The following is a 256,846-nucleotide window of genomic DNA, read 5'->3' as shown; positions in this document are numbered from 1 at the left end:
ATACATTGAAACAACCAAATATTGTTTATTTTGCATCAGTTTGACAATAGCACAATAAATCAGGATGGTGGCTACATTCAAGTTTTTATATCACCTTATTTAAACTAAGACTCTTTTAATGTCTTGAAAATCTTTGTATAAGAATTTGAATGTTATAAGAATTTCAAGTACATTCAGAGTAGTGGAAACCCTGGCCATTGTGTAGTGAAAAACATCCCTGAACAAAAGCAAACAGATGCTTTTGTCTGCTTTTGTTCAGGGATTCCTCCATGTTTGTTGTTATATATGGTGTGTGTGTTATTTATTTCACTCATTACTGAAGTCTGTTCTAAAACATCCTCTTCTCTCAGGAGACCTCCACATATGCCGCCTCGGAGCAACCAGCGGTGACGTCACTGGGTGGCGTCCACGCCTGCTGCAAATCTCACTGCAAATGAAGATTTGTTTTCAGTGGCTACGATAAAGAAAGAAGGATGACTTCAATCACAACTTGAAGTAGCTTTGTCTTTCTGCATCAATACCGGAATAAATCTTTTAAACGGAAGGCGTACAACGTTGAATTTCTTTTTCGGCGGTTACCTGAAGTTTGCTTGTCAGTTGCTCTGAAAGATATTCACCTTGTTTCTGTCCATTTTCCCAAATCCTTTCAACTCAAGTGAGTGCTGTCAACTGAGTGTAAGATCTTCGTTTGTTGCTGAATCGGTCACCAGCTTTCCATCATATTGAATAATTCAATCCATCAATCTTTGAAATGTCGGAGCGAAACTGGAACAGAGGGCAGTGAGAGCACAGCCTGAGGTCGGAAGCTTGAGTGATGCTTCAGGTCGAAGCCAACACGTCAGACCAAACGTGTATTGGCAGTGAGAATAGTGCTTATATCGGCAGTTTCACCAACCTTCTGGAGTGATGTAGCACTTACCACTATTGTCCTGTCTTCCTCTTTTTTCCAACCACTGAATGTACTGCCGTCAATCCTTTCCTTGTTTTAGCGATCGGTGAGCAACACTTATTATTGTCAAATATTTTTCACATATCTGAAGCAAACATCATTGTAGTGAAAAAAGAATCAACCATGACAGGAGTCGAATCAGTGACGCAAACTGTGCGTACTCTATTGGACGTACTGACAAGAGCTTTAGACCGATAAAGACTGACTCAGCATCACATTTAACAGTCAATAAAAGTGCATCACAAACATCGATGAGCAGGAAGTGCCACCGACCACCAGTAACCAGCAACAAACACCAAAACAGAATCAAACCTTGGTTTAAAAAATGCATTTATTTGGATTTAAGTCACATTTTATGTCTCAAAAAAATAAAATATTACAGCATTGTTGCAATATATTATAGCTGAACAGTCAAGAACGGAGTAAGGAAGCTAACGTCGGAGTGAGACACAAATAATCTGTAATCTGTGTTCACACTGGCACGTTCTTCAGCCACGTGTAAAGACAGTCACTCACCATGACGCTGGGCATTTCAAAGTCCAGAAATCACTACAATTCTTCAGCATGGCCACGTCACGGTGACCTCTCCATGTCCTCGACATCTGTCATGTCCACCATGTTTGACTTCACATGCCAGCAATCTTTGGTTTAGTCCGTCCTGATGTTTCGGTGACGACAGCGCAAGGTCCTGCTGGATAAGGAGTCTTCTAAGTGCAGACTCGGCGCTTATCGTCGAACAGTTTCCGGACAGTGAAGACCTGCCAGGTAAAGGTTAGAGTTGCTTCACAAGTCGAATTATCTAGATTTAATGTTAAAACTGCAAAAGTTTGTCAGCATTATTTGAGAATCTTAACCCTTTGGGCACCATAGTTGTTTGAAATGAAATGTTCAACTTTAATATCCATATTTCAAAAGGCTGTAGCTTGAAAATAGAGACAAAGGCATACTGTAAAATAGAAAAATCTTTGACTAAAAATATCATCTTCAGGACAAGGGTGTGAATAGTTCTTCAACAGTGAAGTACACACGCATGAAAAGTATTACCAGTGATGGATTGTCATCTTTGTACCACTTCCTTTAATACAAACAGGTGAAACTCTCTTCAAGTTTCAGCAACCCACTGCAGAGAGAGGTCTTGGTGCAGTCGTACCTGGGTGAAGGCCACACACAGCATGACCAGCATACTGGCGCAGGACCAGAAGGAAACCCTCCACAGGTTGTCCTCCAGGAGTTTCCGGTCCCGGGCCTCGAAGGCTCGCAGCATGGTCTGCATTTGGCGGCTCCGCTCCAGACGTCGATGCAGGGAGTCCATGGTCTCCTGAGACCAGAGGGAAGAAGGACGAACGATGTCTGAGTGAGAAGACTGTGGTTGCTAAGCAACAGCAGATACAGCAGGGAGGCAAGCGTGCTCGTGTCAGAGGAGAATCCACTGAAAGAAATTCTACTGAATTACTGCTCGACTGTCAGTGTCCGTCATAGAGATCAATGACGTTTTCACTTTCAACCTGAAGAAAAATGCTGTCTATTTACTCTCTCTCTTCCCACTCCATCTCTTGGGTCCACTACATTGTTTAATATTCCTCTTTTTGTTCAACGCTTGCCTCTTTATTCCAAGTCACTCCTGTCTCACCCATCACTTTGAACTGCCTTTCTTTAGTTGATCTTGTCTCACACTCTCAGCTGTCTCTTCCTCTCACCACTCAGGTTATCGATCTGTCCTGTCTCACTCTCATCACTTCATCTTGTCTATAAGACGCTACTTTTTTTTCTCACCGTCTGAACCCTGCGGTTTATGTGCCGCAGCTCCTCCATCCCAGCTGACCTCTGGGAGGAGCGGAGACAAGAAGCAGCAGCTGAGGCCGGCTGTGGTGTCGGACACAAGGGTGAAAACAGCGCATTTGGAGCACTTTAATGTCAATAAAAAATGTGAGGAGTTCATGATTCAAGTGCAGAACATTCCCCAGTTTGTTTCATGAGTCAGTCTGGACGCTGGGCCCTGTTTTCAAAACTAGTTCAGAAGTGATCCTCACGCATTTTTAAGCCGAATGTACCACCGACCTTCGGCGGCTTATAGACCGGTGCGGTGCATGTATGAACTAGATCTATTTTCCTTCTTCAATTTAGAGGCTGTGGCTTATATAGAGGGTTTTCACAGCGCGTCATCCAACCAGGACGCCGCCATGTTGGAGATACTCTTTGTAAAACCGCCATAGACTGTGAATGGAGTGCGATGGAGAAACACAAAAAAAAGGTTTGGAGGCAGATGATGTGCAGGGAACTGTCACACCATGTCATCTACAACATTTGCACCATGTATGAGAATGCGAGGTATTTAAATATTTTGATCTTTCATTTTGAGTTAGTGTGCTAGTTAAGTTTGAGCTTAAGTATTTTGTGTATGTGTGAGATAGACAGCTTTCTAAGGGAACGTTCTGAAAACTGTGTGGGTTGGCATCAATAAATATGTTGTGATCAAAGTTCTGTGTATTGCTCGACTCTTCCACAGCAATATAATTCAGTCATTTGGGCTATACTTTTTCTTTTTTTAATGAGCAAAATACTAGGATGTTATCCACTGTTCATCTTCGCCAACCACAGGCGCCTTCTTTCTTCCGACAACCTCTGGCATTGTTCTCCTTGATATGTAATAACTTTTGGAAGTCGACAAAATTCCAAATGTTTTTCATGGTCGTAATGATTCGTACAGCCCAAAAAAAGAAAGTAATTCATCCTATTTTACAGGTAATGTTGAGCAGTGAGGATCTCCAACATGGCGGCATCCGGCTTTGATGACGCGCCGTGAAAACCCTCTATTCCGGTGCACTGTATAGTCCTGCATTTACAGTAATCTAATCTTGACTTCCACTCGAGTCTCGCTCTCTCAGTCGCTTCACTCCTCCGTTTCTTTCTTTCCTCCCCTCTCCAGTCTCTTCTGTAGTTCCTCAACTCTCTTGCGCTTTAGTCTCGCTCCCGTGTCTACTACATTTATGACCAACATCCTGCTAGATGGAGTCGATTCCGGCGACAGGAGTGTTTGTCAAACGTCTACATTGTGTCATTTAACAACTGTATTTACACAGAAGGCAGAACCTCAACACGACTGCTTTGGACAGCTGCATTTTCACCATCAATGAAGAACATTCACCTCAATGATGATTTCATTCCACTGAAAATATTTAGTTGTAAAATAACTTTAAATTCATTTAAATTGTGGCGGTTGTCATTTCTTATTAAAGCAGCACTATGTAACATCTAGACATAAACATAAATTTACCATTTTTGATTTTTGATGATACTATGTTTCATATTAAACAAGCTTAAGCTCTCTAACAATTTTTACAGCAAACCTCTGGACTAAGTTCTCCAGGTGCCCGACCCACGTGACCAGCTGGGTCCATCATGGCACTTCAGCACCATGTGACGCAGCACTCATTCACCATGGCCGGATGCAGGAGCCTGACCGACCAAGAGCCCAGAGTGAACATAGGCGTTACATTCTCACTCCGGCTAGAACCGAGGACAGCTGAAGGACTCTGAAGGGTATTTTTTAATGGATAACAAATGTGTCAATTGCAACTGGCCAGTTTATTGTGTTATAGTAAAGTATAACAGAAGAAAAGCTGCACCTTTGACTCTGTTCTTGTTATACAATTGTGCTATCCTTTCTCAGTTTGTCAACAGCGTCCTGAAACGTGGCGTAAAAATAAACTTCTTTGGTTTGTTTCTATGATTCCCTTTGCGGGTTTAAGGTTGGCGGTGTTGTGTATACTGCCATCTGTGGTGAGATTCGTTGCCGTTTCACAGTGGCCCTCCCTTATAGACAAACAGACATGAGCTGAGCGGGAGGACTGGCAACCCAGTTTTACAACAGCTTGCAGTTACACTCTTAAACCATCGGTGGGGTCAAAAACAAATTTTCATAAACTACAACGTGCTGTTTTAACAGTCATGCTATTGTTTTGTTTGTTAGCAAACAGGCTATTCAAAGATGACGGAGAGTGACATGAGCTGGTAAAACTCACCCGAATGTCCTCGAGCTTGTACTCCAACAAGCTCCCGTCGGGCTCTTCCAAACCCGCCCATTCATCCTCATCCCCCACGTCACCTCCCTGCCCCTCCACGATGACCTCAAAAAACACCATCTTCTCTGAGAAGCGGCTGAAGCTGTTGTCGAAGCAGATCTGGTAGTCGCCCTCGACTGTAGGCTCCACCCTGGCAGAAAGGACACCAGACTTTAGAGCGTGATACGTGGGAGAGAACCGTGTGGGGGTGACTTACACATGCACTCCATCAGAGCGTCGAGAGTCAAACATGAGCCTGTAGCCTTCTGGAGAGAGGACGCTGAAGTCGACGTCCATCCCAGCCCCTGCGATCACCTGCACACACCGTGAGGAACACAGATTAGCTATAGAAGATGGGGGGGGAGGCGGATGAGAAGAAGCTCTACATTTGGATCTCAGCAACCAAAATGAGTCATTTGAGCTTGGGCTACTGGAATGACTCTGGGGAGCTGAACTAGAGGATGAAAGTATACATTAAACTCATGTCTGACACTATAAACAAAGAACGCAAACAAGTGACCTGGGGTCATTTCAGAAGTCTTCACTTCAAGTCAACAGAATTCTGAAGATCCAAAACTTTCACTTTACTGTTTGATGGTTTGTTTAATGTCTCATCTGTGTATTTTATTTTTTTCATTTACTTGCACAAGGACGGTATCAGAGGTTTGTCTTGAGCTTTAAAGTCCACCAAAGCGTGACAGGTAATAGATGCGAGGTTTCCACGAGTCTGAACAGAAATGTTGCATCCAGCACAACACTGTTCTGATGGAATCACCCCATGACAGAGGTCAGACCATCATACTTGAACGTGTGTCTTCCTACTGTATGAATCACCTGTGAAAGCAAGAACGTCCTCTTTCCTATTGTGTCAAAAATCTGGGCTCATTCTCTGGAACCCGGTTCGCTATGGTCGACAGAGGTTGGACGACACGTAGTGGAGACATCTGAGCAGGAAGACAGGCCACAGAGGCGACATGAAGCAGACAGCACTTACCTGATATTCGACCTCCATCGTTCCATTCTTAAGGGCAGTTTGAAAGAAACACTCGAGTCTTCCGGCTGGCAGCAGAAACGTGAACTCGCTGCTCTGCGTGTCACCGAGGGAGCAAACAGACCGGAAAAGGCAGGCCAGCAGCCCCGCGCAGACAGGCACCCCGCACCTTCGGAGCCCCGCAGATCCGCGGCGAATGTCCATGGTGACAAAGTTGGTCAAGAACTGCTTAGCGGAGTTCGGCCATCTCTACTTCCGGTGCTAAACTTTCCGCAGCTCTGATTGGTTGCAATGATATGACACCGGGAAGCAGTGAACCAACCACGACAGGCAAAGTATCTCTGCTCCTCCAATGAGAACAGAGCTGAAACAGAGCATCGCTCCAGATTCCACCAGACCAGATCCAGCTGTTGCACATGTATTATCGTGAAAAGAAAGCGCTTTGTCACAGTTACTCAAACACAACTAGAGCTAGCTCCGTGATGCCCCTCACCGTGGTTGGGTTTATACTTTTTTTCCCCAAGTCAATGATACTACATACACGTTCAAGGCTGCAAGTCAACATTCTACAGCGATTGAAGCTTTTTCTTTTTACAATTTAGTAGCTAAAGCTGTGTTATTCATATCACTGTATGCACCATAAGATCTTCCTCTGCCCTCGTGGGGCTGGATGACAGGGAAGAAGTGTTTATCTCTTGGTTCACATCGGTCATATTACACAATGATTTATTGCTTCAGTAAAGTAAATACATACATCATTGGTTAAACAGCACTTGGTCCTGTTTAGAGTTGCGGCGGTGCAATATTCTCACAATAAACAGCGGTTCTTTTTCATCCCCAAATCGTTCAGTGTAAATCTAACTGGTTTGCATATTTAAAAGACTGTTGAAGTCATCACAGTGAATTATCATTTGATGATATTGACTGGGAATTATACATATCTATCTATCTATCTATCTATCTATCTATCTATCTATCTATCTATCTATCTATCTATCTATCTATCTATCTATCTATCTATCTATCTATTATCTATTATCTATCTATTATCTATCTATCTATCTATCTATCTATCTATTATCTATCTATCTATCTATTATCTATCTATTATCTATCTATCTATCTATCTATCTATCTATCTATCTATCTATCTATCTATCTATCTATCTATCTATCTATCTATCTATCTATCTATCTATCTATCTATCTATTATCTATTATCTATCTATTATCTATCTATCTATCTATCTATCTATCTATTATCTATCTATCTATCTATTATCTATCTATTATCTATCTATCTATCTATCTATCTATCTATTATCTATCTATCTATCTATCTATCTATCTATCTATCTATCTATCTATCTATCTATCTATCTATCTATCTATCTATCTATCTATCTATCTATCTATCTATCTATCTATCTATCTATTATCTATCTATCTATCTATCTATCTATCTATCTATCTATCTATCTATCTATCTATCTATCAATCATCTATCTATTATCTATCTATCTATCTATCTATCTATCTATCTATCTATCTATCTATCTATCTATTATCTATCTATCTATCTATCTATCTATCTATCTATCTATCTATCTATCTATCTATCTATCTATCTATCTATTATCTATCTATTATCTATCTATCTATCTATCTATCTATCTATCTATCTATCTATCTATCTATCTATCTATCATGATGACAGAGTGAAGAAATGTCTTACATTCCCAGAAACTTGCATCACATGTGCCGACATGTAACTGAAAGTCTTCAGCCCAAGTTGCAACACACTGTTGTGTTTATCTCTCCTCCTCTGCAGGTGTAACATGTGACTGATGGCTGAGGGTGGAGCAGCTTCCCGCCCGCAGGTGTTCCTGGTGGACAGCCAGGCCTCCCTCTTCCACTCGCAGCCTCGAAGCAAACCCAGTTGGACCCAGGTGGTTCAGAAGATCATCCCCGTCCTGGTTCTGCTGAGCCTGATGGGTCTTGCTGTGGAAGGATATTTCATCTATAAGCTGTTCCAAAAAACGGAGGTGAGTGTGGGTTTGTGTCTTTCAAGAAACCCCCTTTATCTTCTCAACGTCACCATGAACCCGCATACGTGGAAAGCAAGGGATCTCATGATGGCGGACTCGAATTCTCTGAAAAGGTCACGAGTCAGTGACAGGAGAAGTATTTTGTTCATTCAGCTTCCACTTTTTACTTCAACAAATATATTACACCACTCAGTCGTTCTATTTATAGAATGATCGGCGTGTATTTTTAGTATCCTTCATAGAGGACGGTATCATCATTCGACCTCACGACCCACAAATAGATTATACCAGTACCGTCACACACCAGACCTCCGATTGAACAAGATGAGTTTGTCAGGGGATTTTCCTCTAATCTATGGACACACAAATCTTGGTTCTAGATATGAAACAAAACTAAGAGGCAAAGAGCATCTTCTTAGGTGAATATGGAGAGCGTAGTCCAGTTCTGGAATATGAATGACCAGGTTATTAGGTAGGAAGCTGACTGCACCCCACATCAGATGTTGGAACAAACTAAATGTGTAATACAAAAAGTAAAAGAAAAACATTTCATATCTATCTATCTATCTATCTATCTATCTATCAATCATCTATCTATCTATCTATCTATCTATCTATCTATCTATCTATCTATCTATCTATCTATCTATCTATCTATCTATCTATCTATCTATCTATCTATCTATCTATCTATCTATCTATCTATCTATCTATCTATCATCTATCTATCTATCTATCTATTATCTATCTATCTATCTATTATCTATCTATCTATTATCTATCTATCTATCTATCTATCTATCTATCAATCATCTATCTATTATCTATCTATTATTTATCTATCTATCTATCTATCTATCTATCTATCTATCTATCTATCTATCTATCTATCTATCTATCTATCTATCTATCTATCTATCTATCTATCTATCTATTATCTATTATCTATCTATCTATCTATCATCTATCATCTATCTATCTATCTATCTATCTATCTATCTATCTATCTATCATCTATCTATTATCTATCTATCTATCAATCACCTATCTATTATCTATCTATCTATCTATCTATCTATCTATCTATCTATCTATCTATCTATCTATCGATCTATCATCTATCATCTATCTATTATCTATCTATCTATCAATCATCTATCTATTATCTATCTATTATCTATCTATCTATCTATCTATCTATCTATCTATCTATCTATCTATCTATCTATCTATCTATCTATCATCTATCTATCTATCTATCTATCTATTATCTATCTATCTATTATCTATCTATCTATCTATCTATCTATCTATCAATCATCTATCTATTATCTATCTATTATCTATCTATCTATCTATCTATCTATCTATCTATCTATCTATCTATCTATCATCTATCTATCTATCTATCTATCTATTATCTTTCTATCTATCTGTGTGTGTGAGCGCCCCAAATTGATCAGGTATAAAGTGGTCCGATGATGTGAATACTATTTCCATTATCCAATAACTGACGTCCTCAAATGTTATAAGAACTAACTGTGAGTGAAAGTGGTTGAAGACATCGACAGCGCTGATATCAGGTTTGTATGTTCACCACTGACAAAGACCAAGGAGCATGAGAGGGTCAAGTGACGACTCATCCAAAATAGAGTCTAATGTTGAAAAAAGAGCTCAACAACTCACACAGATGCTGAAATAAAGCCAGTTATAGAGTACATGCAGCATGCTGCAGTTCAAACTGTTCTTTTCTATCTATCTATCTATCTATCTATCTATCTATCTATCTATCTATCTATCTATCTATCTATCTATCTATCTATCTATCTATCTATCTATCTATCTATCTATCTATCATCTATCTATCTATCTATCTATTATCTATCTATCTATCTATCTATTATCTATCTATCTATCTATCTATCTATCTATCTATCTATTATCTATTATCTATCTATCTATCTATCATCTATCATCTATCTATCTATCTATCTATCTATCTATCTATCATCTATCTATTATCTATCTATCTATCAATCATCTATCTATTATCTATCTATCTATCTATCTATCTATCTATCTATCTATCTATCTATCGATCTATCATCTATCATCTATCTATTATCTATCTATCTATCAATCATCTATCTATTATCTATCTATTATCTATCTATCTATCTATCTATCTATCTATCTATCTATCTATCTATCTATCTATCATCTATCTATCTATCTATCTATCTATTATCTATCTATCTATTATCTATCTATCTATCTATCTATCTATCTATCAATCATCTATCTATTATCTATCTATTATCTATCTATCTATCTATCTATCTATCTATCTATCTATCTATCTATCTATCTATCTATCTATCATCTATCTATCTATCTATCTATCTATTATCTTTCTATCTATCTGTGTGTGTGAGCGCCCCAAATTGATCAGGTATAAAGTGGTCCGATGATGTGAATACTATTTCCATTATCCAATAACTGACGTCCTCAAATGTTATAAGAACTAACTGTGAGTGAAAGTGGTTGAAGACATCGACAGCGCTGATATCAGGTTTGTATGTTCACCACTGACAAAGACCAAGGAGCATGAGAGGGTCAAGTGACGACTCATCCAAAATAGAGTCTAATGTTGAAAAAAGAGCTCAACAACTCACACAGATGCTGAAATAAAGCCAGTTATAGAGTACATGCAGCATGCTGCAGTTCAAACTGTTCTTTTCCATCGCCTCTGATTTAAATGGAGTTCCTCGAGACATATGCAAGGACATAGCTGGTAGTATTATGAAATGGCTGTCATTCCAGACTATGCTTTTGTGATCTAAATCCCATGACCGGCTCTGAACCACCACCTCCCAAATGTGCTCCTGAAGCTGAAGCCCCATTTAAAAGCTGTTTTTTATATTTCACTACTGACTCATTCTTTCGTTGACACAAAGCTTTATTGACTTTGTACAGAGATGGATTTTTGGCTGACATCTGCTTCTTTTCAATGTCATGCGATTAGGGTGACCACATCTCCCGAAAGGAAAACAGCGGCGCTCTTTTGAAACTTGTCCTGGTGTGTCATACAAGAGCAGTCTGGAGTCTTGCAGTGAAAGTACGAACATGGCCACTTTACACCGTTGGAAGACACAAACCATTGTGTGCTACAGTGTACAGTTTTGCGGTGTTTTAATAGCTCAGCACATTGGTTGACTTGTCAAACAGTGTGGTCCAATATGAAATGTCAGCTTTGACCAAACTGCCACCATCAAGGCGTTGTGTGAAAACAAAGGGGGGAGAGACTTTCAAAACAAAAAACCTTGGCGATGTGGTTGAACGAAAGAAGCGAACACTTGAACACAGAAGAAAATGAAAAGCGGAAGTATAACTGGAGGGACAACGACTCGCATTCATGTTGAGATGTGACCCACATGCCATCGCACCAGTCTCTTTTTTTTCTCTCTCTCTCTCTCTCTTTCATTACGTGTGCTCCAGTGTCATCCTCATTTCCTCTTTTCAAATGATACATATTTGGGGGGGTTTCCTTGGACGGGTTAAATAACACTCGAGCAGTGGGAGTAGAGAAGCTGACGATGGCTGCAAAGTGAGTGGTGTTGAAACCTGTGGTAACCAGCGAGAGTGTCAGACGACAGCTGTACGCCGGCACTTCACCTGCTGCCTGAGGAAGTAAGTCGACTTGTTGCTTTATCTGATGAGAAACTAAAGATTATCTCATTCAAATGGATGCTTTGACGTAGAGCCTTTTCTTTGCCGTTGTTTAACAACTATAATAAGAGGAATTCTAATGATAAATGCAAGAAAATCTGACAACATTACTTCCTTGTTTGCTGCCTGATTCAATGGTGTTGCAAGTTAAAGTCTAAGCGGACTGAAGGACAAGGTCCCACTTCTATCCCGACCGGAGTCATCAAAACATCTCTGTTGCCATATATCCATATTTATCTGTTAAAATTAGACGCGTCTGTCCCGCATGATCCAGACAGACAAACAATATTTTTCAGAACTGCGTGGAATCATGATGACAGAGTGAAGAAATGTCTTACATTCCCAGAAACTTGCATCACATGTGCCGACATGTAACTGAAAGTCTTCAGCCCAAGTTGCAACACACTGTTGTGTTTATCTCTCCTCCTCTGCAGGTGTAACATGTGACTGATGGCTGAGGGTGGAGCAGCTTCCCGCCCGCAGGTGTTCCTGGTGGACAGCCAGGCCTCCCTCTTCCACTCGCAGCCTCGAAGCAAACCCAGTTGGACCCAGGTGGTTCAGAAGATCATCCCCGTCCTGGTTCTGCTGAGCCTGATGGGTCTTGCTGTGGAAGGATATTTCATCTATAAGCTGTTCCAAAAAACGGAGGTGAGTGTGGGTTTGTGTCTTTCAAGAAACCCCCTTTATCTTCTCAACGTCACCATGAACCCGCATACGTGGAGAGCAAGGGATCTCATGATGGCGGACTCGAATTCTCTGAAAAGGTCACGAGTCAGTGACAGGAGAAGTATTTTGTTCATTCCACTTCCACTTTTTACTTCAACAAATATATTACACCACTCAGTCATTCTATTTATAGAATGATCGGCGTGTATTTTTAGTATCCTTCATAGAGGACGGTATCATCATTCAACCTCACGACCCACAAATAGATTATACCAGTACCGTCACACACCAGACCTCCGATTGAACAAGATGAGTTTTTCAGGGGATTTTCCTCTAATCTATGGACACACCAATCTTGGTTCTAGATATGAAACAAAACTAAGAGGCAAAGAGCATCTTCTTAGGTGAATATGGAGAGCGTAGTCCAGTTCTGGAATATGAATGACCAGGTTATTAGGTAGGAAGCTGACTTCACCCCACATCAGATGTTGGAACAAACTAAATGTGTAATACCAAAAGTAAAAGAAAAACATTTCTGTGTCATGAAAATGTGGTTTTTGCCTTACAGAGTGGCGTAAATCCAGTGCACGGAAATGAAGGTGCAGTCTCCAAATTCTAAATTCCTTTGCTCTGGTGATATCTGACGCCGATGTGTTTTTATTTCAGGGTCACATCAAATGATAATGGGCCAGTCTCCTGTGGAGCCGCAGCAAAAGAAGCCTGTGGCTCACCTGATGGGTAACAACCTTTCAGAGTCGTAACGGTTTAATATAACCTATCACGTCATGAACCTTTTGGGAGGAAAAGCCGACAAAAATATGTGTGACAGAATATTAGCAGTGAGGGTGAGAAGGGAAGCTCTATAGCAGCGTTTTTCAACCTTCTTTAACCCACACTTTGTTCCTTGAAAAAAATAAAATATACATATATATATATATCTCAGGATTTATTTATTTATTTTAAATAACTGATTATTCAGTTATGCGTTTGACCAAGTGAGTGTTGAGTGTTAATGGAAAGAGGAGCACCAAGTGCAGCAGCTGCAACTGATGAATGAGTCAATGCATCCGCATAGATCTATAGTGTATAGAAAGAATGTCACTGAATCCATGTGAGTGCCACACGTTGGTAGATCATACTATGTCATCATACCACCCACCTCTGTCTCCGGACGTGAAATTGAATCATTTCATTGAAAAAAGCTGCTTAGAAGTGGCAGAGTTGCTCAGGTTTTCATTAGGAGCGAGCGGGAAAAACATGGTTTGAAAGCAGGATAACAGAGGGGCAGCTGATTTGGAAAGGTTTTGAGGCGAAGATGGTTTTGACTTGTATACAGGGAAGATGCCATACGAACTACATGGAGAGGAAAAACAACGGATGACAGGTGTGGCTGGGGAGGATGCGCGAGTGGGTCAAGGTGAAGGAGGCGGACCTGCCGTGGCAGCACCTGAAAGGAAAAAAAAAAAAATCTGAATCAGAAAACTTTATGAATCCCGCGGGAAATCCTGTTCGTAACATGCTCTATACACAACGTATCACTACCAACATACAAACCTCCCATAAAGTGCAAAAAGCTATACAAAAGATCATGTAGACAATGTGCAAAAAAATGCATATTCATTTATTGCCACGGGAAGAAAGGACCTCCTGTCTTAGAGATGCTTCGTCTCAAGGGAAGAACAACAAGAAAATGAGAACTACAACATCACACACAATAATGTTGCCTATGCAGGTTCTGCCATGTTATTGGCACCTACTGTCTTACTGAAGCCATTTGAGTTTCACTCTTCATGAGCTCAATGATATTTTGAATGCCAGAAAAAAATAGATCAAAACAAAACAATAATGCAGACAGACAATGACAGTATGGGTGGAAATCTGCTGCTTGGTGAATGCCTGGGATGTGAGTGCATTTCTTGTAGTAAAATAAAATAAAATAAAATAAAATAATATAGTAGTGTAGTGGCCCAAAGCCCCTCAGCCAGGAAAGGAACAAGTGAAATACATCCACTGTGGTAGCAACATGGAGAACAGCACTCAGCAGTAATGGTTGACTCTGCATGTCCAGGTTCTGAAAGTTATGCAGGAGACCATGGTGTGGTGCAGTGGATGAGTCAAGATGGGGAGGCTTTCATCAAGCACATGGGCTACAGAAACGGCCGTCTGATCGTGGAGGAGGAAGGCATCTACTACATCTACAACAAAGTCCAGCTCAACACATCGGAGAAGTGTTCTGTCATTAAGCACAAGGTGATGAAATTCACTGCAAACTACAACCATCCCATCGACCTGATGACATCGATGATGTAAGCTCACATCAGTGCTCCTTCCTTTTCTCTCAAACATTTGGACTCACCGCTTTATTTTCCTCCAGTTTCCAGTGTCCAAACAAGTCTGTCGGTGGAGAAGATCGGAGGGACAGTTTCTTGGCAGGAACCTTCCACCTGAGGTCTGGAGATGAGATCTACGTCACGGTGGGCTCCATCGACAAGCTCCGCCCTGGACACACTCAAAACTTTTTGGGAGCCTTCATGATATCGCCCTCATCTTCCCGCTGAAGACTCAGGGAAGAGGGTGCATCCAAAAGAAACTTACTTTGGGTTTTGATCAGTTCCTCTGCTGCTCCAAAATAATAAAAACGTCATTACATTCATGTGACAACTATGTCCTGAGAAACTGTTGAAAGTAGGGGTGCCCTCACTTACTGACCTCTGACCGCACCAAGGTCACAGAAGCGTGAGTCTGTTGTTTTATGTCAACCATCATTTGTTAATGAAGTGTACATATCCATTGAATATGATTGCTGGAGTAAATTAAATCATTTTTATTTGGTGTCCATTTATTGTGTCTGACACTGTGCAGGAGGAAACGGACCCTCACTACTATAGAGAACCAGTTGGCCGGAATATATCTACCTCAAGCTGGTGACCTTCTTGCTGGGGGCGATACTGACCAGGCACTTTAGTTTAGTTAAGTCCAGCCACCTTTAATCCAATATACAATTCATTATTTGACTAGGATGACAACAGACAGTACTTTGGAATGTACACAATGGATGAACCTGGGCGCTCATCTTTGGGTGTTGACAGGTTAAAAACGGGGAGAACACCAACGCACTGGGGAAATAACTCATGAGGTCCTATCAACAGAAAACGCTTGGTGGTGGAAAACACACAGACATGAGGAAATTACGACATATCAGAAAACAAAAGTTAGATCGACAAAACACTCGCGGATCGACTGGACAATAATAGAAACGAAGCGAGAAGAACGAGAACTAAGGAGGCGACTGAAAAGGAAATCAAGCACACACAGAATTTAGAATATTCTAGGAGGCAGAACGAGAGAGTGGAGTCTTGGGAGAGTTTACCGTAGGAAAGCAAAGTAGCCATCTGGCAACACAAGCTGGCATCGAGATGTTGATATTCGGGAGAGTCCGATTACCAAATGCACGCCAGCTGCGTCGCTCGAAAAGCAGGGGAGAAACAAGGAACAGGAAACAAGGGCACAACCGGGAATCACAAAAACAAAAGCATGGAAAACGTGGACTTGACTGTAACAATAAAAGCATGGAGAAAAGTGGACATGACACCTACCTTCCTATGTGTCCTATTGACACTGTTCTGTTTGTTTGAAGGTCACAGAGAAACGTAGTGCAAATGCAGTCGAAGCCTATTTAAGACTAAGAACAATAAGATACGTTCGTGAAGTCAACCTGCAACTCACTTAGCCAACTTGTTTTGTTTTGTCATAAAGACATCGCAATCAATTTTGACTGGCCATTTCAAGGTCAAATTCTTTCTGCAAGGTAGACCAGGGGAGGCATTTCTTAAAGGGCCACATGACTAACTGAGGCTGTTGTGAGGGGCCCCAAATAGAAAAGAACCAAAATAACTTTGAGATGATGGGAGAACCTAAAAAATACATACTGAAGTAGCAAGGTCTTGGAATATCTAAATATATTTTTACATTTATTGTTCACATTTTCACCAATTCATTTTTAGGGGCCATAAACATGGTCAACAGATGGGAAAATCATGACCAAAAACAAAATGAATTTAACTCATTCAGAGGTTAACTGATGAGGAATTAAAAGGACAAACTTAAATGTGTCTTTTTCTATATGCTCAGTTTTCATGAGGGCCACATGAACATGGCAGCATGTGGCCCCCAGGTTTTAACAGGCATGAAAGATCATTTTGACCGACTAGAGACAGGGTAAGTTTATTGTTAAATGATCCGTGGTGTGAGCAGGTCACAGTAAATGTTGTACATTTAAAATAAATGGTGATGTTACGTCCGGAAAAGACGTAGCACCATATCAAGTGCAAAGAGCAGATGCATATCCCGGATGTGTAATCATAGCCTTGCAGATTGTTGCTACACAGTAGCAGCATGACAAGCATGAACTTCAACAACCATAACACACATTGCTGTGAAGCGCAGGAAGTGGTGAAGACAAGTGTTGAGTGAAGTGGGGAGAGAAGAAATGATGTGCGGAGGTCATGTTCTGACTCAGCTCTTCCCACAAATGTACAGGGGAAACTTTCTCTGTGCCGAAGAGCGCAGAGGAAAAATGACGGGGAAAGTTGACCGAGTGAGGGGAGACTGGCTTGCAGGCCGACGACGGAAAAAAGACAATAAATAATGCCAGAATGCCTGGAAGGTGCTGGAAATAGGTGGATAGATAGTGATCATTTCACTGAAGAGCGGCGGAAGAGTGAGAGGAGTGTGGCGGCAGAACAAGGTCATTTCCTCAGAATGACACTGATAAGTGTCTGTAAAAAACAGAACTGTGACAAGTGCTGCTCATGAGTTGCATAGAACATTGTTTTCATAAAGGATCAAGATGTAGATTTGTTGCTCCAGTCGGGAAGTCCATCTGTTGATGAAGTGACAGCAAGCCTTGCACAGAGAAACAAAAGCTGGAGTGACAGCAATGACACTGTTCTCTTTAGTCATAGGCATATCAACATTATATTATATAAAGGGGGATCCAAACAGTAACAAAAAATCATCTGCTATGCAAATTTGTTTGGGGCTTTTTCAGCATATTCAGCTAGGAAGAGGAAGAGGAAGAGTATGAGGAAAAACCAGACTCAGTAATCCATCAGTTGTGCAATAAGTGAAGAAGCTTTAAAGGCAAAAATAGATTTTAGGAAGAGGCTAACTTCAAAGATGTTACATCACTGACTGATCAAAGGAAATACCTCAAAAGTTAAGATGGAAAATATTGGTTTGTACGAGGTCATGGGAACCATCAAATTCAAGGCTTTCAGGTTTAAGAACAGCGCCGTAAACGTCATCCGATTCCATCACTATGACCTTGCATCATTGTTAAATGGCCATATTTTCTAATGTGTCTGTTTAGCGATATTTGCAATGTTGAAAGACCGCGACAGATTTGGTCGTCGCTTCCGATCAATTTTGCGAGCACTTGTTTATTACACGTCTCTGTTTCCCAAAACACAGGATGTGTACTTGTGAATTGTAGACCTACACAACCTAAACCACAATGTATGGTAAATAAACAGGAAATTTTGCGCTTTGGTTTTGTTGCAGGGAACTTTCCTCTTATATAGCTTGTTTTTTTCTCTCTCTACTTTCACCTTCCTGTCTTTCATTTGGGGTTTTTACCATTTTAATATAAAACCTCTTTCCAGCATAGAGGAGGAAAAAAAACCTCTCACTTTACCACTCTCACTGTCAGGAACGATATTTGCTTCTTTTCCTTTCCACACAGACGTTTTGTTCGCTGTAGTGTTATGTTTTGTACGTCATCTCCAATGAAACGTCATGGACAGTTTACCTGAAAGCTGAAAGGCAAAACATTTTGAAATGTAATATGAAGCTGTAGTAACCTGTTTTTCTGTTTTTTACTCCAGTACATTTCTATCTGTTTATTATTTGGCTTCAGAGGGAGGACGTCCATGTGTCTCAGCTCCCTGTCGCCATCACACTCCCCAACCATCTACAGTATCCGTCTCTCCAGGAAATCTCAATGTTTTACTCACTAGCGCAGCGCAGCGTCACCCAAAACACTATACGGGGCGGACGTAAACAAACACAGCTGACAGCGAGGCCCATCTCTCTGGTCGCCATTACTGACGCTCTACAATCTGAGCCTGTGCTACATATCACCAGGTACTCATATAATTCACTGTATTAATGAGCCACTGTTTCGGTCACCCACGCTCAATATTCCCCACCTTAACCACTCAGACTCCGCCCATCCAAATGTCCATCAGTCTACAACTTTGTCAAGAGCCCTGTAACAGGACCATGACCGCACTGCTGTCACTACTCATGGAACATCATCAAAAAGATGTACTTTTTATCTTTTTATCTATCATTGTGGGGTTTTTTTTTTACAAGATAATTTGCTGCAGTCCTTATTTCTTGTCATGTTGTTCTAGAGGCATTGATGTTAACATCTTTCACTGCCATTAAAAACAAAAACGGCCGCAAAATTGTGTATTTTTGGCGGCAACAAAAAATAAAAATAAAATCGAATCGCTGCTCTGCCCTTCATCTCCGATCGTGCAACCTCTCTTCTGTCTGCACCCAGGTGTTTTTTGCATTTTTTTCTAAACTAGAAAAGTTCAATGAATTGCTACATTTACCTTTTGACTATTTTTTAAATTACTTTCTATAATCATGCAAACTGAAATTTCCCATGATGCCCTGCTGTCCATTCATTCCTTGTCCCGGTTGATCTCAACTATATCCCCAGTAACCGTGACTTGAAATGAACCTCAACAGTTCCCATGATGCTTTGCAGCCCAGTCATCTACAGCGGTTGACCACGATCACACATTATGTGGGAAACAGAAGTATGTTTTTGATCACTGAATTGTTTTTCAATGCTCAAGTAGAAACAGGGTTACATCAATAATACAAATAAACCATTGGAGCCACCGTTTTCAGTTATTTATCTTTGTGTGAAGCATTGTGTTCATATTTCATAATATTTTAGCAAACGCAATAGGAGCAGCATTTAAAATGAAATTAAGAACATTCACATTATATGACATTATGGCATGAACATGCACACATTGGTCCATATGCATATGTTGTCCTTCATAAGCATTCTTTCATGTAAGGACAGTGCCAATATAAACAGGCTGCTTTTTGCAATTTTTTTGGTTTATTTTTTGTCCATCATTTTATCAGCAACTTCAAGTCAAGTTCTTATTCCTTTTTTTATTTTAAGGCACGTCTTCCACTTCCTTTTATTATTATTTATTGAATAGTCTGTCCATTTCACAGGAGCTTTGAGGATATATTTTTCCAGCTGTGCGTCATTGTTTTAATTATTAACTTAAATTACATTTCCTTTTTTTACAATCACATCGCACCATTTATTTATTCTGAAAGACAAAAAGACGGAAAACTCCATTTAAATACAAGCCTCAGCTTTATTACAGAGAGCATTTATGAAATGAAAGCCGGAAACACTAATATAGTGGTTATTACCGTTTAACGACGAACAACACTGACATATGATAATTTAAAAAAATAAATATATAAATACACATATTTACAGAGTCAAGACATGCCTCACCAGCCCCATATACATTTACAGTTTCAATGAGTGTGGTGCGGAGCGGATGATGTCTCCAGCACCAAATGAGGTCAGTCTGTGTGTTTGGCGTCAGGCGGAAGGTTCGATCCTGAAATATTAGCATTTGAAAAGCATCTAGAATGAACAATCCTGCCTCGCTGAGAGAGAAAACAAACAGCAAAAGAGTCTTCTTTGAGTTTCAGTAAAAGTCAGATACTAGTCCACAAGAAATATCCCCATATTGGAGCCTTTTAATTCCAGTTTCCAGTTTGTGAGTCCATCCTCTGGTACAGTCATGTGAGCCAGCAGGGCAGAGTCCACTTCCATCCTTGCCACCGTCCAGCACCTCTGACTCACAGGTGTGGCTGCCTTGGTAGTTGGAAGTTGGACCTGGCAGGTGAGTTTGTCACCCAGAGTCACGGTGAGCAGCCCAGCAGAGCAGTGGTGGGTGCACGTCAAGTTGAGGTCTAAGTAGATGAAGTAAGATCCCTCCTTGCTGGTCCTCAGCGAATGTTGTTTCTCGCTGAAATGGAACTTGTCACCGACTGACTTCCCTGTGTCGTAGCTGACAGGAGCCCAGGACATGACGGAGTTCTTCAGTTCACCTGCAGAAAAAAAACGCTCTTTAGCTCGTGTACTTCACAGCATGTACTGCTGCACTTAGTTATAGTGTTGTTGTGAATTTATATATAGTGGTGAATCAAGTTCAGACATTTCGCAGCAAATAAAGGTTGAATGAACTATTTATTTTTCATTTCCTTTCTAAAAGCTTTAACGCTTTCAGGAACAGAAATGGAGTTTGTGGTTGGTTTTGGAAGAAATAAAAATAAAGATAAAACTTACTTTTCGTTGCCTCCACATACGCAAAGTTTTGCATCTGATGGAATAGATCATAAGAAAAGACATGAATTTAAGTCGACAAGACGTTTCGTTATTGCCCTGTTGTTGTTCTTAATCTTACCTTGTACGTATTTATTGCTTCGCCCTTCAAGGCGGCGCCGGCGTCAGCGCCGATGGACCGAGCGTCCAACTTGGCCTGCAGTTTCATCAGCACCACCGCTCCGCCGGCCGCCACCGCCGACACCAGCAAGAACAACAGCAGAATCGACGCCACCAGGAACCGGTCCAAACAGCTTTTTTGTCGCGCGCTGCTCTTCTGCGGAGATTCAATATCCATGTCCAGGTCCTTCCCGATGAGCGTGATGGCGAGCGCCTGCGAGGTAACAGGTCCGGTCTGTGAGAGATCCAGCTGTGGCAGCCCAGGGCTCCATGGACAACTTTTAAAGACAGGAGAGAAGAGGAAGTCGCGCCTTCCCCCTCCTCCGCCTCCTCTCAGGCACGGCCGAAAACGAGACACAAACTTTCCACGGCAGCGTGTTGCGTGTCTCCACTCGACGTGTGGAAAGCGAAAGTAGCTCAAGGCAGGAGCAGAAGAAAAAAAAAACAGATTCAGGAGAGAATGTCAGACCCAAGAACCAGCAGATCTGAAAGCAAATACCACAAAGACAGCGGATTCTAATCTCAACTCACTCTCTACTGAAACACTTTTACTCTGGTTGCATAACTGTGGTTTATTTGTCCATGAGATTTAGGGAGAACCTGTGACCTTTCTATGTGGAGTTGGCATATGTGTGGGACTCCATGGGGCGCTCCGGTTTCCTCCCACAGTCCAAAAGCCACATAGGCTGATGCATGACTCCAAATGGTTCTGAAGAATGGGTGGGTGATGTCGGCATGTGGGCTGGTGACCTTCTGAAGCTGGGATATACCTCAGTGACCTATGACCCCGTGACCTTTGGTGGAGAAGGAATGATGCAAACACAGCTTAGCTTATCTTTTTCCTAAAAGTGGTGAAGCCAAAGCCCAGGTGTGTCGCAGGACATCTTCCTCGAAAGAGGAGGAAGACATTGTATTTTATTTCTTCAATGCCAATGGAAGCTGTCCCTGTTGTAGCCTCATCGCGGACCACATGAGGCAACCCTGAGGAGACGAGAAAGACTCGTGCCGTAAAAGCGGTCATCAGCATGTGCAGACTTGACATTGGCCTCCGTTTTTTTAATTATGAATGATGAATAATGAAAGGTTCTGTGATGTATCTTCAGAGGAAACACTAATCGTGTGTTACTGGCAACAATTTGACAAGAATATCCATGTAATATTACAGTTCTGGTTTATTGTGTGATACAGTGTTGTCTCGTTTTTTCACATTCTTGGTTTCAAAACGTGAATGTGTGAATGTGTGAACTCACATATGAAAAGTCGAGTTCAACACAAATGAAATGACTCTCTCCGCAGTATATTAATATGTTTTCTGAAGAGCTGCAGCACATGGCAGTGGGAAGCAGAGTGATAGAGAAGCAATACTAACGTTACATTTCAAATTTTAAACAGGGAACTATGTGAATCAACCTGGGAAAGCTGCTGCTTATCGATGACATCATGCTATGCATGGTTCATGGTTGTCAGTACAGAAGCAGTACAGACATATTTACAGTCCGTAGTGCGCACATCTTGGCTATGGAAGTGGTTCTTAGCTCTATTGTCATAGACGTGTGAGTGAACGTTTGTAAAATAAAGGTTTTCTGTGTTCAATATGTCTGCCTGTTTCATGCCATTATTGGAGTTCAGTAAACTTTTTGTGTAGTAAAGTAGAAGGCATGCTGATGTTGCACGTGTCTGGGATCCTTTTCTTGATTCTAGCGTTTTCGGATCAAATTTTGATCTTTCATTGGTCTTATGTCGCTTGACAAACAACTACTCAGCAAGTAGGTCTACAGTCATTGTGCCATTTCTTCTATCTTGGACAGAGCTGAACCAGACTGATAAAAGCGTAAAAAGTGTAATAGACCGTAATAGAAAAGGGTCATACTTTTCGTTATAATTGAGATACAATTGTGGAAATGAGAAACCTGACAATGTCCTCACAAGGATAGAAATGCCAACTGTTTGTGTGTGTGGCTCTGTGTGTGTGTGTGTGTGTGTGTGTGTGTGTGTGTGTGTGTGTGTGTGTGTGTGTGTTTGCGGGGCTTTATAATTGGGTTTCAGTTTGGTTCTTGGTCCTGGTTAAGGTCAGCCATGTGTTTTGGATGGTTAGGTTTAGGGTGAGAGGCTGGGGAAAGGGTTATGGCAATGAGAGGTTAATCATCTCATCTAAATGTATTTTGGACTCACAATACAATAACAATAATAGTTTAGCGTCTATTCCGAGATTATTGACAGCAGTGTGTTTGTGAATGGCTTAAAAGAAAACCATTCCAGGTAAATGCACAATGGTGTAGGTTGACTTCAGCTCCTGCCAATGTGAGACAGTAAAGCTCTAGTCCCCCTGGAGACAGAAGAACAACCAAAGATGAGCTTCAGCACAGCTGCGCTAAGGGTGCGTAAGTTACACCTCCCAGGTTATGTCATCTGATATAAGACTTCCCAGTCAGAAAGCCTGAAAATCCTCACCATTCGAAGTAAGCAATTCAATATGGCTCCCCCATGGTAAACAGGAAGCAGAAGTTATGAATCAACTATTCCAGAGATGACACATTTGTTCATCAAGAAGTTGCTTGCATGCGGACAGACAGGCGCCAGAATATCTGGTGGACATCACAATCCTGACTTCAATAACTGGAAGTCACTGAAGTCGACTGCGATGCTGCTCCCACCTCGCTGCAGCTCCATTTATGTAATGCGTCATGCCATTGGAAACGCCAGGTTGGTCCCTGCTAATCGGATCTACTGACCCCATCATTAGCCTCAGTTTGGGTTTGGGTTGTGGGAGGACGCACACAAACTCACCACAAAAATATTCAGCCAGTCTTCATCTGTGCTGCTGAGATGAATGACTGCAGGTCGCCATCTTTATTGACCCTTGAAGTCGCTATTGTTTTATGTCGTTTCAGAAAATGGCCCACTGGCGTGAGCGATTGCCAAAGATGTGAGATGAGTTTCTGCGGCCAGGATTTGAGGAAATGAAAACAATGTTGAAGGCCGAGTAAGTCTCGCTCACCCATTGGACAAACAGGGATCCAGACTCTCCTCTGGCTCATGGTGCTGGACGCTGGCTAATACAGAGAATTCCCCACCAAGATCACATCACTGTCCTGTCTTGAGTGAGGAAGGTGAGCGGCACTTTGTCATGTGAGTGTGTCAGATAGCCGCCCACGTCTGACTACATATGGGGACACGGTGTCACGTCCATGCCTGAGCTTCCCCTTTCTTCACCACATATGACTGAATGTTGTAACCTTTAAACTGTCGCTCAAGCAAAATCCACAGCTTCTGTCCTCTCACAAAGTCTCCTGCCGCTCCGTCTATCCTCCTCAGCTTACAGTCCGCAGGAACGTGCTGCTGGTCTGGGCTGGATGCAGGTTTCGAAGCAGTTGCTGAGCCCCAGATCAAGCTAATGCTTGTGCGTTGGATGCAGGGGCGGCCAACCTTTGTGAACGGGGGATCGACTTTAAACGTTTCTCGTCTGTCCAGATCAGCAGGTTCTCATCCAAAGCGCCTGCCAAACGCCTCTGCAACGTATTTGCATCAGTAAATAACATACTGTCAGTGGCTGAAAAAGAGCAAAGTCAAGGTCAATCACAGGAAGTGATCCGCTGAGACTGAACGTGTCCTCCAACAGAGACATCATGAAACAGAAACGCTACACAAGTAGAGTTTTCGTTTTAAACTGATTCAGAACTAATCTATATTTATTGCTATTTGCTATTGCTATTTATCGATTTTAATAAATATTGGTGAGGGGGTTGTTTTTGATTTAGATTTTGAGTATGATTTCATTTTATATGCACTTCATTTACACATTCTAAATATAAATCAGAAATATTGGGATATTCTTAGTGAGAGAACTATGATGTGAAGATATCAATATGGCACAACGTTGACGTTGACGTTGACGTTGACGTTGACGTTGACATCGTCGTTGCCGTTGACGTTGACGTTCTTATCTTATTTTATCTTACTCGCTTTATTACATTTTTATGCATTAAAGGTAGGGAAAAAAGAAGGAAATAACATAGAGACCAGAAAGTCAAATTTATAATTCAAAAGCCAATGAATGATGAAAAAAAAAACACTGTTTCTTTCGTAGTTTTGCTCCGACCTCATGACGTCTGCATAAATCCAAGACAACGACCACTCGCGGCCCTCGGGCCACACATTGCCCAGTCGAGCTTGTGCGAGTCCAGGTTCGTTCAAGTTTTCAGCTCTAAATTTGTCCATTTGTTGTGAGGTCCGTAAGTTTCCTCGGCGAGTCAGACTGAGACGTCACGTCGACAGAAATGAATGTTAAAATGTCTCAAAGATTTCAGCGGAACAATGAAACTTTAGCCACCAGATGATCAAGCCTTGACAAATCACACACACACCTTGCTGCTAGCAAGGAATTTGTTTTGAGCATGTACCTCAAAAACATGTACAATAACCGTTTTCACTTAGACTCCTGTCCGCTACTGCAGCAGGTAAACGATTGGCTGAATCATGCTCTCAACCAGAGTGAGGGCATTATTGATATCTTTGTGTTGCTCTTTAGCCAGATGGTCTCCATAGAAAATAACACGAGAAGCTCCTCAGTGTTGTGGCCAGAGTGCGGCTACTATGGTCCTTCCAGGGAACGTTCCATTCTTCTCTGTACCACATTTGTAATTGTGCTTTCCAATCAATTACATCACCGCAATACATCAGAAGGCGACTCCCAATTCAATCTTTGTGCAACATCTCAGAGGAAGGTGCTTCATCGTGTAAAGTTCACCACCCAGTGACACACTGCGCTGCAGAGAGTGGCACTGCGAGTAAAGGAATCATGAAGGGAAGTTCCTGACAGAGAAGTTGCTACTGTGACGTGCGTGTGGCGGGAAGTGGCTGATCAGAGTGTCGATAGTGCTGAGGCAGGGCTTTTTTTTTTTTTGTCTTTCTCACCCTCATGGCAGGGGTTCAGAGGTTCTTAGATGGGGCTCCTCCCTATGAAACCACTCTCTCACACACACACACACACACACACACACACACACACATCCGACGTGTTAGAAACCTGCCGCCTTCTGGGTGCAGCACTAACCACTACACCACGGTGTTGCTCATCAAAAAAGTGATGAAAACACATGATCTCAACATCCCCTGCTACTATTGCCGGGGCACTTCCTCCCACTAAGTCCAATTGAGCGTCAACTTTTTTTTCAGCACCTCGTAAGACGGAAGATTAAAATCTTGTTGCGCGATTTTCCGCCTTGCTGGGCTTTCTCTCCGAATGTGCCTTCCGCCCCCACAGCAAACAAAGTCAGAAGTTACGACACGCCGACCAGAACAGAGAGACGGGATGGCGTGTGGGCGATGTGGGAACCGCAGCTGTACTGAGAGAAGTTAGCATGAAACTACTGCAATATGAATACTGGATTGAAAGTATGACAGCCACTGTGAGAGGGTCACATGCTGCGGGCAAATACGAGGTCCGCTTCCAGGACAAATACATTTTATTTAGAAAACAATGCTGTCAAGATGATCACTTCATTTATCATGTGATTTATCATCTGATGTGAGCAACATTATGTCACCTCAATCCCAGTCGCTGTTAGCAACATGGTCATGGTCTTCATGACAATAGCAATGATCTTCATCATCCGTCATGATTCCGCGTGACTGGAAAAGAGACAATGGATGGCTGGACACCCTTTGATGTACGACACGACTTTTCTTGAGTTGTTTTGTTCTGCTGCTGATGGTGGCCGTCTTTGCACCAGTCTTGACTTCAGCTTGTGAACAAGTCACAGCGTTGGGGATGGGAAAGGGAGAAATGGAGAAATAAACAGACAAATAGACAGTAAAGGGCTGTCACTAGTCACCTTTGACCTTGAGAAGAAAATGAAAAGACTGATTTTCAGAGCTCACTGGTGCCCTGATGTCCAGAAAATAAAAAAAAATATCGGAAAATATTGTTTAAAATTGTGGTGCTGACCTGAGAAATGGAGTCCAGCTGGATCTGGCTGGGCCCTGGAGTAATTTCACCTTGGGATTTGCCACAACAAGTAGAACGGACAAGTACAACTGGATTTGGTGGCCATTTTTAATATATATTATGGCACAATGACATCTCTTGACACCTTTGGATAGTATTTATTTTTTCTCCTGCGATATAATTTTCAAATCTTTAAATGGATCATGCTTTAATTCCATTTTTTTTTTGTGTGTGGAATGCAGTTTTTACTATCATTTGGGTGGATTTGTTGGGATATTTTATGGACGTTCTGTGTTGTATTTAAAACAGAAAAATTAAATACTACAAAAAAAGCTTTCCCATGAGGGGCTGGTGGCCTGTGTTCAACTGCGTCATTCTTTTCTCAAGCTCCCACATTCGGAGGTAACATGACCGACAGCTGGCTACACAACCGCAGTGTAGCAGTTCTCTCAGCTGTTCAAAACATACACGTGGTTCACTTAACTTTCACAAGTCGACACTGAATGGCTTACCACAGCGCAATAGTTGAAGCCCAGACACTTGAGATGATTTTGTCAGAAATTTCTTGTGGACAGAAAGAAGCAAGGGTCTTTTGAGGGTTGGTTGAAAATGTCTTCAGCCTATTGAGTTTTCTCACAGGAAACTCCATGCTTTCACTTCCCTCTCTAAAACATGAGGTCATTCAAAGTTTCATTTTTTTAACTTAGAGAGTGAAAAGAAAATAATATTTAAATATATGTTTCTTTACTACGTGCATACACCACTCACATCTTGGTGGTAAGAGGTGTATAAAGCTTGTTTATCAAACACAGGAAAAATAAGTACACAATCCTGATCCAGTATATGGACCACGATATTAGCGCCTATGTCGTTTGTATTGCTGTTATCATTCAGGGTTTACTCCCACAACTCTGCGAACTCATTTTTCTCAATAGATATTTGTATATTAAGCTTCATTCCCCAAGAATGAGCTCAACTTCCAGTGACAGTTCACTGAAAATGACAAAGGCATCCCGCCCTCTAGTGGCAGTTGCCACTTATGGCCAAAATTTCAAATAAAAAAAAAAAAATTTTTAGTGAATCTTGGAATCTTTGTCATCTCAAAACTATGTCTAAATTGCTCCTCTTAATTCTGTGTGCTCTAATTCAGTATAGCACGGAGCAGTCACTTAGGTGCCATTTTCCAGTTCTACCACACGAGGACGCCACTGCAAAAAAAATAAAACGACTGAAACGCCTGAGGACGTTTCTAATGGTTCTGTTCAACGCTCGCTCGTGGTGGATGAACACATGAGCTGCCCCACCCGGGGATTTATCTCATGTCCAACTTGATCTGATCTGATCTGGAATACATTGGCTGCATATATATATATATATATATATATATATATATATATATATATATATATATATATATATAACATCAGAACATTGTGTTCAAGTGATGACAATAGCGATAGTATTGGGAGGAATGTGGACGAATACTTGTGTCATTCTTTTGACTCTTGTGGCCAATCAGAAGCTGTGACTTGAAGCTCCCCGAGGCATCGCGTCAACACATCAGGGAACAGGAACGCAGAATCCACGAGGAATACTTAGGAATGCGCGTGCGATGGTGGAGGTAAGAGGTGAGTCATGAGGGTGACGTCACGCTTGGCAAAGTCGAAAGTGAGAGTGAGGATGAGAGAGATACAGATTCAGAAAGAGAGAGAGTGAGTGAGTGTGCGTGAGTTGTGCAACAACCTGAAGTTTTCCGCTCCGCTCGTGAGCATAACTCTGCGCTGACGGGATCCCGCCTGCCAGTCCGGACCGGTCCCGCGCGCTCCCACCGCGTATAAGATGCGACAGCGGACCATCTTCCTGTGACCAGACCCCGGGAGCCAGGACCGCGCTCGCCTTCAGTGAACCATGCTGGACAAACTGGGGACGCAGAGTTGTGACCTGCAGCTCAAACTGACGGCAGATCCGGTCAGAGCCGCGGGGAAGATGGAGCCCAGCACCGAGGACGCGCTGGTGCAGCTGAGCGGAGCCGCTTTATCCCAGAGGAAACTTTTGGTGGCACTGGACTTACTTTGCCTTTGTCTCGGTAAGTCACGCGTGTCCGTCTGCCTTTTTAACTTGAACTTACAGCCTCACCCTTCTCTCCTTCTATTCTTCGGACCCCAGTGACCCATTCACCCCTCTATCATCCTTTCCTCTTCTATTCCTCCACCCATCTGTTGCAGCCATCTCCCAGTTCTGTCCCATCCATCATTGCTCCATCCATCCCTCCATCATCATTCTATCTGTTCCTCACTCTGTCATCCATCCAATACTCCATCCATCCTTCAGTACATCCAACTATCCATGCACATTCTGTTCTGTCTGTCCATTTCTTCACCCAACTTTACGATGTTTATCCATAAACTCGTCTTTATCTCTGGCCTCTAGCATGTCCACTCATCCATCTGATCCAAAGGTGAGGGCATCAACATGTGTTGGATTTTTATTTGTATAAAGTTAACGCACATAATGAGATGCTGGCCGAGTCGGTGACACACAGTGAGCGTGAGGAAAAGTTTGTCTCCATCCGCATGGGTTTTTCTGGATCAGGTTTTCCTCTCGAGCGCGCTCCCGAAATCTCTCCGTGCCAGCTGCTTTGTGCATTGCCCAGGGAATTCTACAGTTTCCATGACAACCAGCCGTTCTCAGGATAGAGGCGGGCCAGTGGGGAATGGTGGTGGAAATAAATAAATCCAAGTGAGTGTGAGCGGGATGAACCCTGATGTCTCCATATGTGAGGGCATGAGCTGATGTCATGTTAGAACCGGTCCAAACTGATGGAGAGTTTAAAGTGAGCGGTGACAGAGCAGCATCTCTCCCTCTTCCACCCCTCCATCGATGTGAGTGCGTGTGAGAGACAGGGAGAGAGAGAGAGAGCATTCGCTCTTTGTTTGTTGGAGAGTTTAACTAAAGTCACAAACAAACCCCCTTTCTCTCCTCACACACACTCACACACTAGAGAGGGCTCACACTCACACACAGGGGACTTCTAGTGCTGCGGCTCTCTTTGCTCCCAGAGGAGAGGAAATGTGAGGCTCACATTCCTGTGAGTCTTCCAGCAAGTGGGGTTCTCTGGAGAACAGTAGAAGGTTCCCACCCGTCCTGGTATTTGACCTTTACTCTACCCTATAATACCCTTGTGATCTATCAATTTAAGTACAACTCACAATTCTGTTGAAGTGACTCCCATCAGATTATTTCTGGTACAAAAGAGTGGGGGCCAGTGGGGGGACCCTGGAGGGGAGGTTCCAGTAGAGACAAATATAAACAGGCAGCCTCTCACTCAAGCTATTTACTGTATGTGACATGGCATTTATTTGAGTTCCCAAACAGTAGAGGAACTTGTCAATGCCAAACAGGAAGTTAGTCTGTTCCACCTGGAGTGGGACACATCTGCTCTGATGCCAACACACACGCAGATGTCAGTCGCAAGAGTACAAAGTGTTTTCTGTATTTTCAAAGACCAATCGATGGAGCTCACTGTTCAACAATCTTGGGCTTTGAATTCACAGAAGCTTTGTGCGATTCTCTTATGAACAATCTGACAATATTTTAGGGATAGAATTGCACTTTGCAGTGAGTGTTCAACCAAACCATGCGTTTTAACTTATCAGGCTATTATATAACAGAACCTTTTTTTTAAATGCCAAGTCTGAAATACAGTAGGTGCAAAAAATATTGAATCTTTACAACAACATTACGTACAAATCTTACAAACATGTATGTAACTGTTATCGACTATTTACGCCGTATTAAAAAAAGAAAAAAACAAACATATCATGACCACATTGAATTGTCAGTATTCAGCCAAGCATTTTTTAGGTCATTTGGCTTCAGACAGATTTTCAATTTGGTGCATCCCTAGTTATTACACGTGTCTTTTTGTATGAAACAGCCACAATATTACAGTATTTTAATGTCCTTAATATTTGCATACTGTATATCTTGATCAGTGCTTCCTTGCTGCAGACGACCGTCCTCCCTCATCCACAGCTCAATAGTCATGCAGCGTCTTATTTTGGAAGGATCCGGGTCCCTGTGCTTAAACAAATGATGGCGGCTGCCAGTATTTGCTCACGTTGCCTCCTCGGCAGCAGCAACACTGTCACATGTCCGCCCACATCAGCTCTCCCTGAATCTGTTTGCTTCTTGTCTTTCAACAGCATCCATCCCTTTCTTTGCATGTGAACTCAAGGCTGTGAGTCCTTACAGCAGGGGCTTCATGTGTGGAGACCCCAGCATCACGTACCCTTACCTGCACCGAGAGGCCATATCAGATGAACTGCTCATCCTTGGGGGGATCATCATCACGGGCCTGACGGTCAGTCGCTGCGTACTCTGCTCATCTACGTATGAATGGTGTATACAACTCACTGACTGGCAACTGAGGCATCTTCAGGTTGCACCTGAGGGTTTGTCAGTGTCCAAGTCAAGGCCTGGGGGCCCAAGGTGGCCCACCTACTCCTTGTGTGGACTGCATCAAGTTGAAACGAAATTGAAACCGAGTTAAAAGTGCGGCAAAACCTATCTCAACGGCTTGTTTAACGGTTATGACCTACAAAGAATTTCAAGTACATTCAGAGTAGTGGAAACCCAAGCCATTGTGTAGTGAAAAACATCCCTGAACAAAAGCAAACAGATGCTTTTGTTCAGGGATTCCTCCATGTTTGTTCAACATGTTTGTTGTTTGTTTGGTAGTCTTGGTGGTAACACGTTATAAGACGCGCTTGTGTCCATCCACAGATCGCCTTCGGGGAGTGTTACCGCGTGCGCTTCCAAAGCGTCAGCTCGAAGGCCTTTGTCGGGAACCTCTACGTGTCCAGCCTCTACAAGGAGCTGGGCTGTTTTCTGTTCGGCTGTTGCATCGGTCAGTCGCTGACCAACATGGCCAAGCTCAGCGTGGGTCGACTGCGGCCGCACTTCCTGTCTGTATGCGGCGTCACGTACGCCTCACTAAACTGCACGCCAGGAACTTACGTGGCTAATGTACACTGCCGTGAATCAGACCGCCATCTGGTGGAGGAGGCTCGGTGAGGCTCCGTGCGTTAGCTAAACCCTGCGCTCTGTTTTGTTGTCTCTAATTTCAAATATCTTCTTTTTTTTTTTTTAGGAAGTCCTTCTTCTCTGGCCACGCCTCTTTCGCAATGTACACGATGCTCTATTTAGCGGTGAGATCTCACTCTGCTTCTGTCTGTGATAAACAGTGGCACCCACATTTCACTCCCATGTCTCATTAGTGACCAACTGGGAATGAAAGAGGAGCGAGGGGGAGAAAACAGTGACGGCTTTGTTCCAATCTGAGACGAGTGCGACCTCGCCTCACTGCTCGATTGTTGGCGCTCCACTTGTTTATGTGCATGTGTGTGTGAGAGCGTACGAATGTGAGGATATTTCAGTTGCTCATGGCGTACCTTAGCCCGGGAATCTGGATGTGGAATGAACTTCTTATGTTCTCTCCGTTTCTGAGTTGCACCAAAGCTGAGGGACTCTCTTCTCCTGTAGTTTTACCTGCAGGCCCGGCTAACATGGCGTGGCGCTCGGATGCTGCGGCCTTTGCTGCAGTTTTTCCTGGTTCTGCTGGCAGTCTACACCGGCCTGACCCGGATATCAGACTACCGACACCATCCGTCCGATGTGGTGACTGGCTACATACAAGGCGCGCTCACTGCTTACTGGGTGGTGAGTCACACGTCACCTTCCACTTTGAGTAGCTTTCAACTGTCTTGTTGTCTCTTTCAGGCGTTCCACATCTCCTCCATGTTTAAAAGCTACAGGTCGCGCCACTCCCCTCCTCAGCTGCACGACCCCCAGCACGCCGTCTGTTGAAGTGGCGCCACCTGTGAAGACCACTGATGAGAAGAATGTGGTAGCATTTCCTGTGAAGTCAAACCACATACCTCGCGCTGAGCTGATTTCCACTGTTGAGAAAATCAGTTCGACCTGACACGCAACCACTTGTGAATACACGGAAGGCGTAACGCTCCCATGATGAATGCACTTTCTCACTTTCTCGTGTCCGTTAATGTCATTGTAGATTTGAAAATGGTGTACATATTTGTCAAGTCTTTCTTACACAATCCACTGAATGTGATGGTTAACTTTTCTTCATGTTAAACCTTTTCTACTGTCGCTTTTACAAGTTCTCCAATAAGCCTTTGATCTGAAAACCTCAGGCGTGAGGTTTAAACATCCAGTGATAATCTGGTCAGCACATAGTGAAACATGACTTGATATAGTTCTCTTCTATCCTTTTGTTTTGAGTCTTCCACAGCGATGACCTGGACAGGTCTCCAGTCCGTCAACCAGATACACACACTCTCACGCCTCCAGACATTTTACAGCCATCGAACCCTTTTTATTGACTATGGGCCGTGTGCCCACTTAGAGAAATTGAAACTCCCAGCTGCAATACCTGTTTAACTTCGAGTGCAACAAATACTAATCTAGAATTGAGATGCACTGCGTTGCCCAGAAACCCTGTTCTGTGGTTGGTCTTTGTTGTAGAGTTTGCACTTGAGCAAAATACACCAATAAATATGTTTTTATCAAATGGTTGTGCTGTGTTGTCTTTATCGCGGCATTTGTCATCGCTGGTAGCCATTCTTCTGATGATGATCCGTGTCTTCTCTCGTGTTTTTATTTTGTTGTTGCCTGTTCGTTTCTGTTTCTGTTTCCTTGTTTGTCTTCAGCTTGTCGAGCGACACGCCTGGCATTCATCTGCCAGTCAACCTCACATGGATTTCAGCACCTCGGTCCCAGCTTGTGTCGCCAGATGGTTGCTCCGCGTCCTCATGGTAAACTCCTTCGACCCTTCCTTCTCTTGTTCTCCTATTGTTTCAAATTCTGTGCGCGCTTGACGTCTTTTCTCAGCCGCCTCCTTAGTTACTCTCGTTCCTCATTTATTGCTTCTTGCTGCTGACTGTTACTGGGTAAACTACCTTTTTCTGTTTCTCCGCGTTATAGTTATTCCTCATGCATGTGTGATTTAGATCTACCGCCAAGCGCTTTTTGTTACTTGAGCCTCGTGAGTAACCGCCGATCTGTTGTTCCCCTTAGTCAGGCTTCTTATTCATCACCTGTTTTTCTGTTTCAGGTTTCTCCCTGCCCGTGCTTCCTCGCCTGTGGTTTACCGTTCCTGTTTGTCTTTTGTGTTTATATTATTTATTTTAATAAATTGTTAAATTATCCCTATCCAGCAAGTTCATGGAAGAAGTTTACATTCTCCATCTAGTTCACACTCCTCATTCATATGTCTTTGTTGACAAACTTTCCACATGACCCGTCCAACAGGGGCACTTGGTTCTAATCCCATCTGCCCTATTCTCTCCCAGTGAAAACTTCAGCCACTTCCATTCCAAGCTTTGGGCCACCACCAGCAGTTGAAGTCGACCACTTTCTCCTTCAGCAAGAGGTGTCTTTGGGTCTCCTCCCACTTGGATCAGCCTGAAACAAGAAGGGGATGCCAGAGCCATGTCAGCTCGCTTCTCTTCAAGGAGAGGAAGCAGTTCAACTGGAAGCCTGTCCTGGTTGAAAGGGAGCTCATTGACACCCCGCGGAGAAAACTCATGACCTAGGGAGAGTACATGAAAGCATGTTGAAAGGAGAAAAAAAAACTTCTGTCTTCTGACTCAACTCTCTGTTAATTTCTTGCTCCATCCATCCAACACTGAAAAACATCAAGTACCTTAAGTTATTTAGACATAATTCTTTCAATTGCTCCTCTGTCGAGGAAACCCACTTGTAACATTGTTCATTCACACCCCAAAACACACAGAGAAACTTTTATTTCACATGTTAACTGTAACTTCAATAGCAATACAAGACAATCAGAACACTTGGGGTTGATATGTACACAGGTTTCAGGGCGTTGCAGAAAAGTTCTGAGGTTTTACACGATCAGTTCTGGAGTCAAAAGTTCAGATGCCATAGCAAACCCTGTAGCAACTTGTTCCGTCACCAAGAGTTTGTGGTAGGTTTGGGGACAGCAGAAGTTTTGGTCTTGGAGAAAGATTTAAAATCAGGAGGACGGGGTAAAGTCTCAAAGCCCCCATTGATATTGATCAAATGTTCCACTGTGATACATTAATAATACAAGAATGATGTATATACATTATCTTTCAGACACACACACTCATGCTCATCAAGCTATTCCCATACACACAACACACTTTTGCACTTTCCCCCTATGGTTTGTAGCCTTGCTAAGCCACTAGAAAGTCATGCACATGTTCTTGGAAAGGATTTTTTTGGCAACACACAAGTGCTTATTTGACACACTGCTTGCTTGCTACGAGGAGGCCGGTACCCAACCGATGAACTGAGAGAAACTAAGGGGATGGGCTTAGAAGGATGTGCACAGAGGAAGCAGGAGCACACAACGGGGACCAGGGAGGGAGAAGAGACCAGGAGGAGTCCAGTTTGGATCAGTCATCCAGAAGTAACAAAACATGAGAGGGGGATCGTCTCGTGGTGATCAGGAGATAGAGGCCAGGAGGAGAGCTCTCCATCCTTTTGAATGGGTTATCTTTTTTATAAACACCGCACTTCCATCAGAGGCTTCATCGCTGTTTCTAACACTGTCTTACGCCCCCCCTGCCTGGTGTCTATACCCCAATCACCACCGCCCTAGTCACAGGCTCGTCACCCGCTGCATCTGTCCATCGTCGCCATCGGAGGTAGGTTCTGGCGTGTAGGCTGTGTCTCCATTGGAGGCCATTGGCGGCGGCTGGTAGAAGGTCTGCAGATGATTCGGCCGCGGGCCCAAAGGAGGGCGTCCCAGGCTGTACGGCAGCTCCAAAGCGGACTGCTGAGGCTGACCAGTGGGGCTGATGCCGTCTTGACCGTCTGGGCTACTGTCTGGGTAAGAGAGCGTCGGGGGTGAGGTGCGGGTGTAGAACCGCGGTGGTGAGCTGCTGCGGCTGTACACTTGCGGGGAGTGGCGGGAGTAAAGGTTGTTGGGGGGTGAGTTTGTGTCGCGGGGTGCAAAGACATTCATCGGCGGAGAGCTTCGCGGGAAGATACTGAGAGGTGGAGAGTGACAGTCTCCGGGATAGAGGGGTGAAGGGTTTGAATCTCGGGTGTAGATCGGTGAGGTGTCATGGTCGAGGTCAAGGTCGGGAGTCAGGGGAAGAGTAAAGCCGTCAGAATCATCCCGTTCAGCATGAAACGGCAAAGACCCCCTTTCTTTCCCTCTTTTCCTCCCGTCATGACCCGCTTCGCTGCTCTCGAACAGGAAGGATTCCTCCCTGTCAATATCCCTCCCTCCTCTCCAGACATCCAGCGCTCGATCTTTCTGCTTCTCGTTCTCACGCTCTATTCCCGCTCTCCAACCATCTCTGTCCTTCAAAAACAGGGATTCCTCCTTCTCTCTTCCAGATCCGGACCTCCATCCATCAATCCCAAAATCTTTTTTTTGCGTAATAAAGGTCTCTTGTTGCTCGGTCTCTGGGCCTCCTCGCCACACATCCAGCCTCCCATCCCTCTTCTCCAGCAGCAAGGGTTCATCCCTCACTCTTTCCATTCCGCCCCTCCAGTCATCCGTCTCTCCGTTTCTCTTTTGGGAGGCGAAACACTCGTCTCGACTCCTGTCGGCAGCCGTCCTCCAATCGTCTATCATCCCATCCCTTTTTAGAAGGTAGGTCTCATCCTTCTCCCTTTCGTGGCCTCCTCTCCACGTCTCCACCCCCGGAGGCTCCCTCTGCTTCATCAGCAGCGGCTCCTCTAGAGCTTTGTAAAGTGGCTCTGCCTCCTGAGGTGGCGGTGGAGGAGGAGGAGGGAGAGGTCTGTCTCGGTAACGATCCCGATCTCTCTCCCGGTCCCTTTCTGTGCCGCAGCTGGACTCGGCTGCGCTGCGGTGGCGGGACAGAGTACCAGGGGTCCGGCTGAGGGTTGAGTAGGGGCGAGCCTGAACATCAGGGGGCCGGGACTGCTGTCTGTCCTGTAGCCCTCGACGACCCAGAGTGCCTTGCAGTTGCAACCTGTCGCCATCTCTGAGAAAGTCACACGAGTCAGGATCTCCAGGAGCACGTGTGCGTGGCCACCCGTCCTGCAGCTGCGGCGTCGTGGCATGGTCTTGTCCGTGCGCCATGGAATGTGCTTCAGTGTCTTGTGTGTGGTGCCTCATATGTGCCCACGGCTCCTGAGGGTTGGGCCGTGTGGTGGGCTGCATGGTGGCAGCCCACACCTCTTGTGACTGCTGGGCTTGTCGAGTCAGCGTAGCAGTGTGTGCGAGGGCGGCCCTGTCAGGATGGTGTGGCCTCGCCAGGCTCCCGTAGCGCTCCGGAGGCACCGGCATGTCCACCGAGGGCCTCAAGTTACTCTGCACCAGCTCTGAGATGATCATCTTCTCCAGCGCCGCAGCATCACTGAGGTTGCGACGCATTCCAGCTCCGCTGCTCAAATCGGAGGCGCTGTGAGGAGTGAGGAGACCTGGGGAGATATCATCGCCTCCCATCCCCACTCCTCCCTCTCTCAGAAGATCTGTGCTGCCAACGACTCCAGCTCGGGACCCCGGTGTGGACCCCAGACCGTGCAGGGTGAAGGTGTTGGGGGTGTAGCCTCCGTTGAGACAAACACTGTCCAGCCCACAGGATTCCTGGCTTTGGGACACTCCAACCTCTGTGGGCAGAAGACCAGAATTTCTATTTAAAAACAGACACAGGCACGTAAGCTGGATGTTTACATGGATGAATGTATGAGTGAAAGATGGAGCAGCGTTTGCTGGTCCTGTGCTGGGAGTCAGATTTACCCTCCACACAGACCAAAGTAATCTATCTCAATTAGAAAGAGAATGGAGCAGATCATTTAGATTTCATCTGCAGATGAAAGGACATTATTGTGGCATCCAGCTCAATGAAAACACATAATAATTTGAGGCTTTATGATTATTAAATTAACTATATTAAACCAGATTTCAACATTTGATTGATCAAACTGAGGTTGGTTGGATCTGTACAAGCGTGAACACTAAGGAGGAATTGCCAACTGCTTCTATCCTGGATTTCCACCGGTCAGCACAAGCTCATTTAGTCTCCTTCATCATAGATGTTTTGTTTATGACATCACATTGCATAAAGTGGTGCACCTGTAATTGGTGTAAATGAAAAATGTCCCCTGCGAAAGCAAGTTTTTCCACGAATAATCTGTGTTATTTGCTTTTCTGTGATCAATGAACTGAAATGAAGCCTTTAAAGTCTCCGCCCCAGAAATGACGAATGATGACTCTTAGCAAACTGTGAGACTAAATAGGGTCAAATGATGTTTTCGGGTCGAGCGATCGGTCGTGGTTGTGGACTGGTCAGACACACTGGCTCATGAAATGTGTCGCCCGGTTGTCAGTGTGTACGTGTGGTCATGGTCTGAGGAGCTACATGAATTGAGTGAGCACAGTGAAGAAGAGCTCGTACTCTGCTTGTTTCTGAAGGTTCCGACTGGTCCATGTGAAGACAGAGACAGAGAGGGAAAAGTTAAAAAAAAAAAAAACATTTAAAAAGACAAAAAAAAACAAAACACAAGTACAACATAAATCCACTCCACCGTGAAAGTGTTAAAACCATCCTATTAATATTAAAATTGAAAGATAGTAGACGAAACAAACATGAAACAGAACACATTGTTTACACTCTTTCATCTCATGCACATGCCCACACACTTCCAGCGTCTCTTCTCGGGATGCATTCCTAGAGAGATAATCCCTCCAGCATGTACTGTGTCCACCCGGTTGGACATCACTTGAGTTCTCCTGACAAGACACGCGAGTCACTTCAGCGTGTGACAACGCTCACCCATGAGAGAGAGGCAGAGATCCAGAGCATGGACTGAGGAAGATACTTCCACCGCGTAAGCTCGGACATCACTAAAATGATTTGTTGCATCACATGCATTTTCCACAGTCCACAGTCTGTTTTGCTCCTCACAAAGAAAGTTACATAATGCATGATATATTATGGGATATCATATTAAAGTTGGTCAGCATATTTAGCTTTAGGAACAACCAAATGAATTGTTCAAAACTGACGCTGTTGTGATCCCACACCGACACACTCTTTCCCTTTTGGGACTCAAAATATGGATGACATTTTCAAAACAAAAGCGCTGCACTGAACTAGAAGGTCAAAGATTTCAACACCTGGTATCAATGCGGAGATTCAAAGAAGTGCAAGGGTCAGAGACAAAGGTTTAGAAAGGAGACCTACCTGAAGCAGTGAAGGGCTGATTGTACCCTTGAGCAAGCATGGTGTCGTACGGAGACGCTCCCGCATGTGTCTGCAACACTGGGTTGGTGAGAAAATGGTTCCCCAAAGCAGCTGTGGAGGTCAAAGTGGAAACATGAAACCATGGAAAAACATCCATATGAAGACGATGAATTCTAAAATGATTGCGACCTCGGTTCAGAGTCGGAGTGTTGTTGACATCAGCAGCGATGAACGAAGACTCGGTTTGCCTCCGAACGGTGTCGTTCCACATCCGGCGGATTCGACTCTGGAGCAGAGAAGTGGCTGAGAGTGAAGAAGGGGAACTGAGAGAAGTAGAAATGCAGAGAAAGGAACCTGTCTGTTGGCTGTCGCCCTGCGGTTCTGGCTGCTGGTGTAGCGGCTGTTGGAGCGGAGAGCGGCGCCTTTCACGGAGTCAGGAGAGCTGGTGGTGGAGGAGACGCAGCACTGGGAGAGACGCAGACATCGACCGTAGTCCTTCTGACCCTGCACACATGGACCCGCATTTTATTTTAGTTTTTTTTTACCTCTGACAGCGACATATGCAGAGACCGACCTTGCGGGCAAGGGTGCAGTGCAGGATGGTGATGAGCAGAGCCTGCGCTGTGTTCAGGGAGGCGAAGAGGTACGCGAGGAGGAGCGACGGCGCTGACAGGAACATCAGGCCGGACGACCAGTTGACGCTCTGCAAGAAGAGCAGCGTCAGGGAGCCCACCGCCCAGGCTCTGGGAGCAGAGGGAGAAACAGCATGTTAGCAGCTGTGAGAGGAGGCACAGCCGCAAAACACACACAATATTGCTTTAGCGTTTGGACAATAAAGCTCATCACTTTCTCTTCTTCAATTTGAAGCATGGTCCCACTTGAAGTACACGTAGTACATCAGAAGCAAAACAGGCTTCTGTGAAAATGGACTGGTGCATGCAAAGTGCAGTGAAGTCATCAACAAAAAAAGATAGCAAGAGAATAGAGAGATAAACTCGGCGGCCATTACTCAAGCAGACTGTGATGCGTCCTCTGCAGATAAAATCCTGATATCAGCTGCCTCATGAAGCCATTGATCTGGCTGAGAACAGTTTGCAACTGAGTGAAGCTACAGTCGCTCTGCGGGTCGGCCCGGGGCATTTAAGGTCACAGGCGATGTGTTTTCCCTTAAATATTCCGAAAGAAATGTTACAAAATCGATAAACCTCAAGTTGTCATGGCGACTGGAGTCTGGCTTGAGGGCGGCGGTGCTGTGCATCTTGTGTAAGGTCATCACCAAGATCACCAAATTCAACTGAGAGGGAAAACAAAAGGCATCAGAACGGTTTCTTCCAGAATCACGACTCAAACAGGAGTTTGAGAAAGTTACCGTGATGATGACTGACGCAGGACCCAGGAAGCTCCAGATGAAATAGTTGTCTGCTCGGAGCCAACACCTGCCAAGGAAAGAACAGATGAAAACAAAGAAAGGCACAGTGACAGTGCACACCTCCGCCCAGCTACTAGCTACTTATCTTTAAAGTTTTGCCTTGAATATTACCACAAAAAGGGCTTAGCTTCACTGCTTCCAGTGAAGTTTAGACAGTAGCTCTGCTAGAAAAATGAGCTTTGGAAGTGACATCACTGACAGTAAATGCCCACACTATGTGACAACTGGCATCACAAGTGGGATGGTAACAAACGCTCAGTCAGGCAGTGGAACCACTGTGGTCAAAAACCATACCCACAATGCTCCTGTTCAAGTGACATTTTTTAATCATCTGTTTTGTTTTTGACATTATTTTCATCGTGATCGTGATTGACATACGCTGTTGTGGAGCCGTAGCCTCTGAAGTCAATGGCAGCTGAGACCGCCACCACCAGGCTGGGAACGGAGTATCCACACAAGTAGAAGTACTTCCTCCTGGAGTTGCGTCCCTCAAACACCTCTCGCTGCAGCAGATAAAGCTCCACCCCCTCCAGGCACAACCAGGAAAACACAGACAGCAGGGAGAAGTGGAGCAGCCCAGCTACGATGGAGCAAACCACCTGTGAAGAGGGGAGAAAACAAACAAAAAATGAGGGGAATTAAAAAAAAAAAAACTGCTTGGAAAAATATTTACTTCCAATCGCGGGTTAGTAAATTCAGTAAATATCACGTGTACAAACTTTAATATTTGAGAAATTAATTCTACATCCAAAAATAAAAAAGTATATTAAGAAAAGACAGTAAAATATGAGTGAATTTAAACAAATGTGGGTGCAAACTTCAAGTGTGTCTTCCACCAAAAGAGTGAGGATCCCATGTGTTCTGCGGACATCAGCGCACCGTGTACTGAGTCTTGTTGGCTCCAACCAGGAAGAGCAGCTCGGTCAGGATCAAATTTGCCCACAGGTTGCAGTGGATGGTGCTGTGGTCTGTGTGCCAGGGCGCCCCCTGGCAGCACAGGGTGGTGAGACAGGCGGCCAAACACACCAGCGCCACAGCGATGCCGACCCACGATATGACGTACACCAACAGCTCTTCCACTCCAGCCCCGGACTGTGCAAGAGAAGAAACGCAAACATAGTTTAGCTCAGTATCTGCCCTCACCAGTGAAGGCACACAGGTAAAGGCACTTCTGCTTTCCGCAGTGTCTGCCTTCCATCTATCGGATTTACAATTCAAATATCATTAGAAGGCGATTAGTTGTACATTCATATCCGAGACACAGCAGGTGGGAAACTCTCCAGGTCCAGACTCTCTGATTAGTCTTGACGCGGCACTCTGAAGTTTTAATTGTGAAGTTCCTGCTCCGGGTTCTGACTCACAACTTATTCAAAGTATATCGTGTTCTTCAGAAGGATTGTGATGTTGTTTTGAAGGGTGGCAACATGTCACTACTACGTGCAAGGGATCGTGAGACGCGTTCACGGTCATCTCAGACCGTTCCACGAGACACTTACAGCTGGTTGTTCATAAGTCATGAGCACTGCGTAGCTGGACAGATGGTTGCAGGCGCAGGTCGTGTGTGTGTTGTTGGTGTCTAAGAGACGACAGCCCTGCGTCGACCACCTGCCACCGCCAGACACTTTTGACGTGTTCCAGAACGAGCAATTGGGTCCAAAATGGTTCTCCAGCTGTCACACACACACACAAGAGAAAGGTGGTGATGCTGGTGCGGCGGGTGGTCAGAGGAGCTTGATGTCAAACCTGCAGGTGTCGGAGAGTGAAGACCACCGGGTCGGAGAGATACACGCGGTTGGAGCCTCGGTGCACAGACGCGGAGATGACATGGGAGTTGACCACGAGGCTCCTTCGCCGGACGTCTGACCCCTGGCTGACCCCAAGCACCAGTCGCAGCGGGGAGTTTTGGGTGCTCAGGAAAGAGCCCAGGTTCTTGTAAAGGGACAGGACCAGCTTCACTTGTCCTGCAGGGGAAATCATGATAACAGAGCCACCATATTTTCAATAACAGAGTTACAGACCGTCACAATGAAAACGTCTTATCGGATATATCTTCATGCTGACATATATCAAGTGCAATTCAGATTTGTTCCTGAAACTGCACAGACAAAGGAACACAAGTGACAGTTTCTCAAGAGCATCTCAGACCATTGTTGCTGTACTGCTGCAGAGCCGCGGCTGAGATCTGAAGGATGCTGTCGCTGTCGTAGGAGTGAGGGAACTTGATGTCTTGTATGTCTGCTTCAGTGTTCAGCACGTAAACCTCCACGTCTGTAGGCACAAAGAGGAAAAGGTGACCGGAGTTCACCACTCTGAAGACACCAGGGGAGAAAGGCATTACATACCGACGTTAGGCGTTCTGTCGCTGAAGCGACCCTCGTAGAGATTGTTGGCCAATAGAAAAGCCCCTTTTTCGACTGCATCTAACAGCAGGGACGCGGCACGTGACTGGTCAACGCTGCTCATGTCGGCCCAGGAGACCAGAGCCTCTGGACCCAGCAGGTTATCAACGGTTTGGACCACAGCCTGGGGAAGGGAGGAGGCGTGCAGGACACGTTTATACTTCATGAGGTTATCAAACTATGAAACTGCAGTGTCGATTGATTTAACTTTTGACATGTTTGCTAAACTTATATACTTTTTTTTTTTTTTAATTTGTAGCATAGTCACACATAGAAATAACCGCTCTCCACTACAGAAGCTCAGAGCTGCCAGCTCTGTAATTTTTTTTTTTTTCAATCAGTATCACATTATTTCATGATAGTACTTATCCCGTTACTTCATAGTAGTATCACATGTTTGTTTTATGTCAGTAGTATGTTATTTAATGTTAGTATAACATCATTTCATGATCGTATGTTCTTTCATGATAATTATCCTGTTATTTCACGGTAGTATCACATTGTTTTATATCAGTAGTATTTTATTTAATGTTAGTATAACATCATTTCATGATAGTATCAGGGTATTTCATGATACATTTCCTGTTATTTCATGGCAGTATCGCATTACTTCATGATAGTATTACGTTATTTCATGATACTCATCCTGTTATTTCATGGTGGTATCACATTGTTTCATGTTAGTATCACCATTTTTAATGTTAGTATACCATCATATCATGACAGTAACAGGGTATTTCATGATATATTTCCTGTTATTTCATGTTAGTATCATGTTGTTTCATGTTAGTATCACCTTATTTAATGTTAGTATACCGTCATTTCATGATAGTACGATGTCATTTCATGATACATTTCCTGTTATTTCATGGTAGTATCACATTGCTCTCGCTTATCGGCCAGAAATGAGGGTTTTGTTCCACCACAAGTGACTTGTCTTCTGCACTCGCCAACATGTACTTTCCTGATGCTACTATGAACTAATTTCCGCTTATTTAACCTGTGTGAGTGTTTCATGAACATCAGGAAAATACATGTTGTCAAACCAAATCATATGATTGATACCGTGGCCTACTAGAGCTTTGCCATTCCATCCCAGGCTCTTTCAAGGAAGCGCAGGGCCAAAATCAAACTGAATACATACAATAAACTAACCAGTGATTCAGTTAGACGGAATATGGTGAAAGAAAGACCTTTGATTCTCAACGCAGCCACGTCACTCAAACATAAGTTTAAAACAGATACAGACCAGACGATGATGAATCATTCTTTTTGAAACTGTACTCTAAGTACAACATGAAGAAAGCCAGAACTTCTCAGGCTCAAACTCCAAATCTGAACGTCACCTACCTGAACATAAGCTCTGCATGTGCGCTCCCTCTTCTGCAGCTGGGATTCAAACAGGAAAATACTGTTATGGTCTCTGGCATTTCACTTCCCCTCAGCGAAAGGTCAGGTACATGTCTGCACTGAAGGCTGCTCACCTTGTTGTAGTTGCGAGGCGCAGACTCCTTATTGACCGGTCGCAGGGCCTGCAGCTGAGAGTCCAGGATGTCCAGGAGCTGCTCGATTAGCGTGACAGACATGCTGACATCACCGGCGTAGATCCGCCCACGTGTCAGGTTGACTAGCTCCCCGGCGATGTTAGCTGCATTCTCCCCACTTTTTATCTGTTTTGAGGAGGCGTTTATAAGGTCAAATATTTTGACATTTCCAAACAGAGCTGTGTGGTGACTGGCTGTGGGGCTTCTGCGCAGCGTGTGGCGGCGCATCAGTGTGGGACTAACCTTCTGTGCGATTTGGCTGACCCAGGGAGAAGTGCAGTTGGAAAGGTCAGGCCCTCTGGAGCTCCAGCCCACCGGGGACAACACGCACTGATAGGAGGCGATTCCTGCAGAGACAGGCGAAGAACATCAAACAGAGGAAAAAAGGCCCTGACTGACGGATGGACTTGTGGTTTATCACAGAAACACAGTTGACGTTGTTGTTGAATGAGATTGATTTCATAGATCGTTCTTCCTGTCAAAACTTGGCTTCGCTTCCTGGGAGGCAACATTTCGTTGGCTCCTCCCTAAACTGGACGGTGCCTGTGTGGGGGCTCAATAGCAGACTGTTTTTTATTTTTTTTAAATGTCTTTATTTTTTTTTATGGGATACACATGTGTACAGTGATGATTTTAAATTCTTCACCAGGACCAATAAAGACCTCCGTTTTAAAGGACTGGAGCTGTCTGTCAACTGTTTTATGCTTCATGCTTCACAGGGTTAATACATGTTCCTGGATTATGTGTCATTATTTTAATATACTTGTTTAGTAATATATGGTGTCGGATTATCACAGTGAGATGATTTAAGCAACTTTAGGTTGAACAGATATTCACAATAGGTCCAACAAAGGTTAGTCGACTAATTGAAAAAATAATGAATAGATTACTCGATAAACACATAAAATGGGGAGGAAATAAAGGAAAAAATTGGCCTCAAAACAGCGGAATTATATTTAGAATATGAACAGTCTCAACAGCTGTGGGCCACACTTCCACATCTGTCCCAGACAGATCAGTGGTCTAACAAAAGTCATGAAGCATAACAAAGTCATCAGTGACTGTCTAATAGGTTGTTGAAAATAATAACCTTTTCCTTTATTTAGCGATTTTAAATTGAATTTCATACTTCAAGGCAATTCCATGAAGATCACGGCCAGTGGTTTAAGCGTAGGTGTACGTTTTGCCTGTAGTTGTATGTAGTTGCCTGGCTACTGGAGAGACGGAGGCGTAGCAGTTGTGTCTGTCAGGGTTCAGGCACAGGACACATCGGTGGGCAATTTTCGATCAAATGTTGCACTCACCACAGTTTGCAGCAGCGTGACCGAGGGAGGAAGTACGGGGGGATAAACTTATCTTTCAGAATAAAACAAAAATTTGGGATCAACAAAGTAAAACTAACTTTCAGAAATGAGTGTTGAAAGTTTAGGATGGATGGATGGATGGATGGATGGATGGATGGATGGATGGATGGATGGATGGATGGACAGATGGATGGATGGATGGATGGGTGGATGGGTGGATGGATGGATGGGTGGACAGATGGATGGATGGATGGGTGGATGGATGGATGGATGGATGGATGGATGGATGGGTGGATGGCTGGATGGATGGATGGATGGATGGATGGATGGATGGATGGATGGACGGATGGTCTTGGTCTCTTCAAGTCATGGTCTTGACTTGGTGTCAGTCTGGTAGTCAGCGATTGAAAGCCAAACAGGATGGTGTCACCGACCAGGAAGCAACATGCTAGTTTAGTGAATAATATGTAAATAAAAGGCTGCAGGGAGACAAACACCATCAGTGAAAATTCTCTGGCTCCTTTGCTCGGATCCCGTTTATCTGTTTAATCTGCACAGCAGCATGCCGTCAGAGCCTGAGCTGAAGCGGACAGCTGCACAGCGTGAGCCACATCGCTGTGCAGCGTAACTTCTCTTTCATCTTGGCTCTCATATTTGATATCCAGTTCAAAGAGAGGTCAGTGGACTCTGTTACAGGGAAGGGGATCTGAATTCAACACACTCTCCTATATCCCTGTGCCACACTTACCAAGTGACCCTTTGGGGCAGGGCCTCTCCACCGTCTCTCCTTTCAGAGTGGGTGGCCACTGGACTCCGCGCGCCACCCGTCCTTCACATCCACCTACTTGACCAGGTCCACCAGGGGCCAGTGGGACGCGAAGAGGAGGGCGCGGGGTCAGTGGCACCATGGCTGTTATTGGCCTCTGGTCAAAAGGTCCTCGGTTGATGACGCCTATTGGATGAGAGGCTGACGGACGTACTGGGGTCAGTGCCACAGTGGCTGTGTAGGAGCGAACTGTGGTCATCAGGGAGGAGAGGGGCCCTATAGGGAAGAAAGAGAGAAGACGTTCCAATACACTAATATCTTAGAATGTTCCTGTTGAGACAGCTTCCTGCTGAGCTTATTCAGAAGTTAGGAGAGAGAAACAGCGCCACAGAAGAGTGTGCAGAGTGTCCATTCTCAATGTCATCACTTTGGCACCGCCCCCACTACGGCGGTCTGGTTCCACCCAACATCATGAAATAGCGTGATCAGTGTCACGAAATAACACGATAATATTAAGAACTAGTGTGACAAGTATCGTCAAATAACCTGAAAATGCCAAGAAATAGTGAAGATTGTGGTGGAAAAAAATGATTTTGTCCTGCTGTCTACTCTGAGCTTCCGTGTTAGGAATTATCAAGAACACGCGCTAAACATCGAGTTTATCTCATAACAAAAAACAAGTCTATCTACGACTGGAAGCATAACAAACCTTTCGTGGGGGGAGGTGGTGTGAACTGCAGCGGGTATCTCAGCACGTAGTAGTTATTCCACACATACAGCTGGTTGTCTCGAGGGTTGTAGTCGATGGAGGAGATGTACTGGTACGGGTTCGGGAACGGTATTTGGACTGGAAGCTCTTGACCACGACTAGTGTCATACGCATAAACAACCATGTCACTGCCGACCCGACCCTCGGCTTGACCTTCGTCATCCTGGAAGACGGATCGCACGGCGTAAAGCACCCCACAGGCCATGAAGGCATTGCTCGCCCCTCTTTTGTCAAAGCCTGTCGCCCACGTACCCTCGTAGCGTAGGGTGTATGGGTTCACCTGCAGTGAGCAGAAAATGAGCAGGTCATACGGAACAGGTCATCAAACCCACCATGACTCATTTATTACCTGGCTGACCACAATGCGTCCATTATTGGCTTCGGTGGAGTAGATGACCCACAGACCGTTTTCGTCCACCGCCAGATCGATGTCTGACTTCCCGCCCCAGCGGTAGGGAGAGGTGTCATGGTAGTTGGCGTTGGGAACAACGGCCTCGCCGCTCTTGATCCGGGTCCGCAGATCATACTTGACCAGGTTGCGTGTTCGCTCTTTGTTGTAAAACACCGCACCGTCGTAGACCACAAACCCCGTGCCGTCTACGCGACTCGGTAACCTGGAGGGTAGTTGAGAGCAGGAGTGTCAAGCTCTTTCAAACTGCTAGACACAATCCAAACAAACTCATATAAAATATCAGTATACTGTTTAGAGGCTAATTTTAGAATTCTGTGGTTCAACTCAGCTTGATGGGTGTTTGTGTTTCTCTTGGAAACATAAACACCCATCTGCTTCGCCATCTTCAATCGCGCTCCCTTTCATCTGTTTTATGGAAATTTCCAGATTAGTCACTGACAGTTATCATCTCTGTTAGAAAGGCACCCAGTCAAAGAGTGAAGTCTAAACGTAGGTCACAAAATTGACATTGTGGGGCGTCTAGTTCCTGGTGCACGTGGATTTTTTTATTTGAGATGTTGGTTTTTGGTGATTTGAGGGAAGAAAACTGGTATGGCTGAACGGTTTCTTGAAAAAAAGACTGAAATTGTGATCCCAGACAACACGAAAAAGTAGTCAAAGTCCGTAACCGGCTGCTTCCACAGTCGCTCGTGGTTGGTCAAAATGTGCACATGCACTGTGCCAATTGGGGCAGGAGAGAACGAGAGAAACAAGAGAGAGAATCGTCGCGGTGCTGGTGTCAGACTACAATACATGCTAGTCAGGTGAGGATATTAACTAGTAGTCAGTTAAAGAAACCTGCACCTTCTTTGTTTTAGCCTGATCCACACACGCACACTGTTCCAAGATGAGCAGTCACAGAATACAGTGGCCTCAAGTGGACAAAATTAAGTCTCACAACAGATGGATTCGTGAGCCTTAGAAAGGATAAATATTTGTAAAAGTGCTTTGAAGTTCTTTGATATCCAGCGCCCTTAATGGTGTAATGTAACTTCAATGACTAGAGTTAGTTTACTTAGTGTATTGGAAGATACTTGATATATATATTGTGAATATATTACATTATGATTGAGTTGTACAAATATGTGAAGAATCGATACAATTCAAAGACAATTGAAAGCTTTTAGTTTTATATTCTAAATACCACACATGCTCTATTCCTCAATGTGAATAATGCAAATTGTGAATAATTTAAAAAATATATTGGCCGCTCAGAGAGGGAACATTAACGATAATCTAATCCAAACCTAGCCACACTGTATAATGTTATTACAAATAATACTGAAGAAGCTTTGTTATTAGACGCCAAACATGGCTTTAAATATACTATTAATATTTTAGAACTAATAAAACTAAATAAGAATTTTTGCGTTAAAGCATTATATAAATGTACTAAAGACGCATTGTAGTGAAACCAGTGATCTCTCATGTGCTTTTGGTCGTTCATAAAAAATTAAATCCAATCGAATTTATATTGAAATCTAAGTATCTTCCAGAAAAATCATGATCATATTTTTCCCTGAAATCGTTCAGCCCTAGTACTGAGTCAACCCATGGAACAAGTGCAGCAAATGAAATCGATTCTTCCGCAGACAAATACCTCGCTGATGTCGGCTCAGGTTGCCACGCAAGCCTCAAACCAGACAGTCATGGTCATTGAAAGTAGGAAATAGTTAAAAGAGGATTCAAATATCAGTGTTTCTTATAATCGTATAGTTTGTTACATGCTATCACTATTGAAACAATCCCACCTACAATACAAGCCAAAGCAGATGGCATTTTTATGTTCAGATCGCCTCCTCACAAGGTGAAGCTCTACTCCAAGTCTCAGATGACAGAGCTCATTGAAATATATTTGTGTTCGCCACAATCCTCTAGTTGACCGGTAATTCAATAACAGCACGTGCACTCACTTGTAGGTGGTGGTGACTCTGTTCTGCCTGTAGTCGTCCCAGGAGGCGTACTCGTACAGCACCTCCGTCCTGTACGGCGTCCACGGCATGACGTAGAGTCTGTCTCCAGACTGCAGCGGGTCCTTGCACCAAGCCCCGGACTGATGCTCCGCCTCCAGCAGAGAGGAGGCCGGCTGGATGCTGAGCAGCGAGCCGGGGCATACGAAAACTGGGAGACAGAATTTGGCAGATCGAAGGATGGGAGATAGAAGAGAGAAGGGGGAAGAAGCAGAGCAAGGGGGAGAGAAGAGTAGATATATAGTGGCGTCAGGTGCCGGGTGAAAATGGATCAATGGGTGAAATATGGATTGAATTAGATGAGGTGGATGCAGCGAGATTAAGAGAAAAGTAGGACGAGAGAAAAGAGAGAGAGAGAGAAAGAGAGAGAGAGCTTTAGGGTACCTGCACTGATCTCAAAACTGAACTGTTAAAATCACACTCGTGCTGTGCGTGTGCGTGTGTGTGTGTGTGTGTGTGTGTGTGTGTGTGATCCTACAACAGGGCCACTGCAATGAAAGGTGTCTGATTGCATTTACGTGTCTGGAGTGTGTTTGTGGGTTAGTGCAAAGAGAGTGGAAAACAGTGTGAGGTAGAGTCAAGGACGCGGAAGGCGGAGCTAAATTTTGCCTTGAAGTGAATGAGAGGGCAGGTTAGTTTACTTCGAGCACAACGGGTGGTTCACCAACATGTCAATAACTGTATGGACACATATGTTTACTGCACAGTCTTACATGCATAGAGGCATGCACACGCACGCACATTCACACATGGAAGGAGTGCTTGGTAAGCACACGTCCACACACAGGTACACACATTTGGTCTTATTTTTCCTATGACGATAAATAAGGGGCTCTTCCTATAGGGGAAGAAAAGGGGAAATAAGCATATCGAAAGATGAAGTGTCAAGATATGAAGAAGGGGAGGAAGGAAGGTAACAAAGATAGAAGTGGTGTGTGTAGGTGTGTGTGTGAGAAGATTGTGTGTTTGTTTATGCTTGTGTCGGAGGGAAAAAAAATAATAAATGTGAGACGGTAAACGAAACCACTTGTGATACATAGAGTCTAGCTACAGAACCTGGATAAAACCGGACAAAAGAACATGTTTTTTGCACGACAAGATGGATAAAACATGGAAAAAAAGGTTGGAATAAAAGTGTGGGGGGCGGGGGGCAACATCCAGCATGAGTACGAAACAACGTCCTAGGGTAGAGGAAGAGAGCGATGGAAGGAGAAAGGAGGAGAGAGAGAGAGAGAGAGTGTGGGGGTCGGGATAGAGAGAGAGATCAAGATGCTACAATGTGTTGTCTTTACCTTTTTGGTCCACTTCTACTCAGGCATAGGAAAAAAAAGAGGGAGAGAAAGAACGAGAAATCAGAGGGTGAAAGAAGGGAAGCAAAGAGAAGCAAGAATGCGAGCGAGAGAAAGAGACAAGGAGAGAGAAAGACAGAAATAGGGAGAGCGTGAGAAAGAAAAATCACCAGAAGAAAATGATAGAAAAGAATAGGAAGGAAGAAATTGCACAGATAAAGACTTTGGAACTCACTCTCACCACAAGTACTTAAAGTCACCCGTAAATAACACAATGTACAACAAGTGGAGCCCCCCTGGCCTCCCCCCTTCATCAATCATCCCCCCCTCCTTCACCCTGCCTCCCATCTCTCCATCCTTTAAATCAGGCTCCTGTGGAGAAAAGAGAGCAATCCCATGGTGTGAATCTGCAAAAGAGGGCATGTGTGTATGTACATTCCCATACAAACACACACTCACACGACAACTCTCACAGTATGCAAGTGTCAATTCGCTTCTGTCCTCTTTTCATTTCCTGGCGTTTACTGTCACACAAAGACGTATAAAAGCTCCCTGAGAAGGAAAACATGGAGCTCTCTACATCCGTTCGCCAGAGGGACAGGTGTCACTCCACTAGTGGAGCTCATGAATAAAGATGGCGTGAGCACACGCTAGCGTTAAAGTAAGGTAGTACATGTGTGTTTATCTGTGCATGCAAATGTTTATTCGAGAAAACTCTCTTGGATGTCAACACAATCGCTGATCCTATTGCAAACAACAGCATCAACAACAAATCCAAAATTCATACCAAGTGTATTGTGTGACATCAATCTCCCACATATGAACAGAACAGACAGTTTAGAACAAAGACAAGCAGCCTTCAGCATATAGGACCAGGTCATTGGAGTGTTGTGCATGACACACTGCATGTACCAAAGGTTTTTTTCCGGAAATGAAAATACAGTATTTAACATTAAAACCATGACTTTCATGAAGTCAGCACTGGACATCAAAAGCAGCTGAATGGTATTTGAATGCTATATAAAAAAATGTATATTATGAGTCTGTCTTTTCCCCCAAAAATAGTGCTAATTATATTGATATGTTAAAATAATATTCTTTAAAGAATAATGCAAATTTGCACAGTTTTTCTGCTCCCACAAAGTACATACATAAAATACCTGGCGATAAATTCACCGCTTAAAAAGATCCTCCAATATGCATAATCTATGTTGAGAATCTTGAAAATGAACATAAAATTCAACAATATCATATCAAATAAAATGCATACGTTTGACATCATGGAGCAACTACTCTTATTTTGATATTGAACTCTTTGATTTATAATATTCTCTTCCAAAATTAAACATTTTCTTCTGTCTTTTGCTTTGACCGTCGCTCATAAGCTCAGTTGTTCTGGCTACTACCTGTACATCACAGACACCAGATGACTCGCAAAGCCTTAAACCCCATGTGGCCAAAGTGCGGCTCCGGTAGCAAAGGTGGCCGCTTGTTTCCATTCTCGCGGCTTTTTTCATGATCCATTTGGAATTGAATCGTAAAGATTAATGGTCATTTCAACTGTATTTTTTGTCCCTGAAGATAGATAGAAGGTAGGAGGATATGAAAAGGAAAATACTTTGGTTACATGTTTTGACCAATATTATAAATATATTAAGAACTTAAAAACAGACCTTCTAAAATGTATTATTCATATTGAGACTCTTTACATAAAATACATACAAAATGTAACAAATACGTAGTCCAGTAGGATAGTTTAAGCATATCATAGCACTGTGTGATCACACTTTTCCTATAGTCTCCTTGTTTTCTACTAGTTCAGTAACAAAATCTATGTTGAATTTAAGAGTACTTTTCGACTGTCCTTCAGTATCTGGCTTCAAAGCCCCTCAAAAGAGCGGTCTAGGAAATGTAATTGCCTTTAGACTTCATTATGTCTCATATTTAATTACCATGTATAATTAAGGGCATTTTTATGTGATGCAATTTTTTTTTAGTATTTCTTGGAAGGGAATGTCTGAATAAAGGGTTTGCTATAGTTGAGTTGGAAAAAAAAAGCAAACTGGAAGTGAAACATATGTTTGAGGATGAAGACATGTAGCTCAAGTCGCACCTTTTGAGATCAAGAAACAAATGTATTTATGGCTCAAGACTTATAATATGTGTACTTGGAGATAATGCCACAAGTACTTGTGAGGTTTCCAGGATTGAGACTGAGCCCACTCCAACATTCTTTCCCTTCACCTCAACAAGTGGTTGTCAGTATCTGCTTTAACACCTGATAATAGTTCATATTCATATTTCAGACGGTCTGTGCAGCAAGAATGACGCGTGCTGACTGTGTGCGGCTGCGGTTGGAACTGACAGGTTGGCATACTTACTGTAGGGGACACATTCATACTGGATCTCCAGGTACTTGTATGTTCCCGGACAGGGGTCTGGGAAGACATCCACCCCTGCAACCACCACGCACTGAGTCCTGTTGTTACACCTGTCGAGCAGAGTGGAGAGTTGATGGGTGGAGAAAGGGATGATGCAGTGACACGAAGAAGAAGAGAGGAGAGTGATTAAGAGTCAGGGAAGGGGAAGCAAAGGGCACTCCATTTGTCTGCTCCCCCTTGCTCTGAATATTGATCAGCTCTTCTAGGAAAGCACTGCTGAGCACACGTATAATGGCGTAGCCAGGAACGTCGATGCTGCACACGCACGCACACCCTCGCACAGGACAGGCAGTGGAGGACACCACTCTCGCCAACCGTTCAACAAGCATTAATCATACATGAGCCATGTCCAACAACACACAAACAACCGCACTAAAAGGAAGCACTCAGCGAGCCGATCATTTAGTTAAAACACGGCCGTGTTCGGGACACGCACCTCTGGGCCATTATCTTGAGGGCGTCGGGAAGGTAACACTGTGTGTTTTCCATCTGGAAGGGATCCGCATCACAAATCTTGTCGTCGGTGCGTCCGTAGTTGGCTGTTTCCACCATGACTACGTCACTTCCAGGGCAGCGCAGTTCGATGGGGTAGCCTTCGCACGCCAGCTCTCGGCGCAACAGCCCGAACGGCATGGTCGCCCGGGACATGGCTGTGGTCACGGTGACGGGGGCAGAAGGAGACAAAGAAATAGAAAAGACTTTTAGAATCCTGGTGCATACCTGGATGTCATTGCAACAAGCTAGCTAGAACACGAGCTGTGCTCCAAAACCACTTCCATTTCAGAAATCTATTTCCCACTTCAGTCTTCACTGAAAACCAATGAGGGCATGAATTTCCCAGGCAAAGAAACATCGCGCAGGAGACTTTAAGGAATCTTTAAACTGTGCTCTGACAAATCATAATCCAAATAAAGATGGGGTTCTACCCATCCAGAGTCATTCAACTGGTTCAGCACCTTCTCCCAGGAGGTTAAGTGTCTTCTTTCTTTTTCATCATTGGACAAGGAACATACTTCCGGGATCCAGGAGGTTTCTTATAGGCTCTGTCACTCTGGTGGTGGTGAGCTCATACCATTCCTCTTACAACATTCTCAGGTGGACTACAGTCAGTCTTAAATGTCGTTCCGCCTCCTGCGGCATTTCCTGCACGTCATCATGTGAAAGAAAGACACACTCCTTTCACTGAGTGTTTGCTCGTGTCACATGGTATATAAGGCACCTCAAACTGTCACACACACATATAGAGTGCTGCAAATACCAGGTAACCAATAAAGGTTGTGAAACCTATTTATCGACAAGCGGCATAAAAGTTATTTTCAAACCTACTCTTGCATGTCCAATGTGCATGAGGCACTGTTTCATCATAAACATAACAAAACAGCACTGTGGTGTCTGACTGAGACCTGTCAATCAATGATGTATGATCTGCCCCATGTATGAAGATAGTGCGTCGCAGATGCAGGAGGTGAATATAAAAAAAATATTGGCCGGGTTGATGCTCACAAATTCACAGGCTCAATGGTCAGGCTAGCACAACATGCTGGGGGGAAATAAAGAGGACTGTTTTACAGTCCCGTATTCTGTAATTGTTTCTATTGAGTTGGACTTTGTGACTGCACTCTGTAATAGCGTATTGATTCTGTAAGTCTTTGGTAGCTCCTAAATTCTTGCCTGGTTTTACATATTTATTCCTTTTTATTAATTAGCATTGATTCATATTTACATTTTCATTGTGCAAGGAAGCAATTCAAGCAATAAAAACACAGATGTTTTCCCTAGCATCTTGTAAAATCTTTTTTAATAGTCATGGATACAATACTGCTGAAAAGGAAGCATTTTCACTGAGCACTTTTCGAGTTCGAAACGCTATTGAATAAAAGATGATGAGCCTCCCCAGAAAGTGCACAAGATTTGCCCTACTCCTTGAAAAACCTTGATGCAGATCATCACCCAAAACATCAGGAAATCTCAATGAAAGATCAGGAAGACGTGTGTTGAGGAGTGAAATTTGAAGCGCGGTTTCATTTTCTGTGTCACGGTGCTTGAACAGTCCTGACACTTCCCACGCGGAGAAGCAGGGCAGCGCTGTATAAAATAATAATTCAGTAGCCAAATAAATTTTGTTCTTCTGCGCGCGCTTGAGCGTCACACACCGTCGCAAACGCTTAGTCAGTAAACTCACCTGACTGCCACATTAATCCGTCTAAACCTGGGTTATGGGAAGAAATCCAATTACCATTGACTTAATCTGACTGTTCGCATCAGCTTGAGTATCACGTACTTAGAAAAAGGCCTTTGCTGTATTTGGATTAAACCACATTAAAAGGAAGCACTTCAGTGTGATCAGGATGCTGCGGGAGTGCAGTAACTGTCCGTGGTGCTGAACGACCGATTCTTTCTTAAGTGGCCGCTACAGTCACTGTAGAAAAAACCCACTTTGAAATCCCATTAAACATATCGATCATCCGAATGTAGGTCACATAAGTGCACAGCATTTTGGCCGACTGAACACAGTACACTTTCAATAAAACTACTTTATTCCGAAGCTTCCTGCTCTTCATCAAGCTGCTCTTCATTTACCTTTAGTGCAGATGGAGAAATACAATTTGAAGGTTGAAGGCTGAAATTGGGGTTGAAAGTTTTCCTTGGCTACAACATGGTAAAACCTGCAGTCATGAACTGGGCTTCAATGCTACTCGAGGGTTTTATTGGAGACAAGACAGCCAGTCAGAAATAAGTTGTGCTCCACAGCTGTGAAGAAACCGATAAAAATGAAGTTTTATTTGCATTAGTTTTATTCAGATTTTTAGGATGGTGGTGAAGAAAGAGAGAGGGGAATGTTCATCGAATTCACTATATTGTGTCTGGAATATTGATTCCTATTGTATGACTGAGAATGGTACTGAAGAGGATTAGGGCCAGTGAAGAGTCAGAATTCTGACTTTAATCTCAGAATTCTGACTTTTTTTTCTCAGAATTCTGACTTCAAAGTGAGAATTCTGACTTTTTTTCTCAGAATTCTGACTTCTGAGAGTCTCAATTTAAAGTCAGAATTCTGACTTTATCTCAGAAGTCAGAATTCTCACTTTAAAGTGACAATTTTGAGATTAAAGTCAGAATTCACAGAAAAAAGTCAGAATTCCAAGAAAAAAGTCAGAATTCTGAGATTAGAGTCAGACTTTAAAGTCAGAATTCAGCCTTTTTTTTTCTTCACTGGCCCTAATCCTCTTCCGTAGAATGGGTTTATGGTGGTAAGGTAAGTGGCTCACCTTGGCTGGATGGAGAGACGTGAGTCAAAGTGAGGAGGACCACCCCCAGTAACCACTGTGACGCCGCCATCCCGGGCAAGAAGAGTTAGGAAGACACGCTTCCAGCCGCAGTTAGAGGAGCCTGCAGGAGACATGGAGGGGTTTAGAGAATATCTTTGCACCTGAGGATGTGTGTGTGTTTGTGTGTGTAACAATGACAAAATGATGACATAGGAGGGGGAGAGCTGAGTCGATCAATGAGGTTCACGGGTGTGATAACGGAGGACATGGAGAAGACAGGTGCGACTCAGGAGGTCAAGATAGGTGTCGGTGGAGGAGACTTGAAGGAGTAGAAGAGGTGAAATGTTCTCATCGGTTCTGTGGTCACATCGCTACTGACGGCGTAAACACATCACAGAGCTTCATAACTTTATGAGAGCACAAGCACAAGTCGCCACCGACCGACAGAAACACGCTGCCGCTGTCAGAAAAGCAGTGCAGCACAGGCCTTTCTAAAATGGGTGATGGCTCTGTTTTCGACAGTGTGATCCCTTTCTTTTATGACAATTGCAGCAGGTAGGACAGGACGGCAAATAACAGACGAGGAACAGGGAAAATAACTGAGCAATCAGTGCAGCCAAAAGTCGCTCTATCTCCTGTTACCATGGTGATGGAGGGAGGAGAGAGCAAGGCAGACTGGGCACACACAGGGTTGCTGCCTTTGTGTGGGATTCACAATGGAAGCGTGTGTGTGTGTGTGTGAGAGTATGCGCTTAAGACCTTCATTAGCCGACAGCAAAACTGATCACTGACCCATAAAAAGTCTAAAGCTTCGCCTCCTAAACTACAGCGCACACACACTCACATGTGGCGAGAGGGCTGGGCTTGTCTTAGGCTACTTTTCAGTAATCCTAAATAAATAATGTTGCAGAGAAGATCCCTTCCCACAGCAGCATTAATGAGGTTAAACAGCACACGGGGCTGCGCAGGTGACCAGAGGCCCATGTTCTGCTGCATCAACACAGGCAGACAGCAGCATCGGAACCTGTAAAATTGGACTGGAATAGTTGGCCCCCAGAAAGGAGTCAGTAATTGAGCCTGCATTAGACCTGACTCCCATGTTTGCTTGTGTGTGTCTGTGTGTGCTTGGTGGAGGTCACCACAGGCTGGAGATTTAGCAAAGGTTTTTATTGGTGAAGGTCAAATAGTGAAGGTCAAAGAGCGAATTTTGACGCTCAGATCACCGCTGTGTGTGTGTGCTGCTGTGTCCACATGTGGGGCTGCGTGTGTGTTTTCCTTATGACATGCCTTCCCTCTCCATCTTAGAGTTGGGTAATGACGGCAGACAGATTCAGGTCAACTCCCCTACTAACATCCAACGTGCACACAGAGACAAGAGCTTACCAGGGTGACACACACACACTTACTCACAGGCCTCCATGACGTCACCAAGCTTACACCAACTCAAAAATGTAAACCAGTCGTGGCACAATAATTATCTCAGCTGGGGTCATACCATGGTCATTACACTTTTTTTTAAGAAATAATGCAATTGATATGCGAGAAAATATGGAAGTTTAAGGAATAAGTTAAGGTCATGAGAGAATGCAAAATTACAATAATTATTAGAGACACAAAATACCACATGTAAAAAAAGTCAAACAGGAAAATAAAATCGCAATAACAAGTTGCAGCACCATCACAATTTCCAGCGGCTGGAGGGCTGGAGGCGAAGTCACATGGAGCTTCCAATGTCCATCAGAAGCTGAGTAGAGTGAATCAACTATCTGAAGTGTTGAGCTTCTTGTGTTAAAAGTAGAAACTATGATCAAGAACTGAAGTCCAAACCCAACACAGTGCTGAGCTCCAGTCCATATCATTATGTTACAGTTGCTCTTTCAATGCTACATGTAGTGTTCTATTATGAAACATGTGACATTGAGGAGTATATTTAATACATGAGAGAGGGGAAGTGTGGCATTACAGTCCACAGCAAGCCTCAAGCGAGAGTTGGCAGCCTTGTAAAAACCTGCGATACACTGAAGCCACAGACGGGGAAGCGCAATATAGCGAGGGAACACTGTATATTTATACATACAATACATCACTTTGAGAAAAGCCAAATCAGTCACTAGAGTTTGCTCTTGTTGGCTGCTTATTTTTCAACTTGTTTTAGTTCATGCCTATTTGATTTAGATCTTCAGGTGAGTGCAGGATACATTCCACACTTCCAGTTTTAATGTTTTATTTTATTGTTTATTGTTATTCCTCTCTTCAGTTCCTTGATGTTTCCTCTCTTTCTTAGGTTGGGTGTGCTTTCTGTTGTCACAGGGCTCAGCATTTATTTTTATTTTTATTTTTATTTTTATTTTTATTTTTATTTTTATTTTTACAAAAGTATTTCAGAGTTACCAAGGGCTCATGGATTAAATGTGTTATTACAGAGTGCAGACACAAAGAGCAGCTCCACGGAATGCACCGGTGGGTTTGGTCCTCTGGTGAGCCGCGGTTCTCCCGGCCACTGGTCATTGAAACGGGAGCCTACCGGCATGTTTGCATCACACTGTCAATGATTGACAGGTCCCAGTCAAAAGCAGCCTCAGCGCTGTCTTTGTTTTGAGGACTGCGATGCCGAATCCCCACATGCAATCGTGACCACGATTACCGTTGTGCAGCCATACGTTGAGAGCACGGCTATGAATGATGAATGATCTTTTCATTACTGAGCCAGGAGCCAAAATAAGCACGCACTTAGCTTCCACGGGGCAGGACAAACAAATCACTACTACTTTTTTTCATTTGTTATGCAACCCCTTTTTGTGTACCACATGGTTTTCTGGTGAATCAAGCTCACATCCCACAGCGCTCATCTAGCAGTGGTTCCGAGCCAACTGCTGAGCAGAGCCAACATTTCTGCTCAGGGTTATAAATCTTACAGCAATGAAGGACAAGAGAAAGCCAAACAGCCATCAAATTACAAGAGTTTCAAATCGATTTTGAAGCCCACAAAGCCAAGAGGAACATGGTGTAGAGAGTGTTTTTAACACACCGCGTCTGGGAGATTTCCCTGAACACATGAAACAGTATTAATGTTCATTTAATGCTCCGCGGCCCAATAAAAGACATTTCATGCTCATAAAAATGGAGCAACCCGGGGAGAGCGACGGAGCGAGACAGACCCAGAGACCTCTGCCCTTTGAAAATTTGCTCGACCTACAACTGTGTAGTAAAGGCCTCGGGTCTCCAGCGATCACACACTCGCGCACAGCGGGCAGTGTTCAAAAGAGTTTTATAACACACAACAAGTCCTGTGCAGACAGCAGAATCATCCAAAGCGCTCGTGGCAGCATGTTCGTCCTCTGTCTCCCCGCACACTAACCCTTGAGTGTTAATGCAGAGTAAGTAGAGCAGGGACACTGATGGGCCTTGACAAAGCCACACACCCAGTGCCCCTTTCACAGCACCATACTCACTGCCAGGGACCAGGACCAGCCCGGGGCCACCGACCGGCCTAGTTGGAGGAGCAGCAACCAAAGTGTGTGTGTTGGCCTGGAGTGGTATACATAATACAGGCTTGCATGCATTTCTCTGCACCAACACACATTTGCTTACGGTGTCGTAGAGTGTTGGATATACGTTAAAAAGGTTAATTGTAATCGTACCTTATCTTGTATTTCTTGTGTGTGCATTGGTGAGGTGTCGCCCGTCTCATATTGAGTAGAACACAGAACAAAGAAACCGAATTGTGCAAGTTTGTCGGCCAAATCTGGCCTGTAGTGCAATAATAAACAGCCCTAAACATTTATTTTAAATATAAATATAAATATAAAAAAAGCATCATAGTGCAACTCCCATAATGCACTACAAAAGTTGAAGGACTTTTTTTGTTGTCACGACACAAGAAGTAGCAGACGGAAGTTGTAATAATAGTATTGGTCGCAGTAGTAATAGCAGAGGTCGTATTTGTAGCAGTCGTAGCAGCGGGGGTTGGACAGTAGCAGTAGCTATCTTAAAAGCCAGTAGCTGCAGTTGGTGTTGTAGTAAAAGTAGTCGAACTAGGCACAGTAGTAGCGGCAGGAGTGGACCTAGTAGTAGTAGTCGGAGGACTACAAGATATAGTAGCATCAAAAGTAGTAATAGAGTGAAGTAATAGAGAGCAGCAGATGCCTGGATGTTATCTATTGCCAGGGACTTAACCTATATTCTCACATTTCTCATTTCCCATAGAAATTTACTGGACACTTTCTCGAAATTTACTCACGCTCACACTAATATAGTGCCTACTGCTGGCTGTTTAAATAGTGAATAACTTACACTGTAGCGTTTCCACGATTCTGCTTTTTAAGAAAAGTATGTGAAGTAAATCAAGAAGCATGTGTTTGTTATGTTTTGTCTATCAAAATATCCTCTTACCTGTGCCTAACTGCGCATAACTTTCAAGATTAATCGTGATTATTTTGGGGATATGCAGCTACAAGCACAATAGTTAAGAATAATGAAGAAGGCGAGTCGTGTTTTGTTGCGTCACATTAATGAAAAAGCAAAAACAATGGTGCAAAACAGCGCCGAACACCAAAATTACAGCTGTTTTTCTGAACTGGAAAACAAGTTTTTCTTTTTAAACACAGGAAGCTGATATACTGTAATGGTGCACTATTTATATATTCGCAAAATGAAGAATTAAACCTGCAGCTTCATAATAATAATGCGGTGTGCCTTTGCGTTGATTATTGTTGTTCAACAATGTCCAAAAGTCTCCAGTGAGAGCAACAGTTGGTCCATCTTAGACCTCTATTTCCAGACACCTTGTTCACTCTTCTTATGCTAGCAGGTTCCACGGAGACTGCATTAAGCGTAGTCTGCAGCAAGCTCCCTCTGGTGTTTGGCGAGAAGTACTACAGTGATCACTAAGTGAAGCTTTTGCAGTGGTTACAAAAGAATTTGGCTTTGTCAACAGAGAGGATTTAAAATGAACATTTCAGTGTTTCAGCCAGGATTTCTTTTAAAATGTGTGTTCAGCCAAAAAAAAAACATGGGAGCAATAGAGAAACACTGAAGCAGAGGGGATAGTTTTGACATTCACTGAATTGGTGATGCTAGCTTTTCGTCATTAAAAGTAAATCTCTCTCCATTCTGCAGCTGTCCTCATGTGGCACGTCTTCTCATATGTCCAGCTGGACTGCGCAACTTGAGTCCTGCGAGCAACGGACTTTAGTCATTAGTAAGTTTCAGGATTTTTACGCGAAAAAAACACGCTGAAAAGCGTCACGTTCATGTCCACCACCATGGTGACGTGCTTTGTTTCGATGTTTCCACTTTGTTTAACGTTAGACCATGTGAGAGTTCATGTCTGAAAAGAGACTATTTTTCTGAAGACCTTTACATGAACGTGTGTGGCGGTGCGTTTATGAGGTGGACTTGTCTGGCTCCATTTTTTTTCAAATACCGCCATGACTTCTGCTCCTAACACCCGCATCCAAAGGCTGCCATTGGTTAATTCAACACATTGCTTTCGTCTGGAGTGGCAGAGAAGTGATCCACCTTTGGAAACCGTGTTACTGTGTGGTAAAGTTAAATGAAGCAAGTGCGTTAACGCGATATAATAACGTGTTCCCAACACACTCCTGAACATCATCCATTGGAAGGCTTGGCTGTGGAAGCCCACACAGCGAGAGCGTCGCGTCCCCTCTTTTGTCTGTCGGCGCCTGAGGCAAGCTGACAATAAAGCACAATGTGGCAAAACAGCCATTTCGCCCCTAATGGAGGAGCGAATGCAGAAAGTGGGTGTGTTTTGGAAGTGTGTGACGGACGGAGAGCAGCCAAAAAGAAGTGGCGACACGTGGCCATTAGAAGTGTGACGGCCCGGCAAAACACAAATAAAGCCCTTTGGCCGGAATTCATATTGCAGTGTCGGAGACGATTCTTGTCACTGTCCGTCATATTTAAGGACTTGGCCAGGATTCGCAGCAGCGCCCTCAGTGGGAACCCGCCTGCTTTAGACCATTGACCTCCACAGGCCCCAGGGGGCCAGACTTACATGCCGCAGTCAAAGCCACTTACAGGGTTTTAAAGCCGGCGTGTTTGTCTGGTCCACGCGTGACTCTAGGGACCGGAGGTGTCGCCCTCCGTCAATCACTCTCATGTTGCAGGCGGAAAAAAACAAAGACGTGCAGCTCGAGGGCGAACATTAGCACCTGCGTGGCGCCCTGCCAGCTCCTAAGAGCTCCCATTGAAATAGCTGGGAGACATGTCAGCTAATTTCATTGTCAGAGATTTATTATTAGTTATTATTGTCTTTATTCTTCCACTGTGGTTTGAAGACGGGTCCCAGCGGAGCAATAAAACAATCCAAGACAACCCATCCATTCAATAGTTCATTTATTTAAAGGAGGATGAACAGGAAAAATAATAATAATAATTTGATGTTCTCTGATCCGAGGTGAAAAATGAAGCGCCGTTGTTCAAGTTTCACCCTCAGTTGACTGAAAACAGCCCCTGGAAACTTTGGCTTTTCCATTTTCTTTCATCTGATGGATACAGTCTCTTCTCAGGACAGATAGTGGATTAAACATTGATTTATTCCTTCACATACAGTATTTATCAAACTGCAGCGGCTCCCCAGGGAAGGCACAAACTCAGATAAAGGCACATTGTGTGTTTTTACATTTCGGGCACTCTCACTGAATCTAAACAGCTGGACTTTTCCCCACTTACTTACTACCTCTAGATCTCTGCGGAATTAAAATGGAGGCTTAGCTTTCAGCCACTACGTGTTTGGCAATACACTGTTTAAATGTAAAAATCTGAATTTGTGAAAATTCAAAATCCACTTAAAATGTCTGTCGCCCCTATGTTCTCATATATTAAAGTAGGTTAAACGTGGTCTGCTTTTAAACAGGCACTTTATATTCCAATTAAAACACGGCGGAATGAAAAGCTAAAACCACATGATTCTATTCATGTTTAAATCTTACGTCGAGGTTCCAGGCGGGTCACTGTGACGGGGATGAAACCAAGTGATCTGTGAATCGCCAGTGAAACGTGAACAAGGTCTAAGCAGGGGATTTTACTTGTAACGTGAAGAGCTTCCACAGTCTTCACAGGGGTGCGAACAAAGCGATGCTAAAAAAAACCCTGAGGTTATTAAGTAAGTATTAGAGTATAAGAGTTTAGCAGCTGAAGGACCATAACTAGGAGATTAGATGAGGAGTGGAGAGAATAATGTGCGAGGCAGAAATGAAACCGATCCCTTCTACTCATCGGCTGTCAAGATATCGTTGATATTCACTCAGTCACGTCAAAAATAATAGGCAACTTGTGTTTCATTTTCACACTGGTCGTCTGGTGTTTTCTTATAAATTATTTTAAGAGCCAAAACTTGCAAACTTTTGAACTGTTTTGCTACTTAATTTACAAACTGTTTTGTTTTCATTTCAAAGTCCTCACTGTCAGAAACAAACTAAAGGTTTGCACTTGAAAAGTCACATTTGTTTCCCTGTTAGAACTGCAACAACCATGCAAGGTCATATGTGTTCTGCAAGTTTCAATGAGTGATAAAGTCTGAGAGAAATATAGGTGAAAATTGCATCTTTATGTTGGATGCTTAGGATGCATCTCTTATTGATACATACATCCGGTTACCGTAAATTCCGGACTATTGATCTCACCAGCATATTATCTGCACCCGGTAAATTTAATATGGAATATAGATCTTGCTCATATACAAGATGCACCAGTCTATAAATCGCAGGTGCAGTGGTGCACCAAGGTTAAAAATACATGAGGATCACTTCTAAGTCAGTTTTGAAAACGGGGTCCAGCATCGAGACTGACTCATGAAACTAACTCGACAATGATCTGATCTTGAATCATGAACTTCTCGCATCTTTCATTTACACTCAAGCGCTCAAAATGTGCAGTTTTCCTCAGTGCAGTCGAAGTTCCAACACCACAGCCGGTCTCAGCTGCTGCTTCTCTTGCCCACTCCTCCAGGAGATCGGCTCCGTGGACACACGGGCAAAAACAGCGCATTTGGAGCACTTTATGGTAAATAAGACGCCTGTGATCTCATCGATTTGATGTGATGAGGGTCAATAGTTTGGTAGCATGATGCTCTTTAGCCTGTAAAAATCCGTATATTAACCACATCACTGCATAAGCCGCAGGGTTCTGACCACGAGAAAAAAGTAGTGGCTTATCGTCTGGGATTTACAGTAATTCAATTGTGACTCTACCTAAAGTAGCATGAGAGAGGAGGAGAGATAAAAGGCTTCTGCTGAATGATTTCTGTGGACGCTGTGGGATGTGTAGGACAGAATCCCAGCAGCGAGTGTTCTTGGATATTTTGCCTCAGTGGCACATGTTATAGTGAGGATGGATGATCGGATGATATTGTTTTTGTCAAGTCATGTGACTGGGACGACCTACTTGCGCAGAATCCTACACCGAAGGGGCTCGAGCCTTGGTTCCATTCCCTGCTCCAGCTCATGTTTGAGTCAACGCCTCAATCATAAAAGTCCTATATTATACTACCCAAACGTGTAGACACTTTCTCTGTGGCAAGAAGCCGCTTTGTTATTTAAAAAAAAAAAAGTCTATATATGTCACCATTGTTTGAAATATTTGCAACCATGAATAACCCGGGGCAGATGGGTTTCTGGCTCAGAGGTGGACTGCCACTTGATTTACGACCGTCTTCCATCTTGAGATGGAGTCAGATCAAGCAGCGACAACTGAGAACAGAGGAGTTAAATGATCCCTGAACTGATGATGAAACCTGCAAGCAACAGTGGAGGGCTTCCACTTGAGATTGCTCTTTGTTGAGTCCTTGATTCTGAGTGCTTCCTTTTACATTCCAGTTACACACTATTTAAAGCAACATTTCATTTCAATAACTGAATGATGCGCCACAAACCACACGCGTGATTATTCTCTATTATTGTTCCTATATATGTCACACATGACAGGAACATGAAAGGCGCGGTGCTTCATGGATATGGCACCAGTGTGACAGCAGCGAACTCTCTCTCTCTCTCTCTCACACACACACACACACACACACAGAGGAGACCAGGCAGCTAAAGTGCTTCATCCGTCATTTTCGGTAATTCACTTCTCATCTATATTACAGTACACAGCAGATCTTTCCCCATATTCAAATCAATAGGATGACAGCTGAGCGGATCAACTATCTGTCGCAGTGACATTCTAATATTTAGTGTAATTACACAGCTCACAGGACATTGACACCAGGAGATGATCGGTGGTAGTTATGTGGACCAAGCAGACCAAGCACTGAAACATGTACTGCAGCACTCGGAAAAAGAACAAACACTCAGCTTTCAATTTAAAAAAAAATACATTCTGGAAATGACTCATTTTGATGCTCAATACATCACGGACCTTTGTAAGAATTTTACAGGGATACACGAAAGCAATTATCGTCCAAAAGTTCCCTCCAATTCTCTTTTTTATATCAGCTCACAATGTTGCATTTTATTATAGTTTTTATTCCTTTAAAGAAAGTGTCAATTGAGAAATGATATTATATTTATTGAAAAATAAATAAATAAATAAAAACAATTTTTTCTCATGTCATTGCCATTTTTTTATTGTTCACCTTCACATTTTTTATTTCACATTTCTTTGATCAACTACTGCACATTGCCTCCGAAAATGATTTTCTTAAGTAAGGCTAACATTCTTTTAACATATGACTCAATATATCACCTTATCAACTGAAGTCGGATCTCGACAATAAGTGACCCAAAATGACTCTGCTCCTCACTATGACTAAACAGCCAACATTCAATACGTCTAAACGGACGTTGTCTCCATTTTGATAGTTGGACGCCAGATTTAGCATAATGCTGCTCTTCTCCTCAACGTGACACAAAGAAAGCTGCATCGACTTCTTAGTTTTGGTTCAAGTTCATAAACTTTGCTTCAAGTAAGCATCCTGCCAAAGCAGCCAAAATATCGAAACAGCAATACATTGCGAGATTTCGTCTGGCCCTGTATTATCGATATGCGGGGGCCGAATATCGATATTGGAGCGACAAACATACAGTCGTTCAAAAAGCGCTCCCACACAAAATGCCTGCTGCTGCAGAGTTTTAGACTTTCGAAATGACTACACGAACCTAGCATCAGCTGTGCTAAGATAACAGAGCGGTTAGCCACATGCTAATCAACATTTGGCTCATCCATGTCTGTTATGTCAATATTTTATGATATTAATACCTGAGATGAAACCAAACTCCTGGTAGATGGTCTCTCAGTTGTTGTGTGATCACAGTCAAGCGCTGCTCTGACACACAAACCAAGTGATATATAGTCTAGCTGTTGACAGCTCAGTTGATCCGAAAGGCTCAAGAGCTCCACCCTTCTTCACAGAGCTGAAACTGAGCTGCACTGCTTCGTATATTACTATGACCAATCTCTGCATCCAAAAGAGGTCTGTGAGTATAAAGAACAGCCTTTGCTCCGCCTGTTTTGTGTCACTTGGTTGCCATTTGTGTGAAATTGACTGACAATGTTTTGTACTTCCGCTGAGGTTGTTTCAGTGTTCTTACAAGACAGAGGATATCTAGTATCTGGAATGAAGTTTCTTGCAATATATTGATAATCTCACTAGATATATTGTGGTATTAGCAAAATCTTGTGATAGCGTCACATCATGAGGGAGCTGTGACACCCAGACCAAAGGTGATTTATGGTATAATGTCAGTCTAGCAAAACTCTGGCGGGCCACAGTTAATGACTTACAAGGCCATATTTGGCCCCTGGGCCTTGAGTTTGGCACATGTATTCATAACCATGAGGTCCACACTTGCAAACATCTCCCCACCGTCTGCAAACAGTGCTTATAAAACCCAATGTAATAACATTGCAACAAGCAACCGTCCACATTCTGAATGGATGCGATTTGTTTTTATGTCTCCTCTGCTACCTCTGTGACACACTGGCAAGCGCCATCCGCGTATTGAGCGCGAGACGGCTCATAACCGTCTGCCCATCAGGAAATAATGGGTGAAGCCAAGAGGACCCAATGATGTGAAGGAAAAAAACTGATGCAATCTTCAGCTCGCCCAACTGTAAACCCTTCCTCATGAGTGCACCTACAAACCCTGTCCGTGAAACTGGGCATGGTCGCGCTGTAATTCAATACAACTAAAATAATCCACCGTTTCAACCGTTCCCTTCCAATTCTACGTCTTATTTTTCCTTGTCTCGCTACAATTCCCGGGGTCGCCGCCCGGCCTCCTCCACTGACCCAGTCCGCTCCAGCTCTCCCTGAAATATTGATAACGGACATCCACTCTCCATCTCAGCCCATCTTTTTTTTTTTTTTTCCTCCCTCCTCCCGATGCTTCAGTAGTGAATCAGCAAACCCTCAGCTCCACCAAAGCCCGGTGTTGATCAAAGGGAGGGTGCGATCGTAACGGGACGACCTGAGTCATTAGCACTTGCGCGCCTCTCACTCAGGCCCACATGAATATTTCACACCGCTCCTTTACCACTGACCCTGCCTAATGGCAGCAGGCAGTTGGATGCTCCCCACAGCATCCTCTCTGGTCCCGACCCCTCCCTCAATAAACGGACCTCGCCAGCATCATTTGTTGTATACGTGCTTTAAAGACACACACACACACACAGAGGGGGAACTAAGATGAAGCGGGGCGGGGCGCATCTATAGCCTACATCCATATCTTACCGTCAATTCTCCCGCTTCCCTCCTCCTCCTCCTCCTCCTCGCTCACTGCGTCTCCCGCATCTCTCCTACACTTTCCTCCGTGTTTCACGATGCATGAAAAATGGCAAGTATTGAACAGGGAGTGGCGGTGTGGGCGACGGTACCTGCGGAGCACGAACACAGCCGGGCGTCCTCCTCTGGTCAGCCACTGGACCTCACGCCTTCCTGTCGATGTCTCTCGTCATAATTCCCACGGGTTCGATGCCCAGAGAGGATGCGGGCTGTCGGCCCTCGCGTGCAGAGAATGCGCGACAGCACATGCAGCAGCGCGATGACAATAGTCGGACTCCGCGTTCTTCTCCTCTTCCGTCGACGTCTACATCTCAGCGAAGCCTCGCCGTTTCTCTCTCTAAAGTGTCGACGTTGTTCACGTCCATCCTCCCGTTCAGACGGAGAGAGCGTCGACGGTCCAGCCTCGCGTGTCCGTGAGGAATCGTGATGAGGCGCAGCTGCACATCAGGACCAGCACCGGCCTCCTATCTTGTCCGCCTCTCATCCACCAAAAAAAAAAAAAGGTGCGCCCAGTTTTAGCGGTTAAAAAAAAAGACTGGCAGGAGAGAAGGTTTCCCGCGCCTGCCGTCGCCTTCATCCGCGCTCGCTGTTCTCCGCGCGCGCTCCCGCTCTCTAGCCTCCGCGCCGCTTGTTGCGCGCTCTGATTCGCGGTGGCGCGCCTGGCGTGTGTATTTGCGTGTGGCAGACAGAGAGAAGGACCAGCTGAAGGTTTCATCTTCGATATGAGATCGTCGCTGGTGCACGGGTCTGGGGTCAGAGGTTAATGGATGACGCACAACTGCTACAGTTATTCCGTCCCATTTGCAAACAATGAGACTCACCCATGTAAACATGAGACTTTTCACCCTCTATCCGCCTTCCATTCTGCCCCCTTCAGCCTCAAGTCTGGACCCGCGCTGGTGCCCACATTAGCATACATCTGGAATCCAGTAGAACATCACCATGATATCAAGTGTTCTCAAGAAGCTCACGCCGTGCTGGATGGCAGCTTCAGGAACCAGCCAGGTTGGCGCAGTGTGGAGTCTGAATCATGATGGGCATTGAGAAGGTCTGATCGCTCCGATCTCTGCACGACTTCTGCAGAGTTCCTGGCTGCACAGGTAGCTTTCCGACGAGAGAGAGCAGAGGTCATTTCTAGGGTTTGGGGAAGGCAGTACTATAGATTCACCATCATGTCTTCAGAGTTTACTAGTCTGGAGTGAAGGTATCTTCAAGCCTTTGGTTGTTTTCGAGCGTTGATACAGATTTAATAGCACATAAATATGTGTTTTTTTCACAGCTTGACAACGCTACTCAATACTCTAAGATACTAAGGTAGATGACTCTTTCATTCAACAAAAGGCGCAAGTAAAATAATCGAAATGTTTGAAAAAATTCCCCTCATACAGTAGGGTCACTACATGAGTGTTTGTTGTTGCACTTAAAATCCTCCATACGCCATTCAGAGATGTTCTGTGTGAGTTGTATTCATGATCGGTTGAGTTTATGATTATGAAGCAAAATAGACATGACTTCCATGTAGGTGACTGGAAACCTCTTTCTAAACCAATTGGTGTATATTTTTAACCTTTAAAGTACATGTCAAACTTAAGGCTGGGGGGCCACATCCGGCCGGGTCGGGTCATTTTTTTGGCCAGCAAGAGCTTTACATACCGCCTATTCAGTATTTCTCTGCGTTTTTTGTTTTTTTTATATACAACCATCATAATGTGATATATTATAGTATCAAGATATCAATTTTCTCATTGTAATTTTTATTCAGGGATTTAGTTTTCATTGCTTAATCAGCAAATGGCACTTTGCCTCCTAATCTTTATTTTATCTTGAAGATAAAATAAATAAATAAAATGACCTGTTGTTTCTTGTTAAAAATGTTTTCCTCAAAATCTATTGAAAAAAAAAACAATGCTTTCTTTTCATATATTCAGATCACACTGTGATTATCATTTCTGTTGCTCGCCACTAAGTCTACATTTCGAAGAGTCCCGCCTTCTGGACTTCATTTATTGGCCACCCTTTTAGTTCACGTCAGACCAAGGGTCTCCCTCAACATCATTGTCAGTTTCTGATGCAACAAATGGGAAAATGAAACACCTCCTCTGCTCAATCGTGCTCTCAGCGTCACCATGGCGACCCTGCATCTTTAGCTCCAGCTTCCTCTGTCTCTCCCCCTCCACCCAATAACCTGCACTTCTTCCTCTTCTTCTTATCGTCCTCCACCTTGTACTTGAGTCTCCTGACTGGGTCACTAAAGCTGCGCATGGACTTCTCCTGAAAGTCGTCCGTGATCATGAAGTTCCTGTCGATGATCTCAGCTGCCTCCTGCCAGTTGATGTAGCAGTCTGGGCCCAGACGCAGTATCTCCTCCACGGCATTGGGGATGAGGATGGAGCAGTCTGGACGCAGGACCACCACCGTGGGCAGCTCTTCGACGTGGTAGAGCTCCTTCAGCTCCCTGCAGACACGCACATCAAGCACACAGCAGATGGATGTATTTACACTGCTATTATCCCAGCAGCAGGTTGTGCACTCAGAGTTTACTCCCACTCACCTCCTGTAGGGGTCCTCGTATGCTAAGAACAGGCACCTCCTGGGCAACTCCTTGAGGAAGCTTTCCTGTTGATCCTCAGAGAGGTCCAAACTGACGTGACACAGAGAGAGGGAACAGAATTGAACCAGATGGAAATGTTAACCGTACATGATGATTTTGAGTTATCATCATCTCATATTCAGATGAATGCATGTTCAGATTTCTTCAAGTGATGCGTGAGCACTGAAGTTGGATGTCCAGTCTTCTGATGTATTTTTAAAGTATTTTTTTTCAGATAAAATGTAAAAATCATTCAAAGGATGAGGGTCCTAGAACAGACTGTCACCTGCAGGAGGAAGCCTGGGCCTTAGGAGGAAAGGGCTCGAAGCAACATAGCAATGATGAGATGGAGGCTGCCTGAAATGGAGTGGGCGTCGCAGGGCAGTCGAAAGAGGATCTTTCTCTCCCCGTTGTCTACATCCAGGCAGGGTGCAGACGATGGATGCCTGCTACAGAGCACTGCCCTCTGGCTCAGAACCAGCTTTTACTTTTTTGATCTCACTCCTAGTTGTCACTGTGCTTCAGATCAAAAACCAAAAAAGTACACAGCAACTGAAGTAGAATATCTGCCATCGAACTGCACAGACTTGGCTGTAGGTGATGGTCATTACCTTATGTACAGAAGGACCAGCTGTGCAGAGCGATCCACGTAGAATTCATCCGTCAACTGTTTGAAGAAGTCTTTGAGTTTGGGGACAAACTGCCGGCAGCGTTCACATGACGCCGAGGCGAAGAACAGCATCAGGATCCGGTTCTGCAGACGCATCACGATCTCTCGCTCGGTGTCCAGCTCGTCCTGCTCCTTGTTGTTCTTTATCAAAACCCGCTCTGCAAACAACTCCACCATTGAGTCTGGAACAAACAAAACCGCTGCTGTGGTATGAGTGTTTTCACTGCGGTTATTTTGACCTGCTCATGCAGGTACACACTGATACATATTTACCTTGAGTTAATCATGAGAGCAAATCCTGTTCAGCGTTAATTCGGATAATCCTCAGTCGCTTGCCTCCTCGCAGCAAATCCAAACACAGAAAAAAAGCTTCCCAATCGTGCTCCTTTATATTCAGCTCTTTCAGTGTCACACTTGAATCAGGGCCGAGCCTGTCACTTATTTACTCCTTGGCTCTTGTCTCCTTCACCTCCCGACACCACGTTGTTCCCTCTCAGCCTCTTTGTGAGTCAGTGCCTGCTCCGTCTGGGAACAAGGGATTGTCAGACCAGCTGATAAGGGGACTTAGAGGAACGTGAGGGACAGTGCTCCAGTGGGAGCATGAATGCCAACAATGAGGCTTTTGTTGATGCGTCCAATGGTGGAGAACTGGTTTTGTGGAGCGGTCCGGCTTTATCTGCTCAAAACACACTTACACGGATGTTCATTTCTCCTGCATTAACAGTGTTCTGGAGTTGAAACGTGGGACATTTCATAACAACAAAGAGGAAAATTAGAGACATAATTTGATGTGGAATAAAATGCAAGGAACACTAACCTTGCTGGTTTAAACTCCCAAATTCAGATGCAGAATTATTATTATTATTATTATTTATTTTCAATTTTTTTCTGTTATCAATGCCGCCAGACGGCAACAGTTTTTCGAGTGTTTTGTTGATCTTTCTCATGACTTTCACTGTCTCTTCTTTTTGGAAAATAAATGCAGGATGACTGAACAAATTTTCTCATTCAACCTTGGGTCATTGAAAAAAATCCCAACCTGAGTCATTTAGTCAACAGTCCTGCAGGAAAAAAAAACTTTTAATATGTAAATTTTGAAGTGAGATGTCGCGTCAGCCATTAGCTCTGTTAGCTCTATTAGCACTGTGGTGTAGACAGTCTTTGGCATCACAGGACAGACTAGGAACACGCCCTCATTCTGTCGTGAAGGTGTGTGGTCAAGTTAGAGGGGCATCAGGTTTAAAAACAACTGGAAGGTGGGCATTTCTTCGCTGTGAGTGCATGTGGGAAGAGGCTGCGAGTGATGGAGGAGTCAATGCATCATCATAGATCTACAGCGCATAGAAAGAATGTGACCGAATCCATGTGATCTCCTCACGTTGGTAGATTGTCAACACCTTCTAACGTCATCAGGACGCCCACCTCCATCTCCGGACTTATGAGGTGAAACTGGATCATTTCCCACGGTGCACCTGACACTCCCTCATGACACACCGCTTGAAAGAACACTCTCAAAAATCAGACTCAAAAGAGAGAAATGAATAAAAGAAAAGAGAAATGAAAATTCATTTGCAAGTCTGATCAGACTGATATTAATTCAAACAAGTCTATTCGCATGTTTTTATTAGCAAACGTTAAGTTGTTCTCCTTGTATTTATTTACGTCCAGAGTCAGATCAAAGAGGAATGAGTCAGTGAATAAATACTCTTATACTCTTTGGCCATTACTATCACTAAGGCAGCAGGGGTAGATGATGATGCGTGACATCACAATGGCAGGTGTCGATCAAATCCATCCTCACTGTAACATTTATCACCATGATAAAACTGTTTGCTCATACTTTCCGCTAAGACCAAAGTCATTGGTTGACATAAAGATTTATTGATTGTTTCATCATCAACAATGCTGTCAATCATACTGTTGCATTCTCGGCATAAAACAAAATTATATAACATGTAGTACTGACCTGGGCAAAGTGTGGCCCAGGGGCCATTTGCGGCCCTTTGAATGTGGTTTTGCGGCCCTCGTGAGGTCAGACTAAAACTATACCACTGATACAGTAAGTTGTCATTTTCTGTCATTTTTTATCCTGTTTCCATTTTAGCCAGTACTAGTTCAACAGTAAATACAGCACATTCATGACTAAACATTTGTTTCTTCTTTTCGTTTGTCATTTTAGTTTATTTTCCTCAAAATTAATTGAAAGAAAATTCAAAATATACATTTGAAATAATTGCCTTTTCATCTTATATCTTTGTAAAATGTAATTTTTTATATGGTTCATGCCATATTTACACTTCTTAATATCCTTGCTTCCATCCTTTTATGGTTGATCTCACCTTCATTGCTGAAGGTTTTTTTCTTCACGTCATAGTCATTGCCACCTTTATTTTGCCTTGATGGCCCCTCCCTCACAAGAGTTTATAATGTGGCCCTGTAGGAAATTTAACTGCCCACCTCTAGTATGCTGTGTAACATGTGGTACAAATCACAGATATCTGCGTCACAGTCAAAAATACATGACCACCCTGAGTCATAAACTAGCCACATATAAATGACTGCGATGAAGCTATTTTTCACTTCTCACTCTGCTTCGACCGAAACATTAACACTTGTTTGAAACAGGGAAGAGCGTCCTCCTTCAGATGTCATGCAACAGTCACATCTAAATATAAAAATAAAGACGGCTCTGGCTTGTAAATAGCCAGCAGCAGGTGCCAGCACCCCACAACGGCAGCTTAGTTATTAGTCAGCGATGGACATTTAATCTCCTGCTAAAGCTGACAACACACCAACATTAGCGGAGCATGTAGCTGGACGGAGGGAAGATAAAGCCCCATCTGGCATCATTTATCCATCTTTTAATTAATTTATTCGGGTGAGTGTGGAGCGGCAAAACTGAGGTAATAAATGAAAGGGTTTGAGGTAAGCGTCGAGTGTTATATATCAGAAACAGGAGTTATAGCAGAAACTTTATCACGCAGAGGAGTCAGAGGTGCAAATTCTGTATCTTCTGAATGTGCATTTTCATATATATTTGCGTGTATAACTCCAGCTTGACCTCATCTCCTCCACCACGTCTCCCTGTCACCCTTTCCTTCCTCCTCCTCAGCTTTCCCTCTTCCCCATATTTTCCACCATTTCTTCTTCCTCTGGTCGTCTTCTGTCTTGTACTTGAGCCTCCTCACCGGGTCGCTGGCGCTTTTCATATTGAAGTTCTCGAACTCCTCGTTCAACATGAAAGTTCTCTCCACCACTTCTGCGGACTCTTGCCAGTTGCTGAAACACTCGGAGCCGAGGCGGCAGATGTCCTGCACGGCGTTCGGAGACAGGACCGAGCCGTCGGGGCGCAGGACGACGACTGTGGGGACCTCCGTCACCCCAAACATGGCCTGAAGTTCCCTACAAAAGGCAAACAATCCTTGAAACAGAAGCAGCCTAAATGTTACATCAACATGCATTTGAAACAACTGAGGGCCACATAAAATGACTCGAGAGACGCGAATTTGACTTGTGCTGTCTTGAATTGCCCTCACACCACATGAACATGACCTTGAATCCTTGACTTATGATACAGCTTGGTGCACCTTTTTGGACCTTTTGCACTTGTTTTATACGTAATGTTTTTGTGTGTAACATTTTTATCGTACGGTGATAAAGATGTTTGGACTGATTTTTTTGTGTTCAATAAGCAATTTGGCCTTTAATACCACGTGACCATGACACACTTCGATGTTGCTGTGTCAAACTAAACCCTTTTCTGCATCCTGAAAGCCAGCAAACCTTTCCTTTTAGTGGGTCTGTGTGCGCTCATCATCCTTCCATCCAGCATGTTCTGTAATCTTGCCTGACCTTTGAGCCTCAATCTCTTCATTCTGACTGCCCTCTGCCCTGGTTGACCAGACTCAGCACTTGCGGTCAAGAGATTAACCCGTAAAGTCCCTCAACTTCCCAGGGAATACAGAAGGCTTGAGCGACCGAGTTCATTGCGCATCATTTCCACGGTGTGAAACAGGGACCTACGTCCTGTACGGATCCTCAAACGCCAAAAACAGGACCTTCTTGTGCAGCTCCTTCAGGAATCTCTCCTGCTGCTCCTCCGACTGGTCCAAGCTGCAGAGACGACACAGGCGTCACAAAATAAAGAAAAGTCAATGAGAACAGCAGCCGTCATGGCCGGCTTCTTTCAGAGAACCTGATGTAGATGAGTGCGAGCAGTTTGGGGTATTCGATGTAAGCCGGATCTTTTAGACGTTTGAAGAAATCGTTCAGAAGAGGCACAAACTTCTGGCACCTCTCGCTCTCCGTGGACGCAAAGAGCAGCAGGATGATGCGGTTTTCCAGAATCCCAACAATTTCCCGTTCCGTGTTGAGCTCGTCCTGGTCCCAGTTGTTCTCCACCAGCACCCGGTTGAGGAAAAGATCCACCATGATTACTTGGGGCTGAGATTCTGCAGAAGAAGATATCGCATCTTCAGTTTTCTGATTATACTCCCTTGTTAATGTTCAGTTGAAGTGGGACTCTTGAAGTACTTTTCAAAAACAGGATTTTCGAGTGCTCCATCAGGCAGTATGTGGAGCGTACAGAGTGGAATCCACGACTTTGACAGTTGTGTTTACAGCTAAAGATCTTCAGTGTGACTCAAAGTTTGGGACAGGAATAAATTCACCTCACATGCCTAAGACGGTGGCCACAGTGAATTACATCACCTTTACTAAAGTTTATCTGATCCACTGGAGATACTCTTCCTCATCTCTCAAGCAACAGTCATGATGTGTGTGTTATTTCTCCTACTGCTTCAATAGCAACAGGTCATTTCCACAGTCCCACTGCCTTTGTCATGTTTGGAATTTATAGTTTTGTTTATGGTTTTAGCATGTTAACCTTTTCGAGACTGTTATGTCCCCAGTATAGAGGAAGGAGGACACAACATGAATGTCTCCATTCTCCAAGCACTCCAGCAGCAAAGAAGGGCAAATTTAACACAAATATATTCAATGCTGACACAATGCAACCATTTCAATACAACACAAAACATATATGTAAAGTATAAGAGCAGAAATAGTCACAAACGGCTTGGTTCTCAAACAAAACTCTCAGTGAAACAGATGAAGCAGATGCGAAGATGACTACTTTACATTACAAAGAGCAAACAAATCTTCACATACTACTAAACTCAGGATGTTTGTTTGAACTTAAATTGAGGGATTTAACACAAAAAAAAATCAAAGGCAAAAAGAGACAAAACAAAACTCTGAGTATTAACACTGAGAAACAAACCAACACACAAAAGATTAATCACAAGGACCAACATTTCTGAAAAGCAAAAGTTATTGTCAATAGCATTACTCAGAATAGGTTTAGTACATTTAACAGATGCAAGTAAAGCAGAAACAAGCCAAACACGTGCACAAGCTAACGGCTAACGCGACTGGCAAAGCAACTGTAGTCAAGTAACACCAGGGCTGTGCGAGCAACAAAGTGAGGTTTTCAACAGTGAAGAAAACAGAAGCATTTGATATCACAAAGACGTTGGTGAGGGAGTGAAAAAGAGAAATTAAATTGTGACGTCGTAGCTGAGGTCACATGTCTTTTATCAGTCGGTCCAGCTCTCACTGAGTCTCTGGAAGCTGAGAATTGGCAGCGATAACATCCCAAATGAGATTTGAGCCGTGCCAGATCTATTTGAGACCGCGGCACACAAGACGTTGGTAGAGGGTGTAAGTGAAATGACCCCAAGGAAAAAAGAGGCTCTGGCGAGGCCGGAGCTGTAATGCCATATTTGAAAAGTAATTAAAGGATAATAAAACATTTTACGGTTAGCATCTTATTGAACAGTCCATTACCTGCTGTGAGGGAAAACACTGTGCTCACCTTTAAAGTGTGCAGCTTAAATAATCCCTCTGAGAGGCATCTTACTTGACTGAATGCAGTATTCCTTCTTTAAAATCGCTCATTCTTCAAATCCTCTGAGATCTAGCATCAGCCCTCCTGCAAGTTGTCCTGTATGGTTCACAGAGCGAGAGCACAGGTACAGATGGGCGTGTCCCGAGACTCTCTGTGTGTGTGTGTGTCTGTGTATTGAGGCCTGAGAAATCTCATTACTCTGAAACAGTCAGGGAGGGGCGGATTAAGGAAGTGAACAAATTGGATTGCAGTCACTGTTTACTGTGAAGAAAAAGAGTCACATTCATCTGACTGAAGCAGAAATGTTGGAGAACTTTTTTTAAGTTTCAAATGTGCCAAGTGTGTTACGTCCTCAAAACTGTATCAATAGAGTGTAATGTTCCAACACTGTCACCCATTTTCATCAGTGTCACTGTGGGCTGTAGCCCCTCCCAGTTGACCTCTGCATGTCTTTGAACCTGGAGGACCCAGAGGATCAGCATACATACAGACAGGACCCAAGTTCCTCCCAAACTCAGGGTTGCCTCCAGCTGCTGCATCTTGAACTGAATACTAAAATATTAATACCAAGTTTACCTTCACTCTCTTTTATCCACTGGTTCCTTTACATTTACCATTCTTTTTATTCATACCCAGTCTCCCTCGATCAGCCAAAAATATGCACCTACAGTGGTCGTTCATGAGGACAAAGAGGTACTCTGTGTTTGAAGTAAATAAGTAGTTGGATTAATGGTTAGTGGTTCCTGAGTCAAAAGTGCACCCATCATTTCATTGTTTCATGGAATTTAAAATGCAGTGGTACCTCGGTTCTCGACCACAATCCATTCCAGACGGCCGTTCGAGAAGTGATTTGTACGAAATCTGAATGGATTTTTCCCATTACAATGAAGGGAAAAAGAAATAATGTGTTCCAAGCCTTAAAATAGTCTTTTGTAGGAGTGAATGTAGAGTGTCTGCTGCAGGTGCGCTGTTCCTCTATGTGTGTGGCCGCTGCATGTGGGAGGGGTTGCCGAGTGAGTGACGTCTCTCCAGAAGTGAAGAGGTGCCCGGTGCGTGTCCAGCTCTGAATGTGCGCTTCTGTGCAGTTTGGCTGTGACAAAGTCATAAACCAAGTAACGCTCTGTCCCAGACTCGTCTCATCCCTGTCCCAGTGACAACAGGACATCAAACCCTGGAGTGAGCGCTCCAGCCTCGGAGGTGTGGAGAGCAAGCACCTCGCCTGTGACACTCTACCACGGTCCAGTGTGGAGACAGGAAAGATTTTACACCTCAATATGAAGAAAAATCAGTTAGTAAATGTAGCTAACTGGACACGTCTGCATACAGAGGCTGCGTTATACACAATAACAAAGCGCGTCGTGGGTCAGCTGATCACTCCGCGCACGTTGCGTTTTTCCGGCTTTTTTCGGGGGTGTTCGAGTTCTGCATTTTCGTTCGAAACCCGAAGCAAAAAAATCTCGAAATTTTTGTTCGAATTCCGAGACATTCAAAAACCGAGGTTCCACTGTATCAATTAAAACTCAAGCATTGTACGTAAGCCATTAGCTTGCCTGCAGCTAGTGTGTGAAAGTGTGTTAGGATGGTATGTTCACCTTAATAGAGTTAGCACCAGTGATATCTTTTTAGTATCGCGACCATATGTCATAGGTTTTGTCATGTTTTTTCATCCTGAAACTAGATTTTCACCACACGTTGAAGGCCACATACTGATGCTATGACGTAGCCATGTACACTAACCTGCTGTTTTAGTTTCAGTAGTTTCTTTTTTGTAATCCTTGTTACTTTTCTATACTTTTTGTCACCATAATTTTATCACTTCACATCTTGCTGAACTAAGACTCAGTTAAGGGAAGTTATTTGACATGCGTCAAGCTATAGCTGGCTACATTGGCTACATCGTGTTAGCGTCAGGAAAACAGTGTGCAGAGTATGTATTTTATGAGATTTTTATACCTTTATAGCGATGTAAAAAATGTTATAATGACGTCGCAACACTGCTTTTTATAGCTTATTTGGTTGCTTGTGTAACAGGTAATTGGTGCGTTTTATTATTTTTACTTCTCAACACGTGTCAATAGACGACATCTGCTATATTTACTTCATAGCTGGCTGTCAACCGGCGTATATTCTCTTCTACAGCTCATTATTTTCAGCATATGTAGCAGAAGTCAAGGCTTCTGCTTCATCCAGACACGGTGCTGTTTGGACCACAGGTTGTTTTTTGCCGTTGTTTTCATCAGAACATGGTTCTTTCAGAAACACAGATTCAGAGCCAGGATGTGGCATGTGGAGAAGTACAAAGGCCTTCGATAGTATGAGTCGAGAACACAGCACACACCGATACAAAAGTAGCTATTGATTTTCAGACGTCTCGGCGAAGAATACCTGCTTTAATCTCAGACGGGAGGGAAAGTAAATATAGAGAGAGAGTGAGAGATCTAATGGGATTAGACTGAGTCTCGGATACATGTGCAACTGCCAGCAGACTCACATGTACACACTCAACACCTTCATCAATATTTGTTTTGGTTCTCAAGCACCTTCAACAAAAGATTTCTTCCAGAGATATGAAGTGATAGACACACACACAGACGGCGGAGCAGAACAGCAGCCGCCTCCAATTAAAGGGAACGTCTCGACCGAGTGGCGAGATGTGCAGCAACACGACTGCTGGAGAAGGCAGCAGTTCCAGTCGGAGAGCACTCTGCGTTATGCATGATGCTTAAATGTCAAAACACCGCCGCGGATTCAAAGATGGAACTCGCTTTGCATCTTGATTCAAGATGCACATGCAAAGATCGAAACCAGTGCAGTACATTGATATAAATGAGGACACATATAAATGCAAGCACAACACAACCAGTTTCTTTTTTTATGTTTTATTCTTCTTTTTGTTCAAAATAAACAAAATGAAGAAACACACAAAGCTAAAAGGTATTTTCAACGAATATCAGACCAATACATGACGATGGGAACGATTTAAAGGCTAAAAAAATGCTTAAAAGCTATAACAGTAACTGGGTCATCCACCTCGGTGTTTAAAGTTGAGGCGGTTCACTTCCCTTTATCGCAACTTTGGTTGGTTAAAATAACAGATTCACATCACTGTCAGAGTGCAAATACTGACTGGTTAAAAAAACACTGCAGGCGTTGATGGTATTCCAGAACCGAACCTAGCTCTAGTCAACTCACACAGAGAATGAAAAAAGAAGATGATCATTATAGGTGACAACGCCGGGTTGAACATAAAATATCCTCATTTAAATTGGTTTTTTTTTTTCTTTTCATACGTGATATAGACATTCTGTTGAAGCAGTTTTTGTAATTGGGAAATTCCCAAAATGGGATGACAAAGTTGACCCACTTTTTAAACCAGGCGTTACAGACAAAGAAATCCACATGATTATGACCGCCTCCCTCTGATGTTAAGGATTCCATCACTGCCTTTCAAAAGTGATGAATATAAGAGCGGGTTCGGCAGCAGCATCAGGGGGCGGAGGCCGCATGACTTCCATCAGCGGAAACCTCACGCTGCTCCACACGGAAAGATCTCAGGAAGAAAAGCGCAGGATTAAATCATGATTCATCCTCCATTCAGATGCCTTTTCTTCATGTTGGGCCTGACTCATTAACCAGCCTGTTTTCAGACACTTGAGTCAGCTGTCGCTCAACTCGCCCACGACCCCGCAGCGCCGCCTCCGCTCAACACTCTTTCACCTGACGCCTTATTTCTAATTACAGAGTCAGGTTGTGGAGACGGGCTGCAAAACAAGGACTGAAACTCCCTGAAGCCTCTATTTGTGAACAGGAAGGTGAGTCAGGTGATTAGCAGTCGATCACCTACACGTCGAGCAGCACAGAAGAAGAACTGCTCTTCACTTACGGACCTGTGGTTTGATCCTGGGGGGATACTTTGCTGAGGTCTAATTTAAAGCTAGTCAAATCACTTTGCTGAACTCGTTTGATGAAGCGACTCTTTCATTAAGTTGTAATAAATAAACGGATGCTGCAACTACCTCCTCAGGAGTGACCTCTGCGTCCAGCAGGAGAGAAATGTTCAGAGGGAAGACTTGTTCCCTCATCAGCACCAGCATCTTCCTAACTCCAACATCCACCTTTCTGATGATCACAGCTTTGTTCCGTCGCCCCCAAACTATCCCCACTGGCTGCAGAGTTTCACAGCTCATCCCTCGCGCTCCAGTTCTCCAACTCTGACTGCAGCACGTCAGAGTTCTGAGCCTCGAAGCTCAGCTCCTCCTGCTCCTGGCTCTTCCTCGACTTGGCTCGGTCCCAGTCTGTCGTGACCGTCTCATTGTCCCAGACAACAGATGTTTCGGTGTCACTGATGTAGCCCGGGTCTCCTGTGTAATGGGTCGGATACACCAGGAGCGGCTCTGCAGAAAACGCGCGCAGGTCGCGGTGCTCAAAGTGTTCCATGTACTCTGAACTGCGGAGCGAGAACAGATGGGGTCAGATGAGGCGAGGAGACCGGGGGGAAACAGAAGCCTTACGACTCACACTGGATGTTTATCGTACATCACGGGGAGGAACTCATCCACGGGCAGCATCTTAGTCAACGGTTGGGCTCGGAGGAGTTTCTCTGCCCCTTGTAATGACATCATGTATCCTAAAGTCCAGTAGGAATAGTCGGCTTCCACTAGATTGTGAAGGTTTGGCACAGACTTCTCTGGATGCTCCACCTGCATTCGCTTCCTCCCGATATATCTGTGTAAACAGGAATTGGAGGTCATCATTAAAGCTACTGTGGATATGGATCGGGAGAGACAACAGCCACTAAACAGGAGTCGGCACCCAGAGGCTTCTTTAGCTCCAAACTTATTGGTTATTGACTCAGAGTGGAGGCGTGAGTTGACCAGAGTTTTCATCTCTGGTGTGTCACATACTGTAGGGTCAGCACTGTGGGCACTGACCTGCAGACTAGGGGCATAGTGACGCATAAAAAAAAAAACAGTGACCTTGTTTGGTTGCAGAATTTGCCCAGTACATTGAGCCACAGCAGAGGTGTAAAGCCAAAAACAAAACACCTAAAATAAAAACTACAATTTAAGTAACATCCCTCATTGAATTTTAGATAAATATGGATCTTGGTACTGTTGCAGTGCATTATGGGTGTGTCTTTTTATTGGTGTAAGCCCCAATTTTCAGAGTTTATAACGTGCAATAGTGCTTCATTATACATCCTCCGCCCATCACCACTTATAATAGCCAATTTAAAATGATGTCAAAGGAGCGACACAAATATCACACACAGGGCGTCGAGAAGAACAATGTGAAAACAAGTGCTAGTCAAGCGTTAGCATCAGCGTCAGTCAAAACCTTTTGGAAAATGTGTCACAAAAAATAGATTTTTTCTGCATTAATATCTTTTATTTGATCAGATATAACTAAGACTTGTGCGTCTGAAATCTGATGATCATTTCAGATTAATATAGGTCGTATAATCAAACAAGAGTTGGACCCATAGAATCTGAATCTCCTCAGATGTTTCTTCCGTCGACGCTTACATGAATAATGAAATGGATTGTCTGCCTCCGTCTGAGCATTTTCTCCCCACAGTCTGAGCCTGGCTGCATGTGTGAAATTGTATTTGACAGATGGGAGAATTTGACTGTGGAAGCACAATAATCCACTCTGTTTACTACACGCTGCTTTCTCGACGCTCATTGGGGCAACACTCACATCAGATCCCAGTCCAGCTTGTGCCTCGTCACCTCCTGCAGCAGCGCCTGCAGACGTCGCTTGAAGAACACCTCGAAGCGAAGGTCGTCCTCGATGACCAGGGACCTTTGGAGCCCTCGATCCACAATCTATGGAATCAGAAGACTTAGCAATTGTATTAACATAAAACCAGGCTCCTATATGATGTTTCGGGCGTTGTTCTACTGAGCCACTCTGGAGCCGAGACAGAAAAACAAGCTTATTTCATGCGAGGCTTGCGCGTTTATTCAAACATGAAGAAAGCATCCTAATTATTCCCAACAAGCTGCTTTTTATTTTCCCCCGAGTTCACACGCCGCGTCCGTGAGAAGCAAATGTTGCCCACAGATGGCTGGCAAATGAGGGGAACACGTGGAAGTTGACTGCTGATCGCACTTCTACATGGCAACCATTTGCCTTCACCTCACCTCTTTCCAGATGTTGTAGTGGGACAGGAAACAGCCCAGTTCACCTTTGGTCAGGGGCCGACCATGATACGGGTCTTTGTAATCGGGCAGCATCTTGATCCCCATCGACTCAATGTCGCTGGTGTTCAGCGCCCTGAATCCAAGAGAGAGATCATTGAAACTTATACGAACGACACGAGCGGCTTTGCAACTGCAGCCATCAGCCTCATAACAATGGTGCTTCAAGGACAAGCCAACAACTGAGGATCACAGCCACATGAGCACAGAGTCTACTGTTCTTTGTAATTCCATTCTTCACAGGAGAATATTGGCCACACAGTTCTGATGCTCTCATCCCCATTATTTCACTGTGGCCCACACAAATTCACTGGGATTCACCTGAGATGCCACTGATACCGTCTGAGCCGATTGTTCACAGAAAAAAAACACTGTCTTCTTGACACATTCAGGTCTGTCATGTTCCAGCTATTGCAGCGTAATACAAGCTTCACTATAAGTAGCTTTCAACTGACTTTCAGTGATGGCCTGCATTGCCAAATGTTTTCTGCTAACAAATCCAAGGCATTTTTGGCTGACAAAAACAGATTAACTGAATTTAGTAACGGCAAGACACTGCATTCTTATGACCGTTATTAGGACCGACCACAAATACACAACGCAGCTTCTTTAAAAATCAATAAATAAAGTTAGTCGTAAAGATTTGTGCACATTTGTGGAGCCGTGGATGTAAATCCTATGCATACATATTTTTCATATTTTGGATGGCTTGCCTTCTTTGTGACTGAAATGGTTATGGAAACCTTTCATCTAGCTTACGGGTTATTTGCAAGCAATAAATAAGCTTACATAACATTTTTGACAACAAAATAGTGAGGTAGCTGCACTGACTGACAGTAGTGTGCCATTGAAAGTACCAAGTAGGAGGGAGAGTGGGAACCAGTTGGCTACATGAATAATGAGAGGATGATATGTCATATGCACCATAGGAAGAACCATTTTGGATGAAGACAGAATTTCAGACGGCTTATTTGTTTTATATGTAGCAGGTGAGTCTAATGGGAGGTTTGCATGGTTGTATGTTACTGGACATTTTAAGTTTGGGCAGATTTAAAGTTAAGCAGAGCCTAGGGGTAAAGCATTTGTTGTTGCCTCTTGGTGCCTCCTGCTGGACGTAGAGGTCACTCCTGAAGAGGTAGTTGCAAAGATCACATCTTCTGGGTTTCCGAGGCCACCATCCGTCCATTGCCCTCTGAAACATCACCTCTTGAGAATCTTGAGTGTATGGCAACTTCAGCTACCATCATGTGCGTGTAAATAAGATGATTTAGCAAACAATACGTGGTACAAAATTCTAAGGAGGATGGAGGGAGATGACCAGCTCACATGAGCAACCACTGAGCATCCCAGAGATGAATTACGTGGCTGAGGGAGTCTTTTAATGACATTATATATAGTGACTCTTCCTCGGCCCCTGAACTTCCTCTGCTCATCAATCTCCTTCACGGGCGCCGTGCAGCGATAAATCATTCAGTCACATAAGAAGCAGAGAATGAGAAACGTACTTGCCATCCACTGCAGCAACAACCTTACAGCTGAGCTCCTGCTCGTACAGAGTCCTCAGCATCCGCTCGCGCCGGTCGGATCTCCGCGCCAGATTGATCATAAATATCTTGGAGGGGAAAAAACAACTCTTACACACATATCAGCAGTAACTGAGAGTGAGTTTACGAGCGAGCACAAGACTGTACCTCATCAAAGCCCATCTTGTCAGGCTGCTTCGGTGAAGGAGACACGAAGCCAGAGGGCTCCAGTGGAGGGTTTTTCACTTTCAAAGAGAAACGTGCCGTTACAAAGGGAATGCATAATGCGCCAGGCACATGTTGCGCCAAACGGACTGTAAACTAACCGTTTCACTCCCACTACGATTCTTAGGAAGTCTTTGAATGACATTAAAAACAATGCAAAATGAATATTGAAATTAAAATTTAATTCTCGGTAAAATAAAGTATCTCCTGCAGTAACTGATGCAGCCGGAACCCAGACTACTTTTTTTTTCATCAATTTCTTAACTGCGTAACATGTATATTCCAGCCAAATGAGCAGAACAAAGGGACAGCTCATATGAAGAGGCTTGAAGTTGGAGGCCACATGGTTCAAACACATGGAGAGCTGCACATACTGGATGCAGAAGAGACCAGGAACAGACAGGATTGGTGTGGACAGAAAAGACTCAAGAATCAAGATGAACACATTTTACTATAATATGCTGAGTAAAACATATATAAAAAGACTCTTGCGATATTGTCAATTGTTGAACTTTTTGAAGACGAACCATTCAGATGTAGACAGAGACGCTCAGGAGACTCACCCATGACTTCCAACTGTGTGTGCAAGAAGCTCTCTGCCTCATCCTGCAGCGATGCCTGGGCTCTCACCGGCACAGGCAAATAGCCATATGTTTCCTTATTGCAAACATACATCTGCACATCTGAAGACAAAAGAAAACACCAAAATTAACACCAGCAAGAGTAAATAAAAAAATCTAGTGGTACTGAGACTACTCAGAATGCTACATTTAAGGTGGACAGTCACAGAATTAAATGAAAAAAGGGAAAAGAACTAGTTAATAGAAGACTTGCTTTGTCGTTTCCAACCTCGAAATGGTCAGAAGAGAGCTATCAATGCTGGATCACTGGTCAGATGCTAATGCTAAGTGTTGCAGTCACATGACGTGCAGGCCCTAATTTCATTGGCTGAATCGGCCCTGATTTTAAGAAGCAGCTGAGACCAGCTGTGGTGTCAGAACTTCAGACAAGCGGGCACATTTTGAGCGCTTTAATTTAAATAAAATGTTTCGGTTTTTGTGTGCTTTTACTGTATTTTTTTATTCCCTGTTTCCCTGTCTGTTGTTTCCGTTTCCTTTGTTTCCTCCAACGTCACAGCAGCGCAGCTGGAACTCATCCGTTCAAGCTCGCTAATTTCTACACCAGATGGTTGTTCCAGGTCCTCGGTAAAGTTAACTTACGATAGTGTGTGCCTTGTCTGCCGCTTCTTTGGTTTCTTCTTACTTTATCTTCCATCCTATTCTATCAGCGTTTGTGCTTGTGTGAGAGTTTTTCTATTCATGTCTTGTTTTCTCTTTGTTGGCTTTTTCTTCCTAGCGTGTGTGTTTGAGTCTTCCACCACTGAGTGCCTTTCTTTGTTTGGGCCTCGTGAGTTTAACTGAGTGTGTTTTTGGTTATCCCCATTAGTTAGACCGTCCTTCAGTGTTTCCTTTGCGCCACGTTTTGGTGGCGACGTCTTTACTTCCTCGTTATATATATATATATATATATCTGGAATCTGACCTGCCATGCGTGCGGAGTAGGCAAAAACGATGACATCATCCAGGGCCCAGCTATACTCGGGATGCGGAGGGTAAAAAGCCAGTCGACGAGACGCCTCCTTCCTCAGGTCCACCAGGTAGGTGGAGTGCACCATGGGGACAGCGAAGCAGCCTCGACGCTCCAGTTTTCGGATAGGCATGTAGGCGGGCGTCCGTCTGTAATAACCCTGAGCAGCATAAACAAACACAGCTTTTTTTACAACTTATTCCTGCACAGCATCGAGGCTACAAGTGACCGAAGGCCGTGGCAGACTTGACTGTTTTTTGGGAAAAAATACAAGGCAGGAGTATTTTTTTCAGATGGATGCGAAGCGGATGTGATATATTATCCATCATGGACTCGAAAATCTACTCATCCTCTGCAGCTTATCTCTGACAAGCCTAAGCTGGGGGGCGGGGGGCAATCCCGGACAGTGGGTTCACTGCTGCCAAACATGGGTTTGACACACATTCCACTCTCTATATGGTGAAGTCTGTGTGTGGAAACATGTGAAGCACAGGGGACACAGCTGTGAGGAACCTTATTAAAGCTTTCACGTTGTAGAGAAGGGAATATTATTTCATTCACTGGTTGACTGTACTTCATACAGTACACCACTGATGCTACCTGAGAGGTCATGCCACACCAGAAGTTGGAGTAGGCCGCTCTGGACTCCAACATTGGGGCGACCACTGTCTTGTTTACGCTCATGAGCTTCCACAGCACATCCGGGTCGGTGAGAAGGTTGTCACAGTCGACCACCTGCAGAGACGAGGAAAAGGGCATCATATCGACGCGCATCTCAGAGACGTTCACACGCAGGAACACACAAAATGTCACCCGGAACTCTCTGGAATTGAACAGACTCCCGCTGCGCGGTTTGATCAATGACAGCGGGGAATACGCTGATCTGTTTCAGCCATGTCTCCGCTTGAATCTTTAATCATTCCTGCCGCCTTCAGATGGAGCTGGTTATGCCGCCTGTTCAAGGTAAATGCTGCGCTTCAATCACAACTCTCAAAACAAAGTCTCAACCTGTAATCATTTTAGAAAACCCAATTTCAAGTGGCATAACGATTCGGCATTGTCATACACTGGAGGTATTTATGAGTAGGAAACTACTTTGCCATTTTAAAAAGCCGTCACCCTGACTGCATTCTGAGAAGAGGCACTGAACAAGAGGATTCACTTTGCATAGCCACGCATGCGTGAACACACACTTGAAGAATCCATTCAAAAAAATGATTCACACAAGCACTAAAACGCGCCTTCATTACCAGGTTTTTTACATTCAAAAGCACAAATAAGCTCTGGGTCCTTGAATCAGCTTCTAAAATGATGAGGCAACACTGAGCATCGCTGCTGTTGGAAATATAAAACGGTGATAATTTCTTCAAGAGCTTCACCACTTCAACAATGATGAAGTTATTCATTGGACTTTGAGGAATGCTACAACAGCGGCATGAAGCTGCCGATCCTAAAACAAAAAGAACTGCTCGAAGGAGTTATGTTTTTAACAGATACATATTTAAACCTGCCTTTCGTCGTCCTCTTTTATTCAGGGGATCAATCCTGCTCATTCCAGAGGCTCATTCACGATATTGTTCTTCTGAGCGCCTTCCACTCCTCCCAGAGCTTTTGATATTGCTTTTGCCAAAATGTGTGGCCCAACCGGGAATCGCCCACTGTTACTTTTCTCTGACCTCGGTGCCAGAATTCCGAGTTTTGTGACCAATGTTTCCCATCGAAAATAAATGGGAACTGGATTCACCACATCAGAAATTTGCCTCGACTTCAACGGCTCGCAGCTCTCCCGAACTCAGCGAAAAGCTCATAACGCAGCCGCACTCGTCCGCTGACGTCCTAAAAAAAGATCAGAGCCAAGTCATATTGTTTGCTCAAAATCGGGCTCAAAGCACCAGAGATTTGGCAAAAATCGAAAAGCAAGAGTGGGCAATTAAGCTGGTTGGAGTGGAGCAGAGGAGGAAAAAAAAGTTTTGCATTTTCTATACTGCGATTGTGGCCAAACAGAGGGGCACTGAAGCATGAAAATCTCCAGTTTTGTCGTCAAACTTGTCCTCTCTGGTAAAATGTACTCAGAATTACAGATGCACTTTCAGAATTTCGGCGAGAGTCGAAAATGTGCGACAACCGCGACATCTGGCTCCATTGAAAATGCATTGGAGCTCACTGGCTGCTGCTCGGAAATCGTGGCGAAGTAACTCATTTTCAACTTGCCATCCTGGCCAAACCATAGACTGTAGACACATGAAATTTGGCTCAGTTACAGACAAAAGCCTCAGGATTCTCACGGTGTGCCCATTTTTTCGCTATCTGCTACGGTTCCGATAACAGATAGCAAACAAACACTGGTCATGCACAGTGCATTCACAAGCTGTTTATGCATAAACAGCAATGTCTAGTTTGAATTTGGAAGAGGGTGGATCACTCAGTGACCTTCTTTGAGTTAATGACTCTATATATATACATATGTGTGTGTGTGTGTATATGTGTTTCACTAACTGTTAAAACAAAAACACCACTGAGCAGTGGCTTAGTGAGACGCCTTACAGCACGACCAAATCATAGACTTCACTTCAAAAAGATGAATTTGAAAATTCATTTGATTCACAAATAAATATGTTCTGCAGAGCAGTTTCTTTTGTTTTCAGCAAATCTGAGACAGAAATTCTTCCCTTTTTCTTGTTTTTCCATGCAGGCGAGACAGAGATCTGTATTCAAGGCTTGTGACTGTTTATGATTCAATGTTTACCAAGTCAGGAGGAGCTTGGATGCACACAAACTATACAGATGACCTTTCAGCAGGACTCCTCGTTGAGATGCTGAACAATAGCAACATACCAAAAAGTAGTCAGCCCAGATCTCCCGCGCTGTGTCCAGCGCCGCCTGACGAAGCTTCATTACGTGTTCGTAGCGCAGAGTATTCCAGTGCTTCGGTCCATGCTCATCTTCGAAGGCACTGGGATTAACAAAGAGACTTTGTTCGAAACATTTTTAACAAGCAAAGAAAGGTGCTCATTACACTCATGACCAACAGACGTCTCACCTGGGTTCGTCTGAAGGTCTCCATTCCACATAGTGATAGTAGTTCTGCACCTGGATGAGCCACTCTCTCAGGATAGCTGTTGTGTTGTCCACGTTGTGATCTGTCGCCACCCTGCGGTACATAAAGGAACAGCATTCTAATGAGCCATAGCATTACTATCATGATTGTGGATATAATAATCATATGCGATTATTGTTACAAAATCATATTGAAAAAGGGAGGAATCCGACAGGACTGAATGTAGTGAACAACGGCATGTTCATGTTTTACATCTCAAAGGATTTCCAAGGAGACATGGCTTCTTTCAACTCCAAGTGATGTGCAAAATTAATTTAGTCGCCAGCTGTAGAGTGTTGATGAAATAAGTGAGTCCCATTAATAAAGTCCTCTGAACTTTTCACAGTCATTAAAACTGCCTTAAGGAATGTGATATGCACTTGTGTGAGCGGTTTCTCCGTCAAATCAACTGACACCAACAATTCATACGCACAATTTAGAATTGTTTTTCAACGCGTTTTATCAGTCTGTGAGAGGAAACCAGAGTGCCACGACGAAGGCTGCTCCACTGTGCCACCTATCATGAACTCTTTTCATTTTAAACTTGTCATTATTTTGTGTGTCTACTAATTTGTATATTATTATTATCATTTATAGCAGGTCTGGCCAACCCTCGGCTCTTTCACCAAATGAGCCGCCCAACAGGCTGCGATTTTGGTCAAGTTGCTATTGAGATGATCATTTATACAGGGAATAAGATGACAAAGCAAGAGCGAAATGTCAAAATATTGTTCAAAGATCTTGACTTGCGTTTAACTTTGAAACTTAAACAATAAATCTCTATATAATGTTATATATATATATATATATTTTATATATATATATATATATATATATATATATATATATATATATATATATATATTGGCCTTGATCAACACTCATCCTTACAAAGGCACCACAAGCAGCTTCAAAGCCTTCAACAATCTATTTCAAGCTGTATTGAAATACCAGTACTTCAAAGCTGAGATGTCTGTAATACAACAGGCAAGACTGGTGCAGACTGATAATTCAGCCACCCACTTGATGGCGGTTTTATTGAGATGTAATAATGTTGCAATATTTGCTGACAAACTTGATACATGTTGAGCCTTGGATTAACACAGGAATCAGTGTCTATCTTCGAAAACGGTGCTGACATACTTTTTCTTAAGACTCAGTGTCTTTATGGGATTAACGCTGTTCATTGAAAGACTTGCTTGAACTGTACGACGTTCACCCCCTTTTTGACTCTTGATCAAGCAGATCACTGCCCTCTGTGACACCGTGACAAAAGAAGAGAGGAGGGGGAGCAAATGTCAGCCGTCTGTGTTATGACAACAAATCCGTGGGCAGAGAACCAGACGGGGAAGGAATGTGAATCTGCCAGAGAACTTGATTTACAGCGCATCGTGTCCAGAGTGACACCCAACGCGCTGCAAATGATGGTCTTTCACCTGCATGATGTGTTTTCACACTGCGCCGCCATGTCAACACCTACATCCCAAAGGTCTGTGACTCTGCCTATCACAGCAACAGTTGGAGAAAAAACGGTGACGTTTAAATGCACCATAGAGGACTGTAAAAGTGATTTATTAAATACTCTGCATTGCTTGAATACCAGTTATGGAACTGAGCCTAAAGGATATGAAATCCAAGCAGGAGACAGCAAGGATTTATCTGGGGTTTTTGATATAGATTTCTGCAAGTCCCTGCAGAGAAGTTCATCCATAGCTATGCGGGTCTGAGCCAGGTACTTCATCATCACCTGTCAAGCAGCAGGTACCAACTGGTGAGACTTTCTCTTCATAACTGTATAGAAAAACACTCTAAGTGTGAGTATATTAATGACACAGATCTTTGCCAGGACTACATTAAATACATAAAAGATGGCTTCACGGTACTCTGTACAATCTGGAAAAGTGATATTTTAGCGTTCCCCCTTTGTATCGAAACGCATTCAAACGACAAAATAATTTTATTTGTTTCTTATTTTCACATTTTAGCAATATCTCATATGCAGATATAGACGTCATTTGCAATACTATTTTGCACTTATCGGTCCATTATCGGCCCAGCCGATGTTCGTTTGTGTGTTAAGGAAATAGTCTGGCACTGAACACCCTCCCCAGATCAACTTGTCAACTGAGCATGACAGGTCCCTCACACCTGTTCAGTGTGGCAGTCTGACTCACCCCCACTGCCACCTGGGCTACGATCGGCATTTGCATTAATGGCCCATTAACCTGGGGACCGTTTCCAAGTAAACACATTCTCCATTAACATAATACTGACCCAGGGGCTTTTCACACGGATTTTGTCTCGGGTGGCCTGAGTCTGATTCCCCCCCTGCTGTGCAGTCTCACACCTCTGTGCCTCAGGAGATGTCCTTTTTTTCATCACTTTATAACACGACGAGTTATTGTCCTCCACAGTGCTGGTGAATACCTGCTCCTTACCATCCTTGTCATTCAGCTCATCTGATATAAGCCTGAACTCCAACCCAACTCACCGGAACTGATGAACTGATCACCACAGTGTCATTTTCTTCATCCCAGTGCCCAGAATATCGGCCTAATAGCAGTTTTCGATGACCCTAAGCCACCAAATATCGGTATCGGCCCTACTTCAGGCCACATCACATGAAGATAAGACATTAATAATTGCTATTGTAATGCTCTTATTAAACACACGTACTGTATGTTACAAGTAAAAACACTACATCAACAAGTTACACAAAAAACATTTCAGCTTGTGATCTACTTCTAAATGACCCGGTCACAACGACCTTCCAACCTTGTTTGTTATTGTTTTTCTCTCAGCAGCCGGTTCTGAAACAGAGGCTGCAATGTAGTGGCTGAGATACGATACACAAAGCATCTTTAAACTGCTGAAAAATACTGAATAAAAAGATAAAACTTCATTTAACCTAAGCTACTTTTGTTGAATAATATAACAAACATGACTCCACATTTCTTCACTACATAGCAGGATGCATTGCAACAGTTGCATGAATCCATATTACACAGTCTTTAGAAGGTAACATCACTTCTGAACAAGTTTTTAAAACGGGGCCAGTATCAAGAGTATGGGCGACATTCTGAATGCACATCATGCAGTCAGCATAACTGTCCCATCAGACTGATGGAATTACACTTTATGTATTACATATTATGAAGTAATCTAATTGGTCTGATGTGAGGAGGACAATAGCTTGGCGACAGGAAGCCTGTAATTATCCATATTATCATGATCAACCACTGTGACTGGTTGAATGGGCTGCAGAGCATCATGGGAATTGTTCAGGCTCATTTCAAATCACTGTTTATTGTTGAGAGTGATGGCACCTCACATGTTATGCAACGTTTGTCATTTAAAAAAACGCTGACCTCAACTGTTAAGCTCAGATGAAGGTACGGTGGTACCTCGGTTCTTGACCACAATCCATTCCAGACGGCCGTTCGAGAAATCTGAATCGATTTTTCCCATTACAATGAATGGAAAAAGAAACAATGCGTTCCAAGCCTTAAAACAGTCTTTTGTAGGAATAAATGTAGAGTGTCTGCTGCAGGTGCGCTGTTCGTCTATGTGTGTGGCCGCTGCATGTGGGAGGGGTTGCCGAGTGAGTGAGGTCTCTCCAGAAGTGAAGAGGTGCCCGGTGCGTGTCCAGCTCTGAATGTGCGCTTCTGTGCAGTTTGGCTGTGACAAAGTCATAAACCAAGTCACGCTCTGTCCCAGACTCGCCTCATCCCTGTCCCAGCTCCAGCCCACAACAGGACATCAAACCCTGGAGTGAGCGCTCCAGCCTCGGAGGTGTGGAGAGCGAGCAGCTACCCTGTGACACTCTACCACGGTCCAGTGCGGAGACAGGAAAGGTTTCACACCTCAATATGAAGAAAAAACAGACAGTAAATGGGACACGTCTGCATACCGTTATCCACAATAACAAAGCGCGTTGTGGGTCAGCTGATCGGTCTGTGCACGTTATGTTTTTTCCGGCTTTTTTCGGGGGTGTTCGAGTTCTGGATTTTCGTTCGAAATCCGAAGCAAAAAAATCTCGAATTTTTTGTTCGAGACGTTCGAAAACCGAGGTACCACTGTATTAGTTTTCTTTATTGGGGAAAATCCTGAAACCAACACTAATAGTCACATGCTAATATCGGGCGAATAATAATATCGGTTGGGACACATTATCAGACATCCATAATTATAATCCATCCAACACATCTTATCATCAGTAACCAGCGCTTTAAATAAAGTTAGAATTGTGTTTTATATATGGTTAAGCAACAGACCCCTAAAGGCATATTACCAAACTGCTTCAACAGCGTTTAAAACAAACTGTGGCAGCAGATGTTCTTTAGACAGATCAAGTGCCTCTCTAAAGGGCTCGGCTGGAACTGGACCTGCTCAGGACGAGACGCAGCATCCGGGGGCTGTTAGTCAGCGGTAGAAAGTTGGTGGAACTGGAGCACCAGTCAGGGAAGGCGGGAGGAGTGAAAAGAGGGAGGGGAAGGGGAGAAACGGAGGAGCTAAGCAGAGGAGACTGAATGGAACTTTTCATCACCACTTGTCAAAGCAGCTGCAGTGGCTCATGTGTATGAAATTAATACACATAACATATGTAATGTGTACGTTTGTCAGGTCTGACCAGCTCCACACCTCAGTAGCTCAGTTGTTCAGATAAATTAAATGCCGCAATAACAGTTTTGAGGCAGATCAGCCACACTTTCAGACAATTTAAGTAGACATTTCAATGACTTCATAGACACATACCACAGCGAGACGCGGTCCTTCGGGTAGTTGAGGCGGTCGATGGCTCCGAGGACCAGCGGTAACGAGTGCGCGGAGTTGCGGCAGAGCAGCGCAAGGACGACCCTGGGAGCGAGGAGGGGAGACTCGGGGCTCCAGCGCTCCTCGGGGAAATATCCCCGGCTGCAAGCCAGCAGGAGGACCAACAGCAGGGCAGGCAGCAGCGCTGTGGCCCGGAGCATGGCAGGGAGAGACACGAGTTGGTGACGCGGCGCGCAGAAGGATGAACAAACCTGGTCCGGCTGTTGTGTTATGCCGACAGAAGCGACATGGCGACGCTGGCTGCATTAAAGGGATCTTCTATTGCGCGTGCATTGGCGCTGCGAACTTCCCAAAGGCCATCGCGGATATCCCGATATTAATTGATTAAAAATGCGGCCAACTATCTTAATGTATGAAAATGTAGTAATACATGTGGAAGAATCTAAGCATCTGCTTTGTTCTGCGCATTCTGCCAAGTAATGCATCGGTATGATGTCCTCCCCTTTAAGGAAAGCTCCAGCTGCAGCCGAGAGGAAGCGGCAGGGGCGTGTCCTTGTGATCTGAGGCCTGCAGGGCTGTCATCACATTAGAGCTCATCTCACTTTCCAACGTTCTTCATTTAGACATCTGTCCTTATCTTAGCCATTCTTTTTATTCCTAAGCGCTTTCAATTTCAGTTCACCGCGGAAAACAAATTTGCATGCAATGTTGTGAGTGTAGGGCTGTAGATGCTGTCAATGAAAGTACAGGGAAATTTCATGAAATAAAACACAATTTAATATTTTTAATGAAAATAAATGTTAAAAAAAACCTTGTCTCTTCACATTGTTCAAGAATAATGTCAAGTTAAAATATGAGGTGGTGACCTGCCTTTGATCTTTGAATTGATCCACCTGGTTACAATGTTGCACTTTCAGACTCAAATTTCAGGGGTTTAGAAAAATATTCCTGACAAAAGCGAGCTGCCTTGGTGCAGGAAATAGCTGGAGCCTTAGGCAAGACTGGTACAGATCGTAAAAAAGTGAAAAGCACCACAGAGTGAGTGACTTGTGCAGACAAATGGGAAAACGCTTTAGGGCTTTTCAGTGTTTGTTGGTGGTCGGGTGTCTTTGTGTGGGGTGAAACTTTTGTCAGCTACAAAGACAAAGTCTTATTTCATGTAATTACTGTTGTATTACACAAATATAATTTCAACTTTCATCTTTGCGCCTTAAAATTCAACTTCTGGAGACAAAAAAGGCCTAAATAAACTGTGAATATCTTGTTTTGATGCGTGAATGTCTAAGCTAGAATGATTATGGAAAGGTGTGTGAGGATGCATGGTGCCAGAGACAGTCAGTAGGACAGTGTGTCTCGCTCACTGCTCAGTCGCAGCAGCATGTAGACGCTCCATACAGCTGAGAGATCTGCAGTACCTGGTTCCCCCAAGAATGTAGATGGATTAACATTCACTAGTGGTTATGCACATATCTGTGACTTACTTATCAAAAATTCCCCTCTAAAAAAGAGAAGCCAAACCCTCTGTTACCTGGCAGCATCACCCTCCAGTTTCCTCTCACGGATCTTTATAATCATACCCCTCACAGAGCAGTATTTCCTATGAGAAGCTACGTATTGTTCTGCAGGAAAATAAATTGACACACCGATGTTACAGCTTGTCCTGCAGGGGCCAATAAAAGGTGTGATGCATTGGATAAAAAAAGCTACAGCAATTTCAATTTGGAAGGCTCCGGGGTAATTCCAGGGCAGTGTCAGTGAGTGCGCATCTAGGAACAAATCAAAATACACTTGTCCTAGAATCGTCTTTGAGACATCGACAGAATCGATGTTCAGCAGGGAACCGCGGCAGAGAGAGAGGGGCTGAGCTTTAGCATACCTGTGATGTGTTGGCACACGTTATATACCGAGGGTTGATGTCGGCTGCAGCTCGGACTGAAACATTTACTGCCTCATAGTGACAGTTACGAGCCAAACCAGCATGTCAAGGGCAGAGGGACTGACAGGAACAGATTTTTTTGGAGTCCTGAAGCATTTGTTGGCCTCAGTGCATATTTGGATCCGTTTAAATGTATTAATGTATTTACTTAAAAATTAGCATTTTTTTTTAAATTTTCAGAAATGCCAAAAATGGGGGGACAAAAATGTGTCTGACCGACACATGACTGACTGAATGATGGGTAGATGTCATTTCAAGTGCTAAACCTCGTGTTTGGTGGTGCAGAATTCTTCTGTTTATGGTGATGCAGTCCTTTAGTTACAAAGTGACTCATGTCCGCTGGCACGACCCGGAACCAGCTGTTCAACTGTGTCAGTCGAGGGAATGAATGAATCATTTGCAGAAATATTTATTCTCTTAATCAACTGGGTTTTGATGTCGGATTCAATTGCATGACATTTTGCCGACTCTTCCTCTCGAGCACCTAAACTGGTCTAGGCCAGAGGTCACCTACCTTTTAGCAACCGTGAGCTTCTCCAAGGGCACTGTGCACTGCACACACTTCTGAAATGACAAACAATGGATGATAAATGATATTCCTCTCTCATACTTTTTTTTCGCAATAATTAGCAATTGTGTAGCAAAAAAAGAAAAAAATCCAACATAATAATATGGTTATTACATGAAAAATTTAATTATTCTTTTATTTTTATTTTTTTCACGGCCCATAGGCTACTGCCTTGGTCTCCCATGTTGGTGACCCCTGGTCAGAGCTAACCAAGATACTAATGCTTCAGCTGCCTGCATGGTACCAATAGTTCACCAGTCTCCTTCAGTGCAGGGAAAAGGGACATTCACTGCCTCAAGTGGTGGAATGAAGCAGCTCTTCAGGGCACCGAGCGCCCAAATGATTTATGAGTAATCATAAATCAAATCACACTTTAAAGCAGTGAAGAGGATTTGAAAAAGAAAATCAAGCATGGCTGAGCAGCTTCACCAATAGCAGTTGATCTGTAGACATTCATCTGTCATTCACTCTTAATTCGGTTCGACCCGAAGGCACCACCAGTGTGGAGGGAAATGTATGCCTTCAATTTACAATGATTGAATTGAAGTTATGTCACTAATACATTGGAAATTGGTGGACAAATCTGTTCACATTGTCATATGTCATGAAGTAGAGCAATAGAGTGTGATAAACTGATGTTTCAAGAAAGTTTCATGAAAGAAAGAACAGCAAGGTCCAGGTTTCAAAATAAAAATAAAAATAAAAATAAAATAAAAATAGTACTTTTTATAATTTTTTGTTTTTACCTGAAAATAATATTGCATAGGAAGACAGACACTATAAAGTCAACATAACTGTATACAAAAATGCATGTTTAAGCAGGACAAATTGAAATAGTACAAACAAATCACTTGAAGACTTTAAAGAACTGCTAACATTTTTATGTCACAGCCAACATATACAAACATCATTAATTTGCCTGCAACATCAAATGAAAGTAGTCAAAAAAAAACAACAACTTTTAAGTGTGGTTATACTGGATGGAGGCCGACGCCTTAAAGAAAAGCGGTCAATCTATTGCGTATCCTGAGGACAGTAGGGACAAGCGGGAACACATCTGTGTCTCTTGAAGGCTTCAAGTCAACATGCAACTGTCAGTCATTTTGTCGTGCTGCTTTGGGTCGCTCAAAAGCTTTGGTGAGGACAGGTTTATTTCACACTGCATACGAGTCCCAATGGCAGACAGAGGCTGCGTGACACCTGACCATTTCTGATGTGATGGTTTATAATTTCACAATGCAACTGAATTTGACCACCTAATGCTGCAAGACTCATTGTATTGTCACTCATTTTATTTTTGTCTGGAGTATCAATAAAATCATCAGGAAAAACCCTAGAACCCTCACATGCACAAACTAACTGAGGTACGAACATCACCAGCTCCTCAGTCAGTAATAAACTGATCCACATGAAGATTTGAAGCTTCAATTTCACAACACAATTACAAGGAAAAATGTCGCGCACATGTCGCGCTATATTACACCTGGCATCATAAAAACATGTGTCCATTTACAATTTCATCATATAGCTCATCAGTCACCACTTCATATCGACCAGAGCGACTGTTCAGAAAATAGATCACGTCGGTGGAGGTCTGCGGTTTGAAGCCTTCTCTCTGCATTCGGGTCTTCTGGATCTTGAAGGTCCCTGGCAGGAGAAGGAATGAATCGCTGTGATCAAAGCTGTCTCCATCATGACGGAAATGCAGAAATGTTGTGGTTCATTCAAGCAAATGAAAAGATAAATAACCAACATGGATTGAAAGATGAAATTCTAACAATGTTAATGTGCAAATGGATTCAGTTATATTCAGTCATCTTCATGAAGTACCATTTTATTACACACGGAAAACTGTAAAACTCGAGTCACTTCAGTCACAGGTCCCGTTCTCGAGTCTCACCTGTGGTATCGACTGATGTCACTGTTCGCAGAAAGACTGGACGTGCAAATGAGGCCAGAGCCTTCTGGACATCGCTCAGAAAGGCATCAAGGTCCAGCTGATCGCCTGCCTGAGCGATGGCTGCCATTCCTGCCTTCCCCTCCACACCTGGCGGGATCCCAAACAAGCGTGAAAACACTGCACATCATCCCAACCACCCGTCCGACCTGGGACTGGAACTCCATAAACAGCCACATCAGCATGTCCCAGCAGTCCACTTAGGACTCCCTCCACCTCCGCGGTGGAGACATTCTCTCCTCGCCAGCGGAACGTGTCGCCGCTGCGGTCCCTGAAATACATGTAGCCATAATCGTCCATCACCAAGATGTCACCTGTGAGGCAGAAGATACAGAGGATAAGAGATTTTTAAGTGTACACGCTGGGAGTTAAGACTCAGGTCATGCTTGACTGTGTGTGACTCTCACCTGACATGTAAGCAGCGTCTCCCATCTGGAAGACGTCGTGAGCTACTTTTCCACTGGTGGATGTCGGGTCCGCGTAGCCATCAAACCTCCTCAGTGGGTCACCGGGGTGGATGCGTCCCATTAACATTCCTGGCTCCCCTAAAAACGGTCAGACGGTCAGTGGAGGGAGTACAGCAACGCTGGTTTCTGTCTAACAGTGCAGGTGGTTACCAGGCTGACATGGGACGCAGAGACCCTGAGCATCTCTGAGCAACTCCCCGCTCTCTTCCTGCATCCTGACCAACCTGACCGGGTAGAAACCGGGAAGAATGCGACTGACGAAACCGCAAGCACCGACCTTGAGAATGGAACATAGACAGGAGACTTTTGTATAATAATATGTAATATGTTTGATAACAATTCACATATTAACTATAACAACATTTTCTGTAACAACAGTTTCTCCTGGGGTAGTTTCCATTCCTGGCTTGTCCATTCAGAATACATAATGTCGTGGGGGCTCCTCCCAAATGGATGGACTGAGACCACAACAATGCCTGTCTTATCTCAATTCAGGGGAGAGGTGATTTAACTGGGAGATGGTCCAGCTTCTCATCCTATATTTGAGAACTCCATAATCTTCTTTCAGTCACTACCTGGAGTGGACCACAGGTCAGAGAACAATGCGAGAGCTTTGCCTCTTGGGTTAGTTCTCTCTTCTCTCTGGGTGAACCATTCTCCTGACTGGTGAAGCAGCAGCCATCAGCCTGTCCGCCTCACACTGCCCCTTTTCTTTACTCACAAACAAGATCACAACATCCTTGAAGTCCTCCACCTGTGGCAGCATTGCACCCCAACAAGTACAGGTCATTTCAACACATAAAACACACTCAAGTTAATGGAAACAGTAGTAAGAGTCATAGTGGACATGAAACCAAAAAAATGTGTGGTGTAGTTTTTAAAGGGGCTGTATAATACACTTCCGTGTTATACGGTTTACAGTGTTAGCAAGATGAAACATCACCGAATCATATACTGTAGTGCAGTGTTTTTCAACCTTTTTCAAGCCATGGCACCCCTGGTTCATTGAAAAAATCCCGGGTCACACCACCACAGAACCTCAGCCAAAGCGCACCTGTGCTTAAAGTCCTATAGAAAATCCCTATTTATCTGTGAAAAACTGTAGCTACTGACACTCGTTGTTATTTTGCCATGCTGTTTGTTGCAGAAACAAATTGCTGAAAATCTATTTGTTTCAAATGTGTCCAGAAAGGGATGGGCAATATGGCAAAATATATCATGATTTATTTATTTATTTAACAGATTTTATCACTTCAGTTTTGCATGATGTTATTGTAGTTTTGAGTTTCCAGACAAATCCATTCTTTGCCTGAACTTGCTTCATAACACAAAACAATTTTATTTTGTTGTGCATTTAGTTTTTCACCAACTTCTAAACCACAAAGCAAACTTTGACAGTCCATGAGTATCAATAAAGTTTTGACGTCACGTTAGCCGTTAGCTCTGTTAGCTCTGTTAGCTCTGTTAGCTCTGGGGTGCAGACAGTCTTTGGCATCGCGGGTCCGACAAGGTTCGCTCCCTCCATGGTTCTGTGTGTGGTCAAGTTAAAGTCGCATCAGGCTCACCTGATACTCTCTCACGGCACACTAGTGTGCCGCGGCACCCCGGTTGAAAAACGCTGCTGTGGTGTGAAAGAACAATGTTCATCCATTTCTGAGAAATTTACTTTTCTAAACACAAACAAGGCGACTACCAGAGCCGTTGAACAATCGGGAACTTTTGAAACTACTGTAGTATAGAGGTCTTTGGACATGTTTAATAACTAATAAAGTAACATAACTGTATGAATAGTTTATGAGTAGCTTTAAAATGCTTTTGTGAATAAAGGTGCACCAATGCAGAGACAAGAGGTGAGACAGTAACAACTAGGGGGAGTTTTACAAAGAGAAGAAAATATGAGTGACCCACGTACCCACTGTGATAAACTGAAATGAAACAGTTATACCCAGTAAACAAACCTTTCCATCTATGTTGATGAGACTGCAGTTACACTCAGTGGCGCCGTAGAATTCCCCAATCTGTGATATTCTGAATCTCTGCACAAACTCTCCCCACACTGCTGGGCGAAGGCCGTTTCCAAGGGCGACACGAACACGGTGTCGCTGCTCTGACGGACACTGTGGCTGAGCGAGCAGGTACCGACAGATCTCTCCGATGTACTGGATCACCTGGGCGCACACCACAAGCGTGAGGTTTTCTTTCTGTGTTGCCACAAAATAACACATTTCCACTCACGGTGCAGTTGTAGGTTACACAGTCCTGCCAGAAGCGACTGGCTGAGAACTTCCTCCTGATGACAACAGTAGCGCCAAACAGCAAGCACTGACCCACACCCATGATGCTGCCTGCGAATGATTTGGTTTGGACACCTCATCTTACACACTCATGTTTAAGCATAAGGAACAAAAATAATCATCAAATAAAATTCACATTTATTTTGTCTTATCTTATTTATTTATTTCTTTTGCACCCACCTGCGGAATGATACAGAGGAAGACAGTCGTAGATGATGTCATTACGTTTCAAACCAAAGGACCAGAAACCGAACGCAGCAATTCGGTAATAACTAGAACAAGAACGATATGCGTGAAGACATGAAGAGATCAACACAATGTCATCACACGTGAGTAGCGTGATCCGTATTCACTCACCGACTGTGAACCACCACGGCTGCTTTCGGCATCCCTGTTGTGCCGGAAGTGTAAATATAAAAAACCCTATCTGTTCGATGGAGGAGAGACGAGAGGAGCATGTATTAGGTTCAGTGTGCTCAAGACAGTTTGAGCCATGCTATTTGGCTTAGCAACAATTTGATGTGCAGATGCTGCAGATGCGAAGTCTTGTTTCCTGCTGCATCAAGTAATTCATTTGCTCTTTGGGTTATTTTTCGAGCTACAGTTTGTAATTTTTGATGATGTTTTTTTCTTTTTTCTTGTGAAAAACGTACCATACTTTTTAATGTATTGAGGTCCTCCCGTAACAGCTCTCAACTACGGAAGCCTCAGAAGGACACCAGGCCCCTGGTCATGCGTTGTTGTTTTCTGTTGTCAGGTTCAAGTTTCTATCGTGATCACAATATTCAGTAAATTCAATTTTTTATTTTTAAAATTTAATCTCTCCTATTTTGATGGTTAGTCATGTTCTATTTCATAACAAAAAATGAATGTAACATTTTGACATAATAACACTATAGAGCCCTTTAGCAAAGCCTGCCGTGTTAAACTCTTGGTCTGCGGGCAACAAAAGGCCTTGAGGACAATATTTTTGAATCCCTTCTAGACAGACAGCTTGCAACTTCAGTATTCAGTGTGGCCCCTAAATTTCTTAACAAACACACCAATGCCCAGGCCTGTAGTAATTTATCATGTGCTTTTGGGGGCAGCCCAGGGCCAAATATGCATTCTCAATAAACATCAATCACATGTGTGACACATACATTTCACAGTATTGACTCAGCACTCAGATCAGTTGAGTTTATGGCCCCTGCTGGAGATGAAACACCGATGTGCACCAATCCTGAGATGTATTGAAATCCTGTGTATGTTCCCAGTTGTGTCACATTTTCCTATACCAGATCACTGAAGCTAAACCCCCAACAGGCCTGTGTTTCACAAGTGTGGTATGCACCTCCGTCTCCCCGCTCCATGTTACATTTCTTTCTACATCCTCCGCACATGCAACGACTTGTGGAGAAGAGAGTGAAGAATGACAAGTGAAAACAAATAAGTGTGTCTACTGATGCGTCCACACACTCACCCACACAGACTCACCGTTGAACGCCTTGTGCGATGTGTGTTTGGGTGGATGTTTGGGGGAGCAGGTCAGCAGCAGGTCCAGGTTTTGAGCCTGGAGGCTACAGAGCGTGTCATCGTCTCCTAATTCTCCAGTGCTGAACAGAAGCATGTCTTGAGGTAGGCAGCTTCTCACCTCGACCACAGCTGGCAACATCAAAAATGAACTGCTTAGTATATATATATATATATATATATATATATATATATATATATATATATATATATATATAGAGAGAGAGAGAGAGAGAGAGAGAGAGAGAGAGAGAGGAAGAGAGAGAGATAAATACAAAAAAAGTCTCTTCACCTTCTGAGAGCTTGGCTTCAAACACAATGGCCCGAGCCCCAGACACAGTGACGCAGTGGTGCAGCGATTGCCTTCGAAGGTTGTAGTTGATGAGCGCAGCCTCCACCCCGACCATGGCCAGACCCAGCCACAAGGCCACCACAAGAGGGCGACTCTCCAAATACAAGGCCACAACGTCTCCCTCCGCCCATCCCTGTGCCAGAGCCCAATGTGCTACAGTATGACATCTCTCCTGCAGCTCCCTGAAGGTCCAGACCTGGAGGAACCAAGAAGTTCTATTAAAAGGTCTAAGGCTTGTTTCCTCAGTGAACAGTGAACAGAATTTGCTGACATGATCCAACTGCCTGGTCTTTCTTCATCACAAAGTTTTAATCAGAAAAAGTTTTCCTGCTGAGAATCATGGTCTCAGACTTCGCTGACCAACATAATAAAGCGTAATACAAACCGTCAACATAGTATAATGACATGTAAGAAGTGTTTAATTCCAAAATAAAACGGTATAAAACCAGTAACAACCAAGAAAAGACACTGACAAGATTCATAAAATGCTACTTGCGACAAAAAGTTTACGCTCGATTCATCTATATTATTTGTCTCAATTATTTTTATGTAATTAGAAAAAACAATTCTGTCCCTAATAAAAATGCTTGTCAAAATAAAACATTGAATGTTGTGAGAATTATTTAATGTTAGATTATATTTGAGACAAAACTTTAAAAATCAAGGTGGTGACAGTACTAAAAGAAACCGCTTAAAAAAAAAAAAAAAAAAAAAAACTATAGTGATTTATGGAGATGCACTGAGTGCAAATGCATTTTCTCTTCAGTAGTATAGAAAATTCCGATACTCGTAAATGCACCATCGGCACACAGCCGAGATACGTGAATCAGTCAGCGCGTCACCTGAGTGAGAAAGAAATGATGAGAAGCAGCGAAGGTAAAACGGAGGTATGACATGGACATACACAGGTAAAAGACAGAAAACCTTCCTTTATATCCTGCTGGTCAAGTCAAGCAAGTAGCACTAGTTGCTTGATCTACGGTGGCCTGAAATGGACAAAAAGTCTGACTGAAGAAGGGTCCATAGGAAAAGCTAAATGTATTTACAGTAAAAAAATACATAGTGATATTACACTAAAAACATGTAATGTGTCACAGGTGCTTTTATAGCAGCCTAATCTAAAGTACAATCCATTCTAATCATCGTCTCATCCACTTCTCAAAACAAACCGAAGCCATTGCATATAAATACATAGAGTATGCATCTCAATTCAACCTGAAACCAGATCTGGGATAAATATTTTAAACTGGATTTAAATGATATAATCAGCTCAGTATGAAGCATCTTAGTGTGTTTGGATGCTGTGTTGACTTCACCTCTCCTGAGGACTCGTAGATCAACGCTGGCTTGTCTGGATTTGAATTCACGGTTTGAGCAAACAGGGAAGGAATGGTGGCCCCGTTGCGTGTATGCTGGTGAATGTGGTACTTCACACGAAGAATAACCACCAGACACCTTTGCAGCAGAGGAAGAGTGTGTGAGAAGATGCCACTGATGCCACATTGTCACCTGAATACTCACTGCAGGTCTCTTTTGATGGTGCACACAGCGACACGGATACACTTCCAGAAATCTGTCAGCGTCACAGAAAGAGCAAGTGCGACCACCAGGCTGAGGAGCCAGGGCACCGGGAGAAGCCATCCAGCCCCCAAAACACAGAGACACACGGGGACAGCAGTTCTACAGAGCATGGTGGCATCTGACAGGATAGAGGCGGTGACTTTGAAAGCAGCGTGCCATGAAAAGGAAGGAATAGACTTACCTCCTTGAGAAGGGCGCACAGAAAAATACACCTGAAAAACTGTCACAAGCTGGCTGCTGGTGTTGCAACATGAAGCCCAGACAAAACTGAGGCTCAGAGGTGAAATACCAGAAGAGCCGCTGCACGTCGGAGCAGCGACTGCTTCGTCAACAAGAATGCGGCTCATTTCCCCGACAGGAAAGAACACAGATCAGTATGATACACCTTGATTTATAAACTCACATGGCACAAACAAGCCAGACATTAAAGGTAGAGAATAAACAGGGGATAAACGAAGTAGTTTGCAGATGATACAAGCGAATGACACAGTGAAGAACACACAAACTCCATGCAGAAAATGTTCTCTTCCATAGAACAGTTCCTTCCAGTAGGACCTGAACATGTCTTTTTTTTTTACCTGCTTTTGAAACACCATCCATGAAGACGACCTACGACGACGAAGTTATGTTATCGGTATTCACTAGTATTACAAAGAGGTATTTAAGTTTATCTACAACTTTAAATGTGTGAGCAGCAGGAAATACACATGAATATATCGGCCGGTCAATATCTGTGCATCTGATACAGAGCATCCGTCTCTGGTGTGTGTGTGTGTGTGTGATAAAGCACTTCAACTCTGTGTCAGGCGGTTCAACGTGACACATTTCATAGAGAGGATCAATGATTTACAGGCATCTATTTATTAATATCACACGATTCAGGTCCTGAAAAATGAGAAATAATATTAAATTGCTGTCATTTAGCGGCCAGAGTCAACCACTAAAACCCTTGATGATAAATCTTATAGAAACCTTGAGCTTCTCTGGCAGATGCTTCCTAATATTGAGTGTTTTCCTTGCTTCATGCCAAAAGATTTTTGGCAGAATTTGCTTTTCTTTATTATGTTGCCTCATTCCCTATCCCCAAGGACCCCAACTATTTGTTTCAAAAACTAACACAGTCTTGTGCTGAGTTGGTTGGGGGGCTTGCAAAAAAAAGAAATGGTGAACTCTGATATTTCATTTGTGAGATGTGCTCCGAACTTAAGAGGTTGCATGTGACTTAGAGTGGTCAGTGCATGTTCCTGGGAAACGGCCTGGTTCACGTCCGACTCAAGGCTTTTGAATATCAAAATAAATATCAAACAAAATCATATCAAACAAAATAAAATGACCATTAAAAGTGCTTTTAAAAACCATTCAAGGATCCAAAAAGATCCCAATGGACTTGCGAACTATGGTTCAGGTCAAGGAATGAATCTCACAAAAACTTATATAAATGTTCTGTCAGATATCAAAATAGATTTGAGTGGAACTGTTGAAAAACAAACTTTTTTTTCCAACTATTTAAGAACGAAGAAAAAAATATATGGCTACAGATGGGACACTTTTCTCATGCAGGGTAAAAGGGCTGGCGTTCGAACCCCACTATGGCTCTCATATCCCATATTATTTCTCTGGTGTCATTGACATTTCATTTTTTTTAAATCCAGAAAAAAAAAATAAACAGACTTGAATAAAATTCAGAAAAAAAAAGCTTTAATGAACATCTGCGGTTCATAATTAAAAAAATAAAACGACAGTACCAAACAACAGAGTAGAAAAGTCTGTTCATCCACCAACAGTGGGATTCTTACATTCACAAGATGCTGCAAAAGAACATTTACACAATGCAATATTTTCAAAACAGTTCAGTCACACCAAGAATACAATCTCAACCAAGAAAGAGCTCATAGAACAACTTTAACTTAAAGACTAGCTTCACTTAAACAACCAAGAGTGTGACGGAATATTATTGCATGAAAAGAAAGTGCAATAGAATACGCTAACTCGGGTCCTGTCAACAAATTCGGCGGACATATCTCGTGGCAGAATCAGGAGGAACCAGCAAAATAAACAATCTCTCCCAACAAAATTGCAGGAAGAGGGTGGATGGCTCCTGCTGATAAAACATCTAGAGAGTAGCCACAAGTGATTTCAACACTTATTTTGTTCACATACAGTGCAGGCAGGCATGAAGACCCTTCTGAAGTAATGTCGAAGAGTTTGGGATTCTTCCTCTGCGTGTCAGAGAGGTGTCAGAAGCTTCTGTTCAAGCTGAAAGCGCGTCCTCTTCACGAACTATTAAATACAGCAGTGAGCATTTCACATTACACTGCTGATAGGATGAAGCCCCTTTAGTTTCAAGTGCAGTTTTAAGAGACAGTATTGCAAAGCAACTGGCGCATGTCGCCACCCAGCTGAGAGTGAATCTCTCGCCATATAAAGGTCAACGTTTCGCTGACTTGATGCACTGCTAGTACAATGTACTTCATTATGTTTTCCTGTTCTGCTACTATTTTTCAAATTTGTACGTGACATACTATTGGCTGGTGGATGAGGCCTGATAATGGTAAAGCATGAAAGAGGAAGGAACCTCATCAGATACAACGCGCCTCTGAATATAAACAATGATGTCATGACGTCACCAGGTGTGGCGTCATCATCAGACCGACTACTTCTACTTCACTCTTGACCGCTGAAAAAACAAATCTGATGGAGTCAGTTATTTCAGAAAAATTGCCATGTCTGCGGTTCCCATCATTTAAAAAAAAGCAAGATGCTTGCTACTTACAGGTTAAAGCCAGTGAAGCATTTAAGCTCCTCCCATCGGGACTACGATGAAAGAGCGAACAATGAGACAGTGGACACGGCAGAAAATTCATCATAGAATTACAGCATGTCTACGTCTGGCAGCTTATCAAATGACTCTTTTCACACGGCACAAGTAAAATGTCCTCCAACTCTGACCAACTTGCACAGATTTAAACACTGTTGTGTTTCCGAAATTCAACGTCAGCCATTGTGAAAGCACAGCATTCAGATGCAATTCACGTCAACATGGTCCCTTTAGCACGGAGGCTTCATAAATAAGTAACATTCTGATGGTGGTTCATGTCATGCCTCGCAGTATTTTGACTCTTTTGCTTTGGTGCTGTGAGCAAATGATTCCCTTTGATAAACACAAGATAAAAGACTTCTACTTGATTCTCCCAGAAGATGTTGCCCAATGTTTTTACTATCAATCTGTGGAGTAAAGGGAGGGCTTCATATTTGGGATTCTCCAGTGTGCTGCCCGCTTCTAGAGCCCTGAGGAGAAGTGGTGAAGAGTCAATATAAACAGCAACAGATGGAGGGCAGTAGATGTTCTTACCTGCGACTGGCTGCTGGAGGGGTTTGTGCTGCTGAAGTCGGAGTACCTCTTCTTCTGTGGTGTGCAGATGCAGGAGAAGAAGTTGGCGTATTCATCTCTCACCTGTAGGGAGCAGCAGACAGCTGTTAAAAACTACTCAGTATTGTTAGTGGCTTTATCAGATACAAGTACTGTTTCAGGGGAAAGTGAAGAGGAGGAGGAGCTGGGGAGAAGAGTCAGACGAAGCAAGACAGAATACATGAGTGAGGATGCAGCAGTGTATGGAGTGAAAAGATGAGTACTTGGCCTCAACTATTCGGAGTAAGGGACGATAAAGGGGGGGTGAAGAGGAGGGTGTAGGCAGGGTGGAACAAGGGGAGCTTTGTAGGACGGTGGTGAGAGCTACTGTGGTGCATGGTTCAGAGACACAAAGACAGGATGCTGAGTTGTAAATGTCAGAATCAGGAGAGCAAGATCAGAAATGAGGACTTCAGAGGGAGATGTTTGGAGGAGAGGCTCCTCCAGAGACTCACCTGTTTGGACAGCAGGCAGTGCATGACGAAAACCAGCACCCCCTGCAGGCTGTTCAGAATGCTGAAGACATAAGCGGCCACGACGTTGCTCTTATCGTACAGGAAAGTCCCGAACACCCACATGAGACCCAGAACACACATCTGAGCCACTGCAGTCACAGTGAAGGCTCTGAAACAGAGAGACAGCGGACGATTTAATGACTCATGACTTCTCCGTTCAACCGTCCCCAACATCTGAGGGAAGCGACAGATGAAAATATCTGGACGATCAGATTCTAATACCCAGAATCAAACCAACACTACATCATCTTGACGGTTAAATCCATCATCGGCGTCACAGAGTTTAAAAAGCAATCCGAACTGACAAGTCATTATTGCTTTCTAATCTCACTTGGATCCATCTGGGTGTTGTTTTCACACATTTGGCTCGCAGTTTGTTATTAATCGCTAAACTTGACGTGCGAGATGTGTTTGGCAGCCGAGTGGCATTAGAGAGGGTATTATGTTGCCAGGCGAGTGGCAAATATCCCAAATATCAGTCTGCATCTGTTTACCAGCCTCAAGTCTCTGAAGAATGTTTATGACATTTGGGCTGAAAATGGCTGTTTAGAGGAATCATGGCACCAGTACTGTCGCAGTACTAATGTAGGACCTGCAGTATGTAAGAGTAAAGAAGCGGAATAAGATGTAGTAGTTCTAGACCTAATAGTAGTAGTAGTAGTTGTTGTCGTGGTAGAAAAGAGGATGGAAATGAGGTAAATAACACCAATAATAATATTAGTATTAGACATGACAGCTGTGGAAATAGCGGTAGTACTATTAGTCGTGGCAGTAGAAGTACCAGTAATGGCAGGGAAAGCGATTATATCCTCTCGTAGAGCTATTAGTACTAATAACAGTTGTAGTAGCAGTAAACAAAGTGGACCTAGACGCAGTTATAGTGCATGTATTTGTAGTAGTGATAGAGTTGAGGTAAGTTAGGTAGTTGTACTAGTCAAGAAGAGAAGTAATAAAAAGCAAAAAAAAAATGTAAATCTATTTATTCGGGCCGAAAATAGCTTTCGAGAGGAATCATGACACAGTACTGTCACAGTAGTAATGTAAGACCTGCAGTATGTGATAGTAAAAAAGCTGCATTAGTTAAATAAGACATAGTAGTTCTAGAGTGGTAGTTGTGGTAGAAAAGATCATGTAAATGAGGTAAATAACACCAATAATAATATTAGTATTAGACATGACAGCTGAGGAAATAGCGGTAGTACTATTAGTCGTGGCAGTAGAAGTACCAGTAATAGCAGGGAATGCGATTATATCCTCTAGTTGTAGTAGGAGTAAACAAAGTGGACCTAGACGCAGTTATGGTACCAGTATTTGTAGTAGTGATAATAGTACTAGTTTCTGCTATGGAAGTATCGTAGCAGTACTGTTATTTTCAGTAGTAGTGTCTGCGTTGTAGAAGTAGTTGTGATGGTATGAGTAATATTTGTTCAAATGATGAAACTGAGGTTGTGGTATTGAAGTAGTACTGTACTAGTAGCGACTTTTCTATGCATATGGAGAGCTTAAAGGTAGCATGAAAGTGGGGCAAGTAACAGTAGCCGCAGGAGAAGAGGCATTAAATGCAGGGTTAGAAGCTTGCAGTAATAAGTACTTCAGTGAATTCACAGTCCTTTTATGAGAGGTTGTGCAGCCGAATTCCTACTGATGCTGGTGTTGTCGTAGCAGTAACAGGAGTTGCCTTTGAAGTGTCAAAAGTGGAGAATAAGCTTAAAGAGAAAGAGCAAATAAAAAGGACACGCAGCGCAGGCAGTGAGTGTTCGGACATAAATGTTTCCATATGTCCCACTTCAGAGTGATAATGAGGAAACTAGCAGCAGCTGAGGGACCAGCACCTCATGAAAGCGCAAACAAGCAAAACTTTTTTACACAATTTTCCAATAAACGCACACATTCTTTCCATTTGCTGCCCCTGGCCCCGGCTCCCGCAGGCCACAGAACACAAACCACGGGGGCAGCAAATACAGCCAGAATGCTCAAATGTTAATTCCACCAATGCAACTTGAAGCCACCAACTTGATTTTGTTGAGCTTGGAGAGGTCTGGGTTGAGGCTGCTGAATTTCTGGGCGAGCTTCCAGACGGTGACGATAAAGAAGAAGACGTTGAGGAAGATGATGAAGCACACGGGGCCAAAGAAACTCCAGATGAGGCCGTCACCCAGGGACAACCAGCAGCTGCGGAGAGGAGGGGGAGGCATGAGCGCACTCTTACGTCAGCGCAGCAGATAACAGACGCAAATGTGTGTCTGCTTGTGTAACCCGCAGTTAAACACACTAACACAACGTACTACTGCTGCGTGCCGTATCCCTTGGGTCTGGAGATGGCAGAGATGATGACAATAGCCAGAGGGGCCCCATAACCCACGAGGTACAAGTACAGGGGCTGGATTGTGGCATTGAAGACCCGGACCACCATGCGGTACAGCTGGACGCCCTCCAGAAGCATCCAGGCGAAGACTCCTAAGAAGAATAAATGAAGCATTGCCGCGACGAACCTGCAGCCTCCCTGAAAGGAATGCAAACCGTCAGTAAAGGAAAAGGTGCTGCTGCTCCACTGCCTAGTTGAACCATACACGGTGCTCTTTTGTTATCTAATATGAGGTCCGCAGTTATTTATTGTTATTATTTATTGTAATACAAATAAAATACTGTAAAAAGGACCACAGTTTTTAAGTTTCTGACCACTTACCTTCCAGCTTATAACAAGGCCATTGAATGCAGAAAAACTGTGCACTTCACTTCAAGGCTTTGATCACACTGAAGTTAGTCTCACACTCTTCTCAAGTCTCAAACTTGAGGCAGCCCTGTTTTTGTGGATTTAAATATTCAATAACGTTTTTTTTTATTGTTTAAAAAAAATCAGAGATGAAGAAGCAGATGAAGCTCCTCACAATGCATAATAGTGGTGAAACGTCTTGTTAGCACTGATCGCTGTATGAACGTTTAAATAGCCGCCTCAACCTGATCAGATCTTTTCTATATTATCCTGTTTTATGTCCTGTATTTTATTGACCGTAATTTCCAGACCACCAGCCGCTACTGTTTTCTTGCGGTCTGAATCCTGAGGCTTACAGAACGATGTGGCTGATAAATGGAGTTAAGCGTCAAGTATTGACTAAGTATTGAGCCTTATCACAACAAAACAATGAAGTTTTATTGACCTTAAAGCGCACAAAATGCACTTTTTTTGCCCACATTTCTGCAACTCCACCAACAGAGCTGAGATCCTGGAGGACTGGAGACAAGAAGAAGCAGCTGAGTCCAGCAGTGGTGTCTGAACTTCAGACACATGGGCAAAAACAGAGCATTTTGAGCGCTTTAATGTAAATAAAAGATGAGAGGAGTTCATGATTCAAGTTCAGAACATTGCCCAGTTTCTTTCATGAGTCAGTCTCCATGCTGGACCCTGTTTTCAAAACTAGTGATCCTCATGCAGTTTTTAGCCTGGTGCACCACTGATCTTTCTACAGCGCATACAGCACCACTGCACCCGCGAATGATAGACCGGTTACAAATCTTGCTTTACAGGCACAACAGTGAAAAATGTTTTCACTTGCTTGACCATGAAGGTGGACGACGGCTAGGCCTTCAGTGAGCGAGAACCAAGGACATGTTATGAGGATATCACATAAATGTGAGCCCATAAAAATGAGTTTTTATCAGGCGGTTTTAAAGGTGGCAGTGCATGTTGTATTTCGGATCTCTCTTTTAGCATCCGGCTTGTTCACTTGAACTTTTCATCTCTTCACCCAATGTGATTACTTCAAGATTTTCTAGGTCTCACGCCATCAAGTCCATCCATTTGGACACAAGTTATGCACTCGCTGCAGACGTAAACTGAATTAAGTTGATTCTTGCATACTGCACGGCCCCAGGGACCATCACATAAACTCATAAGAGTCCTCTGCTATGTGCTGTGTAAACATTAGGACGAGTGGAAAGAGTCAAACTGAGTAAACAGTACAGTGGACCCGGGTACAGACGTCACAAGGACGCACCTCCGGATTGGTTTGAGTGATGCCGACCAGGAAGATGAGATCGGCCAGGAAGAGGCAGATACACAGGTGGAGGTGGATGGTGGTGCGAGTCCCTTGGATGGAGCGACAGAACTTGAAGGTCAGGATACAGAGCACGAGGCAGATCAGGGAGATACTGAGTCCGATCTTGGTTATCAGCTGCAGCTCAAAAGTGTGCTTCGAGAGAAAGATGTTTGTCACAAGTTAGACATCATGAATTGAATACATTTGTTTTGCTCAGCGTCTTTGGATCCCTGTTTAACATCAGCATCTACTTTTGTCTGTCTTTTTATCAACATCAACTTTTCCACCAATGTTACACCACAGACTGAGACCTAGCTAGTTGAATCTAACTAGTATTTTTCAGACAATTACAAAGCTGTTCCATCTGGTTGCACAAAAGTCCAAATCATCGCAAAAGAGTGGGAAAAAAAATGTGTTGAAGGAACAATGGCTCTCAGCAAATGTGTGGAGCATGTGTCATATACGAGGAAAACGTTATTCTTTGTTCGAGTCCCTTCATATTTAAAAGATCTGGTCTTCTACTCTCTTGAAGCGCACACTTTTGAGAGGAAAACATCTTGATATATGGTGACCTGCCCAGAGAGGTGCAGCAGAGGAGGCCATTTATTAGGAATCCTTAAATAACAGAGCGGGTACAAGTCATGCGCTGAGAAAATCCAGACATCTCAGACGGGGAAGGTTCTGTGGGCGGACTGATCTGTGTGTCAGATCACAAGCTAAGTTACTACCATGGTGGCAAATGATCTGGGTGAGAACATGAATATTAGTCTCGACCTTCATCAACATCTTTAACTCTAACAATTTAGATACATGACTGTTAATGTTCTGAGCCTCCTTACCTCGATGGGCGTGAGCGCCATTAGCACGGCGAAGCTGCTGAGATGTTGACAGGAACACACCGTGTGCGTGGCATTAGAGCGAAGCTGATCACATCCGTCCTTGGACCAGACGCTCTGGTCGCTCCAGTAAGCACAGACGAAGCTCACTTCAGATGACTGGTCTGCGTCCTAAAAGAATGTCACATGTTTTGTTGTGTTGTTTTAGGTCACATGTTTGAGCATCTACCTGTAGATGGCGCAATGTAATTTCGACAGGATGGCTCAAGTTCTCAGTGGAGGGATTGGAGACCACGACTGACACCACTCTGGAGAAGACCTGATAGGTGGGTTTCACTTCGTCCTCTGCGTGTCCTTGCAGCGCGTGGAAGGATTGGTTGAGAGAGCTCTCAAGGTTCTTGTAGCTCAGCAGTGCAGCCAGAGTGAACCCTGTAAAATGTTGTACGTGTTACTGTAAGTAGCACTGCATGTTTATCCTTCATTTTCAAGGTCGCAGGAGTGTACCAGGATAAGGTCCCAGTCCAGCAGCAACTGTCCAGTCGGTGTCTAGCGAGGCGTTTTCAGTGCTGAGATGGATGGGTCCGGTTGGCGGAGCCGGTCCTCTCTCCATTGCAATTTCAATATCTATTGAAAGAAATGTTCCATCATGGATCTGAGAATAATCTAATGATCAATGACCACTGTGCCCCAGTTACCTGTCTCATTGGTCTCCATCTTGGTGCGGTTGCCTTTGAGCTGAGGCCCGATGAGCCTGACCGAGTTCTCCACTGTACTGAGGAAGACATGCACATCCTCACTGCCTTCCAGCTGACCAGCAGACAGGATCCTCTCAGTGGCTGTAAAAAGTTTCTGTCCAGGACACAGTTCCTTAAAACACGTCTGTTTCTTTGCCTTGTTTTTGGTCTTCTTACCTCCAGCAGTGTGTCTCCATCGGGCTTCAATGGACTCTGGTTGGACAGCGCCAAACAGCTGTTTCTCATCAGAGAGAAAATATTAGCCAGGCCCCCGACGTGCTGGGAGACAGACACTTAATGAGACTTTGACTAATGAGTCTGCTGAGTGTTTCTCCTGCTAAAGATCACTCATCAACAGAATGAAAAAACGTTCCATTCTATGCTTTGCTAGTTAAAATGTGTCACCGTCCTTCTTACTTCCTACATGGCCACTTCACAGGCTCGTGAACCTGCTCCTCTGAAGTAGAAAGGTCTTGGTTCATTGTGACAGACGGCATTGTATTTGAATAAAGATTAAGACTGATAATGGCTGGACAGTGTCGGAGGAGTGAATTCTGATCTAAAGAAGCTCTGCTCAATAGCTGAGTTGTGGGACGAGTAAAGGGCAATCCAATCTAATACATGTTTAGAGAGCTGTGGTTGATGGTATGAGGTCGAAATTTCAAAAATACTTACCTCTCCAGAAGCACCGTTCATCTTAAAAGTTTCACAGTCCAGCTCTGGAAAGAGAAAAAAACCATGAGCATAATAAACCATAAAATAGTGATAGCGCTAAAACTTGATGTTATTAACAGTGATATTGTTATTTCAAGCTTTCAGCAACTAGAATAGTGTTAGAGGAAATCCAAATCCTGAGGTCGCTGGCCAATGAGTGGCATCCATGACGGATTTTGCAGTTCAATAGGGCAGAAAATTGAGTTTTAAAAACACTGAACAGGGGTGTAATGAGAGGAGTGATCAGAACACACACCTGAACATGGGGTCCTCTGGTTGCCGTAGTTGGTGTATCCTTTTTGACACTTGCACCGGTAGCTCCCAACCACGTTCTTGCACGACCCCTTCTCCCCGCAGATGTCTACGTGGGTCCTCTCCGCTTCCGCACATTCATCGATGTCTGTCGGGTAAGATCAACTCTCACACGTGAATATCATTGAGGCAAATCATTGTTTTACAGTGTGTCTTTTCCTGTTCTCCGTGGTTCCTCTCCCTGTCCTGTGGACTTATTTCGTGCCCTGGACTCTGGTTTCTTCCTCTCCTTTTGCGCTTATGGACATTTGTCTCTGTCTCCCTCTAGTGCTGAGGTTCAGTATCCTTTGTTTTTCCTACGTCCTTCTAGTGTAAAAGTTGAGTGCAATTGTGAATTTTATTATTAAATTTGTTGGACTTGACTCCGGACTCAGTCTCCTTCCTGTTGCATGTGGGTCTCCCATTTGAAATTGTTACAATATTGACATTGGAAAGTTGACGTTTGCGTCCTATACTGACAACAAAGGCAGCCTTCAGCATTGCATGCTGACGCATTCGGTTTTCAATTGAAACTCATCTTCTGCCTTCCATGGCAGCGCAACATGTGTATAAAAAACAGAGGTTGGGGTTCTATTATCGCTCCACTCATTAACACAAAATGCTATTTGAAGCCTGCCAATAGAGGTTAGAAATAGCAAGTGACACATTCTAGCCCCACCCACACTCCCTGTGGAACACAACACAGAAAGGAAAACACTTCTTAAACTCATTGAAACACCATGTATGCATCAACATGCAAGCCAGACAGCTGCTGTCAGCATAGGAAGCAAAAGTCCACGTTCCCATCATCAATGGTTTGTGGCCGAGAGAGAAAGCAATAAGGCTGGACAACATTATTTAGAAGGCCTGGTGTAGGAGGGAAACAAGAGAGGGCCCTGAACAACCTCCTACATCTGCAAGGAGCCACAGCATTTCCAGCCAGTTCCCTCCTGGATCTGCACTAAACTCCCCAGATACTATCGTGTACAGCAGCTGCAAAACCTCTCAACAAAAGCCTTCATTAAATGAGCTCATAGTTCATCGCAGATGGATCGATGGTTCTATTTCAGTTCCCGTAATGTTGCTTCTCATGACTGCAAATTAATAGTGTCTTCTCTTCGTAGGATGGTTTAGTTAACTAACAGCCATGTCCTTTTCAGTCAGGCATCACAATGGAAACTAGAAAAGCACTCAGACAGCGCAAACCTCCACCAAGCAGCTTGAGTCTAACCCAACATAATCTCCTAGTGTCAGTATCAAATGCCGAAAATGGTCCTATCGTTCTATCAGACTGGGATCCAGAACACTCCCAAAATGGAATGTCACCTACTCTACTCGCAATATTGTTGCCATCAGGTGTTTCTTATGTGGGTCAAAGGCACTATAATTTCATAGAAAACAGAAGACACGTTAAAAGATTCTCTCTCTCTCAACATTATTACAACTAATTTAGTTACAAAAAATAGCAGTTTGCTCTCCAGACAACAGGGAACCTTTGTCAGTGCAGAAGATCCTGCTCCACTGATCCCACTGATGCACAAGACACGTGGCAGCTAGGATGATAACAACAACAACAAGCATGGAGGAAGCCCTGAACAAAAGCAAACAAAAGCAGAGAGTTTGCTTTTTTTCAGGGATGTTTTTCACTACACAATGGCCAGAGTTTCCACTACACTGAATGTACTTGAAATTCTTATAAAATTGAAATTCTTATCCAAATATTGTCAAGACATGAAAAGAGCTTCAGTTTAAATAAGGTGATATAAAAACTTGAATATAGACACCATCGTGATTTATTGTGCTGTTGTCAAACTGATGCAAAATAAACAATATTGTGTTGTTTAAATGTATGTATGCGTCCATAGTTTGATTCAGTAATATACCAAATTCATTCAAATTGAAAAATGTGGCTTCTTTGCTGCTTTGCTTTTGTGCTTTGTAATGTGATTCAGACTGTCAGCTTGACAAAACTAAAAACTAAACCAAAGCTGAATAGTCTACATTCAGCTTTGGGACTACATTACACTAACTTTGACAAAAGTGAACTTTTCTGACACAGTGAAGGAGGGAAAGATGGTTCTTATCAGTGGTTATTAGTGGGGCACTAATGTTCAGAAAAGAAAAAAAAATCCATGTGAGGTCATGAAGAAACATCTAACTGAAGCGTAATGTTGACATCAAGGTCACATAACAACCAGAACACTACACAATCAGCATCATTTTATCGAGACCAGAAAGATATTCAGTGTCACTTACTGTATGTGAAAAATTGAAATGACATAATTCACACTTAGTCACACAGACCTATTTTACTTACGCCCTTTTACATTAATGATGTGTCATATGCAGCCGTTTGCGACAGCACACGCACCGAAAAGATTGTTTAGCCTTGAAGTAATAGAACACACATGTTAACACACTGCTGCTGTTGTCATGAACTGCTACTTTCCATCCACTGCTTCTCTCCTGCTGTTATAAATAGCTGCTGCTGTTGCACTTTAAGCCGGCGGCCTTGAGTCATCATTCATTTTATTGCAACACCTGCTCTCTATTTCCTCCAACAATGAGCCAAGACGCCTGACATGTGAAAGACGTATTGTAAACCAGTGTCACAATCTGCTCCACAGAGACGTGGGCTGCAATTTCAGTAGTGAAATGAGGGCAGGAAAGGTCAAGCCAAATTTGACTCAGAACTTCATCAGTGAAATATATTGTTGCAACCCATTTAAAATGTGCTTTACATTGATCATATTCCCGGAATGCAGTCTAGTTTCATTAAATTAGCCCCTCGGTTATTGGATTACAAAAGCAAACAGATTCATCTGTAACCAAAGCAGGACTCTAGTACTGTACTGCACTGTCTGTTCGTCCACGGCAAGATGTTAACGTGAAACAATGAGCACCTCACGGCTCGGAAAACCGAACTATTGCGTTCAAATTCAAAATTCAAAATGCATATAAACAGCTGAGTGCGACTACTGAGAGAAATTGGATTTCCTCATCGTCTGACTACATGACCTGGATAAGGTGGTTAATAGCTGGACTAAGCTAGATTGTAGCTTGACTGTGTAACCTTATATACAATCGAGAAGTCGTGTGTGTGTGTGTAACCTGATGTGCAGTATGAGTTCCTCAGTCTTAGCCCATGTGTTTTGTAACTTGCGATGATGCTGATCTGCAGATGTGTAGATTTGTCTTCATCTTCCTCATCTTCACTCATGTGAATCGTAAATTCTCACAAGAAAATAAGACGACGTGGTTTGTAGGTTTAAGGCAGTGTTTTTCAGGCTTTTTCAAGCCACGGCACTTGATTCATTGAAAAATCCCGAGGCACACCACCAAAGGAACCTAGGCCAAAGTGCACTTAGCAAGTAGCAACTGACACTATATATTATGATTTATTCATGTATTTACTTTTATTTTGAATAACTGTTTCTATGTTATCACTTCTGTTTTGCATGATTTCATTGTAGTTTTGAGTTTCCAGACAAATCCTTAGCATTCTTTGCCTGAACTTGCTTCATAAAAAGAATTATTCTTTCTCTCTTCACATTTTGGAGCGCATTTATTTTGTTGTGCATTTCGTTTTTCGCCAACTTTAAAACCACAAAACAAACTTTGACAGCCCATGAGTATCGATAAAGTTTTGAAGTGACTGTATTGAACCATTGCTCTGATTATTCTGGACCTCCAAAGTTTTACTAGTTCATCGGACAGTCAGCACATGATCACTGTCTCCACAGTTCAAAATAGCAGTCTGGAACAGCTCCTCGCTACCTGTCAACTTCAATAGTCTCCTTTACCGTAATAGGAGCCTTAAGTACTGAAGAGGCACCAGCCCTTGTCACGGAGATGAACTACTTACAGTTCGATTGTCAGTGCACTTCATGTAAACCTGAAGAACTTGAATCGAGCTTTTGTCAACCGCTGTTTGTGTGAAACGGCTACCTTCCTAGCATTTGTTACGTTTTCTTCTTCTCACGATGAGATAAATAAACGAGACAAACCACAGTGACAAGTGAAGCATCAACTTTGGGTCTTCAACCATGGAAAATATGAATGGCATTTCAAAAATAATCCCACACCATGTGTGTTTCCAACAGCACTACGCACTTCAAATGTTTAGCAAGGCCTGCCACAGAGAGCGCCAACCTCTGTCGCTCATTTACACCTTATGGCCTGAAAAACAAACTGAATGACAAAGAAAGGGTGGCAGCACAGACGTTGACAACTCCTTCAGAAGTGATGTGGCATCAGACAGGTCAGACAGACACGTATATACTGTGTCCTGCCCTAGTTAAACAAAGGAGCGTTCTCAAGTCTGACACATTCAGAGTGTGACACATGCTCTCACGCAAGATGGGGTACAGTAGGTACCCCACTGTAAATGATACAGCTTCACACAAAGTTTGTCTTCTGTTGGTCGACATGTTAAATTCCAGTCTCTCACCTGTACAGTTTCCATCATGAGATCTGGTGAATCCAGAGATACATGAGCACATGTAGCTTCCGATCAGGTTACCACAGGCAGCGAACTGACCGCAGATGCCGTCGACCAGGCACTCGTTCAAATCTAGAAGCAGATGAAGAGCAGATGAGTCGAGGAGTGAACGTGATGAGCTGATGATGGACTCACCTTTGCATTGCCCATCCTGGGCTGTGAAGTTGATCGGGCCCTTCAGATTCTGGTAGCCCTGCTTGCACTGACAGTAGAAGCTGCCTCTCGTGTTGATGCACACAGCATTGATCCCGCACTGCTCCTTGTCTTCCTTGCATTCGTCTATGTCTATAAGTTGAGATCATAGAAATGTTACGACATTCCTTCACACCCATGGCTCTAATCTGATTGTTTCTCTGTAATTCCTGGAAAACCAGCGCTAAATAAGTGGTGCAGACGTTGAAATATGAGACAATGTAGCGGTTAATTCCTCTTTTGTGGTATTACGGTACAATCCAAATTATTTCATTTACACAGCTAAAACCTTGTGTGGAATTTCAGCCTGCTGCTCCAACATCTTTACCTCTGAGATTTAAGCATAAACCCCTGACAAAAACGTATTACACTCCAGTTTGTTTGTATCCAGAAATGTGCCAAGGTGAAGTACCCAAAAATGAAGTGGAAAAACCTTCTGAGGTTGTGTAATGGAACTGCTGCTTCTGTCTGAGCAAGTCGGCCAAAGCCACAAATGACAGGAAAGTAAACTAGTGGAAAGGGTTTTGACCCATTGTAATTTGGAACCAAATTATTTAAAATTATTTTTTATCTTATAATCTAACAATCAATTTTTGTCCGCATAGAGTTGAGGTCGAGGTGGCAGAAGTCGAAGAACAGAAGCCTAGCGTAGGAACAGAGATGTTGCTGGTGGCCACAGTGAGAATGACCTGAAAGGATGTAGGGCGCCAAAATGCTCCAACAACAAACTAAGAAGGCGCATGAACGTTGCATGTTATCATAACTTATTAGCAAAAGCAAACTGCCCACTGTTAGCATTTACAATAAGATAAACAACTTTTGTCAATCCGCAATCTTGTCCTTTCAATCCCTCCGTATAATCCAGATCACAATCGCAATACAGAACCAGATTTGGATCCCAGGAGAAACATTGTTTTGGAAATGTATGTTGATACTGTAATGCAGGACATTTGCTCCACCCACTAACTGGCAACCGCATCGCACAATGTATTTCAAGATCACATGTCCATTCCAGCCCCAACTGTCGGGCCCCAGCGCAAGGCTAATCTGTTGTGTTTTACTTGCATCAGTGAATCACGGAAACACACACAACTGACGTGCAGTTCTGTAGTGATTGAGTCTTCATGTTCTCTCCATCAGTGGAATCGCTCTCAAATAAAAACTATAGTGATTTTGTGTTTAGTGCTGGTTGGATAAAGGCACAGATCCCCAAAATTCTTGTGTGTGACGTCACTCCGGGATAAGCTTTGAATGTGCGGGGTATCGATTCAGTAGCACACACAGAGTTAACTAACTTTAAATTGTGTTGATCCAGGTTCTGATGATGACACACATCTGACGACTGCGGCTGAAATTGCTTGCTTTATTCCAAGTCTCCTTCGCTGCTGATGTAAATATTGTTTGTGCTGTTTAACTGAAGTTCCAGTTGCTGTATAAAATAAAATGAAAAATCCATGATTCTAATAAAATCAAATGTGTAATTAACAGAAGTTTTCATTCTTGCCTTTGTAATGATACATAACATTAAAATATACGATGAAATATTGTCATTTTTTAAATGTTATAGTGCAGTATCATTCAGTCCTAACATGAACGATGCTTATCAGTTTGTAGCTAAAACAGTGTTAATGGTAACAAGTGATCAGAGGCTAAATAAACTCTTTTTCTATTTGTGTAATGTTGTGTAACAGCAGGGAAACACGTTGATAAAAAAAATTGTCTTTACCCGTGCAAGTTCCTCCTTTTGAGACGAACCCTCGGCCACAATCTGAGCAACATTTCTGAAAGCTGCACAGCAACACTGTGGAGACACAAAGGTTTTTCTTTTCAAAACAGTCGATAAATACGAAAGAACAAGTACAACAATGTCATAATACCTCAAGATCAATAATGAACATGAAGAATATTGAAGTTTCAACACTTCTGCCATAGCTCAGTTATCATGGAAGCCTTGGTCTGGACCAGCCATGTAGTGAGCTTCTTGTCACAGACGCACTCACAAGACATGCATTTCAGACCTCCACCCTCCACCAGATTCTATTCTGGATTCCACCTATTTATAAGTCCCAAGACATTATGTTAAAGCGCTCAACGTATCATTAAGCGCACGGTCCTGCTCTGCTCCTGGTTGTTAAGGCTTATTTTCCTTAGTTGCACCCATGACAGCAACACACGGTCACACACACACACACACACACATTCATTGGATGTGAGTTCATAAATGCTGCAGCGTTTCTGTGTCTGTTCCCTCATGACAATGAGCCGTCTGTTCAGGGTTGAGAATGGAGCGTCTGCACTACAACACACTGTTAAAATGAGGAAATGTGCTGGTAACTTTAGGACAGAAGACACTGTGATCAAGAAGACAGAGAAAGAGGAAGTGATGAAAGGGCATAAGTCGCAGCTAGGTCACATGGTCATGCTGGATATACAGGCATGTTTGACACTGCATGTGTTCCTGTGTTAAGTGGCAAGAAAAAATGGCCTCCTGGGGCAGAAACCTTAAGAGAACCGGGCCCAGGAAGCAGTGAAGTCAGATGGTAGTTATGTTTATATGTGAGCACCGCTATGGCGTGTAGTAAAGATTCTTTTAACACAGGCAATACTGTCTGGATATTGGGGACGGGGCTAATATACCACTCATGTATTGGTTCACAGTGTTTCAAATGTAATGCGCAACCAGTGAAGCGAGTTTTGCCCAAACTTTATGTTGAGGCACAGCGTCTGAGTGTAACACAACTTCTAATCTAACTTCAGTAGTTTAAAGACCAAGCAGGTTATGTGAAACAAAGTTCCAAAAAATAAATAAATAAATAAATAAATACATTTTTGAAGGGTGGGTTCCACAGAAATTTCCTTAAAATAAAAAACATAAGATATAAATCTAAGCGTATTGGGAGTATTGGGAGGCGTCTAAAACTAAAGCTTCACCCCTCGAAGAGTTCTTCATCCCAGCGACAGTAGCTTATACAGCTTGTTATGCATAACTGAAAATGAATAAGCGGCCCAGACTATCGCTGCTTCTACTGTGGCTATCCAAAGATCTGGTTACAGCTGGTTGCCTCCTGAGTATTCCTCGAAGCAGATAGAGCCACCACTCTGAGCCAGGAATATATGTTTGTTACAGACGCATTCGTCGTGATACCACCACTTATTGGACGGATGTATTTAAGAAATTTATGTCTGTAAATGAATTTAAGCAGTTAGCAGATTTCTCACCTCCAAAATGTCCATTGTAGTTGTGTTTTTGACTCAAGAACATCTGGGGGAGAAGAGTTCTTAGCGGCTAAAATGTAATCAAGATAGACGCTGCGTGACCCTGAGCAGACAGAGGAGGCATAAACTGAAGATATAGAATGTAAATATCAGGGCGAGTTTGACATAGGGGGCCCCTCGGTTAACTTCCAATGAATGATGGTACTGTAAGTGCGCAACAGAATATCTAAATCCGCAGATTGCATACTTAAGTTAAAGATTTCAAGCGATTTATCTTTGAAGAATCTCTGATAGGATGTAGTTTCTGCATCACAGTCAGTCAAACTAAAACTCAGATTTTATTAGACCGCACGAAGCCGTCCGCCACCAGGGTCAGGAGTTACACCCGATCCCATGTTCCCTTGACGTGAAAAACCTTCGTTCCCACATTTCCACACTTGAAAACATCATCATTCACTTCAGTTGTCAGCCACCAATTCTGAAGTTAAACGACATTAAATGGAACGCTTGTGACTGTTATTAAAGGCAGCAATAATCCTGTTGGATGTGTATATTTCTGCTTAATGGGAAGCCTTGTGAAATAGTCCTGTGATGTTTTTATTAGTCATCGGTTGACCACGACAAGACGCAGCAGTCCTGTTTGTGTTAGGGTTAGTAGAAATGAAATGTTTCACAATACTGAATTGAGTTTGGTTATGGCTTGACATCAAAATAAAAACTAACAACACATTGAATAAATCTGTCTTAAATGTCTGGATGTTGTAGACCTTCTACTTGTTTCACTTTCCAAAACTTGAGGCCGACGTCTGATGGTTTGAAAAACAGTTCATTCATCCAACATTTCTTCACTTCGCCTGGTCAGCTGACTCAAACATCACAACCGAACAGTCTTTTACAGTGAACTTACCAAAAATCACTAGTGCTTTTCGTCTCTCCATCTCAAGAAAAAATATCACTGCTGAAAAGCGAAAATGAAAATAAACCTATCAAAAGAAAAGCTTCTGAAATCCCCAAACAAAAGAGAAAATCTGAACTGAAAAGTAAATCCTTGTGAGTGAGTGAGCCAGTCTCCGCGGCTGAGGGAACTGGACCTTCAACAACTTTCCCTCCTCACAGATTCAGACTGATCACGCCTCTGTCTGTGGTCGCCACCCCTTCTTTCCCTCTTTCTTTCCTCACTTATCATACAGCCTTTGCTTCTCTCTTTCTTTCGGGACTCCATTTATTGGTCTTTTTTTTCCCTTTCGTATCTTTCCATCCGAGCACATTTCACACAGTGACAACATATCACATTGCCTGAACAAAACCCTCCTCTGTCTTTCACGTCTGCTCCGCTCCAGCGAGCTCTAATTCAGGAGCTATTCACCATGCTCTCATGAGAGGCTGAGGAGGAGGGGGCAACTCTGAGGAGTGGGTGATGACTAACATGCACTCTAAACAGCTGCTGCTCTCTTTGCCTTTTGCCAGTAAGTAATCGTATATCCCGTCTTCTACGACTGCGTCTCCGCCCCCTCTCTTCCTCCTGCACCGAAGAAACAGCCCCTCACCTCATTCCACCGGAGGTTGCTCTGCATTTTCTCAGACTCCCACGCTGACGTTACACACGCTGGATTTGGACATTGGACGACCTCCAATAAAGAAAATCCCTTGACATGACGGCTGAAGCGAGAGGGTGGACCAGAATTGTTTCAAGGACCTTATCTACAAGTGGCTCTTGCGTGTTTTCCATGTCCTCGAACAAGTACATAACAGATTGTGCTAAACAGTTTTTACCCGCTGAGATTCAAGAGAAGAGTAGGGTCTTCACTTTCAACATGAGGAGAAAGGCAGATTGCAAAGAGGTGTGAAGACTTCAAGACAGCATTCAAGCAAGATAAACCTGGATTCAGATGGAGGTGTTTTGTTTATAGTTCTGATCACCATCTTCTTTGTTTTCTTTCGGCTTCTCCCTTCAGGGGTGGCCACAGCAGATCATCTTCCTCCATCTCTCCCTGTCCTCTGCTTCCTCTTCTCTCAAACCTACAAACCTCATGTCCTCCTTCACCACCTCCATAAACCTCCTCTTTGGCCTTCCTCTCCACCTTCTGCCTGGCAGTTCCAACCTCAACCTCTTCCTACCAATGTACTGGCTCTCTCTCCTCTGTACATGTCCAAACCATCTCCATCTAGCCTCTCTGACTTTGCCTCCTAAACACCTGACCACATGTGCTGTCCCTCTGATCTACTGCTTCCTGATCCTATCCATCCTGCTCACTCCCAGAGAGAAGCTCAGCATCTTCATCTCTGCTACCTCCAGCTCTGCCTCCTGTCTTTTCCTCAGTGCCACTGTTTCCAAACCATACAACATTGCTGGCCACCTTCTTTATCTCCTGTAACTTCACCTGTCCACTTCACACACATGTATTCTGTCTTACTGCGGCTAACCTTCATTCCTCTCCTTTCTAAGGCAAGCCTCTCTAGCTTATCTTCCACTTGCTCCCTGCTCACACCACAGATCACAATGTCATCAGCAAACATCATGGTCAAAGGTGCTTCTTGTCCATCACCATGGCAAACAAGAAGGGGCTCAGAGCCAAGCCTTGGTGCAGTCCCACCTCCACCTTGCTGCCGGTGTAACAGAGGAGCTGTTACACCGGCAGCACACCTCACCACTGTCTCACACCTGCCATACATGTCCTGCACCACTCCAACATACTTCTCTGCCACTCCAGACTTCCTCATACAATACCACAACTCTTCTCTTAGCACTCTGTCATGTGCTTTCTCCAGGTCCACAAAGACACGAAGGAGCTCCTCCTGACCTTCTCTGTGCTAGTTCTGATCACAGCCTTAACAGGTGAAATTTCTAGATGGACCCAGGAACTTTTTTCAAGACTTACTTTTTTTGCAGATGATGTGTTGCATTAAAGCTTATGGTCAATCGGCGAACATGTTCCTAATAAGTAAAAAGTTCTGATGTCCCATCTTGGTGGGAACTCAGAGAGACAATCGACAGGAAATAGATCCCTTGCTCCAATGGATCCCTGGGCTTTCTTGTTGAGAACCAAGAGCAAACCACAAACCCCACACCTAGTTGTGGATGGTAGCTGCCTTATAGAGTGAGCCACACAAGACAAAGCTCAGTCGTTCATGATCAGACATGAATTGATACACTTCTTCATGAGATTTTCACTTGAGAGGAGGGATTTCCGTTCACCCGCTGACTCACCTGGCAGGTAGAGGAGAGCCTCCATCTGCCTCGCAGGTTTGAACGGTTTCATTATTGTCTCGTCTGAGAAGCTGCGTTCAGACTCAGCTGAGTCAACGGCTACTTTGAGACAGAGAGCGCTGTCTGTTACTGAGCCGAGGAGGCGTCGAAGCTGCCATGTGAGCGGAGCCTTCGCCGCTGCTCCTTCCTGCCGCAGAAGTTGTAGCTTTGCCCGCACCACACCAACAAAACCCCTCACTATCTGTGGTGCAATCAGCTCATACTCACACCTCCCCTGCCTCCGACTCATTTAGGTCTGTATCCACCCACATTTCCTTTCAGTGACGTTTCCCCGTGACCTCTCACCTTCCTACCTTGTTGTCCATCGACCACCACTTCCTACTTCTTGACTTGCCCCCCTTCTCTGCTATCCTGGTATTGTTGACCCTCCTACTGTCTTTGACCTGGATTCTGAGAATAACTTTCCAGCAAGTTTGCCATGTTGGACAGATCTTCCGGTGCCAACCTTGAACGTTTTCATGTCTGATCCTGCCTTGTTTTGCGTTTGTTTCTGTGATTTATTGAATTAAAATGTTTTGTGCAGAGTAATGGTGCTTTTGTGGGTCTCCACTGGGCACTCTGGTTTCCTCCCACAGTCCAAAATCGGCAGAGATTAATTGGTGGTTCAAAGCTTTGTGTGGTTGTCGGTCTGTGTGCGTGTGGTTGGCTGTCCTCTGCCTCTCGCCTGGTGAACTGGGGCGGGAGCAACCCAGTAAGGGTAATAACAATAAGATAAATGAGTCAATACAGCTCTGAGTGGCAGGATGGCATAAACAATCTGTCTCTATTAACTCCTTTTCAAATCACTGTTTATCTTACGGTGAACGGACTGCATTTCACTTTCATCGCCGCCTCGTTGTTTGCTAGGTTTGGTTTTTATGAAAACCAATAAAGTCGCTTGTGGTTGCCGTGACATCAATGTAGAGTCGCACACGCCGTGACGAAGAGCAGAACCCGAATTAAAAAACAGATTACATTAGTCTGAGTGGTTTATGTTTCAAGGAGGTTGGTGGACTGAAGAGGACGCTGGTTGCCATGGCAACAACACAGCGTACGAGTAAATCTTGCAGTAGAGTTTGAGTCTAAGTGACAAATGAATAATGCAGATGTTGTCAGAGTAGTTCTGCTGAGCAGGAAGCACCTGGCCACTAACTGGCTCCTGCAAATCTGTGAGCTGGTGTTAATAGCGTCAGTAAACCCCAGCTACTGCGTCTGTGAAGCGCCAGAGCCTCTGATCAGTGAGAGAAAAGCAAGCTGATGTGACCTCGCTTCTCACCCGTCCATCACTCCATCCTTGTTTAGGCCATCATTGATGTTCATCGTCTGGCAGCAGACAGACATGTGGCGACAAGAGAGCAGACCCATGAAGACAGACAGAGCTTCCGCACATGTGGACAGGAAGAGGAAGGGAGACTGGAGTTCATGCCCTTTGGTCAGAACAGACACACATCCATGAAGTGAAACTAACTCCTGAGCAACTTTGACTTGATTCATCACAAGTGCAGAACATCTAAAGCGTTGAGTCAGAAGGCAAGGTCCAGTGCTGGACGTACTGTAACAAACTGCACAGAAGGTTTATACACTGAACTTCAATTGTGGGTTGGAAACACATGAAGAAAACAGGAGGTGATCCAGGAAGGAATCGTGACACATCAGGGACTTATCCTCGCGTCTCCTGAAGCTGGAAAATCACCTTTCTTTTCCAAACAAGCTTCCAGGTTGCTCTGATCTGATGGGTACGTGGTCCATCCTTGCATCACAGACAACCGCATATATTCTGAAGATCCTCATGAGGAAGGAGCACATTTGCAGTTACTCACCAGGAAGTATATTCTTATTCTGAATTGTGATTTTGAATGTCCCTTTTTGACATTGGTTTTTCTTGAAGTAGGTTGTGGGTAACAGTGTCTGGCGCTTGAACACACCAAACCATGTCTAACACAGTTTGCTGTTTGAAAAAAAAACGTCCCTGTGCCTCATACAAACCCTTTTATCTGTCGACAGTGGGAACTGTAGCAGTGAGATAAACCAGATAACTTTGTGCCTGCTATTGTGGCCACTTGTGAAAGAAGGTTCACTCGCCCGGACAAATTCCCAGGAGCCATCTTTACAGAAACTGCTGCGAAACTGTGCTTCAGCTTGATTTTTATATTTGTTTTGTTTTGTTTTGTTTTGTTTTGTTTTGTTTTGTTTTGTTTTGTTTTGTTTTGTTTTGTTTTGTTTTGTTTTGTTTTGTTTTGTTTTGTTTTGTCAAAAACACTAAAGCACTCAGATATTTTGTCATGCTTTGCGCAGAAACAAATAAAGGAAAATGTATATGTTTAAAAATGTCTTCAGTAACAACATTTATATATTTTAAATCTTTCCTCTCCTCATATTTTTGAGGTCATTTATTTTGTTCTGAATTAGTTTTTAGCCCACATTTAATCATCAAGCTCCGGATGAATAGACGTCACAAACCTGTGCAGAAAACTTGGTACCTCACTCGCAGCAGTGTCTTTTTTTTTGGAGAACTGGCAACTCAGGAAACCACAATACAGATTAAAGTTCAGGGACTAAGATACAAGGCCAAGTGTTGCTTGCATTTTGTGTCACAGCTACTTGGTCGGCCATCATGGTGACCTAGATACTGTATAAATCTGGATCTCTGCTCCTTATCTGTAGCAGTGTGACTCAAGACAGCGTAGATAAGACTGTAGCAAAGTGGACTGTATAATATTGACACCTGCTCAGAACACAGTGGATGTATTTCTGTCTTGGGTTACAAGAGGTTAAGTCCAGAAATTGTTGGAGGCCAGGCATCTGGATGATGGTTAACTGGGTAACAGGAAATGGTGGCTACACTTCTGAACAGATTTATAAATCACCCCACACTATGAGTTGAAGCAAAGTCATGCGGCCCATATTTACTCTCCCTGCGACTCGCTTCCCCCGGGGCAGCGCTCTTCCTGTCAGCAGTTTGTATTTCCACAGATGGGAACGCTGAAGTGCTGGTACGTTCAAGCATCACGGCTGATTTAGACCAAACAGGCTCCTGAGTTGGCTTCCTGTTGCAGCATAAGACACAGGAAGAATTCAGATTGAAATCTTGTAAGTGACGAATGGGTTCTGCTCCGGCCTGCGAGACAATACAGAACCTCCATTCAGTATCTCCCCCATCAGCCACTATACACAGTGTTTGACCCTGGTGGCTTATCATGTTGGCCAGGTGGTAGCCATGGCGACTGCCCGCCAATGTCCTCCTGAAACTTCCTGAAAAGGAAACTCACATCACTTCTTCCGTCCCAAATGGCCTGGTCAGTGCTGCCATGTGCTCATCACATGGAGATATACAACACCGAACAAGCGAACCTAGTCTCTATAACACTTGTGTTTTTAAACCCTGACTAAAGGCAAACTGGCTCTCATCAGTTTGTCATGGCTGGGGCCTGCTCTGTTTATACAGGCTGCTTTTAGTGGAACCGACCTGGAGGGTTTAGGTTGAAGATTCTTCCAGCCTTTCAAGCGTGAATGAAAGAGGACTGAAGTCCAGCAATAGCAGTGAACGCCGCTCCGCTCAACCCAAGTCCTCACAAGATCGAATGAAAGGCTGATTTGAAATTGAATTTCTGAATATGTCTGATGAAAAAATCTCCTGCTGCAGCCTCAAGGAAAGGTCATGGGGTCAAATCTAACTCGTGAGCCTTGGGTGATTTCTAAGTGTCGTTTTTATGTTCCTCATGTGCTTGTGTGAGTTGAACTCCTGTTTCCTCCCACAGTCGAGAAAACACTGAAGTTGTTGACTCTGTGTGTCTCAGGCTGGGAAAGTGCTTACAGTCGCCATGGCTGTTTCACACGGCAAAGGGCACGAGGGACGATTTCAAGAAACATGATACTCATTATTTCACAGATCATTCACTCATTTCCACACTTGTGTGTGCTTGTTGCTCTGGTTCACCATGACACAATCGATCGACTTTGTCTTTAGTGCCACAAAATAACTTTTTTTTTTTTTCGATCCTTGCAAAGGCAACGTCATGCATTTGCAAGTGAGGTTTCTGCAGTTTAAGGGCATGTGGCTGCCACCCTCTCTCCCTCTCCGTCTGTGAAACATGGGGGTGGGGAGCTGTGACAGAGGGCAGATGTTTCCTCCCCAGCTTTGAAGATGCTTGTAAAAATGGAAGGAGATGTAGTGGAAAGGGTAAATCTTGGGTGTTTTACAAGCGCCGCCACAGTCACACAGCCCTGTGCCTGGCAGCTGCTGTGGAAATTAGATCCCTTTTTCCAACTTAACGCTGCAGCCACTAACCCCAAATGGCAACCAAACACTTGGTTTATGCAACATTGGTGTGTCTTTGTGCAACATGAGCAAACTGAACTTTGCCTTTGCAGGAGGAGGAAACTGAGTAGATGTGCGAATCATTTTATGCTGCTTTATTACAAGTGTAATTTTGGTATAATAGTAGAGAAGATTTGCATGTAGTATGGCGGAAGATTATTGGTCGTATAGCCTACATTGCCATCTAGTGGTGGACCAAAGTTGTTAACCTTGAAAATAAACCGAAAAGCCTATTTTTCTTTTCAAATAAAAGCAAAATATCTGACCAGTACAGTATAGTATCAGCTATTATAATATTGTAATTATTTATTCAAGATTTTATATTTCTGGAATGTTCTATTGAATTTATTTTTATTATTTTTGTGATATTAAAAGGACCATACACGACAATGTATTTATATATTATAAAAAAAAAATTGAAATAAAAAGTGTTAACGAAATGTTGTTGAATGAACAATTTGAATGAATTTGGTATATTACTGAATCAAATGATGGACCCGTATATACCATTGAACAACAAAATATTGTTTATTTTGCATCAGTTTGACAATAGTACAATAAATCACGATGGTGTCTATATTCAAGTTTTTATATTACCTTATTTAAACTAAAGCTCTTTTAATGTCTTGAAAATATTTGGATGAGAATTTAAATTTTATAAGAATTTCAAGTACATTCAGAGTAGTGGAAACCCTGGCCATTGTGTAGTGAAAAACCTCCCTGAACAAAAGCAAACAGATGCTTTTGTTTGCTTTTGTTCAGGGATTCCTCCATGTTTGTTGTTGTTGTTATCATCCTAGCTGCCACGTGTCTTGTGCATCAGCATGATCAGTGGAGCAGGAACTCCTGCACTCACAAAGGTTCCTTGTTGTCTGGAGAGCAAACTGTTCAATTACATTAAATTCAATTAAAATATTTTACCGAGGTAAAATCCCTCTGCTAATTTATATACTGTGAAAATAAACATTTTTAATTTTTTTTGTTGTAATTCTTTTTCTTTGTTTGTTGTAATATTAACAGCGAAACGTGTGTGTGATTTGTAATGAAACTTCACAGTACCCCATGGATCAGCAGTTTATTGTGGCAGTTGAATCACAAGGAGAATTATTTGAAATGTTACAGTTTTCTGCACTATGAAGACAAATAATAGAATTATGTTAGAACAATTGTTGGAGAAGATGCAACAGTGCTTGATCCATTGCAGACAAATCTAAGAAATCAGAAAAATCTAACATTTGCTTGATGTATATCTGTGAGAAGAAAGGAAGTTCTAAATTCTGCTGTTGAAAGATGGGCACGTATTATGTGGTTCAGCATCATTCCAGTCGCTACACTCCACCGTAGCTTCAAGCTGTGAAAGAAAACATTCACAAATATTATGTACACTGCTCCCGGGTAAAACCATACGGGGTGATCAGGAGTGAAGCTGACCTCTCACGATGACTCTGGCCACCGCCTCACTGGAGCCGATGTGATTGGTGGCCACGCACTTGTATGTGCCACCGTCTCCAAGTCTGACCTGTGAGATGTTCAGCTTCCCATCCTTCTTGGCGTCACTCCCTGCTGGCATGCCTCCTCCTCCTTGTCTGCTCCACTCGTAGCGGATGGGGGGAGAACCATGAGCCAGACACTGCAGTTGCAGGGCATCTCCAGGCCGGAGCCTGACCTGCTCTGGCAGGATGGTGGTGTAAGGCGGAGCTGCACGTGAGTCAAAGAGTTACCGCTAAGAATGATACAGTGAGACACGCTTCCTCAGGTACTCACACTCCACCTCCATTTGCGTGTAAGCCTCGCTGTACCCATGTCTGTTGGTGGCATTACAGATGTATTGGCCTGAATCCTGGCGCCCCACACTGGTCAGTGTCAGAACACCGCCATCTACTGTGTGCTTCCAAGGCAGAGGAGCCCTCAGCTTTGACCAGGTGATGATGGGAGCAGGTGAACCTGAGGAGGAAAACTCAAAACCTTGAGTCTGACAGGCCTCATTACAGCAAAGGCAAAACATAGAATGCTCACCAGTGGCCTGGCAGCGCAAGACGACCGTGTGTCCTTCCACTGCAGTCAGCTCCGTGGGGCTCACCGATGCTAGCGGAGCTCCAGGGGCACCCTGGGCTGTGATCTCAACCTTGACCTCTGACACTCCTTCGGTGTTTGTAGCTTGGCAAATATACACTCCCGAGTCTTCTGACCGTAGCACCGGCCACTGAGGGAGCAGATTAAGATGATAACAAGGACGGAGTGGTGAAGTGTTGGTCATATTTGGAACATAATATGCTATTTTTCTGGGGGCCACAGGCAGCCCTTGGCTTGCATTTATGTGGTCCTCATGAGGTCAGAGCAAAACAGCAAATAATAAATTCATAATATCTAATAATAAAAAAGAGCTTTTCTTACATTATACAGTCAGGCCCCTTATCTCCGCTGACATTCCTCTAAAAGGGGCCAATATGAAGTTGATCCTGAAAGTCTATAATATAATACAGTGGTACCTAGGTTTTCGAACGTCCCAGGCTTTGAACAAATCAGAATTCAAACAAAAATTTCGAGATGTTTTTGCCTCGGATTTCGAACGAAAATCCAGAACTCGAACGCCCCCGAAAAAAGCCGGAAAAAACATAACGTGCGTGGACTGATCAGCTGACCCACGACGCGCTTTGTTATTGTGTATAACGCAGCCTCTGTATGCAGACGTGTCCCGTTAGCTACATCTACTGGCTGTTTTTTCTTCATATTGAGGTGTAAAACCTTTCCTGTCTCCGCACTGGACCGTGGTAGAGTGTCACAGGGGAGGTGCTCGCTCTCCACTCCAGGGTCTGATGTCCTGTTGTGGGCTGGAGCTGGGACAGGGATGAGGCGAGTCTGGGACAGAGCGTGACTTGGTTTATGACTTTGTCACAGCCAAACTGCACAGAAGCGCACATTCAGAGCTGGACACGCACCGGGCACCTCTTCACTTCTGGAGAGACGTCACTCACTCGGCAACCCCTCCCACATGCAGCGGCCACACACATAGAGGAACAGCGCACCTGCAGCAGACACTCTACATTCACTCCTACAAAAGCCTCTTTTAAGGCTTGGAACGCATTATTTCTTTTTCCATTCATTGTAATGGGAAAAACTGATTCAGATTTCAAACAAATCGCTTCTCGAATGGCCGTCTGGAACGGATTGTGGTCGAGAACCGAGGTACCAACTGTATATATATATATATATACACACACACATATATATATATATCAATACTCCACCTTTATAGTGTTGACACCATCGACTTCCTCAGTGACCAGCTGCAGGGTGGATCCCTGCCGCCTCCAGCTCAGTTTGGGTTTGGGCTTCCCGGTTGCTTGGCACTGGACCGACAGCTGTTCCCCCATCCGGACTCGTATCGGCCCGCTTGGTGCAACACTCACTTTAGGTGGGTCTGACCGTAAGAGAAGAAGAAGGTTCATACTAGAAGTCTGACTGGCTTAGTAAGCCCGGAGCCTCGATGCACTCACATCTGACATGCAGAGCGGCCGTGACGGATTTGCGACCCGCCGGGGTGGTGGCCACGCAGTGGTACTGCGCATTGTTTCCGGGTCGTGCATTGGTAACGGTCAGCAGCGAACCATTTGAACTTATTTTTACGTTATCTGGAGGGAGCAACAGAGCATGAAAAATCCTGATGTGCTCACGAGCAGATGCTGCTCACCTTGCAGTGGCTGGTTATTTCCTCTTTTCCATTCCAGCTGGACAGATGAGGCGGGGCCCTGGACTTGACACCTGAAGCTGGCTGCCTCGCCTTGCCGCACGGTGATGGAGCGGGGTTCTAACGTGACCACTGGCTGACCACTCGCTGCAGGGCGCAACATACATGTAGCTTACTTTTTTATAAGTTTACTTTTTTAATGCAACATTATTTATGTACAAAAGCAGCAGTGACATGTATTTTGTTGCTCTCTCTCATAATTTTTGACTTGTAAATCACGTGAATTTCCTGGTCATGAAGAGCGCTGAATGCTAACCAACTGCTATTTTGTGTTAGCTTTAACGTGCTAACGGTATTGATCACAATAGATCTGGGTTTCTGCACCTATAGATAGTCTTTCAAAATACTTTCTTAATCTCACACTGTTAGAAGCCTGGTCGAAAATACAGAACTTCTGATGAATAAAAGCCTTTTGCTGAGCAGCTTATGTAAGAGTTGTGTTTGTTCATGCCTCACTAGCTTTGTTCATGGATTAGCATAAATAACACGCTAACTTTTGACCACTGAAGAAAGACTTTGCAAGTGCAAATAGACATTTAGATAAGAACAATGAAATATTTGAGTTCTACTTCCTTAAAACTTTTCAACTTTCTTTTTTTTTTTACTATCTAGAATTGTACTTTAACGTCACAATTTACAGGGCAACACCCTAAATTCCTAGTCACACAAAACATAATGGTCAACTTTGAAAGTAGAGAAACGTTATTAATGTTATTATTTATTGTATTTTTTTTGTTTGCTTGTTTGTTTGTTTATCCCCATATGAGCCTTTTTGCAATTGGTAAGATCCTGAACATTGCTTCGACATTATCTATTGCTTTCGAAGCACATGATTTTTAGATGCATGTTTGTTTTGTTTTTTTCAAGAGCAAATACACCAGTACAGTCAGCCTTTTAACTTTTAAAATATGAGAGTGAATTATCTTCTCGTAAACAACACAAAGTCAATGGCAAAGATATGTGGACTAAGAAGGCATTACCTGAACAGATGAGACAGAATAGCAGCAGAGCAGCCCGTGATAACTCCATGGTGGAGAGAGCAGAGTCTGGCTGGCTGGCCGTCCTCTGCAAAAAAACACTCTAACCTTGCCCACCTACTTACCATTCACCTCTTCAGTACACAAACACTGACCAGCAGGGTCAGTCACACTGGAACAACGGCGGTAGAGCAATTCTGTCTCAGTAGTCATCTGTATCTGTTTGGGGTAAAATAATTTGTGTATCAAACCAGCACAGCTTTGCTAGAGGTAACAATAAATCACTATCTATTACACTTCAGTAAGCTAAAGATTCAACCTTGAAAACTTGGCTCTGCTAATGGATATAAATAAGCAAAACTATCTCCTAAATTAAAATGATGTGAATCCAAGCTTGTTTGTTCTACTCAATTCATAATTGTTGCCTTAAAATGAATATTCACAAAAGAATGTTGCACATGCCAAGTGGACTTTGAGCCTCAAAAACCATGTTGATGTCATCACTGAGATAGTCACGACTGCAGTTTCCAGTGATAAGTAGATGATTAAACAGACGTTGAGGAGATTTAACAGCAAGATTTAAGTGTTTTGTTTCCCATGAAAAACATGTGATTATGTCAGCAACAATGATGTACTGCACAGAACAAGACTGTGGCGAGACCAGAGCAGACGGAGACCAATGAAGGGGCTGAGACAGAGACAGAAACCAACTGAAGCATTTCAGTTCTTCATTTATTTTGAAAAAAATGACAACTGTTTCTTTCGCTGTGAGAAATATATGTGTGTGTCTAAGTGCAACGATGAGCCAAAAATGCAAAATATTCTTTCATTTGGTTGTTTTTATTAAAGAGAATACATCATTATCAACAGCCACAAAACTCTGACATGCATAAAAGTCAAGAAGAGTGCATCTTTGTGTTTTATCATGATGAACTCTTGCATGGAGACCATGAACCTCTCGCAGGCTAAAAATGCAATACTTAGTGTCTTCGTTTTATATATATATATATATATATATATATATATATATATATATATATATATATATATATATATATATATATATATATATATATATATATATATATATATAATGTATACAAAATGAAGTGGAAAACATGCTAATAAAAAAGTCAACATGGTTAAGAACATAAGAAGTACTAAGTAGTCAGTGAGGTTTGTGTCCAGATATGGAGGGAATGGACTCATCATGGACCTGTGGAAGAAAAAAGTAGCACTTGGCATCCATGACAACAACAATGGCAAGGAGTTAAACGCTTTCTTCACCTTATACATGGTCAATTCCTCAACCAGGTTGGATATTCTGTTGTTGTTTTTTGTGACATGTTTAATACTAACTTTTTTGTTTTACACACTGGAGTTATTTTGTTGATTTGTGAGATTTAACCGAAAGTCAAAGTGGGCTGACGTCATCACAATAAACTCTTTTTCATGCACAAAACATTGTAGAGCATTATCTGATTTCCCCCCTGAAGATGATGGTTCTTATTACAATATATTGCTGAATGTATGGGAATACAACGAGATACGTATCATATCGCTATATACCTGCCAATACAGAGCAGTAACCAATAAGGGGAGAGTATCAGCCTGAACCTCACAATACTTGGGTCATTTCATATTACAACGTAAACTAACAAAAACACTTGCTATTACACAAAGTGAAAGGACAAATAAAGTCAAAATGTTGAATGAAATCATCCTAACCTGCAGTGCAGCTCAAGCTGCCACTGAAGTAGGTGTTTAAATACTGGCAGCACAAAAAGTCAGTAAATAAGTCATAGTTTACATAGAACCCAGCTTAAATATCAGGTTTTTTGGAAACTATTTTTGCAAAAACATCCACCTCAGTCCCCTACCTGGAAAGACGAAGATTTTTCTCTCATAATCTGTCATCAGGAGCGTAGGAAAAGGATGTGTATCCTCCTGGTGAACACATCAACACACTCCCAGTTACACTACAAAACCACAAGCTCTTGGGTCAAACCTTGTAGATACCAGGTTGACATGGAGGACTGAGTACCTGAGTTTGGTGTAGCTGGGGAGTTGGACTGACTGGTCTGTGAAGACAGACTCGCAGAATCTGCAGCAGTTTTGGTGGCGTACATGTTGGCTTCCTCCTGGTACTTGGCGATGTTCTTCTTGTATCGGATCCTCTTGTTTCCAAACCAGTTCGCCACCTGTGGCAATGGAAGAAAACAAAATGTCAGTGAGTCAACAGGGAACTTTAAAAATCTTGAACCTGGATTGCAGACCTGGGCTGGAGTGATGGAGCACTTCTTGGCCAGTTCCTCCTTCACCTCCTCAGTGGGGTAGGGGTTCACCAAGTGGGAGTAGAAATATTCATTTAAGATCTCAATGGCCTGCTTGCTGAAGTTCCTCCGCTTCCTCCTGGAGGCAGGAAGGAGGCGATTAGCTGAGACATGAAAAATGAGATGGAAACGCTCTCACCTGGCATCCAGGAACCTGGAGCGCAGAATCATCACGGCTTCACACGTGCTCTGTTTCAGCTGCGTCTGGATGGCGGTGAACTTCTGACGTATTGCCGAGACCATGGTCTCGATCTCTTTGGGCATAATGGGTCGTGTACGAGCCTGTTCCCTCAGCAGGTTCATCACATGACCTGTAAATTCATTGCACGCCTGGCAAAAGATAATAAAAACTGCATCAATACTGCAATATTAAGCACTGGAAACGGAGATATTTGACACAACAATATTTTTCATCCGGAGGTTTTGGTTGTGGTGAAACCAAAAGAACTGACCTGTTCGTACTTCTCCAGTTCAGCCTGATAAATCTGTCGTATTTGATCAAGCTTCTCTCTGTAGTCGGCGTGTTCTTCACTTTCATCGTCCGGTATCCCTCCTGAGGTGGCAGTGGAGGCAGCCGCCGCCGCCCCCTTGACTGGGCCGGCCACCCCTTCAGCGAACAACATGTTGTCCAGTCGCATGACTTGTGGGTCTGGAGGGTCCTCTTTTTCCTGTATTGGCATTTTTAAAGCTGTGAAGAAAGCAAGAGATCATTTTTGCATCCGGTGCCAACAGAGACATCAAGTCCTAGAAGGTGGCTCCGTTACGACTGCTTGGAGACCCTCAGCCAGGAAACAATACTAGATGTGACTGACTTTATGTCATCAATGTGGCGTCATCTTTTCCAGTTTCAGTGTGTCTCCCGACTCAACTCAAAACCTCAACATAAAACTCCTGCTAGACTTTCTGAAACCCAACATGCCGCACCGAACAAGCAAAAACATGCCCTGGTATAGTTAACCCAGGAAAGCACACGCGCCGCTGACACACCCACTGAGAACCGCCTGCTTTTGTGGGGCAGCTCAAGACCCAATAAAAAGAATAGTACTCATTAGAGAGGTTGTTAATGTGTCGTTATGCAAATGAGTTGGCAATTACCCAGCTGATGTGGGACCCGTCGGCCATTCATCATCAGACAATTGGGGAATGACAGCTGCGAAAATATGCACCCAGACTTGAACATCTTACCTGAGAAGCAACATCCTGGGTGATGGAAGGTTTTAGAAATAACAAGTCGCCTGAGTTGGGAGACAACTCAAATGTAGTTTCCAATGAGTCAAACTCATGAATGGTGGAAAAAAATATATTTAAAATGTGCCAATAATATCAGAATTTTGAGGAGAGTGATGAGTATTAAATATGATTTTGTCCAATAATTACATTACTCCATCTTTTCGATCCATCTCGAACCTCACTGGTTGTCTTCCTCTCATGCCTCCACACTTCCTTACTTACTTCTGACTTTGCTACAGTTCCATTCATAAACCATTCCTGACAGTCATCTCCACCTGTTCCACCATGCCTACACTCTCTTCTTCGCCTCCCTTCATATCTAACTCGGACTACAAATAAGAAACCACACCGCCACCATTTGAGCATCAACGCAAGCACATTATACAGCATGATGCAAAATCTAGAAAAATCTAAATGTCTTTTTGCAGTGTTTGAACAGGAAATCTCTCCTGTCATTTATCATTTTGTATTTCACCCGTTACATCTGGTTCATGTGCCTCTATCTTTATACTGTCAGCTGCTGATCCACTGCGATTTGTCAGTTTAGGATCTAGGAAGTAAAGTCATTGTTCCATCGATCTTATTGTGTCAGCCCATATAAACATGGTTATTACACTCATTGAAAGACTTTTTTATTTCTGAGACTTGATTTGGATTAATCTATTACTGTAAAAAATCTATTTTTCTGTCACCAATTCCAGGTTCACCACTTCATAAAATGTGATGTGACGTCCAAACCAAAACATCCATGATGAAGGAGAGTAAATAAAGCTCAGAAATGTTGTTCTGTGTACTAGATACAGTAGAGTTTGCTCCTGATGTTTACGCTTTTATGGACAGATTTGATCGTTCCGGTATGAAATATTATAATGCAACAAGTCACAATTCATTGAATTACAAAATGGATTTGACCACTTTTTTAAATCAAGTCCCACCTCTTGTCAGTATTGATCAAAGCCACCATCAAACCACCAGGTTAGGGTTGTTAGGGTTAGAGTAAAAGCAGGTTTGGATGACTGTCGCAGTGGCACCTTCCCTTTGTGTTCCCTGCTGCTGTGTCACAACATCATCTTACTGGTACAAATTCCTAAAGTCAGTCACCCAGATTAGAAGATCTTGTGGCTCCCATCAATTTGTCAGTCAAAAGCGTCTGCTGTTATGACGCTCGTCCTGCAGTGTCTCCTCTAGCCTGATCACCATCTGAGCATTTGGAGGAGAACATGGCCAAAACATAATCACAAACAGAGGAGTTGTATGAGCACACTTCCTTTGAAGAAAGAGGAAAACATTAACAGGGCCACAGATCGTAAAATTCCTGTGTTGAAGAAAAACCTTTTCCTTTACTTCATGTATGTATAGCAAATTAGGGTCATATTTAAAACATTATAAAACTATCAAAACATAGGCAATTTAAAGTTTAACACTCCTTTAAAAATTCAGAGAAATGTGCTTAAGTTTGTTGCTTAAATTGTTTTATAAACGCTCGCAACTCACCTGTTTTCTCCTTCATCTCGCACAGAACACTGAAGAGGGCCGGCTTCAGACTGTGACAGTTGAGCGCCAGTTTCCTAAAGTGTCAAAACAGTGCTTCAGTAGTTACAATGTATCACTAAGAATACAGCATTTTTCCCACACAAACTCACTCATTCTTTGATAAACAACTGAATTGACAAACCAGTGCTAACCATAAATAACTTCACTGAATTTAGACACGCGCCAAACTCAAGATCTGTCCGGCATAGTGACGCTAAGAGTCTGAGACTGAGAGACTGGCCACAGTTCAAGTTAAACGTCCTTAAACTGATGAAAAAAAAAATAATAAAAAAATAAAAAACTTAACTTAAAAAATAAGGACCCGATGAAGCACGGGAGTCTACTGTACATCTATGTTTGGGTGACTTGAAACGAAACACCATTTAAAATTTGCCTCCAGAAAGTCTGAATGTAAATACTGGTCTATTCGGGAAATATCAAACGCATTTTAATTTCATGATCAAACAATAATAATAATAATAATAATAATAATCATCATCATCATCATCATCATCATCATAAAAACGTGGTGCAGCAGTCGGTAGCAATAGCTGAAGCTTTAATGGGGCTGAAATCAAAAAACAACAGTCAGAACCGTGTGTTTGAATCAGGTGAGGTCCTTATTCAAAGGGTTTATTTGTTCACATGGGAGACACCGCCACTTGAGTTGAACCAGCTTCTCTGCTTTTACCTGGCCTGGGCTTCGTCCAGACTCTCATCTGTGATGGCAATCTGTCGAAGAATGTGTCCAACATCCACCTGGATCCCATCACAACTTTGACCGGAGTCAACTTGTAAACTTTGGTCAGCATGAGCTGGATCACTGTGGCCATTGGGGCCACGGTCCTCCATACCAACTGGGCTGGTCAGGCAGTGGCTGGAAATCCACACTGTTATCTGTAATAAAGAGGGAATGGTTATTTCATATCTTCTGGTTTCGTCCACAGGAACCCAGTGCCACGCTTTGGGGGACAATAATAATAAGACCACTCCATATTTGACACGAAAGCAAAGAACCGGAGCAGCAGCAGAAATGGATTCAGAAATGAAATCAACCTTTATGGACAGTAAAATGCTCAGTCAGATGGACTCCCACTCCTCTTTCCCGTGGTGTAACATGACTAAAACGAAGCATAAATGCGCTACTAAGCGTGTAAATGTTGCCAATAATGAATGACCTGACTGGTCCAGTGTGGTCGTTTGCCTCCGTTCAGTCTCGTGTTATCTGAGTGTCCCGCCCATCTGCGCCTTTAAAAGTGTTCCGTCAGACGAGCAGATGCCATAGTAGCGCGTTTACAACCTAAACTAATGCTATTTTTAGTTTCAAGAACCGATCCCATGGACGACGCCAAGCTAGGAAATTCACCATCAAGTTCCCTAGAACAGATCAAAAACAACTTCCGGTCATTCCTAGCTATGCGCTGATTACAACGCGGTGAATTGAAAACGAAGCTATTCAGCTCACTCTTTTACTCAGACGCAGTGAATAGACAAAACAATGATATATAAAGAGAAACTTTATTTTAGCCTTCCAACGACACTTGTATTTAATGCCATCCTTTTATTATGAAAGAATGTCCCACACAACGGTAGCGGGTACCTTTCAATGCCTGCGCTGAAATAGCTTCACCATTATGATGCTAGCGTATATGTGTGATTCAGAAATTACAGTGTACATTTTTAACGCCGAGTTTACAACGGTAAATGTTATTAATCCTCTGAAACAATATACAAATGCAACACAACAGATATAAAAACAATCGGTCAGTTTTTATGGAATTTCTCGTCTAAATATGAAGTGCAAGTCAACTTACTACAAATAAAAAATGTGTGTATTTATATAGTGTCTTCAACTCGTTTCTCAGAGGATGCAAATCACAAACGCGCATTGTGATCAAAATAAGATTGTGGGGTAACAGAGGAATGCAGAATGTAGGCCCCCGAACGCCTTACATTTAACTCGATGAATATAGTTTTTTATTTTTATTTTCTGGCGAATGACTCGTAAAATAACCCGCTGTGGCCTCGGCGGGAGTTTAACAGGTAGATTTCTTACGAGGGTCATTAACACAGTCGCTTTTATTTAGCTCTCGGGGTAAAATAAAATATCCAAATCTCCATTTCGAGTTTCCATTTCGCAGGGATGGAATGTTCGACTCCATTCACCGCTGCTTGTTGCCATGCCAACAGACACAGGAAGGTCAAAGAGACGCAGGTGTGTTTTTATCGACCAAGAATGCGATGTAAAATAAAAATTCAATTTTAAATTGACGGCCATGGTGTTAAGAATGTATATGAAGTGACCAATCATGAACAGGAAACATGAAACGTAGGCTGGGCCAAAATAAATGTGAATTAGATGAATGACGCTGGTTCCATTGATAACTTACATAACGCGCATTGAGCGAGACGATGAAGCGATTCCGTTAGGATTCGCGTCGGTTTGCTGCCATCTGGTGTTCACATGGCAAAGTGTCATTATGAGTCAGACGGTATGATGGGAGTTGTAGTCGTCATGGACCATCACTTCCTGCTTTGTCGAGGAACACCAGGAAAGTGTTGCTCTTGACGCAAAAGTTGTTCTTCTATCAAACGTCTTCGCCCAAGTCAAGTCGCGATCGGCTTCGAGTCAGCGTAAGTAGTTTGTCTGGTGTGGACGCCGTGGGGAAGCCGGTGTTAAACAGAACAAAAGCGTGTCATATTTTAAACGAGATGTTCGAAGTGCTGTCAGTGAACAAATGATCACCTTCCACGGACGTATACTTTAGTGTCTCCATGTGTGGCTCGCTTGTGGCAGCTGTTGAAGGGTATGTGAAACTAAATGTTTTCAAAACATACTGACCGTCAAGGTTTAGTCTGTTCACCAGCATGGAAACTATGAGCTCTGAGTTGAACACAACAGTAACCACCCTGTGAATTCGAATGCTCGTGTTACATTTAAAGAATTCCTCAGGAAATGTCGCTCATTCAAGACCGTTTAGACTCTTAAACAAACGGTGTCGTCTCTGGATCTTTATGAAATAGTGTTCCAGAGTAGTTGCTAGATGTGGAATATTGACAGGGAAACCGTGTATAAACGTGAATGTGAGTCATTTCCACTCCGGGAAGGTTTTCTAACTCACTACCGTGTTTGCATACCATCCTGAAAATGAACAGGAACCTCGTTCAATACTAACTTGCCGAGGTGCGTGTGTCCGATCATGGACATATTTGCTCCCACAATGGTCCTTCTTCACTGGATAGATGCTGAGAACAGCAGGTCCCAGTCAGTCATTTGGTGTTGCTTTAACATTGACTTCTAATTTTAAAGTTTCTGTGATTTTCACTTCGCTATGAAAGTAAATTGTCTCATCTAGGAGTCGCATATTGTGTGACGTCACAGGGGTGTTTGCAGTATACCAAACTTGTTCTGAGTGCTGTGGAACCAGTGTGTCACATCTGTCCACCTGCTGTCACAGGAAGGTCATTTGTTTTTTTTCTGACACCTTTATGATACATGGTGTGATGTTGTCTAAATACAGTGATTTAAAATAACATCAGTACCAGTCAAATTATCAGTTAATATTCAGTTAAAAAATGGGACCAAAAGCTTGAAGTTAATTTGGCCAGAGATCTGAGGAAAGTTACTGATAATGTTTTTAGTTGTTTCTTCTGTTTCTCATCAATATATATGTCTCCTCTACAGATGTCCATAATGGAGCATGTCGGCGTGCGTCCAGTCACTGCTGTTGCATGGACGTCTAACACTGGAACTTGCCCAAAAGATTTCACTTTGGTAAGTCTGAAGTTACCCCTCAGCGTGGTCACATCTTAATCCTCGATTTTTTTTCGATCTCCTCTAACACATTTTAAGTATCTTACATGACCAATTGTATGTCAGTTGTTTGTCCATTATAGAACACGGCTACATTGTTGCATTTAGTGCATCCAATAGTTCCTCCTACACTGTACAGAGATTTAAAAGGAGCAGAGTGAAGAGCAGTTTTTATCCGGACAGTGATTGTGTCTAACTGTGCCTCAGCTTGTGTCTGTGTCAAGTCCTGTGTGTTATGTTGTGCTATTGTCTTCGTCGTGTAATATTGCAGGGCTTTGATCAATACACCTAGCAATTTTCACTATAGTAATTTGCTGTATTCTTTTTCCCACTAAAAACAATGGATTGATTTCCTTCCACCTTTAATCGAGGCATAGCATAAAGCTATGTAGCTTGGCATTTTATCTGATTTGAGTTTCCATTAGTTGAGCTCAAACTGTTACTACCAAATTATTACTGTGTCTTGTTTGTCTTCTTTCTTGCATTGAAGCTATGTCACTATTTATCTTTTTTATCTACTGAAGGACAGTAAATTCATTTGACTATTTAAAACTCAATGTCTTTAATTTGCCAAATAAAAATAATTCCATTTTCATCATACCTATTTTACACAGACTGTTTATCCCTCAAACATTGTCATGGTGAACTGATAAACCCTACAGTGACTTACCATCGAATTTCATGTTTATTTATATATGTATTCATTTAGGACTGATGTTTGTTTGTTTGTTTGGCCACAGATCAGCATTACAGAAGACGGATCAGCAGCGAACTTCACACGGAGCTTTGCAATGAGGTCTGGCTATTACCTGTGTTACAGCAAGGTACAGATGGGTTTCATGTCTTTGTTCTTGAGGGTTCAGTCACTGTGTTTCAGGTATTCTTTTACACCGTTGTCTGTTTCTAGTCCACGTCTTCAGGGATGGTGGTGTCGGACATCGTGCTGCTGTCCGACAAGGACTCCATCCGTCCTGGCTACTGTTACATCCAGGAACACCTTGAAGCAAGTGAGCATCGCCTCTTCAGAGGAGCTTGTTTTCTCCTGAGACCTTTCTGTTGAACCCATGTGTGTGTGTGTGTGTTCAGAGGCTTCTGTTACCAAAAAGAAACGCCTGTGTGTGCGTGTCGTCCCTGTGGGCAGCGTGGACACCGCGGTGTTGGACATTAAAGTCACCACCAAAAGCAAAATGATGCTCCAGCAGTACACTTGTTTGGGGTGAGTTGCATTGCACACGCTTGACTTTTAAGTCACCATCTGATGGCACTATTGGTTACTCCACAGAGACATCAATGGTTACGTTATGTGGTGTAAGAAGGGCCCGTTTGCCAGTCCACTGCCGCAAGCAAAACCCCGCAGTGTGTCCCTGGACCTCCGCGGGCTGTCGCTGGATCAACTGCAACCTCCGTTCCCTCTCAGACCCAGGTACAGTGCTGTTGGACACGTCTACTGTATCCGGGACAGTTCCTCCACATACTGATCTTTTGTTGCTTTTGTTGAAATAACTGGCCTTATTCCCTGACTCATGGTCAAGAAAACATTGCTCACATTCAAAGCTGTCAACCACTATCACAATGGATTTGTCATCTTAACAATCATAGGACAAGATGACTATTTTTATTTCTCATATTCTGTGACTCAAGCTTAAATAGAAAAGTGTCAGGAGTTCTTTGCTTTAAAACTTTTTCTTGATAATTTTCCTTTGTTATCATCATTACTTAAATAAGTGGTTTGTCATTTACAAAGTGAAACAATATGGCTCCAATTTTAGTAATTTTGTGTTTGCTTTTTTTTCATTCATCTGGTTCCAGACAGATGAATAACATTTAAGTACTTTTAAAAGTGTGTCACTGCTCAGTCAGTGTGCGCAAAGATAGATATTTATGCTTATGCTGCACTCCTTCATTCATTTAGTTTAGTTTAGTTTAGTTTAGTTTAGTTTAGTTTAGTTTAGTTTAGTTTAGTTTAGTTTAGTTTCCTCATGTAGTTAAGTCAAATATTTCATGGTAAGTCAAAGAGATCAGATCACATCATAAAATACATTTTTGGGACCAGATCAATTCCTAAATCTGGCACAGAGCATGGAAACCCACCTTAATATGATGTATATAAAATCTTGTGTTTATATCTACTTTTCTCAGGAGCTTGTCTTTGTCTCCATAGCAACCCTCCTCCTCCTCTTCCACCTCCTGTGAGACTGAGCCAAAGGCGCCACAGTCTTTCATCCAAGGACACTGTTGACAAACCCGCTGATGGAAGTCTGCAAACCATCACAGGTGCTCAGAGTCTCAACTCTGCGACGCCCATTACAAATTCTACGGTCTGACCATCTTTATTTCCCCTCAGCTCTGGACGGAGTTCCTTTTAGCCTCCACCCCAAGTTTGAATCCAGTGCAAATGGCATGGTAAGATCCGTCATTCATGGTCAGCTAGTACAAAATACACTAAATATCAGTGACATTTTTTTCATTTCGTTCTTCTTCAAGGCTCCTCATTTGAACGCACAGTTGAACAACATTCGCATAAAGTCTCTTCAGGATATTGAGAATGAGGTGAGGTCACATGATCAGCTCCTTGACGGACAATAAAGCACTCAGTCCTTATTTTTTTCATTACAGTATAGTTACACGTTTGCTGTTGAGGAATCTGCAGCCAAGAGGACCAGGACTTTGGTGGCGACCGCTCAGTGACCTTTGCACTTTACATCAAACCCCAAATCACACTAAATACGTGTCTATGTAATCATCAAACAGTCCAGCTCCAGTGGAACACTTCATGTTTTTCCTGTTTCATTTTGTTGCTACAAATTTTGGGCTTGGTAAATTCCTCAATGCCAAAGACGTTTGACTCTAAAGGGCAAAACTGGGTTATATTATTCTTTTTAGGGCATAATCCTGTCTGTAACTGACATTTTTTGGCTTAGTTACCGGCAGAACTGAGACTTGATTGACTTGTTGCACGTGATGCAGTCAGATGCCGTTCTGTATCTACAAGTCAGCGATCATTTTAATGTAAAAAGTGACCTGTTTTTCAGTTTGGAGAGAAGTGGCTTTTTCTAAACGTGTATGTGAAGCATCTCTTTTTTTATATTCACTGCTGAGAGGTATGGATATTTATCACTGTACTCTGTATTTACAAAATCAAGAATATCTAAATAAAATTTTAAAAAAAATTAATGTCTCAAGAGTCATCTACAGTGTGAACAAGACGAAACATCTCCATAACATACTGAAGAGTGAAAGACCAACGTCCAGCCGTTGACTTTTAAAAATAACAAGTGCAGGTCGTCCATCGGAGGCGTTGCTACTCCTGAGTGAGATCTATAATGCTGCTTAAATTATCAACATCGCTCATAAGTCTAAAATCTTGCCGCGAGTGTTCATTTAGAAGTGTGTAGTAGTAGGATGAACGGAGTTGATTCCGCCACCTGCTGGCCGAGTTATGTCATCGCAACAAATTGTAAATATACCAGTGGTGGGACTTTAACGAGTTAAATACGATTAATTAATTACAAAAAAAACACGTTAAAATATTTAAGCATTTAATCGTTATAATTTAATTGAACAGTTTGCTGTCCAGACAACATGGAACCTTTGTCAGTGCAGCAGTTCCTGGTCCACTGATCCCACTGATGCACAAGACACGTGGCAGCTAGGATGATAACAACAACAACAACAAACCGAGAATCCGCTGAGAATACGTTACTTGGACTTATGGGGGGCAAGTTTCATTTTAAGACAAATATTTTCAAGACATGAAAAGACCTTTAGTTTTAAATAAGGTGATATAAAAACTGGAATATAGACACCATCGTGATTTGTTGTGCTCTTTTTGTTGTGCTCAAGCTGATGCAAAATAAACAATATTTTGTTGTTTAAATGTATGTATGAGTCCATCATTTGATTCAGTAATATACCAAATTCATTCCAATTGAAAAATGTGGCTTCTTGTGGCAAAGGAGTTAACAGGGTGCAGTGAGAGGATGAAAGCTGAAATCACTCACTGTCTATATTCCATACTTTTGGATTATAATGGACGCAGCACTAAGACCTTTCATTCTACCTTCCTCTTTGGACTGAAGAGGAGATATAGTTTGGGGTCTGCTCCAATATAAGCATCCTTTCAGGCCTGCTACTGTCGGTGTCTTTATCCAGTTATATGCCGACACATGCACAGAAATGCAATGTGGACATTTACTTTCAAATATTGCTGTGTGTTTTTAAAAAGTAAAATAATCTAAAATAAATTGCAAGCCCAAGAATAAATGTGTGTTTTGGCCACAGTTTTGGTGGTGTGTAATTATTTTTGTTATCTATTTTGAATGTCAAATATGTTGACTTATTATTATTATTATTATTATTATTATTATTATTATTATTATTATTATTATCAAGACTCATTTGATTAACTCAAGGACTTCCTTCCCGAATGAGGGCATCGGTTAAACATAATTCCAAAGTTTAAAATCAAAGTTTACAGTGACATCTAGTGGTTCTTTTGCATCGAACCCACAACTCTCCTTCAGTGAGACCATGCTGACGGGTCATATTGAACTCTAAGGAAATGTACATGAACTGGTGACCAGTTTCGGTGGTGACTGGTGACCAGCGGTGATGCGTTCACTGCGCTATTGGATATCGGGTGTTTCCCATTCAATTAACACAAGTGTGTCCGTGTGTGTGTGTGTGTGACATTCAGTCCGTTTGAATGTATTCATTCATTTAGGTCGATACGCTTCATCAGATTTAAAATATGGGTTCAATCACTATAAAATGCTTTCTTTGATCAAGTCAAATAATAATAATAATAATAATGTTCCTCCATCATCTGAAAAAAGCCCAACTTCTAAAACCTCTCTTTAAAAATAAAAAATAAAAATCCCAGAAAAAAACATTATTTTTTTTTTTTATTATTCATTATTATTATTATTCTATTTTCTATAGTATTTCTTTCCATGCTATATGGCAGAATGGTTTGAATGAAACTGTTTGCCGTGTAACAGAATAAATATCCGTGTACAAATAACCGTAACTGTCTGATTCAAGCAAACACATGAACATTTGTTGACTCTCCCTTAACTTCCTGGGTATCAGACGAATTTGACCTTGAGGTACAAGTGAAGTGACGCCTCACCACTGAAAATGGCAGCACGTTGCCTTCTAATAACAGAATGTTATATATCAATATTATATCCACGTCTCATCTATACATTTTAATTGGCTTGAGAATGTTCTTGCGGATACCCTTCTTTATTTTCTGTGTGTCTTATTCCGTCGTGCTGTTGTTGCGAGAGCGCTGTAGTCGCACAATGACTCAGGGGGCTTTTTTTCGTTGTGAAGAAAAAACGTAGCTCTGATTCCAACCAGCTGTTTCCCGCCTCTCTCTCGCTCACACACCGACACACACACACGTAGTAGGCGGAGGCAAGGAGCCACACACACACACATTGGAGGGAACCCCATCAGCTGTAGACAGAAACACAGCTTCAACTTTTGTTCCTCGCAGCTATTTACATCTCCATCTTTGAAGGCGACATGTCGGATCGACAGTAGCGAGGCTTCGTGGAAAACACCGGTGTTTGTTTGGAAGAGGAGCGAGACAGCAGCGCGCACGGACTTTTCGAGGCTGGCTGCGAAAGCATGGAATATTTCATGATGACAGAGAAAATAGCGTCCTTGCAGCAGTTTAAGAAGACGGAGAAGGATGTGATCGGAGGCCTGTGCAGGTCAGTACCGAGCCGCGAGAGCGATTCCAATGGGCTTCTTGTTGAGCGTGGCGAGCGTGCCTCCGCTCGTGTGTGTGTTAGCATGTTAGCCGCTAGCCCGTGGTGCCCTGGCAGCAGCAGCAGCAACGGCGAGTCAGGACCCGCTTGTTGTTCACATGATCGCTGCAACGTCAACTCACATTTCCCCTAGTCTTCCTTGCTCGTTCGGTGGCCACACGTCCCGAACACGGCTGTGCTGCGTCTATGTTCGCTGGTAGCCGCGAAACATGTCAATAAAGGACGCGAAGTGGCGACACTCGCTTCCCGTTTGGAGACAACCACGTGGTGGTCGGGCTGCTCCACACGAATCGCCTTTTTTGTCGCCGTGTGGGCAGTTTAATGAACCTTCTTTGTTTCTCACCGAACAACGTGTTGACGCGTGACTCGTCCGTCAGCGCGTATTTGAATTGGACACCATACAAACAATGCATTTTGGAAAAGAGCCACGCGTGTGGCCGGTGCTAATGTAGCTTCATTCGGCTAAACAGCGTGTTCACTAGCGCCGACCGCACGGTTTGTGTTGTATCCGTCGTCTTAGTTGACGTTAAAGGCGTGAGAAGTGTCGAGAGTTTTCACGGTCGGCGTGTTTAGACGCATGTGCTGTGGAAGAGGGTTAGCATTTTAGCTGGAGGCTAGCGAGAGCAGGCATTGTTCTCCGTGCAGTCGAGGGGGGTGGAGGTGGGGAGGAGGAGTTTCCATTTCACGGCGGCTACCGTCCACGCTGCGCGACGCGCCCCACGGCGGTCACGCTGGAAGTAAACACCAGATTTCAGGGGACATCTGTCGACTGGCTCTCTTACCAAGGTCGATTTCTATAAAAGCACTAGATGCTGGCCAAAGATTACTACCTTCATCCCCCCGTAGCGCAATAATTTTGAGCTATTTTCCCCCCACACACATTTTATGAGCATAATATGCGTCTCCAGCTTATTCTTTCTGACTTCACTTACTCATTTTAACTGGTCACCGACCTTCTGAGTGAACTTGTCAGCGTGTACAGGTTGATGAACACACAGACTCGTCCGATCGTTGTACACACTTCTGTCCCATACTTCAAAACATTCAAATAAAGGACCATTTCACAAAGGAAACAAACCTTTCACACCACATTTTGTGCAATGAACATTACATTCTTAAGTTTCAAAACGCCATTTGACACTTTAAGTGTCACAACAATTTACATACATTTGTATTTATATGGATCTATATTCTATTTACACTGCAGTCATGGTGGCATGTTTTGAAGGTTAACACTTTTAATAGCACAAAATGTTGTTTGAATTACTGTTTGTCCTGATGCTCAGCAGAAGGCGACTGATAAGTCGACTGTGTTGACTAGTGGTTGCAGCCCTGCTTTACTTTATGATATGGTGTGTGCATGTGTGTGCGAGAGAGGTAACAGAGTTCATTTCAACTTGAAAGACCTTCAAGATCCCAGGTTCAGGAATGCATTAAGGTCATGTTTTACTTTGTGTCACCCTGTAGGTTTAAGTGCTTTTCCTCACATAAGGTTACACAATTGCATCAGTTGTAAAAAGGCTGTATACTTCAAAGTAGAGTTTGGTGGATTGAAAAAGAATATAAATAAATAACATCTGTTATTTGAAATGCGGAACATGCATCGTCATTAAAATCTGTGGGAAATTAAGTCCCAGTTTTAGGTTAGCAAAGACCTAAACCTTCAAGAAAATGGACAGGAAAGTTATGTCTCTATAAAGAGATGTATTGAAATGGCCTGTATTTTATTGTAGACTGAAGTCCCATATTCCATAATAAAATAATAAAGTAAATCGATCAGATGAACAGCTCAACTGTTTGAATATGACATCAGAAACTGCAACCTTTCTAAATGCTATGTTTGATTTCAATGTGGCCCCTTGACGTAAACGCTTGATTTACATAGCAAATGTCACGAATAAACCAGGAAGTCGTGCCACAGTTAGGCCGTGTTGGACAGGACGGTACCATATTAAGCACTGAGTAATTCGCGTATTTCCTTGTTAGCTCCTGGTTTCCATCCCTTCTTCACCTTAGGTTTTCGCCAGTTGTTTCTCAGTAGTGAAAGTGTCTTGGACTTTGTGCTTTTATCTCTAAGGTTATAAAAGTTATGATTCCTTTCAGACTTCATTACGTATTACTGACATTGTTTTGTCATGTCTCCCTCCCAGCTTGGCCAACATACCTCTGAGTCCAGAGACGGCACAGGACCAGGAGCGACGGATCCGTCGGGAGATCGCCAACAGCAACGAACGCCGGCGCATGCAGAGCATCAACGCTGGCTTCCAGTCACTGAAAACACTGTTGCCTCACACAGATGGAGAGAAGCTCAGCAAGGTAAAGCAACACTCATTCCGACATTCATATAGGTTCCTTTCAGTTTTTTATCATTGGATATATGTGTTGTGTAACCAAAAACATTTTGTCATGCCTTTGTTATTGTCGCCAGGCGGCCATCCTGCAGCAGACCGCTGACTACATCTTCGCCTTGGAACAGGAAAAGACAACACTCCTGGCACAGAACAACCAGCTGAAACGCTTCATTCAGGTAAGTCCTCATCTCCATCTTTAAGCTGCTGCACATCTGTTGCTCCCTATATATGAATCTCCGTTGCATGTAAAACACAGCTGTTCAGTTAGTAGTGTATTTGTTTGTCAAATGTAAAACAAAACAGAGGTATTGAGCGTATTTGGAATACAATTTGCATTTGTTTTTCTCACTGCTGGAGATGGAGAAAAACCTTTTCACCCTAATATGTATTTAAGTATAGAGTGTTTTTTATTTAAATGTAGTTTCTGGAAAATAGTTTCCCAGTTGTTCAGAGTTCAAATTCAGCAGCTCCCACTGCGGACAGCATAAGCTTATTCCGTACAGAATATTTTTCTGCTGTGATAGTGAGCTGTTTCAGACCATTTCCCTCCCTGCTGCCGGCAGCTCGAATGCGCCCTGCGTCGGAGAATGTGGATGAACATGTTGCGCCGTAATCAGCCTTTACATCGCTCTGCTTCTCTGCGTGGCCGCAGGAGTTCAGCGGCTCATCACCTAAGAGGAAGCGGGCGGAAGAGAAAGACGAAGGGATCGGCTCTCCAGACGCTCTCGAGGAGGAGAAGGGGGAGGAGCTGAGGAGGGAAATGCTGGAACTGAGGCAGCAACTGGACAGAGAGCGCTCTGCTCGCATGCAGCTGGAAGAGCAGGTGAGACCAAGACAGATGGTGCGGTTTGCCATGTCGACGGCTGAATCAGACACCAAGAACTCTCTCTCCAGTTTGGAACGTATGAGAAGAGTTTGGCAGCAGTGGCAGGATGTTCTGGGAGTGTGCATAAGCTGGGTGCTAGAAGAGCCCAGAAGGTGGAAAATTCAGGAGCTCACACCTCGCCGTCCCTGCCGCTGCTGAAACTTCAGCATGTTGTGATGCATTAATAACCCTCTTAAAAGGGCGCAGTCATTATAAATAATCATAATTATGATGATCAGCCCACCTGAGAGGGTGCTAACCCTCATTCAAGAGAATCCATGTGTCCTGCTTAACTGACTCATGATTCCTGGATCAACCTGAACAACAAGTCAAGTAGAGAAGCTGGTGGTTAAAAACAAACATGAAACTCAAACAGGAAGACAGCGGGCTGGTTGCCAGACTTGCTTTTGAAGAAGCCTCTTTTTGTTGTGTGTCATCAAGCTTTTTTCACTTTTTGTTGCACTTCATTGTGCACACAGTTTTCATAATGTGTCTCATCCAAGAGAATAACATTGGAGAGTCAGGGCTGGAAAAAATAATGGCGTGGTAGTCACCATTTTCAGATCCAGGCCCGTGCGGTGACAACATGTCTGTGCTCAGGTGCGATCTATGGACACCCAGCTTCACCCAGAGCGCCTGAAGGTCATCACTCAACAGGTGGAAGAGGAGCAGGCGCTGATCCAGAGCCAGACGTTGTTACGGCTGCAGCAGATTCAAGCGGCGGACAGACAGACACACAGTCCGCAGGTAAAACATCGCATGGTCGATCACAAGGACTGCATTTCTTCCTGCCTCTTCTCTTTCGCTGGATAGTTGAGCTTCAAAATGATGGAAGCAGTTTCCCTCCAACTTGTGTGACCTGAATTGTTTTTGTCGTCTTCTGCATGTATTTTGTTGACAGCTTTTAGTACATAAACCTCAAACTTGTTTCTGGCGAACCGCTTGTGCGTTTGGAGCGTCCAAACAAAGGCATGAAACCTGCCGCAAAGTTCAGGAGTTGTACAGGCCTCCTCTTGGTACGATAACTGCCAAGCATTCGATGCAGTACAAAGTCCAAGCGATGAGTTTCCTGCAAGGGAGCAAGTCTGTGGGTGGGGTTTCAGCTCTGAATGTGGTGCAAGCTTTTGAATGTTTATTACACGAAGAAAATGACTTGGAAAACGGTAACTGGCTGCACCAGTGAGTGTGCTACAGCTGGAGGCTGCTTAGAATGAGCCTGCTCTGTTCCATGCAGGTGGTTTGGTCAGCAGTCTGCTCCATATGTTTCGGGCGGTGTGTTTGGTGTTGACCAGCGTGTGTGTTGTGTATCTAGGTGCTGGCTCCGCCCGCCTCCACACACCACCCGACAGTGATTGTCCCTGCTCCAACACTAAGCCAGCACCACCATGTCAACGTGGTGACCGTGAGCCCCACCGTTCACACCACCTCCGTGTCGACGTCCAGGCAGAACCTGGACACCATAGTGCAGGTATTGTCTCTCACTCCGTTGTCCAGTCCACGCAGAGTTGATGGTGAACGTTGTGTCCTTCGTGCTAGGCCATCCATCACATCGAACGCACTCAGAAGAGGAGAGCGAGCGCCGAGGAGGAGCAGAGGCGCGCGGTCATTGTTAGCCCCAGTCACGTCGCCATGGACACCGTGGGCTCAGACACAGACACGGACACAGAGGGCGAGGACTGCTCGATGAACTGATGGTCCACGGAACCAACATACAAACGTTTGTGTAAGATTGGCCTCCAGGAGCCCGACTACTCTGAAACAAAAACCATTCGCTTTTTTAAAACTCCAGAACCCAGTAGTGAAGCTCTCGTTCAGTCTCCAGCTGAAGATCGATGGCCCGCTAGGATGCGTAGGTGCTACTTAAAGACTCAAGCGTCTCTGTGTTCAAAAGAAATCTTGACGGTCACGTTCCCAGTTCTTGTTCCCAGCGTCATCATCGGTCAGTATTGCTCTGCTGCCACTTCACAAGCGACAATATACTGAATGTAACAACACACGAATCACGCCGCTGCTGGTGTTTCCATCCAAACCTTAGGGTGGCGACCTCCATCTGAAGGCATTTGCTAGCGCGACCCTTATGGCCAAAAATCAAATTCAATTGAAAAATTTGGGGAGAAAATAAGTTCATGTCTGATTTACTTGAAATAAGTGTCTAATGTGTTTTGATTTAGCCCTGAATGATAAGCTGTTGATCAATCGATGTTATTGTCTTTGCTAAGTGTGTGAGGTTTTTCTTTTTTTTTTCCCCTCCAAGTCATTTTCTTTTGGTATCAGGCGTCCGTCTCGGGTTACTGAAATTTAGAAATGGCTGAATTTATACACGAATGAGTTTGCTCCAGATGAAAACTGCGATAATCCAGCTGTGTATCAGCACCGATTATTGGAAGCGTTGGAACCCCGCGCAGCAGTTATCCTCCTTCTTGGACTTGAATTTATGATTCATCTGTTCCAATGAATGAATGAATGAAATATCCTTCTTTAAATAATGAAACGGTACATATCAACATGAACTCCACCCAGATTTTTCTCACTCTGGGTGCAACTTGATGGGAGATATTTGAAGCGGTTATGAATTTTCATAAAGGAACTGGTAGTTCTGTTGTTAACGTCCAGGTAATACGAAGCGCGTGCAGTTCTTCAGGCACGGAGGGTGCGCCCTCACTCTTCACTACCAAAGTCAGAAGCAAGTAGTTTTTAAATCCCAACACGAGTTATTCCTGATGAACGTCCGCCAGTCCACATGATTCGACCAGCACGCCACTCTTCTGGACCTTCTTGCCAGTGCATTTGTTTTTCTTTTTCATGTGACGGTTGGTGAATTTGCACTTGGTTATTATGCAATTCAATATTCAGCACTTACACATACGACATAAGATGATGAAATCTATGCATCATTGATAGCTGTGTGTTTCTAGAAATACACTGTGGAACAGTCCACTCAAACTAACAGTAAAGGTGGTGCTCTGCTGATGACGCCAAGATTCTCGCAGTTCAGGAAGAGTAAATACTGGAGGATATCTGGCTCCTATTTGACTGTGCTGCAGCTGCACACATGGGTGCATTGTGGTGTATTTTAAATGCAGGAATTGGAGAAAAGAAATACTGCATTCAAAGCAACTGGCTCGGTCCACCGCATGTTGTATTGCTTACAATGTTTCTGGAACTTGACTGGAACCCCTGCTTCAAGCTCTATTAGATGCTCTTGACACGATGCTGTAAACATTCCTTTTTATTTGTGTCTGCTTTTGATCTCGTATGTTCCGTTGCCAACCGAATGCATGTTACTAATCGACGTTCTCTTCGTGTAAGACAGCCATTTACAGACAGTTTCTTTCAGCGTGGAATTGAATCTCTCTTGTGAAACACTTCACTACCTTAAGTTTCATCCGCCAGTTTTTTTAGGGGGGGCTGTGAGAGTGGCTGTTATTTGTTGTTGTGAATTTTTGGTGACACGCCGCTGCAGCCAACAGGCGAAACGTTGGAGTCTAATATTTCAGTACTTCTTGTTGCAGCACTGTTTTTTTTTTTTGTTTTTTTTTTTTGGTGAGTTCAATATGAAGCACTTGCTGTTCTGTACTGCCTGGTTCAGTGTTGAGGTTCTCTTTTTTATTACCAAGCTCTTTTCTGTGATACAAAAAATGTCTTTCCTTTCTTTATTTTCATCTATCTCTTAACATTTTTGGTGACAAGCATCTGTTTTTTTAATTTCTTTGTTTTTGTCAGTCCATGATGAGAAGCTGTTATATTTTGTTTATAAAAATACTTGGGTGACTAGGCCTTTGGAAATATAAAAAAATAAAATTTGTACCTTTTTTATTGCACTCTGTTGTGTATTGCTTCATTACAACCTGAACAAAGCCGCAAAGTAGAATTGTGTAATTTTGTTATATTTTCGAGATCTGTGCTCAGCTGATCCACCCTGCCTGCACTCTCCTCTTAACAACCCTCTCAAGCAGTTTTGGCAGTTGAACCACAAGCATTAATTTTCTAGAAAGAGAGGCTTCAGTATAAGAATAAAACTAAGCACTTATTGCAACATTCTCCAACAGACTCTCTGAATGCAGAATAAAGCACAGAAACATCTTCAATTAAAGGTTCTGTTTATGGAAACTTTGAAACCTTGTCCCCCCTTATTTCTTTTCAAGTGAAAGTCAAGGCTAAATACTTTAAACAGTAATATCACTTCTCTGAAAATGTTTTCATTAGTCCATATTTCAAGTTTCTTGTCTGACGTTTAGAAACTTCATTTTTTTTAAATGAACATTTGTTTTGCCAATTAAAAAAAAATGACAATGGTGCTTTTTAGCTGATCCATCTGGTGTTTCTGTGCCATTAGAAATTCAAACTATTAAATCTTTAGCCACAATTTGTTTTTATTTTTAATCAGAAGTTGGAATAGTGTGTTACACATTAGATGGGGCACATGTCTACTGTGTATAATGAGTAATTACGTGGCTAATACACAGGAATAATATGTTTATTTATGGTGATGTTTATTATTTTCAACATGAATTCTTATAGAAGGATGAAGTCTGAAACTTTTTATTTAAGTGAGTTTTGATCCTTGATCCTACATTGATTTATTTTGTTGGTTTTGTCTACAACCGTTTTGTCTTGATAGCAATAAAATATAAATGTGGAGATGTGAAGCCCAGTGAGGTTAGTGTGGCTGTATCTTCAGAATCATTGCTACTCGCTGGATACTGCAGACACCAAAACAAGCTGGAGGAAATATGTTTATGATCATTTTTCATGAATAAATGTGAAATAAAATCTGAAATAATGTTTAAAATTAAAATTACTAAACCTCTGGCATAATTCATCACAATCTGAATAAAAAGGAAAATGTCTACATATGAATGTCATAAACATGTTTGAGCTGTAGCCTGTGAAGTATTTTACTGTCCACTGTAACTGTACTTCATTTTTGCCCACAGATAGATTCCAGATTTAGACTCATCATAAGGGAACCATGTTCCGAGTGGCCCGGGCAGCTGCTGCGACACACAATGGCTGCTGACATGGGAGCAGTTGCTTCGCCCCACCTCCTGTGCTGTGACCTCCGACCTTCAGCATGAGGGGTATATATATCGCGTGGAGATGAAGCGAAGGCCCCTGGCAGCAAAGATGAAGGTTCTGCTCAGCGTGTGCTTCCTGCTGTCTTTGGTGGCCTCATTCTCAGCAGGTATGCGCAACCGCTTTGTTTTCATTTGAGTGACAGGGATTTGCTGTTTCAACTGGGATTGTATCTACTAACACCCATGTGGAACTCTCTTTTAAATATCCTGTACATGCTGAAATGATGGTACCGACAGATATACAGTCATTCTCAGCACGATGCAGCAACTGTGAACTTTGCTTGCAACCTATCATCACTGGCCCAACTTTTTGTTTTTTGACCTTCTCATCCTAAGTATTCCACAACTTATATTCATGTTTACTATTCAAATACTGCTGCCAGTGTGTTCTTCAGGTTCCTTTCATCTGATTTTGACCTTTTGTGTCCTTGATGATTTTGTCCTCTAACTCTAGTCATGCGTCAGACAAAACTGTCATCAGATACTGCAGTCACCACGACTGTTCACCTCACAAATATCTCATTGGAGACACACAAGCTGCGCCAAATCATTCTCGCTCGCACATGAAAATGCGGTAAAAAGCATGAACTGGCGATAAGAGTGCAGCCATGTGTGATGTCTTAATAAAGCTGGATAGTTCCACAGCGTCTGATCAGCCTGTGAAGCTGCTAATCTGACATTCCAGGCTGCAGGGTCGACATCCAGGGGATGTCCTGGCTAAAAGAGGCATCAGGAGGGACACGTGTGATCACACTTCATCCGACTTACATAACCAGTAGCATTTGGAAAAACTCAAATGTGTAGTTCATGGAGTTTGAACTTAACTGTGTGTGACCGTGATAGGAAAACTGTTACTCAAGTGGTTCTATCATTGCCCTCCATAACTGAGGTGATCGATGTGTATTTTAGGAAGAAAAAGAAAAAGCTTTTTCCAACAGTTACCATACCATATTTATCTATAAAGCACTTAAAAAGCAATGGAAGATTGTCACTGAGTGCTGTACAACTGTAAAATCAGGATAAAACAGACATTAAAAACTAATAAATACATAAAATTAAAACAGGCAGATACACTAAAAATTACTAAAAAGATCAGCTGTGCGGTTGTATGGAAGCCAAAGAGTAAGTGTGTAAGTGTAGGTGTTTTATGACATTTGTTTATGACATAGAGAGTTTATGACATGCAGAGAGAGATTGACCTCTTATGCCACACCTGAATAGATATTTCTGGGTCACAATTTAAACTGCTTTTTTGCATGTATATCAGCAGCTTATTATCCTGTAGTTGATCATTATACTTATATTATACTTATTGGTTTCTTGTTGTGCCTGTCTGCATTTTAACAACAACATAGTTACTGATTATTAACAGTAAATAAGCAAGTATTTAGTTCATTAATAGTTAATAAATATCCAATCGCAAGTGTAATATCGACTCACTGAACAACAACCTAAACAAGCTGCCATCGAAAAATAAATATTGAATTTAAATTTAAATTTAAATTCATTTTAATGCACGATAATGCACCGAACTCACTCAACGCAGCAGCAGATTTGCTTGGCCCAGCTTTTTTGAATTCCATGGACAGAGAACCATAATATTGGTGTCGTATGTTAGATGTACTCTTTAATATATAACCACGGCAACGTTCCCTTCATCACATCAGTGACAGTTGAAGAGAAAAGGAGGAGACTGAAATGATAAATTAGTAATAGATGTTGAATATTGCTGCACAAACAAGTGCAAGTTCACGTTTCTTCATTGAATTGTGTGAGAATATCTCACACATTATGTGGATTGTACGCATTGTAATACTAGCTGAGGCACCTTTTCCTCAGAAGGAATGAGCGACCTTTCAGTTACTTCACTGTGGGTGTGTCATTTCATCGATAACACTCTTGTCTTTTGCACAACTTTATATACCAACCGTACTCCATCCTCCACAATGACAAGGAGGCAGGAGTTATGCAATATGACCTGGTGAATTCCACCTTGCTTGACCCCGTGCAGTCATATTCAAATCTGTTACACATCTCCCCTGGACGCACCACGCGTTGCTTCAACTGCACTGACACATGCAAGGAAGCATCTGGGTTATTGCTATTGCGCTGTCATGACATGCTATGCAGGTGGAACGGCGACCCGGGGCAGTTGTTTTTATGGCTCTTCAGTGAGGACATGAGTCACAAACTGCCTCATGACAATCGCACGGAAGACAGGAGTGCCGCGCTTCATGAAAATAGGAGTGGAATTATCCCCTGTTCTTTTCACCCCCTGACTCATTGTGAGGCTATTTCTGTTGGTGAGGGGTAACATCCTGCAACCAGGCACCTGTCTCACTCCGTCCCCTCCACGGCAGTGAAGCCTGTCACACCCAGACAAACCAGCTCCCACCAAAGATATCACCAAATTGCAGTGTCCTACTTCTGCTCTAGACAGTGAAGTCAATGCTGGTCCATATTAAGGTCCTTTTTTATTTTTAATGCTGCTGTTTTAGTCAGGTTTGTCTCATTAGAATGTTTAGTGCTTTCTGTTTCAAAGATGTTGCAGTAAAAGTGGGATTCGGGTGTGTCGCAAAGTACAGTATAAAGTCTGCTTCAATTTATTCAACACCAAAATGACCTTGAATAATTATATAAAATATTATATAGAAATATTATATATACATGTATATATATATATATATATATATATATATATATATATATATATATATATATATATATATATATATATATATATATATATATATAGGTCAGGCACATATATTCATTTATGACGAGTTAGAGGTTATGAGCAGATTTGCATCAAATGCTCAGGGAACATGTGAAACAGAGGATTAAATTATGGGAGTGGTCCAGATCACTGTCTGGTTGCTGGAAGTATTTAGTAGTAAAAGTATAACAATGAGAGATAGGACCATTTTAGACATTTGTGCCGCATTGGCTTTTGGACGCTAGACTTTTTTTTTTTTATGAAGGACACTTTGTCATCGGTACATTGGGTTGGGGATGGACTGAAGTTGCTTGGTGGAGGTTTGCGCTCTCTGAGTGTTTTTACAGTTGAAACTGCGTCAAGTTGAAGTCACACAGTGTGAGTGTGTAATGATGCATCTATTATTGCTGTTCACAATTCGTTCCATTCGGAATCCGCATGTCCTTTGTCTCCAGTGGCAGACAGAGTTTTTGTCTACACAACGTTCCGGACTGTAAAAGTTAAGCCAGGTCTCTGGCCGACTTCCAGGCTTGACATCCAGGCATCCTCTGGTGGACCTGCTGAGTTTCCTCTTACCAATGTCCTGATCATGTGTTCCTCTTAATGGCTCACAAGGTGCACTTGTGCCTGGGCAGGACACTGTGGGCGGGTTGGACTCCATAGAGCCTGGAGCCATGCGCTCTCTCTGCCTTTTGCAGCACTTGACTAGTCAAAATTGTCGCAGATAACAGGCTCTATGTTGACAAGCTGCTCAGAGGTGATAAGTGAACGGAGGCTGCAGATACTGGAGGTGACAATCGACGTAGAGACCCGTAAATTGTTTAATCGTTTATTAGCGGAAATCTAATAAAGGCTAATGCAGGGGTGGTTGAGCTTGAACCAGCGTCTTCTCTGTGAAAGATGGTGTCGCCCACCCATCCGGACTGAGCATGCCTGCTCCAGTGTTCTGCTGGAGGAGATCCAAAGGCCGTTTGAATGTGTGCAACTCACAACAGCTGCTACTTTCTCCTCATCCCTCACCCCGACTCCATCTTGTAACACGAACCGTTGAAGCACATGCAGCCTCCACACCGCACACCTTCACGGTTATAATTAAATAGAGGTCACGACCTTGTGCTCTTTGTGGACTGTAGCTGTGCAAGGAATCCTTGATCCATGAAAGCATGTGAAGTGTTCTGTAATAGATATGGTAATTGTTGTAGTGACATTGTAATTACGCCTAGTTCCAAGCCGTAGACCTGTTGATGAAGTGAAGCGCTAGTGCTAGCACAGTTAGTGAGTTTGCATGGTGTCTTCAAGCAACTTCGATATGACGGGACGGTCAGTGCATTCCTGGCTCAGCTGTCTGCTGTCCAGCAACAACTGTTGGTGAGTCGCAAACCAACTGTATGAGAGATACTGAGCAGCAGGTGATGGACACGACCTGAACTTTACCTTTGCATCTGCCCCATCGCATTGCACGTGGTCATGCTTAGTTATTGTGAATGCACTATTGTTCTTCGTCTCTGCCATTTTTTTTTCTTCCGCCGCGTTTTTCCTCACGCTATATCTCCCAGAGCTTTTGTCTTAGAGACGCGGTTCGAAAGCCAAAACGTGGGGCCCGACCCGGAATCCCCTGCTATTACTTCTCTCGGACCAAGGTGCCAGCATTCCCAAGATATTCCAGGATTAGTGGGAATTTTTTTCCCATTGAAAATGAATGGGACCAGGCCAAAAAGCGAGTCTGCAAAAAGCACAGTCTGTCTGTCGCCCTAAAAAAAGGGCTGCAACCGCATTGAGGAGGAGAGGCTGCTGCGCGAAAATCTCAGCAAAGTTACTTATTTTCAACTCGCCATCCCAACCAAACTGTAGACATGAAAACCTCAGGATTCTCGGTTTTTCGCTATCTGCTACGGTTTCCGAGAGGGGCATGGCGGTGGGGCATGGTGCATTCACAAGCTGTTTATTCATAAACAGCAGCGTTTAGTATATTCTAACTTGTTCTGTTTAAACTCATTGTGGTTCTCTATCACAGAGCTGCTGTCGGACTCAACCTCCCCGGACGATGAGCTATTAGTGCAGCTCCAGCTCCAGCAGCCAGAGGAGGACTTGTTCTCTTGTGGCTGTGACTCAGCAGAGGAGCACACCAGCCAGAGCTCCTCTAATGACACCCCAGCACCGGAGAGAGCCTTGTGCCAGCCCTGCAACCCCCCTCCAGCTCTACAGCCGGAGGAAGACACACCTGAGGAGGAGGCCGTGACGAGTGATGCGGAGGAGCCAGAGGTTGTTCATGAGGAGGGTGGAGAAGATGCTGACGACGGGCCTGCAAGCACAGTTGGTGAGGCAGAAGATGAGGATGAGCTGGAGTCTGCAGAAGAGCAGGAGGATGCTGCACCCAAACCGGAAGAAGAACCGGAAGAGCTGCCTGACACTGATGCAGCTGAATCCGAAGATGAAGTCGAATCAATCCTAGAGGAAGGTGAATCGGAGGAAATCGACGCTGTGGAGTCAACAATTGAACCCGAAGACAAAGCTGCTTCAGAACCAGAGGAGGACGAGTCTGAAGGTGAGTCGGAACCTATAATGAATCTTCGAGTGAATCCAGAAATTGTAGAAGAAAGACCAGAGTTTGAAGAAGATCTAAGTTTAGAACCAGAGGTGGAAAACGACATAGAAGAAGCTGAAGAAGAAGAGGCCACAGTGGATGAAAGGAAAGCAGAGGAAGCCACAGTGGAAGAAGAAGAAGAAGAAGAAGAAGAAGCCACCTTAGATGAAGCTGAAATACAACAAGCTACTGTGGAAGAAACAGAAGAGGAAGCCACCTCAGATGAAGCTAAAATAGAAGAACCCACTGTAGAAGAAACAGTAGAAGAAGCCGCCTTAGATGGAGCTAAAATAGAAGAACCCACTGTGGAAGAAACAGAAGAGGAAGCCACCTCAGATGAAGCTAAAATAGAAGAACCCACTGTAGAAGAAACAGTAGAAGAAGCCGCCTTAGATGGAGCTAAAATAGAAGAAGCCACTGTGGAAGAAACAGAAGAGGAAGCCACCTTAGATGAAGATAAAATAGAAGAAGCCACTGTGGAAGAAACAGTAGAAGAAGGCACCTCAGGTGGAGCAAACATAGAAGAAGCCGCTGTGGAAGAAACAGAAGAAGAAGCCACCTTAGATGAAGATAAAATAGAAGAACCCACTGTGGAAGAAACAGTAGAAGAAGCCACCTTAGATGAAGCTAAAATAGAAGAAGCCACTGTGCAGGAAACAGGAGAAGAAGCCACCTTAGATGAAGCTAAAATAGAAGAACCCACTGTGGAAGAAACAGTAGAAGAAGCCGCATTAGATGAAGTTAAAATAGAAGAAGCCACTGTGGAAGAAACAGAAGAGGAAGCCACCTTGGATGAAGATAAAATAGAAGAACCCACTGTGGAAGAAACAGTAGAAGAAGCCGCCTCAGATGAAGTTAAAATAGAAGAAGCCACTGTGGAAGAAACAGAAGAAGAAGCCACAGTAGATGAAGTGGAAGAAGCTCAAGTGGAGGACGTAACTTCTCAATCTAAAATCAAAGGTAACCACAGACTGTGGGTGATGGAGTATCATCTTTCCGGCAGGTTGGACAAATATGAAACTGTGTGTAGCTAAAGAGGAATTAGCAACAAGGCCTAGCACTGAAATAAACAGACCAGAATAGCTGAGCAGGGAACCACGCAGCTTGCTGGACAAGGCTGTGATATAACAGTGAGCAGCAGATGCTCCAGTCACTCGCAGCCCAGCCTTTAAGATCTCATTACTCCTGATACAGGAGGCTAGGAGAAGATATTAAAGATGCAAAGATGTCCACAAAGCATCAGCGTTAAAAAAGACAACACCAGACAAATAAATAAATACCCATAATATCTAAACCTAAATCATGGCGAAATAAATAAATGGATGAAATATACATAGCTAGTAAATGGATAATAGATAGATGATAATACATTTTATAAATATATTTAGACCAATACGCAAAAGTACGCACAAGTATATTTTTCTCCATGGCCACCTTGTAATGGTCAACTTTATCCCATCATCACCATCATTCTACTCGAGGTCTCAGGCAGGTGAATGAGCTTCCACAACATTAATAGTCACCTACGCGTTTAAATAGAGCTACACCACTTGAGATGGAGCTCAACACAGCCACTTGTGAATTGGCTTCATACTAAATGTAAGTGTCATTGATGAACTGTAAAAAAAAACAAAGCGATAATAATTAAATGTTCATGGCATCTGATGTCAGGAGGCGAGGATGAAGCATCGGGCCCCGCAGTGAGGGACCGCTCCCACATCGACGAGACGCTGAGACTGGCCTCTGCTGAACCCTCCGCTGAGTACACAGGTAAGATACAGGGTTGGAGTGTAGAGTGTGGTTGTTTGAGGATTGAAAAGAGATGAGTTATAGATAGAATTGCAATGTTTCACATGCTTTGTTTTAATTCCTAACCTGGCATACTCAAAAAGTCAAAGAATGAATTATTTTTGGGTTGAAACAGTGTGGCAAAAGGGCGCCAGATCTCAAATGGGCTTCCTGTGGATCCCTGAGGGGAGGTACTTTGATGGATGATAGTGAAATCTCCTGAAAAACAATGAGAGGCTGATCCTCTGCTAGAACTCACCCAGCAAATCAAACAGCGTTCTACCCCGGCAGATGGGCCTCTGTCTGAAAAAGCCATCCACACATCCATCCGAATGTTTACCAGACTGGTGCTAAAGACCTTCCAACAGATGTGTTGAGGCTGTTTTTGGATGTGAATATTACAGCTACGTGTACGTGCGAATTTCTGTGGCGTGATGTGTGTGAAGATGGATCCCGAGACACAGCCCCAGACCCTCTTCATGTCCAATACATTAGTTAAATGGCAATGCTGAAATGCTGCATGGTTTTCCCTCCTACTTTTAAGCTGCCATAAAGAAACTGCTGAGCATCTACCACACTGCCATCAAGCCAGTGGAGCAAGCCTTCAAGTACAATGAGCTGAGGCAGCATGAAGTCACAGGTACGTGATGATGACACCCCGTTCCTTACCGTCTACTACGTTGGCTTGACCGTTCTCCCACACTTGTCAGATGGAGAGATCACCTCCAAGCCCATGGTTCTGTTCCTGGGACCCTGGAGTGTGGGCAAGTCCTCCATGATCAACTACCTGCTGGGTCTCCACAGCACCTCACAGGAGCTCTACACAGGTTTGTCATCTGAGAGCCGTCAACAGTCCATGTTGGGAGGCTCTTGTGTGACGTGAAACTGAGTGACACATCGAGGCAGAAGGCCTCCAACAGTGTGGAGAAGAAACTGAACCCCATTCTATGATAGTACAACTTGAATGTCGAATGTCAGCAATGACACCAAACAGAACAGGCCTGGTTCATCTCTCACTATCTCTCCTAGCTTCCCTGATATAGATACACACCTCACAACTTTGAGAGCTAGTCCTGAACTGGGCCTTGTGTTTGAGAAATGCTGGACATCTAGCACCTCAAATGGATCCGAGCTTAGATGTAGATGATACTGTGCCGCTTTCCCTCTTCCTTGCAATGTGACCTGATAAATAGGGAAGGTCTGTACATTACATTGAACTAATGCAGGCCTTCTTAACCTTTTTGATCTCGGGGCCTACCTTTCCCTGAACAATTGGGCCCGGGGCCCATTCAAGTAATAGCACTGAGTCATTACTTTTGATTTCATTTATGATCAACAACCATATTTCATCTACTTGCACGTAAACAAACCAAAACCTTGTGAAATGACATGAAACCGTGTGATCATCACAAAGATATTTGTCATACAAAAGTCCAAACAGCAGCAGAACCAGGTGTAAGTCATGTTCATCAAATGTACTGAAGAAAAAAAAGTAAACTATTTATTTAAACTCTTAAACTTATTTAAACTTTTCACAACTGCTCCAACATGCACAGTTTTTACTGTTAGAGGGGGCGACATCACTTTCTTTGTCATTTTTTTCTTTTCAAGAACTTCTCCATAGTTGGTAACTATCACAGATTTTCAGCTGTCAAGTCACTTCAGTGACACACTACTGCCACCATATGTGGCTAATGTATGAAAACTGAGCGTCTTGTGGCCCTCACGGCCCAAACTGAAAAGCTTTTAGCGGCCCTCTAGGAGGCGCTCACGGCCCAATCATGGGCACCGGCCCGATGGTTAAGAATCCATGACCTAATGCATTCATGGCATCATACACATCAACGCAAATATCTCAAGATCACTTTATTTTTACTACTGTTAATGCATGGATCCTCCGCCAGGAGCTGAACCCACGACCTCTGAGTACACGGTTGTCATGCACGGAGAGAAGACCCGCACTATTGAGGGCATAGTGATGGCAGCTGACAGCTCTCGATCCTTCTCCCCTCTGGAAAAGTTCGGCCAAGGTTTCCTGGAGCGCCTGGTTGGTATTGAAATGCCTCACAAGCTGCTGGAGAGGGTGACGTTTGTGGACACGCCGGGAATCATCGAGAACCGCAAGCAGCAGGAGAGAGGTGAGACACAGAGTCTGATTCTGTCTGTTAACACGTGCGTCTTTGTCATGCTGTGATCCCCCCCAAAGGCTACCCCTACAACGAGGTGTGCCAGTGGTTCATCGACCGCGCCGACTTAATCTTCTTGGTCTTTGACCCCACCAAGCTGGACGTTGGTGGAGAGCTGGAGATGCTCTTCAAGCAGATGAAGGGTCGCGAGTCGCAGATCCGCCTCATCCTCAACAAAGCAGACAGCCTCTCCACCCAAGACCTCATGAGGGTCTATGGAGCTTTATTCTGGAGCATGGCTCCCCTGGTCAATGTGACTGAGCCACCCAGGGTATACGTGAGCTCCTTCTGGCCTCAGGACTATGCTGTGGACACAAGCCGCGAGCTCTTCATGAAGGAGGAGATCTCTCTGCTCGAGGACCTGAACCAGGTGAGACCTGTTGCCTGTGGAATCATGAGCCCATGAGCGTCAAACTCACTCACACAAGGGGCCAGTACTCTGAAGGGTTGAATTTAGTTTGTGAGGTAACCACAGGTGGTGAGCCGGACTGTCCTTCTCTGACTCATAACACAGGACACTTCGGGTTTCCCACCTTCCACTGAACTTCCATTCATTTTCTCCCTTTTTCCTTGAATTGAAAGCAGCTTGTCAAAGGACAAAACCTGTCACACATGCATTGACGGTGGTGCTACTTTTTGGACATTTTTAACCGCACAAACAGAGTTTAAAGCGAGTGATAGTTTAAATGTTTTTAATGGCCCTGGTTTAATGCCAACTCACCACAATGAAGACATCAGGGACCCATAATGCGTCCCAAATAATCGGTCTCCTCCGATATTTTCATCCGATATTTTTGACCGACGCCCACCTGTAAACGAATATCCTGCTGTTGGCTCATCACAAAGTTGGGGATACTCTCTCTGCGGTGACTCTGCACTTGGAAATCGATGTTATGATCTCCTCTCTTTGTTTTGTTGACCATCTACAGGTGATTGAGAACCAGATCGAAAACAAGATTGCCTTCATCCGCCAGCACGGCATCCGAGTGCGTATTCACGCCCTGCTGGTGGACCGCTACCTGCAGACCTACTACGACAGGCTGGGCTGGTTCAGTGACCCCCACGAGGTTTTCCAAGACATCGTAACAGACCCAGACAAGTACTACATCTTCAAGTCCATCCTGGCCAAGACCAACGTCAGTAAGTTCGATCTGCCCGACAAGGAGGCCTACCAGGACTTCTTCGGAGTCAATCCGGTGTCCAGCTTCAAGCAGCTCTCCCAGCACTGCAGCTGGAGTGGCGGGTGTCTGCTGGACAAGTTAGAGAAGGCCATTTCTCAGCAGCTTCCAGCTCTGCTCAGCAGTGTCAGCAAGGACACGTCTGCGCCAACGAAATCTTCCGTCACCCCGGCACCTCCGGCGGCTGGAGCCTGTGAAGGTCCCCAGTGTGAGGAGAAGCCTAAAAACCGCTGGAGGAGGCAATGAGAGCGGTGACGGTGGAGGATGAGACAGATGGCAGCAGCCGGGGGGGGGCCTTTTAAAAACACCCCACTTCTCTAAGTCTCTGGGTTTGTGGAGCAAAACAATGAGAGTGAGAAAGCTAGCAACAGGCTGGATCACATTTCAGATCCATTTGCGTCAGCATTAAGTAGCAGATGAATGGAATCAAGATCTTTCTTAAAGTTGCAGTTATTTACGTTTGACCTGATCAACCTTTTCACTGACAGCTGTGTGCCGTGATTTCTGCAACAGAACTTCCTGAAATATAGATTTCTAGACAGAAAAAAAAATGAAATGTGAACTAAAGTACAGAACGAAGGCAGTGTTGTTTTCTTTTCTTGTTTTGAAGTTTGTATATTATTTATTGGAATATGGATGCTAGCGTGAGCGACGTGGAACACTGTTGTTTGCAAGGACTGAATATTGAGTCGCATCTGCAGAGTTTTGCTGTCGGCCCACTCTGAAAAAGCACTGTAAGATGAACATGTTGCCAAAGCGAGTTGCATCTACTGGTGAGGATGAACCAGCTTTTTTTCTGAATAAATAATAATAATTTTTCATCACAAAATGACTCTTTTTCATCATTATTATTATCATAGTAATATTTCTAACTGAGACATTTTGAAAGTGCCATGGTTGGCTGTGATTCAAGACACACTTATTGGCTAAATTCCCCATTTCTTACGTGTTTAGGAACATAACCTGCTTTCATTTTATTGACAACAAAATTGTCGGGTTCTTCATACGTTTTTCACGACTACTTTTAACTGCAACAATTAAGATGTACTTCAGTAATATAAAAAATAAATAATAAAAAATAAAATTGAGGAGAGGTGCTGTTTCTCTTAATAACCACCAGGAGGCGCGTGTTATATTGAGGTATTTTTCAACTTGTGTCTGCAGCAGGGAACTTAAAGGCAATAATGACGAAGAAAAATGACGAAGTTTTTATTTTCTCTATAGGCTTGCGTGAGTTACTTCCGGGCACTCTGGTTTCCTCCCACAAAACACATTGACATAGGTGTGTGCGCGCGTGTGCGTTAAGATGGCATGTGGCTGCATGTGTGTGTTTGGGGATGGCGAGTTTACAAGAGAGGTGTGTTTACTGAGTCGATAACGCTCAACTGAAGTCTGTGTTAACACATTACCTCAAACCTCTGTAAACACTCACACAAACACACACACACGGGCGCGCGCACACAAACACTGAACTCAAGTTTAAACACCGTTCCCTTGTCATCGGAGAATGATACACACATACTCAAACTCACAGTTATATTGTGTTTTCCTGCTGCGGACACAAGTCAACAAAAAGTCAGTAAACTCAATAATTGTACGAGTTTGTTAGCGTCGGTCTCAAGCGAATTTCAGGATGAACGTGAAGACAGAAGACCAGGAAGTTACATTTGCGAATCAAATATCAGTTTTACACATTGACAACGACAAATGCCAAGTATGTGTCACGACATTTGAATGAAGTACTTTTCAGTTCAAACACGGTGGTCGCCTTTTAATAGCTATCAAGCTGGCAAAGACAAATAAATACCGGAAGTAAATTACGTTTCACAAATTAAAAGCAGATAGTATCATTATACTACTCAACATTTACTATCTGTCTCATTTTAACTATAGATGCTGTTGCGGGTTATTCCGAGGTAGCCAAAATATGAAAATGCTATTCTTTATAAGCTAACCCGATATTGGTGACAGCCAAAAAAAGTTGTTTTTTTCTTCATTTTTTAAAATTAGCATGTTTGTAATATATATATATATATATATATATATATATATATATATATATATATATATATATATATATATATATATATATATATATATATATATATATATATATATATATACAATGCACCAGCTCAAAATTGTTTTGTTTTTGGAAGAATGAATTATAATGGTACACATTCTAAATCCAGTTTTGGGGCTCTTCATATCTAGTACTGAATCTGGATCAGCAGATTAAATAGAGATACTTTAGCACATTATAAAAAAAATATAATGTATATATATATATATATATATATATATATATATATATATATATATATATATATATATATATATATATATATATATATATATATATATAATAGCTAATTATTCATATTGTTATATTCATTCCAATGTGTTTTTCGTTCCAATGTTTTTTTTATAATGTGCTAAAGTATCTCTATTTAATCTGCTGATCCAGATTCAGTACTAGATATGAAGAGCCCCAAAACTGGATTTAGAATGTGTACCATTATAATTCATTCTTCCAAAAACAAAACAATTTTGAGCTGGTGCATTGTCTTTATTACCTCTGCTGGGGAGGCTTTGTTTGAGTTCTGTCTGCTTGTAAAATTGCTCAAAAAGGTTACCAGTAAATTTCAATAAAATTTTATAGAAAATATGACAGTTGGATAAGCAAAATATTATTAGATTTTGGTTGTGATTCCTTTTTTCCAAACTCCCTGAGGTGACCGCAACTGTAATAGACCGTTACATTAGTTGACTGGAACATTAATTGACTAGCTGTGACGTCATTGTTCTCTGCATTTTGAGCAATTCAGGTTGAAATGCTTGAAAAGTTTCAAAACAAATTTGACTGTATATTAATGGTTTGCAACACCAGACGTAACCGTTATATATGCCGACTAATCACTAAAGTTACCAGTGACTATTTGACTGTCAGAATAAACATTAACCTACACACCAATTCTGACTTTGCTGCTTAGTTTCTACTAGATTGTACCTTCTCTCCGGCTGTTGAATTTTAATCATATTTAAATGCATTTATAAAGGTGTATAAATATGGTGATAAAACACTGTATGTATTGTGCAACTTCGCACGCTAATGGTTTGTCTGGACGTGTCATTTGTCACAGCAAAAAATAAAATAAACACACTATATATCACTATTGCGTGTCGTAACTGTGTACAAAGCATGAGATTTTATTTCCAAAAACCCGGCGTTGTCGAGCACCAACACGACCGGAAACTGTTTTATTTTCCAGCTCCGAACTTGACAGGCTGATCCCGTCAACCCGCTCTGCCACAACAGCTGGGGGAGGATTTCCGAGCCAGTCATGGCGAAGATGGTGGCAGCTACGGGCGTGGAGATCCAGCTTTCGCCCGGATAGCGAGAGAAGCGTCACCAGGAGCCGGATCAGGTCTTGCAAAGCCGCACCACCCTCCAAGGTAGAAGAGAGACCAGTCAAGGGGGAAAGGGAGGCGACCAGCGGCGGACGGAAGAGCGCGCACAATAGCCAGCGCGCGCGCACACTGCTGCTGGATACATGCAGGCAGGCGAAACTCTCTGGATCCCCCGGACCAGGAGCCATCGAGACGGACGATCGATTCCCCGCTGGCGAGACACCCGAGGGGATCCGTGGAAGTGCTCCGGAGATCCTCCGCTCTCTCCTTGAGGGAATGCGAGGGAAGGAAACCCAGCGTCACTTGCAAATAAGCGGACTGGATCTGCTCTCCAAACGCAGGAAATTCGGCCTGGGAAAAAGTTTGGAAGCTTTTGGAGGCGACCGAGAAGGGAGGGGAGAGGGCTTCTCTTCTCACTGACGTTTGGCACGCGTTTTACGACTTGACTTTTTCAGTACTTCCAGTCAGGCTGTGGTGCGTTCGGCGGCGCAGAAAGGAAGCCGTACACGCTGCTGCTGTTGTTATTGCACGACTTTTGATCATCTCTATTTATAGACCGAGCCAGGCTGTATGTTTTGCCTGCTGCGCGCAACAAGTTGCAGACACTCCCAGCCGACGCACATTTGGACCAACCTGTACGCTGGATTCCTCCGTGTTTTCCTCCGCTCTCGCTTGGATTATTGGCGTTTTGAGTCGCTGCTGGACCTCCTGCTCTCAAGGCCGAGGAGGAAAATCCTCTGACTCGGAGAGGGAGTTCAGGAAAGGACGGGGCCGGATCTGTGGGAAGAGGCCTGCCTGTCAGGCCGCTAATGCTCCGCTCTCTGGACTTCACTGAACTCCAAAAAGGGAGCGCTGCCTCGGAGAGTTCCAAACCTTACAAAGATAGAGGAGACACAACTCTTCCGGAGGAATGAAGGAGAAGGTAATTTTTTTTTGATGCAAGACTTAAGAACTTGGATTGAGGGCTGAATTCTTCTCTCCCTCTCTCTGGCCTGACCGTGGTTTTTGGAAGTTTATAGTCCCTCAAGGTTCATTTGTAGTGAACAAACATTCTGTTGTTGTAGGGAGGATATGAGTGACTGCATTATTGTACTCCACGCCATAAACATCTGCTGACAGTGAGCGTCTGCCCCCACGATGACACCCTGGCTCAATAGGTCGGACGGTAAACCCTGACATTTTTAGTGTCACCTGGCTTAAGTAGTTTGAATCACCCGGAGAGGCTCATTTCCAGACAGCCGATGTGAGGATCTATGTGGGGGAAAACCCTCCTTGCACCATCAGCATATCTGAGAAGGATGTTGAAATTGACTGATGCTGTTTTTCTAGCCCGCTGGAAAGAAAGCTGGGCTCCAACTCAAAGGCTGTTTAGAGAAGGATTCCTGTAATATGGGTACTGACGCAGAGCGGAGGTCATAGAATGAACTGTTCAATAAACTGGAGCGGCCCATCTAGCATGGATGAGTGTGCAGGCTTCTGTGAGCACAGCGATGACGTCTGAGACGTGCTCTGAGTTCACCAAGTGTGATTATTTCAACAACACCTTCGCTCTTTCCCCCGCTCCGCGTGCCTCCCTCTGCCTGTGCTGCGCATGCAATAGACTGGGTCTGGCTGCCTGAGCTCCACCTGATGATCGTTCTCCACACCACCCGACTGTGACAATGTCATCTGCGGAACCTGAGCAGCAGCTTGTGATGCATGGCACCAAAGTGAGCTGTGCCTCCAGTGGAGATTGCGGCGTGACGGTGCAGATCACCAACAACGCTCCACAAGGCCAGCAGCATGGACCAGTGAGGGTCGGCAACAGTAGGGAGATGGATGAAGGCCGTTCGAACAAAACCAACCCTGGCCTTCACAAATACAGCATCTCTTCTAGCTGCAGCTCCGACTCTAGACCACCTGTGAATTCTCCCTCCAGAGCGCAGCGGAGGGCGCCCCCGCTTTTTGAACGCTCGGCCGCCCAGTGCTGGGACCCCAAGTTCGACTCCCCGATCCTGGAAGAAGCTTGCCAGGAGAGGTGCTTCCCCCAAACGCAGCGGCGCTTCAGATATGTCCTCTTTTACCTGGCCGTGGCCGCTCTTCTCTGGGGGCTCTACTTCGGGGTCAATCATGAGCGGTGTCATCCGGTGTCCTTCCTGGCTCCCACGGCGTCTTTCTTGGTTCTTTTACTGCTCCTGTTCCTGTTCACCCTGACTCAACAATACACTCAAGTGTACAACCAAACCTCCTTGCTGCTGATAGCCGTCACCTTTGCCATCACGCTAGCTCCACAGATACAGACTGCTGGTTACTCTGAGCTGGAGTGGGCCGCCGGTGGAAACGGTTCACACCTAGGCAAGCTGGACAAGTATCCCACCCCTTGCATCTCTCCTGTGGCAACATTTTCGTTTTGTATCGAAGTGCTGTTACTGCTGTACAGCGTCCTCCATGTTCGCCTGTACGCCTCAGTGCTACTCGGACTCCTGTACTCGGTACTGTTTGAAGCTTTGGGCTGGTTGCCGTTGCTCCACAGGGATGACCTCTCTACATTCGACTGGGGCGGGGACACACTTCGCTGGCTGGGCCCGGCCAAAGCGCTGCTTCACCTGTGCGCCCATGTCATCGGCATCCACCTGTTCATCATGTCCGAGGTGCGCTCCCGCAGCACCTTCCTCAAAGTCGGCCAGGCTGTTATGCACGGCAAAGACTTGGAGGTGGAGAAGGCCCTCAAAGAACGCATGATCCACTCGGTCATGCCTCGGCGTGTCGCAGATGAGCTGATGAAGCAGGGCGACGACGAGTGCGGCAGCGTGGAGAACTCTGGCAAGCGCTTTTCAGCCGGTGCCTGCTCTGCTTCCGGCATCATCGTGGGCGGCGTCGGAGCTCCTGGAGTTTCACAATCTCAAAGTGTTACAAGCTCCAAAATCTACCCTCATAACAACCACAAACGGAAGAAAACATCCATCCCACGAGGCCAGATCATTTTCCGCCCCTTCAACATGAAACGAATGGAGCCGGTCAGCATCCTGTTTGCGGACATCGTCGGCTTCACCAGAATGTCTGCGAATAAATCGGCTCCGGCCTTGGTGGGCCTCCTCAATGATCTGTTTGGACGTTTTGATCGTCTTTGTGAACTGACTTGCTGTGAGAAGATCAGCACCCTCGGGGATTGCTATTACTGCGTGGCGGGCTGCCCCGAGCCCAGGCCGGACCACGCCTACTGCTGCGTGGAGATGGGCCTCGGCATGATCCAGGCCATCGACCAGTTCTGCCAGGAGACCTGCGAGACCGTCAACATGCGGGTCGGCGTCCACACGGGCACGGTTCTGTGCGGCATCCTGGGGATTAAACGCTTCAAGTTTGACGTGTGGTCCAACGACGTCAATCTGGCCAACCTGATGGAGCAGCTGGGAGTGGCAGGCAAGGTGCACCTGTCGGAGGCCACTGCCTCGTTCTTGGATGACCGCTACCAAAGGGAGGACGGCCGAGTGGCGGAGAGAGCCGCTCAGAACGTGCTGGAGAAACTGAAGGGTGAGTCGCTGTTTGTCATTTTTCATGTGTCCAAGCCAAAAAACAATACTGTTTTCACAGCTGTTCATTTTTAGATCTTGTGAAAGAGAGTGATAGATACCTGCGTTTGAAGCGGCGGCACACTTTTCAGGGTGATTGAAGTTTGAGGTCTTTCAGCGGGATGAACTTCAAATATGGTGACACGAAGACACTGTGGTTTTATTGCACGGTGAAGCGTACAAGTCCTCAAGCTTGCATTTGTTTTGCCTTTGAGCTTGGAGTGCAGATCCTACGAGCCACACAGCCTGAGAGCATGCTAGTTTACCTGTCGGTCCTGTTGAGCTCAGCTCGAGTTGGAGCTCAGAGCCTGAGATAAGAGCACCACAACAGAAAGACAGAAATAATTTGGGCAAAAATGAAATTCTTTAACTTAACTTCCGTTACCCTTTTTTTTATTTATTCATGCATTCGCTAGCTCCGCCACCAACAAACCAAACTAATAAGCCACAGTGATATATTTTTGGTATTTAGAATAAAAACCCTTTTTTGTGGTGAAAGTTCTAGTTACAAAAAATGTACTGCTGTGACACTGGATGACTTATTACGTAGTATCCTGTTATATAATTGCAATTCCTTGGAAAGCGATATTTTGCAAGTAAATTTAAGCAACTAAAGACCTTTCGATGGCAGTAATCTCTTTTATTGGAAATTCCACCAGGACCATTTAATCTTGGGTTTAAGTCGCACAGAGGCTGTCTGCTCTTTTGTCAACCTATCCTGCAGAGTATTTTCACGCTCGGCCCTGAATGGTGCCATCACCCTCTATTTTCAGACGGGTGAACAGTAACAAAGTGAGATATTGACAGGCAGCTTTTGTCCGATGAGAGCAAATCGGCATCCGATTTCCCCGGGGAACCATAATCCCCGCTCAGGGGAGGAGATGAGCTTCTGTTTGGGTCTCCGTTCCAGCTGGTTCTTGCTGGTTATTTGGTCTTCCGTTTGGTGTAGGTAACCTGACGTCGGTGTGGATTTATGCTCCAATGGATCAAATCAAAATTATTCAAGTGCACACAGCTTCACCTGTCAAGTGGTTGCTGCTCATTTCAGCTGACACCGATTGGTTAAACTGTCTGTGCTTGTTCGGTTGGAACAAAAATCCACACCCACTACGGCCCTTTCTGTCCCAGTTTGGTGACTCCCAATCTTGATGATGTCAGCATATGACATGCACATGTTTATTTATTAGTGTTTTATAACACTGTAGTAAATGTTCTAAAGTTCAAAATGTAGTTTGAAAGGAACGTCTTTGATGTGTCCATGTCTATTTTTTATAAATATGAAGCTCCATTTTTCTGGGTGGCCTAATGCATGTTTGCGCACAAATATCTTAAGAATCCAACTTGAAATATGCCTGTTTCTAAGTGGTTTTGGGGTGAATAAAGTTTGAGTTGAAAACCTGGCATTGTCACTTCAGGCCAAAGAGAACTGTAACCAAACTTAAAATAATGTCTGTTTTGGTTTGTTTAACTCACCACTGGCAACCAAACTAAGTTAGTTTCTCTCTCCTTTTTTTCTCATTGATACTCAGAAGCCCTGTCACTACAAGGTTTTCCAGGTCAACTGTAATCGCCTAACAAAGTGGTTCGCTCGCCTGTCTGTGTGTCGCCGAAACTGATAACAAAATGAATAGAAAAATGCCGTTGAGCTGAAAACTACAAAGTAGTCCAACCTCCTATTTACTGAGCACATTCCAGGCGTGATTCCAGCAAGTAACATATTGTCTCCGGCAGCAGAAATTCTGAACAATTCTGTTGTGTGCAGTCAGATACTGTTAGTCTGACATTGTATCGTGGCATACTGTTGCAGTTACAGTTCCCGTAATATTTGCGACTCTTACGCATCTAAGGAGGATGACTGTGGTGTAGATTTAGAGGAGAAAGAGCAGATGAGGTAGACGTTACCTGCCTCTTGAGAAACTCTGATCTGCCTGGTGTTTTTGCAGCTCCATAATTACAACAATAAACAAAGTAGCAATTATAGTTCAAACAGGTTTGAATGAATTGTTAAAACGAAGGAGGATATTCGTGACACAATTGTCCCAGGTTTGTATTTGAAGGCTTCATGCGTGCATCACTCACCTTCATTCCCTAAATACATTTACTCAGTTGCGATATAGCTAAAATTTGACTGGTCTGACAGGTCTGGCCAGCCTGTGTAGCTATGTTTTTATTTGTGTTAAAGCTCTTCTCAATACATCCTGTTAAATAATGATCGTCGCGTTGCCGCCGGCAGGACGCTGTTTTAAAGGAACCCTATCCTGCTCTCTCCCAATGGAGCGGTGCAACACATTTTTTATAGGAAAATACTTCACTACAGAAGTCTCGATCTCACGATGAGGTGTCTCGACATTCCATTTCCCTGATCTTAAGTATATTTTCTTAAGGTTCAAGACTGTTAGTCTTGAACCTTATGACCCTGCTGGCGTGGAAAGCCAAGTCAGTACACTCTCAGTCTGTAAGGAGTATTGATATGACATAAATTGTTGACAGTCAATTGTTTTGTCCATTAGTGGTTTGGCAGCTCTCATTAAAAACCAGCTTTCAGTCTCATTTGAACTGACAAGCATGTTTGACTCATGCGAAGTGAATGCTCTCCATCTCGACTGATTTCCATGTTACAAAAGAACAACAACACTCCTTCCATATTCTCTAAGGTCACAAGAGTAATGCCATCCCTGGGTATCAGGCAAAGCAGGTGTTTATTGTGTCCTAAACATATGTTGTAGGGTTGAAAGGTAGATCCTTGTCGTATCAATATCAAGATATTACAACTGCAAACTCAACAATTTATCATGTCTGTATCACGGTCTAAAAATTCAATATGTCAGTGGCTCAAAATCAACATCAATGTGATCAATGCTGAGCATCCAACTTTCCACATCCTATTGTATCATGTTTTCATTTTTCTAAAAAACACTAGTTTTCACTAAACCCGTAGTCATGTTGTATGATATAAACATCGAGATATCTGGCATGAATATGACGTGAACTTTTGCCCATGTCGTTCTGTCCAGTCATGTCGACATCGGATGGATGGTTCCACTTTGAAATCAAATGGTATAAAGATTGGATTGTTCGAAATGTCCAAGGAAGCCATCAACAGCTCGCACTGCTGACAATTCAATTTTCAATAGTCCAGACAATTTGCTGCGGAGGGGCAAAGGCCTTCCATGATCTCATAATGTTACTTATTGACCAGCTCATACAGAATGTATGAATGGAAAGTGCCAAGCATTGTGTGCGTGTGTGTTAATAGCGTTCTCTAAACCTTCGCTTATCTCCACTGCCCAGTGGGTGTGTGCTTTGGTATGCTGTAGTGGTGCCGTGCAAAAGCTACCTCTGAATAATAGATATGGAGTGTGTTCCCCAGCCTGTTAAAAAACTCACGACTTTCCTATGCGCCGGTTTATGGAGCTAAAGTGCTTATCATGGAGCTAAAGGCACTCCATGATAAGAGGGACTGCTTTCCAGTGCGATTTGACATCAACATAGACAGAAGAAGAAATCATTTGTCAATTTTATCGCAAAGATCTTCATGTGGCCTTTGTGGTATATCAATGCAAAAGGATCAAGTCAGGTTTGGGGGTCACACTAAGTAGGGTGTATTTTGGTTTGAGCCCTCCTGCTTTGTACAGTTGGGGAGGGTGAACGGGTGAAACTGAAATTGGACCCAAGTAGATTCTAATGACTTGCATAATTTCGCATAACTTGCATAACTTCTATTAGTGCCGGTTGATTCTGTAAATAGTGATGTCAACTAAAATTATTATGCCATGGCATTATAAAAAAAGTGGTGTAATAATATTTAGATTTAAAAAAAATGTTTTGGATGTTGTATGTGCATCTTCTTCTAAATATTATTCCTAAATACTTTCTATTTTCCATTTCTATATAGGTGGTGAATGTCAAATAACTATGTTCAAAGTATAAAAAAACATTTTGATGAACAAGAAATTATCCACGAAAAGTATTCTAGTATGACCACTGAGGGGGACAGATGCAAAATAATCACGGATAATAAATGTAAGTTGATCAAATAACAAGTGACTTGAAATGAATTTGAAATCATAATGAACGATAAAAAAAAGGAAATTATTAACAACAGAGCTCAGTCATAAATACTTGTGATCAGTGCTAGTTTCACTCTTAACATTGGCCACAGCGATAAGGCAACCGGCAGCAGAAGGCCTGCGGGCCCCATTTTGTTTTGGTCTGCATTGAAGGAGTACTTCAATGTTCCCTTTTTCCAGTCGTCTTTGAGATTTTTTTTTTTCGGAACAGCTGTGTGTTTTTTTCCCAGAATGGCACCGTGTAGTACGTCACCATAAAACACGAGAGCTTAAACAAAAACCAAATTCCAAAAAATACAAATTCATTTTACAGTTTTGAGCTCGTAAAGTCATTCATTTTTCTCAGATGAAGATAAGCCTGTGATCTCTCCCAGAGCAAGTTGTTGGTTTTGTCTTCTCCCCCATGGTGGCTGGGTATTTGAAGGAAGTCAATGGAAGTAATGTTAAAAAGGAGGCGTAATAAATGGACGGGATGGTATCTCAAGGAGGATCATGTGAGAGCCCCATCCCCTGGTTCCATCAGTGTGTCCAAATATGGAGGCATCTGGGATTGCACAAGGCTTGTTCTCAAGACCCGACACTGACCAGAGAGAAAACTGCAGGATGGAGGAAGAGAGTGGGGGATTTCTCGCTATTGAGAGACTTCACTGGGACTAAGTCATGATAAATAGGAAATAAATGGTTATTCAGTGGACACGGCAAGACTAGTTGTGTTCTATTTTTAGTGCAGGTTTACTGAGAAGACCATGGAAATAAGTCACTTGGTACAAACTTGTCTATGATTTTAAGGTGGTGAAAATGTGAGTGTGTGTGTGTGTGGGCGTCCATCAACACCATGGGAAGAAGAACAAGGGACGTCGTGCTCACAAGTGTTTAGTGCAACTAAAGAAGTGTGATGTTAATGGGTGAAGGTCTAGATCAGCCTTCTGTCAATTTAGAAATTCACTGCTTAAAACAGTTATAGCTTCTTATAAAAGAGTGTGCATCGTGTGTGTTGGTTTATTTTTATGGTTTTATGACATAAAACTGTCACGCCCTCCGCTATTAAACAGACGGCAATCATTGACTAATATCTAATGATGGTGCCAAACGCGATAATGAAACATCGCCCCACCTGGGGTGACTCATGTCTTGAGGAAATGTCAAGTGTCTGTGTGCGTCTGTCACGTCTGCAGCACTAGACAGCCAGATGTGGCTTGCTTCCAGAAAAGGAAGTCCCATCTGTGAAAGCTGGAGGAGGCCATTAAGCTCTATGTGCATCATCATGCCGCAGACGTCCTCCACTGCACTCCCTTCGCTTGTCCCGGAATCTTTGGTGCCCCTAGTGGGAAAATTATTTTTGTCTTGAATATGGGTGTCACACGTTTGTATATATACACACACAGTACAGGTAGCTTCTTCAGGACTTCAGTGTGAGGGTGGCGCTTCATTTCCAGCAGCTGCAACGGAATGTGCAGATGGACAATATATGAAGATACCAGTAGAAAAGACAAGTGCTATTGCTACTGGAATCATCCATCCAGTTTAACAAGACTGTTGTATATTTACTTAGAAAAACACACCCAGTGTAGCACAAGATCGTCTGTAAACTACAGTCTACCCAGCTGTGTGAGGCGCTTCACAACAAACCTGAAAGCTGGTTGCATTTCAAGGTCTGTTTTAGGGCTCGGTATAAGCGCTTGATAAAGCTGATATGTGAGGCATGCTCTTCCCAGTGGCCTTCAAAGTTCTCCTGGTGTCTCTCCCCCCCTCCTCATTAATCTGCCTTTTACCCTGCGACCAAGACCCAGTCGCTCTGTGCGTAGCTCACCCACATGCACACTATACATGGGAATGTATAGTGTGCATGTGGGTGACTCAGCCTCCAAGACTGGCTCATTGACTGCAGGTGCAAGACAGGGCTGCATGGTGGCGGCCAATATATACAAAATTGTTTTGGTCAGTTTTGTTACCTCAATTTTTATTCATGATTTTGCATGATGCTAGAGAAAACATTTGTGTTTTTGTTGTCTTACTCGCATGATCTAATCTAATCTGACAATGCAAAATGAAAATGTAAACATTAGTAGACGATAATTAATAATAAAAAGAAATCAATAAATAAATAAAATGCAAGAATTTAGCATTTATCTAGTTGTAAGTGGAATAAATATGCAATGAGAGAGTGAAATAACCCAGTGGAATACAGGAACGAATGCAGTGCTAATGTCTCTCTCTATTTCCCTCCGATTGTTGTAGTTAGTTTGTTATTAGTGTTGTAGTTGAGACCAATGAGGGGGCAGAATACAGAATACTGAGGCGTAATTCTATATATAATGATACACAGACTTTTTTCTTACCGCAAAAGAGTCAGGAGTCTTTATCTCAAAATGAATAAAGATCTTAAGTGCTTTCATTTCAGCAAACTACTAGTTTGTTCAGTATTCAGTTTGGTGGTCTTGACTGCAAAACTAGCATTTAGTGTGTAACTTTGTGTGATTGAGTAGTGTTACTGTGTCAACACAGAATTTGGTATTTTCTGGAAGAAACCTTTAGTTTGAACTTGCTCATTGAATTGTGCTTTTATTTTACATTCTCCCAGTGAGGACGTTCTCTTAGTGAGGAGCATTTGTTCTTCAGTCACGTTGTCACAGAATTTCAGCGGATTCACCCTATTTGAGGACTTAAATGGTCAAAACAACCAATAATATGTGGCCTTCCTTGGATGGACGTTGACATCTGAAATGACTTGAAAATACTGATATTGATCAGTGTTCACTTTTTTCAATGTTATTCTACCAGATGGGGTCCCAATAGATGTTGTGAGCATCATGCTCTTGTGTCTCCCAATGAAACCCTTCAGCCCTCTCCAGAACGTGCGCTCACACTGTGATCTTATGGTGCGTTCCAGTTGTGCTCGTCTCCTGATGTAGTAATTCCTATTCAGAAAGTTGGAGAATCCTCTCCAGCACGCAATCCCAGATGGCTTCCCAGGAAGTGGACGTTTCGAATCAATGAAATACCCAAAAGTAACAAATATTTTCTCAGAATTTGTGTTTGGTCTCCATCCATCTGGTTTGGTATTTATCAAGAAGCTGCTTCAGTCCAGACAAGGCACATGAGAATGACGTTCGTGGACAGCACTTCATCTTCTTTTCCCACTTCGACTATGGGAATGCATTGAAATCGGCTGTGCAGATTCCCATTCCCAGCTCCCAATGCTGGGGTAACTGGAATGCAGCATTGGACAACTAACCGTGTTCACATCGTGCTCCTCTCGCAGCCTAATGGTACAGGTGTCGTGGAGTTGTCATGTGGAGAAAGGCTGTGACGGAATGGACTGTGGTGGCTACAGGTTACCCACATAATACAATGGTTTAATTCCGTAGTTTGCAACAATAGTTTATTTGCCGATTTATTTATTTTTTTCATGTTCCCTTCCAACTACATGTTCCATGTCATACATGGCCGCTTCCATCACCGCTGTAAAACCTCCGGGTTGTTTTTTAAGTTAGCTAGCTCAGAGCCATTTAACCATGGATTGAGTTCATGGTTATTTCTTTCATACCAACCTGCTAAGTTGCCATGTTCCGGTCCTACTTTTCGGCTGACTTGAATTCCGTCTTTGCCTGTAGCAATCCTCAGGGTCTAAAAAATGTGAGAATGAGCTGCGAATGATGGATGAGCTGGAAAGAAAGAATTCATTGGAGATGTTGAGGTGCTTATGGTGTGACGTCTTTTTTCGCCTGGAAAAGTAAGGTTTATTGATCAGTAGAAATGGGGACACAATTGTGCTTGGAATGTATTATGGGATAGAAGATAATGGTAAGAATGATAAGAATATCTGCAATATATTATAGTTGGCATTTTTGTGACCTAATATTGTCGCCACAAACAGGGATACCCTGGAAAGGCCGTCCCTGTCAAAGATATGCTACTGGTGTTCCATAACTACACCTGCGGTCCATCATTAGAGACTGAATATTGTGATTTGATGAGTTACTTGTCAGAAGCCTGTTGCCCGTTCAACACGAGCACCTGCAGTTGTGTGTGTGTGTGTGTGTGTGTGTGTGTGTGTGTTTGGACAGGCTGATAGCAGCTGGCTTAGGGCCACCAGTCTAATCCAGTGTTTGTGTATGTCCTTGTTGGCTCGACACAAGTGTGAACATGGCCTGAGCTCCGTACTGATTTGCAAACATGAGCGGTGAAACACTCAGTGTTGAATTACCACCTCGATGTCAAAGTGCGTGTGATGGCAAACACGACTGGATGGTGCCATTGTTTGTACACAGAGTGGAAAGGACTCATCTCCTCACAGATAAGACATTGAAGAGTTTAGGAGCCTCCATTATTTACAGTTAAAGACGCGGCGAAAATATGGAAATGGAAACAACAACATCCTGTGTTGGTATTCAGAGATGATGAAAATATGAAGGAATATATAGCTAGAGAATGACAGAAGAACAGATGTACAGTACTTGAGCTGGGATGTTTGTGTCTCCTCAGGGATGAGAACGTACCTGATTTCAGGAAAGATGTGGGAGTGCGATGTGCAATGTAGCTGCCCCCAGATGAGAGCACCAGGTGGGGAGATTGTGGGTGTCAGTCATCCCTCCTGTCCTCATGGGCCTGACCTCATACTTGGAGGCGCACAAGCTGCAGAACCTTTACTGCTCCACCAGCCTGCCGACAGAACCGGGGTAAGCACCTGAACTGTCAGAGTCTCGCATTTCTATGTGCGTATATTTGAAGTATTATAGATGTAAACGTTCTTCTCTCCAGCCTCCGAGCTGTAGCTTGGTTGTGTCCTCTGCTGGGGACCAGAGTTGTGATGTTGCTGTGCTCAACGGCTGCCAGGAAGAACACAAGACAAGCAGCAGCAAGGTACGTAATGGGACTCAAAACTAAAATTCTGTAGTTCATATGTCTGTCCTAGTGGTGCTGCATCTTCTCGCAAACAACAGAGGAAGTGCACCACTGTCAAGTTACTCCTGTGCTGTGTTCTATCAGTTCTATTTGAGGGTTAAGTTGGATGTTTGTCACATCATAAATAGCGGAAATAGCTTACAGTATAAGCATATAGTGGTTGAATCAAGACACTGTGAATTCTGTATTTATTCATGTTTTGAATCGAGAACCCGATTTTTATTTGAACCCTTGCATTTTTTTGCCCGCAGTGTCTCTCAGGCCACAGTCCCAGAGCGGCCAACGGTCTGCTGAGCCCCCCCCTGGATGACCCGGTGGGAGCCAGCCAGAGCTCCCTCTGCGACATGCTCCAGGAGAAGGAGAAAAAGACCAGCACTGGGACTGGCACCAGTCTTGGCATGGCTGGTGGTGCTGGGACAGCAAGCACCGGAATGGATCACTCCGCTCTCATCCAGCTGCGTGCCAAAAACTTCAGAGAAAAGAGCGACGCCCACTTTGTGGACGTTATCAGGGAAGACAGGTGAGAGCGCCACTTCATACTTGGAGGCATTTCACTGCATTGTTTTGATTTGAACTTGGTAAATGTTGGCAAACTCAAGGTTTTACTGTTTGAGCATGATTTGGTTGTGGTTTTTAATGTGCTGCCTTGAGTGAACACCAATTTCCTCATTCTCTTGTTTCTAGTTTGATGAAGGATTACTTCTTCAAGCCGCCAATCAACAAGATCAGCCTGAACTTCCTGGAGAGCCGCCTTGAAAGAGTCTATCGTAGCAGCTATCGTGAAGAGGTCTGAACACACATCCATCCGTCCTGCATGTTTTCCTACTATTACTCATCTGAAAACCTGGAGTTTCACATGGATCGCATCAGTTGAGTCATGTTAATCTGAAACGAAGGAATCCAGGAAAGTCATTTGATCTTTTTGTTGAAAGACTTAGTCGACTGTGAGCGACACCGTCCTTTTCATCAAAACTACTCCAGTAAGATCCTGCGGTCAGACATTCATGCTTAATTTTATACAGGAAACTATGTTTTAATATCAGATATTACGTGATATGAGATAAACCATATCCAATTTTTCTGTCCTTGACAGTCAAGTTATTCCTAAATTTACTGCAGTTGTCATGTTAATATAAAATAAGCTGTAGTGGGGAACGTGTCAGTGTTAGAGATGGGCAGAGTAATGGGCAAAAGAGGAAGGAATGATGTTGAATAAATGTATTAGAGAGATGTGTCCAGGGAGGGTGATCCAGATCAGTAAAGGTAGGAGGCTGATATGATGTGGCAATCCCTGACTGGAAGTGAAGGAGTGGGATCAGACGAGTGCTTGGAAACACAGCAGCTTTGAAGCCCCCTGCTGTTTGATCGGGAGAACTACACTCATAATACTTGAGCTGTGTAATAATCAATGCAGTGTACGTGTTTAATAGTCATAGCAAACAGAAGCAAAGGTGATGTTTGGCTTGAACATTTAATACTTCTTTTTGTGTCTTCTAGGTGAACAATCGAGTCCAAGTGGAGACGTTCGCAAGTTCCACCTTCAGCAGCTTCATGGACGTTCTGCTCAGCTGTTTCGTCTTCTTGGCTCTGACCGTGGCGTGTTTTCTGCCCCCTATGGTGAGTCCGGCCACCGTCGGACCGCCATCCTCCGCTGCCTTGGTGTTGGCCCCCCTGGCAGCTGTGCTGGAGCTGGCCTCACTGCTGCTGTCCATACGGTGAGGATGCTGTAGAACAGGCGTGGGTACTGTGTTGCCCCATTATTAGAAATGTTCATTACACACACACACACACACACATATATATATATATATATATATATATATATATAAGATGGCCCCTCACATACAGTATATAATGTGACGCCTTAAGAAATGTAGTTGCCCACCCCTGCTGCAGATCACGTGAATGTTCTGTTCTGTCCTTGCAGCATGGCCTTCTATCTGGATGAAGTGATGAACTGCACGCACACCCTCATCCTGATTGTGTCGGGGTGGGTTGCGCGTCACATAATTGGGGCAGTGTTGGTCTCTCTACCTGCCATCTCCGTCTTGTCCCACCTGAACTTCACTGCACACCTTCCTCTACAGGTAAGCGTGAGGGTGTGACTCCCATCTCTCGTACTATGTGTCACGTCGTCTAAAGGCGGAAAGCCAAGTGACTCATGTGAGACGCTCAGCTTCGGACTTCTGTTATCTCTCCCAGGTGACCATGTTTTTATGCTGCGCCACCATCCTCGCCATCATCCAATATTGCAACTTCTGTCAGCTCAGTTTTTGGATGCGCTCAATCCTGGCGACGGCTACTGGGGCTGCATTGCTGCTGCTGTTGTACAGTACGTTACACAGGCAAGTCACCATTCTTCATCATCATCTTTTATTAAAAAAGACAACAAAAACTTCAGTGAACAGGTCATGGTTAAATAAAAAGCAGCACTAGACTCTCTCACTGGTTACAGAGCCCTAACTGGCTGGGGAATAGAAGCCATTATTGCATTATATTACTCAGCCTTTCTCATTTATCTCTCTTGCCTAAAAATGTTGTGGAGCTTCACTCTATCAATGTAACAAACTGACACATAACACTGGAGAGCAAGGATAATCACTGTGGCACCACAAGTATCTGACCTGCTGTGTTAAGGACAAGAAGCTCCATCCTTTCTTTCTCAAGTATATCCAGCAGGCTTTATATCGCTGTGCTCTCACATGACGGAATATCAGCTGAATATGTTATCAGCAGCTCTATAACTGAATATGCAGATGAAGTGGACTAATTTAGGATATAATATATATAATATACAATATATATATATATTTTTTTTTCATATAGTAGCCATCTTATTATGTGTTTTTCTTTTTTGTTACATATCACGGTGTGTTAGAGGAATATCATTTATCATCCTGTAATACATATTACATTATTTTAGAAGTGTGTACCTGGTGCACACTTCCAACATTATTTTAGAAGTGTGACAGGTAGCGCTTCAGGTCACACAGTGCTCTTTGAGGAGCTCACAGTTGCAAAAAGGTTGGTGACCCCGGGTTGAGTCCGTCGACCCATCCAGCCAGTCAGAGAGTGTGTTTTTATATTTTGCCTAACATGATACAGTAGGTCTTCCTAGTATCTCCTATTCGGACACACCAATGAGAATCTGTAATTTATTTATGTGGAAGTCGCGCTTTGTCCATGTAGCCAAATCTGAAATGAAATTGGATTTTTAATTTAATATAAAAATCACACTAAGTCCATACAAAAGTAATGTTGAGTGATATTACAGCATTTTAACCGGGGAAGACAATAATCCAATTTCACTGTTGATATGGTGAAGAAATTGTTTTTTTAAAAAATGTCTTTCTGGTATTGAAGTACGCATCAATGTCTAATGTGTCTTTGTCTATTTCAGTGCTGGAAATAACCTGCCAGCTCACGGGTGAGTGTCTTCTATTGAACACTACGTTGTGTAGTCATTCTGGGTTTTTTCTCAAGCAAATAGGTCCTTGAACTCTTTGTATCTCTCTCTTAAGCCTCATCCCTCTCTTTGTGCCTGTGTCCTAATGGCTGATAAACAGCTGCGGCTGTAAAGACTACTCAGATTAGAGTATCAGAAGCATCCACAGTTTCCTGGCTTGAGAGCTGCTTCAAATAACCGACCCAGCTCTAATTATCTTTTTTTTTTTTTCTAAGTACTTCATTCTTGCACAAACAGAAACCTGTTCTGGTTTGATGTTCAAGAGAGCTTGAGCTTCCTTAGAGCAGATGGAGCTCTAACTGTTGGTCTTTAAATATGGACTTTTGTGGGGTTTAAAAGGTCAGAAAAAAATAAGACTTTTTAAATTTTTCATGCGTGTTGTCTGTTGGCCAAATGTTAACGCACCATTGAGCACTGACCAGACGTAAGAGTCAAGAGTTTTGCAGACGTCTCGGTGCAATAGCTTCAGAGCAATTGGTGCGATTAAAAAAATTCATGGCATGTGTACTGATGGTGAAAATGTGATAACAGTACGCAGCCACTGCAATAACTTTACAGGGAACTAGTGAGACAAACAGAGCAGTGTTGGAGTGCAAGTTTAGAGCGTTTACTATGTGAAAATAATTTTGTTTTAGCTGGATTTACAAGTGAAAGTGTTATTGGAACTATGTTTTAAAAAATCACGCAATTTTTAAGATGTTACAATGTTAAGTTGAAAAAAGATCCAGCTGTGTTTTTGTTTTTTTTTTTAGCTGTTACTGCTCTGTAGCAGATAGCGAAACGGGACCAAACCACCATATTAGCTTGCATAATAAATAAATGCTGCCGTCCCAGAAAATGAGCAGCCTCATTTCTTCAACCCCCGTTTGTTAAAGAGCTCACCACTCTCAACACTAACTCATCTAAATATTCATGTCAGTTATTGACATGCTGATTTCATGTTTTCCTGCAGGTTGAACGTGTCCTCGTCCAGTGCTGCAAACTTGACTCCAAAACCAGACTCGTTGCCACCACCTCTTCATAATCTGGTGCCGGAGGTTGTGCTGGCCTTCTTCCTGCTGCTGCTCCTTGTTTGGTTTCTCAATCGTGAATTTGAAGTTAGCTACCGTCTGCATTACCATGGGAACTTGGAGGCAGACAAACACCGCCACAAGATCCAGACGATGCGGGACCAGGCTGAGTGGCTGCTGGGCAACATCATCCCTATTCATGTCGCTGACCAGCTGAAGGTGGTTGACGTTTCACACATATCTAAGGGCCTTTTTTATGCCTGTGTTTTCTCCTTGCTACATCCAACTTTAGCTTAGCAGTGCATCTATCTGGCTTCTCAATAATGTCTGATAACTGGTGTGTGGCATGGTAGTTTCTTAATGCCGTTGAGATTAAATGATGGACTGTAAACTCGGCTTGTCTTCAGCCCCACAGTACTGGAGTATACATGATGTATTTACAATCCAGTTAAATCTGAATAATAAACCTGATTGTCTAGTTTTAAAAATTGAATTCACTTTTCCAAATATTAAGTAGTGATATGTTGGAGACAGATTTTGTTACATACTTGTGTTAAATTTTCTATATATTTTTTTTTTCAATTTTACTTCTAGGTGACACAGAGTTACTCCAAAAACCACGACAGTGTGGGAGTGATCTTTGCCAGCATTGTGAACTTCAGTGAGTTCTATGAGGAGAGCTACGAGGGAGGCAAAGAGTGCTACCGCGTCCTGAACGAGCTGATCGGGGATTTCGACGAGCTTCTCCGTAAACCGGAATTCAAAAGTGTCGAGAAGATCAAGACCATCGGCGCCACCTACATGGCAGCTTCAGGTCTGAATGTGCGGCAGAAGTCGGAGAATGATGAGGAGTCTCCACATGCTCACCTGAAGGCCCTTTTCAACTTCGCCTTGGAGATGATGGGGGTCCTGGACGACTTTAACAAGAACATGTTGGGTTTTGGGTTTAAACTGCGGATCGGGTTTAACCACGGTCCGTTGACGGCAGGCGTGATTGGCACCACAAAGCTGCTCTATGACATCTGGGGAGACACTGTCAACATCGCCAGTCGCATGGACTCGACCGGTGTGGAGTGTCGGGTGCAGGTGAGCGAAGAAAGCCATGCAGTGCTCTGCGCTATGGGATTGGAGTTTGACTACAGAGGCACGGTGAATGTCAAAGGCAAAGGGCAAATGAGGACCTTTCTGTACCCCAAAAATGGGCAACATGTGTGCCAAGAACAACTGGAGCCCGGCACGACGGCGCTCTTACAGACAGATTCGTCATTTACACAGAAAGGTTCTGCCCTGGTTGCGGATCCCCCCACACCCTCTGGCTCCATGCTGGGCCAGACACAAAACACTGCAAAGCATTTAGGCGTTCAACCCAAGCCAGCCCAAGTTAAGTTGAAAGGCTTGAAGGATGAAGGATACCGGGACTCTTGTAGCACTTCTGAACTAGCTGCAGAAACAGGTGCAGCACAAGGTCTTCTCTCAGAGGAGGACAACGAGGCTGATGAGCTAACCAAACTCAATGAGGAGTTTTATTCTCGGCTTTGATCCGCCTTCCCAGCTGCTAGTGTTCCAGACCGTCACCGATGAGGAGCCTTTTTTCTTAAGCGATTGTCTTAACAGAGAACGCAGACACTAGTTTGGACTCCAGAATGGCTGCAGCGGTGTTGTTGTCTGGGAGGGTGAACCTGTGTAGAGCACAGCCCGTGGAAGGATCCAAGCGCGGACGGACAGGTTGACTTGATGTTTTTGTTTATTGTCATACTAAAGTGCCTTCAGGACTAGAGTAGCAAGCGAACAAAGATCACTTCGAACAACATTTCGACAATCATTTTGTGGGATTGAACTTTTGAAAATGCTGTCGGTTCCTGCTTCAGCCTCCTTCAAATGATCACCATCCTTGTGCCATATTAACTAGTTTCAATTTAATCCAGTTCTCATGCATGTCGACGATTCATATCGTTTTTTTCTAAAGAAAAAAAGTGCCAGTGCAACCTGATAAATCACTCAGCAGTGTTACTCGGCTCAGAAGGGCTCGCTAAACTGTGCGTGCACAGACGTGCGGTGAGGTTCGGTGCAGACAGATTCCCATTTATCGATGGCCCTCAGATGACCAATCTTAAGCACAAAACAAAAAGGGAATTCATATTCGGGGAAAAAGGGGAATTTTGCAAATGCCGCATCACAAAGCATGAGGGCACTTTAAATAAAGCTAAATTGTGAAGATCAGAACAGACCTATGTTGTGTCATATCCCTTGGCCTAAGAGGGATGGATAGTTCTCACTCCTGCTTTCACAGGCTGAGGGTATGTATGAAATGTCCGATGACTAACAGGTGTATTGTTACTTAAAGTGTAACTGTGAGTCACTGTTGAGTTCCTGCTAGATGACAAGGTCATCAAGATAGTGGTCAAAGCACAGACACGACCTCAGAATTTTCTATTGCTACATTCATAGCCAGGAGCAGTAACACACATTGGTCAGTCCATCGCTTTGTTAACAGTGTATTCTGTATTTCTAAGAGTTTTCTGATCTGGCACCAACCCTTTTTTTTAAAGACCCTGCTGCTGTGTTATTTTGCTACGATTGTACCACTCGGATGGAGTTCAGTGTAGGTGCGGTGCGGCCTGATTTAGCGGATTATCTTGTAGTGCCGTTTTGGGGATAGCTTTTGTCAAAAAGGGATGAAGAAAGAATGCTCTTAATGCAACATTTTTAGTAAATTCCACTTTTTAAGTGCTTATATTTTCTCATAGTCGGTCATTACCTGGTTGCCTTTTCGACTCCCGACACTCAAGTCATGTCTGTAATTTACTTTTATGGTTTGCCTTCGCTGCAAAAAGCACTTCCATTCTATTGTGTGTGTGTGTGTGTGTGATGGTGTGTGGGAAACTAGAAAGTCTGTAATTGTTCCCCCTTTATCTAAACTCCAAATTTGAGGGAATATATTGGTAAACGAACCTGCAAAAAAAACGGATCACCTCATGTTGTGTCGCATATTAATTTTAAATATTTTTACCATGACTAAAAAATACAGCTTTGATTGTGGACAACATTGAAATGTGCCTTTAAATGAACAGTATTTGTTCTCCATCAGTGTATGAGCTGCGGTTATTTGTATCAAATAATCACTGCCAGAGAAATGGACTTCAAATGAAAACAAATAATAGCAGTTATAGGAAAGTGTCTTGATCGATATGAAAATGTATAGTTTATGCAAGAAAGAGTAACATATAAAGTATAGAGATATCTCCGTAATTATAGCATTTCAAGAGTATTAAAACTGGTATGGTGAGGCGTCACATTTTCATCAGATACACTTTATTTAGAGGCAGTGTTGTTTGAATAACCATTTGCACATCTTGTGGTTCAACATGCAGGACAAGTCAAAAAGCCTTTCTGACACTGTGTTTTGGATTTATTTTGGGGAAATCCTTCAAGTCGCAATGTGCAGTCATATGAACGCATTGATGGAATCTATTTGTGGAGAAGTTGTGGAAGCAATCTTTTTAATAGTTTGTGAGAAAAATGACTGTACCGTGACAAAAAAAGGAACCACATTCAGTTTCAACAGTGGGTTAGCATTCGCATATAATTGACTCTGCTATATGTTCTAAACACTTTTTTATTTAAAGAAATAAGAAAAAAGTACATTGATAGAATTTTTACCTTTTATGTATTTGTTTCATGGAAGATTTGTATATTTGTTTTGTGCACATTATCTCTGTATCTTTTATCAACACAACAGCATAATGTATACACAATTGCACATCGCACTCGGTGTTTGTACATATGCAGTTACTTTATGTCACCTATGATTTTCTTTTTTATACATGTGCATGTGTCCGATTTTGCCAGACTATGAAAAACACACATTATTGACCCAAGTCATTGTGTGTCTGTTTGAGTATGTGTGAGTGCAGTGACTTTATTACTTGCAGTATGATTGAAATAAGTGAGAAATTATTAAAACAAATCATACAAAATAAAATCAAAAAAACAAAAACAGAGTGAAGCGAATGTTGGCTGTTTTTGATTGTGTGGTTTGTATGTTTATATGAGAGGTTTGCTCTGACTGGAGTCCCTGCGACTCTCAGACATGTTATATAAAAGAAGGCATGATTCACCAATTTCTTTGTCTCTCAATGACCTGTTGTATGTAAATGTTTTATAGCAGTAACTTTTCCCACCAATTTGAGTCTCACTAGTTTGTTGTATATTCATTACTGAGCATTTTCTTTCCCACAATACTGATTTACTGATACCTGCTATGTCGGTAACTAAAAATATTTAATGCTAAATGTTCAATTGGGTTTAGTTTTTTTTGTCATATCTCAAATAATTGTCTGTAAATGTCAATGTGTTGCTGTGATTGGAACCCAGGAAAGGTGCCGTAAAACAACAAGTGTATTATTATTAGTTCAAATTTTCTGCACTTTTCTTGACAACACTTGATAGTTTGCTGTTACAGTCGTGGTACTAAAGCATCTTTTGAGATGCTACTCCACTGCATTTGTATTTGTACCTGTGTGTTTTTAAGGTCACAAGAACCGTTGTGTCAGTGGTTGAAGATACAGCTGATGCCGGGTGAACGTCACCTAGATCAAGTGGTTTGGCTGTCAGAGGGAATCAGGCTAATGGCGTGATCTGGAATACAAGTTTGAGGTGTTCGATATCATGCTTACTTCCCTTTTAAACACTGCTGAGCGACTGCTTGTCCATTACTTGTTTTCCAAAAGAGGAATGATGAACATTTCAGTGTTGTCAAGATTATCACGAGAAGTCACTTATGTATTTGTTCAGCTGTCTACTGTTTAATGATAATATGACAGTGAACAACATGACCAGAAAAACAAATGAACTTTAATAAAATGAGAAAAGCAATGGAAAAAAATAGTTAAAGTACCTTTCTAAAATCGGAATCAGCTTTATTGCTAAGGTCAGTGAGGATCCCACCAACTAGAAAAGTGCTTTGGTACAACATGCACTATGAACAAAGCATAATAATAATAATAATAATAATAATAATAATAATAAATGAATAAATATCTAAAGTCAAAGTCAAAGCATCACGATCAAAGCACTTTATTTAGTTTACTTTATTGAGCATTGTTACTGTTAGAAACGAGTTAATACAGATTGTTGTACAGATCTTAATTTTTTCCCATCAACGTGTACATGGCTATGCAGTATATTGGTGAGAAAAATCATAATTTTAATAGCGTAACGATCATTTACAAACGTCTGGATTAAGTGATATAAGAACAACTATCGTTATTGATTCAGAATGTCACTTCAGCAAGTTAAATACTGTCCACCACTGGATGCCATGCACATTCAAAAATCACTTTAATGAAATCCCATTCTTAAGGTGCATAGGCAAAACGTAATTTCGACATGTTTATTCATGTTAATAATGTATATATTTTGTGTTGTTACTTGTCTTGCTTGTGGTGCTGTGTCGCCTCCAGCGGTGAAGAGGAGCACTGCATTCACGTAGGGCGTATGGCGCGGCCCCTCCCCCTCCGCAGCCGATCTGGAAAAGAAAAAAAACTTTTTGTATTGAAGGAATCAACAGCCGCCATCTTGTTGTTGCTCGGAATTAGGATTTCGATACAACGCTTATTTTAACGTCTAAACCGAGCCGCCTTTCCGTGATATGAACCCTTCCTTCCACAGAAGACGAACCCATAGCGTCGCCCTGGAGACATTTTGTGCAAAAAAACGGGAGTCGGATCGGTGGTCGTCGCACGGAGAAGCTCCGTATATCTGATTTCCCCTTCAGAGTGCGGCGTTTCGGTCCCGTCGCCGTCCCGGAGCAGTATTGATCACGGACACCAGGTCGCCGCTTTCGAAGTCGTTTGAAGGAATCGCGCGTTTCTGTGCAATTGTGCATTTTTTATGGAGCTTCGCGCTAATTTTGCATGAAGAAATTTGACGTCACCCAAAATGTGTACTTTGATCTAGAAATAAATACTTCCCCTCCCCCGGGATGCAGCGATCCACCTCGTTTTGAACGCCAGGCATCTCGAAGTTGGATCTGTACATGGGGAGTATTTCATCGTGGGACATATAATGACAATAATGTGGGTGTTGGGTGTTGGATTATCATGGGGTGAATGGCGGTGGCGAAGCGGGGCGCTATTGCATCTCTTTTGAAACACGGACTCTCACGCCACGGTGAAAGCTAACGCTAGCAGTTAACCGAGCTGGTAGCAAGCGTTTTAGCGTGCTAATGTGCTAGTCTGGAGGCTTCGGGTTGACCGAACCAGAACCCTAGAGACACATTTATCTATTTCCAACGCTCTGTCGGAAAAGATAACAACTATGGCCGAGAACCTGCTGGACGTCGGACCTCCCAACTCCAAACGGCCGAAGCTGAATTCACCTGCCCTGTCAACGTCTGATGGAACAGGTAAAGGCCTCGACAATTCCTGCACAGCTCACTTGCACATTGTGCACTTGTTTCATTTGCTTCCTTCCGACTAATAACGATCGTTATTAGCAGATAATCGCGGAGCTGTAAAGTTAAATATGTGTCAATGCACGTTAGCTCGCTGCTAAGTCATCTGCAGCTCACCATCTTTGCAGCATGTTTGTGTTTCACTGGTGCTCTTCAACAGTTCGCTCAGCATCAATGCTAAGTGCCTAAAGTCTCGTAGAATTTGTTTTTTTTTTACACTCTACCTACCTTTTACGTACCATCCTATAGTCCTCATCTGAAGGGCGAGTAATCATATTGTCATACAGTGGTAATGCCATCTCTTGTGCTCAAAAGTGGTGACTGGTTAAATTTATCTCATGAGAAAACAGTTGTCACGCCTTCATGTACCTTTAGAGATGCACAGCTCACCATTGAAATGTATACAGAGTACTGTCACTAAGATCAACTTATGGCCGCTCATACTTTCAATGAGACATATTTATAAATGACACTCTAACGTAGTCTGATGCTTGAGCAGCAGAATCTGCTCTTTTTTTTTCTAGGATCATGCCATTCTTTGAATTTGTGACCAACTTTTAACACAAAGGAAAGGTGTCCTAAAGGAACCAGGAAAAATGGATGGTTCAGTCAACAAGTACAATGTAAACTCCGTACTGTCTGTCACGGTGGTGCATGTACTTATGTTCTTAGTGGAATTAATGACTGCATCATTGTGTTTAATATCACCGATCCAGAACTGAATGTAGTAAATTAAGAATAATCCGACAGAAACAAGAATGAATAAGGGAGTTAATATTTATTGAATTGATCATTACATTTAAATCTTGCTGAATGTGTACACCTTAATTCCACAGTCAAGTGGATGTAGTCCTGTCGTTTATTTATTATTAGTGACACACCGACCCACGTTTTTTTCACTCAAATCAGATCCCGGACTTTGAAAATCCACCATTACCAATTGCTCAGATCTAACCACAGAGTTCAGCTTTCTTAATTATTTTCATCATCATTATTGTTGATGTGGATATGTGTTAGAAAAGTCACCATAAAAGCAGAAAAGGAAGTCAGAGAAACAAGAACTCTTCGGCAAAAATATTGTCTTGAAAACAAATTTTGCTCTCTTTAAGGTTTCATATTGCCTGTTAAATCCACGGTGGAATTCATGGTGCTGCTTCAACAAAATTACATACACTGGCTCATGCAGTTTAAATGAATAGAATTTCCTACTGGCCACTGCAAGTGATGTGGGACTGATGTCTGAAGTTAAGCGACAGATATTTGACTGATTTAATGTCACAATACATTGTTTTCACGCAGGGGAGCCTGTTGTGTTTAGCGAACACTTTGCTCTGTGTAAACACTTTATTTACATGTACTCTTGCTTCGAAGTGGCTCACATATAACATAAATACCGCCCATCCCTGGACTGTAGCAATTCCACACAGCGCCCTTGTCTGTAAGGAAGTTTTAGCTCCAGGTGTTGCTAAATGCTTGCATGCTAAATGGCTGCAAACTGGAATGGATTTCCAGAATGGAGGCGTGCCTCTCTGAGATGCACCTACCTTCAGCTGACTGAGAAGAGATTTCTGCTGACAACATGAAGCTCAGACTCAGCTTACAGATCGGAAACATTGGGCAATTCCCGAACCATCTAAAATGTTGGTTATGGAGCCTGACGCCCATACTGGATCGAATTGGTCGCAAGCCCCATAATCCTGCACACCTCCATGACGCGTGTTGTGCTTTTCCATTTGTTTTGATGTTTCCAGTTCGTTTCATCACGCATGGTCACATAAAGTTACGTTTAAAAACATTTCTGAAGCCATGGTGGCTTTCATTTTGCTGTCGCAGTTAGACGAATATAGTAGAAAGTATACAAATCTGCGAGATGGTGATCGGCTAAATAGATTTTTTAAATTCGGTGCCCTAGTACGCCTACTAAACAATTGGGTTTGTCAAAACTTTTTTGGGAGCACGATACTTGTGAATTGAATGCTGGGTAAAAAAAACTGCTGCTGCTTCACTGTCCACTGTCTTGTCTGCCTTTCAGTCGTTGACGTTCACACAACACTGAGGGACCCCACATTAGTTTAACCAGAGTTGAAAGTCAAATGTGTTCTTCGTTGCCGATTACAGAAATGCAGGAGTGATATTGTTTTCGTATGCCTCGCAAAGTCACCAGCGCCGCTCTGTCCATGAAAACACTCTCTGGATTCGACATACATTCCTTTGTCTTGTTCCACCAAAATGATTAAGACATTTCAACGTCAAGTCCCCAGAAGTCAGACTCTCACTCGCAGAGGAAAAATCAAACAACAATTTTAACTCACTAAGATAAGAATGACTACTGTTATGGAGTGACATAATGGATATTGAAGATATGTCAATAATCTCCACAAGTTAAATGGTACAGATGGAAGTCAATCAAAAAACATTTTTTGAATCTGGCCAAGTGTGCAAAGCATCATTTGGATGGTGGCTTTTTATTTATATTTTCTTGGTGTTACTTGGTAGTGCATAGTATTCATATCACAACTATAGGTGCATACATATTGGTACTATTTATACAAAATGCTGTTCAAGTTGGAAGCTGATGATGGTTCCACAGGTGCAGCTGCATGCAAGTGCATCAACCTGTGATTTACATATATATATTAGTCACCAAATCATAAAAGATAATCGGTGACTCGTAGACTCTAAAGAATGCTCGGTGGAAAAACAATCACAAGGATGGAACCTGATTTTTATTAGTGAAATACAGAGCCAAACATCTACATGTTCAATGAATAGTGTGGTAGTCTTCTTAAATGTATGTAACGTCCACGTATTTCCTCCTCTCCTCATGATGGCAGATCATGTCAGAGAAAACAATAGGAATTCAACTTTATTGATTGAAACAAACCTGTCTTATCGATAAAATCAGCTGTTTATCAGCCACATTAGAGCAAAAACACAAAAATTATACACCATTAAACGCATATTGAGTCCCACAGCATGCTCCGACTGCCCCACGGTTCAATGACTCTTCATCAAATCTATCAAAACTATGCCGAAAATAGTCAATGAATCCTGCCATTAATTGGGACCCACTGCTGATAGAATAAGACTGCATTTGCAGCAGTGTCGTCTCATTCGCTCTCCATGGCGCTACTTTCAGTGGTGCAGGCCAGACACACTGGGGTAGTGTGGGGACTATGGGAAGCGGGGAGCAATTGTGCAATTGAGTTTTAAGTAGCGATGTCCCTATATATAGTACTCACATTTGAGTACTTTTTGACACCAAATTTTGATGCTAGTAGTTAATAACACCATAACAATCATTTGAAAAAAAAAATAATAATAATAACAAGCATGTTCCCTGAACAAACATAACACTGCTGCCACAGATTTAACTATTAACATTTCCGGTTTAGCCTGGGCAATCTATGCATATATCCAGATATATACATGCATATACAGTATAGCTGCTCCAGGCTGTGCCAATCCAGTAGCTGGAATAGTCTTCCCAAGTTGTATTGACACATGTGGAGCTGTTGCAGCCAGCCAGTAGCAACAAATGCTAACTACTGGGTTCCACCAAAAGCGAGGCGACTCAGCTGCTTGTAGTCTTCAGACTTTTTTTTAAATATTATACTACTGATTCATTTATATGACAGACGGTTATGTTTCTAATCTTGTAAAATCTGAAAGCTTTCGCGTGACTTTATCTGATGTTTTTGGCATGTGCTTTCTCTTCTTTAGTCCATTCTTGGATACCGTAGAGTAGGCCTGTGCGATATATTGGTAAAAACCCCTCTGCCTCTGATCACATGTCGTGAGACTCTATGCTGCAAGCGCCTTGCTATTATTAGTGGTGCAACATGTACATGTATTGGAATGTCAGTCTTGCCTCAATTTTACATCTCTTTCTATTGGTAACTGATATAACTCGGTGTGCCGATTTGTTCAGCATTACTGTGTGAGTAATAATGTGTTGTTTCTGAGTTAGGCTTTGTCAGAGTAAACATGCTCGCAATCATGGAAAAAACAAGAGCCTGCACAACAAGAAGACAATTCATAACTCGCTTCTGAGTTTTTAACTGCTGAGTCGCAATTTGTTTCCTGCCTAGAGAAGTCATGCCCTCTCTAACCGAGAGTGACAGCACTGCTTATTTTACACATCTGATTCAAGATGATTTTTTTATTTTTAGGGACAAGTTCACTGTAATGGTATTCAGTTGATACTATGCTCCGATCGATCTGCTGCCGATCATGATGGGCCGATATTAGCGTGATTGGTGAATGCTGATCACGACATGTCATTGTTGATCACAAAAACACGATCATGTGTGAAGCCCGCTGGTTGTGATGCGTCCGCTCCTCCCTACTCACCGCTCACTCAGCAGCAGCATGTCTGCTGTGGACAATCTTTCAATCTGTCATGTAAGGTTTGTGTCCTTGCAGCACGTGCACGGGAAAATGCTGTGCAGGGAAGCGTGTTAAAAGGTTTCAACGCTACAAAATAAGCTACGCCATTTAAAGCAGCAGCACTTCACGGAGCACAGAGAGTTTTCCGGGTTCATGTAAGCGAGACCGTTGGTTTTTTTAGCAGCAGGCTGTTAGCGAAGCTAATGCTTAGCAACACCCTAAGCAAATTGCTCAAGAAATAATCATTCAATTTCACTGAGCTAGATGACCTGCCTTTTCTCAGGTGTTGTTTACGCGGAGACGGAAACGACCAAATCCGTCGCCGTTTTGGAGTCGTGTGCAGCATTTGTTAGCCACCTGAATCTGAGACTTTTGAAAATTTCCGGGCTTTTATAAATGCAGTGCTCTCTGTCTCATACTCCCGCTGCAAGCGGCCAGTATGTAAATATTTCACGGATATAGCAAAGTCTCTAGAGATTCACCAAACTGTGATGTCTCGCATGCAAGGTTTTTCTTTTTTTTTTCTTCCTTTGAGAGGTGTATAAAACGTGTCTGAATTAAAATGATTTAATGGTACATTTTTTTCACATCATGTACACGGGTGATCTCATCATTTTGATTACAAATTCATAGTCAATCCATGTGATCGGTATCACTGATCGGTCTTCTCCAGGTTTGGTTTTCTCATAAGTGCTTGTGACCCAAGACAGACAGAACCCTTTGCAATTTTGGCCTGTTGCCAAGGCACGCAGTGGTGGACAGGCTGTATCAATGTGTCTCATTTGAGCAATGTAGCCAGGCTCTGTGCTGTTGTTGAATTAAATGCAGCCCCTTTAAAGCCGCCTTCTAGCTGTGGCGTTTGAGGGGTTTAAAGAAACAAGCTAGGGAAGATAGATGGCCCCCTCTTCCTTGAACAAGCTTCCTCCACATGAAGCACCTGCTTGCCTTTTGCCAGAGACAGTTGGCGGGCTACTGCAGCGCTTTTGGAAGCTAGTGTTTGTTCAGAGAAGCAAGAAGGCCAAGCACCCTCATTAGAGTCGGGATTCTGCTTGAATCTCAATGAAGATGTCCTGCCTCGGCAACTGTGGACCCGTGAATGACTAGTTAGCTCTGTCCGTCCCTTTTTAAGTTACTAAACATCTACACATTACGGCTGTTTGAGCTCAAGCCTAAGTCGGACTGATGATAAACACTTGCCACAAGAATGTTTGACCTATTGATCAGTAACAAATACTAGCATAGTGTGACATAAATTATAAACTGAAAACAAGATGGAGTGAACCAATTTTGCTTTGTTGTGATGTGTACATTTATAGTGGTTCGACCATACTTTTTATCAGAAGGTAAGCTTTAATCGTGTCAGTTATGTATACTGTTAATTTTATTTACTATTTTATTTGATGGTAGTACTTTTGGTAAAAAAATATTTGAACTTGAACATACTTTCTGTACACAAGTGTGTAGCAAGCTATGACTGTGCTTGTGATCATTTTTGATGAGTCTAACATATGCCAAATACAGTGGCCTCTGCTACTACCACACTTCACACGTCACTTTTTGGATTACTCATGTAAACACCTTATTTCTGGTCCACAACCGAGTCCATCACACAGCGATATTGGTCTGACTGTATGTATTAATACAACGTGTTCGGCCCCTCTTTCTACATAGTGAGCAGCAAACGCTCGTTGACAACAATGTAGACACCTGCTGGAAATTGGTATCATGGGGAAGTTGAGAAACATGCTTAACTGAGAACAGGGTTTCCCCTTTAAATTTTTTTTCATGCTGGTGGTAGGTACCGAAAAAAAAACCCTGCAGATGAGGTGCATGGGATGATGACTCAAGTTGGATTCGGTCATTACGGTTGCCTTCTTTCATGCAGAAAGATAATGCCCTCCATTGGTCCCACTAATAAAGTGGCTGCTCAGAGTTCCCCATGCATGGTTTTGAGTGAGACTCGCATTAAAAAATGTGCGATCGTTCAGGTGCTGACAATCCTGCATAACTCTTGAGTCATGAAGCGTGGCAACACCTTGAGTTTGTTGTGTGTTTGAGCATTCCAACTGCAGTGGTGCTTTGGGCTCTTGTAATGGCCATGATATGTGCACCAAGCACTTTTTCATTCACCTTTCACTTTTCATTCAGATGATGTTTGAATTTCGTGGATGGGATAAACCTTTGAAGAGTTAAATCAATTTGAAATTCTCTCAACAAATCATGTAGCCGCAAACCCTGGTGGTGGTTTAGCTGGTTAAAATATTTTGGTTGATCCTACCTAAATAAATACTGAACATTAATGCATGAATTATCAAATAATAATTGAGATACTTAAAATATCTTGGTTAGTTCGCTGTGTAGTTCCACCTGCCGTTCCTCCCCAATTCAGACAATGGACGATGTCGACGACGATTCAGACGATGTCATGAGAGTGCGACGGGTTTCTAGAAAACCTGTGATCGTGTTTTTGACAGTCACATATTTAAGGTGTTGGTTTAGTCGAATGAAGACAAATTTACGGTCATCACTATACTTATTTTTTTTCTTCCCTTGCAGATCTGGGCTCTCTGCCGTGGGACGAGCTGGAGAATGATCTACCTGATGAGTTGATTCCCAATGGAGGGGATCTGGGCCTGATGGGTGGAATGGCTTCAAACGGGGGCACTGCACCAGGAGTCGGTGGACCAGGGGGTAACCCAGCAGGCCTAGGCAGTGCTGGTGCCACTGTTGTCCCAGATGCTGCTGCGAAGCACAAGCAACTCTCTGAGTTGCTCAGAACGGGTAGCACCTCAAGTATTATAGGGACAGGGCTGAATTCAAGTAGTCCACAGCCTGGAAGTATGGGACCCCAGTTAGGAACACCACTGGGTAAGAGTCCCCTTGGCCAGGGCTCCCCAAACAATCACCCGTCCCCACAGACTCAGAAGGCTGGAACACCGACAGGAGTAACGGGGCAGAACAACAGTAACTCTGCAACTGTAAGCTTGAATACCACAGGCTTCAACCAGGCCATGATGAATAACAACAACCAAGGTCATGCTGCACTAATGGGCCAAGGAGGGCAGGCCCAACCTGGACAGGTGATGAATGGTGGTCTTGGGCCTGGAGCTGGAAGAGGACGAGGAACTGGGGTTGTTGGATTGCAGTACCAGGGCCAGACTTTGCCAGGGTCTGCCACGGGTACCGGAGGACCTGGAAGTGCATTAGCCGAGACCCTTAACCAGGGTGGACAGCAGATGGGGGCACACAACACACTCAATTCAGTGCAGCAAGCTGGGGCAATGAATAAGGTAAGTCATTTCTGAAGGTGTATTTTCTTTTTCATAGCATGTATTTGCTTTTTTCTGAATTATTGTTGATATCCTATTTATTCAGCATGGCTTGTCCTGAAGTAGAAGAGTTTTCTGAGTTTGGTAGACTACACAGTGCACCTGAATATAAGCTTCACCCACTAGATTTAAGAAGCAAAAGATTTTGTACACTCACAAGTTGCAAACTGGTCTCTGAGCTGTGGGTGCAGTCTACACTATAGAAAGCTAGAACAGACTTGAAGAGCATGGCACGCTGTTGTGGTCATGTTCGTGTATGCAAGTCCTCTGCTATGAGTGTGGCGTGTGCCTGTGTTTATCGAATTTATCACGAGATGAAAATATCTCATCATGCAGATTGCTTTCTGCAGTAAATCGTTTACGATAAGTTGGTGCCCATCCCTATTTACATTAACATTTCTCCAGTGAATAAATTGAGATCTAAAGGCAAGGTAACACACTTCTTTTCAATGAATGTATGCAGAAACTATGTAGGCTGTTGTGACATTGAGGAAATATTTGAACGTCATTCCCCTCAACTGCAATGCAATGCAAGTAGAAAAGGCATGTAAGATGCTCAGCTGACCATTTGTGTTGTCAGAGTCGTGTGATGACATGATACTTGGCAGTTAGGTTAAGTGTGAGGGTTCACTCTGTGTTTGTGTGCAGACTCACTCGACTGTGTTGAATGGCAGCCAGAGTCTGGCCTTTTTTCCTAGTCTATCAGTACAGTGTCAACAGCCTGGGGGGATCCGATCTAGTCAGGCATGGTGGAGACTGGCTAGGTCTAGAAGATACCTTTTTGCCACCATGACTTCAACTTTCGTTGTACATTGAATACCTTATCCAACATTGATTTTCATTCATATTTGAGTGATTGCCTCTTCCATTTTTTTTATTGATTTATTTTTTATTTTTACAACATTTAGTCTCTTCTGGCGTACTGTGGCATACTGACAGGCAACAATATATCTTTATGGTCCTCCTCAATGTATCTCAATATATATTTCATGGACCTCCTTAATAGTTTGCCTTAAAAGTCTGTGTCCAGACTTCACCTCCTATGCTGGTGACGGAGTACAATGTATGTGAAGAAAATGAATAATGGATCTACAACATGGTGGTGGGGTTATCAATTTATGTTTTTTTTTGCCCCCTGAAGCCCTGTGTTGCATATTGGTTTAGAATATTTTATATGTAGACCACTTTGCAGGGTATGTTCTCTTTAAGTTAGTTTTTTTCCCCAAACCTTGTGAAAACAGAGGAGCTCTTCTTGTTTCATTGCACTTGATCACAAATTAAAGTTACATCTGGAACAGATTAAAAAGGGTCATTGCTGAGCAGATAAAGAAAATGATGATACTCAGAAGGATATTTTGCAACCAGTTGTATACATGGTCATTGCAAAGGTTTATTCAATTTGCCATAGAAATAAATGTTTTTTAAGTCGGTTACTCACAATAGGGTGTGCAGTGTGGTTTAAATCTTGAAAGCTCCACGTCTCTACTTCAACGATGTTACTGTAGGCTGCAAAGGGATGTGAATGACTTAAATAAATGGGTTTGTGTGGGCTTAAATGCATCAAGATGATTAAATTTTTTTCTTAATGTTCTTTTTCCAGATGACCATGGGCAACGGAAACTCTTTTGGGGCCCAATCATATGGACAAGGGGCTGTAGGGCCGGGTCAGCAGCTGAACTCTCAACAACAGCTTCAAAATAAGGCTGCTCTCGCCAACAGTTTACCACCCTTTCCCAATGAGCTCAAAGGTGCAGCTGTAACCAGCGTGCCAAACATGGTTTGTGTGTTTGTTTTCCCTGCTCCTTGAAGCACTTTTTTCGAATTAACACGTAGTACGACATTGATGCCCTGCACATTGTCATCTGTAGAACTAATGATTCCAGTCTGTTACTATCTAGTGGTCTCTTTCAGATATTTAAAACTGCCTAATATTTTTGTCTTATAGCTGGAAAAGAAAGATGCTTAGTCAAACTTTTGTCCTGCCTTTACTAATCCATCGTTTCTGCCCTTACAGCAGCTCCAGCAGCAGCCACAGCAAGCAGCTATGTTGCCTCTGGCAAGTGGTGGAGGTGTGGCGGTTCCTTCAGCAGGCCCAACTGCCGACCCAGAAAAACGCAAGCTCATCCAGCAGCAGCTGGTCCTGCTGCTGCACGCTCACAAGTGCCAGCGTCGGGAGCAGGCCAATGGGGAGGTTAGGGCCTGTGCCCTTCCCCACTGCCGTACCATGAAGAACGTCCTTAATCACATGACCCACTGCCAGGCTGGCAAGTCCTGCCAGGGTGAGTGTGCAAAGAGCCGTTGCTATTTGATGGAGAATTCTTGATGGTGATTAGTTTGTTGACTTTGTTGATTGTTTGGTGACCGACCGATCGACCGACCGAGCATCCCTAGTATCTTTCCATGACATGTTGTAAGTGAGCAAATGAATGTATTCTCAAAGTGAAATTTGTTTTCTAAATAGTGAACCTTTCACTGTGATTAATACCCATTGTTTTTTTTGTTTTTTTTAATCAAACATGGATCTGTATAATGTAATATGTAATATATGCCGTCCTGCTGCTGTAATCTGTAATATACGAAGAAAGTACAATGCCAAGACTTGAGATAGCTTCTCATTAATAGCACAACCTGTGTGTCCTTCCTTTTCAGTTGCTCACTGTGCGTCGTCCAGGCAAATCATCTCCCACTGGAAAAACTGCACTAGACACGACTGTCCTGTCTGCTTGCCACTGAAGAATGCCAGTGACAAGCGCACTCAGCAACGTAAGTATAGACATCTTCCGTTTCCATGTGTCCACCATCACTCTGGCCTGTCTAATCCTGATTTTGGGTCTGGTCTAGTCAGTGAGATTCCTCCCTGTTTCTGCTACAAATGAGTCCAGGATGAATAATAGCTTGGCCTTCCTGGGCTCATATGGAATCTCTCAAACGATTGTAATATTGCATTGAAAATTGTGCAACGCTAATGGAGTTGTTTAACGGATTATGCTCAACCACCAAACATGATGATTTTTTTTCATATATTTTAAAATCATTGACGTCTTTTATCATCGTAAATTGCAAATATTACTATCATGTTTTTTAGTGACGTGAGGTAACGCTCCACGTAGCTTTGTCACCTTCCATGCAACTGGTTTGACTTGATGCTTCACCAAGTGCTTCATTTGCTCTATGGTACCACCAAGTGGACATAAAAATTAAACCCACAGTAAGAGTGAGTTTGGTGTTCATAGCTTTTTTTTTATTCCCAAACACCAATCTTCAGATTGTGAATGGTTTTAGAGAGAAGTTCCTCAGTCAAAACACTGTTGACAAACTCCGATAATGAAGAAAGTCCATATGATACGAATGAAGGCTAGACTTTTACTGTATTAGGTGTCCCTAGTAGTCACATGTCACAGGCAGATGAGTGACTGACACAAGACAGCGTTCTCTCAGCGAATATTTATTTAACAAATATTTAAACACCATCCAAAATGGTTCTTTCCATTTGAAAACGGTTAATACACGGGTCCACCAGTATTCTGGAAATGAACTCCGCACTCTAGTTCCTGAACCAGTCTCACGCTGGTTGTCAGACTTCAAATGTCAACAGCATGGCTCGCTATATGCTTATCTACCGGCTTATTCGCTGCCCGCATTTGAGTCTTGCCGCATATCGCACTTGCGTTAATTGTTTAATTTGTTCTGCTGCTTCTCTTTTTACAGCTATGTTGAGTTCTCCCAATGCCGGCCTACCGAATCCCATGTCGTCGGTGGGTGTCGGCCAACCCAGTGCCCCTTCCATCAGTACCTCAACCACCATCGATCCAAGTTCCATGCAGAGAGCCTATGCAGCACTTGGTTTGCCCTATGGCAGCCAAGCCACAGGGCAAACCCAACAGGCTACTGGCCCTGGACAAACCACTGGCGGCCAGAATGCCCAGCAGCAGATTTCACAACAGATGAGACCCATCAATGCACTTGGTAAATGTTGAGTTCAGTCTGTCTTGTGCACTGCTGATACTTGAATGTGAATGTTTGCAGCTAATGTGATATCATGAAGTGGATAATATGTAATGGAAGCTAATGATTTACTGCTTTACTTGCCAGGAAACCAAATGGCTCTCACTGGTACACCTATGGGTGTGACCACAGACCAGACAAACATGCATCCTGACTCCCTTCCCAATGCGTTAAAATCTGGCAGGTCAGTTCCTTTCATCACCCTTTTTTCTCTTGGCTTATAGTAGTATTTGTACTGTCCTTGCTACACGTCTTTTGCATAAATGGTTTAACTGACAAAATTTTTTCCTCATTTCAACCATAGTCAGCTGCTATCAGATGGCTCTGCTGTTGGCTCAATGGGCAACCTTCCCACAGCATCACCCATCACTGGTAATGGCAACAGGAAAGCATGGCATGAACATGTCACTCAGGACCTGCGTAATCACCTAGTACACAAACTGTGAGTTTTGTGGAAAAAGGTTCCTAAAAGAAATAGTTTTTTTTTTCTGGGACAACCAATGTTTAAACTGCATTTCATCACTGTGCAGCGTACAAGCCATATTTCCTACGCCTGATCCTGCGGCATTGAAGGACAGGAGGATGGAGAACTTGGTGGCCTACGCCAGGAAGGTGGAGGGGGACATGTACGAATCTGCAAACAGCCGAGTAGGTTTTTGAACCGACTTGCAGGTTTTTATTCTCTCTCTGTCTTCAGAAATTTACTTCAATATGTTTTCCACATCCAGGATGAATACTATCACTTTTTGGCTGAAAAGATCTATAAAATCCAAAAAGAGTTGGAGGAGAAGAGGCGTTCAAGGCTCCAGAAGCAGATCAACCAGACACCAATGAACAACCAGGGAACTCAGCAGCCTGGTCTTCCTCAGGCTAATGCCTTGGTTCCCAGGGCACAGAGTGAGTTCAATTTTTTGACATTGTAGCTACTTCTATCACAGTGCACAGCACATCAGTGTTTGACACTTTCAGTGACGTCACAAGGTGGCGGTAGCATTTGGCCATGTTTTATGAGAACCCTGTCAGAATATCATTGTATTTTATGGTAGTAAATGGAAATGTTTTTTGTTTACACAGAATGGAAACCCCGTACTTTCTAATTATGTATTGGCTGATGTGATGATTAATTGAGTGAAAAATGAACGTGATAATAATGCGTTATTCCCATTTGCTTAGACGGACCTGTCTCTCATCCAAACATGCCAAATCAGATCATGAACCGCATGCAGGTTCCACAAGGTTAGTCCTACTCTGCATTAAACTGATGGTACAAGCATGCTCATTCATTTCTTCATTTTTGTCCTTAAAATGAAAATTAACCCACACACAAAAGTTTCATTATATGAAATGTATTGTGATTAAAATATTAAATTTGATTGGTTGATTATCAGTCAATTGACTCTTACATTTAGTAAATAATGAAGGATTGACATCCATAATAATATATGCTATGCATGGAATAAATGGTCTTCCAACTTGCCTTGTTGACAGGCGTCAACCAGTTCAACCACATGGCTTTGCCTAATGCCCAGTTGTCCCAGAGCCCCATGGGAGCCCGTGCTGCCTCGCCGATGAACCATCCACAGCAGATGAACATGAGCACTGTCCCAGCAGTAAGGAAATACATAAACGATTCTTTAGTTTTGGAATGGTCCAAATGTACAAATGTGTACATAATATGTGTTTCGGACCAGCTGTACTGATGGACTAGTGTGATTCATTCTCTTTTGGCTGCGTTTTATACGGTTTTAGGAAATGTTTTTTGACCAAACTCTAATTCATGCATGAGCTGCAGTTTTGAAAGGTCTGAAGCTGAGCGTCCATTTCTCTGGCTTTCCAGATGGGATTGTCACCGTCAAGAATGCCCCAAGCCCAGGGTATGATTGCTGGTCACAGTGGCAGCAACATGGTTGGCCAGACAGCTGGCCAAGGACAGTTCATGGCTCAGACCCAGTTTGCTCCAGGATCTGCTGCAGTCACTGCTACGGGACCTATGAATGTCACCTTAGGGTCCGGCATGGGCCAACCACCTGCACAGGCTGCCGTTACCCAGGTTAGCTCAAGTTTAGTATTTTTATCAAGGTCTTTTTGGGACACCTTACTTGACCTGCTTAACCCGTTCTCACCTCTTACTAATTTGGCTTAGATTTCATTCCAGTGTGCTTTCTAAACTCCTTGGTAGTGTGTGTGTGGTGTTTCAGTTTGACCTGACTACTCCGTTTGTCTGCTTGTGCGTGTGTCCACCTCCCTTGTGTTTTCTCCCACAGCAGCAGCAGAGTGCTAACCTCCCCATGAATGCAATTGGCTCTCAACTAGCCTCTTCCCAAACCCCATTGCACTCTACACCACCTGCTGCCTCCTCCGCCTCCACTGTTGGGGGGGCCTCTAACCTGCCACATCTCCAGTCATCCTGTCGCAGTGCCACCCCTACCCTCACAGGCCCTGCCCCAGCACAGGTTGCCACCCCTTCCTGCCCCATTCAGCCCCAAACCCAAGCGGAGCTCCCTGCAACAGCACAGACGCAGCCCCCAGCTCAGCCCCCTACCACGCCGGTGAGACTGAGCCCCTCCGCATGCTCTCCACTGTGCCCCCTGCAAATGAGCATTTCTCCTATCGACATGCCACCTCGTCCCATCCATCCTCACTTTACTGTCCTTTAACCACCACTCCCTCATTATCTGTAGCTGCTTCCATAACCTCAAACGGAAAAAGTTGCATCAACATTAGCAGCAGCACTACAAATGTGAAAGTGTCGCTGCATGCTGCAACTCCTTTTAATGGCGTTGTGTTCCTAATTTCCCATCTCTTTCTCTGTCTCCATTGTTTCACTCATTTTAGCTTTCCCAAACGGGAGCCAGTCTTGACAATAGAGTTCCGACGCCAACATCAGCAGCCAGCGCTGACCTGCATTTACAGCATGTTGGAGCAGACCTCCCTGTCACTGAGATCAAAACAGAGGTGCATCATGATCAACACGAGTTTGAGGCTGCTGGCGGCAAAACTGAACCCAAAATGGAGGTGGGTTCATGTTTGCAGAAGAAGTCACGACTATTTTTTTTTTTTTTGACCAGAGGTTAAAGGCCAGTACACTGCCAGAAACAAAGTAATAGTTATTCAGAAAATGAGATCAGATATTCAGTGCAAAACTTGATTCTGTGATTAAAATGGCTGCTTGCTGATATGTCTCATTTTGTTGTTTTAAGACTGAAGAAGAATCTACGAGTACATTAATAAAGAAGGAGGAGGAAAAGCAGGAGCCCATGGAAGTAGAGGTGAAGAAGACTGAATTGAAGATAGAACCCAAAGAAGAAGAAGGAAGAGCCAACAGCACAAACGCCACCTCATCCCCCCCTCTGTCACGGAAGAAAAGTAAGTTCTGTTGCGTCAATGAATGATTGGGTTCGACTGCCTTCATGATTTAAAATGTGACATGCTCAGTATTTCCAACAAAGTTCACCCTCCCTAATGACCTGAATCTCTTTGAGTCCTTTTTGTTTTGGTAAAATTAGCACCAGGAAATTACCCACCTTTCCAGAAAGCTCACAATCTATATCCAATATCTGTAGCTATTGTGTGAGTATAAAGTTAAAGTTGAGGTGGAACTGTATCAATGCTGGCCATATTAATTCAGTTGGTGCTAATAATCTGTAGGCACTGTCATCGCTTCTGGTTGCATGCTGTTGTCCATTTGTTGCACAGTCGCTTAAAATGAAGCGCTCTCCACCATGCTTTTATGAGTTTTGGTTTTAGTAAATTTCAGTTTTGTCATGCTTTAGGTTTGAGTTTAAAATGTTAAACTCAATCTTTTGTCTTACATTTTCTCCTAATGTTGTTGTTTGGTTTTTTTTCAGTTTTTAAACCAGAAGAGTTGCGCCAAGCTCTGATGCCTACTTTGGAGTCCCTCTACAGGCAAGATCCGGAGTCGCTTCCCTTCAGGCAGCCTGTAGATCCCACGCTACTCTGTATCCCAGTGAGTACGACTATATTGTGCTCATGTTCATTACAGCAATTGGTGACTAAATTGGATAATTTGTCTTGTTTTGTTGCAGGACTATTTTGACATTGTGAAAAACCCAATTGATCTGTCCACGATTAAACGGAAACTTGACACAGGCCAGTACCAGGAGCCCTGGCAGTATGTCGATGATGTCTGGTTGATGTTCAACAACGCTTGGCTCTACAACCGCAAAACATCCAGAGTCTACAAGTTTTGCTCCAAACTGGCTGAGGTGTTCGAGTCTGAGATTGATCCTGTCATGCAGGGCCTGGGATACTGCTGTGGTCGGAAGGTAAGCGTTGTGATCTTATATGAACGTGCCACGAAAGTGTTTTGGAACGTTTGTATTAAATTCAACTGCTAAAAAAGTCATTCAAGCAATATGATCTCAGTACTGTTTGTTTGACGTGCCTTGTCATCTTTCTGATTTTTGCAGTACGAATTTTCCCCACAAACTCTCTGTTGCTATGGAAAGCAGCTCTGTACCATACCCACAGGAGGCACATATTACAGCTATCAGAACAGGTACCAACTGACTCCTCAGCATACAGTCGATTGTTTAAAAGCGCATCATGCTACTAGATATGAAACGCTGTCCCATTCTGCCTTTATTTTGAATGCTTTTTCTTTCGGTCATAATAAAACATGTGCACCAAGTGCTAAGGAACCTTGTGATCTCTGACCAAACTGGGACTGTCACCTAGTTTAATGACAATCTGAATTATTGTGTGTTCGGGATGTCCTTATTGTCCAGATGCTGTTACAGTCACAAGTCATGCCGGAGTGAATAATATCCTAAATACGAGTGTTAATCTCATCTCAAGAGAAAGTATTGCTTTTCACTGAAGCCTTTACTTTTATTTTAGACTTGTTCTTTGCTCCCTACTGCCCCCCTCAGTGTGAACGGTGTAGCTACAGTCTTAATTTATTTGGAGCCGCTTTGGAGGAAATTGTGTAGCAGTTTTCGATCAAAACACTGTCAATTTCAGACTTCAAGTCGCAACTTTTTTTCTCATTGTCTGAACCCAGGGACTTATACGATGCAGCTAATATATGGAATTTATGGGCTTTCATGCTGCCAAAATATTGCGCCTCGTCACATCAAATCGATGAAATCACAGGGGTTCGATTGACCTTTACCACACTTTGGAGCTCTTGATGTAAATGAAAGATGTGACTAGTTTTATTATATTGGTGGCATGATTCAAGTTCCGAACATCAGAGTTTATTTACACGAGTCAGTCTCGATGCTGATCTCCATTTTCAAAACCAGTTTAGAAGTGATCTTCAAATAATTTTAAGCCTGGTATAGGAAATCATTGACCTTTCTACTGCATAACCTTATTTCTGCACCGCGGCTCTATAGTCTGGAATTTACAGTGTGTTTTCCAGATGCCTTAAATTAAGTGAAAATCACATTGTAATAGGTAGAATTCCTGTTAGCTGTGTTTCTTCTCCTGTCCTTGTCTTTCTGGTAAATATATCTCTCTTGTTGCTTCTCCAGGTACCATTTCTGTGAGAAGTGCTTTAATGAGATCCAGGGAGATAGTGTGACATTGGGAGACGATCCTGCCCAGCCACAGACGTCAGTGAAAAATTATCCATTCTGGTTTTTACTGTTCCTATTTTTTACCTCACTTATGTTTCCTTTTCCTCATGTAAACTGCAGGATGATCTCAAAAGATCAGTTTGAAAGGAAAAAGAATGACGTGCTAGATCCTGAACCGTAAGTTGTCTTTTGAACATAATGAAAGAACCGTGTTGTTTTAACTTGTGTTCCTATCAAAGCGCGTTTTTTTTTTGTACTGGATGTGAAGTTATGGTCCTTCAACACATCTGGCTTTGTTTTTAAGTGCATATTTTCAGCGCCAAGCTCTGGTATCAGCTTTCAGTCGAGCGTGAATCTGATTCAGCAACACCACCTGCTGAGGTGGACTATAAGATGGATGTTGCTTTTGTCTTGATCATCTTGATTGGAAAGAAGAGGTTTGTGAGGTGATCACTGTTGTAGTTATGGTGAATTGTTCTCTACTACAGGTTTGTTGAATGTAAAGACTGTGGAAGAAAGATGCACCAAATCTGCGTGTTGCACTATGAGGTCATCTGGCCATCTGGGTGAGAATTACTCTCATTCTCATAACTAAAACTACATTTCTAAATTGGTTTATAGTGTTGTATTTACTCTATCTTTTATACTTTTAGATTCATCTGTGACAATTGTTTGAAGAAAAGTGGAAAAGTGCGGAAGGAAAACAAATTTTCTGCAAAAAGTGTGTGTTCTGCTTCACTGTCAATTCAATGTGTCACTTTTTTTATTTTTTTCCTTTTGACTGTCATACATTTGTTGTCCTGTAGGATTGCAGTCGACTCGACTGGGAATGTATATAGAGGACCGTGTGAATAAATACTTGAAGAGACAGAACCACCCGGAGTCTGGAGAAGTCTTCGTGCGAGTGGTGGCAAGCTCAGATAAAACGGTTGAAGTCAAACCTGGCATGAAAGCCAGGTGAGCTCATCATTTTTTGTTTTCAGTTTTATAGAAAATGATGTCGACTTTTATAGCCGCTTATTCAAACTCATGTTTTTACATTTTGCATGCTACTTACTCGCTTTTTAATGTTGTAGGAGTTATTCAGTGTTTGGCAAGAAAATTCAGTTTCTTGTGATAGATCAACCCTTGAGGCTAAAACATGTCTAAGACAAGGCTTTTTTGTACAAGAGATTCTTATACAGAAGAATTACGATCAGCTGACTGCAAGATCATTTAATTCATTTGTCTGGCAATTTTGTTCAAGACAACATGCGTTTTAATACAAATCGTTGCACGGTTTAGTTAAACTTGATATACTCATTGTTGTCTTTTTTTCTTCCAGGTTTGTTGACACTGGTGAAATGCCTGAAACCTTTCCCTATAGAACCAAAGCACTTTTCGCCTTTGAGGAGATTGACGGTGTAGACGTGTGTTTTTTCGGCATGCATGTGCAGGAGTATGGATCGGACTGCCCACTCCCCAACACTAGGTCTGTACATTTAGTAACTTGATGGGGAATGACGGGGTACATGTCGTTGATATGCTTTCAGAGTAATAACAATCTCCCCTTTCTGAACAGGCGCGTCTACATATCATACCTTGACAGTATTCACTTCTTCAGACCCAGGATTTTAAGAACAGCCGTCTACCATGAGATCCTTATTGGATATCTAGAATATGTCAAGAAACTTGGGTAATGATACTGTTAATTTAGTTTTTTTAATTGGACTTGTATTCTGATGCTAATTGTTGTATTGTCATTAGATATGCTCAAGGGCATATTTGGGCATGTCCGCCAAGTGAAGGAGATGACTATATCTTCCACTGCCATCCTCCTGACCAGAAGATCCCCAAACCAAAAAGGTTGCAGGAGTGGTATCGAAAGATGCTAGACAAGGCTTTTGCTGAGAGAATCCTGCATGATTATAAGGTAAGAAAAAGGACATTATTGACATCATGCACATTGTGTGTAATTTTTAAAAAATTACGTGTAACAGTGCACCACATTCACATAAAGTAATGTCTATGGATAATATTTTTCTTCAGGACATCTTCAAACAAGCAACAGAGGACCGGTTAACCAGCGCCAATGAGCTTCCTTACTTTGAGGGTGACTTTTGGCCCAATGTGCTGGAGGAAAGCATCAAGGAGCTCGAACAGGAGGAGGAGGAAAGGAAGAAAGAGGAGACCACCGCAGCTTGTGAAGCTCCTGAGGTCTGCTACTACATTTTTGAAGCCTCAGCTAAATGCTACATTTTGTTCTGCCTTTTAATTTGATGCCTCTAAATGGCGTATGTCAGCGGTTTCACATGCTCTTCATCTCCTTCAGGGCACACCTGGTGACAGCAAAAATGCAAAAAAGAAGAACAATAAAAAGACAAATAAAAATAAAAGCAGCACCAGTCGAGCCAACAAGAAAAAGCCTGGAATGCCGAATGTAGCAAACGATCTGTCTCAGAAGCTCTACTCGACTATGGAGAAGCACAAAGAGGTTTGACTTGCACTATTTTTTTTCCTTTGAAAAGACTCACTCAGTCCCCTTTAACACTGCAGCAATAGTACAGGAATAATAGGGTCATCCAAGTATTCTAGTGCTGTTTGATATAGTCCATCTGTGGTGACCGGAATGGCAAAGCCCGATGTATGTCCTTAACAGACCTACTGACGGCAACGTAGCACTGTCATTGTGAGTCTCACCTGACTATGTATGGATTAAAACAATCCTGGGAAAATATCTCTGTCTGGAATTCTCTGGGGCCCCTATTTTGCTAAAGCACATTGGGATTCCCTGGGGTTGTCCCACAATCCGGACATGGGTCAAACAACCCTGGCATGGACATAGGTATTTACCCGCCATAGCCTCAGCGCTGTGACTGTGCTTCTCACTTCAACAGTAAATTTCACCTCTGAATTTTTTTTTTTATTAGTTCAGTTGCACATCCTGTCCTCATGAGACACCAGGGGATGTGAAATGCCATTTTTTAGCAGTTTAAAAGTTACTTAGGATTGGAAATGTGCTCAATGTGTTGGCCCTTCATTTTCAGTGTGAAAGGGTTTTTGGATGACCTTTACTTAGGCCAAGTCAGCTATTTATTCTCATTCATTTCACAGTGGAAAAAGTAGAAGCAAATGATCAAAGTGATGTACACTGTCTAATTGGTCTTTTTATGAGGTAGAAGACATCGGTTCATCTCATTATTAATCTAATGAGGCACAAAAGCAACTGTTCTATTTGCCATTCTGTGTCATGGTTTTGGAAAAACTGAATTGCTTTTAATTATGTAATTTCTTTCCCTGAAAGGTGTTCTTTGTGATCCATCTCCATTCGGGTCCAATGGCCAACACCTTGCCACCCATCATGGACCCTGATCCTTTGCTCTCCTGTGATCTGATGGATGGCAGAGACGCCTTTCTCACTCTTGCCAGGGATAAACACTGGGAGTTCAGCTCTCTCAGGAGATGCAAGTGGAGCACCATGTGCATGCTGGTCGAGCTGCACAACCAAGGGCAGGATCGTTTTGTCTACACTTGCAACGAGTGCAAGCACCACGTGGAAACCCGCTGGCACTGCACCGTGTGCGAGGTATGTGGTCGCTACAACTGCTGTGATTCTGGCTTTGAAATGTCAACAAACCTGATTATTCACATATTGGTATCCTCCCTTTTTCAGGACTTTGATCTGTGTATCAATTGTTATAACACAAAGGGCCACGAGCACCACATGGTTAAGTGGGGACTTGGCCTGGACGATGACAGCAACAGCCAGGGTGGAGAGGCTTCCAAGAGCCCACAGGAGAGCCGTCGCCTCAGTATCCAGCGCTGCATTCAGTCCCTGGTTCACGCTTGCCAGTGTCGCAATGCAAACTGCTCTTTGCCCTCTTGCCAGAAGATGAAGAGAGTGGTGCAACACACCAAGGGCTGCAAGCGCAAAACCAATGGTGGCTGCCCTGTCTGCAAGCAACTTATTGCTCTGTGCTGTTATCATGCAAAGCACTGTCAAGAGAACAAGTGTCCTGTCCCATTCTGCCTGAACATCAAGCACAAGCTGCGGCAGCAGCAGTTGCAGCATCGGCTCCAGCAGGCCCAACTCATGAGAAGAAGAATGGCCACCATGCAAGGACGAACTATGCCACTCCCTTCCCCACCTGCTTCAGCGACCCCTGGCACTCCCACTTCCCATGTGCAGCCCAATACACCTCAAACGCCCCAGCAGCCGCTTTCCAATCAGCCGCAGACCCCCAATTCAGCTGGGGTCATGTCGCCCGCTTTCTCTAATGCATCTCGAAACGGTCAACCTCAGGCAGCGGTGTCTCAGGGTAAACCTGGGCCTCAGGCATCCCCTCACCACCAGCAGCCGTCCCCCATTCCCCAGCCTCCACAGCAACCGCAGCAGCTTCCGCAGCAGCCTCCCATTGCTGCTGTGCAAATGGCAAGGCACATTGAGATGATGGCACAGGCCCAACAGAACCAGCAGAACTACCGTGTCAACATAAATGGTTTGCCTATGAACCCGCAGCAGCCACAACAAAGGATGACTGGGCCGATGCAGCCACCGATGCAGATGGTTCCAGGACCTCGGGGGCCACAGGTAATGCAGCCTGGCATGGCCCCGGGACAGTGGCCGGGAGCTACAGGGCCAATGCAGACAGCTCAGACTCAACAGCCAGGTATTGTGCCAGGACAGAACCAGGCCATGACCATGCAGCGAGCTATGATCCCACCAGGGCAGCAGCCCCCTCAGGCCCAGAGGATGCTCATACCACAGCAGCCTGGTGCCCGGCCACAGACGCCGCAAAGACTAGGCGCTATCGCACCAAATGCCCTTCAGGACCTTCTACGCACGCTTAAGTCCCCAAGCTCACCCCAGCAGCAACAGCAGGTTCTGAACATCCTGAAGTCAAACCCTCAGTTGATGGCTGCCTTCATCAAACAGCGAACAGCCAAGTACCAGGCCAATCAGCCGCAACAGCAGGCAGGTCAGCCGCAGCAGCCAGGGATGCCACAGATGCAGACCATGACGTTGCCAGGAGGAACGGTGCAGAGGCCAGGCATGGCCCCTCAGCAACCACAGCAGCCTTCTGCTCAAGGAATGGCTGCATTAGGTGCTCAAGCTCAAATTCAAGAGCACTATCGGCGCCAGCTCCAGCTCCGTCAGCAGCAGCAGCAGCAGCAGCAGCAACAACAACAGCAGCAGCAGCAGCAACAGCAACAGCAGCAACAACAACAACAACAACAGCAGCAGCAAGGAGTGATGCCTCAGGGCCACCCAGGCCAGTTTCCCGCTCAGGCTTCTACGGCTACCTATTCCCAACTCCGCATGCAACAACAACAACAACAACAACAACAACAACAACAACAGCAGCAGCAACAGCAGATTGCAATGCAGGCTGGTGGCGCCCCTGCTGGTGGGCCAATGGGTCAACTCCCACCAATGACTCAGATGGCCCAGCCAGGTATGGGAATTGACTCCGCTCAGAATTTACTGCACCAACGTATGCTGCAGCAGCAGCAGCAGCTTCCTCAGCAGCAGCAGGCCGTACTCAAGCAGCAGATGGGCTCCCCTGCTCAGCCCAGCCCCATGAGCCCTCAGACCCACCTGCTGGCCGGCCAGCCTCAAGGTGGACCTCACATCCCTGGCCAGCCTGCACTAGGTAGCAGTCTTGGCAACCAGGTCCGCTCTCCAGCCCCTGTACAGTCCCCGTGTCCACCGACACAGCAGCTGCCGCCACATTCCAGTCCGTCACCACAGATCCAGACTCAACCCCAACCCTCACCGCAACATCCGCCAGCATCACACTCAGGTTCTCCCCACCCTGGACTTGGGGGCCCTCTGTCGGGGTCCTTGGAACAGGTACATTTAGGGGCACAGGAACAAAGCGCAATGCTACCGCAGCTCAACACTCCCAACAGAGGAGGACTGAACAGTGACCTGGGTCTGGTGGGAGATGCCACAGGAGACACTCTGGAGAAGTTTGTGGAGGGATTGTAGCATTTCCTCTGGGAACTGAAGAACACAATCCTCCCATCCCTGCCTCTTCTTGTTCCCTTTGTTGTTGTTTGCTCTTTATAAAGTTGAGATCATCTTTTTGTACTGACGTGTAAAATGTTTAAGATGTTGTTTAAAAAAAATCTGAAAAAAAAAATATTTGGTCTTCAGACAAAACAAAAAAAAACAAAAAACAAAAAAGATCACCTCATTGTTTCCAGAAAAGAATGATTGGTGTTTCTTAAGACATGGAGGAATTTGCAACTGAATCGAAATTTGAATCACAGAATATATTTTTGGTTGAGACCAAATGTTCAATACTCAACTTATTTTTGGTTTGTTCTTGTATGCTTTCATGCCCTTTTTTAAGAAAGAAAAATGTACAAATCATTTTACTATTCATATCTCTTTATTTTGTACTGTTGGGGGAAAAGAATCGTTTTGTGTTGATGTTAAAAAAAGAAAAATCAATGTGGGAATTGGGCCAGGTTATTTTTCTCAAGCTGCCGATTTGGGGAATTGTAATAATTTGTTGTACTCTATGATGCGTTCAGGGACAGAGCCCGCCCCCTTCCGTCTTGTGTGTATGAAGAGCACTCAGTTGTATTAACTAGGAAACGGATTGCGTAGGTTGTGTAGGTCAAAGCACGCATGTATGCAGGCACACGAAAACCACCAACACACTCACTCAAACACAAAAAGTGTCTGTCCCAGTATGGTGAATCCTACAGGTGTAGAAGTGAACGACGTTGATATAAAAAGAAGAGCTGTCATATTGTTTTGTTTTTGTTTTTTTTGTCATACAAATGTTGTAAAGTGTAAAGAGAGTGTGAGAAAGATTACCAGCTCCCAAAGCTGTGGTGGAATGATCCCTATATGGGCCCCGTCCTCCAAATTTGACACTAAGTCTTATGCTCTCCGAGGATGAAGGGAACATCGAGAGATACAGACCTTGTTCCTCTCGCAGGAAACTTGAATTGGGGAATTCCTCTTTCTCCTATTGTAAATCGAGTTATTAAGCAAAATATTATAAATATAAGGAAGAGAGAATTGAATCACTGTATAAACTGGTAAAAGACTCATTTCTTACTTATATACAATATTGTTAAATAAACTGTGCAACAGGAGAACGGTGGTGCTCTGTTGACTAAGTGAGACTGTCACTGTTGGTGTGTTTGTTTCTGACATTTATTTTTCCAAACATTGCTGCGGATCATCAGGTTTGTAATAGTGTGCGCTACTTCTATGCAAATAGACCATATGATAGTTATTTATCAGAACTCTATGTAGCTTTGAATATATGATGAATGTATAATATGAATATGTTATGGTTGGAAGAGTAGTATTTAAAAGTTAATTCCTGACATGGTCACGTCTCAAAGAAATGGTGAGCGATAAGGAAAATAGAAATCAAGTGGAATACATTTTCATTCGAGGGTGAATAGGAAGTACAGAAATGCTCGGATTAATCAAAACATCTGCTGCACGAAGATCACGTGACATCTGATGAGACCGCTTGCCATTGTGGGTTGCGTCGCAGAGGCGCAAATAAATACAATGTTCTCATGCTGAAAGACAAACTAAATAGAACCTGAAATTACTAGAACCCACCTTCCAATATTAAAACTAAACAAGTCAATACAAATTACAAATGGTTGGCCGGTCACGTGATACTCACGTAATGCTGACGTAACCGGAAGACAAAGATGAAGCGGTCAGAAGTGGAGTATTTTGAAAAGAAAGGGACGCCTCCATGTTTTCTTCAGACTGTTTGCTTCATCAAGTAAATACACCGCAGCTCAGCGATACACATGAGGAACAACAATGGGCGTTAGCGCGCATGAACACAGTCACCGAACACTGGTAAGAGTTGGTCGCATACAGTAAGGTCAGCATGATAGCTGCATCCCTGCTAACTGTTGTGTTTACATATCCTAAACTACGCAAAAGCTACTAATAATCTCTGATATTGATGATTAAAATGTGTGTGTTTGGTGACAAGTTGACCATATAGCTTCGTCTGTATTGTTTTATCGTAATGAGGAAAAGTAAATGAATGACAATTTAACTGTTTTTTTTATTTACAGATGGAACTACGGTGACGCCATCAGTCAGTATCGGCTCCTCATGGAGGATCATTCAGGAGACCTGCTCCCTTGAAATGTGAATGTGAGAAACCAACCCAGTCATGGACGACTCGGATCAGGATTTTGTGGTGCTCTTTTCCAAGGCTCTGAAACGTGTCCGTAAGAAACCAGAGAAGAGCAGCAGACCCAACAAAAAGGAGGACAGCCAGTCTAGTCAGCCGTCTGTTGGAAATAAGAGAAGACAAGTCAACAAAAAAGATGGAGCCCCGAGAAGTAACGCTGCAGATGGGAGTCAGGCGGTTTGTCCTGAAACGACTTCAACAGTGGTCGGTACAGAGAATGGACATGACTCAGGCGATGTCGGGCCATCACCTTCTGGACTTTCTGCCGAGCCTGCTGAAATGGGCCTGCAGTCATTGGAAGGATGTACTGCTAAAGAGAAAGTGCTCATCAGGATGCAGCAGTTCAAGAGAGCCAGTCCTCAGAAGATGGTACACAGACAAACAAAGCAAGAGAATGAAACCGATCCTTTGTTGCAACATTCATCCAATGGTGAGAAAAACTCATGAAGAATTCTAGGGAAAACTTGTTCTAGTTAGCTAGAACTGTAGACAGAGGTTAGGGTACAGGACACTTAAATGATGGTGCATTCCATGGAAGTTTGTCTGCAAACCAACTGTTGGCTCTTTGTAGGATAGTTGTGTTCTCTGATCAAATAGACAAGCAAATGTAAATGAAATTGCAGGAAAAATAGTGAATGCTATTTTGGTAGAAATGACCCACTATAATCCCTGTCCACTGTCCACAAATTAGCTCAAATCTTGTTTTTTGTAATTACGTTTTATCAATAAATCACAAAGAGCGCATTCATTCACTCTCTTTTTCTCTCGCTGTCCAGAAAGAGCAGAATCCTGCCTCCTGAATGTGGACAGCGACGAGGCCCTGGCCTTGCATCTGCAGCAGGAGTTGGACCGGGAGGCAGCTGCAGTCCAGACTGTCAACCTGGAGGATGGAGGCCTCTACTTCTGTCAGATCTGCCAAAGGGACCTCTCCCACATGACACCTGAGGGCCGAATGCAGCACACCAACAGGTCGCATCTTTAATCTGTTGTGGAAATAAGTGGGATTAGATGTTTCAAATTCATTGATCTGAATAGTCTAAAGTATTTATTTTTACTTGAATAATCCTGTCACAGGTGTTTGGATGAGAGTGAACATCCACATCCTGATCCTCCATCTGCTGCTGCTGGCCTCCCTGACTGTCCCATCTGTGGTCAGAAGTTTAAATCCCAGAAGAGTCGCTCGTCCCACTTGAAGCGCTGCTCCTCTGACATGGGAGTGTCCCCGGCGGTGCTGCTGCAGGCTCTGCAGAGACAGCGAGAAGAAGTGCAGCATGTGGCCCAGCCCATGTAAGGACAAGTTCCATATCACAGTGACTTGTGTGAGGGTCATGGTGGTGGTGAATCTTTCTCTTCCTGCTCAGTGTCCAGACTGGAGGCACCAAAAGAAAAGGAGCATTCAAGCATCCAGCACAGAAGAAGTCTAGGAAAAAGACAGAACCCCTGGATGAAGAAACAATGGTGGCTCTGGCTCTGTCGTCCTCTCTGCTGGAGCAGGAGACGGAGCAGCAGAGAGACACTGCTGCAGTGGGCATGAGCTTGAAGTGGTGTGCGGATGCAGGTAACCCTCAATCATTCAAGTTTTGCCAGTCATTCTTTCTATATTAAATTCAGGGTATGAGACACACTGTGAGAAAACAGTTATTACCACAGCACAACACAAGACTTTATAATGGTGAATAATCTACATTAAAGTGAATTAAAAGAGGGCATTTTAATTTCATATTTATTTTCATTTGACCCAAACGCTTCCTCTTCTTTCGTTCGTATTTCCGCCATTAACTTTTGCTGTCTGTCAGTAATAGTAGCTCTGGAAGTCTGAGACAAAGTGGATGTACATGCTCAAAGCCACCCACCTTCATAGAGCAGTTATGTCGTGGTCATTTGTACACGGTGCCTTGAAAATGAAGAGTGGCTGTTTGGCTTCATCGGAGTCTGTTGCTCCACCTTCAGCAGGGAAGAGTCGTGGGAAGAAGAGAAGAGGTGCCGTTACTCGTCCGCCTCCGCTGCTTCTGATTCAGGATGCAGAAGAGGCTCTTAAAAGGCTGCAGGACCGAGTCTCTGCTCTTCTTTTACAAAATCGTGCGCCCTCACCCCCCACCCCAACGCTGTGCCCCAGCAGCCTGCCTGCCTGGAGTGGCACCGCCCCCCTTTGGCAGAAGAGCGCACTAGTCAAAGAAGCAGCCATCACTGACTTCTATTCTCCAGAGCTTCAGGAGTTCATCCAACCTTGGAAACCACCTGTGGTAAGAACCCGGGGCCTGGTTATGTTGAGAATCTGTAACAACATGGTTTTTCAGTGATGACAATTTGTGATATCAATTTTGCTGCAGGTAGCTGGTGCTTCCTCTGATGCCATCCCCAAACAAAATCCTTGCGATCCACCTGCAAGGGAATCAACTCCCATCACAAAACCCCCAAGTTCAACTCTGCCTTCGTCCCAGACGGCCTCCTGCTCTTCAGCTCCATCCACTCCCGGAACTTTGGCGCTTCCAATGGGCAGCCAGAGCCTCAGAGACCTGATGGAGCTGGCGGAGGACGGCCTCACTTTCACCCAGTGTGGCTTCAGTGCTGAAGGTTGTGTTGAAGGTAACGCTGTTGTTGGGCTTTTTTTTGTTGCTCCTATTATTGTGACAGGTTTCCTTTCAGCACAACACACCAGCTGGCACATTTCAGACTGTTTTACTGTGTTTCTGCAGACAAAAGATCCTGTGTTTCTTCAAACCTGCAGCTAAGTGGCTTCCTCCCACATGAGACATCTATGAACTCTAAGCAGCGTGTCAGTGGGTTTCTACCTGAAGCAACTCTCCCAGTCAAAGAAGGAGCAGGAGGAGCAAATACACACAGCGGTCACCGCTTCGTAGGTTCACTGCAATGTTGTACATTTTCTTTAAACAGTCTTTAATTGTTTGTTTTCTCTTGTCCACTCAATAGGGTGCGCTGTCCAGACTTTCCTCGGATTTAAGCAGCATGGTCAACAATCCTCAACTCAGCGATGTGCAGCTTCAAGTGGACAGTGGAGAAGTCTACTTCGCGCACTCGTTCATGCTGTACGCTCGCTGCCCTCTGCTGGCGGAAATGGTAACTGTTCATGAGTAGAAATGTGAAGAAGAAAAAGATGACCTGTCATCATGACATAATGATTGGGATGACAGGTGCATGAAGAAGCTTTCGGGGTGAAGGAGGAAGGACTGGCTGAAGCTCGGAGAGTGCTGATCACTGACGTGCCTGGAGAAGCTGTGCTGGCTCTGCTGCAGTTCCTCTATACAGCCCAGGTTTCCCTCACAGCATCACTGCTTCCTCATGTTCTGGAACTGGCATCCAGGTTGGTGTTTCAATTCAACAGCCCAACAAAACAGGGTCAGTAAACCAGTTAAATGCTATCTACCATGACCGGGATGTCTTTGTGTACACATACTGTACATGTGTACACATCCACAGGGACCTGGATGTGGTTGGATAAAGCAGGGATTTGCAAGAAAATAGGTGAATAATATGTTAATGCAAGTGTAAAAAAGTACGTTTTTAAGGGTGGAGGTGCATGGTCATGCATTCTCGGGTCTCCTCAGGCAGGCTATGCTGTGCTATACTATCCCTCTATTGAGGTGGCACGTAGATGAAAATGGGACAGGGCCTAAAATGACACCTTGTGGAACTCCACATGTACATTCTGCTGTGGATGAAGCCCCAACCAACTAAGCAGAATGCCTTTGATTCCCAGCCAGGGGTGGATGCAATGCAGTAACATTGCTCTCACCCATGCCTGCTGCTGCTGCTGCAAGCTGTAAGAGTGGCTGCTTCGGTGCAGTGTCCTGATCTAAAACCAGACATGGGCATCTAAATGCTCGCCCTAAAGATGTGTGAGGGAGGGATATTGAGGCAGCATGTGGTTGGTGGTAAAGGGTAAGTGCTCTGAGGGGTAGTTTCTTATCAAATCCTGGTGGGTTGTGGACAACACAGGTCAGGATTTTCCCACTTAGATCTGCAGACCATCTATGAAAAGCAGAGTCGCATGTGTTGTCATGGTGTTTAGGCCCTAGAACAGTGCTCTGTGGTTAGAGCTGAGAGAAGAGATCAAGTTTTTGGACTGAAATCTTAATTTATTTTTAATTGCAGCTAATATATTTTGACTTAAAGAGAATATTTTCTGTGCATGTTTTAGCTGTATTTGTTTTTTGTCGCCTGCTGGCCATGATGTTGTGGACTCTGAATCAGTGTTAGAGTGAAGTGGTTTTTCAACAGTGTAACTCTCTTCTTGTGTTGTTAAGGTATGACTTACAGGAGCTGCAGCAGCTCTGTGAGCTTGGTCCGGACGAGACGACAACTGGCCGTGATGATGACAACATGGTCCAAGAACATCATCCGAGTAACGTCACAGACCAGTTTTTCATGGAGCTCATCCACTCCATGTGGAGGGAGGAGGAGGAGGATGAGAACCAAGTGGAAGACGGAGAAAGGGATGACTGCAAAGGTCTTGAAGTAGATGGTGATGAGGTCGCTCCAGGTGGAGAGGAGCTCCAGGAGGAACTGGTGAATGAGGAGGAGCTGGAGGAGATTTATGAGTTTGCTGCCACGCAGAGGAAGAAGGAGGAAGAGCTGGACAGCGTGGAGGAGGAGAGGAATACTGGAGAGAAGTTTACACAGCTGAAAAGTCCCTCTGGATTAAGTAAAGTCTCCGACTGTAATCTTGAGAGCACATACAATCGCCTGTTTTCAGACTCGGACGGAGGCGACCCAGAGGATGGCGCTCCTAAATCCACTCCTCCAAAAACACACAGCTCTTTTAAAGCTCCTGCCTACACACTGCTTCACTCATCTGGCAGCGTGGTGGACGATCTGCCCTTCAGTCCTCGGACGTCTAACCTGCCCCTCGCCGGCGTGTCGCCTGTGGACGGGGACACATTTGGGGCCGGAGGTGAGGCAGGACACAACAGTTCAAAAGAAGACCTGGGTGTGAAAAGAGAGAGCCAAGGTCCCCGTACTATCTGCTCGCCAGCTTCTCTTGTTCCACCTCTCTTGAAGAAGGAGCCTGAGTTGATAGTTTTGTCAGACTCCAGTGATGATGGTGAGGGGGCTGCTCTTCAGAGTCCAGTCAACCCTCCGTCTTCACCTGACCTGCCTGCGCCTAATGACGTCGCTGAGACACTCAAACCATCGCTCAGTCCTGTTGCTCAACATCAACCTGCTCCCAGCTGTGAGCAGAGTCTGGACGACTGCTCCCCAGAGGTGTCTTGGCTGATCCCCTCCACACCAGTGCAACCCAGGAAACAAAGCTCCGCTGAGGCGAAAAGACTGCAGCTGTTCCCCAAAAGTGACTCTTCCTCCCACTCTTCTCCTCATTCACCCGATGATAGCAAAGCGCCACTCCAGGTCTCAGCCTCCTTCAGCGCCATCTCCAGGTTACAAAGAAGCCAAGAGGTCAGTGTTTCAGTTTCACCATGCAGTGTGATGGCACGTCCTCCTCCGTGCCCGAGTGCCTCCATCCAGCACACGCCGATGCACCAGCAGCATAAAGTCTACAGCAGCACGCCGGTGAACTTGCAGGTGTCAGACCAACCCTTGGCACTTCCTGCTCCGTCCCCACTCGACACCACAGCTGAAAAACAAAGTCTGGAACAGAGCAGGAGCCCTGAGGAGAAAGAGGTGGGAAGCTTCCACCTTGACCCCATGTCTGACTTTTCAGAGGAGCCACCTTGTAGTGACCTGCGCATGAAGTCCAGCAGCGACTCTGCAGGCGTCTCAAAGAGCTCGGGGGTGCAGGATAGGAGGAGTAGTGATGAGGGCGAAACACGTGAGACCAGCTTCCAGCAGAGCTTCATGTTCATGGACGAACCTCCCATGGCTTTCAATGATTCCTGGGGTCTTGATGCGTGCGTGGACGCGCCTGAGAATCCTGGCTGCTTCAGTCTGAGGCTGGAAGACAGCGGCGACAGAGAGTGTCCGTCGCCGCCAAACAAGCCTGCGACACCTCCTCAAGTCCGACCCTTCCACGCCCCAGACGCAGGGAGTCCAGAGCACCAGGCTGCATCATCCTCCTTCACACAGGAGAAGCCTGAGGTGGGACTTTTGGACTCTCGTATCTGGGACAGCTGGGAGGAGGACGAGGAGGAGGAGCCGCTAACTCTGGCAGAGCGCTTAAATCCTCCGCCCCAGCTCAAAACACCGGGTCAGTGCACTTCTTCTTCAGTTGGAAACACGTACGTTAAGAGCACAGTTGTTTATTTCCTGTCTCCATCGGCTTCTGTCTCTTCAGCCGCGGCGCGTAAGAAGCGTCGCTCTCTGGTGCCCATCACACCAATGCCTCACTACTCTGACATGGACACGCCGGAGCTCAAGAACAAACTCAACAGGTGAGTCTCCAGAGAGACACTGTGACATGATGGCGTCACATTTCACCACACCGCCATGACGTCATTTACCAGAAACGCACTTGGAGAGCGCAGACCTCCACCAAGCTGCTCATTTTCAACCCTATGGTTTTTCATTTTTTTCACTGCACAGGTTTGGTGTGCGACCCTTACCCAAGCGCCAGATGGTCCTCAAGCTGAAGGAGATCCACCAGTACACCCATCAGCTGGTGAGCTCTGACTCGGAAGGCGAGCCCCCATCCGCAAGGACAGAGGGACCTGCGGTGGCTTCGGTGGGACCCGGCAGGAGATTGTTCCCTTCCACCCACAGCGTCACGTTTAAAGAGCCCAGAGCGCCGCCCGCCAGCTCGCCTGCCAAATACGGCCTGAAGGAGTCAGAGAGGGAGGCTGAGTCTCTGTCTGCATCGCAGGACTCCACCACCTCATCGACAGCGGAGTCTGACAGGTGGGTCACCGAAAGACTTGTCCAGCTACAAGGTAGATCAGCTGCATTGTTGAATTCATGCGCGTTTCTGGTCAGTTCTCGTGGCTCAATTTCTCTTTTGTTGGATTTATCACATTCATAGACGCCGCTTGTTTGTGAGCTAACGGGAAATACTGCCATCTAGTGGTGGGAGGAGGCATGAGTTTTGTTGGGGTGTTCCTGCCTTTTCAAGCTTTAGCTGATGTCTGTGTGAGAGAAGGAGCTTCTTATGTGCACTGTGGTCTCCTGCATCGTCTGCAGTTCACGCTTCATGTTCCCTTTACAGGTCCAACCCAGAGTTGTGCTTGTCCTCCGACGGTGACTCGGACAGCGACGGGGTCGTGTCTGCGTCTCAGGCAGTGTCCCGGCTGCAGGAGCGCCTGCAGGCCGTGCGCTCCTTCATCCTGTCTGACCCGGCGCTTCACAGTCAGATCCTCCAGTACCAGCCTTTGGTGCTGTCCGACCTGCAGCGGCGGCTGAAGGAGGCAGGCGTCCGTCTGGGAGCCGCCAAGCTCATGGACTACCTGGACTCGCAGTGCATCACCTTTACCACCGCCAAACCTGGACAGGCGGCACCCACCCGCAGGCGGGTGAAGAAGACGGGCAGCAAGGTGGCCAGCAGGAAGCGAGCCGCTCCAGCGGTTTGAAAAAGTTTACCATGATGTCTCATGAATTGAGTTTCTTTTAGCATTTACTTTAAAATGTTTTTATTGTTCAGTTTTATGATATTACTGTGAAAATAAATAAGTGAAGATTTCTAGAAAGGACTGTTGCCCAGACCCACGAGCTTAGCCTGGATCTTCTGCTTGCGGTTCTCCGCCTGTGGAGGTTTGAGTGTTGAAGGGAAACGCTGCTTCACTGTGTGGCGCAGGTTAAAGGTCAACAGGCTTTCGAATGACAGAGGGCCACCATGAAACACTGAGGGTTTCACTCCATCAATGCCTCTTTGATTTCTAGTTTTTAGGTTGTATGATGGTAAATATTTGTCTAATGTGTCGGCGTGTTTCAGGAATAAACTGCCATCTTAACACTCACTTTTTAAAAAAAAAGCCATTTTTACTTCAGCTGTTCAGTAGACAAACATCTACAGATGATTTAGTCAAAAACCAGCAGAAAAACCTCAACATCTAACCAGCCACACATTCCAGAAGAGAAAAGAGGCGTCACATCACCACCACCACAGTTCTGGAAGCCAACGTGGCGGCTTTCATGTAGTGCATTCACCGTCCAGCAGCAGGCAAAGCAAGGCGATGAATCAGCTTCAGAGAGACCGGTAGCCCTTTAGATCCTCTCGGCTGCAGGTGAAGCGTCAACACGCTGCTTCCCGTCCCACCTCCAGTGACCCGGCCGTCATGACAGGCTGGCGATGTTGGCCAGGAAACGCTTGGCCCACCACTCTTCCAGGTCGATGGGCACGAAGTCTGCGGAGCAACAGGAGGAGATTATACCGTAGGTGGCTATTGTCTTAAGATACTGAAATCAATTTCTTTCATGAAGAGCCAAAAGCATTTGTCTGTGCAATAGAATATTATTTTTATTTTAATTATTCATTTGTAGGCATCAGTGCAATGTTCTTATTTTTTTCATGGTCACATTTTATGATATAAAATTACATATATAGCAAATTTTTATTCCACCTCATCATGATAAAGAACATCCAACGATAGAAAAAAAAAATAAAAATAAAATAAAAAAAAATATATATAAATTATTATTATATAATAATAATACAACTCTGAATCTGAATTCTCTCATGAACTCTTGGTTCACAATGCACATCAACACTATGCATTCTGTCATGACAGTGACACAAATAAAACGGCTCTTGTTGGAAGAATTACGGGGCAAATAAAGGAAACTTGCAAATGCAAAACAGTGCAGGGGAGGAAGCTGGCTGTCTGTCCCCCCTGTCCTCGCTTCAGATTTACGACTTCAACTTCCTTTGAAGATGCCGACTTCATGATTCGCAGTCAGGTTCAAAACTGGCGAGAGAGAGGAGGAAGAGGTGGGAACATACTCTTCATCACAGCGCCGGGAGTCTTCTCGGCGTAATGAACGGGCCCCTGTCGAGTGTTGGATTCTCCCACCACCTCCAGCTTCTGCTCCACCTCCTGCCACGCTGCAGGAAACACAAGGAGCAGGTGAGTCAGGTGCAACATGTTTGAGAACATGTTATATAACATATGTTCCGGGCGAGCTTTGTCTTCACATCTGAGAAGAATGCTCGCAACGGGTGTGGCAAAAAAGCAAATTTTTTTCTGTAATGTCTGTATTCAGTATTCTAAAATATAAATAAATACATAAAAAAATAAGAAAAAAATTAAACATGGGTAACTAATAATATGATAATTTTTCATTTATGATATATTATACAATGCTTGCTAAATTGTATGTGCATATAAAGAAAAAAAAACATAATAGTGAAATCAAAAAAGTTGTCTATTCTCAGCTCAGGTTAATAATAGAGAATGCATAAGGGCCAAATGTCAAAATATTAAGCAGAAAAAGATATTGAAAGTGGCACTAAATATGAAAAATACTGAAGATATAAATGTAGAAAAAAACAGGCAAAATGAAGTAAAGTACTACAGACTTATTCAGCTCACAGATGACGAGGGTTTGAACGACACCAGGAAGGGTTTGATGCTCTTAACCGTCAGTCACTGGAGGGTAAAGTTCAGCAGTCTTTAATCCTCACAACTCCTGGCCCCTCGGGCTGGAGACCTGTGTCCTGGCGCTGCCCTTTCACCCACATGCAGCAGCAGCGTCGCGTCTCACCTTCGTACACAAATCTGACGTTCTCCTCGTGCGCGGGCGTGAATCCCTCTGCAGCGCCGTTGCTCTGCAGCGTGGTGCTGCTGTGGTAGCGTTTCCCGTTCAGACGGTTGAACACGATCTTTGGAGGAGGAGCGCTGCAGGTGCAGAAAAGACATTTCAACCATTTATTGTCAGTTTTCGGCTCAAATATTTCACCAACTTAGCACCGATGTGGCTCAGACTGCACTTTGTTTGAGTTTCCTTCTGGGACTCTGGTTCCCTCTCACACTCAGAATGACCATTTATTGCTTTGGGTTTCACTCCATCCTGCAGCTTATTCATGACCCACTGGTTGTTTATCAAGATATTCTTGGCTCCTCAAAAGTGTATCCAAGATGCTCTGGAGCTTTAATATGCAACATCCGCCATGACAGGATTTCTGCCACACGCTTCCCACAAAACTTTCCGCTGATGCAACCCTGCTGCACACCAGTGTTTAGTTATGTTATCGGATGAGTTTGTCCAAACTATGAATAGAATCAGCATGACACAATTGAATTTTGATGCTAACAGTGTGATGCTAACTGTTAGCATCAAAAGAAGAGAAAGTGCAGAGAAGAAAAATACGAAACGATTAGATTCATAACAAATGTCACAAAAATACTCAGTACATGTAAATAAATAATAAAAAAAGACTTACAGTCCTATAAATAGTCAATGTTACACAAATGAAATAAAATAAAATAGAAGAAAACTCCAGTTACTGATGAATTTAAGTGATTATTTGTTTGTCACTAATTCACTCGCAGGCAGTCAATATTTACTGAACAAACTGTTCAGAGAGAAGTTAGAAACCAGAACTCCAACTCAAATATCCTCCCGGGCCGCTGATGTTGGCCCTGACTTGACAGAAACTCAACCATTTTTCTCTGGTTGGAATTGTTCTCGTCTGGCTACACACGGGCGACACGCAGACATAACACTGGTGTCTGACCGACCGTGAACGCACCGTCACAGGTAGCGTCCGACGATGGAAACATCGCAGTCAGCCGGGTCACGACGGTGAGTTACATGATCGCGCCGGACAACCCACGTGTGTCGAGTATTTCGGGCCCACGCGTCTCGAGTTCACTTACTTCGACGAGAGCCAGGACGTGGGTCGGAACTTGGGCTCGGAGAACTTGCTCTCGACTTGCTGAGTGGGACCTTGAGGCAGAAACGGTGTGAGTGTTCGACCGCTGACGTCACAGCAGCATGCGTCGTCACTGAAGTGATGTCGAGTTGCATCACGCCTGGGTTCAACTCACCTGTCCTTCGCTGTGTCACCAGTTTGCTGGGTCCTCGGGTGATCGTGTACATCATGTGGCGCGTGCAACTTCCAGCCAAGTCAGTCGAAGAAACGTCGCCACGTTTTCCTCCCCCCCCCCACCGAGTCAGCTGACCGGACCGGGAGTCTGCGGTGGAGTCTCGCACTCGGTCCCGCGACACAAATCCACAGGAGCGGCAGGTGATCCGTTGCGTGTAGGTCATCCAAGGAGAACGCGTCTCCACATGGAGGTCAGTCTGCCAGCCGCTACAGCCCGGACACCTTTGGCTGCGGCCCGGACACTGGAGTGCGTGACCCGCTGATGCTTCGCTTCTGGCGCCGGTTGCTTGACACGATACAAGGACGCAGTGTTTTCATCAGGACGGAAAATTGTCACGCTACTCCACCGTCAAGGTGGATGCCGCGAATCCAAACACTTCCGGAAGTGACTGTCAAATTAAAAGTATATATATATATATATATATATATATATATATATATATATATATAGTGTAGTTAGTGTATTATTTTTATAAAATAATACACTAAATACACAATATATATATATATATTGTGTATTTAGTGTATTATTTTTATTTGTGTCCACCGCTCTTCCCATATAACTCAAACTTAAAAAATAACTTGGGATATTTGAATACATATTTTGAAAAAAAAAAAAGAAGTTCTGGCCAGACACGGGACACTGGGGGGTTACGATGTGGTAACTTTGTATGTGCCTGTTGAGAAGTCGTCAACTACATTAATTTGAAAAACAAAGAAAACGACCGTGTTGATTATAAAGATACCGTGAGTAAACAATTCTCAACCGATTAAAATAACCAATTCTGCTGAATCACCCCAATCTTATTTAGCCAGCCCGCAAAACGTATCACGTTTGGTTTATAAAAAAACAAATGGAATTGCTGCTAATCTTTTATTTTGAAGTTGCTTACATTCACATCCGCCTCCGAACTTCAGATGACTCTGGTCAGCTGGTGACCACCCCCCCCTCCTCCGGTGACGCCACTACACGCCCCCCAAGATTGTGTTTTGTGGGCCGGGCCAGTTTCCACCTTTCACCTAATAAAAATGTGATCTGAGAAGAGGAGGCAAAACCTAACAGTCAAGTGCATGACAACATGATCAAGATAGATTTGACTCAAGAGCCGGGATTTCAATTTCCATGTTTCAATTCTGGATTCATATTAAGAGTCAGATGTCAGGGTCAGTCATCGTCTGACGCAAAGCAGGAGCAGATTATCAACAGCCCAGACAACACACAGACGGTCAATGTATCACTGCCGAGTCCAGCGCTGAGTAAGAGGTAGAAAATGAAAACATTCTCAAGGAGTCAAAGTACAAAGAGTGGCCTTTATTCCGGACAGACAGTGGACGCTGACCCCAGCAGTGAGGTGTTACGTTGCGGTCACGTTCTATCTGCCTGGTGAGAAGTCGTTACAGGGTGAAACAAAAATACATATTTGCACTTCCTTTTTTTCCCCGATTATCGTAACAGCATTTACATAATAATTTCCCCAAACCTGAAGCAATCTTGAACTGGAAAAAAAAGAAAACACAAGAAACTTGTATTTGACTTTAGAAATGATTTTAATTGCACCTTTCTGTCAAACTGAAACCTGCAGTTTTAACTGTTGAACTGTCGTTGTTATATAACGATAAATAACAGCATTCCTGAAATGAGAAAACAAATCAGCACCCTGAAACATTCTGCAGAACACACGCTTATTGCTGACTCATCATTACATATTTGTCATCCAAGAAAAAAAACAAATTCTAATCAGATGCTATTTACCGTTTCATCGTAACAAAAACATTATAGTTAAAATGCCACACATGGATGTATACAAATTCTGTTAAAATCCTATAAATGATGTGATAAATATTTGACAAATCAAACTATTTTGAAGCTTAAAATGCCACATTTAAAAGAGCAGGAAAATCATTCATGTGAAGGACAGTATTTTATTTCATTTAAAGAGAAGTTTGGTGCCAACAGGAGCACTGTGATGGAAATAAACGTCCTGTAAATCACATGACTAGCTATGAGGAAAGCCTCACTCCTGACACAGTGACTCTGAGGAGACATGCTGTGATGACTCCTCCACTGATCAGTGGGATATGAGAGATGCCTGGTCATAATGTTTAGGCCAATTGCGCTGCAATATAACAAACCTCGGGTGGTGATAATCCACTACAGCAGTCCTGAGATGATCACAGTACGTATTGGTGACATCAGTATTGTCAGTAATGTGGCTCACAGTCCTCCACCAGGCTGTCGGTGATGTAGTTGACCTGAAGAAGCTCCTGATAGTAATCCTTCTCTACTCCGGTGTTGATGGTCCAGGCCACCACCTCCACCCCTCTCTGGCTCCAGTACTGGACATAATCCCTGAGGAGACCAACAAGGTGAGTGCAGAACGTCAGGACTCAGAACGTCACCTGCTAGAAACTCACTGAGACACAAAGTTCTTCTGCACCAGGAACGCCGAGACGCCGCAGAGCTTCCACAGCCAGTGATGGTGAGCCCAGTCCAGCACCAGGTCCATCAGCGTCATCCAGTATTGTTTCCACGCTGAGGAGAAGCGAGGGCTCCCGTCTCCAAACCGACTGAGGCTCCAGGGCCGGTGGGTCAGCGCCGTCACAACCTCACGGTCAGTCTGCCTCATCTGCAGTGACAAGAGTGAAACAGAACAAGCGTTTGTATTGCTCTCCTTGTGGGGACATTGTGAGGTTTCACTTTACCATAACCCTTTCCCCAGCCTCTCACCCTCCAAAAACATACGGCTCACCTTAACCAGGACTCTAAACCCAACTGAAACCGAATTATAGTGACCCATTTATTTTGAAGTGGAGGCTTAACCTTGTGGGGTCCAGCTAAATGTCCCCACAATGTCATACGGTCCTCACAAGGATAGTGTTTGCCAAGAATTGGACCCCACAAAGTAGGATTAACAAGCTACACACATATGTTTGTATTGCTATCCGAGTGTGGACATTGTGAGGACCATTGCCATAAACCTTTCCCCAGCCTCTCACCCTAAACCTAACCATCCAAACACACATGGCTGACTTTAACCAGGACTCTGAACCAAACTGAAACCCAATTGTAATGACCTTTTGTTTTGAAGACTTCATCCACAAATTGAGGCTTAACCTTGTGAGGTCCAGCAAAAGGGCCTCACAAGGAGGTGTTTTCCCTAAAATTGGTCCTCATTTGGATAGATAAACTTAAACACACACACAAGTCCACTGTCAAACCGGAACACTCACCCTGTAGATAACTTTGGGCTCAAAGGAGCAGACGATGCTGCTGTTGTAGAGGACGGGGTGTTTCTTGTACAGGGCTGACAGAGCTGCCGCCGACTGTGAGGGGCAGACACAGCCAGATGGTTATTCCACGGTCAACTTTCTGACACGCTGAGCACCTACACAAACAGACCGCTCTGAATTCTTCCAACACAAACGGGACACAGTCAAACACTGTCAACTATTAGACGAGAGCGTCCAACCCAAACATCCCTCAGTCCTGACGCCAAAACCTCCAGCGCTGAAACCAAAGCCAAGAGTCGGAGGCAGACGTAGTCGTGCTGAAAATGAAAGTGAATGACACTGGAGACCCAAGGACAAACACCAACCGGTGGGGAGGGCAGTACTCTAAAATGAATGTAAGTTGTATTATGGAGTAAAAGACAAAGTATTTTTAGGTACAGTATTATTAGATATGAAAGAAGTAAGAAACTATGCATCTAAACAGAGACGATTTTCTCTCTAGGCCATACACCATCTTGGAAGCAATTGTTAGTCTTGGTTACATTTGCTTAACAAACGTAACTAGATTTGATGCTGTAGCACCACCTGCAGCAAGATTATAAAGTTGTCATGAACTCTCTAGGACACTGATGGCTGTGTAAGAAAAGCCAATGCTAATGGGTGTCTCTGTATGAACTTCCTAAAATGTCAACAAGAATAAGAAGAAAAAACATTGAATACTAATTGAAGAATGAAAGATTGGATGATCCTGAGTTGCAGAGGTCAAAGGTCGTTCCTTGCTTCTCGATGGTTTGGCGTCTTGACAGTGTGCTGCTGTTCAGACATTTCTCTAATGCATTCTGACAATGTAATGTCTGGTCCATCCCTATACGCTTTACTGAGCCTCTCCACTTACAAGGTGATAGTTTGACAAAATAATGTCCAACAACAACAGCATATAAACCCACACCTGATCCGGGTGTCCTTTCACGTCGAAGTATATGACGAGATTCAGTCGGATGCATTCCGCCACCGCCTCTTCCAGAGTCGGGATCTTCTCTCCGGCAAACTTTTCCCTGTTGAAGGAGACAAGAACAGAGATGTAGAAGCTGTATCAAGCATCCAGGCAAGAAAGAGTGAGAGGAAAGTCGACCTCAATGTCCCGGATTACACTTGTCAGGATAAAATTTTCTGTCATTGTTTCACCTGAGTCGATGCTTGGCAGAGGCATCCAGTCTCTCCATCTGTGAGTAAGTCATTTTGGTGAGCGCCCCCTCCCCGTTGGTCGTGCGATCCAAGGTTTCGTCATGCATCAATATGGGGACCCCGTCTGCAGAGAACTCCAGGTCCAGCTCCACCCCAGTGGCCCCGTTTTTACTGGCCTGAATGAACACATCGTGTCAACATCGTCGACTTGTGCTCATCACTTCGCTTTACATTCACAATAATTGACCGAAAGTTAGTTTTGTTTATTGAAAACATTGCGACAATAAGCGCCCTTAACACGTCACACTCGATCGTCACAGGCAGAACCCGGTGACAGCGAGTCAGTCCCCACTCACCTCTCGGATCGCAGCCAAGGTGTTCTCCGGAGCATCGTGTCCGCCGCCCCGGTGAGCGATCACCGACACCTTGTTTGGGTGAAGCGCCTGCTGTGCGCGGCTCGCAGGGACCGGGGGGAATCGAAACAAAGCAAGAAAGAGGTACATGAAGGTAGTAACGACGGTGGACCACATGGGGCTCCTGGTGGTCAGCAGCACGACCACGAACACCACCGAGTAGAGCGTGACTTCATCCCCCAGCTGCAGCATGTTGCCCTGGAAATAACAGTCACCACTTCAGGACGAGGTGTTCCCCTCGTGTTTGGACGCGTTTGCCCTCGAACTGTACGGTCACGCGAAAGCCATGACCGAGACGTCAACATGCGCCTTCTAAAAGTCGTTCCACGTAAAGAAGCCGTAAAGAGTCCGAATTTATTTACTTCTCCGGATACTGTAGTGTAACGCGACGTCACTTCCGCTTTTGAAATTCACTACATAAAACTGCATTTTCTTTGGGGTCAAGCTCCAATAAAACAATAATTCATTTATATAAAAGCCTTTACGTGGTAAAGGTTAAAATAAATTAATATAAACATATCCAAAGTAAATGACAAACAAATGACATTGTCTCAAGCACTTCCGGGTCAAAGGCAACGAACTGCGGTCACATGCTCCTTGTGTTCCAAATATCTGCATTCTCCGCTTTGTCGAACATGGTGAGTTTAATGGTGCTCTTACTGTCGAACCGTAATAATCTGACAGCGCCCAGACTCTGACTTTGTGATGGAGTCTTTGACGGCTTTATTGAAGTAAACAGATCGCAATAAAGACACTCGTGTTGTCTCAAGGCATTTCACCTGTTTTATACAGTGATGTCATTCAGGTCGTCTATTAAAAAATGCTGTCTCAATTCTCTCGTTATGTTTGGTAAAATACACTCCGTGTCATCGTGGGTAACGAATTGAAATGTATTGGTTGTAAACACATGCCTTGGCACATGATAAGTGATCTATTATGACTCACTAATATTTGCTTCTCTGACAGACTGCAACAGTGTTGCGACCTCGACTTGCGTCCTACTTCAAGTCCTTCAGCAGAGGATCGTGTCTCACCGGCTGGACGTCTCTTGAAGTGCACTCTAATCTGTCTGGACTCCAAACCAATTATCGTCGACCTGAAGTTCAACCTCTCCGCCGCTACACAGACTTGTCGACGCTAAAGTACAACATGATTTACACTTTCCCACACATCAAACTCCTCAGAGCGGTTTCCAGGATGAAGTTACTGCAGACCGGACTGACGGTTGTTGTGCTGCCGCCAGTCTACTCCCTCTACCTCCTTGGAGACGCACCCCTCTCTCTTGTCACCTACTCGACAGGAATAGCATTGTTCGCCGGCATCATGCTGTACACGGCGAGTCACTTCTTCCGGCGGGTGGTGGGGATGATGTACTTGGACCCGACCCAGACCACGCTCAAAGTTTCCCACCTTACATTTTGGGGCAAGAGACATGATCTGTACATGCCAGTGGCCGATGTGATGCCTATTGCGGACACTGGGGACTCTGCAAGTGAGGTCGTCTTCATGCTGAAGAGATACAGTACTGTGGACACGCTGTATTTCTTCTCTCATCATGGACGAATAGTGGACAAACAAGGATTTGAGAGGGTTTTTGGGAGTTTGTAATAACACGAATTTATTTTGTTTTATTTTTTTTTAATAATGTAATGTTATTTATGGATAATACTCAGGTAATTAAATGGCTTTTCATTGCATTTTTTGTTGATTTGGATCTATACTGTCATCTGGATGTTACAGAGTTAACCAAGCATCAATATTATTCAGTGGAGGTTGCTTAAAAACATTTTAAAAAATGGCAAGTCTCATTATTATGACATAGTTTCACAGCCTTTGTTTGACAAGATGTGTCACAGTGTATATTGCATTAGTGTTTTGGGCAAAGTAGTAGTGGGAAGACAACATGTCTCTTGTAGAGAAAAGGGGTGAAACGTGAGCATCCACCAGAGACTCGGGGTAAAACCACCTGTCCTCCACAGTAATAGATGCAAGTTGACATTTATGTGACAACACCAACTGTATCGCCCCAAAAGAGCTGCCTGCATGGAAGAATGGATGAGTGCGAGAATCACATGGCCAAAGGTGTTAGCAGCTTTTGCTAGCTTTTGAGTCTGGAATACAAGGAAAAAAACATGATGCTCTAATGCTCAAGATATATTTCTTCAAGTCCAAAGTTGGTTGTGAATCAACAACAGAACATATTGAAGAGATAAAAGATAATGAGGAGAGTAAAACAATGGAATAGGATGTGTTTGAAACATTAATTTGTGACTGAAATAATAACAATAATATGCTCTGTTTTAAACATTATTTTGTGACAGCAATAATAATATGCTTCCTTCATTTCCCACCTTAAGCGCTAGTTCACAAAAACAATACTCACAACTACTGGGTAAAGCTAATGAATTATTTCAATCTTTATTTTACAATTAGACTTTTTCCTATTTTTTTTAGTCGTTTTTTTAGGGTTTTAGATGCAGTACATACATGTCCCCACTAGAGGCCGCAACAGTCCAGCTAATCCTCCCGTAGACGCTTCTAAAAAAGACTGACGACGCGCGACGGAGTTGAGACTATTTACCGCCTTGTATTTTTCAAAAATATAATTAGGGGTAGTGCATTATAGTTCTCAAAAAATTACAACATGATAATTCCCAAACAAATCATACCTTGAACAGTGTCACTTTATAAGTCATCAATATTGTATTTTCATACTGTTAACTCAATGAGATCTGACGTTCCATCACTTTATTGGCATTTCAAGCTTTTCAGGTCGCGGCAGTCGCTGCAGTTTATATTTTGATGCTGCACACGTGATTATTAAACAGTGAGAGACCCTGATAGCTTATAGCGGCCTGAACTTGGCCTTCACGGTTCACCATGAAAAGCTGTTATGTCCTGTCTTCTGACACGTCCCTTGCTGGCTCTCACTCTGTTCCATCCATGCATCCTCAGTTGGGAGCAGATCCTGTGCTTATTCATGTAGTGCCTCTCACACCCTCAGCTCCAGAAGGACACTTGAAGACAAAAACAAAGGGGCAAACATCCCCCAGAGATTGATGTTTGTGGTGTATTGAAAGTGGCCCTGGTGCAGGACAGGAAAGCCCCACTTGTCCCTGTTGCTGTCCTGCTCTAAGACCCGCCTCTGTTTGTTTTTGTCATTGTTAATATCTGAGACAAGCTTCCTATCATCAACAATATTACATTGACCCCGACTCTGCGGCCACACAGGGGACTTTGCTTTTATATTGAAAACAATTTCCTGTGTTTACAGACCATCGGGCCGCTTTTGTTTGGCCCCTGAGTCATTAACAATATATAGGAAAGAACGCGTTGGACTGGTGCGTGATACTCTTGGTATTTGGCCCAAGATGGAATTCATCGCAGCGCAGGGTGGATGTAGTCGGCTTTATATCACTTCCTACAAACGCTTTATTCATTTTTATTGACGCTATCGCAATCTAGTGTTGACCTCTGCCAGGTATAATGTATCATGACCCCCATATTGTACTGGCCAGATTGTTTTTGGCCCAGTGTGTGTTTATAGGTGAACATGGCAGCTTTCCTGTCTGGGGAGGATTTCCTTGTTTCGAATAATTAAACAGGTCCATGCAAAAATAATCAAACACGGAGTTAAGGAGAAACAGAACTTATTAAGGTGTGTATTTTGTGATAACAGCAGGTGTGGCAGGACAATGTCGATGCTGAAAAACTGCCTCAACGTTCCATCTGGTTGCTTTGTGATGCGGAGGACGACACATCCGTACGTCAGTAACATTCAAATAGAGATCATTTCAGTGTGGAGCCTGGAGTGTAGAGCGAACCCCTTTGAGGAGCTTTATTTCTAAGTGCTTCCATAAGGAAATAACTTAAGATAGTCGCTAGTATTTGCTGCTTCCTGGTTTCACGTCTCAGCCAGGTCGAATGAATTATACGTGGCTTCACAGATAAAAAGGTGGTTGAAATGGAAGAGTTTGTTAGGAATTTAGATTCAAGGACAACTAAAACGATCGTGGATGGAGAGCTGATCTTCTCCAGAGCTCCTCTGCGGACTACTCTCCTGATCCTACAACCAGCTGTTAATACAGAGCTTCTTCATTTCAATGTGAGTGGATTTCGGCCAATAATAACCAAAATTTGAAGTGAAGTTTCAGTCTTTACAACTGCATTTTTTGAGAGAATACTGCAGGAACCGTGTTTTTCTTAGCTTGTAATTTGTTTGTGTATTTCATATTCATCTGTACTGACCACTTCGTGCTGCTGGTTTTGTCCAGCAGGTGAAGTGTTGACATGAATGAGTCAAGTTGTCTGTTGAGGAGCCATTAGTAGTCGCTCACTCTAGACGGCGTCTGTGTATTAGCAGTTATTAAAATGTTTTTAAAATAAAAAACCCCGAAGTGCTTGTGAGTGTAGACAGGTACACTTGAGCTCTGTTTGCTTAGCAACATGGTTCCAGAGAGTTGCATGAAAGTATTGGTAAAATACAGCAGCTACCTAACAGGTCGATGCGTGTGTGGTCTTTGTGCCCATTTAAAATGTTGAATATCATGAGTGAGCTCACTCACCCAAGACGGTGTCCGTGTTTGCAGGTTTTATTTCAAGACCACACACACTTCTCATTATGAGTGCGTAACAATACTGTAAGAACAAAATGATTTATTAACAATGTTGAGTACTTGGTTACCTCCAAACTGTGGTTGGAAATAACCGGTTCTGATCAGAAACTGCTTACTGTCAGGTCAGAAACAGAAGTAGGGCTCTGGACTCCAATGCCATGGACCCAGGGGTTATAATTAGAAACACTCCTCGATGAGGAAACGGCCCGGGCCCCTGTGTGTGTGCGGCCGCTGGCTAACAAAGAGAGGAAAGTGCATACAAGAGGCAGGGCATGTGATGTGGTCACCGTCTGATATTGGAGGGCTGCAGTCACCTCATCAGAATGTGCAGGTGGACTGCTCGCATTCACTGACCGTGAGGGACTTTGTGAGAGTGAGAGCCCTCCAGCAACAGATTCTAATCTTTCTAATGCCTTTTTGATAAAGTGTAATGATTACCTGCCAAGGTTCACTGAGCCTCATTTACCTTAAAAACAACATAGCAGTTCCCCCTTCAGCCCAAAGTTCTGATGAACGTGTTGCAAGCAATCCCCGACCTTTTACATGTGTGTGTTCGAGTTGACATTTTTCTGTCCTCCTGTTTAGATTTAGGTTTTTAGGGGATGATGTTGGTTCTGAAGCAGAACTAACTTTAGACACTCACAAGCAGATGAACAAAGGATCAGACCTTTAGAATGAGGTCAGTTATAAGTCGACACTTGGGATGGTGCCTGCAGGCGAGAAGCTTCATTTGAAATAAGAAATTATCATATGTAGTTGATGATGTTTACTGGGGAAACCCACCGAGTTGAGTGAGAAATCATGCTGGAATCAGTGGGAGAGCGTTGTCCACTCAATCTGCGTGGTTTTTGTATGCATATACATACATATTTAGACATATATATGTATGTCAGGATCATATAATTGTTGACTAAGACGCCTTAAATTGTTCTGTATTGTTACTGGAGAAACCTGTGAGGTGCTTTGTTGAGACTTGGTCAGACACAAATGGATCAATGTTGAAAAGGAAAAGAATAAAAAATGTACTTCATATTTAAACTTCTAGAACAATCAAAAGGTGAGGACTTGTTGTGTTGTTTTTGGTGGTGGCCACTAGTGGGCGCAAGATTTGCCATTTGAGACCTGTCATGAGTAATTCTCTTTTCACATCTATGTCCAGTAACCTAACTTTCGGAAGCTGCGCTCCTTCTATGGACGATTTTTCTTTTAAAAAACAGCATCCCTTTGCTAGCTGATACTGTTTTTCATTGTTTTGTTTCCAGGTAAAGCAGCAACTCCCCTCCTTCAGAAAAGATTTCCAAGGTCACGGGATGTGGTGTAGTGGTCTTCGTGAATGGGTGATATGTAGCTATGAAAACAGCCCATTCAATGCACAGATAAGATATTGCTGAATGTGACTCTTCTGTTACCTGATTTATGACTTTTAAAATACATCTTTAAGCTATGAAATAAGAGGTCACATTTTTTATATCTCAACACCATCTCTTGAATGGACAAGAGTTTAATACGGAGCAAAAAAAAAATGTTGCTTTCGCATTCGCTGATGTGACTGCTGCAATGATGCAGCCGATGAATACTTTGTCAATTTTGTTCTCTTTGAAGATGACATTCATCATTCGTTAATTGTAGGCCAGCACAGTATCGTATTTTGACCGACAGACAGACACATGCTACGCGCAGTTGCAGATAACTGCTGTCCTGGGAAAAGTTGACTGGAGGGGCAGAAATGATACTTGAGAACGGCTCTTCACTTCATCCTTTTCTCTCTCTGTGAAATGAAAGTCATATTGACTGAGCTATATAATGGTCAAACAAATGTCAAATGCAATGAATATGTATCGCAGGAGATTGAAATAAACATTTGTTCATAAACAGAAGGAAAGAAAAAGAGGTGAAATAATTGTATTTGAGGTTCATAGCCTCTTACAGGCTCACTTTAAAAACCATCCACAGTGAGTTTTCCAGATGAAGGTTGTTTGGTTAAAAATGACAAATGCAATTCAGCCTTGCTTCACACACCCTCTCTTGGAAAACATGTTTGTTTGGCCCGTAGGACAGTTTTCTCGCAGTGCAGCTCCGTAGAACAATGTCTGGCAGCCAATTAAAGACAGGATAATCGCACCCGGGAGCCATCAGTCCTGGTGTACAGAAATGAGTATTAGGTTGAAGAACATCAGGCAAAAGTGAAAGGATGTGTGGTCATCCGTTACAGTATTGCAGGAGGCCTGTCTCCCCCTAGATAAAACAGGACAAGAAGTCCATCCATCTCTCCAGCCTGTTCGATTAAGAAGCCCTGCTCTTGGACATGCTTCAGTTCATCTTCTGTTCTTCCACAGCCTTCAGCCCCACCACCCTGGCAACCCAGGCCAAGAGCACTTACAAATGGGGAGTGTCCGAAAACACAAAGACTTGGAGGATTCATTCCCTGATGCTGTTTTTTCCCCTGGTCGAATAGCAGAGGGGAAATGTTTTGGGGTATTGCAGGGTGAGGCAGGCAGGGTCTGACAATAGACAAAGGCCCATCTGCATCGCAACATCTATTGTGTTCTGCAGTGAAAAGTCTCCAAGTTTATCTGTAGGAGTCAAAACTGTCTACAGCTCATTTGTTGTTTTTTTGTTATCCAAAGCAAATACTGCACTCTGGAATCCTAGTGTATCCATCTGTGTGTGTGTTGAGAGGCAAGGATCTAACATCATGGTGTGTCTCTACAGTATCTCATGTTCTAGCGATCTATTCATTTAGACCTTATAGTATTTGCTGCACATCATTGGTCCTTTTGCTCCATCTGCAGCAACTGTTTTTGGAGCCATGAGCTACAGCCACGAAATTTGCAATACATTATTTAGTTATATACTATTTGGTTTAAGGGCTTTTTTAAAAATCGATTCACGGGTTTGGATTCGTGTTTTATTGGACAAAAGAGGCAATGGCAGGCCACAGAACTGCATCCTATTAGCCGCAAACGGCTCATGGACTTCACGTTTGAGCCCCCCGTCTCAGGGCAATAAGACACTGTAATTCCAATGCTAAGAACCACTTTATGAATATTTGGACAGTCTTCAGTGGTGTGATGTAGTACTACTGTAGACGCTTTAACGCCGTCAACTGAAAAGTGTGGATCCTTCACGGTTGAGGAGAATGGAGCATTAGATGCCGGACAGATCCTGGTTCTTGAGAGTGGCATATCAGTTCGTCCTGAGGAAGACAGAGGTGAACCAAAAAGTAAAGCACTTGCCTTGACTTGACTTGCCTTTAGGCTGCCATTTCTGGCGGACCTCTTTTTTTTAACCTTATGTAATCGTATCCATCTTCCTATTCTCACCTATGGGCCACACAGGTGAGATTGTCAAAACACACACACGAAGAAATAACTATATAGATGAGAAAACAAAGAGTGACATATACAAAATACTCACACGCTGAAATCTACATGGAAATGAAACAGAAACAAAGCAAGGAGAACGAGAACAAAAGAGGCGACTGAAATGGAACTCAAGCGCCCACGGAATTTAATATTTGAGCGAACTTAGCAAGAGAGAAGTCGTGGGAGAGTTTACCATTAGGAATGCAAAGAAACCATCTGGCAACACATGCTGGCGTCGAGGGGTTGATATCCATGGAAAGTGTGTCGTTCAGGAGAAAGAGAAAGAAACGGAAATGAAGGAACAACCGGGAATCACAAAAGTAAAAGCATGAAAGATCACGGACATGACAATAACAATGCAGACATATAAAAACGCGGACATGACAGAGGTACCTGTACAAGAGGCCGTCACCTGGGTGTCCACACTCTCCGTGGTTAAGCACTGACTGGGCCTCTAGACTAAGCCAACTAAGGTAGCTCAATGGTTGTGGTGCCCCCTGGACGCCTCTTGGTGAGGTGCTCCTGTCTGTTCTGAGACTGACCCTGGACACGCTGGAAGGATCGTGTCTCCTGGTTGTCCTGAGTGAAGGGCCATCTAAGCAAAGGAAAGAACTCATCTGGTTCAGTCATTTGGCTAAAAGATCCCTTTTTTGAAACAGTTACAAAGGCAGTTGTATTCTACTGACGTCTTTACATTTCCATATCACTTAAGAATATTGTCCACTGTTCATTGCGTTTGCATATAGCAGCCAGTAATGTGAGCTTCAATAACAGTGGTTTATTTATCTGAAGCTCAGCATCGACTGTTTCATTTACACATGAATATCACGACTACACATTCTCCCCTCGGCCTTGTTGGACCAATTAAGCGCTGTAAATCTTCCCAACTGCAGGCGTGCACGCCGGGGACAGGGCAGAGTTCATGGTTCAAAATGTTCCGCAATGGTAACAATTTGCTATCTCGACAGCTTTTCTCCCGAACCTGTATTGTATCTCCTTCGCTGAACAAACTCTGAGAGGCCCCAACACAAGACGCGCTCTCACAGACGACCTTTTTAAGGAGCCGTGCGGGACATTCTCCACATTAGAATTCTTTGAAAGCGATGCAGCCCGCAGTGGGGGGTTCCTGCTGAAAAGACGGCTCAGTCTCACAGTCCAGGATGATGGGTGGAGGACTGACTCTGCTCACAGCATTATTCCCAGTGTTCCCAATCCCACTTCCAATCAGGCGGCATGTTCCTAAATGCCTTCAGGTCCCAACAACCTTTGGTGTCAGACGCATATGAAAAGATTGATAAACTGGTTGGCTGTGTTTATCTTGGCAACGTTTGTCTCCACACAGCCACAGCTGGGATTTCCTCTCGGCCTCCCTCATCAATACTGAACAATGCCACACTGGCGGGTAGGTGGTGGGATGTTAGGTGCCCTTCTGGTTTGGTCAGTTCCACTGTAGCGCCTCCCTCCCCTGAGGTTTAGCATACCAAAGTACAATGTAAGAGGAAGTACAAGATCTGCATTGTACACTGCTTTATCAGGCTCAGTCGTAACACAGTTACACAATGAACTCTGTTTAATTTTATTTGAGAAAATGGTTTCTAAATTTGCTAGGAGATGCAGTGAGTTCCTTCTTTAATTTTCTACAAATGTTCCTGAAATATCGGAACTTGCAACTTTGTTTTTGTATTTTATCTTAGCTTGAAAATAACAACCCAAACCTATGAGCAAATAGATCAATTTAGATTAATGAATTATTGGCAAATATAATTTATAATAAACATTTAAATAGTTTAAAATTTGGGGTCATTCAGGTGCCGAACATTAAATGCGATTAACTGCAATGAATTAATTGTAAAACTTTTTTTTTTCCTATAATTGAGTCCCACCACTCAAACCTGAAAGCAAATAAAGGAGATTTACAAAAGGTCTTCCTGTCTGACAAGTGAAGTCACCATCAAGGGACCTACTGAGAAACTTTTTTAACTTCATTTTTAACTGCACAAAAAATGAAAAGGACAAGGATGATGTGCCCAATTTCGACCGTCTCCTCTGTCCACATCCACCATCACTCATCCGCTAACATTCTCCATCTTGTGGTTTCTGTGTGGAACACCAAAAAAGCATTGAGCAATATATCAGCTGCTCTGTGGAGGAGCAACAACCTAACTGCAGGTGTTTTCTGTTTCTGTTGCTATGACCTGAAGAGAACGATGGAGCAGTTGACGAATGGACACTGTGCGTTCGCATTCATCACCATCATTTCAGGGCGGCTGGGGACGGTTTGGAAACACTGGAAACAATCGTGATTAATGCTAGCGTTCGGAACTGCTCGCTACATTCTTCATAGTACGTAACAATGTGTGTTTTTCTTCAAATGTACTGATAAGCATGTTGGAATCTGGATTATGGTATTGACCACTGACAAGCCCAGAGTCATATTTGAACACAGACTGAGAGCATTCCAGCAGTGGACAATACAGTCGATGCAGATGTGTGGTGACAGAATGGGGGCGCTAATTCCCCCATGTGTGGTCTCTTGTTTACCCTTTATTTCAGGATTGTCAACAATAAAGTTTGAACATTTCTTGAAAGAAGTGTATTCCATGCACGTTTAAACTTCCCTTTATGATAGACCTGGAGAGCCACCTGAGGCTGGAGAACCTGGATTTAACAGGCAGAAGTCTCTAATGTCTGAAACTGCTTGAAGTGCAGCTATGAGCAGCCATGAGGTGGTAACAGGCTTAAGGCGTCCAAACAGTTTTTCATTACGTGAGGCGTTACTTCCAACCCAGGTGTCATTTTCTTCCTTTTTTTAACCAACTCGTAACAGATGTTGCATTTGAGACGCATAATGGTGTGAAGGGTTTGGGCTCCACAGTCTCTATCTAACCCTGAAAAAGAGCAAATCGATTTGTGTAGGAACTTGACTGGGCAACACCTTGGCTCTTGCAATGGTTGGAGTGATGTCATCTGCTGTCGTGTGACTTCAAAGTAACAGTTGTTTGTCACAGCCAGAATTCACAAATTTTACATTAGATTGCCACTGCTCTTCCTTCAATGGGGTTGAAGATATAATAATAATAATAATAATAAAGATCAATAAAAATGGATATTGTATATAGGTATATGTTCGAGTAATTCACTCCAATAATTCTTCTTCTTCTACTTTCTTCTTTCTTCTTTCTTTTTTCTTCTTTCTTCTTTCTTCTTCTTCTTTCTCTTTCTTCTTTCTTCTTTCAGCTTCTCCCTTCAGTGGTGGCCACAGTGGCTCATCTTCCTCCATCTCACCCTGTCCTCTGCTTCCTCTTCTCTCAAACCTACAAACCTCATGTCCTCCTTCACCACCTCCATCAATCTCCTCTTTGACCTTCCTCTCTACCTTCTGCCTGGCAGTTCCAACCTCAACATCTTCCTACCAATGTACTGGCTCTCTCTCCTCTGTTCATGTCCAGACCATCTCCATCTAGCCTCTCTGACTTTGTCTCCTAAACACCTGCCCACATGTACTGTCCCTCTGATCTACTGCTTCCTGATCCTATCCATCCTGCTCACTCCCAGAGAGAAGCTCAGCATCTTCATCTCTGCTACCTCCAGCTCAGCCTTTCTCACCACTTTCTCACCACCTGTTCACTTGGGTCCCTCTCATTCACACACATGTATTCTGTCTTACTGCGGCTAACCTTCATGCCTCTCATTTCTAAGGCAAACCTCCACCTCTCTAGCTTAACTTCCACTTGCTCCCTGCTCTCACCACAGATCACAATGTCATCTGCAAACATCATTGTCCAAGGGGCTTCTGTGTTCTGTGAGTGTTGAAGGAGCTGTTTGATGTTCGGCCCAGTAGTTCTGGCTCCGCTGCCACTCAACCCTAAAAGTGGCACCGAGCAGTTAAGAGGTCAGAAGTCTCAGCAAGAGCATGAGGTTGTTGTTGTTGCAAATTCCTGATAGATTTATTTTTGAATTCACGCCTCTGCATCTCTGATAAAGGAACAATGCCCTGAACTATCTGATGACTACGACTCTGTGGCGCTCACAATGTCCCCCAGCGGGACCGCTGGCTCACAGCGACCTGCAGTCAACAAGTGTGTCTCATTCTTTCTCATATTAGGGCATAATAAGCAGCGCGAGAGACAGTTCCTCTGACTCGGTGGCAGAAAGGACAGTTCCTGTGTTTGTGCCTGTTCCTGTCTCCCGCTGTCACAGCGAGGTGTGTCGCCATGGTTTCCGCCGCCAGCCCCCGAGGTCAGGGCTGTTCTTCGCTCGGCCCTGAGAAGGAAGCAATGAGTGGTGAGGAGGTACGACTCCCCACACGACTAGTCAACAACCTGAGCCAGGGACACAACGCGTAAGCAGCGCAACACAAAAATAAACCCGGCCGCACTTGGCCGTGCACGTCCACCTTTTGTTGTCCGCAGGGGGATTCCAGGCTCTCTTGTAAACATTGTCCAGGTAGAGACTCTCTGTCTGGAACGCTGAGACTCACTTAATTCCATCTGGTTCTAATTCAGCACCAATTGATCATAAAATAAACACCTGGCAGTTGTGTGGCTTTTCACATTATCTGTTCTCTGAACACAATTATTGGAGCAATTTAAAGCTAAAATCGCGGTGTTTTCCACCCTTTGGTATCACACCAGCGGAGTTTTCTCGTCCTGCACATGGAGTTCTGTTTGTATAAGAATCATCCTGAAGTGGGATACGTGGAAGTTTGTCTCTGCTCTGCGTCAGCCTGACAGAAGAAACTCTCACAGCTGTGCACTTGTTTCAAACGGTTTGTTTAGAAGTTCTAATTCACACTTTTTTTTTTTCATGAACCTGAAACTTTCACCGAACTCTGTCTGCCGTGATTTAAAGTGAAGTTTTAAGTGTTTCCATAGTAGGAAAGGCTACTTTTAAAGTAATAAAAGTCCAGTTTAATTTCACATAAGGTCATAAGGCTTCAGTGTAGTGTAGTGAGCCAGTGTTCCCTCTAATTCGTCGAGTGCCTGAGCCATCCCTGGTTCACTGGGAGCAACAGCAGTATCACGCCTGTCCAGAATCTCACATTTTTTGGAGCTTTTTTTTTTTATCTATGGTGGTTGAGATACTGATGGAAGGGGCACTGGGTAAACAATGAAATGAGGCCAGTAAGTTGGCCTCCTGTGGAGACTTACCCTTCACCTTATGGACAGAGACACCTGAATAGCTTTGAATTGTGTCAGTCAGAGATGGAAAAATGATCTGCTTCTGGCTTTGGCTTTGAAAACACCATTTTAAACACATCACAGAGAGAAACTGAATGTTCTAGCTGTTTCTGTGTGAATAATTCAGTGGTCCATCAGCATCATGCTCTCATTCATTTGCAGGTTTCTTTCATAACGTCTGTGTTCTGTTGCACAAAACAATAATAGACTCAATTGTACACTTAGTCCAGGTCACCTAAACAACGTCGACACTCCAGAGTCTTTCCAATTCGATTGAACTAGTTTCACCATCAGAGTCTTCGGCTTCACTTTGTCAGATTCCTTCGTTCTTCTTCACATCAGGAAACTGCCGACAGATGCGTGTGGAAGTGTAACTTAACCGTCTATTCCACCTAGGAAGCAGCCTCGGCTCACATCGAATCATTGGCTGGACAACATTAGTCCTTATATGTTCTACAGGTGTCACCTGTCATTCACTCAATTGCATTGCAAACTGGCCCAGAATAGATTGGTATGGGTTTCATGTCATGCGCCGTATACAGTAGGTTTCACGTCGAGATTCAATGCTTTTGGATTTTGTTGGCTTTATTTGTGGGTCATGTAAAATATCATCAAATGATCAAAGGCCACCAGTGGATATGGACAGCAATGTTTTGGAACTTTTGTTGACCATGATGACCATCTACTCTAAACTGTTTTGGGGAATCTTTATAGGGTTACTCAGCCCCCCTTAATTTAAAACTGAAAAATCATGTCAAACATCTCCGATTTGTGTTTCAATATTCAATATTGATATTCCCTCACATTCTCTGATGATCTGAAAGAAAAGCTGTGCCAGAAATGCTTCGAGATTTGACCACCACATAGCTCCATCTCCAAACGTGAAAAAGGAAACAAGTCATGTCACCACATTTGGTTGTGTTCACTTCGTCATGTTTAAATAAACACACAAAAGTAAGAGACCAACAACAATTATTTCATCTTTATTTGAAAAAACAAAGCATGCGGAAAATAAAGTGTCCAAATTCCTAATTCAGGTCGAGCAAAACAAACTGGGCCGTGACCCCGAGTTCTTGATGACAGGTGACGTTTGGGGAAATTAAGAGCTGCGGTTGCTGGCTCAGCTTTTTTCCGTCACAATAGCAAAGCTACTCATCGAAACACAGAGTGAGTAAGCACACTCTTCATCAGTCACCTCTTCTCCGGTGGTGTATTTGCTCAGCTGGCAGCAGACGCCTGCTCTCTGAGCGCCATGGATTTCTACGCGTCCCTCCTGACTCCATCTGTTATGCTGATCTTAGCGGCTCTTTCATGTCCTCCACCAGGACTTGCTTCATATTTTTGTTTGCCCTTCGCGCACACGTCCTTCCAACTTGCGGCACCTTTGAATGTAAACATCCAGCACGTCTAAATAAGCAGCAGAAGGGGAGTTAGCTTCTGTGAAAACGCCACTGAAGGTGATGAATAACGTTCAAACTAAACACTGCAGGGCACCGCTGCTCACGTGACTATTAGACATGGGCTTCGGCAGCATGTGAGTCAACATTATAAAAGTCACACAGTTTCACCGTGAAATCCAAACAGCTCCAACTGAGATCAACTTCTGAGCTAATGGTTGATGGCATCTGGTCCTGATGAGGACAGGAAACGCAGCGTCGGCCTCACGCAGCTACACTGGTGGTGACAGAGGGTTTGTCCAAACAGTGGCAGAGTGTTAGTGATAGATCGCAGCCTTGATAAGAGTCTGGCACCAGCAAGCTTGAGTGCTGCTCAGAGGAGGAGCGAGCGCCGTCATGGTCTTCAACTGGCGACTGGATGAAAGCATGTAAATTGGTTTTCGTCTGGAAATATGCTTCTGTTTCACATGGGTAAAGATGTGATCGCTTTCACTCATGCAAGCTCAGAAGAGACACAAATTTAAAAGACTCTGGAGTGTAGACGTTATTTAGGTTAACTTGCCTAAATCAGCTGTGTCAAGGCTTCTTCTTTCTCTTCCGGCTTCTCCCTTCAGAGTGGATCATCTTCCTCCATCTCTCCCTGTCCTCTGCTTCCTCTTCTCTCAAACCTACAAACCTCATGTCCTCCTCCACCACCTCCATAAACCTCCTCTTTGGCCTTCCTCTCCACCTTCTGCCTGGCAGTTCCAACCTCAACATCTTCCTACCAATGTACTGTCTCTCTCTCCTCTGTACATGTCCAAACCATCTCCATCGAGCCTCTCTGACTTTGCCTCCTAAACACCTGACCACATGTGCTGTCCCTCTGATCTACTGCTTCCTGATCCTATCCATCCTGCTCACTCCCAGAGAGAAGCTCAGCATCTTCACCTCTGCTACCTCCAGCTCTGCCTCCTGTCTTTTCCTCAGTACCACTGTTTCCAAACCATACAACATTGCTGGCCTCACCACCCTTTTGTACACCTTCCCTTTCATCCTTGCCAACACCCTTTTGTCACACCTGACACTTTTCTCCAATGATTCCATCCTGCCTGCACCCTCTTCTTCACCTCTTTCTCACACTCTCCATCGCCCTGGACAGTTGAGTACTGAAATATCCCCCACCTTCTTTATCTCTGCATCCTGTAACTTCACCTGTCCACTTGGAGGCTAAACCATCGTTTAGTTTCCTTTCATCTGTTACTGATCACAGTTACTCTGCAGCCATAAACCGCTGCTTTGTCAACCAGCAACTAGTAGGTGTTCAGAAACCTGCCGAAGTCGTCTTAAAATGGACGGAGAACAATAACATGCTCAGAGACTGTATTGACTCATTCATGTTACACTCTATTTTTCATACATTTACTGTTCCTGTCTGCACTATATCTGACTTCATTCAAAGTATTGCAATTTCTAGACTCTAAACTACTACTGTTTTCAACACAACACGAACAATGATGTGGCTAATATATGTATTTCCTATCGGTAAACAAGCTTCATGCCGCGAAGATATCGAGATTCGTCACATCTGATCAAACAAATCACAGGTGTGTTATTATTTATTATTTATTTATTAAAGCACTGAATACACTGTTTTTGCTCTTATTCAGCTCTGTATGGAAGTATGTTTGAAGGATATCAAGTCCTGATGTGGTTGGCTTCATATGAAATGAAATGGTTTGGAAGGTGGTAAAGGAGGTGGAGAACTTGGTGGTTGTGACAGGAGTTCAGTGAGGTAATTTGTTCTTTAACCCTCATGACCTTTTTGACAAGGAAGGTCAGGAATTTGACGAAGAAACTGAGTAACAGGTGTTGTGGAGTTTAACACCTGGAAAAGGGCTTCTCTGGGGTTGGACCTGCTAGAGGAGAGTAAGGCAGAGCAGTGGATTGTTCTGGTTATTTTAAAATCGTCCACCCAGAGGTGTTAGTCTTTTCTTATTGAGGTTTTCATCCTTTTATTCAAAACTAAGCTTTATTACACTCACCCACTGAACTCTAATATTCCTGCGATGATCGACGTTCCTTGATGAATGTTACTGTCAGAGAGGAGGCAACAAATATTTTACATGTTGATAAGAAGAAGGCCAATAGAAGTCAAGGTCAGAGGTCATGGTTAGATAACCATGGTGACTATCATTTATCATCATGACATGAACGTCTTTTGAGAAAGTGAAAAAGCTGGAACCAAATGGCGACCACCATGTGACCCTGACTCAGCCCTTCAACTTTCCTTTGAAGTCGGGAGTGAGTCAGTTGTCAGTGAAATGGAGATGACCAGTTCTCTCCTCTTCCATCTGTCTGGCTCCAGGTACTGATCAGCAGGTCATTTGTTCTCAGTGGTGGAGGGAGTCGAGGATGGATCCAGGAGGGAGGGGGAAGATGTGAAGCTGGTTCAGCAGGAGGAGAAGAGCATCAGCAGAAGCTGTGAAGGACAGACAGGAGTCCAACCAGCTGATCCAGAAGCCCCGGAGAAGAATGTCTGGTGAGGAGCAGCAGATCAGATCATGGCAGGAGAATGTTGCCACTCGAAGACTTCTAGAGCAGCTGGAGCTCACTGACAGTCTTACTGTCTTCCACCAGAACTTGTCCTCACTCTCAGAGCTCAGTGAAGACACTCTGTCCTACAGGAACCATGTCCATCCCCACTGCGGCCTCGAAGAAGTGGCAGCAACCACGTCAGGTCCAGGACCTACTGAGCGATATGTGGGCCAACATCTCACCAATGCTCCCATCAGAGGCCAAGACCAGAGCTGAGCTCCTCAGACACTCATGGAACATCACTCTGGATCCAAACACGTCGGAGTCCAGGTTAGTGTTGTGTGGAGGAAACTGGAAAGTGACATACGTGGGGATTTTTATAGCAGATCTATTTTCACGCATGTATCCGTCCTTCTTCTCTGATCGGACAGTGGGGGCAGCAGCTGGATCAAAGTGGCCTAGACTCACTCCAGAAACCACTTCCACTTTCGTTTTCACTGCTCAACAGGGGAACAGCCAGTGCTGGGTCTGTCCTGGGGCTTCCTCCCAGTTAGACATGCCCTCTCAGCTATTGTTATACCTTCATATTACTGTGGGTGGAAAATATCTCCGAGACAGTCAGAGAGACTGTGGAGCTGTGACCGTGTGGGACCAAAGCAGAGTGTTCAGTGGACCTGTGAGAAGTGCACAACATACTGTATGAATTAGCTTTACTAGACGATGAAGTACGAACTCGTGAAGAACAAACCCTCTCCTCTGCTCACAGTGGGCAAACCGTCTATAGCCAACTGCCGCTACTGTCTGTAGATGCAGCTGCGCAGGTGCAACCTACATAGTTATTTCTGTAGCTCTTACCACCAGAGGTTATCCTGGTGAGGTGGGAGAAAGTGTGAAGTTGAAATGTTCTGATGTCAGCGAACACCACAGACATGTGTGAACTATATATACCGTAATTTGCGAATGATAAGGCGCTACTTTTTTCTTGCGGTCTGACAATGCTGCTTATGCAATGATGCGGCTAATATTTTGATTTTTACAGGCTAAAGAGCGTCATGCTGCCGAAATATTGAGCCACGCCACATCAAATGGATGAAACCACAGGCATTGCATTAGCCATAAAACGCTCAAAATGTGCTGTTTTCACCCGCGAGAGAGCCAATCTCCTGGAGGAGCGGAGACGAGAAGCAGCAGCTGAGACCAGCTGTGGTGTCGGAACCTCGTGCATGCAGCTGAAAACAGCACATTTTGAGCGAATAACAGCTGTGAGGAATTCACGATTCAAGTTCAGAACATTACCCAGTTTGTTTTATGAATTAGTCTCCACATTTTCAAAACTAGTTTAGAAGTGATCCTCCTGCATTTTTAAGTCTGGTGCACCACTGACCTCTCTACGGTGCAGACAGCACCACTGCACTACCAGCTTATAGACCGGTGCGGCTTATGTATGAACAAGATCTTTTTTCCTTCTTTGATTTTTGTGGGTGCGGCTGATATTCTGGTGCACTCTTTAGTCCGGGATTTAAGGTAGTAGATTTATAGTAGTTCCCTGCAGTCAGTGTCTGTACATCTGTCAACTCTGGTGACGGAGCTCTGACCTGTATGTGTGTGGTGAGTCGGAGCCACCTGCTGTGGAGGAGAGAACCTCCCTCTTCACTGTGGTAACTGGAATCTGACTCATGAATCTGGTTCATGAGGTCTGTGCT

The 256,846-nt window shown here is 43.6% G+C and overlaps 21 protein-coding genes across 39 annotated transcripts; 9 read left to right on the top strand and 12 right to left on the bottom strand.

Moving 5' to 3' along the window:
• Positions 1 to 1,284: 1,284 nt before the first annotated feature.
• LOC128754019 (transmembrane emp24 domain-containing protein 1-like) lies at positions 1,285 to 6,254 on the bottom strand. Its single transcript, XM_053856310.1, has 5 exons — positions 6,005 to 6,254; positions 5,228 to 5,325; positions 4,972 to 5,161; positions 2,100 to 2,267; positions 1,285 to 1,707 (listed from the first exon to the last, which is right to left on the bottom strand). Exons 1-5 carry the CDS (start codon positions 6,203 to 6,205, stop codon positions 1,657 to 1,659), a joined length of 708 nt encoding a protein of 235 aa, XP_053712285.1. The 5' UTR covers positions 6,206 to 6,254; the 3' UTR covers positions 1,285 to 1,656.
• Positions 6,255 to 11,479: 5,225 nt separating this feature from the next.
• LOC128754018 (tumor necrosis factor ligand superfamily member 14-like) lies at positions 11,480 to 15,314 on the top strand. The gene is made up of 6 exons (XM_053856309.1): positions 11,480 to 11,739; positions 12,213 to 12,426; positions 13,013 to 13,043; positions 13,111 to 13,182; positions 14,513 to 14,750; positions 14,819 to 15,314. Exons 2-6 carry the CDS (start codon positions 12,229 to 12,231, stop codon positions 15,000 to 15,002), a joined length of 723 nt encoding a protein of 240 aa, XP_053712284.1. The 5' UTR covers positions 11,480 to 11,739; positions 12,213 to 12,228; the 3' UTR covers positions 15,003 to 15,314.
• A 4,394-nt stretch (positions 15,315 to 19,708) lies between these two features.
• LOC128753345 (uncharacterized) lies at positions 19,709 to 22,518 on the bottom strand. Its single transcript, XM_053854952.1, has 4 exons — positions 22,501 to 22,518; positions 20,970 to 21,257; positions 20,852 to 20,885; positions 19,709 to 20,613 (listed from the first exon to the last, which is right to left on the bottom strand). The coding sequence occupies exons 1-4, from the start codon at positions 22,516 to 22,518 to the stop codon at positions 20,225 to 20,227; spliced, it is 729 nt and encodes a 242-aa protein (XP_053710927.1). The 3' UTR covers positions 19,709 to 20,224.
• A 6,127-nt stretch (positions 22,519 to 28,645) lies between these two features.
• On the top strand, positions 28,646 to 33,519 carry LOC128754277 (phospholipid phosphatase 3-like). Of its 2 annotated transcripts, none has more exons than XM_053856779.1 (6): positions 28,646 to 29,040; positions 31,160 to 31,317; positions 31,740 to 32,026; positions 32,107 to 32,164; positions 32,499 to 32,672; positions 32,736 to 33,519. In XM_053856779.1, exons 1-6 carry the CDS (start codon positions 28,863 to 28,865, stop codon positions 32,820 to 32,822), a joined length of 942 nt encoding a protein of 313 aa, XP_053712754.1. In that variant the 5' UTR covers positions 28,646 to 28,862; the 3' UTR covers positions 32,823 to 33,519. The 2 variants fall into 2 exon arrangements, with proteins under 2 accessions (XP_053712754.1, XP_053712753.1); XM_053856778.1 differs by having other exon boundaries at positions 28,647 to 29,040; positions 32,499 to 32,675.
• A 570-nt stretch (positions 33,520 to 34,089) lies between these two features.
• On the bottom strand, positions 34,090 to 69,148 carry LOC128753458 (adhesion G protein-coupled receptor L1-like). Of its 4 annotated transcripts, none has more exons than XM_053855181.1 (26): positions 68,517 to 69,148; positions 56,822 to 56,942; positions 53,989 to 54,202; positions 53,493 to 53,602; positions 51,115 to 51,129; positions 49,766 to 49,973; positions 47,751 to 48,015; positions 47,342 to 47,681; positions 46,615 to 46,908; positions 44,806 to 44,909; positions 44,503 to 44,688; positions 44,369 to 44,407; positions 42,962 to 43,142; positions 42,765 to 42,887; positions 42,363 to 42,580; positions 42,116 to 42,289; positions 41,499 to 41,711; positions 40,998 to 41,218; positions 40,560 to 40,626; positions 40,396 to 40,484; positions 39,765 to 39,933; positions 39,545 to 39,694; positions 39,380 to 39,476; positions 39,191 to 39,301; positions 38,402 to 38,425; positions 34,091 to 37,613 (listed from the first exon to the last, which is right to left on the bottom strand). In XM_053855181.1, the coding sequence occupies exons 2-26, from the start codon at positions 56,889 to 56,891 to the stop codon at positions 35,626 to 35,628; spliced, it is 5,670 nt and encodes a 1,889-aa protein (XP_053711156.1). In that variant the 5' UTR covers positions 56,892 to 56,942; positions 68,517 to 69,148; the 3' UTR covers positions 34,091 to 35,625. The 4 variants fall into 4 exon arrangements, with proteins under 4 accessions (XP_053711157.1, XP_053711156.1, XP_053711154.1 ...); XM_053855179.1 differs by having other exon boundaries at positions 68,660 to 69,147; XM_053855182.1 differs by lacking the exon at positions 51,115 to 51,129 and having other exon boundaries at positions 34,090 to 37,613; positions 68,660 to 69,148.
• A 692-nt stretch (positions 69,149 to 69,840) lies between these two features.
• Positions 69,841 to 72,337, bottom strand: LOC128753459 (nucleoredoxin-like protein 1). Its single transcript, XM_053855184.1, has 4 exons — positions 72,101 to 72,337; positions 71,769 to 72,009; positions 71,119 to 71,208; positions 69,841 to 71,022 (listed from the first exon to the last, which is right to left on the bottom strand). Exons 2-4 carry the CDS (start codon positions 72,002 to 72,004, stop codon positions 70,689 to 70,691), a joined length of 660 nt encoding a protein of 219 aa, XP_053711159.1. The 5' UTR covers positions 72,005 to 72,009; positions 72,101 to 72,337; the 3' UTR covers positions 69,841 to 70,688.
• Positions 72,338 to 73,611: 1,274 nt separating this feature from the next.
• On the bottom strand, positions 73,612 to 77,883 carry LOC128754428 (nucleoredoxin-like protein 1). Of its 3 annotated transcripts, none has more exons than XM_053857038.1 (4): positions 77,748 to 77,883; positions 76,023 to 76,278; positions 75,851 to 75,940; positions 73,612 to 75,229 (listed from the first exon to the last, which is right to left on the bottom strand). In XM_053857038.1, the coding sequence occupies exons 2-4, from the start codon at positions 76,256 to 76,258 to the stop codon at positions 74,890 to 74,892; spliced, it is 666 nt and encodes a 221-aa protein (XP_053713013.1). In that variant the 5' UTR covers positions 76,259 to 76,278; positions 77,748 to 77,883; the 3' UTR covers positions 73,612 to 74,889. The 3 variants fall into 3 exon arrangements, with proteins under 3 accessions (XP_053713013.1, XP_053713012.1, XP_053713011.1); XM_053857037.1 differs by having other exon boundaries at positions 77,675 to 77,877; XM_053857036.1 differs by having other exon boundaries at positions 73,613 to 75,229; positions 77,703 to 77,877.
• Positions 77,884 to 80,696: 2,813 nt separating this feature from the next.
• On the bottom strand, positions 80,697 to 95,392 carry LOC128753945 (procollagen galactosyltransferase 1-like). The gene is made up of 12 exons (XM_053856186.1): positions 95,126 to 95,392; positions 90,314 to 90,424; positions 90,109 to 90,226; positions 87,874 to 88,008; positions 87,229 to 87,433; positions 86,250 to 86,369; positions 85,630 to 85,706; positions 85,444 to 85,550; positions 83,882 to 84,014; positions 83,436 to 83,563; positions 82,254 to 82,460; positions 80,697 to 82,182 (listed from the first exon to the last, which is right to left on the bottom strand). Exons 1-12 carry the CDS (start codon positions 95,341 to 95,343, stop codon positions 81,912 to 81,914), a joined length of 1,830 nt encoding a protein of 609 aa, XP_053712161.1. The 5' UTR covers positions 95,344 to 95,392; the 3' UTR covers positions 80,697 to 81,911.
• Positions 95,393 to 97,807: 2,415 nt separating this feature from the next.
• On the bottom strand, positions 97,808 to 106,105 carry LOC128754882 (long-chain fatty acid transport protein 1-like). 2 transcript variants are annotated; one of them, XM_053857835.1, is made up of 14 exons: positions 105,992 to 106,105; positions 105,751 to 105,928; positions 105,546 to 105,684; positions 104,170 to 104,425; positions 103,842 to 104,009; positions 102,723 to 102,792; positions 102,546 to 102,637; positions 102,307 to 102,416; positions 102,030 to 102,239; positions 100,222 to 100,348; positions 100,012 to 100,149; positions 99,754 to 99,918; positions 99,548 to 99,694; positions 97,808 to 99,294 (listed from the first exon to the last, which is right to left on the bottom strand). In XM_053857835.1, exons 2-14 carry the CDS (start codon positions 105,918 to 105,920, stop codon positions 99,137 to 99,139), a joined length of 1,950 nt encoding a protein of 649 aa, XP_053713810.1. In that variant the 5' UTR covers positions 105,921 to 105,928; positions 105,992 to 106,105; the 3' UTR covers positions 97,808 to 99,136. The 2 variants fall into 2 exon arrangements, with proteins under 2 accessions (XP_053713810.1, XP_053713811.1); XM_053857836.1 differs by lacking the exon at positions 102,546 to 102,637 and adding an exon at positions 103,699 to 103,754 and having other exon boundaries at positions 105,751 to 106,077.
• A 1,423-nt stretch (positions 106,106 to 107,528) lies between these two features.
• LOC128754958 (adhesion G protein-coupled receptor E5-like) lies at positions 107,529 to 125,578 on the bottom strand. Of its 2 annotated transcripts, XM_053857982.1 has the most exons (17): positions 125,163 to 125,578; positions 122,766 to 122,840; positions 120,983 to 121,132; positions 120,797 to 120,919; positions 116,312 to 116,455; positions 116,017 to 116,060; positions 115,519 to 115,620; positions 115,303 to 115,456; positions 115,112 to 115,231; positions 114,837 to 115,036; positions 114,611 to 114,778; positions 113,730 to 113,924; positions 112,020 to 112,237; positions 111,748 to 111,906; positions 109,675 to 109,843; positions 109,163 to 109,264; positions 107,529 to 109,098 (listed from the first exon to the last, which is right to left on the bottom strand). In XM_053857982.1, exons 1-17 carry the CDS (start codon positions 125,191 to 125,193, stop codon positions 109,057 to 109,059), a joined length of 2,196 nt encoding a protein of 731 aa, XP_053713957.1. In that variant the 5' UTR covers positions 125,194 to 125,578; the 3' UTR covers positions 107,529 to 109,056. The 2 variants fall into 2 exon arrangements, with proteins under 2 accessions (XP_053713957.1, XP_053713958.1); XM_053857983.1 differs by lacking the exons at positions 122,766 to 122,840; positions 125,163 to 125,578 and adding an exon at positions 122,335 to 122,459.
• Positions 125,579 to 132,880: 7,302 nt separating this feature from the next.
• Positions 132,881 to 136,694, bottom strand: LOC128754356 (basement membrane-specific heparan sulfate proteoglycan core protein-like). Its single transcript, XM_053856909.1, has 8 exons — positions 136,549 to 136,694; positions 135,512 to 135,655; positions 135,318 to 135,452; positions 135,069 to 135,241; positions 133,837 to 134,023; positions 133,585 to 133,764; positions 133,252 to 133,518; positions 132,881 to 133,171 (listed from the first exon to the last, which is right to left on the bottom strand). The coding sequence occupies exons 1-8, from the start codon at positions 136,595 to 136,597 to the stop codon at positions 133,167 to 133,169; spliced, it is 1,140 nt and encodes a 379-aa protein (XP_053712884.1). The 5' UTR covers positions 136,598 to 136,694; the 3' UTR covers positions 132,881 to 133,166.
• Positions 136,695 to 137,635: 941 nt separating this feature from the next.
• LOC128753703 (pre-B-cell leukemia transcription factor 1-like) lies at positions 137,636 to 143,007 on the bottom strand. Of its 2 annotated transcripts, XM_053855672.1 has the most exons (9): positions 142,820 to 143,007; positions 142,333 to 142,538; positions 141,603 to 141,676; positions 139,331 to 139,566; positions 139,018 to 139,208; positions 138,822 to 138,957; positions 138,590 to 138,746; positions 138,426 to 138,492; positions 137,636 to 137,761 (listed from the first exon to the last, which is right to left on the bottom strand). In XM_053855672.1, the coding sequence occupies exons 2-8, from the start codon at positions 142,491 to 142,493 to the stop codon at positions 138,449 to 138,451; spliced, it is 999 nt and encodes a 332-aa protein (XP_053711647.1). In that variant the 5' UTR covers positions 142,494 to 142,538; positions 142,820 to 143,007; the 3' UTR covers positions 137,636 to 137,761; positions 138,426 to 138,448. The 2 variants fall into 2 exon arrangements, with proteins under 2 accessions (XP_053711647.1, XP_053711648.1); XM_053855673.1 differs by having other exon boundaries at positions 142,333 to 143,007.
• Positions 143,008 to 144,138: 1,131 nt separating this feature from the next.
• Positions 144,139 to 148,592, top strand: LOC128754457 (multivesicular body subunit 12A-like). Its single transcript, XM_053857083.1, has 10 exons — positions 144,139 to 144,275; positions 145,327 to 145,416; positions 146,196 to 146,279; positions 146,363 to 146,462; positions 146,542 to 146,671; positions 146,738 to 146,878; positions 147,617 to 147,729; positions 147,800 to 147,858; positions 147,940 to 148,005; positions 148,072 to 148,592. The coding sequence occupies exons 2-10, from the start codon at positions 145,327 to 145,329 to the stop codon at positions 148,141 to 148,143; spliced, it is 855 nt and encodes a 284-aa protein (XP_053713058.1). The 5' UTR covers positions 144,139 to 144,275; the 3' UTR covers positions 148,144 to 148,592.
• Positions 148,593 to 150,837: 2,245 nt separating this feature from the next.
• LOC128754068 (transcription factor AP-4-like) lies at positions 150,838 to 158,221 on the top strand. Its single transcript, XM_053856394.1, has 7 exons — positions 150,838 to 151,178; positions 153,386 to 153,551; positions 153,664 to 153,762; positions 154,239 to 154,409; positions 155,052 to 155,198; positions 155,764 to 155,919; positions 155,988 to 158,221. Exons 1-7 carry the CDS (start codon positions 151,093 to 151,095, stop codon positions 156,141 to 156,143), a joined length of 981 nt encoding a protein of 326 aa, XP_053712369.1. The 5' UTR covers positions 150,838 to 151,092; the 3' UTR covers positions 156,144 to 158,221.
• A 1,281-nt stretch (positions 158,222 to 159,502) lies between these two features.
• Positions 159,503 to 170,764, top strand: LOC128754313 (sarcalumenin-like). 2 transcript variants are annotated; one of them, XM_053856840.1, is made up of 8 exons: positions 159,503 to 159,636; positions 164,260 to 164,790; positions 166,501 to 166,599; positions 167,162 to 167,257; positions 167,328 to 167,444; positions 168,522 to 168,755; positions 168,824 to 169,173; positions 169,733 to 170,764. In XM_053856840.1, exons 1-8 carry the CDS (start codon positions 159,552 to 159,554, stop codon positions 170,225 to 170,227), a joined length of 2,007 nt encoding a protein of 668 aa, XP_053712815.1. In that variant the 5' UTR covers positions 159,503 to 159,551; the 3' UTR covers positions 170,228 to 170,764. The 2 variants fall into 2 exon arrangements, with proteins under 2 accessions (XP_053712815.1, XP_053712814.1); XM_053856839.1 differs by having other exon boundaries at positions 164,260 to 165,789.
• A 2,509-nt stretch (positions 170,765 to 173,273) lies between these two features.
• Positions 173,274 to 195,258, top strand: LOC128753382 (adenylate cyclase type 9-like). Its single transcript, XM_053855033.1, has 11 exons — positions 173,274 to 176,902; positions 185,496 to 185,689; positions 185,772 to 185,873; positions 186,167 to 186,435; positions 186,600 to 186,702; positions 187,413 to 187,630; positions 187,843 to 188,002; positions 188,118 to 188,260; positions 189,316 to 189,342; positions 190,334 to 190,610; positions 190,986 to 195,258. The coding sequence occupies exons 1-11, from the start codon at positions 175,054 to 175,056 to the stop codon at positions 191,928 to 191,930; spliced, it is 4,287 nt and encodes a 1,428-aa protein (XP_053711008.1). The 5' UTR covers positions 173,274 to 175,053; the 3' UTR covers positions 191,931 to 195,258.
• Positions 195,259 to 195,930: 672 nt separating this feature from the next.
• On the top strand, positions 195,931 to 221,461 carry LOC128753380 (histone lysine acetyltransferase CREBBP-like). Of its 8 annotated transcripts, none has more exons than XM_053855032.1 (31): positions 195,931 to 196,797; positions 203,791 to 204,524; positions 206,164 to 206,340; positions 206,581 to 206,842; positions 207,213 to 207,326; positions 208,272 to 208,529; positions 208,656 to 208,752; positions 208,873 to 209,010; positions 209,099 to 209,216; positions 209,297 to 209,465; positions 209,742 to 209,804; positions 210,057 to 210,178; positions 210,406 to 210,618; positions 210,833 to 211,117; positions 211,404 to 211,583; positions 211,769 to 211,934; positions 212,417 to 212,535; positions 212,615 to 212,854; positions 212,999 to 213,087; positions 214,067 to 214,147; positions 214,232 to 214,288; positions 214,600 to 214,677; positions 214,765 to 214,832; positions 214,918 to 215,068; positions 215,436 to 215,582; positions 215,673 to 215,786; positions 215,858 to 216,023; positions 216,140 to 216,307; positions 216,423 to 216,584; positions 217,395 to 217,676; positions 217,764 to 221,459. In XM_053855032.1, exons 1-31 carry the CDS (start codon positions 196,710 to 196,712, stop codon positions 220,080 to 220,082), a joined length of 7,425 nt encoding a protein of 2,474 aa, XP_053711007.1. In that variant the 5' UTR covers positions 195,931 to 196,709; the 3' UTR covers positions 220,083 to 221,459. The 8 variants fall into 8 exon arrangements, with proteins under 8 accessions (XP_053711007.1, XP_053711004.1, XP_053711002.1 ...); XM_053855029.1 differs by having other exon boundaries at positions 206,578 to 206,842; positions 210,836 to 211,117; XM_053855028.1 differs by having other exon boundaries at positions 195,932 to 196,797; positions 206,578 to 206,842.
• Positions 221,462 to 221,759: 298 nt separating this feature from the next.
• LOC128754266 (structure-specific endonuclease subunit SLX4-like) lies at positions 221,760 to 229,995 on the top strand. The gene is made up of 14 exons (XM_053856763.1): positions 221,760 to 221,942; positions 222,167 to 222,718; positions 223,065 to 223,257; positions 223,363 to 223,575; positions 223,650 to 223,846; positions 224,239 to 224,531; positions 224,619 to 224,874; positions 224,985 to 225,145; positions 225,220 to 225,366; positions 225,441 to 225,610; positions 226,554 to 228,451; positions 228,539 to 228,635; positions 228,787 to 229,098; positions 229,403 to 229,995. The coding sequence occupies exons 2-14, from the start codon at positions 222,268 to 222,270 to the stop codon at positions 229,761 to 229,763; spliced, it is 4,749 nt and encodes a 1,582-aa protein (XP_053712738.1). The 5' UTR covers positions 221,760 to 221,942; positions 222,167 to 222,267; the 3' UTR covers positions 229,764 to 229,995.
• Positions 229,996 to 230,161: 166 nt separating this feature from the next.
• LOC128754269 (MAPK regulated corepressor interacting protein 2-like) lies at positions 230,162 to 233,607 on the bottom strand. The gene is made up of 5 exons (XM_053856766.1): positions 233,181 to 233,607; positions 233,010 to 233,079; positions 231,895 to 232,028; positions 231,134 to 231,235; positions 230,162 to 230,537 (listed from the first exon to the last, which is right to left on the bottom strand). Exons 1-5 carry the CDS (start codon positions 233,401 to 233,403, stop codon positions 230,467 to 230,469), a joined length of 600 nt encoding a protein of 199 aa, XP_053712741.1. The 5' UTR covers positions 233,404 to 233,607; the 3' UTR covers positions 230,162 to 230,466.
• Positions 233,608 to 234,363: 756 nt separating this feature from the next.
• Positions 234,364 to 238,660, bottom strand: LOC128753902 (glycerophosphodiester phosphodiesterase 1-like). Of its 2 annotated transcripts, XR_008413885.1 has the most exons (7): positions 238,012 to 238,660; positions 237,656 to 237,831; positions 237,420 to 237,525; positions 236,471 to 236,563; positions 235,655 to 235,866; positions 235,373 to 235,589; positions 234,364 to 234,871 (listed from the first exon to the last, which is right to left on the bottom strand). XR_008413885.1 is itself a non-coding variant. In XM_053856082.1 (6 exons), the coding sequence occupies exons 1-6, from the start codon at positions 238,258 to 238,260 to the stop codon at positions 235,442 to 235,444; spliced, it is 984 nt and encodes a 327-aa protein (XP_053712057.1). In that variant the 5' UTR covers positions 238,261 to 238,659; the 3' UTR covers positions 234,365 to 235,441. The 2 variants fall into 2 exon arrangements, 1 of the variants encoding a protein (XP_053712057.1); XM_053856082.1 differs by having other exon boundaries at positions 234,365 to 235,589; positions 238,012 to 238,659.
• On the top strand, positions 238,645 to 239,743 carry LOC128753903 (transmembrane protein 186-like). The gene is made up of 2 exons (XM_053856083.1): positions 238,645 to 238,706; positions 239,035 to 239,743. The coding sequence occupies exons 1-2, from the start codon at positions 238,659 to 238,661 to the stop codon at positions 239,674 to 239,676; spliced, it is 690 nt and encodes a 229-aa protein (XP_053712058.1). The 5' UTR covers positions 238,645 to 238,658; the 3' UTR covers positions 239,677 to 239,743.
• The last annotated feature ends 17,103 nt before the right edge of the window (positions 239,744 to 256,846 follow it).

Source organism: Synchiropus splendidus, chromosome 2, assembly GCF_027744825.2.
Source record: "Synchiropus splendidus isolate RoL2022-P1 chromosome 2, RoL_Sspl_1.0, whole genome shotgun sequence".
Lineage (NCBI taxonomy): Eukaryota > Metazoa > Chordata > Actinopteri > Syngnathiformes > Callionymidae > Synchiropus > Synchiropus splendidus.
The sequence above is the reverse complement of the archived record's forward strand: the minus strand, read 5'-3'. Positions and strand labels throughout refer to the sequence as shown.

Bases quoted from the DNA above. Each gene is read 5' to 3' on its own strand.
- LOC128753903 (XM_053856083.1), top strand. From the start codon at position 238,659: ATGCTCCTTGTGTTCCAAATATCTGCATTCTCCGCTTTGTCGAACATG. The intron at 238,707-239,034 runs GTGAGTTTAATG...CTTCTCTGACAG, and splicing joins TCTCCGCTTTGTCGAACATG to ACTGCAACAGTGTTGCGACC.
- LOC128754269 (XM_053856766.1), bottom strand. From the start codon at position 233,403: ATGACCTACACGCAACGGATCACCTGCCGCTCCTGTGGATTTGTGTCG. The intron at 232,029-233,009 runs GTAAGTGAACTC...CTGCACCTGCAG, and splicing joins ACGTCCTGGCTCTCGTCGAA to CGCTCCTCCTCCAAAGATCG. The intron at 231,236-231,894 runs GTGAGACGCGAC...TGTTTCCTGCAG, and splicing joins CGTCAGATTTGTGTACGAAG to CGTGGCAGGAGGTGGAGCAG.
- LOC128753380 (XM_053855025.1), top strand. From the start codon at position 196,710: ATGGCCGAGAACCTGCTGGACGTCGGACCTCCCAACTCCAAACGGCCG. The intron at 196,798-203,790 runs GTAAAGGCCTCG...CTTCCCTTGCAG, and splicing joins GTCAACGTCTGATGGAACAG to ATCTGGGCTCTCTGCCGTGG. The intron at 204,525-206,163 runs GTAAGTCATTTC...TTCTTTTTCCAG, and splicing joins AAGCTGGGGCAATGAATAAG to ATGACCATGGGCAACGGAAA.
- LOC128753703 (XM_053855673.1), bottom strand. From the start codon at position 142,493: ATGGAGGACCGTGGCCCCAATGGCCACAGTGATCCAGCTCATGCTGAC. The intron at 141,677-142,332 runs GTAAAAGCAGAG...TTGACACTTTAG, and splicing joins CTGGACGAAGCCCAGGCCAG to GAAACTGGCGCTCAACTGTC. The intron at 139,209-139,330 runs GTCAGTTCTTTT...ATCTTTTGCCAG, and splicing joins AACTGGAGAAGTACGAACAG to GCGTGCAATGAATTTACAGG.
- LOC128754277 (XM_053856778.1), top strand. From the start codon at position 28,863: ATGCTGGACAAACTGGGGACGCAGAGTTGTGACCTGCAGCTCAAACTG. The intron at 29,041-31,159 runs GTAAGTCACGCG...GTCTTTCAACAG, and splicing joins CTTACTTTGCCTTTGTCTCG to CATCCATCCCTTTCTTTGCA. The intron at 32,676-32,735 runs GTGAGTCACACG...TGTCTCTTTCAG, and splicing joins CGCTCACTGCTTACTGGGTG to GCGTTCCACATCTCCTCCAT.
- LOC128754019 (XM_053856310.1), bottom strand. From the start codon at position 6,205: ATGGACATTCGCCGCGGATCTGCGGGGCTCCGAAGGTGCGGGGTGCCT. The intron at 5,162-5,227 runs GTAAGTCACCCC...CCTTTCTGCCAG, and splicing joins CGCTCTGATGGAGTGCATGT to GGTGGAGCCTACAGTCGAGG. The intron at 1,708-2,099 runs GTACGACTGCAC...TTTACCTGGCAG, and splicing joins TGTGTGTGGCCTTCACCCAG to GTCTTCACTGTCCGGAAACT.
- LOC128753945 (XM_053856186.1), bottom strand. From the start codon at position 95,343: ATGCTCCGGGCCACAGCGCTGCTGCCTGCCCTGCTGTTGGTCCTCCTG. The intron at 86,370-87,228 runs GTCAGATTCCAG...TTTTGTCTTCAG, and splicing joins CTACTCCGCACGCATGGCAG to ATGTGCAGATGTATGTTTGC. The intron at 84,015-85,443 runs GTACGTTTCTCA...TCTTGGATTCAG, and splicing joins GTTGCTGCAGTGGATGGCAA to GGCGCTGAACACCAGCGACA.
- LOC128753459 (XM_053855184.1), bottom strand. From the start codon at position 72,004: ATGGTGGAGTTGTTTGCAGAGCGGGTTTTGATAAAGAACAACAAGGAG. The intron at 71,209-71,768 runs GTAATGACCATC...GTGTCACGTCAG, and splicing joins CTGGTCCTTCTGTACATAAG to TTTGGACCTCTCTGAGGATC. The intron at 71,023-71,118 runs GTGAGTGGGAGT...GCGTGTCTGCAG, and splicing joins TACGAGGACCCCTACAGGAG to GGAGCTGAAGGAGCTCTACC.
- LOC128754068 (XM_053856394.1), top strand. From the start codon at position 151,093: ATGGAATATTTCATGATGACAGAGAAAATAGCGTCCTTGCAGCAGTTT. The intron at 153,552-153,663 runs GTAAAGCAACAC...TATTGTCGCCAG, and splicing joins ATGGAGAGAAGCTCAGCAAG to GCGGCCATCCTGCAGCAGAC. The intron at 155,920-155,987 runs GTATTGTCTCTC...CCTTCGTGCTAG, and splicing joins ACCTGGACACCATAGTGCAG to GCCATCCATCACATCGAACG.
- LOC128754018 (XM_053856309.1), top strand. From the start codon at position 12,229: ATGGCTGAGGGTGGAGCAGCTTCCCGCCCGCAGGTGTTCCTGGTGGAC. The intron at 12,427-13,012 runs GTGAGTGTGGGT...TTTGCCTTACAG, and splicing joins AGCTGTTCCAAAAAACGGAG to AGTGGCGTAAATCCAGTGCA. The intron at 13,183-14,512 runs GTAACAACCTTT...CTGCATGTCCAG, and splicing joins GCCTGTGGCTCACCTGATGG to GTTCTGAAAGTTATGCAGGA.
- LOC128754313 (XM_053856839.1), top strand. From the start codon at position 159,552: ATGAAGCGAAGGCCCCTGGCAGCAAAGATGAAGGTTCTGCTCAGCGTG. The intron at 159,637-164,259 runs GTATGCGCAACC...TCTCTATCACAG, and splicing joins GGTGGCCTCATTCTCAGCAG to AGCTGCTGTCGGACTCAACC. The intron at 167,445-168,521 runs GTTTGTCATCTG...ATCCTCCGCCAG, and splicing joins CTCACAGGAGCTCTACACAG to GAGCTGAACCCACGACCTCT.
- LOC128753382 (XM_053855033.1), top strand. From the start codon at position 175,054: ATGTCATCTGCGGAACCTGAGCAGCAGCTTGTGATGCATGGCACCAAA. The intron at 186,703-187,412 runs GTCTGAACACAC...TGTGTCTTCTAG, and splicing joins GTAGCAGCTATCGTGAAGAG to GTGAACAATCGAGTCCAAGT. The intron at 187,631-187,842 runs GTGAGGATGCTG...CTGTCCTTGCAG, and splicing joins TCACTGCTGCTGTCCATACG to CATGGCCTTCTATCTGGATG.
- LOC128754958 (XM_053857982.1), bottom strand. From the start codon at position 125,193: ATGGAGAGACGAAAAGCACTAGTGATTTTTG. The intron at 120,920-120,982 runs GTGAGTCCATCA...ATCTGCTTCTAG, and splicing joins CCAGGATGGGCAATGCAAAG to ATTTGAACGAGTGCCTGGTC. The intron at 109,265-109,674 runs GTGAGTCTCTGG...TGCTCCCTACAG, and splicing joins ACTGCCTGCTGTCCAAACAG to GTGAGAGATGAATACGCCAA.
- LOC128754356 (XM_053856909.1), bottom strand. From the start codon at position 136,597: ATGGAGTTATCACGGGCTGCTCTGCTGCTATTCTGTCTCATCTGTTCA. The intron at 133,765-133,836 runs GTGAGCATTCTA...TTTCCTCCTCAG, and splicing joins CTTGCGCTGCCAGGCCACTG to GTTCACCTGCTCCCATCATC. The intron at 133,519-133,584 runs GTGAGTACCTGA...ACTCACGTGCAG, and splicing joins CACGCAAATGGAGGTGGAGT to CTCCGCCTTACACCACCATC.
- LOC128754266 (XM_053856763.1), top strand. From the start codon at position 222,268: ATGGACGACTCGGATCAGGATTTTGTGGTGCTCTTTTCCAAGGCTCTG. The intron at 224,532-224,618 runs GTAAGAACCCGG...ATTTTGCTGCAG, and splicing joins AACCTTGGAAACCACCTGTG to GTAGCTGGTGCTTCCTCTGA. The intron at 228,636-228,786 runs GTGAGTCTCCAG...TTCACTGCACAG, and splicing joins CTCAAGAACAAACTCAACAG to GTTTGGTGTGCGACCCTTAC.
- LOC128754457 (XM_053857083.1), top strand. From the start codon at position 145,327: ATGTCCATAATGGAGCATGTCGGCGTGCGTCCAGTCACTGCTGTTGCA. The intron at 146,463-146,541 runs GTGAGCATCGCC...GTGTGTGTTCAG, and splicing joins CCAGGAACACCTTGAAGCAA to AGGCTTCTGTTACCAAAAAG. The intron at 147,730-147,799 runs GTGCTCAGAGTC...ATTTCCCCTCAG, and splicing joins AAGTCTGCAAACCATCACAG to CTCTGGACGGAGTTCCTTTT.
- LOC128753902 (XM_053856082.1), bottom strand. From the start codon at position 238,260: ATGCTGCAGCTGGGGGATGAAGTCACGCTCTACTCGGTGGTGTTCGTG. The intron at 237,832-238,011 runs GTGAGTGGGGAC...GTGTTCATTCAG, and splicing joins CCTTGGCTGCGATCCGAGAG to GCCAGTAAAAACGGGGCCAC. The intron at 236,564-237,419 runs GTGTGGGTTTAT...TGCCCCTCACAG, and splicing joins TGAAAGGACACCCGGATCAG to TCGGCGGCAGCTCTGTCAGC.
- LOC128753458 (XM_053855181.1), bottom strand. From the start codon at position 56,891: ATGGCGGCGTCACAGTGGTTACTGGGGGTGGTCCTCCTCACTTTGACT. The intron at 48,016-49,765 runs GTGAGTGCACGT...ACTACCCTCCAG, and splicing joins AGAGTCACCACCACCTACAA to GTTACCGAGTCGCGTAGACG. The intron at 42,290-42,362 runs GTTTGACATCAA...TGTGTGTGACAG, and splicing joins TCACTCTCCGACACCTGCAG to CTGGAGAACCATTTTGGACC.
- LOC128754882 (XM_053857835.1), bottom strand. From the start codon at position 105,920: ATGCTCTGTAGAACTGCTGTCCCCGTGTGTCTCTGTGTTTTGGGGGCT. The intron at 104,010-104,169 runs GTGAAGAGACTT...TGATGTTGCCAG, and splicing joins TGAAGCCAAGCTCTCAGAAG to CTGTGGTCGAGGTGAGAAGC. The intron at 102,793-103,841 runs GTGAGTCTGTGT...TCCATCGAACAG, and splicing joins ATCGCACAAGGCGTTCAACG to ATAGGGTTTTTTATATTTAC.
- LOC128753345 (XM_053854952.1), bottom strand. The intron at 20,886-20,969 runs GTAAGATTAAGA...CTATTCCATCAG, and splicing joins AAGCAATAAATACGTACAAG to ATGCAAAACTTTGCGTATGT. The intron at 20,614-20,851 runs GTAAGTTTTATC...TTTTTTCTGCAG, and splicing joins GTATGTGGAGGCAACGAAAA to GTGAACTGAAGAACTCCGTC.
- LOC128754428 (XM_053857038.1), bottom strand. From the start codon at position 76,258: ATGGTGGATCTTTTCCTCAACCGGGTGCTGGTGGAGAACAACTGGGAC. The intron at 75,941-76,022 runs GTTCTCTGAAAG...TCGTCTCTGCAG, and splicing joins CTCGCACTCATCTACATCAG to CTTGGACCAGTCGGAGGAGC. The intron at 75,230-75,850 runs GTAGGTCCCTGT...TGCCTTTTGTAG, and splicing joins TTTGAGGATCCGTACAGGAC to GGAACTTCAGGCCATGTTTG.